Here is a 221,215-nt window from a genome sequence, read left to right on the forward strand (position 1 = left end):
GCATCATCCATAGTGGTGAAGGGCTGTGAATCCTTAACAATCATATTCACCAAGGCCTCATCAGTCATTTGTTTTCTGGTCCCTTCAACACAAGAAAAGCATATGAATACAACACATAGCCTAAAACAGACTAATGCATATAATATAACATGTTTACAGTTTAATTTGTTTCGTTGTTTTTATGAAGTTACCTTGATAATGTCAAGAATGCTATCAGCACCAAGAGGGAAAGAAAGAGAGAAATAGGCAACTTGTAAACCAATAAGTGAATGGCAGTCGGAAATGTTCCCAAACTGCAGAAGGCCCTCATTTCCTTGCTGGTTCCATCTCTGCAAAAAAATCTCAGATTATCAAATACTCACTATCTCACGACTGACACCACAACTTCCTTGAACTAACCTCAAAGCCTGTGCCAGAGCTTCACTTCCTCTGAATCACATACCAAAGCGGTCGTGTGGTTGTGTGCCGAATGAAGCTTCGGACGTCATCGATCATGTGTTTATAGCAAAACGCTGCTAATGCTAATAAAAGATTTGAGTATATGAAACAAACGCTATGAGTTTTTATTATGGGATCTGTGCATGTTAAAAAGTGCAAAACAGCCAAAAATAGAATGCAGGGTGTGTTAACCGATATCAATGTGCGGCCGTCACACAAACTACACTACAGTTTTACAAACTATCAAAAGCTTTTCAAATTGTGGTTTAGAATCACTAATTTTCATTAGAAAAAAAAGGAAAAGAGCACAAAATAAACTACTTATTCATGTTAATGCTGATGTTTTCTGCCTCTTCCTACTGAAGCTGTCATACATTTCCTACATTCTGACAATAAATAGAATACATCTTTATCTTGTCCTCTGTCACATCTTTTGTTGTTTTTTTTGAGAGACAAATGCATGACCGTTAAAACCATTAGAACAATAGAATAGTTCTAATAGAACTAACTGATTAACTACAGCTAACAAAAGGTGGTTGCATATTTTGACATGAGCATATTGCCCAGTGTTTTTTTTTCATAGAGAGTTTTGTCTATTTGTAGAAATGTGCACAGCAATGCATTGGCATTTTCGAATTTGGACTCATATAATGTTACCAGTTGCAAACATTAGCTTGTTAGCTATCATTTATGCAACATAATTCCTGGCCAGTTAGCAGTTTGTGACCCTGAATTATGTCACTTTTTATGGCTGTGCAGTTGTCTGATAACAGAAACAGTGAGATATTTCAATGACAACACTTCTTAACATTACTGGCGATTGTGAGAACCCCTTCCTATAGGTACCATCACTTCCCAGTTGGAACTCCACTCTGTTTCTACGCCCACTTCTCTCTGGGCTCATCGTATTATAATGTGAGATGAATAAAATATTTTTAGTGTTGGTGTTACAGATTACTGCAATTCAAAAGCATCCTGTCACTTTCAGATTAGAATTACAAGTGTTTTATGAGATGGCTGAACACCTTTAGGTTTGGGCGTTATGTTTTTCTCCTTTGCAGAAGTGTACCATCGTATACCTAATGATGGCATGTGCTTTTTCCATTATGTTTTGCTTACGTTTCAGTTAAGTATGAGCATGAAAGCAATTTGGGCCTGGGTCACTTTCAAAGGGTGTTAGCAGGGTTACAGGTGCAGGTGTAACCTGTGAACATGGTTTAATAATAATCATTTTATTTGTATAGCACTTTTCTGAAAACAATGTTTACAGAGTGCTTTACATACAACAATAGATTGGATCCTACCCGCCACATTGTGATTACTGCACACACAAAAAGGCAACTTGTACAGCAGGTTGACCCAGTATGTTTGAATATGAAATATAAAATATATAAAATATAGTCATTTTCATAATCATATGGTATTATACTTTCTGAACATTTCTAACCCTAATCAAATATTTGGCTCATATATGATCACCTCTCAGAAAAACGCTTATTTATGTTTGAAGAATTGTGTAATATATAAAAAAATAGAATAACTTCCTTTTGAAGAGAGAAGCTTCAGGAAAGCAGACTAGCATCATTTTCCTTCCAACTTCCTTCTCTGAAACACCTGCAGTAAAATCAGGTCAAAGGTCGCTCAGAATAGATCTCATTCAGTACTTCCTAGTAATTCCACAATCTTGTCACTGTGCCATGACGTCACCTGTCTACAGTGAGTCACCATAATATAATGACTCAGCATAATATTGCCATATAGACCTATTTGGTCTAGCAATTCTTTGCACTTGTTTTAACCTGCTTGGAGGACCAGATGGGTGGGGTTATGGTCTCATATGACAATACTTACTATTACTATACTTATCTGTGATTGACAACTTACCTGACACTACTGTATGCGAATTGCCCTGATGGGTGAGCAGTATGATTGCAGTGAATCCCCAAAGCAACAGTTGCAATAGATACTCCCAATGGGGAAGCATGTGCAGTAATGATGCCAGATGCCAGAATGATGTTCAAAATGAGTTAAGATGAAACTCGAATGATCCCCATGGGGAACTTAGGTCGTTGCAGCAACAAAGATAAAGGATTCAGCTCACAAATAGAATATAAAATAAGCAATAGAAACAGTATAATTCTTGTTTAAAATGGATTACTAAATTAGAAATATGTTCTGTAGTTGTTGTCTTCTAAAGTTTTAGACAGAACAACCTACTACGCATCATCCAAGTTCTATTAGCAAAATTTTGTTGAAGCAATATTCCACTTAGTTTTAACATGGGGTTATTTGGGACTTGACCACCATGAAAACCAGAATATAAACTAATCACCAAAATCAGATGCAACTGGACGAGTTTGTAGTGTTCAGATTTTTACTACCCATTCATTTGAATGAAAACTGACATTTAACACGTTGGTGAACAGATTCAACAACAGATCCTGCTGCTGTAATTTTCAATGGAACGTTTTACAACATAATTTCACCAAATAGCATTTTTATTGATAGAAGAGAACATAGCGGAGGGATACCATTTAGGAGAGATAGTTCCTGTTTGGGAGACCAGATCTACATTTATTTTTAAATACTAATTTTAGTGTAAACCAAGAATAGAAAAACAAAATGACAACGTACCTATTGCTTTATTGTCTTAAGAGCAGGATCTGTTGCTGAGTCTGTTCACCAGTGTGTTAAATGTCAGTTTTCATTCTATTTTTGTGGCCTCATTCAAATGAATGGGAAGCAAAATTACAAACTCGTCCAGCTGCATCTGATCTTGGTGATTAGTTTATATTCTGGTTTTCATGGTGGTCAAGTCCCAAATAACCCCATGTTAAAACTAAGTGGAATATTGCTTTAAGGTAGGGAGGTTAACCTAAAGAAACAAACATTGATAAACATCATTGATTCACACTAAATAACATAATTACGGTAATAGATCTTTACAATCAACAACATTACACATTACACTACCAATACACAAACTTACTAGACAATGATAAGAAGTTGACCTAATTAACAGCAGGTGTATTTGAAGACTTGATGGTCCGCCTACCCAGCCGGGGATAGGCGGTAAGGCCTGTCTGTCAGGCTTGTGATTTCTAACAGATACAAAGTGACCCAGGCATGTTGCAGTGGTATTGTGTACGTGCTGTAGAGACTCTCCCCTGGTGAATTCCTCTGGCTGTGTGCCTACTCAGGTCCTATCTGGGGAATGTGGATGGAGGACTTCCTTGTTGCAGCAGGGTGGAGATTCCTGGCCAGCCTGTTTCAGCCTAACCCGGCCTTCACTTCCCTGTTGGCAGACCGAGGGAGACGGGTATCAAGGTAGACCTGCACACTGACTGTCTGACTGAACTCTCACTGACTACTCCATTCAAGAGCAGAAGGTAAGCACTCCTAATGCAGGAGCTTTAAAAGGTTTCTTTAAAGTGTTCAGCTTGTATGAATTGAATAACATTTCCAGGTAGGAAATGTGTGAGGCACAAGGAAGTACTTCCAGTAAAATGATGCTGCATGTTCCAGGTTGTTATCATTGTTGTTGTTTTTTCTTTAAATAATACTTAAATAAATATATATGTAAAATGTATTACTTTTTATTCATTTTGAAATGGTTAGAAATTGTTAGGGTTTGATTAGGGATTTAATATAGGATGCCTAACTTGAAACACAATCATTTTCTTCATTGGTTTTCTGAAGTACTTTATTTCAAAGTGTTTAAAAAAATGTACTTGATAAAAGTCGGCTTGTCTCAGTATTTGTAACTGAAGTCAAACTTGACATGGAGATGTAATGTATAAGTAAACAGTTTGATTCCAACAAGCCACATATCCATTTTCAATAGAAAATGGACTTTAAAGTCATCACTCTGTAGTGCATAAATATAAATGATTCCATTCTTAAATAAATAACTAACTCAATAAATAATACATATTATTATTTATAAAGCACTTGTCAATACACAAAGCGCTTGAAAGGATGAATAAAAAATTAAGCAATGTGTTAAATCATGAGCAATAAATAACTCAAAAGTATTAACAAAAATGAAGAAGGGCAAGGAATAATTAAAATAATAAAATAAAAAATGTCAGCAAGAATCTTAAAATAGCTTAAAATGGCCTACATTATTATTTTTTAAACTGAAATAAAGGATTCATCCAAAATATTTTGATGGCCTCAATCATTTCTTAACAGTAGGTGTCACATTTTATCACATGGTGGGTGTTTGTATTCTCCTCTGTCCAGGATGCTGTACACTGAGTTGCTGCGGTTGTGGGACGAGGCGGTGAAGGCCATAGACGCCAAGGACTGGGACGGCGCTCTGGCCAAACTGGACCAGATCACCGAGCCCACGTCCCGCACGCTCTTCATCACCGCCTCGGCTCACATTGCCCTGGGACAGCTGGAGCCGGCCCTGCAGGTGCTGTGTGTGTGTGTGTGTGTGTGTGTGTGTGCGTGTGTTGGAGAGTTGATGGGGGGTGGGGGGTAGGAAAGGGGAACGGGGCTTGTATGTGTACGTGTGTTTGTATGGAGTTTCATTTCCAAAATGCTTTATATACATACAAAAATTGCCACCTGGAATTCCTCAGTCAATATTTTGAATTGATTCAAATCCCAAAAACATCATTATTTTATAAATTCATAGTAGCTTCAATAATAACCCATAATACGACTTACTACATTGACAACATTCTGTCTGTAGTGTGTGTATTCCCTTGTGTGTGTGTTTGTGTGTGAGTGCATACCAGTGTGTATGTGTATGTACACTCAGTGGCCACTTTATTAGGTACTAACATTAGACATTAGATAATATCTGGTAGGACCCATTTTTGCCTCCAGAACTACTTGAATTCTGCAGGGCCTGGATTCAACCAGGTGCTGAAACATGCCACAAGGATGACAATTATAATTTAGGCATTAAGCAGACACTCTTATCCAAAGCAACTTACAATTAGTGCAACAGTAAAGTAAGTGAACATTCCTCAAGCATCCATAGGGTGTGTAGTCAGATAATGCAGAGTGCCATGACAGCAAAAAGTGCCACATCATTAAACAAGAAAAGTAAAGTAAAAAAAATATCCCCCCTATCAGCAGTTATGTTAAGTCAATAATCAAGTGTAAGCATTAATAATCTAATAACACAATAGCAACAACAACAACAGCTAACTAGTGTGTATGTGTGAGATAAGGGATGCAAACCCTGGTTTGGGCAAGGGTCTAGGACAGTTGGTTGTAGAGGATCACACCAAGGTTTTTGGAAGATAGGGTAGGTGTTATGTTGGTTTTTGTTAATGGTAAGGGAGACTCAATAGCTTTATGCAGTTCCTGTAGATTTTTCAGCAGAACATTCATGCTGCCAACATCCCCCCTCCCCCCTTCGCACCATCCCACCTCGTCCCCAAGTTCTTGAGATCTGGACTGAACAAAAAACACTCTCATGTTGCTGAGCCATCTTTATCCTGCTGGATGTTTCCATTTGAACAAGGCTGGACTGTGGTCATGACGGGATGCACGCATTCAACTGACGCTCCACTGGTACTAAGGGGCCTAATGTGAGCCAAGAAAACGTTTCCCACACCATTACACCGCCACCAGAGTGTACTGTTGACACCAGGCAGGACGGATCCACCGTCGCTTCATCTCCCTGACGTTAGCTGGCAGCTCGGTTTTCTGCTGGCACGGTTTTCTGCTGCTGTACCTCATCCGAGTTTCTGTTTTCATCACTTTTGTAGTAAGATGTTATGTACAAGCTTTGCCATTCTCCTCTGACCTCTGTCCTCAAGCAGGACTGGACTGCAGCTGACTGGATGTGCTTTGTTCATCGTATCATTCTCGGTAAACGCTGAACGTTTTTGAGACATTTTTGAGATGCTTTATACTTACATTGTACTAATATATGAGGAGTGGGCTGGAGGTGTACCTAATAAAGTGGCCACAGAGTGTATGTGCACACTTGCATTGTAGCGTAGTGGTGAGACTGTCTTCTAGAAGCAGAACGTCTCAGGTTCTAAGACATTGAACCTGTACCTGCATTGTAACTAAGTCTGGATAAGAGTATTTGCTGAATGTCTACAATGTGAATGGAATGCATGTCTGTGTGTCCCACCTGAAACGGTCCTTACCCCCCTCTGTGATGTCCAGGCCTTGGACCAGACCATCGCCAGGGACGAACGTCTCGCCGTCGGCTTCTTCCAGAGAGCCGCAGTACGGATGCAGGTCGACAGGTAGGAGGCTGCGCCGTATCCCATCGCCAACTGTCTTTGATAAGATTTTTATTCATTCGTCCGGCCTCACAGTCCCTGCTACATGGAGGATTTGTTATCACACGCGCTCATCAACTCATCGCATCTGGCTTGTGATTCATTCATGAAGAACAAACTGTTACCAGTGTTCAATTTAGATGATCCCATCCTGTAAGACAGTTATATTTCCAAATGATTTTTACTTGAATGACATAAATTGTTTTGTAAGATGAAATGATTCAAATGGTCAATAACTAATTTAAGAATCAAACTCTTTACTTCTTCCCCTGGAACTTTTTCCATTCAGTGTTAAGATCTCTTCTTATTAGGGATGGGACGAAATATCGTTATTCAATATATTGCAATACAAAAATGTGACAATACGTATCGTGGGGCAGAAAAATGAATCGCGATATTAGCTCCATTTTATTCTGCTGTAGTAATCACAAATGAGACGCTTGACTATCACAGTTTCACAAGTTCTGCATCCAAATTATATTATTGTCACTTTGTAATGACATTTTGACACCTTCATCCGTCTCTTCCTCTGTTTTCTACCTTGCTGTTTCTCCAGCTTGGAGGACGCTCTGTCAGACTGCATCTGGGCTCAGAAGCACATGAGGGGGAACATGGTCATCGACTACAGACAACTGGGCCTGCGATACAAACTGTACAGCTGGCAGGTCTGACACTCCGTCTCCCACACACACCATTTCTTTCCAATGTGACCACACGCATTCATACAAGGAAACACCAGTCACCCAGCATGCCTTTCTTGACACGTTATTACCAAACTTCTGAAAAAAAAAAAAAAAAAAATCCAATCCCACGAGGTCTGTCAGAGCTGAGAAATGGAAGCGGAGAGAATCGCTTTCATGTCAACGACTCGATTGTGCAGTTCAAATGCCACATACACCTGGGAACTAACAAAGCCTCATTGATGGAGGCTGAAGAAGAGGTTACACAATATCAAATATTTCTCACAGTACAGATAAGACATATCATAGCTTCCCAGAGAACCTGCACCTGTGCCTGCAGCCTGTCAGTAAGCTTTTACTTCTCAACTGTGCTTTAGTACAGAGGAATCTGGACCTGAATCCTTGTAATGTGTTGGAAAGTAAGCTAACTAATTAGAGCAGAGATCCAATAGAAATGTCTCATTAAGATGTAATATACCACTATGCTAAATACTGGAATAATAATACTGCTTTGTCATTTGCTTTTTTGGTTTGAGAACAAGGCTTTTTAGCCTTTGTAGATGAAATGTCTTGCAACCCTGCTCACTTGCAGCACCATCCTCCATCACTGAGCAGTTCAAAATTGAAAAGTTGCCTTGAAATGCCATTGGGTGGCGAGTTGTTCCAAAACGGGCCGGAAAGTGAGTTTTGAAAGACAGAAATCTGAGCAGCTGGACAAGTAATCGCTGAGTCATTGATATTGATCAACAACCCTATCAACCCTGCAGATATATTATGGTAATTTTGTTCTGTGGGGCAGTGAAAATCTTAAGTATTGCCCCTTTAAAAGGTCAATATCAGCCTATCAATATATTGACCAAACTCTAGAACCAGGTTTTTCACACAACAGCAGATATAATATGAAAATAATATAAACAATGAGCAAAAATATGGATGTCTACCAGGTGTTATACAATGCAGCAGCTGTGTACTGTCGGATGGGCCAGTGGGAGCAGGCCAGGGAGGTCCTGCTGTCCGCCTCCCAGGAGAGAGGAGGGGGTCGAGGGGGAAATGTGGAGCTGGCTTTGGACAGTGTCTTGGTGAGTATCAAAGTCCATTGCTGATTCAGGGTGTTTGGTGTGTGTGTGTGTGTGTGTGTGTGTGTGTGTGTGTGTGTGTGTGTGTGTGTTCTTGTATTTTTGTTCTCGTGAGGACCAAATGTCCTCACAAGGATAGAAAGATGTTGCCTGGTGTCCAGCTCCCATGAATCACAGTCTTTAGCACTTTCTGAATTTGCATGGCGATTTATAGCGGTCTGGATGCAAGCCTATCCACCGGCAGTTATTTCAGACAGATACTATGAGTTTAACTTTATAATAAAGGTTTGGGTTAAGTTACAATTAGGTTTAGATTAGGGTAAGGGTCAAGGGTAGGGATAAGGCTTTGAGAATGAATGTAGTCAATAAAGGTCTTGGCAACTATAATACAAATGTGTGTGTGTGTGTGTGTCCTCCAGAGGGGGGAGGTCCTGGCTCCTCTCCTGGTGCCTGAAGGGGATGTGTTTCGCCCCAGGAAACAGGATGTGGAGCAGCTCCAACAGAGAGACTTCCTGGGCAAAGCAAAGGTACAGCATCCCTGTGTCCAATGTACACCATGCCTGTTGTGTCATGTCTTGTTGTGTCAACTGGATGTGGTAAGATGTGGCACTCACCAAACCTTAACCTAAGTGAATCCAAATTGGTGTGAAAGTTTTGGTGGCAAATAATACTAGATGCAGGGACTTTGCATAGGTTAGAGTTCAGTGAATTGACGCTTCTGTCTTCTATGGACAGGGAAAACCCAGAAATATTATGGAATTTGAAGTTCTTATCTTCAGGCCTGGAAAATGCCATGTTAATAAACGATAGATTGGTTGAAAAAAAGGCTTGACTGCTTATATATTTAGACCTTCTTTGAAGAAATAATACCCCTCTTCTGAAACAAATGTCCTGATTACATACAAAACAAATATCTAGGACATTCAAATCAGCTACTCAACAAAACAGCAACTTTTGAAATGAGGCACTAATAAATATTGGTCATCAACCTAACATCTAGAGACAAATGTGTAGGATTCCTGAATTTATTATAGACACTTGGTATGACTGTATCCTACTTTCCAGGTGATTTCCTCCATGATCCCCAATGATGACTTTGGAGGCTTTGAGCCACTGAGGCTGCAGGTGAGGCTGACCAGAGTTAACAACAGTCTGAATCTGCTCATGTTGTCAGTCATCTCTTCTCCTGACCGTCTCTCTGTCCTCTCAACAGAAACCTGGCTTCTATGAGCCCAAGGTGGATGGAGCTCAGTGAGTATTATCACCAAGATGGAATATAAATACAAACATGGAAACAGAACGATTAACTAATGCATTTATTAACATGATTAAACATGAATAACAACATTAACAAAGATTAGTTGATGTTAAATGCACATGAACAACTGCATTAATTAATGTTGTTATACATGTTTGTTAATGCCAATGTATTGTCTAAATTGAAACCCTAATTATTCATGTATTAAAGTAAATCACAACAAGCATTAACTAATGCTAATAATGTGTTATTCATGTAATTTGGTTATTTTTTTGTGCATTTAATATAAACTCATCTTTGTTAATGTCACTGTTCATGCTTAATTTATGTTAGTAAACACATTAGTTGGCTAATATGAACTAATTTTTGTTCATGTGCATTTAACATGAACTATTCTTTGTTAATGTTGTTATTCATGTTTAATTCATGTTAGTAAATGCATTAGTTAACATTAGTTAATGAACACTTAATGTAAAGTGTTAGCATTATTTCTACTATTACTATTAATACTAGTACTTCTACAACTAGTAATGCTACCATTACTATGACTACTACTACTACTATTACTACCTCAACCACTGCCACTGCTATTACTACTTCTACTACTACTAAAAATAATAACTAATATAATAGCAGTACATTTTATCTATCTAACACTTTTCAGGGTATTCAAAGACACTTTACATCAGACAACAAAGCATGAAATTAAAACGACATACAGTAGAATGATGCTTGTGGATGTGTGACTGATTGAATTTCTTCACTACCTGTTAGGGATACTCGTTACATGCGTATGCGGGTCCCTTACATGGCTCGGGGCCCCGGTCAGCTGACGGTGCCGGGAGGGGCCATGGTCTTCATATTCAGCGAGGAGGACCGGGACGGGATGGCAAGCGTCATATACGACGGACAGGTGGGAAGGAGGAGAAGCTGCTGCATTTATAATGAGCCGAACATACAGTATCATTTTCATAGACTCCCATTAAAAACAACGTAAATAGTTCAGTGGAATCAGGGTTTCTGAAGGTCCTGAGAAAAGTCTTGAAATGTCTTAAGTAGTATCAAAAGTTAAATATAAAATTTGACTTTTTGTAGTGATCTTGTATTTCTTTCTACTTGGAACTAAAAAGCTCTTACAAAGTCTTAAATGTAACTTGTTGAAACTTGCAAACACCCTGTGCATAAGAAACAGAACCAATGGCTGTAGAAGGTTATAATTCATTGGTTTGTCTGCTTACACCAGCACTATAACATCAGAAGTGGCTAATGAAAAAGCTTTACGGTTTACCTCTCTATGCTTCTGTCAGGTACTGTTGGATTTACTGATTTCAGTGTCTGATTTCTACTTCTGGATCCTTTTTCAGAGAGGCCTTCTGCCCATGGCCCTGCTCGAGCCAGCAGACGTCAAGACGACCAAAGGCAAAAAGGAGAATGTAATGGGTTTTTTTTGTCCCTTCACCGCTACACATTGTGACACTTTGGCTTCGCTTTGAGATACTTCAGGGTCACGCGAAGGGAAACAATATATCGCGGCTCGACATAGACCTTTAATCATGGCCTTCCACAGATTGCCAATATTAGACTCATGCTGAGCAGAGCTTTATCCGCGCTTCACCCTTGAGACTTAGCGGGAAAGCTGTTGTGTCAGGGAAAATAGTTGCTGTGTCAAAATTGCGCTCAAATTCACTGCTGCGTTTAAAGCCTCTTGACTGGGACGGTTACAAGATCGCTCCGTTCTCTTCGACAAAAGATGCTGCTGGAAGAATAGATACGGAGATGGAGTATAGAGTAGACGGAGATAATTCAATACTCTTTAAGAGTTTTTTTTTTTTCGACTTTTTTCTGTCTTGACTTCTTCCACAGAGGGTCCCCAGTGGGATCCCCCTCCCACCGGGCCTCAAGCCGCCCACTCGCCCGGAGACCCTGCCCGGCCCTGCAGCTCCTCCTCAGGGTAGATGAGTCACATTCCTCCTTTGTCCTCCTACTCTACTTTCTCTAATATCCTCCTGCCTCAGGGGGGAAAAGAAAGACCTTCACACCTTTTATCCTCAGATCTTCCCTACCTAGCATTTCTCTATTATACGAGATCATTCTCAGGTCACACTCCTTACTGGTGGTTGCTTGTGCTGTTGCACTCATTTTAAGTCGCTCTGGAAAAGAGAAAATGGGATATAATGGGGGTGATGCCAATATGTATCATAACGTATGTGATCAGACCAGGGTTTGACCAATACGGGCTTTTGAAGGCCAATACTGACGATTTTGGAATATGATAGACAATATTTTTCCCGATATTCAATGTCGATGTTCAGTGTCGATATTCAAATGACCATTTTCATGCCAAAATAATAAAAAAAAGCTAAATAAATTCCAAAAACTTACAAGTATTCAGTTTTTCCCCCAGAATTGTAGGTGGAAAAGCCTCTGAAACAGCATTTAGACCAAAGAAGAAACGCATGTTCATGCATACTACACCAGTTTAGTATTGATCAATTCTACAATAAATATGTAATCGATCAAACTGCATCATATCCATCATATCAGAGGTCGAACACACTGACTGGACCAGATCTGATTTGTAATAAAAGCGCAATATTGGCAAACTGATATATTAGTCTAACCTTTTGTGTTTTGTATGTGATCAGACTGTTGTACATGCATTCTCTCTGCAGTGCGTTTCGTCATGGACACTCCACCTCCGTCCTACACCAACGCCACCCTGCCCCCCCTGCTAGTCACAGAGCCACCCAAGTACACCGCCAACGCCAGCAGCCCCAGCCACCAGGTACCTCTTTGTAAAAGCCAGATTTATCCGCGTAAACTGATAGGCTGCGTCTCGTCTGGGTTATTTTCCTCCGAGATCCAGCTCGTGACACACAAACACAGTCTTCCACAGTTTTCCTACCCCATCTAAATATAGAGGGATTGTGTGGACTTGTGGATAAAATGCTTTGTAAGGCTTGAACTTAGCGGGGAGAATGCTGATGTGTCCTGATTAAGTCACTACGACGCTCAAGGGAGGGAGAGGTAGTCAGCGTTCGGATATAAATACTCGCGGAACTATTCGAGAGTAGCTTTTGTGCCTCCGCATTGCCAGAGTGACCTGAATTATCTTTGAAAGGAAAAACCTCTCTCATTCTTACGGCGACTAACTAATGGACTTCCTGTCCCACATTTCCCTGTGAAGTGCCTGTTTGTCTCCGTCAAGGTTACGCAGGAAGACTTCAGTTCAGGAGGATGCTCTTCATATCTGCCAGCCCATAGCCGGTGATCATGGCAACCCGCTGCTTCTTGAACAAAAGAAGGGGGGGGGGGGGACACCTTTGTTCAGTTAACTACACAAATCAAGGATGTTCGGTAGAGCTGTGAGGTTGCGGCAGGTTTTCTTCACTTTAACTCGCTGAGTCATAATCACTTTAATTGCCAGGTACAATAAAATGTACAGGAATTTGTCTTGGTTGCATTAATGCAGAGACATACTGACATATTGACAGCTTACAGAGTTTGATAGGACTGAAACCACAGAACTTGAATGGATAAGAACGGTCATTCCCACTCAAATCAATGTTCCAGGATGGTTGGAGCGGCGGCCATATTTATGTGACTGTTTATTTATTTATGTGAACCGTTGGGCTAGCTTCCGTATAAACTGACTAACGGCAAGTCGTTGAGGTGAGAGATTTTGCAGCAAGGGCCAAAGGAGCTTGTCCATCGCCTTGTTGCCATAATCTGCTAATACGCTAATGTTGACTAGAAGAGCTAGTAAGAAGTACAATCTTTGATAATGCTACATTAGCCTCGTCGCTAATGTCAGCTTTCAGTTGAGTTTTGACAGTTTGCTAACGGACACATCTGTACAGTTCTCAAGCAAGTGTGACAGACTTTGCGGCCTTAATGACCAGACTTGCGTTGTCACCAGAGCAACTAACCCATAATCCATAATCACAATTTTATGATGTACTAGCCTAATTACCATGGCAAACAGTGGAAGGGCCAAGGAGATCAGGACCTCAAAACCAGAGCAAAGAGAGAGTGCCAGACACATTACGGAGAGCAGACTATACACGGGTTATCGCATACGTTCAACATTCCCACTGCTTCCTAAAATGTCAAGTCATTTTATTCTGAGGGTTTCCCTGGAGTATTTTGCACATCAGCGACCCAAATGCAGTCAGCAAATTGGTTTGGTCTAATTTATTCTGCTTTCAGAGGGCTAAATTTACACCGTAGATTAGAGTTTGACTGATATGGGTTTTTGAAGGCCGATATCTATGGACTGAAGCTGCCGATAGCTGATATTTGGTGCTGATATTCAATATCTTCATCTTTCATCATGGGACACTAAAACTCTATTGAAAGCCATACTACTACTGCTATTGCTACTGCTACTACTACTACTACTACTACTACTACTACTACTACTACTACTACTACTACTACTACTACTACTGCTAATGCTACTACTACTACTATCACTAGTACTACTACTACTACTACTACTACTGTTACTGCTACTACTACTACTACTGCTAATGCTACTACTACTACTATCACTAGTACTACTACTACTACTACTACTGTTACTGCTACTACTACTACTACTGCTAATGCTACTACTACTACTATCACTAGTACTACTACTACTACTACTATTGTTACTGCTACTACTACTACTACTACTACTACTACTATAACATGACATAATACAATATAATATAGTAACATATTATATTAATGCATAAGGGCTTCCCATAGACAATCAGTATAGTATTGATCAATTCTACAATAAATATGTAACCAATCAAACTACATCATATCCATATCTGAGGTGGACGACACTGACTGTTTTTTATAGAAGGCCAATCTAACCCTATGCAGGCTTTAGCTGTACTTGCAGTGTTTTTTAACTACGTTTCCCCATTTTGTTCCCAGTACGCCGGCTCGGCCCAGGGGGGCGAGGCGGGCCCTGTGGTGGTGAAGGTCCACTACAGATACACCGTGGTTCTGTCTGTCCCATTGGACACGCCGTACCATGAACTGCAGGAGCGAATCGCACACAAATTGGGCCAGCCAGTCGCTCAGTTGCGCCTCAGGTAACCGCAGGCCTGCCAACCCACTTCTGTCACCTTGAATTTCAACAAGTGATGCTTCACTTCTAAAAATATCCTCTTCTTTGTCCACCCCGCCCTATGGGTCCACTCTCTCTTCTCGCTCCTTCCTGCTGCTCTATCTCCATTTGAAAGGTTTCATTTCATTTTGGAAAATACGTTAACTTATGTTCAGGGGTCGATACTAAAAAAAACCAGATGATTTCATCCTCTATGCCTCCGCTCTTATCCAGAGTGACAGTTGCGATGAGTGAGCAGGTTAGGGTTCAGTGTCTTGCTTAAAGACACTTAGACAAGACAGTTAAGGCATCGAGCCTCACAAAAGGACACTAAGAACCTGAGATAATAAAAAAAAAAAAAGTACTTTTGATTTGGCATGGTGCAAAAGTGCTGAAATTGTACTGTTTTTGATGGTGTTTTTGAACTTTGCTTTTAAGCCAATGCACCCAAAGTAAAGTAATCATTAGTGCCTTAGTCAACACAGGCACAGGATCAAACATCTTTATTCACAATCTGTTCATGGACACAACATTGTTTTTTGTAAGATAACATAGGATGAGATCAAATTTACTGTCCCTGCAGGGAAATTTGCCGCAGCACCAAGGACATAAAAACAGTGCATGAAAACAGCAGTAAACAGCAGCATAGGATAGAACAGTGCTTCTCAATCCTGGTGCTGGAGTACTACAGCCCTGCTGGTTTTCTATTTTACCTGGTAGTTGATACACCTGGTGTCCAAAGTCATTCAGTCCTGATTACACCAGGTGAATGTAATTAACTACCAAGTAAAATAGAAAACCAGTAGGGTTGTGGTACTCCAGCACCAGGATTGAGAAGCACCGGGATAGAAACATCATGCACACATCATTATGGGATAAAAGCACATCGTACAATCAGTCCTTTGGATGGAGGGTGGAAAAAAAGAAAGGGCATCCTTCCAATCATGTAATGGGCATCATTCCAATCTCATTTTGCAGGGATCCTCTTTTTCATGGGATCCTCTAGTTACGGGACGATCTAAATTTTTTGTAAATAAAAAGTTGACGATTACATCATTGTCAACTTGTTTTTTCCCTCCCTTCTCCCTCCCTCCCCCCTCCCTCCCCTGTCTCATATCTACCAATATTTGCCCTCACGTTCCCTGCCCCTGTCCCGGTCCCTATCTACCCCCCACTACCCCCACTCCCCTCCCCAGACATAAGCAGCATGGCTCCCAGGTGCTGAGGCCTCTGGGTGGGGCGGGGGAGCCAGGCAGCACCCTGCTGGAGGTGGCCGAGGCGGGCAGAGCCACCCTGTGGTGCCAGGTAGGGACTCCTGCTCACACACACACACACACACACACACACAGACACACACCTGCTACATCCACACCGTATTTACATAACTTATATTTTTTAACCTTTATTTATCTAGGGAAAGTTGACAGAAAACAATGCTCTTTTCCAGAAACAGCCTGCTTTGCATTCATATAGTCAGCGGCAGTCTTACCATTAGGCAAAGGTAGGTGACTGCCTTGGGCCCCGCAGCCAGAGGGCCCCAGAAAAGACAAGAATACAACTAATATAAACTTATTTTTAATCAATTTAAAAGAAATTTACACCCCTCTTTTTGTTACAATAAATTATTTCAATCTTGAGTCATGGTCACCCCCCTACTCTACAGTGGGCTATTCCACTTCTAGTGAGATTTTGCCACTTGACTTTAAACTCATTTTCGTTGCCACTGCATCAGTAGCTAAGAGAGAAGTTAAAAAAATAAAATAAGCAAAGCTACTGAATTTTATATATAGAAACAATACATTAAAAAGTGAGAGAGTTGGAATTCAGGGGGGATTCAGGGGGCCCTATTCTTGCCTTTGCCTACAGCCCCCAAATCACTAAGTCTGCCCCTGCATATAGTTACAAACATTCACACTGGAAGTTGCCCAGTACAACCACAGTCTTCTACTGGTGGCCACTGAGCAGCTGTTGACACTGGGTTTCAGCGCCTTGCTCAAGGCCTCCTCAGCAGTATTTGTTTAGGGATGAGAGAGTGTTACTCATTCACTTTCCCCACCCGCATTCTCCAAACCAGTCCAGGGATTCAAACCGGAGACCTTCCAGTCACTCGCGCAAAAGTAAGCCCAAGTAAATTCCTAATTAAAAGCTCTTAATCCTGTATTTCAGACAGAAGACCCCCTGGACAGCCGTACCATCCTGTACCAGATGGTGGCGCTGTATGACTACGCTGCCGAGGGCCCAGAGGACCTGGAGTTCAGCGAGGGAGACACCATCGACGTCCTGGGCGAAGGTGAGGGCTGCAATTCACCCTCCACACTGAATGACTTGTCAGTGGAATAATAAAAAAAAGCCGTTTGTCTTTTTCTGGCAGTTTCATTATAAATGCTCTCCCATTGCCTGCTCTCTCTTTCTCCATCCAGATGTTTATCTCAATGCCTCTTTCTCTCTCTCTCTCCTCTAGTTAATGAGGAGTGGCTGGAGGGACACTGTGCAGGGAATATAGGCATCTTCCCCAGCTGCTTTGCCTACAGGGAAAACCCCAGCGTCGATCAGAGCACCGTGTTATAGGACCAGACCATGTGAAATCAACATGTAAATATCTGCTGTTTACTTCTAAATGTCCCATACTGCCTAATGAAGAGTCACTGTAATCTTCCTATAATGTTCCTATAGGGGCTTATAGTGTGTCTGTGGTCCTCAATAGTGATTTTATCATACTTTATGGTATTTCTATCTCCTATGGTATCACTGTAATATCCCAATAATATTCCTATAGGGGCTTATAGTGTGTCTGTGGTACTCAATAATGACCTTAAAGTGTATTAAGCCACTGTAAGTTCCTATAGGAATACCATAGGAGATTTAAAAGGCACCATAAAGTATTTTAAGTTATTCCTCCGCTATTCCTATAAGATTTGTACATGAATTTATATTTTATACTATCCTGCTAAAAAATTACAATATGATTACTATTGTTCTAATGTATCTACCAGTAATGTGGAAGTAGTAAAAGTTAGGTAATATACAGTATGTACTTGTCACTCCATTTCAAAAATGTGATGTGTCTGAATGTTATTAGCTATGATGAGCCCTTTAACAAAATACCAACATTTTAGGAATAAAATCATATTTTTTTTTAAATATTGAGCAACATCAGGTAACATGTTTTTCCCCGAAATGGTTATAACATTGAAAATAGTACCAATCATGTTAGATTTTCTTGAAAAAAAACAACTATTTCTGTGTAACTTACATCAGTCTGATACTGCTTACTGTAATGTATGCTATGAATTTAGATAATAAAGTTTTATATCAACCACCTGTGTATTTCACAAAGGTGTGTAAACTCAGTTCAGGTGGGTTTACCTCCCACTACATCCTTGCTTTCAACACTTCATAAGTCAGAATTGACATATTTTGACAACGCAGTCATTTTCTGTCGGTGACATCATGCCTTGCTCTGTCAGTTTCTCGTAATGGTCCGTGAGCTGATTCCTCAAAGTTGTTTTTCACTCAAAACATCATTATTTGGAGCAGTCAGTGGTGTGTTGCCTCATTTGCATGACATTTTTTTCTGTATTTATCTGGCGCAGCTATATTAGCCCCCTGCCATTTATGAGCATTGACATTCCTTCTTAACTCTGAATTAATAAGTGCGCTGACTGCAGGCCGGCCTCTGGCAGGAGAGTTAAGCTGCGTCACCTTGTCAACCTTTCCTTCCAACTGCTGTGAATTCATAAAAGTCTACAGATTAAATCTCAAACAGACCCGTCCTTCTTATGTAGCTTTGATAGGGAAAGAGGTGGCTGGGGAGGGATGGCGCTCCCGCCTTTCTGCCGGAGTTGCTCCCCCATATTAAACTGCATGTGACGTTAATAAAGTTGGATCAAGCAGCTGTACCGTTCCCTAATGCAGTTAGGACGGCTCTGTCTGCCTCCACAATGAAGCCGAAAACCAATAATGTTCAGGCAGCGGCTTCAAGTCGCTGAACCCGACGTTAAGTCCCTGCTTCTAATATCATTTACCACTAAGACCTACAAGCTCTACAGCCGCTACATCTCTGGGGACAAAGTGGAGCGATGACTGACAAGATATTTGGTCAGCATGAGAAATTATTAGACGTTGGTCACCAAACTATCAGCTTAGAGGGAACATGGTGAATGTTTCCATATGTACACTTTTACACTGTAATCATATCATTTTAACATAATGGTGATGTCCATATTGCATCTACGTGGCAATTCAGTCAAATCCAATGTTATTTGTATGTTTAGTCATCACACAGGACATGAACATCAACATCCACACCAATTTACATTTCTAAATCTCCAAGGATGTGGTATCAGCAAGTGGGAGATTATTTTAGAAAGATGAAAACAGATAAATAAATAAAAAAAGATATAATGGTACAATTAAAAATAGGATACAATACAAAAATAAAACGATGAATAAAAAAAAAAAAGAATCCATAAATAAAAAGCTAACTAAATAAATTCATAAATGAAAAATAAACAAAATAGGGAGTGAGGTATATAGTATATACACATATACAGATACAGAGTACTCTTCTGTGTACATACAAATACATACATGTGTGTGTATGTGTACATACATATATAAATGTGTATGTATATACAGTATATATATGTGTATATATATATATATATATACACAACACAGTTACCTAGATGACAGCTCATCAAGAAGACTGACAGGTGCTGGGGCAGGAACTTGACCAACTGAGGGGGAGGAGGGCGGGACTAACGACACACTTCCTGCCTCAAGGAGAAAAGTTGCGCATTGTCGCTTTCCGTAAATTCCATTTATCTGTACATAAGCGTGCCCTTGCGAATTGTTTCTTTTAAATATGGCTTCCTAATAGATTTCTGCCAATTTTCGCTTGATCTTTGCTGTCCATTAGAATTCTGCAAGATTAAATTTAGACTCACTTAGGCTGAAGTATGTGTGAGTGCCACCCCTAACACAGTAGGTCCGTTTATCTGGGTGGCGGACTAAAGATAGCAGTCCAAGTCTCTGTGTATGAAGGGGGACCTTGACTGTCTCTGAGCGGTGGGAAGTGCACCGGCCCGGGCATTAATTGCCGGCGAGGGAAATGTCAGGTGCTTTTAGCTGTTGTCACAAACGCTGGATCTAGAGAGCTCCATTCAAACGGCTTATGAAACACGGGGCCTCTAATTATCAAGACTGCTCTCCCAACGCTCAGGATGGACGCCCACCCGCCTGCCCGCCCGCCGCCGCGGACCGCTTCACTGGCAGCGAGCGTGAATACATTAGGAGCTACAGTATATTAGCTTTACAGTGCGAACGCAGTCAACAATAGCTGTTTTCAATCCTCAGAGGGTTTGATCTTTTGTCGGCGCGGAACATCCATAAAGGACGGAAATGGTTCCACTGTATTATTGAGAGTATTTTCACACTGATAATGTAATAGCTGCTGGATGTGATAACTTGTAAAAATGTTGGGTTTGAAATTGAAATAAAACCTGTTGATGTCATAAATTTCTCAACCTTGCTCTCTTGCGTAAGGATGTAATAGAATTTATGTAATAAAATGTCACTCAGGTTGGAAATGGGTTAAAAATATAATAAAACCTCCCGAATCACATCACAATATTAAATTAACCAGCAATTACTACCTTATAATGGGAGTAACATGCTGTATTTTTAATGCTTAAGTGCTGTTTGATGCTGTAATAATAATATAGATTAATAATGTAATAGCGCTTAAGAAACATTAAAAACTTCATGGGCATGCATGTGCATGTTGGGAGCTTCAGCTGGGATTTTAGGGTTTTTATTTTTAACGTTACAAGCATCAACAACATCCGCCGCTTGTTTTATTAACAGGTTTTATTACAATTTCAAACCATTTAGAGGGAAAGTTTTTTTATATTTGACAAGTTTTTACATTGTCAGTTGCTACATATCTTATTTCTTTTCACTTTCTTTAGGTTCTTTTTGATTTTGAAGCCTTTGGGGTATAACACGTTACAGGAATATTACTTTTCCCAGTAACGATGAGTGTATGAATAACTTTTTCAATTTCAGTAATACACCAATCTAAAACCAATCAAAAACCCCTTCAAATAGTAGACTGGAGATTCATTTTCCTCAAAATTTCCTCCAAATTGCCTCTCAAACTGAGTAGCTTAGATGAGAAATGGTAGAAAAAAGTTGGGTGGAAGTGTTCCCACTACTTTGATTTTATCCAGTCAAAGACGACAAAAACACTGGACATCAACACCACTTGATTTCCTGATTATTCGCAGGAGAGGAAACTTATCCTGACTTTTGAAGGGAAGAGAAGATGCAATTGGGAGTAATAAATAATGCAATGACATTTCTTTTTAAACAAGTAACGAGTAATATATTACTTCTTTGGACTAAAGAACCCAAAACTGCTCATGAATGTCCAAGGAATCTGATTCAGTGCGTTTTCTCCCTGTTCAGACAGCCATGAGAAGACCCGATTTTTACCACAAAGGCTTCAAAACCAGTTTGTCTAAAAGGTTCCTAAAGCCTAAAAGGTTCAAAGCAGGTATATTAATCCTGTTCTTTTGCAGCTATTACTTGGTTTGCTGCCGTGTGACTCGGCTAGGTAGGAATGCTTTTTTATCATTAGGGGCACACAACACCGATCTTCAAACTTCCTCTGTATCTTGTCAGGTTATCGTGTGAGTCTAGTATACCCACGAGTCTCATGCTGAAACACTAAACAATATCGACTTATTCATTTGTGTCTGGTAATTGTACTCTGTCTGTATCATAAGACAAAGCTCTGGAGACGGCAGCACATTCTCTACAGATCATTTTCTTGATCTCGGACTATTTGCCATTGAGTCTTACGAACCGCCGGAGCAGAAGACCAACGGGATGCTCTGCAGGGGAGTTGATGAGAGTTTTAGCTTGGAGAGGGAGCGGATTAATCGCGTCTCAAGATAAAGCCTCAGCTATTCACCCACTCCACTTAATTCAAGCACAAACTAAGCCCTGCACTCTTTGGACAGATGTGCTGTAAATAGGTCCAATTGTCTCTTGGAGGTCTGTTGGTCATTTCTTACTTGGGGTGATGCAAAGTTCAAGGGGATGAGCGTTCTTCACATTTATTTATCGGAATCAGAATCTGGAGAATAAAATGTATATTTCAAGGCCATAATTTACAAGATTGAGGACACAAGATGATATTGAATGCGCATGAGACAGATCCGGTGCCCTCGTTTCGGTTCATTCAAATGCACAAGATGAATATTTTTCTCTCATTTTGGTTCGTTTGACTACAAAAGATGAATGCCGTTCCCTCGTTTTGGCTCGTTTGTACCCTCATTTTCATTATTTTGTGCACACAATTTCATAATTCGTGCCCACGTTAATAAAATGTGTACATATTTTAAAGCGCGTGCTTGACTTAGCTCCTTCCGCAACGTTCAAACTGATTTCACTCACTTGCCATCATTAGTTTAATTTACTTGATTGCATTCATTTATTTGGTTTAATCAGTTGTTGAATAAAGATATACTTAGTTGAGTGAGGCTGTAACGGATAGATTTGTTGATTCAGTTTTACTTCAGGTAAAAAGCTCAGGGGATGAGTTATCAAGGCATTGCCTGGTGACACTCTTATTAGTAAGACACGACTGAGAACAGACACACTGAGAGCTAATGGGCTCCGCTCTCGTCAGCATGCAGACCGGAGCGATGTTACAGAGTATCGATCAACAAGCTCAACGCCAAATCTCAGGAAATGGCTTGGCACGGCCGCACTGGCTCTATATTATCTTATTACTTCTATACGTCTATTTGGACACTTTTTATGCAACTTCAGTGCACGTTTTATATGTCGTGTGCACAAGTTAATACTTTGTTACCACAAAATACATTTTTTCCCAATAGGATGCTGGCTCCATATGAATCACTTCCATTTCCCAGGTGTAATAAATGTACAGGAGTTTGTCTGGGTGACATTGGTGCAGCAACATGAAGAACTAACAGTTACATGCTGTAAGTACAAACAGGTATATAACAGACACTAGACTATATACATATATCTCATATATATGTATCTTTTTCTTATCACATTAATGACTCACTAGGCTTCAATGGAAACCTTCCCTTTTGCTGTGAGGAGTTACTTCACTTGTACTTGTACATGTAAAACATGATTGTAATATGGTGATCTGGTTGTGATAAACCTGCGAGATAAAGAGACTATAGTCTGAGTCATACTTTGTGTGTGAGTGAGAGAGAGAGAGAGAGAGAGAGAGAGAGAGAGAGAGAGGGAAAGAGTGAGAGGAAGAGAGAGACACACCTAGAGAGAGATAACAGATTACATCTGTTAGATTGTAACCACCCCCTGTTATCTAATAGGCTTTAATGTGGCCACCCACCCTCCCAACAGCATTGCAATCTCTAATGTAGCATAACGCCTTCTCACTCTGTGTAATACCCAGCAGAAATAATACACTCCCACCACTCCTTTAATATGCAAAATTGGGACTGCGCACAGACGTTGTGAGGGAGACGGGCCTCGGGGAAACAAGTGGGCACCCCATGCTAAAAACAATTTAGCATGCCCCCACTTTTTGGTATCTTTATCCCGGGAACATTCTGTGCTTTTCTTTGTTAGTGAAGAGGAATATTATAAAAGGACAATTGAACGAAATTAACCAACAAATATGACACGGCGGGTGGCAGCATGGGCACTGCTAGTGGGGGGAAAAAGGGGATTACTACAAAGGGGCTTCAAGCTGGACGGGAGGGGGGTGAGGTGATACTCTACTATATGAAAAAATACACAAAGTTTTTGGGAGTTTCACCCACTGGTCAACTAACCCATTAAGTGTTGAGAACATAGGCCTACACTAAAATCGTCTATGTGTCCCCAGTAGATTGGTGGCTCTGGCGCTCCATGCTAACACTTTAGCGTACACTATGTTGAGTGATAGTAGGCCGCTACATTATCTCAAAAGTGAGAAAGTGAGAACTTGAAGCAGCTCTAAAGCTAAATGATATGCTGCTACGTCTGTCAGTTTTCTGACTGATTCATTTTTTCATGAAATGATACAAAAATTATACTGTTTGAACTAGCTGGGACTACTTTCCCTGTCTCTATAAGAAGTGAAGGTGGTGGGCGATGAGAGACTGTGCACAGCTAAAAATCACTGCACAGTGTATGAATAGGCTACATGATTGCTCACCTGAAATAGTTCCAAAAGTAAACCTGGCTGCATCAGCTATATTGAGTTAATGATATTTCATTTTTTAAATTGATGAATCTACAATATAATGAAAACCACTAACAACTTTTTATTACTAAAAGGTCAGTCTTCTTACTTTGGATAATGCTGGGAGCCTACTATCACTCAACACAGTGTATGCTAAAGTGTTAGCGTGGAGCACCGGGGACACATGGATGCTTTGTTCTCATCACTTAATGGCTGAGTTGACCATCTCCCAAAAACTTGGTGTATTGTGATAAATGCATGTAGGTGGAGGGGCCCAGCGGTGTTCCATCTTGTCAGGAGGCCCGGACTCCTCAGCAGCACCCTTGTGTGGCAGGAGCGGATCCTGGGATGCTCATTATAGGCTACAGATGGGCGAGACAGAGGGAGCTTGTTACTGTCATAAGGAAGATGACTCTGGTATATCCTATAAATAGCTGTTTATAAATAGCCTGAGGCTCTGGATATGACAAGAAGTCTGAGGAAGGCGTTTGCTAATGCAGCTTGATCAGCTTAACGGCTGACAGACAGGCAGACACCTACTGTCATCTGGAGCCACATGAACCACCCGACTCGTCTTGGAGATGAACCCAAAGAGACGCATTTAAATAAAGTTGTCGAGATAAATCAGACTCGTCCGAGGCAGGGGGTTTGCAGTTATTGCTGGTTTTCAGTGTTTTGCCTAAGAAAGTATGGAACAAAGTGTGTCTGCTCTTACATCTCAGTGTAGATATTTGTCCATTTGTCTAAATTTGTAGGTAGTCCTATGCTATTCCTGCTTTCACTCAACTGTGCATGACATCAGTTAATGGCTTGCCAAAAATAAGCATAGAAATAAGTATGAGTAGTGTTGGCAGTTCCTAAGCAACACACACACACACACACACATACACACACACACACACACGCACACACCTGCGTCATTTCCTATACAGAGAGGCTCTGAGAGCGAGCAGTTGAGCGCACACTGTGAGTTGCGCACTGTGGAAGCTCCGTCGTCACATAGTAGGAACCCAACAGACTCTGGAGTTTGTCCGGTAGCCGTAATACATGTGGAGAAGGGCAGAGGTTAATATGAAGTACGTGCTTATGATTTAGAGAAAAGAAGAAAGCCCCCACACGGATTTTTATCAGCCGGACACCAGATATTAATACTGGACACTATTTGAATTTTGTCCGGTGGAGCAGGAGGACTTGGAATTAAAAACAGTCAAGAAAGAACATATCTCTATTTTTCTGTATACCGACTTGGAAAAATGCTTTCTTTCGGGGTGACCCATCTCGCGCGCCGCACATCATCGCCGTTACGCACGTAGATCACCGGTCACCTGTTGAAGTTGCCCGATGCGCGGTGGAGCGGTTTTACTTTTTTTTTTTTTCTGATTAAAGGGAGGCTCGACTTCAACAGCGCTATACCAAATGCCTGATCCGTCCTCCGGTCTGTATGATGCGGTGATTCCTCGTTATGTTGTAGGATGAGCGCTGACCTGGAGCGCGTTTCGCTCAACACATCGGTGAACTCGACCGGCTCGGGCGGCCGCGCGCTCTCGGCGAACGTCCGGAGGCTCCACAACGCCCTCAACCTGCTGCTCAGCGACCTGGAGAGAGAGCAGTTCATCCACTGCCTCAATGTGTACCACGCCAAGCGCAACGTCTTCGACCTGGTCCAAACTCTCAAAGTGATCCTCAACACGCCCAACAAGCGCCAGCTGCTGCCCATGCTGCGCCTGGTCATCCCGCGCTCCGACCAGCTGCTGTTCGACCAGTACACGTCGGAGGGACTCTACCTGAAGACCGACCTGCTCCCCAGCAATGGCAACCCGGAGGGGTTCGCGGACGGGGGCGACGCGACTCTGCAGAAATACGTCGGTTCCATCCACGAGCAGGCGATCGGGGTCCCCGGCTGTCCGGACGGTTTCGGCGCCGCGCTGGAGCGGTCAGGTCCGGGGGCGCCGACGCTCCTCCAGGGACCCTTTGGAGAGGTGCGCCAAGTCACCCTGACGCGCACCAAGAGCCACGAGGGACTGGGCTTCAGCATCCGCGGGGGATCGGAGCACGGCGTCGGGATCTACGTGTCCCTGGTGGAGCCGGGCTCTTCGGCCGAGAGGGAGGGACTGAGGGTCGGGGACCAGATAGTGACCGTGAACGACATGCTGTTTGACAGAGTCACGCACATAGAGGCAGTCAAGGTATGCTTTGATGCGTGTGCGTGAGAGAGGGCGATGAGTGATGGCGAGTTCACTATTGTGCCTTGCCACGTTTCCTCAGCAACCTCTGTAGATAATGTCCATGAGACCAAGGATCCAATAACACAGGCTCAAAGTGTGTGTGTGTGTGTGTGTGTGTGTGTGTGTGTGTGTGCGTGTGTGTGTGTGTGTGTGTGTGTGCACATGTACTTTGTGTTTGTCAGTGTCAGAGATGTAAACAGGGCTATGGATGCACTGTATGCTTCAGGCAGAGGCTCTCTGCCTGAATGCATTACCATGGAGTAGGGATGGGATGATGTGCTTTTCTCACGATATAATTCGATACACAATTTTATACAAGCATGATACGATGTAATAAGTAGAATTGCAGAATTATGTTTATTTCTGAGACACAAATCTTTCTAGCAATGGCATTGGCTGCTAGAATGTAAACAACAATTAAAAAATGTCATTACAAAGTGACAATAATATAATTTGGATGGAGAGCTTGTGAAATTGTGATGGTGAAGTGTCTCATTTGTGATTACTACAGCAGAATAAAATGTAACTAACATTGCGATTCATTTTTCTGCCCCACAATACGTATTGTCACGTTTTTGTATTGCGATATATCGAATTTCTATATATTGTCCCATCCCTACCATGGAGCCAGTGGGCCAGGCACTGCTGTCTTTATGTCTTTAATAAGAGTAGCAGACTGTCACAGTGCTGCTTCCTCTGTGGACCCCCAGGCCCAGCTGGAAGCCGCCCCTAGCAAAACCACTTTTTATTTGTTCTACACCACTTGACCGTGGCTTAATGCTGTCTGGCCTCTGGCATGGCAAACCCTGATGAACTCAAACCTTTACTCTATGTGCACATGGAGAGAAGGCCCTGTTTCCTTATGAGAAAAGTACTGCTGCCTTGCAAATGTGCATGGATTAAACTAGGGGTTCTCAATGTTTCCACACCACAGACCCCCAGAGAGAGTCACATAAAGGCCAGGGATCCTCTTTGATCAGATTTAGTCCCGGGGACCCATATGGGAAGATTTTAGTTGTTGATTTAGTATTGAATTGTAGAACTGTCTACACTGTATGTGGGGAGATAACAGTGTTGAGAGCGAAACCTATGATTACAATAATCATTCTTCGACATTGTCTAACTAGGATAATTTCTAGTGAATTAAATTATAGTGAAATTAAACTTTTCCTCATTGAGGAAAGGTACGAGGGGTGATTAATATCACGGACATGCGGGAGCAGATGCGTCATAGTTGTGGCATTTTAATAAATTGTTGGTCATTCTCTTTTTAATTTGGATGTAAAATAGAGTAGCCATTAAAACGGTTAACTAGTGAGTGAAGAGAAGATTTTGAAGATTAAAGTGGAAATCCTCAAGATCCTTGTTTTTAAAATTTTGGTGACATTTTTACTGCTAAGTGGTCGTTGCTGTGGTGTTTTTGTTTTATTTAGTCTCCATCGTTGTTGCTCAGCGCTCATTGCTGTGGTGTTTCTGCACTGCACTTCCCAGAGATCACCTGTCAATCAAACAGTGTGGGGGGGCGGAGCTTAGATTTTCAGTGGATGCAGTTTGAGTTTCTCTTTTCTTTGTCTGTTCAGCCATGGTGGCTATCGCTGCTCATGCTAACTACCCAGTTCTTCTTCCATTTATTCCTAACAAACCAGAAATGTAAAACGCATCACTTCCTGTGCGCCAGAGGATTTTTCCCGGGAAAGAGCTGTCAAAGAACTGCAAATGTTAAAGTTTTCATGAACTGGCTATAGGTTGAATCACTATTCTGTTGTATCAATTGGCGATAGAGAGTTGCAAAACAGACATTTATTTGTATAAAAATGTCGTGGCTTAAAAGAGGGTTGTCAAGTTGTGTTTACATTGAAAAACAGTGAAGTGAAGGAAGGAACAACTTTCATTCTTCATGACTCTATCTTTGTCCCCACAGTCCAACATCAGCTTGTGTCCTATTAAACTCTTTCAAAATAGCGATGTTGGCAATGCTTCTCCTTCTCCGTCTCTATGGCATTAATCACCTCCATACAAATTGGCTTTGATTCGACAGTTTGATGCATCAGGAATACAATGTAACAGGATATATGAGAAGGTGTCAAGGCAACAAAATAAATATGTTCCTCAGATACTGTCACAATATTTAGAGATCTTTCCCTATATGTGCTGTGTTATTGTCCCGGGCGTTAATGTTTTATTTGCGCCATGTATTGGGGCCGGCTGTCTGCGGAGATCTTTTTTTTACGGCCTAGCAATCTTTTCTCAGTGAGTCAGACTCTAATACACTCTACCTACAGCAATTTCCAAACAGAAACAACACCTTTCTGGAGGCTGAGCGCTGCAGACCTTGGGCGACATCTTATTTAAGAGCAAATAAAGAGGCTTTTTCACCTGTCAACACACGGCTTTGTCGAATCAGTCCAGCATGGGGGGGAGAAAAAAAAAACAACAAAGAATAATAGCTCTTTTTTTTCCTCCTCCCTGACAGTGTCAAAGATGTTTTGCAGCTTATATTGTTTACGCTGTCGTACAAACAGGCGGTCTTGGATATTTCTGGCATTTTTTTAGAGGGAGCTGTTGTGTTTGTCGCGCCGCCACAGAGTGAAAGCTCCAGAATAACTGTCAGACAGGTCATAGTCTTTAAACACAGCCTTTATTCGAGGGGCGGACGTGAGCGTGTCGCCTGGCTTTTTCTGTTTAGATAAATGTTCGCTTAATTGTTTGGCAGTGCGTCACTTTATCAGAAACGGACACAGTTGCAACTCTAAAACAGGAAACCCTAACCCTCGCTGAAAAAACAATTAGCCCCATGAGTCAATTTGCACCATTCATAACACCGTCTTCTTCTAACAAGTAAATACAATATTGTCCAGCTTTGTTCCAGCCAAAAGCGTCTATGTTTATTTCTTATCCATAATTATACCTCCCCCGGGATAGGAGTGTGCTGTTTCATTATTGGACTCAATATCAATATTCAGAGGTGTGTGAACAAGATTTCCAGCCACAGGCCGGGGTTCTCCCCTCTCGTCGCCGGGCCGCCGTCTCCGTCTCCGTCTCATCGAGAGCTAAATAATTCATTAATGCTTTTAATGAAGCTGGTAACATTTAAGGCCAGCCACACGGAGGCTCGTCCCTCTTGTCTGAAAGCGTGACTTCAAAGTGGAGCTGTTTACCAGCAGCGCGGTTGAGGCCAGGAAGGTAGCTGAATACACAGAGGAGCTCATTTGTGGAAATAAGCACACTCGGGCTTTATTCTAGATTTAGTCCGGTAATTATTTAAGAATGCGGTGGCCGTAATGGAGTTCCGGTCGAAAACACACCTCTCTAAAATCTAGATCAGTGGTTCTCAACGTGGGGTCCGGGGACCACCGGGGGATCCGTGAGGGGGTTCCAGGGGGTCCCCAGCAAATTGTGTGTTGTGAAGTGTTAAACTTCACCAGTATTTCATTTACAAGAAGTTAACGCAATTAGAGAATGTAGCAGAATAACTGTGTTGATCACAGTTCCACTGTTATCTCTCTACCTACAATACAAATAGTCATGGAATTCTGGACAAAATCATATCTAACAATAAAAATATTCTCAGATTTGGGTCAAAGAGACAAAATCTCATCAAATGGGGGTCCGTGGCCCTAATGTGGACTAAATTAGGGTCCTTGATATGAAAAAGGTTGAGAGTCACTGATCTAGAAGATTCAGTGGGTAAAAGTGTTATCTCTTTTTTTTTTTCAAATAATTTATACCTCATTTTGGAAGGAAACTTCAGTTGTATTCACAACTTTGGCAAAGTAAGATATACATTAAGATGAATAAAGATACGATTGAAATGTATTCATAATTCACAACTTTGGGTCAGCCTTGGTATTAAGAACAAAAATAGATAAATAGAAAGGTCACAGGTTCACTTGCTGTAACAGTCAATGTTTTCATCTACAGCTATGTTTCCTGTCGATGTGTCTTTGAGCAAGACATTGAATACGTTTACATGCACATTAATAATTCGATCTTAACCCAATTAAGGCAATACTCCGACTACTGGAATTGTCAGGTAAACGCCTTAATCTGATTATCTTAATTGGATTACAGTAATCAGATTAATCATAACCTGGTTCCAATTTATTGTTGCATGTAAACACCTTCGTCAGATTTCTTTCATTTTTTTCAAACTGCCCAGGTCAAAGGTTGCCAGACAGAGTCGCCCATGTTATGCTCAAGTTATTTAGAAAGCAAACAACATGTCAGAGTGCAGTGGAGTGACGAGCGGTAGACTGGTTATTAAATGAATCCAGGTTACTAGAGAAATTGCGCTCCTTCGAACCATGTAAACGTAATGGGAATACTGCCTTAAGATGATTACTCCCAGTAATCTGAGTATTGGTCTGCATGTAAATGTATCATTGAACCTCCACCTGCTCACTCATTACAGGAACGCTAGCAAAACGCCTAAAACGTGAAAGCTAGACTACTGCCGGTGCTTGAGACTGTAGCCGAGAGAAAGAGGAGAAGGGCGACTATTGATATGCTTGGACTGAAGCTGCTGAAGGTCAATATTTCTGCCAGTATTCAATATATTTAAATTCATTTCAAATTCCAAGCAAAAAAAAAAAAATCCATAAAATTACATGTATTCAGTGTTTACCCAAAAGTGGAAAAGCCTCTGAAACAGCATTTAGACCATGGAAACCCAATATGATACTACTACTACTACTTCTTCTCATAATGAACATGCATACTTGTGTTGAATCTGATCAAAATATCTCATTAGAATCAGTTCAGGTTAAGGGTTTCACATGAACAACCAGTGTAGTATTGATCAATTCTACAATCAATCAAACTGCATCATATAAGCTGAATATCGGCCCCATGTATCAGTCTAACACAGCTTTTCCTTACGATAAGCTGTGAGAAATGAACTCCTGAGGAGCTCAGCTGCTCTGTGATCAGCTTTTGCGCTCGCTAAGCACAAATACACAAGTGCGCGCATGCAACACTCACTCTTACACAAGTAGATGTTTCATACGTGGGCTTGTACACACACACACACACACACACACACACACACACATACACAAGCACACAGAAAGGAGGAGTTTGCTGCAGGCAGAACAGACCTCCTAGTCTGGTGAAAAGTTAATTCTTCTTCCTCCTCCATCCATTCAAGAGGAAATGCATCAGCTCGCAGCCCGCTGTGCTGAAATCCCACCGCTCAGGAACAAACAAACCAAATATGATGCTATTTATACACCGGCAGGCAAGAGGGCGAAGGCTTTTTTCCATAACCCTCCAAAAAAAGCCAAAGTCATTATTAAAGCCTGCCAAAGAAAAGGGTAACAATATATAGGAACGCCAGAGGGCTAATAACAAAATACAGGGAAGTAGGAAATACTTATATTTTAGTAGCGGTAGTGGTACTTTATGGAGCCTGTAGTGGGAAATTCCCCTGTCACAAAGTGCAATCACAGTGATGAGAATACATCAGAAACCTACAGAAACATACAGTATGAAATGATTGGAGTCTATGCAAATGGTAAGCCAAGCTAAGAGGATCAAGTCAGGTATGACTCTATTATGTTTATTCTAAAACCTTATCTCCCTAGGAACAAGTGACTCAAACCTGTGTGTGTGTGTGTGTGTGCATGTGTTTTAAGTGGAGCCCGGGAAGGTGTTGGAGTGAGTTTGGTCTGGGGCGAAAATAGAGCGAGGGTTCAATTCATCAAAGAGTGTTTTTCTCGCTTTGGGCGTGCTGAAATTAAACTTGTTATCTGGTCCTTCAAGGAGAATTCCAGTCATGAGCGCAGAGCCATAGAGCGAAGTCACTCTGACCCGCCTGAATCAGTAGAGACGTCAGACATGTGTACCAAATGTGAGAGCAATTTCTATTGTGACTGCAGGGGTTATCCTGCTCTGGAAAACCCAAGGACAGGACAAGGGAAAAGGGACAAGTGTGTCCGTCGCCAATTTGGATATTTCCATATCTGTCACCTGTGCTCACTTCATCAGTATGCATTATACCTCAGTAATCCTCCCTGCTACATCCAAATTCTGCGTGTTTTTGCTCTTCTTACTTCTTACTTAAAGGGGCTATGTGTAGCATTTTTAAACACCAATATATCATTGTCAAATTACTTGTGATACCTTGATATAATTACCACAAACCAATGAGAGATGGGTAGCCTTGATCTCACACCAGTGAAATTGTGAGTTTCTCCAAATTAAGACTACATTTCCCAAAAACCCTGTTGCCTCCTGTCGCCCCTCCCCCTCCCTGGTGTCTTTGTCTTTACTGAAGAGGATAAACATGTTGGAAGTGATTTTTCCATTGGCCTTTCACTCTCTTTCACCATCTGCCAATGCCAGAAACTCTGAAAGCTTTAGCTCTATTTGCAGTGGAAGAACAGTGCCCTCTTCCTGCTTTGTACCATAAAGCAATCTCCCTTTGTGCCGTAAAGCAATCCAGCAGATTTCCCACCAAATCCGACCCAGTGGCACACAGTGTAAAATGAGTGTAGGGGCTGGTAAAGGCTGTTAATCTTGTCAGTGATGGTCTCTTGTGTTTACAGTAATTATACTATAATGATTTTTTGATGTTAAAATGATATATGGAGCACCATTAAGGATACATTTATATATTTATTTAACTATCAACTCCCCCAGAGTTGGCAAAACTGCTAATTTTCAATGTTTGCAATGTGTGAGTTTTGATTGATTCTAATACAACTTTTTAATCAGATTCCACACAAGTATCTATGAATATGTTTTATTTATGTTGTTATTATCATTCTGGATTCTTATTATCAATGGAGAGTTTTATCAGTGTCCCAATGCTGCTTCAGCTGTTTCAATAAAATTCTGGGGCAAACATTGAATACTTGGAATTAAAAAAAAAAAACATGTTGGCATTTAAATGGTCAGATTTATTAAATATTGGTACAAAATATCTACCCTATCCTGCAGTGTGGAGTCTGCTGCTGTGCCTCAGTCACAGCCAGCTTTCCCTATACGCTGAGTATGCAGTTGTGTAGGCCCCCCCACCATTGCACCCCCCCTGCACATGCATTTTTGCTTGAGGAGATACAAAATAAATGTTTTTATGTCCAATACGTTATTCACAGACATAAAGCCAATCAATGGCACTGAGCCAAGAGGCAATGAGTAGACTTTATCAGATGGATTTGATTGGTGCAGTAGGTGCAAACGTTAAGAAGGCCAGGCTTGAAAGTAAAATTATGATTTCGGTATGTGTCATGGTGTTATTAATTGCAAATTAAGTAATGTTAATGATACAATTTTTTTTTTTTCTGGCAATGACCTTGTATCCTTTTTTGTGTCTATGTATTATTCACCTTCTCAATGACTAGTTTGGAGTGTTATGTTATACCATAACAATTTATCCATGATGTTATTATCATGCTATAAATATTTGCAGTGCAATTAAAAAAATGTAAAAGGCTTATTTTTCAAACTATTTGTTAGACCAGTAAATATTTCTTGAGTTTAATTTATCTATAATGAGAGAATGCAGAAAGTTGTTGTTGACTTTTATTATAATCTGTACCTTGACAATATGAGTCACATTTGCAGGTCAACTCATTAGCATTTTAAAATTAGGCTATTTTAAAATTCAGTGTTATCTTACCCTTTAGCTTTTTAGTCAGCTCGTTACTCCTCACCTGTGCAGAATCAGCTGCTGCCCCCTGCTCTTCCTATTAGCAGCGCAGTAGAAATTGAGAAGGGCGTCCCTACCATGGTAATAAATGCCATGTCTGTCAACCAGCTAATTGTATGAAGCCTAACTCCATCCCAGGAAGTTACTCCTCACCTGTGCAGAATCACCCTGCTCTGCGGTTCTTGGCTCTTTCTATTCACAGTACAGAAAAAAGCTGGTGAAATTTAGGGAAATTGAGAAGAGCATCCCTAAATTTGTAATGAATACCATAACTGTCAAGCAGCTAACGGTATAAAAACCTGTAACAAGTTAAATATCAAGCAGAATTCAAGCATAAATTCAATGTCATCTTATCCTATAGCTGTTTGGCTAGCTACAACAGGGCAGGAAAAAGTGCAAAGCGTATCCCTAAATTCTATACGTACCATGATTGCCAACCAGCTAACTGTATAAAGACAAGCTAACTGTAGCTAGCTAACATTAGCTAATATCAGGAAGATTTCCTTTGGCCATTCCTTTCCCAGCAACTTCCTCCTCACCTGTGTAAGATCATCATGGTCATGTCCTGCTGCCCCTGCTCTTTCTATTGGCAGAAAAAATAAGTGGCAAACAACGTTGGAATTTGGACTAGCACTTGAAAAGACATTCATCTCCTTCACATGACTGTTAGCTAGAGAGCTGGTAAGGTAATGCTGGTATGTAGCTAGCTAGGTGACTGTAGACAAGTTTAGCTTGGTTAGTAAAGCATACACCAGATACCCAAGTTCAAATCCTGGGTGAGTCATAAATTACATGCTTGTTTATGTAATAATCTAGTATTTTCTGTAGGCTACAGAAACTTGACAGTAATTACATATAATCAAACAAAATATTTATTGATCATAATTAGGATATGTTAGGCAGTAGCGGCCTTAGCTATGTTTCACCCGTTTCAACTGAAACGGGCCCCGCACTCCCAAAGGGCCCCCGACTGACATGCAAGCATTGAATAATTCACCCACTTTTTTTAATATATATATATATTGTGGCGAGCTGTGGTTACTTCAATCAAAGATAACGCACCGGACACCGTTTAAAAGCTAACAGCCAGCTTTAATTGCAGTTACTGTGCGCTCACACCAAAAGCGTCATGAGCTACAAAAGCGGCCGGCAGTCATTCATTTTCAATGGGAGCTGGCGACGAGAGGCGTCTGACGCTGTGGCAGCAGCGAGCGGCGCGATGCCAGCGACCAGAGCGACGAGTTGAAGTTGAGCTGAGGTGAACTTTATGCAAATTAGCAGCGACGAGATCGGGATTTGATTTTCTTCCCACTGTAAACGTCTCCCTATGTACTGAAGTTCCTAACAAATATTTGTTCCATACTGACAATGGAGGAGAAACTGATTGTTGCGGTCTCCGGTTTCCCGGAGCTGTATGACCCGTCCTTGTTCGTTTATAGAGACATAAACAAAAAAAATGATGCATGGAAGAAGGTGTCAGAGATAGTAGGGATTTCTGGTAAGCGTAATTAGGCCTACTGTACAGTGTAGAAGTAGTAAAATTAAATTTACTGTGCTACTAGCTTAAATACAAATGCCAAAAGCATTATTTTATGAAATACAGACTAGGTACATTTTGCAGGAAAACGTGGAAGTTTGTTTATTTGATCATGCTTGTCACAGTTCACGGCAGGCCTGCCAAATAGCTCTACTACAAACTTGATATATTGGCCCCAACTGAACTTGATGTCTGCAGCGCTGCTTGAACGCCCCGCCCCCTAGCGACGACTGCTGAGGGCTGGCAGCGAGCAGCCAGCGCCCAGAGCGCCCAGCGGCGCTCATGACGCTTCTGGTGTGAGCGCACAGTTAGAACCAGTTAGCAGTTCAATATTCACAGCAAAACAGTAGGCGGGTCATTTCTTTCACTACGACCATTACTAATGGTGTCAACTAATACGAACTAGTAAATTCTCAAACTAAAGCAAATACACATAATTAAAAGAATCTCTGTAAGCAATTATTTAGGGTTAAATAATCCTACCAGGCCAACAGTGCATGAATAACAAGCTCTCCAGGCCTGACGTGAGCTGTCCACGGTGCTGAAAGAGCGCGAAGCGCAATTCATTGTACACAACCAGTAGTTTCAGACACTTTTCATTCCCAAGCAAAATATGGCATTGCTTTTGTTGTTAATTTAATTTGAGGGAATTGTTTAAGCTGTTTTTATGTCAGCTGATACATAACACATAGGCCTAGTGCTATTCAATGCAGACTAGTAGTTGCCGAGAAGGGCGAGGCTTCTCCTCATTCCAAAGCAAAAATGTCATTGTTTCAGTTTTAAATTGTTTGGTTTGTAATGGTTTGTTTGAATTGTTTGGATTATTTCTATGTTGAGCTGTCCATGATGCTGAAAGTGCACATAATGCATTTAAGTTGAAGTCCGAAAATATACCATTATTGATGCAAACCAACTTGAATCCTCACTTTTTTTCCTCTTTTCTCTTTTATGTTTTTTTTTCTCGCACATTAGCTCTTGAAACGGGCCCCCAGATGCTTAAGGCCGCCTCTGATGTTAGTTTGACAAAAGTCAAAATTGAGTTTCCATTAGGTTTTATTACAATGTACTTTGTTGTTGGTTATAGTTTATCCAGTTAAAAGACACTTTTTATGCACAAGTTTATGCCGTTAATAATTAATGACAAATAAATGAATATTTTTCTGTGGCAAAAATGAATTGTTAATTTGTTGTTTTGCTTAGCAAAGTTATTAGATTGCAATAATCCTGAAAGACATATAATAGTACAGTCCTGTCCCATTTCCTGATCCTCTTGTGCATTTATATGTTTTTGTTAATGTTAGTGTTATTATTTTCCCTTGCACTATTTTGTTCCGGAGTACTATTATTGATGTCTATCTCAGTGTTTAATGTTCACGTTACTGTTTGAATTTCCATTATTGCAAATATTGAAACTCTGAAAACACCATTTGTATACTTTATTACAATGAGGGGAGTAGGGGTTGGTGTGGTATGGGGACCCCCAAAGAAGAGTTTGCCTAGGGCCCCCTACAGTGTAGAGCCGGCCCTGTGCTCGGTGTCTGGTTATGGATCTGTCCCAGGCTTCATTACCAATCTGTCACTCTTATTGTATGCTCTGTTTCCCTTTGTCAAAAGCTGTCACTCTCTCCTTGACTTGGCACACTTCTGTTTGCTCCCTTGTTTGTTACTCGGGTCTCTCACTCTCTCTCTCTCTCTGTCTCTCTCCCTCCATCTCTCCTTCTCACTCGTCTCTCTCTTTCCGCCCTCTCTCTTTCCCTAGCGAGAGTTATGTATCTCATCCAGAAACTCTGACAGAATATAAAAACCCGGAGACTCTCCACAGAGAGATGTGCATCAACAAAATCAGCCTCGCCACATCAAACCCAAAATGGGAATAGATATTCGAGGGGCATTTTCAGCGATGTTTGCTCTGCAGAGAGAGCATCGATCCGCCCGTATTCATTTGTGTGTGAAATGAAGATGCTGGGAGCCGAGACTCGCCGCGTGCGCCTTCAGTTGAAGCTGAGTGGTAAATAATGAGCGAAGCAAAACTGTACATGCTAGAGTGAGGAGCAGAGGTAGCGGAGGTAATACAGATGGACTTTATATGGACTAGGAGGATTCAGACTAACCCTGGAACACGAAATTGGTTTGTAGGGACAGAATTTTAAAGATCCAAGCAGGAATTTATTGGATCCAAATTCGGGGTATTTTCACGTACCTGCTTGAAAAGTTTGCTTGAAAGAAAGTCTCATTCCATCCCAGCATGTTGCTCAGTGGCAATGCTTACATTCCCTTAACCCAGTTAGTAGTCTGGTTTTGGGTTGCCGCATGTAAACATCATAACTGGGTTAGAATATCCCACTAAGCTCATACTTTAATTATGAGAAACCCAGTTTAAGGAAAAATGCCCCCTTGGATGCTCTTACCCTGTTAGATATCATCAATCTGTGATGTTCCATGCGTTCCAGGAGTTGTGTGTTGTAAGTGTTGTAATTTGCTGCTTTGGTGTACCCACTTTCCCTCAACCTGCCTCATCTACTTCTACTCCAGTGACTGCATTGCATTCTGGTCTATTGAGGCTACTGTGGGTGGAGAAATTGGTATCTCTGCCTGATCTGTATGATTGTTGAACGTTGCTGAAAAATGGCAGCTCTAGAAAGAAGCCCTCGCTCTTTGTTTCTGAGGGACTGACACCAAAACCTGGTGTTTACTGTTGATGCTTTAGATCAGTGGTTCTCAACGTGGGGTCCGGGGACCACCAGGGGTCCTTGAGGGGGTTCCAGAGGGTCCCCAGCAAATTGATGAATTGTTAAACTTCACCATTATTTCATTTACAAGAAGTTAACACAATTAGAGAATGTAGAAGAATGACTGTTTTGATCATAGTTTCCCTGTTATCTCTCTACCTACAATACAGACAGTCATGGAATTCGGGACAAAATCATATCTGACAATAAAAATATTTTCCGATTTGGGTCCAAGAGACGAAAATCTCATCAAATGGGGGTCCATGGCCCTAATGTGGACTAAATTAGGGGTCCTTGATATGAAAAAGGTTGAGATAGTGGAATTCTTTTCTGCTATCAAACTCCATTATAGCTAGTAGTAGTGGAAATATCTTGACATGATGTCAGTTATCCATGGGAATAAGAAAAAATACACCACCAAACAACATAATGGACCCAGAAATCTCCAATAGCTGATTTTTAACAAGGCGGTAGCTGGACTGTTTTATCAGTGGACAGGATCTGTTAACTGCTTTATTCATGGTTAACATGGAGACTCAATCGCAGGGTATGAGAGGTTCATGTAAACAGCTTAACCTGAACAAGACCTTAACTGGAGTATGACCAGTAGTCAGTAATGCAGGATGCTAACCTGCCTGTGTTTCTGGCTTCAGTAACCCTCTTCACCCACCAGTTTGTCTGCAATTTGCATCAAACAGACCTCATTCTACCTGTGCAATCTGCTGGGAATACCCCACCTATTTCCTCAAATGCTCCGTTGACTGCATCGCTGCTCCTCAACAGCAGATGCAGCGTCTTGTGGGATTCGTGTTCGTCATTTTGAAGTCAGGGCCCCGCCACTCTGGCACACAATGCAGCAAAATCACCATGGTCGATTGCCGTCGTCGTGTCACGCTAATCCTGTTGTGGTAATCAGGTTGTCTGGCAGACACAGTATAGATGTTGTGGTAGCCCATTTCATCCTCATTACACGTCTCCCTACAGCCTTGAGGAGTAGGTGGGCGTCTCTTGGATGGTGTCCTTGAGATGCAGAGTAGCTATAGACGCTTCGTAAGGGATCTTGGCAGGGGTTGGGTTGGGGTTAGACGGATATTTTGGGCCGATAGTGGTCTTTAAGGAAATATCAGCTACAGAAAAACAGTCTGTAAAAACTGCAGTGAACTTTTATTTTCGAGCCCGCCATTATTGCCCCAATCAAACAACACTGATGTCTAAAAATCAAATGCAATAACAAAAAAAGAAATAAAATAAAATAAAATAAAAATCTTTTTTCAAAACAGCATGTCAAATTTAAAGTTTATAGATGCAGCCACATCATTACAATTAAAATAACTGAACATAAAATTAACTAAATGTTTTAGGCTGCAGTGTTTTAAATTTTTACTCGACAACATCTTGCCTTTCATTGGCATTAGGCCATAAAGTATGGTTTTGGAACCACTATGGTGGAATTGCACATTGTCCCATATGATGATGAAATTGGCCAACTGTTGCCCCTCCACCACGTCTTCTTCTGCCATTAGCTGCTCTGCAAGAAATACTATGGAAATACAGAAATACTATGATGTGTGCTGTGTTATAGGCCCCAGTGTATGGGAGGAAATGTGAACATATCTGTGAACATAAGACTCCTATGTGAAATTTGTATTTACTGATTGCATTTGTGTTTTGGTTTGCAAAAAATAGTTGTCAGTATATTCAGTGTGTGAAGAGAACTAGAAATCATTACACGTTTAGCAAATGTCTTTGAGGTAGTGATCACTGTCTCAATGCATTTGCAGTTTGTAACCAGTTACCAGAAATGCATCTAAGCAATCGAGAAAAACTGTACAGTATTGAGTACTGTAGAGCAGTGGTTCTCAATGTGGGGTCCGGGGACCACCAGGGGTCCTTGAGGGGGTTCCAGGGGGTCCCCAGCAAATTGATGAATTGTTAAACTTCAGCATTATTTCATTTACAAGAAGTTAACACAATTAGAGAATGTAGAAGAATGACTGTTTTGATCATAGTTGCACTGTTATCTCTCTACCTACAATACAGACAGTCATGGGATTCTGGACAAAATCATATCTAACAATAAAAATATTGTCCGAAAGACAAAAACTCATCAAATGGGGGTCCGTGGCTCCAATGTGGACTAAATTAGGGGTCCTTGATATGAAAAAGGTTGAGAATCACTGCTGTAGAGTATCCAGTATCCAGTTGTAGAGTATGTAGTATAGAGATTTCAAATGTATTTGTAATTTAGCAAATTGCTGTCCATTGAATTTTGTATGTTAGGGTTAGGGTTTTGAACTTGAACAGTTTTGAAACATTTGCAAAAATGGCCTGTTTTGCGAGTTTGAGTGAGAAATTAATTCAAGAATTTTGAAAATTGGGTTCACTGAATGCATTTTGTGTCAAAGCAATGAAAAATCCTTCACAGTTTGGTCCACATTGAGTGCTGTTGTGTTAACTGTGTGAAGAGTGTTGAAATACTGAACCGAGTATTGAGAAATGCTTATAAAAAAATTGTAAAAGAAAACATGTAGGCTATATTTTGAATATTTTTAAACAGCACTCGTGTGAGAAGAAGTCAAATTATGTAATCACAACCAAATGACTACTCTAGTAGCGCAACAGGCCCAAAAAAGCAACTTGCCCTCAGATCGCTCTGTGCCGGATGCAGTAGGTGTGAGTATTCCTGTAGGTGAAGTTATCCTTTGCTGTCAGTGTGATCAGGGCAGCGTGATCTGACCGGTTGTTATTAGAGCGATACTGATTCCCCACCCCCCTCCCCCCGACTCCCTCGGCTGCTTTTCCTATTAAAACTCTACCGTTGGCTGCTGCCGTTGTGAAGTGTCCTTGAACGCGGCTCTCCATTTTGCAAAGCGCATATTCTAGATAACAGGCTCCAGTGTGTGGGAGAAGCCGATGGGAATCAAACTCCCTGGTGTGGAGAAGCAGCTGACACACTGTGTACTGTAGCTACAGTAGATCAGAGAGCGCAGCAGCTGTCAGAATATGTGTGTGAGTATGAGTGAGTGTGTACACGTGTTCATTGTTTGTGTGCATTTGCATATGCATGTGTGTATGCTGTGTGTGTATGTGTGTGCATGCATTATGTGTGTGCATGTGCACACATGTATCATGATTTTTATGCATTTGAATGAATGTGTAGGTGTATGTGTGCATGTGTGTCTATGCATGTGTGTGCATGTATATAGACCTGTGTGTACATGATTGTGCACACATTGTGTGTGTGTGTGTGTGTGTGTGTGTGTGCATTCATATCTGCATACAGTATATGTTTATGTGTATGCATCTGTGTTGTGTGCATCTGTGCATGAATGCATGTATGTGCATCTGTCTGTGTGTGTATCGATGCCTGTCTGAGTGTATGTGTCTGTGTGTGTGTGTATCTATGCCTACGTGAGTGTGTGTGAGCGTGTGTGTGTCCAGGGATGGTTTACGCAGCGGAATCAGGTGTGGTAACGGTGATAAATGAAGGAGAGGAGCGAAGCAGCTGGCAAGGGAGATTTGAGGTGACAGCCAATTTAACTCAATATACCTCCACCACACACACACACACACACACACACACACACACACGCACACACACACACACACACACACAAAACAAGCGCACATCAGACCAATACAGGCAAACAGTTAGGACATCACATACTTTTTGCATGCATGCTGGCATGGGTACACACACACACACACACACGCGGGTTATGTAACCCATGTTTACCTCTCTATGTGAAAGTAAAGGTGTCTCCACAGTATACAGATGTCAGCCGTCAGAGCTTGTGTTGCTCTAGTCTACACTGATTGCTGTTCTAACACAATATCTGCTCTATGTATCGCTGTACAATGGGTGGTCCGCTTCTCTGTGCAAACACACACACACACACAGACACACACACGGTACCTTATTATGTGAAGCTAATGCACCATGGGACAGATCACTGTGTGAGTCACAAGTACTTTCATGATGGCCGAGAGAGAACAAGAGAGAGAGAGAGAACAAGAGAGAAAGAGAGAGAGAGAGAGCAATTACACTGTTAAAAACACAGCAACACACTTTGTGTGTGTCTCTGTGTGTGTTCAGCAGTTTAAGATACGTTCGGATAGCGTATTTGTGTATTTAGGAGGCATACATTGTTAACTTACTTTGTAGTTTTAACAAGGAATACTTACTGTAACAAGGAATACTAATTTTCCTGCAAAAAACAAACCAAAAATATCCCAAAACAAAACATAAAGTGACAAAGTCTGATTATATCCTGTATGTGCAACATGACTGATAAAAAGAAGCATTTTGAAACTAATACATGTGTACAAAATTTGTATGTTGTGCTGACGTTTTGCTAAAATGTAAACATGACACAGTATAGAATAGAATAGAATAGAATAGAATAGAATAGAATAGAATAGAATAGAGTATATTAGAGTAGAGTGGAATAGAAGAGAGCAGAGTAGAATAGAATAGAATACATTACAATAAATAGTAAGTAGTCGAAATGTAAACAGCATCCAGTTGACGAAGTGTGCTGAAAAAAATTAACATAAATTTTGGGTTGAGTTATTTTTTTTTTTTTAATACTGCTTTCCTGACAGTGTATTGAGCTAAAAATAAAAACCGTTATTATGATGTCAAGTCGGACAACAAAGAAAAGCACCACAGGGAGGTCCGTTCACTGTGTGCATTGTTATATTACAACAGTGAATTAGAGGTTCATGCTGCGTTCACGTCATATCTGAAGAAGCGGTAAAACGGGATGACATCTGCTACAACATCATGTTTTATTAATGAGTTTAAAATCAACCATAAACGAACTGCAGCAGAGCTTCCCCACTAGGAGACCAACGTGAATGTTTCTTGCAGGTGGCGGTAGTTAGAAGTAGCTGGTTTCAATTCTGGGCCGAATGTATCTTGAGGTTAGAGGGAGGCAAAGATCAGCGTCGTAACCGGCAGGGGCGAGTGACACTCCAGATGATTTAGACTATTTTGGACCGTACGTGCATCCCCAGACAGGACGGAGAAAGAAAAACCTGTCACTGACTTCAGCCTGAGAGAGGGCTAGAGGCTGGAGTGATGGTTCAGCCGTGGTGAAGAGCCCTCCGAGAGGCCCCGCAGACCGAGTGACCGGCACTGACGTCAGCGCTGCCCTCCCGTCCCGCCCCTCCGGCGTAAAAATAAACCCGTCCGCTCCCCTTTATCATAGCAACAATTCCCCTCCATCCATCCATCCATCTGCCCGCCCACCCTGCCCCACGCAAGACCCGCTGAGAGCTCCTCTTCCGCCCACTCCATCCCGGCTCGAGCACCGCGGGGACGCACATATAGCCCAAATCGCGATCGAGTGTCACTCGTCTCCGCCGCTTACGACGCTGACTTTTGCCTCTCTTGCCGCTTTTGAGCCCGGAGAAACGTTCGGCTCAGAATAGCAACCGGCTACTCCCGCCTGAACCTCTAATTCGCTTGTTGTGATATAACGCTGAACAAAGTGAATGGACCCAGCCTGTGGTGCTTTTGCTTGTCTTTGTCGTCCAGCGTTTCCCTCTCTGTTGTCTGTTAGTGAAGCTCTACTTGCAGAGGACCATCGCCTCCTATAGTTTATCTAGGTCGCTCTTTTATTAGAGGCGGTTGAATAGCCTAATACTTTGAGCAAAATTTATCAGGACTGTAATTGGGTGGGGGAGACGTTTTAACGGCGGGCACATCTTATGATGGTGCCTTATTTTTTACTACGTGCTGTCAGAGGTAATGGATAGGAAACAGAGTTTAATTGGCGGTTTGGGGTCCTCGTCTTGCAGGATGCAGGGGTTTGTAAAGAGCTGAGGTAAACGCTTTGTGTTGCCTGTAGTTTGATAATGGGCCGTAATTCAGCACATAATTAGCGCCGTAATCTTCCTCCCCTTTGTTACTAAGATTGCTGCTCGTCACTGCATTATAAAAACCCGTAACTGTAGGTGGTAGCAGGGATGTAATAGTTATACGGGGCTCTTCACCTCTCTGAGAACAACTACCGTATAAAGTAATAATCCGCGACGTGTTCACATGAATAAATGTCCATTTTGATAGAACACAGTGGTTCTCAACCATGTGCTATCGAGGCCCAAGAGTGTGCTAGATCAGCTGCTGTAGTGTTTGGTTAGAATGAAAACTTGCAGACTCTTAGGCCTCGATGGCACATGCTTGAGAACCTGTGATAATAGTGATTCAACCTATAACCAGTTTCTCTTCTAAACATGCGGTCTCTGGTATAGCTCTTTCCTGGAAAGTGATGCATTTTATGTTTCCGGTTTGGAATAAACAGAAGAACAACTGGGTAGTTAGCATGAGTAGCGATAGCCACCATGGCTGAACAGACAAAGAGAAGAGCGCCTGGTGATGACACAGGTTCAATTCCCAACTGACAAGAAGTTTTTACTGGGGGTGACGTTTTCATTTTCAGCTAAAGTTTTCTTTATCCATGACCAAAACCTTACCATAACCTTAACCAAAGTTGTTTTGCTTGCCTAAACTTTAGCTACCATTAGCCATGAACCATTAGCTAACGTGAAAATGTTATGTCCAATTCCAGCTAAAGTTTTCTTTAACCATGACCAAAACCTTCCAAAGTTATTAGCTACCATTAGCCATGAACCATTAGCTAACGTGAAAGTTATGTAAAATTCCAGCTAATTTTTCTTGAACCATGTCCAAAACCTTCCAAAGTTGTTTTACTTGCCTAAACTTTTAGCTACCGTTAACCATTAGCTAACGTGAAAATGTTGTGTCCAATTCCAGCTAAAGTTTTCTTTAACTATGACCAAAACCTTACCATAACTTTAACCAAAGGTGTTTTACTTGCCTAAACATAGCTACCAGTCACATAATCCTTTCATGGTGGAGGAACGTAATCTTCACATTATTCATGTCCACAACATGTAAATCTACATTTCAGAGTTTGTGCTCATTTCGCAAAATTTTCTGAGACTGTGTTGTGGAGTGGAGAGTGCTACTCATCCATCTTCCTTGCCCAGATTATCCCAGCTGGTCTGACTATTCAAACCTAAAACCTAAAACAGTCACAAGACTGTTTCTCTATCCTTCTCTATACGACCAACCCCATTTATATTCTTAAGCAGTCTTAGGTTTGGCAGCTTAAATCAGACGTGATCCTTAACAGACCTGGAAGTATCTGACTCCTGCAGCTCTTTCTATATTTCACATCCTTCTTTCAGACGATAGAGCCAAGAGTTAAACTATCTATAATTACTTCGTCTTAGAGACTGATCACCTGTCACAGCAGCCTTCCATCATCCCACCTCAGACCTTTCCAAACAGAATAGACGGGGCCGTCAAAGTAAATGGAAAACTTTTCATGTCCCATCAAAAAGCTGTTGTGCCTCCGTAATGGTGACATATCTGTGAGAGCAGAGGGATGAGTATCATCCATCACAGATATAGTCAGGGCAGAGGAGGCAACCAGACCTAGTTTCCAGGGTGGAAGGAGTACTAAATACCCTACTGAAGAGTACTAAAATATAATATATTAGTAAGATAACAGTGGTCAGGAAATTTTGCTTAAATTTTACTTAAGTAGAAAGTATAATTACTGGTCTTAGAGTAAAAATAAAAGCTACAGTAGTAGCTCATTTAAAATTTACTCCGAGTAAAAGTTTCTGAGTTACAACTTTACAAGAGGATATTGTTATCCTCTTGTAAAGTTTCTCACGCAATGGCAGATTACTCTTCTTTTCTCTGCTAACTGTTCACTGATGCAATGTTTATGGAGAGCCTACAAAATGTCATACTCTGTAATGGATGTGATTTACCATGTAGTGGAGTATATTTGGGTGGAGGGTGCAATATAGTGGTAACCTAGGGTCACTGAGCTGTTCTGATGCTTATGTGTAATTGAATGTAGTGTGATTATGTGTTTTATGTGCAATGTGATTGTGTGTTCACCCTGTGTATGTTTTTGGCTGGACCGCAACAGCGGGCCAGCCCTATAAAGGCGAATGTCTGTCACTGACTGACTGAGTGACTGAGTGACTGAGTGATGAAGTTACACCATCGGTCGGCCGTGGCACGTGGCACATCATAGGATCACAGAGCCAGAAATGTAAGTTTCGTTTTCTCCGCCATCTTGTTTCTCTGCTGAGATGGGAGCCCGTTTCTCCCACACAGTAAGCAGGCTGACCAATATCATGCATGTAAGCTGAAGCTAAAGTGGAATCTATACAATTATATCATATCGCCGTTTATTTCGATGCACATGCGCCAGCTCAGTCCACCTGACAGCCCTCTGTTCTGTCGGCGGAGAGAGAGACACAGACAAGCATGGAGGTTTCGGCGCGCCGAGGGCTTACTGCCGACGCTTCCCGGAATTTCCTGGGGGCACGGTTCTGGCCAGTGCTGATAGCTGGGCGCTGATTTGTTCCCGGTGATCCGGCCGAGATTTCAGCGGGGGTCCCGACGCTGATGCGTCACCGGGTGTCCGGCGAACGGCGTTTTCGGCACCGATGGGTACCAGAGCGACTGGGGCTTGGATCGGGAGGATCAATGCGGCCCGTGGGCGCGGTGGAGAGGACAGCGGCGGAGAGAGGAGACGGACACGATCCAGCCATATACTAGGTTTTGACCTAGTCTTGTTAAAATGGAGCTGCTATGATGCATAACAAATTTAAGAGAAATCTGACAATAAAGTTCCATTGTATCGTATCGTATCGTATAGCACTTCAAAACATACTTCAGTAAAAGTAAAATAAAAATTAAAAAAAAATACTCAAAAGTGGGGGTATGAAACATAATACGATTGACAATTATGTTTGTAGAAATGTATGAATGAAAAGTATGAAAAAAATGATGGTGTACAAAATAACAGCAGTGAAATATATGCACAATGAAGTAAGGGAACAATACTTGTTTTATGAATTATACAAGAATTTGGGAATTTGAAGAAAACAAATATGCACATTTACAGCTTATATACATGCAGAATGGTATTCACATCATCAGGTCTACAGAAGGCCATACAGACTGTATATACCGAAATTACTTCCACCCTTCTTCCATCCCTCTTCCTTATTCTCCCTCTCTCTCCCTCTGTCTTAATGGTGTTTCTGGGGCTGCAGTGTTTTTGGGCTGGAGGCGCTGAGCGTGCCAACAGTCTACTTAGTGTACTGGAACCATCTGCTGGGACTGCAATGTTTCTCCCTGTGGAAGGGAAGGGCTGAGGACTGAGTGCAGGGATTGCAGTAAGAGGCCTGGGAGAGCCAGCGCCAGCAGCACTTCAGCTGAGTCAGATAACATTCGAGGTCAGAGGCACTGCGCTCACGTCGAGATTCATTCACTCACCCGTCCGTAGCGCCGTTTAATTTGGAAGAATTCATTTCCAGAATGCCATATAATTGATTGTCTACAGATGCTGTGGCCCGTGTAAAGTCTCAGTACTCTATATATAGGTGTGAGTCTCTTTAATGGATGGTGGGGTAACGCAAAAACGCTATGCACTTGTTCATGTTAAATTGATGTTGTTTTTTTTATTATAATAATAAAACTTTATATAGCACATTTCAAAACAGAAGTTACAAAGTGCTTAAACAGGCAGTAAAAGGAACATGGTAAAAAGAAGTAATAGTGAAGGACATTAAAAAAAGTAAAATGTTAACTGATGAAACAATAAAATAAAATGATTACGTTCACTGTAAGACACACAAGTAAGACACAGTAGTAATTATGAAAAGTCTTTTTGTACAAATGGGTCTTGAGAATTGATTTGAAGGATGACATTGATATAGTCAGTCTAACCTCCTCAGGCAGGGCAATACTTGAATCTTTAGTCTAGATTAAAGCCTAGGTCACACTACAAGACTTGTCCAACTAACGCAGTTCACACTAAACGACTGGTCTGCTTGCCGTCCTGTCAGGAAGCTGTTCACACTAGCCGATGGGACAAAGATGTGGCGTCACACACATGAAGACAAGGGATCACACACTACCTGATTCTGTCATTCTTTTTGAATGATAGAATCAGGTAGTGTGTGATCCCATTTTCCTATGTTCAGAACAGTTTATTGTAAACACAGTTAAAAAATAGGTGTTCAATCGTTTCTTGCTCCATGGTACAGAAGCTACAGATTACATTTACATGAATTTTGAAGTGACATTATTACAAGGATAATATTGACGAAGAATTTTGTATGAGACTTATTTCACTTAATTTTTAATTGCATACTTGTGTGGGTTGATTCAGGCATGTTGCCATTTAATAACATGAGATGAGTTGGGAATCCTGCTAATATAAACTATCTGCATGAATGGGTGTTGTTAAATGTTACTTCTTTTCCAGTTCATTTTCTTTTTCTTTTTCTTACCCCTGTATCTAATTTCCCATTGGCTGTTGCCAGTGTCACTCTCAGATTTCAGTCTTGGTGAGTATTGTACCGCTTCACACTACACGAGCCTGACCGGACAAAATCAAATATGTTTGAAAAAATCACATCATTCCAAGCAGCCAGAGTCAGCAGTCTTGAACCACCACCACCACCACCACCAACCCCAATTAGCCCAGATTGAAATTTGGCATAGAATTGGCGTTAAAATCGTCTAGTGTGACCTAGGCTTTAGGAACAGAGATCCGTGCCTCGGGATCTAAGGCTACGCTCTGACTTATAGGGGGGAGCAAGGCCTTGATGAGGCTTAAAAGCTATGAATAAAATATTGAAATCAATTCTAAAACTGACAGGTGGCCAGTGTACAGATGCCAAAAGCAGTAAGTACAGTCCCTTCTCTTAGTCCTGGTCCAAAGCCTTGCTGCAGCATTTTGCACAACCTGGAGCCGAGCCACAGCTTGTTGGTTAAGGCAAGTAAATAAGGTGTTGCAGTAATCAAGATGAGAGGATATAAAAGCATGTATAATTCTCTCTGTGTCACTGAGAGGCAGGACCAATATCATTTTGGCAGTGTTTCTTAATTGGAAAAAACATGACATGAATAAAATTTTTAACTATTATTTATCCAGGGAAAGTGGACTGAGCAGGCATGCTCTTTTCCAGTCATGCCCTGCTTCACCTTTCCCCCTGGCAGCTGCCCAATACAACCACAGTCTTCTACTGTCGGCCACTGAGCAGCTCCACAGTGCTCAAGGGCACCTCAGTAGTAGTTGTGGAGGGAGGGGAGAGCGTTACTGATTCTCTTTCCTCACCCACATTTTCCCAGGTGGTCTGGGGATTCAGATGTAGAATTAAATGGAAACTTTGTATTGAGACATCTCGATCTGAGACGTTTTTTTCTTTCATTTGTGGGTGCCAGCTCCCTTACATCTAATTCAAAATACCATATGGGGAGACAAACATTTTTTCTGAAGTTGAATCATCATTCAACTTTTCTGAAATATGGAGAATTTTGTCTCTAAAAGTGTTGCCATTTTGTCAACCAAGGACTTAATTTGCCTGCTATCCTTTAAAAATGGCATTCCTTTTTGATTTTGTGCCAATGATTATTTTATAGTAGTTGTCACCTTTTATCATAAAATACATATCTCAATTTGGAGCAAAACTCTTCAGTATATTACACTGTAACTGCTTCAATATCGCCACCATTGCTCACAAGCCTCAGAACGTGTGTCATCGGCTGAACTGAGCTGAAACAGTTAACGTTTGTTGGGAGAATACGTTGATATACAGCCAGCAATATTGAAATGGCTGGCAGGGTAAATTATACTCTGTCACAAACTTCAACCTTGAGCTCAGCCAACAATGCAGGGGGCCAATCCATCATGTCATGGTGGGTGATAGTGGAGGGCAGGTGACTGCAGCTTGAGTGGGGTTAATGCACAGTGCGTGGCCTCAGACCTGGAGAGGACACACGCCCTCAACGATGAAGCTGTAAAAGCCTGTCGGCGAAATATTTGTGTGTGCGTTTGTGTGTCTGTGTCCATGCAGCCATGCCTGTTCATAAGGTTCCCCTCTGCATCACCTGAACTCCTACCACACGCTTACCAGACCATGAGCGTGAGGCATGTTTGTTCATTTGTGCATCTGTGTGTGCAGACCGGAGTTTTAGTTCTACAAACATTTCTGAGGCAGAGCTGCTCTGGAGGCATGAAGTTAAAATTCAATGGGCAGAGCTAAAGAATCACAGTTTTCTTTTGGAGAACAAGTTAGCTAACTAGCAAATTTACAGAGGACGATTAGGGCCACGAGTGAACATTTTCTTTTTTGAGTTCTGAGATTAATCTCAGAATTCTGACTTTGTTATATGTGACATCTCCATGTGAGCATTCCCTTCCTTTCATTCAAACTTCAACCATGATTCTCCTGTGAAATGCCCTGGTTGTAATTTTCCTATGCCGTGGGACTGTACAGCATCTGTACTTGTTTCATCCATTCATGACCATGGAATTCATGATGTTGGAATGTCAGCAGCTAGCTAGCTTACCTAGATAGCTACAGGTTTGAACTTGGAAGGTCAGCTAGGCTAACTAGCTAACCTAAAGACTTAGTATGGCCAGATTGAATTTTCTAGTTAGTATAGCAGAGTGCTAGGCTTCATAATATTAGCTTCCTCCTCTCTTACCTCTTGCCTTTTTCACTGAGCTTCAGTCTAACAGAAGGCCTTTTTTATACCTCTGCGACGGCTGTGTGGTTTGAGTAGTGTGCAGCACTTGCAGACTTGCCAGGCAAGTATACCTTGTGACAGGTTGCACAGAGCATGTCATTAGACTTAAGTTCACTGGATGCCGAATGTTGAACAAGGTCCATAAATTGTATTTAAACCACAGAGGGAAATGCAGTCTACTTGAACTTCAAGTTAGGAAGAGATTGAGGAGGCGGAAGAGCTTGCTGATGTTTCCGAATATTTAAAATCCTATCACAAATCATAGAGGTGCCGGTAGCAGCGGGCCTCCTGTCTGTCTTCAAACTGCTCCATGCTTGTTTGTTGTGATTTTGTGACAAGAAGTAAAGTCAGCTACCTGAATTTTGGTGTAAAATCCCACCTCACCTGTCAACCAATCATTTATGTAGCACTTACATTTCTGCAACTTATGCACACATCGCACAACCGCGCAACCGCTATGCAAACAGTAACTTCACAGAGGTATAAAACAGGCCTGTGTGTGTGTGTGTGTGTGTGTGTGTGTGTGTGTGTGTGTGTGTGTGAGTGTGAGTATGTGTGTGTGTGTCTTTATATGTGTGTCCATGTGTGTCGGGGCATCTAGACCCATCAATTCGGCACACACAGTCCTTGGGTGTGTCTGCCACTTTACACCAGTGATAAAGCAGCTCGGTAGCCGCTGATTTATGGCTACAGTGCCGCCGGAATGACACATCCCAGTCTCAGCGCTGAGGCAGACGCTGAACATCCATCAACACTGCAGGGACAGCCATCCATAAACTTCACATCACCAAATCGTTGGGTGGAAGGAGGGCAAAGCAGAGAGGAGGGTTTTCAGACATAAAACGCACCACCTCAGTAATAAGAAGTTGTGGGGGAGAGGAGGAAAACAAGGGCAGGGGAGGAGAGGTATTAATAATGTAATATACTGTAGTGATCCCTGTAGGGAAATTGTCTTTCCTGTTAACTCGGAGGTCAGGGTCAGCTACACAACAGGTGAAGGGCGATCTCCCTATTCACTACTCTGCTGCCATGTAGAGGGAGAGGATGAAGAAAAGGAGTGAGATGGAAAAAACAGAGAAAAATGAAAGAGAGAGATGGCAAAATATATTCAGCAGAGCGGCTGGAAAGTCACAATGGAAGCACCACTCCCCTCTTACTTGCTAGACAAAGTTGAGATCGCACATGTTCTGGAGACTTGCCCAGGGTTTCAGGATGAATGATCAATGATCAGGGGCAAGGAGAGGCCACATCTCTGGCATCCTGACATGCTTTTAATGGCTGGGAGAGGGACAAAAAGAGAGAGAGAGAGAGAGAGAGAGAGAGAGGGCATGATTAGATAGACTTCATAAGTCACATAAGACAGCAGATGACATCTGCAGAGTGCAGGCACTTTTTAAAATCATGATGGGATTGCGTGATATTATTTTCTTGGTTTCTGGGACAATGACAGCCCAAAGGCAGAGACAGAAAAAAAAGAAAGAAAAAGTAAAAACAGGATGGCAGGTTGGCCTAATGACTAGAGAGACCGTCCTGCACCAGACAGATCACAAGTTTGACCCCCTGCTACAACAGCCTGACCAATAGCGTCCATCGTGTCCTTCAGCAAGAAACTGTACCCTGACATGACCGCTCATTGTAACTTACTGGTAAGAGCATCAGCCAAGAGCCTCAACTAAATGAACAGAAACAAAGACACAGAGAAAGAGAGAGAGGCGGAAGCAGATTTCACTTCAAAAATGCCAAACTCATACACGTTGACGCAGATCGGCTGAAATTGCAGCAATCATTGCCAGATAAAGATCACTAGCGATTCAGAATTGTGCAAAAATACAACCTCCAGAGTCCAGACCCTTTTGTTTGTGTACCGCATTGTTCCAAAAATACTGTATGTGGGAGAGGATGAAAAGATCTGAGAATGAAAGGTGTCTTTTCTCTCTCTCTGTCTCTCTTGGGTTAGACAAATAAGGGTTCTCACTCTCTGTCTGTCTATGTCCTGGTGTCTTTGCCATGTCTCCGTCGGTGGCTGCGTGACTCACAGGGATAGTCAGAGTGGCCTCGAAGCCTCCGCTAATGCCGTCTCTCTCTCATAAAACGGCTAAATGATGTGACAGCAGACGCACAAGGCAAGGGGGGCTTTCACTGGTTTAAATAGCAGAGCCAAAGGGAGTATGAACTCGCTCAAGGAGAAATGATGAAAGAGTGCAGTGATTCACGAGAGTTGAAGGCATTGTATCTGCGCCCAGCAAACAGGAAGAGTCTCTGTTCCGCCTGCAACCTCTGTGATCACTCAAACTTACAAGAAGCGGCTGGGTGGCTGAGGATTGTGGGTATTGTAGATAAGAAGCGTCCGGGCGAAAACGAGATCTGATGCGATGGCTTCCACCTTGAGCTTGTACAAAACAGATAGATGTGGAAAACAGGGTTGGGGTCAATTCATGAATGAACTCTTCCATTCACATCAACTGAGGAATTGGAATTGGAATTTGGAAAAACCTACAGGAAACAGAATTGGAAATGAATTGGCATTTCAGGAAGTTGAATTTAATTCAGTGGAATTCTTTTTTTTTTTTTTGCTTTTCCTTACCACATATCCAAGATTACACACAGAGCTATACTGTATATTATCAATGCTGAATATCGACAACAACAAATGAAAATGAGTTGAGAATTGATCCCGCATGAATGTATTTGATTTGTTTAACTGTCTTTTATTTGATTCATAAAGTTTGATTTATGTTTAGCAAGTCAAAACAACCTCTCTGTTCTTGGAATTTCATGGAATTTAAAGAGTAACTGAACCCCAAACCCAAATCTGTGGTGAAGCCTGACATCTAATGGTGAAAACTAGGCTACTGAACTGGCCTTCTGCTATTGGCTGATCTTTGGTGCCAGGTGATGTCACCTTTTCTAGAGTACAACAGGTGGTGACATCACCTGGCACCAAAGATCAGCCAATAGAAGATGGCCAGTTCACCACAGATTGGGGTTTGGGGTTTAGTTACTCTTTAATGGAATACATTTCTGTTTCCTGTCATTCTAATTCAATTCCAATTCCAAATCCAGGAACTGAATTGAAATTTACCATGCATTCTCAATTCAATTCATGAATTGGCCCCAACCCTGGTGGAAAATAGACACTCAAAAGTTGGATTTTTGTTGTTAAAATCAACTTAGTAGTGTGCAAGAGCTGCTCTCCGCAACCCTGTGGACCAATGTTTTTTCCATAGACAAAATTTTGATAGTGATACATGGACCCAACCTGCAGATCGTTGTATCCAAGGCCATAACGCTGCACCGTAAAAGGCTATTTATTGGGTATGTTGGGTTTATTTGGTCTGCATATCATTGATTCCAAAATGTGGTCCACAAGGTCAAGGAGAATGATACTTGTATAGCAGGGGAGTATCCAAAATGACCAAAACTTAAAAGTCTTAAACATGCCACATCTACCATCCCTCTCACACTACCCCCCCCCCACCCCTCCCCCCCACCCGTCCTGGTATAGGTGCTGAAGGGATGCAAGACGTTGGCCATGTCGGTGTGCTCTGTGGGTCGCATCCCTGGAGGCTACATCACCAACCACGTCTACAGCTGGGTGGACCCGCAGGGCCGGAGCGTCTCGCCCCCCTCCGACACCCCGGAGACCAACCACAGGCGAGGGCACGGCATGGAGGAGAGGACAGTAAGAGTAATGTGTGTGTGTGTGTGTGTGTGAGTAAGTCTTTGTGGAGGAGAGGCTGGGAGGGTGGGAATATGGTGTATTGTGTGCAAGGTATGTATGGAATCAGGAATGCCTCATATATAAATGCACAAAACAAGATTTACAAATATATATTGTGACTTGTAGATAAACAAGGATGATCACAAATGTATTTTCCTATACACAAACAAAAAACACCTGACTTGTGTAATGCCAACTGCATAAATGTGAAACAATTCTACATATGTTTCAATGAATGATGTATTTATATAATTATGGGAAAATACATTTGTAATCACCCTTTATTTACAAGTTTATTTACAAGTCACGATATCTATTTGTAAATCTTGTTGTGTGAATTTATTTATATATGAGACATTTCTGATTCCACACAATTCCACAGCACAATTAAAACACATTGCACACTGATGAACACTGATAAAAACCTGTGTGTGTGTGTGTGTGTGTGTGTGTGTGTGTGTGACCTGTGTAATAAAATCTAAGATACTAAGATTTGCTGAACTAGAATATAGCTCGAAATGTATAACATGTAGATTTACAGGCTGCTAATTTACCATTGGTACGGCTCTTTAATCTGAAATTTATCACTAACCTCACATTGAGGACACAGTAATGTGCAAGAAGCCAAGCTATGGAAACAGATGATACAGTAAATTACTTGATTGTTTACTAGCAATTGCTTATTTGTTTAATTGTAAAGACACTTAAATGAGACCTTAAGGAGTGGATAATTTGCATCAGAAAACAGTTCTAAACCCAAATGACTCAATTATTCTTTACTGGTTCATTATCCTGGAATCATACTGTAAGGAGACATAAAAAATCGATTATTTAGTGTCATAAAATCATGGATTCTTCAGAGTGAGAGTCATTTAGAATGACAACTGCCGTCTAATGCAAGGTATCCACTCCTTATTGTCTCTTTTAAGATATTAAAGAAAAAAATCAGTAATTACTAGTAAACAATCAAGTAATTTACTATAATATCTCTTTCCTTTGCTTTATTTATTGCATGTTACTGTTAATGTGAAGTTAGTGATAAGTTGCAGGTTAACGAACCGTAACGATGGTAAATTAGAGAAGCCTTTAAATTAACACGTCATCACAAACACACAACAGAAGGGAAGGGGGACTCAACTTCAGGCTCACTTCTGACTTTTGACATTTTCTGTTCAACATCATTCATAATAAATGTCCAGAAAGACAACCACTTGAAGAGCTTCGTTCCAAAATGACACATCCAGAAATTGAAAAAAGTGACATCTTACAAAATGATTGATAAAACAAATTGTGGTTCTTTTTAAAGGGCAGCAGGTTATTAAAGTACTTCGTTGACAAATGATAGTGCTTTTGCAGAGTGGATCTTCTATATTTTAGCAATATGAAATGATGAACTCTAAAATGGATACATAGCATTTTTGTAAATGAGCTCTTCACTTCCAGTTTCACCTGGTGCAATATATTCTATTACTAGCAACTTTTTAGAGGAATGTTTCTTCAACGATAATTGGGGACCCAAATCAGCCATGAGCCTGTTTCTGATGAGTCTCCGTGTGGCAGGAACACTTCTGTGTTTTAATGAACTTGGGTCCTATAGGGCCGTAGTGAATTTATTTTACTCAGGTCCAGGGTTGGAAAAGTTTAACAACTCCTGTGCTGGAGTTATTAAGCTGTAAAGTTACCGCAATTAATCTTGGGACCTAAATAAGGTCCAACAACACTCCAGTCCAATATTGCCCAGCCTATGGACTTGCTTACAAACTTGCTCACTCCAACAGAGATTGATCTGATGTTTACCCTGGGTTTTCCTGGTAATTACATCAACAATTAGACAATGTCCCTGAGTCTACTCTCCGCCTGGAATCGATACTCTGCTGAGGCGAAACCATTGTTACTCTGAGTGGTTGAAACAAGGGTCAAATGGCCATCATTGCTTGACAACTTTCCGGAGGGCAATAGAAAAAGGGGGGCTGAAAAATCTATGTTTTTGTCCCTCGGTGTATCCAAACGTCCCCGTCCTACAGCGGCTATCTCCATGGCCGAAACTGCTGCATAAGCACGTCCACGCAGCCACAGCTTGTGCCTGTGAACGCAGCTTTGCACAGCGCTGCAGATTTGAATGGGGCTCGGTTGATGGGTGACTCGTCCGAAAGGTTCTCGGGGAGCAGATTTACACCCGCTCTATTAAATGTTGGTATAACGGAGGGGGTAAAATTAATTCTTCTGAAAACTGCTTATATTTGCTTATATTTGGATGAGCTAGATGCCTGAAGCAGATCTAATTAAAAGGTTAGAAGGGATGTAGAGTTTCTGGACAGAGGCCAAAGATGCTGTTACTATCACAGGCAGTGTGGCCCGCCATACAGAGAGTCATGATTTGTTGGCTCCCGATTTGGAGAAGGCATGAATCTCTGTCACCGGAGGTGCCAGATATATGCCAGTTCATCTACAATATGCCAGCTCTCTGTTTTATGAACCCTGTCGATGGGAGCCATTCTCTTGTGTGAGAATTATAGTCCTGAACCTCTGAGTCCTTCATTTGGAAGGAGGCTTTTGGTGGGAATTTCTATAGTATCGAACAATGGTTTCATTTCCTATCTGTAGCACTTTGTCATAGTTTAAGTTAATTTCCTAGCTCCAAACTTCCCCTTTTGTTGAATGGCTTCAGCAGTCCAGCAATCTAATTAATGAAAGGCAGTAAAAGTTCTATTATCCATACTATCTGAGTTCCTTTGTTGCAACTAAACGTCATTGCCACAAATGCGCAATAGGAATGTACAGAATCTGCACTTATTCAGATTCTTTCTTTAGTCTCAGAAATCAAATTATGAACTACTGAATATATTATGTTTGCTTCTATGACTCCTGCTGATTCAGTAATGCCAGCTAAATGTTTGCTGCTTGTGTGGTTGTTACTAGAGAAATCCATCATGTGCCTCAATTGCATCTGCCTTCAGAGTACTGTGCAATGATTTTGGACCAAAAAATCCCAATTAAATGTATGTTAAACTAATTTTGTGGCATATGAAAATGTGCAAAAAAGTCACTGCTGTCACCACTGTAGCCACAGTACAATATATACAAGAAAGATACTGTACAATCTGTATCCACATATCTGTGTGTGTTGCCCATACAGGTGAACCTGAATATGGATGATGGTCGTTCTCTGGGCCTGATGATCAGGGGCGGTGCTGAGTATGGTCTGGGGATCTTCATCACCGGAGTGGACCCTGGCTCAGCTGCAGACGCCGGTGCGCTAAAGGTACCCGAACTTAACATGCCTTGATCATTTTGCTATATTGCACTGTAAAGCATGTCCAGCAACATCCAAATTTAATGCAGTGGTTCTCAAAATGAAGTCCTCAAGGGGGTTTCCAGGGGTCCCGCAGCAACATGAACAATAGTTTAATTTCACTATAATTTAATTGACTAGAAATGATTCCAATCAAGGAATATATAAGAAAGACTTGACTCTCACCACTATTATCTCCTCACATACACTGTAGGCAGTTCTACAATTCAAATCTAAAACCAACAAAAATCTTCCCATATGGCTCCTTGGGACTAAATCTGACCAAATCGAGGTTCATGCCCCTAATGTGTGTCTACCATGACATGAAAATGTTTGAGAACCCCTGTTTTAATGTCATAAAATCTTACTTTTCTTTAAAAAAAAAGCTGCCAGGTGAAAGATCATTTCAGTTGTCCCCAATGCAGGTTCACTGACAAAATCTTTCAAAAAGGCAGATCCTATAGTGTCAAGATTATACCATTCAATTAAAGTAAACACGTAAAATTATCTCACCCTGCTGATCGATTTTTCCACTTTTTTAAGAAAAACGAGTTTAAGATTTATGGAAGAGGATTAGTGAAACATTTATTTGAGTTCTGAGTTTAAAGTCAGAATCGAGTGAATTCTGCCTTTAATCTCAGAATGCTGACTTCAAACTCAATTTACACTTTTTTTTCTGAATTCTGACTTTAAACTCAGAATTCTGACGTTTTTCTCAGAATTCTGCCTTTAATCTCAGAATTCTGACTTTAAACTCAGAATTCTTACTTTAAACTCAGAAATCAAACACATTTTTCACATGTGGCCCTAATCCTTCTGTAAATACTCAATCCTGGATTAAACGAGTTGTTAAAATGAAGACTTCCCGCAGTGTGCCCGCCTTGGTCGCCAACATCTGCTACCTGATACTGATGAAGCTGTTAGCATTCCTGCCACCTGCTACCTATTAGGCCGCTAAACCTGTTAGCGGCACGAACATCTGCTGCCTGCCCCTTACAGTCCCGGTCATGCAGCTGGCTTTACGATCACGACGAGCTTTGCGAAAATGGGTTGTTAGCCATGCTACATCTCCTCTATGTGCTTTCAGGTCAGCTTTCTGCCTCAACAAGCAGGCCATTCTCACTCTGTGCTATTTTTCAACGTGCCTGAGGCGAGAAGAACAGAAGCCAGAGTATCCTACCTGTAAACAATATGGCTGAAACCGGCTTCCATGATAACATCACACTCTGTCCTACTTGGGGATAAAAATAAAACATCAAGTTTCCGATTTCATCTCTCACTTAGCGCAAACTAATTGGGACACCTGGAAAAAAAATAGCCCTACATTTTGCATAATCGAGATAGAAAAAACACAACTAAGCCTGAAAGACATTCTAAATGCAGATGTTGTCCCTTGAAAGATGTGGCAGGCGCTTGACATTTGACGGAAAGATGAAGAGAGGCTTTTTTTTGTTGTTTTTTACTATGAAGGATTGGCTCATGCTGTAGCACTGGCGCTTTTTGACATGCGGTGAAAGGAAATGTGAAAGCAGATGGGGGAAAAGAGAAAGGAGAGAGAGAGAGAGAGAGAGAGCGGGGACTCGTAAAAGAGATATAGTGGACGTTTTCCCTTCACCTCTCCCAAGTCTTACAGATGTGCCCCCGCTCAGCGCCCAGTCTGAGCGGTTCATTGTTTGCAGGTGAGAGCCGGCGGTCCGTCTTTACCGTGCGTGCGGTCGGTCTGGATGAGGCGGATTGAGTGATCCTGCCATTAGACCAGGAGCGGCGGGCGGAGAGAGAGGCCGTTTTTCATTCCCTGGAGAACCAGCTCTCCGCCCCTGTTTACATCCCTACCAATGATGTAGCAGTAAATAAAGGGGGGAAGCTATATGACCTCCAGGCAGTGATCACACACCCATTCATATGAAGAAACATCAATTATTATAATAATAATAATACATTTTATTTAAATAGCGCTCTTTCAATAACTCAAAGCACTTAACAGCACAAAAACATTAAAGCATTATATTTTCAGAAAAGCATTCATTTACATAGCTCAGTTTGATGCTACTTACTATGATGCATACTATGAATTTATGTCCTAAACATTAATGCCAGCCTGAAAAGGTGGATTCAACTCAACATGTGATGCGAGTTGAATTTTTTATCATTTTTATACTATAGACTGTACACTTATATTGCACTCTCGGTCTGTTTTGCCACGCACAGCCACTCCAAATATGATTCACTTTCAATGACTTCAGTAAAGAAATGTCTTGGTTTTGCTTTTAAAGAATTAATGTTTGGATGTGTTTCCTTGAAAAGTTGAAACATTGAGTGAAACATTCTGCCAATGTGGTGACACTATTCCACTTGTTTCCAAAGTATATGAAGTTGTTTCAGGAATTTTCTATGGAAAAAAAGTTTCAATATCTTGAAACAAGGAGTATCAAGAAAATGACACTTGATTCTTGAAACAAATTGATTTGCATTGGAAACAACAACTGTTTCTTCACTTGGGTCATTTTAGGACCGAATACTAGATGAAATGACGTGTTAAGATGGATCTTTTTTGCAGCGCGTCTCTATTAAAAAAGCAGCTGAAGCTCTTCTGTAACGTTTCGAAATTGTTATGCTGAAATATTCCTAAACTCAGCAGTGCTGGGAAGCGAGTAGATCCATCACCGCAGCACTATATGAATAGACCCGACTGAAAATCATATTACTCATTTTGTACTTGCGCAATACGGTGACAGTTCATTTTGCTCATTCATTACTTTAAGGGGGCGAAAGTCACAGCCGTATCCATTAGAAAGTGAAATAAATCTGCTGTAAATCCATTCAATTAGAGTCAGGTTAATGTTTTGCGACCTTGCGGGAACGGCCTCGACACCGGATTGGACGCAGACGATTTAAAGCGGATCAAACTGAATTCTAGTCTAGTATTGTTGAAGACGAAGTGGCGCGACATCCTCTCCTCTCTTCTCTGACAGTTCGTCGGTCATTCCCCGTTACACGCCGCCTTGTGACATCTCATTCCGCAATATGAGATCTCAGTATTGTCACAGTTCTGCCTCTCGAGACAGATCTCATTTACTCATGACCTAACCGTCTCGGTGTGTGTGTGTGTGTGTGTGTGTGTGTGTGTGTGTGTGTGCGTCTACTCCGTCTCGGTGTCTCCGGCTGCGACTTGATCTTTAATTAGTGTCAGTCCTCCCTCTTGTCGGGGTCCGGCCGTAGATTCGCTTGTCACGTCCAAGCCGCAGGAGACACTGGGACGGTGTCTTTGGCGGGGCAACGGATCAGAACAGGCGTCTTTCTCAGTGGAAGGAGCGTCGGGATAGGGAGGGGTGAGAGCGCTAGTGGCTGCTTGTCTGTGTGAGATTGCACCTTATAGCCTTTATGAAGGTTACACCGATATATGGGGCCGATATTGGCCATTTCTGAAGCACTGGATATCGGCCAGTTAGTGGCATCTACCTTTGATAAGATGGAGGATGGTCTGTGCAACCTGCAATAGGGCTGCAACTAAGGATTATTTTCATTATCGATTAGTCTATCAACTATTTTTCCAATTAATCGATTAATTATTTGGTCTATAAAATGTCAAAAATAACCCTAGCCCAGTTCTTAAAATTGCTTACTTAGTCTGACTAGACTAGCATTTGTGAAGCTGTAACCAGCAAATGTTTGGTATTTTCACTTGATAAATGACTAACGATTAATTGATTATACATTTTCTGACGATCGACTAATTGATTAATCCACTAATCGTTTCAGCACTAACCTGCAATGAAATGCACAAAGTGGGGCTGCAACAGAGAAGAGCATTCTATCGTTCCTAATTGAGACGCCACAGGTTCACAGTTCTGGTGTCCCTAGGGTCGCTGGCAGGAAACCTTCTCCACACTGGAAGTGATGAAACTTGGAGTGAAATCCAAAAGTGTCTCCTAAACAGCCTCCACCTCACCACTAAGACATTTAGTTTACTGATGTTTACTGATACGGGATTTCTGGGTAATGAAGTCCTCGCAAAACAATTACATCTCGCTGCCACATTGGGCCGGCAATGTGTGAAGTTGCCTAGTGTAGCTTTAATTGTTCAATAATGTTTGTTTTGTAAATCATTTTTTCATTTAAAGGTAGTAATGTATCCCAGAGTTTCCCCTACCATTGAATAATCGTGGTGGGTCACCCTGGCTTAAAGAGCTGCTAACACTAAAAGAATTTCATTAGCCTGGGTTTAAGTGGAGAGTTTTAGTGTCCCATGATGCTCTAAATGTTGTTTCGGAGGCTTTTACACCCTGATAAGAATAGAAATCTGTGGGGAGACGCTGAATACTTGTAACTTTTTAACATGAATATGGTCATATTTATAGATATCGGTACTGTCTACAGGGAGTTTCAATACAACAATATCAGTATCAGCGCTGGACTTCAAAAACTCCCGTCGGACGACCCCTCGTCTTTACCTGTCTCCTTAACAGCCACTCTCTTCCCTGTATGACCACCTGGAGGCCAGTGCAGGCCAGCCAACTGTGCCCGCTGCTGAAAATAGCAGTTTGCCCTCTCTGCGTGAAAAGGACAAACACGTTGCTCCACCAGCGCCCCGCACACCGAGGGTTTATTCCACACTTCATCACGAATGATCAATGGAACACGAATCATTATGGCAGAGGGAGGGTGCGGAAGGGGGGACTTGCAGTTGGAAGGGGCACCAGATTGTTCCAATCATGGGTGTCAATTGGGTATGGCGAGGTGTGGCATTCGCCTTAGCCTAAGGGAGTCCAGAATTGTATCATTATAACGGAGAACAAAGATCAAGCAAAACTCACCAGAAATCTAATTGGAAGTCCTGTTTAAATAAAAAGTAACACCGGTGAGGACCAATTTCAGGACCAATGTTCCCGCTAAGATAGTTTGGTGACTTATGTCTAATTATTTATTACACTGACCAAATAATAATGTCTTGTCAGTCAGTCATTGCTCCACTTTGTCCACAGTAATTTATTCTATTTTTATAAACATGTTTGGAAGCAGGGTTATTATAATTTTGTTTGTATTTTTAGTTATTTTTAATTCAATTTCAGTGTGGGTTTGGTAGAGTTAGTTAGGCTTGGGTGATATCCAAAATTTCCCGTCAAAATATCACAATATGCAATATTATTGCTGTTCACCGGTTTCATACTGCGGAAAATATCGCGATATTCGATATTATCCAATATTGGCCAAAGCATAGTGTTAGTTTTTGTTTTTCTTAAAAAAATGTTAACAAACATTTTGTTTTTGTTTAGTTTTTATTTAGTTGGAGCATTTTAGGGCTAATTTTCTTATATGATAGAAGTTAGAACAGGTATTTTGTATATAACAGATATAACAGATATTGTGTAATACAAACAATAAATCAAAAACATTTTTTAATTTACATTACATTACATTAATTTAAATTCATTCTCTTCTTTACCCTGCACATAAACAAATACAAATACAATAGGGATTTTGCCATATAGCTTAGGGTTTAGTGAATTGTCACCCCTGCCATCAGATAGGTGTCAGGCTGGGTGGGGAGGTTGTCTGGGAACATGGACGCTACACGTTATGGGTGGGGTGGCATGGTGAGGAATCATGGGCCACATAAATCAAGCGCTCCCCCACCCTGCGGCTCAGTGAGTTACGGCGTTTCACTCAGGCTGATTCTGCTGCACCTAATCGTGTTGGCCCGCGGAGGAGAGGAGCGGAGAAGTCAATAACTAATTTCTCCCTTTACCTCTCCTCCTGTAATACAGTGGAAGCTGTTTTTGTGCCGCTTCAGCAGCCTCTTGTATTTTACTGCGTCTGCCTCCCCCTCCATTTCACTCGCTCTTTCTAAGCAGACCCCAGTCTACGCTCATTGTATTTGACATTTACTGTATTAACAGCCAGTCATATGAAAAGCTGGCATACAGTTATAGGCAAACTCACTGTATTCCTCATTCCAGCTGAGTTTTATTTGACCGATTCACTGTCAAATAAAATTCTTGTATCTGCAAATAGTCACCTTTACAGGAACTAAAAACACAGCTTTATTTTCATGTTGGGCCTTATTTTCAGGTGGTCATAGAGGTGGTCAACTGTCATGTAGTGGTTAAATAAAAATCTTGGTAAACTATGACCTCCAGTCGGTGATTACCATAAGGCAAACAACCACCAATATAAACAAAAGTCAATTATATTTTCAGAATGCATTCATGACTGCTTTTTTCCCTTATTTGTATGAATTTGTGTCAGCCTAAAAAAGGATCTGAAGGAATTCAAGTCAACAAATTTTATGCTTTTATCACAAATGTTTTTGGCTACATGGCCTTCAGGTTGGTACATTGTCATCACTTCTTTAAATAGTTCCATAGATTGGACTAATTGGTCATGGGAACTTCAATAGTGCCTTCAAAATGACATAATATACAATTGAAATAGATATTCACATAAACAATACAATACAATAGCGTGTTTACCCTTTATTATATCCATGTTGACCGTACGTTTTTTGAAATTTGAATGTGTTTCATGGGCCTTAGGGTCTTGAAACCTGCTCCACCTAAACCTGAATCACCAAAATCCGCAAAGTTGCAGCTACAAGGTTGTTCCACAACAGCAGCACTATGCTACACTACACACATCTGTCACTGTTAAGACACAACCAAATATGATAGATAGCAAAACAGAGAGGGACATTGATTATGAAATAGTCATGTCTGTTGAGTGTTTTGTTTTTGCATTTCAACTACAATGGCCAGAGGCTAGTAAGCATTGATTGTTTTTTCTCTGTGTTTCACATTGAGTGCGTAGCTTGATGAATAATGTTCATTGCATTGTCTAATCCGTGATATTCTCCGCTGGCACTTTGTTTTGAAAAGGGCCAGTGTACCTCACCTATTGTCTAGCTGTCTAAAGGAGGATAATTAGCCTCTGTGCTGCATTTGTGTGTGTGTGTGTGTGTGTGTGTGTGTGTGTGTGTGTGTGTGTGTGCTGCACCCTGCAGACAACTTAGACAAGTTGGGAAAGTTGGGATGACCTTCGCTGTCGCATTCTCTGTTTGGTATTAAGTCCGTGGCCTGAGGTTGTGACAATGAAAAAAAAACTTTGTGTGAATCAGGGATGCAGTGTATCTGTGCATGCGTAACACCACAGAGCTCTCTGTGCGGTGTGTGTGTGTGTGTGTGTGTGTGCATGGAAATCGGTGTTATCTCTGTTGTGTTGTTGTGGTGGTGGTGGATAAACACAACCAATATATTCTCTGAAGATAAACAAAAAGAAACCAGCATCCAGTTATAAGGTCCCTGTCTACATAACCTCCAGCTCCTCTTCCCAGGAATAGAGCTACAAATATGTTTTTATAAGAGCATTAATTGAATAACAGTTTCAGTTAGTGACAATAATGGCTCTGCCACACCATGTAGGCCTTGCTAACTAGCTTAATTGTACAATAGCATGATGTACAGTGAGGCTACTGCATTAAAATAGGATAATGGCACATTGTAGAATATCAAAACTTTGTACAAAACAGAAAAATAAAAGGCATACCAGAGGGAAATAAATAAAATATAAGCCAGTTATAATGTGTCCATCTGTATAACCTTCTCCCTGTTAAGGAGGACATTAGCATAGCAGTTGATTTAGAGCAAGTGTAGTAGCTAGCTACATTACATGTTAAACTTTTTCCATGCTGTTTAAAATATATACATGAACAAGTACAGTACAATTAAACCTTTGCCCAATAAGCAAAAAATTTACAATTATGATATGGGAAATAATGTGACACCCATGTCTTCATCTGATAATTCCTCACAATAAATCAAGATTTTGTATAATTATATACAAGTGGATATTTTTCCATGTGTTACAAATGTCTGTCAGCCAGGGAAATTACCTTGGGCCCCAATCAAATGCTGGTAAATTTTGACTGGGACTGGTACAGTAGGCTATGTTAGTCTATAGATACCATAATGTGGGCTCCTATTCCATTCTAACATGTGAAAACTAGCTTAGTGCTAAGTACACACGTGTGAGTGTCTTAGAGCAATAACAGCTCATTACTACAACTTCAGTACCCTATTATGCTAACGTTACATCCTCAACAAAGGATTACCCCACTTACAAAGAAGAATTCCAACAAACAATATGCAAAGCCTAAAAAACAATCTAATGCTGTAAAATGACACGACTCACCTTATCAGGAAACCATGGAGCTTAAAATGAAACTTCTACCCAAATGCTTCCACAAGCAATTTGAGTTATAGAGATGTGAACCTGAAAAAGCAATCTTTCAATACAACAGCAGTGAAAACTAGCGTCAGCAGGAGCAGTAATTTATGGTCCATCAACTGGTCTATAAAGGTTACTTTCACAGGCATTTCAGACATGGCAGTTCAACAAGGACCTAAAGAAAATACATCAGGCAAAATATGTTGCACTCATGAATCGTGGACTGGATTCAGTGGCATATTTTAAAAGACGATGTTTATTCTGAAAAATAATTATAAATACAAAAGTGAGTCAGCTGGCACGGCTGGTACATACAGTTGCCTCTACTGGTAATCGCCAACTGATTAATCAATTATGTACAAAACACTGGGATTCATAATACAAAATAATAATCAAAATAATCAACATCAATAGAAAATTATAATTAAGCTACATTAAATTCATATAATAGTTCTTAATCGCACTAACCTATCTATTCCAAGCATAAAGTATTCAAAAATTATCATTCAGTAATGTACTACCCTTTCTACAAATAATAAGTCATGTATTTCTGCACTTTAATTCATAAAACTGATTAACCTATATTTACAACTGGCCTCTGCCTTGGTGCGCCGTTGCCATGGCGACTGTAAACGCTACTACTACAGCTGATGTTACCGTTAGCCATCGCAAGTCAAAACACACCCACATTCCGGCTCCCCTTCAAGGTAAAAGCATCTGACAATATAACATACACACTCCCAAACAAAGAACACATGTATGTGAGTTAACACAACCTAACATGTAACCGCAAATATCATTTAAATGGTTAATATGACCGTTATAGTGTTCGTTCGCGGTAGCGAACTAACGTTAGTTATTAACAGTAGATTACCCCAAAAATACACAACGGACAACCACGAACAGAAACAATAGCTCCGCTAGCTCACACACATTACAGTGGACGCATTTAAGTGCTCGGTGACACCTGACTCACCTGAAAAATAATTATAAATACGAAAGTGAGTCGGCTGGCACGGCTGGTACATACAGTTGCCTCTACTGGTAATCGCCAACTGAAGGACCAGCGCGAACTCACTATTAACGGTACCTGCCTGCGTTCTAAATTCTAAAACTAACTGCTTTCCCAAGTAAATTTAAGTAAATAATTGGTGGTGTCTGCTGAAGCAGAGATAAATATAAATCAGAGGATTTCAACATGCCACACACACATCAGCACATGGAGATGCTTGCCCGTATGGCAAACACAGAAAGCTGCTTGACAGGTGAAATCATGAAAGAGAAGAGAAAACTTTGTTTACTACCTGATGTTCGTGTCTGTGTATGTCTAAACAAAAGCACCATATGGCCATCTTCCCTATCTAATTAAACTGGCCTCTTGCCTTCTTTGCCAGGTGGGCGACCAGATCCTGGAAGTGAACGGGCGAAGCTTCGTCACCATCTCCCACGACGAGGCGGTCCACATCCTTAAGACGGGGCGCCACCTGCTGATGAGGGTGAGGGATGTGGGTCGTCTGCCCCACGCCCGGACGCTGGTGGACGAGACCAAGTGGATCAGCAGCCCGGCCATAGCGGAGAGCGCCGCCACGGCTTGCGCAAGTGCTAGCGCCAACCCCGCTCTCAATGCCAGTGCCAGTGGTTGCAATACAAGGTGAGTGCCACAGCATCATACTGAATTAGAATCACTTTATTTGCAGAGTACAATAAATGCACTAGAATTGTCTTAGTGGCATTGGTGCAGAGATGCACTGGTATCTTCTGTAGTAATAAAGTACATATGAACATTCAGTCACTGTGGATTTCCAGTGGGACTCATCCCACTGTAATTGCTCTGTGCCTCTCTCTTTTCTTTCCCCATGTGAACAGTTGGCAGAGCAGGGTTAAATAGCATGTTGTTGCTGTCAAATGAAAACCTTGTATCTTGAAAATCTCAACTATTGAGGAACTGAGAAAAACAGCCTTTGTTTCAGCTTGACTACCATGCATTTTTGAGTTTACACAATGGGTTTTGAAAGGGTTTCATAAGCCCAAGTGTGGTAGAATTTTCTCAACCCATAGAGGATCATGTCAACCAAAGTTAAAATATGAAGCTCACCAAAACTGGCGGTACAAGGTTTTCACATCACAATAGTGATTTGCAAAAGCTTTTTATGGCTTGCTTTAGCCTACTTACGGTAGACGCCAGATGGATGGGGTTCTCCCCATAGGACGACATAATGAGTGCCAGATCACAGGGAAGTATTTAGTTAGAGACAATTTAGCATACGTTTCACTCTCTTACTAGTGTGGTAAACTCACCTCTCACAGCAAATGCTAAGAGTTATCTTTCACTAGTATCCGACCCGGGTCTGGAGGTTAGCTGTTGGGGCATGTATTGCATTATCACTCCATTGGTGTAGACCAGTGGTTCTCAAAGTGGGGATCAGGGTCCTCATGAACATATACAGTTCAACAGAAATCCTCCCATATGGGGGTCCCCGAGACAAAATTGGATCAAATGGGGGTCCATAACCTAGTGTTGGTTTTATTTGGGGCTCTGTGTCATGAAAACGTTTGAGACCACCTGATTTACATTGAATCTTGGGGGGGTGACATGTGACAAAGGTCCTGGGCCAGGTTGGAACCCAGAATGTCACATTTCGTGGTACGCACCCTAGCCCACTGTTCCACCAAAATCCCAGTGGAGCGATAATTTTTACCTGTTAAATGCAGTTTCTTGGACAAAATCTCGCAAAAAGGCGGATCACTCCACTAGTGCCGAGATTATGTCATTCAATTTAATTCGATTCTAAATGGTCAACAACAAAAATCTTGCCATATGGGTGAGCGTTGAACAAAATTTCATCAATTGGAGCGTCTGTCCCCAAAAGTGGGTCCATTCGGGGGTCCAGGGCATGAAAACGTTTCCCTGTTGCGGAGTATCGTGTTTGACAGCTCCATTGTGCTTGACGGCAAAGCAATGTGTTGAGACTTCCCTCTGTCTCTTTCCACTCCCTTCCTCTCCCTCATCCATCTGTCTCCCAGCCCTAATGGAGCCAGGCCTGATTGAGAATTCGGGGACGTATAAATTTCCCTGCCTGCTGCTGCCTTGGAAATCATACAAGGTGGCTCTTAGCTCCACAGTTCATTAAACTCACATCGCCTCGCTCCCGCCTGAGGCTTGACTAGGCTGCCCTGCCGGCTGCGAGATGTTGTTGTTGTGTTTTTAATGCCCTACATGCATAAGAATTGGTGAGGCGTAAGGGTATTTTTGTTGATCCTTTTACTCGGATGTGTTAAACTGGATTCAACTTGTTTTTAGGTATGTATTGAATGAGAGGTGTTTCTTTGTGTATTCATCTCTTAAATCTGCAATGGCTTTTCTCTTTTTGTGCTGCAGACCGTCCTCAGGCAGAGCCACACCTACATTAGGGAAGGTAAGAAAGCTTTTGACTCACTTTAACTCGATTTATCCTGTATGGTAAAACTACTGCACTCCACTTAGCCCTAAGAAGGGACTGGCAGACTCGACATGGCAAAATAAATCCAAGCAAGTCATTAACCTTGTACTGACTACTAAATTTTTTTTTCCAAACAAATAAAAACAAAATCTATCACCAGTTTTGAGACAATTTCACTTTTTTTCCATTACAAATCAACTATTTTTAAGAAATCCCTTGAATCAAGTGACATGATCTTATTTGGAGATAATGTGATGATGCAATGTAAAATTGCATTGAAAAGAAGTGAAATGATGTCATCTAAGCTTTTTCACTTTTTTAAAGAAAACAAAATAGCCTAAAACAATATTTGATGAAATGACTTGTTAAGATGGACATTTTTTACAGTGCCGGCCCTGTTTGGAGTGCAGAACACACATCCCCATTGACAGACCAAACAAAAGGCCTCCCAGACGGACTCCTCCAATCTAGAAATGAAATCTTTCCCGTTACTGTCAGTCCAACAGACTGAAGAGCATCACCTCTGAAACACACAGTTTCAACACTTCACTCTCTCTGCCAATTCTATCTGGTCTTCCTATTAACAGCCCTGTCCCTTTGGAGCCGTACAGCAGGGGGTCAACCGGCTATTCACGGACAAACAACATCATCACATCCATAATGAAAGTCCTGCCGGTTCTCTGTGAGGTCTGCCGAGCCCCATTTATTTTAATGTGTGGAGAGAGAAATCTTGATATTGCTCTCCATGATGTGATGCCGATATAGCTCATACCTGTTTTGAGGGATGAATTGCTCTCTCATGAGTGAAGGCTGTGGACAGTGTGTGTGTTTTATTAAATGGTCTTTGTCAGATTGTCAGGTTACGCATAGAAGATTGGAAGTTTTTAGTACAAACATTTCTTAGAGGCAGAGCTGCTCTGGAGGCAGAAATAATTTCATTGGTTGAGTTAAACCTCATTGGGTGGAGCCAAAGAATCACAGTTTTTCACAGGTTAGCTAACTGGTAATACAACTTGAATGCAACAAGAACTCTGGTCAAAATATAAATAAAATATAAATAGCAATTATCTCTTTTTTCATTCATTCATGACCATGGCATTCACAATCTTTGAGTTCAACAGACTAGCTTACCTAGATAGCTGTAGGCCAATATGGCTAATTTGAGCTTGGAAGGTCAGCTAGGCTAAGCTAGCTAACGATAGTTATCTAAGTTAATAACTGTGATCAGAGAACTACAGTTACCATCACAGGCCTGATTGACTGTTGACCAAACTATGCAATCAATTATAGCAGTTATGGTCTGTCCCTCTCTTACACACTAAAAAGTGTAGCCTACAGGAATTAAGCTATGCTATGCCCCTCAGTGTTTAACACATGAGTCTTCAAGCATAACTAACCTAGTGTTTAGTCTTACTTATGTCCCAGCATTTTAAGGCTCCATCACCCAAAGTCCTCCTGTTCACAAGTCCTGTATCCCAGAAGTAAGCACAGACCTGGAAAAAGACCCAGACACATCCAACAGATAAAGTCTGATGAGTGGGCAGGGCATTGACCATGATGCCGCTGTACAAATCTCCTCCACCCCTCCACTGAATAAGGCTGTTTTACACTTTGTGTAGAGTGCGCCCGTATAGCCACAGGAGGGTCTCTGCCCGCTAACACATAGCTTGTGAAATGCCATCATAAAGCCAGTGAGCGAACGTCTGTTTAGACAGGGGCTTGCTGGCCACAAACAGCTGTTGTGTGCGTCTCAGCATAGCTGTGCGCTCCACACAGCATGCCAATGCGCTGCTGGGCATAAGCAATGCAGTCTCTCCTCTCTGTCTCCAGCACGGGGAGGTAGATAAAACGCATCCAGCTGAGTCGTCCTAGATGTAAAAGAACTTTTAATGTTCTTAGGTGTAAAGGACAGGTTTTGTCTGAATGTAGCAGCACCCAAATCCCCTCTCACCAGTAAACAACTGGGGTGGACGCGTAGTGCACACAAATCACTCACTCTCTTAACTTAAGTCAATGCAAGCAGCAGCGCCATCTTGATTGACAACAATTTAAGCGAGATTAGGTTAGAATAGGTTCGAAAGGCCTCTTTAGAGAGGGCTTCGAGAACCAAAGGCAATTCCTACTGGGGGGTGGCAGAACGTATCACTGGATGCTTCCTCCTAGCCCCCTGCAGAAAACCTTTTACGGGAGGATGGCCGAAAACTAACCTTTCTGCAAAACCTTCAGGACAAGAGGAGATTGCTAATGCATACACTTAGACAGCAGGTGCTAGTAAAATGTAATAAAAACTCACAATGTAATAGTGCCCAAAATGCTGGACACACTTTTTTGATGAATAATGTAATAACTTCAACATATAATGTAATAAGATGCCAACAGCATCATTTGAATGGGTGTATGTCAAAGTTATTTTGACTGACATATTTGATGGAAATTTTTTTTTATCAATTAGAAGACTGATGTTGAACCAAAATTGACACCCATAAACAGTTCTGAACAGTTGATCCAGTTATCCACCAAGACAGGTAGTACCTGTAGTGGTAACTTATTACCTCACAAGTTGAGGTTATTACATTACTCACCAAAAACTGCAACTTACTATATAATATAAAACATTATAATTTCTTGCATTATCTGCCTCAGTGTCATTAAATTGTGTGTTCAGCATTTTACTACGTTATGGGCACTTTATTACATTATCAGTTTTTATAACTTTTTTTATTACATTATGCACAGTTTTTACAATATGCACAGTTCTTACATTACATTTGAATAGCTGCACCATTCCTGTATATGCAAACAAAGGTTTGTCACCTTTTGTGTTCGTCCGACTCGATTTCTGCAAAAGAGGATAAAACCTTTCCTTTCCTGCAGACAATGTGCGCACCTTGTGGTCAAGCCAAGTGAAATATGGAGACAGGGCGCAGAGCGGAAAAGAAATTACATTAGCAGTTAACATGCGCGCCTTGTACAACATTGATTCTTTTTACTGGCTATTAGAAAAAGGATTTGTCAGTCGGCCCTGTTCCCTGCCCCCCGCCTTAAGGCCTCCATGTCATAGAAGACACATTTTTTTTAAACCTTTATTTATGCAAGGAAAGGGTGACTGAGCACACTTGCTTTTCTTCAGCAACATCTTCCTTCACACTCACCCAATTAGACACATTCATGCTGGGAGCTGCCCAGTACAACCACAGTCGTCTACTGCTGGTCACTGAGCAGCTCCACTGCAATAATTTGCAGTCTGCAATAAATCACTTTCCTGCACCTAGATTCTCACAGCTGGTCCAGGATTTAAACTGGTCACAAACATACCTGTCTAACTTCTAGGTCACTCAAATATTGACTCCAGTGTGACCTGGCGAAAGGATTTACTAGCTTGTCAGAACAATGCTCAGCGGGATTTATGTGACCTATTTGGCAGGGAAAGCTTCAAAGTAGTTCAGAAATCAGCGGTACAGTTATAATATAAGCACACAAAAAAACGGATAGAATATGACTATATGACTGATGTAACAGTTATGGTAATAACCAAGGCTCTCAACTATAACCCATGCTGCTCATTTCCCCCTGCTTCTCCCACTGTCCCTTTTATTAATAGATTCCATTGACACTGTAAACAGATGAGCAACATGTTAATGCGCGCAGAAGGCCAACCCGGTCTGCTTCAAAGGCTCCGCTATAATTAAGCAGCTATTCTTCAGAAATGGGTCCAAATTCTATGCTTCAGGCACCGGAGGCCTAATGAGCTTTGTAATTTAAGATGGGATGGGAGGCCATGTTGATTTAATGCAGGTCCGATGAGCATTTCAACAGCCATCGGGTAACCATTAATGAATTAGAGACAGTGAATAAAGGACGCTGCTCTTCAGAAAAAAAAAAGAAAAAAAAAACTCCCATGAATGCTGAATGGGTTCTGCATCATAGCCAAGAGGGACAAGGCATATAGTATTCAGCGCTTGTCTCATAGTGACTAGAATGGGAATACTTATCAAAAAAGCAGCTTGTTAGTGGAGGTACAGTACTGTATATTAATTAGGCCTCCAGCTCTGGGGATCTGATTGGTTAGTAGTGCATGAGAAGGGCATGACTGCTGACACATATTAGGCTTAGAGGACATCTTAGGTGTTTTCTCTAAACTGCACACACACACACACACACACACACACACACGTAAGTGATAGCCTAGAGGTTAGTAGTGGGCTTGAGACAACCATTACTGTTTTATTATTATTCATTAAAAATAAAAGATTTATTGAACAGCTGCATTCTATTTTTTATTACAATGGGGTGAAACCAAAGTTTTATAAAACCAATAAGCCATTTTTTGACTGTCTGACAACGCCTCCTAGCTGTTCTAAACCACAATAGAGCACGGCCACTTGTAGCTTATTGCTCATTTGTTGGAATTCTCTTCACTCACTGTAACTCAAAATACTCATTACAAATTGCTGCTGTTGGGTGAAAACCTCGTATCTCCAATTTGTTAACTTTTTGTCAATATACAGCCTTGTTTTTAGCTTGATGAGCATGCACTTTTGAGTTTATCTAATGAATTCTGATAGGGTTTCATAAGGCCAAAGGTTATAGAATTTTTATGGAGGACCATGCAATCCTTCAATTGAAGTAAAAACATGGAAATCACCAAAATTTGGATTTACGAAATTTTCAAGACAACAGCAAAATGTAAGTGTGACACTGTTCGGTCTCTTAAATCAGTGGTGCTCAACATGGGGTCCGGAGACCACCAGGGGGTCCCCAGCAAATTGATGAAATGTTAAACTTCACCATTATTTCACTTACAAGAAGTTAACGCAATTAGAGAATGTATAAGAATGTATATTTAGATCATAGCTTCACTGTTATCTCTCTACCTACAATACAGACAGTCATGGGATTCTAGACAAAATGGGTCCGAGAGACAATCTCTCATTAAAGGGGGGTCCGTGGCCCTAATGTGGACTAAATTAGGGGTTCTTGATATGAAAAAGGTTGAGAATCACTGTCTTAAGTGAGGAAGGACAGTGGAGAAGAGCTGATGGTTCAGTTTGGGTTTTATCTCAACAACCAAGAACAGATGAACTCAACTATAAAATACCTATCAGTGGTGCTTTAATCAACATTCCTGTTTTTTGGGGACGAGTCCAGCAGTCTAGTCACGTTATGTAAGCCTTTTCATTGGATTCCCATAAGACGTGTAGATGTGCATCTCTGTGATTCAGTCTGGAGGCACATCTGCCAGCATCTACTGCAAACACAAACATAGAGAGAGGTTATTCGGGCGCAGATGCACCTCGACGTCCCGATGGACCATTCCTCTCCGCCTCTAGCCCGGTGCTTAGCCACTGCCCCACAAGTAAACCCTCTACAGCCTCAGAACACATGGAACATTCTTGCTTGGCTGTCACATACTGTCAGTCCTTGTAGAAAAGAAAAGGTCAAACAATATATTTCCAATGTACCGTTACAGCCCCATTTCCACCTGGAATTAACTTTCATCTCATATCTGGATTGTGTGATATGATTTAGATAGATTACATTTACACCTGGCCTTCAAATGCGTCTCTGGTATACAAACTGAGAGCTTTTACTTCGCACTTCATCTTCTTTGTTAGTCTCTAATGGTGTGTTGGCTCTCACAATTAGGCCAACGCTTTCCAAAATATCTAGCGTAGGCCCGCACCCTCAAGACACAGTGACTAAGGGAGAAGATCACACCATTCTTTTCATAATAACTTTATTGGTGATGTTTCGGCTTCTGCTGTCCTCAGCGCCAAACAGAAGAATCTGGAGACACAGGTCGTGTTGTAGTCGAGACCACCTAAACCGAGACAGAGTCAAGACCAAGACCAGAGCGTATCAAGTCCGAGCCAAGGCCAAGACTTCGATGGGGGCGAGACAGAGTCAAGACCAAGACCGAGGGGGGGGGGGGGGGGGCGAGACTGAGTCAAGACCAAGACCTAGGGGGGGGGGGGGGGGGGGGGCGAGACCGAGTCAAGACCGAGACCAGACCAATGCGAGTCCATTTTCAAGACCATGACTGTAATTATAGTGATGGCTCAACATTTACACAATTTCTCTGCTAAAATTCCAAAAGAAAGAAAGCATTATTTAGGAATTAGGGGCAGCAGTTAATGATTAATAAACTTTCAAACTTAAAATAAGCCAAGTTATTGGTTGCAATTTGAAGGGGAAATTTTACATCCACTCACAGTAAAAATAAATAAATCAGACAATGCACCGGCAGGTAATGATGTTACTGCAGTTGTGGTATCGACTGGTCTTGAAATAAAATTCTGAGTCCTCTTTGTCCGAGACCGAGTCAAGGCCGATTAAAAATGCAGTCAATTCCGAGACGAGACCGAGACCTTCAAAATGTGGTCTTAAGACCGGTCTCGAGACCAAGACCGATCTCGAGTACTACAACACTAGACACAGGTGGCATATAAAGTGATCCAGAGTGATTAGAGTAATCACCAACAGGTTGTCATTACCAGTTAGCATGTTTACACCCAATTTTCTAATACACAGAATTATTGCAATTCATCCAAAAGAAGAAATAGACTATAGACCATGAAAGAGCACTAACATATAAATCCACTGATTATAGGATAATGAAGTTGTTTACTCACAACATAAAGTTTCTTTTATTAGTTAATCTTCCATCAAGGATTTACATCATAGACTAGTCATCCATTTTCAACAATTTCAACACAGCATCCCTTCCTTTTGTTCATAATTTAAATAGCTGAAGATAATACCATCAATTCAGAAACGGTGCGAGATTAAACTCATTGTTCATGCCATCAGGTGACACAGTGCCCAGAGTGCGGATACAAAAGGCTTTGTGTACGCACTGAAATTGGATTTCTCTTTCTTTCGCTAAAACGCAGATTGTGGTGTAAGTCACTTCTGCTTGTAATATCCATCCACCAGTATCCTGACCAAGTATTTTATTATCTGACTTGTCTGCCTCCTGATTGATTTACATTTATTTCCATTTGTGTGTGGATTGGAGAGGCATTGCATTTACACGTTGTTGTTAATGTGACTAAATGTGTCTCTGACCGCCACAGCTTGCTTGGGTGATCAGATCTTCAGTCCATCTTGAATGCATTTACACTTGGATTTGTGTTTTTGCACAGTCAGATTACAATCATATCACCTAAGATTTATGTTAATGCTAGGTTGGAAGGTCGCCACATTGCAATTAGGACTGTTCATTGGTTTTGCATCAAAGGGTAGTAGTTCAGTTTTACGGGGATTTAGCTATTTTTCCTACTTGTCAGACAAACTTGTGGATGAAAAAAGGCATCCACAAATTTGTCTGTCTCTGGGCAAGAAGGAATAATTCCCCAAAACTAAACTGTCCCTTTAATCCAGATATCACCCAATGATAGGTGGAAAAGATGAAGATGATCCACTACAAATGATCATTATCATCACCTCATTTGTTGTTTTGTCTCCTGTAAAAATATATATGATATGATAAGAATATCAATTTTCACACTGTAGGGTTATTGCTAGCCTCAGGGTGTAGGGATCACAATGAGACGCCACGCTGTGGCAGAATCCAACTGTGGGGATCATAAGTGAATTTCCCTTGGAATGTGCTGTAACCTCTAATTAAGGGTCGGCTAACGAAGGGCAGCGTCTTTTTTTATTGATGGGAATGGACTTGGCGCTGCCTCGGAGCCTTGAGTAAAATATCTATTAGGCTGCCTTCACACAATCGTAAGACTGCCCGCATAAGTAGGAGGTCATCAAAGAGGGATAACAATGAACATGGTGGAGCTGGACAAGAGTTGGTCCTCATTAGTGTAAAACCTCACAGTGCAGAATGGTCCCCAGATCCCCCCCCCAATGTCCTTGGGAGAATATGTTACATTAATTACAGTCATAACATGCACTTTGTGTTTTTTTCTCCACCTCAAATTCTCTAGAAAGTAGTCCATTTAAGTTAGTACAAGCTTTGTAGACCCAAGCGTTATTTGTAATGAGTGGTGACACAGTGGCCTTCAAAGGAAAGCCTCTCGACTCTTGGGGAGTCACATTTCACTCGATTGAATTGACTTCATTCAATTTCTCCTCTAGCCTTTCTCCTTACATCAGATACAATCACAGTTAAGAGCGGGCCTCCGTTGGAGACATGCAACTGTTTACTCCCTCTAACCCTAAGCTTAAAGTGCTTAGTTTCTGCCTTTATCATGTCGATACACATAAAGTCAGCCCTGCAAGTCGACTCGGAGAGAAGCTCAAGGTCAAATGCAATCTGCAAACTCTTATAAAGTATTGATTTTTCAATCCAGGAAGCAAAAAGCCTCTCTTGATCCTGTTAAGTTCCCCCTGCTTTTTCTTTCTCTTTCTCTCTCTCTCCTCCCTCCATCTCATGCTGCTCTAAGCGTTCCAGCCTTCAGCTATGCATATTTTTTTTTTAGCCTTAAGCACAGAGAATAGCTTTCTCATTAATGGCCCTCTGCACTCCCATTTATTATGTTGTGTTTTACTTGAGCTTCATCATCACAGAGCCCCAGCGAGTCCCGACGATAAAGCGCATCATGCCGAGGCTTTTAAACATTCTGTTTCCGCCGTCTAATGAACTGTTTATTTGTTTTGCATTATTCACAGCAAAAAACTTAGTGGGAGTGAAAATCTCCTCCAGCAGCTTTTTTTCTTCTCCCCACTTGCAAGGTCCTATTTATTTCATACAAAGGTTTTCACGGTTCGCGCAAAGCCTCTGGTCCTTGCTGAAACTCAGTCAATCTACCGACAGTGGAAGAGCCGTTTCCAAGTCGAGCTGCTTATGAAGATAACAATGATGGAGTCCTAAAGGCAAACAAGTTCTGACTGACTCACCCTAAGGCTTTGAAGTGGTGCCTATTCCTAGAGCGTGATAAGCTCAGCCATTGCCATGTGTGTGCAGGATGAGAGGGAGGGAATGGGAGGACTGCACGTATCAGAAAAGTGACTTTCTATGTGCATCCTGCTGGGCTTGTAGAGTTAGATAACCCGTTCTTATCCAATCTCTCTGTGTCCCTCTGTTTCTGTCTCCTGTCCTTCTGACATTCTCATTTCCCCTCTTCCCTTCCCTTCCCTTCCCTTCCCTTCCCACCCATCCGTCCGTCCAGCCGGTGGTGTGCAGGGGTGTCGGCCCGCCGGGTACCCAGGTATCTCTGGAGGAGCAGGCCTACCTGCTGCTGACGGAGCCAGAGAGGCAAACCATGGCCTACTACCTGCAGGAGTACCAGGAGGGACACATAGGAGTGGAGCCGCTAACCATGGCCCTGTTTGAGCTCTTCAACACCCACGCCAAGGTACAAGTCTGTTGGTGCTGCAGTAGGATTGTACAGTAGGTCCTTTGGTCCCTAACCCTAAACTCTACTGACATTACATCCAGGGATTTCGTATATCCGGACAATGCAAACCTAGCAAGCTACAGTAGAGCTCCCATCCAGCTGTAGCTTGAAGGTCTAGAAACCTGAGACAGAGCTGAACAATGTGCTCCAACAGGAAAGTGCTCAACCTTTGAGCATTAAGGTTTATTGGTCAGCAGATATGTCATTCAAACAAGGGTAGGCAGCGTCAAGCACCTGGGATTTACCTGATGTACAACAACATGGCTCATGTTGATGCCCAAGCTGCGTCGCTTCCTCATCTATGTTACTTTTAAAAATATTTGTAACATTTTGTTAGTACCATTGATTTTCAAGTTCTGCCCGCACAGTCTACATAAAATTGATTCAGCCGTAATGTTCGCACTTGTTGACATTTTCTCTCTCGACAATGACAAGACAAAAAGAGAATGCTCCAGTCTCAACACCCGCCTCCTCAATAGTGATGCTATCGCTGCAGGCAACATCAAAGAAAGTCCCTGACTCTTTGGGCCAAAGCATCACAGTCTGGTTAGGACCAGGCAGCTGTAAACCATGTGGCTACATTAGAGAATTGATAGTTACATTAACCCCATTTTTTGACCTGTGAGCCAGCAGAGAGTCCAGGAACACCAATATGAAAAGATAAGAGAGTCCCATGCTGTTTGGTAGTGCTGCAGTAGACTGGCCAGGCAGGCTTCATAGAGGTGTGTGTAGGAGGGTCATAAGTTCAAACTTTACTTTGGTACATTCTACCTTTCATACACTAAGCTGACAACACAGACTGAATCGACCTAACACATGAACATGGAAAACCAGCAGAGCAAAAACGCAAAAGTGGGGCTGAAAAACTAAGTGAAAACAGCCCCCGGAGGCAGATGTGACCAAATGCAACAAATTGATTAATCTATTCGGTTGCATTAGAACTGACAACGTGCAGCAGCATGAAGTTGCCACATATCACATAGCTATTATGCTGCCTTCATGTGCTGTCGGAAAGATCTTGTCAGATGTCAAAAAGATCAGAATTATGACTTGAGTGCAAATGAACGATATAAACAAGGTGGTAAATATGACAGGGAAAGTCAGGAGATGTGACGTTTATGGGCAGAAAGCATGCAAACCTTGTCAACAACTAATGGTAAAAGTGATGCATTTTTTATTATATTTAAAATGTATCAATCCATATGTAAAATCACAATTTCATTTTAAAGATTCTAAAAAAAACTAGGATATATCTCTTATAATACTAATATAATATTATCCTAATCCACCACTTCCTTATAACCAAGGTGCATGAACTAGAAAAAGGAAAAGGAAGAAATTCAGTTTTGACTGAAGTGGCTATTCTGGAAAAGTATTTAAGATCCATTGTCTCTGTCATGTAAGCCTGATTAAGGTTTTCTGTCATAACAAGTCATTTAGTCTCATTTACAGTCTTAAAATCATATATTTCTTAAAACAAGTGAAAAATTATGCCAATGCAGTGAGATAATTCCAACTGTCTCCAATTGGCCTTCACTTGTTTTAGGAATTTTCTAGAAATAATATCTTGTCAGTACTCACTTATTTTAATAAAGCTAAGATTTTAAGACTCAATACTAGATTAAATGCCTTGTTTCCAACACATAAACCTGCACAATTTTATGCTTATGTTATCTAAAAGTGACTCAGTCAAACAAGGGAAGCAATTTTCTGCTCTCTTCTCTATGCAGACACTTATCTTAGTTTTATTTACTCTTCTCCTTGCATCCAGTTGTCCCTGTTGTCTGAGGTGAGGAGCCTGGTGGCCCCCCAGGATCTGGAGCTGTACGACGGGCTGGTGTTGCATCGTGAGAGGGAGGCTCACCAAGCCTGGCACGGAGGCTTGGCGGTGCTGCATCCACAGAGCCACTGCATCCACGAGGCCACCATGATCCTTGACGCAGGACACGCCACGCCCGCCCAGGTACACGAGTGTGTAATGTGCTTTATGCCGTGTGGAATAACCCCTTCATTTCCTTGGTTCCCACACTTGAATCAGATCTTATTCAAGAAGCGAAGTGATATGATTTTATATGATTATATGTGAAACAGCGGCCTATTATTCAGTAATAACAGACCTCAGAAGCCGTTCAATGGCCAATCAGAATTGAGCATTCAACAAAGCCGTGTAATCAGACAGTATAGAGTATGTTCATGATCAAGTGGTGCGGGTGATTGGCTGGTGACTTGGTTACTGTAGATGTGCATTAGTACATTCATGCGTTTAGATATAAGGACCGTCCAGACACTTGCAGTGTACAGTATTTGGCAGCAACCCTACCAGTCTCTCTTCGTATCATTATTAATTCTCACAATTTCTTATCACGACTTACCATATTTTGCTGTCTGTTGACAACAAAATATCTATAAATTGACAGGACTAACATCTTGACAGGCTAATAAAAGTAGATGTTTAGATGATCTATATAAATATACATGGATGTGATGGGGAACTATGAGTGGGGGATGAATGTGTAGACTGGGTGTGTGTGTTTATCCTGTTTAGCCCTTCACCTCTGTGTGTATCTATGGGTTTGTGCATGAATGTGCGTACATTTACCTGTGGGTGTACGTTTTTATGTGCATTTTTGTGTGTATGAATAGGTTAAACATGGCTTAAATATACTTGCATTGTTATTGTTTTGCATGGCTTAATCCTATTTAAGGGATCCAAATAAAGCATTTAAAGTGTGTGTATGTGCATGTGAGAATCATTGGACACATCCAGGCTCATTTGTCCCTTTCCACTCCGTCATAGTCGTGGCTCCCTGGCACCGGTCTCAACCAGAGCCCAGCCTGTCTCTGGTGGGTTAGCGACTATGTAGTATTGATGTTTCACTGTGGCCCACATCAATCCGGCGAGACCTCATTCTGCCAGGTTACAGGCTGCATCTGATCCACTTTCTGCAGCAGTCTGGGCTATAAGACCCAATAGAGCAACCCAATCTGATAACACTGTTTGGTTTTAGCTCTAACAAAGCATGGATTATTTCCCTCTGGTCCAGGACTTTGGCCCGCTGTCTGACAAAACTCTTTGTTATGTGTGTCGTTGAACCCGCAGTACCTTATTATTAGCTTGGGAGTACTTTTACTGCATTTGTCTCGTCACGGTCTCCGGCTTTTTGTCGCTACTATTAAAGCTTGTTGGTGACGCCGATCGCCATAACACACCCTGTGCCTGCGCAATTGCCCGTGCCGACACACTCATTATTGCAGTTGTGAAATTACCACCCCCCGGTAAATAGCTAATTGCAGCTAATTGACAGTCACTTAGTTACGGCTCAGCGAGAGCCAATAAGATGCATTGTAGCGACGACATGTTCCGACACACCGCTGTCTCATAAGACGGCGGTGTGCAGTGTGCCTGCAAAATATTCATTTAGAATAGGTAATAGCTGTAATTAACTTGGCTGAAAACGTGGTAGCATCCTGGGGGATGTGGAGGGGTGGTGTGTGTGTGTGTGTGTGTGTGTGTGTGTGTGTGTTGTGCAGACCTCCATTTGATAAGACCAGGGGCCCACATACATTTTTTGTTGTTGTTAATTTAGCATTGAGTTGTGTTACACCAGTGATTCTCCACCTTTTTCATAATTTTTACTAATTTAGTCCACATTAGGCCCACGGACCCCCATTTAATGAGAGATTGTCTCTCAGACCCAAATCTGAGGATATTTTTATTGTTAGATACGATTTTGTCCAGAATTCCAGGACTATCTGTACTGTAGGTAGAGAGATAACAGTGAAACTATGATCAAAATAGTCATTCTTCTACATTCTCTAATTGTGTTCACTTCTTGTAAATGAAATAATGGTGAAGTTTAACACATCAATTAGCTGGGGACCCCCTGGAACCCCCTCAAGGTTGAGAACCACTAGTCTAGACTGTACGTGTGGAGATAACAGTGGTGAGAGTGGAGGATTTCAAGATTTCAATAGTCATTCATATATATGTTCTAATTAGGATCATTTAGGATCATCATGAAATTAAAATAAAGTTAATGAGTGATAATGCAATACATGGCCCAACATGATTCAGCTAACCCCCAGATCAGGGTGAGATAGTAGTTCTTAGCTGCAAGTGAGTTTACACAATTCAGATTGTGTAAGGCAAGTTGTCAATTACAGAAAAGTATGCTAAATTGTTTTTCAAAAAACATTCTTGTGACCGTCTAAACTTTCTGGAACTCATTATATCGTCCTATGGGGCAAACCCCATCCATCTGGCATCTAGACTAAGTAGGCTGAAGCAAGCTGTAAGAAGCATTTGCAAATCAGTGTTGCTGGAGGCAGCGGAGCAATACTGCAATGCTTTCAAATGAGCAATTGTCTGTTTCTTTCAGAGTGACAGCTCCATCAGTGGCAGGACAGAACAAGACCAAGAGGAGATCACTAATGCCTTACAAGATATTGCATTGGTACGTATTATACTTTGTTTTAGCTTTTTGGAATTTGCCATGCTGTACAATCACCAAAGTTATGAATAAGAAGCAAATCTACTGTAGGGATATATTTAATATTCACCACAATGAAATTGGGGGGGGGGATTGGTGTCCATCCATCTTTAACGCCCAATATCTCAGGCATCACTGATTCGATTTTGACAAAACTTGAGGGAATGATGCATCTCACCACTGTGTTCTGGCATTTTCAAAATTGCACTGATTGGTCCAAATTTTCACAAGTCATATCTCCTACACCGGAAGTTGGAATGATATGAAATTTGGTGCATCATCAGTGTATGCTATATTGGATTTTCCACCATTTTGAGTTTCTTGAAAATCAGTTTTCCCCCTAAGGTTTTTTCATATTGTTTAGGGATGGGACGATATGCTTATCTCACGATACGATTCGATACGCGATATGAGGTTCACAATTCAATATAACCATGATACGATGTAATAAATAAAAGTTCAATGACAAAGTATGACTGCAGAATTATGTTGTATTATATTTCTGAGACACAAATCTTTCTAGCAATGGCATTGGCTTATTAAAAATGTCATTACAAAGTGACAATAATATAATTTGGATGGAGAGCTTGTGAAACTGATGGTCAAGCGTCTCATTTGTGATTACTACAGTAGAATAAAATGGAGCTAATATCACCATTCATTTTTCTGCCCCACTATATGTATTGTCACATTTTTGTATCGCGATATATTGAATTTGGATATATCGTCCCATCCCATATCGTTACATATTTGTTACTGATTGGCCGAGAAGGTGACTGGATCCATCGTGGGGGGACAGCATGTTCAATGTTGCCTTGTGTTCATTTGCAGGACGAAGTGCAGTCTTCATGTGAATCTCCTCCACCCTTCCGGCCCGCTCCTCCCCAGGCCCAGAGCAGACCGTCCAGGGAGGAGGCGAGCCGGAGGCCCTCGGCCCGGCTGGTCCAGCAGGGCTCCGGCCTGCTCTTCACCGGCCCCACCCGGCTGCTCCAGGACTGCCTCCACAAGTCCTTCAAATCCCTCCCCGCCACCCACCAGCTCTCCTCGCTGTCCGCCCACCACGCCTGCCCCAACGCGGGCCATCACACTTCCCTCAGCTCCCTCCGTCACGCCTGCCAAAGCTCCCTCCAGCTTTCCGCCTCCGACCCCCACCGCAGCCCGCACCTCGCCCACCACCTCCACCACCACCACCACCCCGCCCGCCACAACCGGCCCAGCTCGGGACACCACACCTGCCCGGGCTTCCTGCACCACCGCGACTCCATCGGCCCTTCGAAACCGGAGGCGTCCGTCAAGCTCTCCTCCAGATCCGGCTCCTACGAGAAGTCCTCCATCTTGTCGAAGTCAGCGTCCTCTTCCAAAGCGCCGTCTCCCATGCCGTCCCCTCATCCGTCCCCCCACCCCTCTCCGTGTCCCTCCCCCTGTCCCTCTCTCATCATGCCTGCCGCTCCACCCTGCAGTCCTGAGCGGCCCTGCTCGCCTTCCCTCAACCAGAAAGCCACCATGGCAGACATGAACCGACTGTCCGCAGACTCCAGACCCCAGCAAAGAGGTACGAAACTCTGTGTGTGTTCCTATGCGTCTGTGTCTATTTGTGTGCATTTTTCTTGCCTCCCATGTATGAGTGTGTGCATACATGCATGCAGTGGGCGATGTCCTTGCTTGTAAATTGGCATGTGTGTAGCATTCAGACTGCTAGCAATCACATGGCCATGCTGCTGTCCGGAGACTAGCTGATTCCTCACTGTAGCGCCATTGGCGTTTCGGTAATAGACGTTATACACACACTGCAAAAATGTCCATTTTAACAAGTCATTTAGTCTCTTATTCAGTCTTAAAATCTTATTTTTCTTAAAACAATTGAAACATTCTGTCATTCAGGTGAGATAATCCCACTCATTTCCAGTGCTATCAGCAAGGTTAATATCTTGAAACAAGGCTGAATAAGGCAGATTACTCCACTAGTATCAAGACAATGACCATTCATTAAAAAAAAATCTTTTTTTTGCATTGGAAAAAAGTGAAATTATCTCACGCTACTCGCAGATTCTTTCACTTGTTTTAAGAAAAATAAATTATAAGACTCAATACTGGTTTAAAGAACTAACTAAATGTCTAACCTTAGCAAGGGATTTTGTCTCAAATCCAGAGATATCAAGCTTACTTCACTCTATTTTAGTAAAATTATCCTACTGCAATGGTATATAATTTTGCTGGCTTCAATAAATTGTACTTTTTTCAGGATAGTTAACTTCAAGGCATTTGCTGAAACATGATTATTTCTTGAAAGTCATATTGACATGAATCAACTGAAATTAACAAAATTATCTGTCAGTGCAGTAAGATAATTTGAAGAAAATATCCTGTAGTGAAGGTGATAATCTGGATTACTTGCCAATCCTGTATATTTGTTTTTGCAAAGCATTGAGGACAACATGGCTCAAATGTTTGGACCGACATCAGACAGTGTTTCTCTGGTGGCAGAAAATAAATCTGGCATGAGCTGGTTCCTTGTGTTGCTGGTGCCGTATTTACTTTGTGTTTGCATACTAACAGCGAAGTGTCCCGTCTAGGAGCCACGCTGTCCCAGCTGTCGGACAGCGGCCAGACTCTGAGTGAGGACAGCGGGGTGGACATCGCCGAGGCGGGGGGGCTCAGCAAGGACGGCAGCCCTCGACCCAGCAAGAACCAGCAGGGCCAGCCGGAGCCGCCGGGGGCCCACGCACCTCCTCCACAAGCCTCCAGACAGGTGAGGGCCTCACACTGCAAAAAATATCCACCTTAACAAATCCTTTAATCCAGATTGTGTCCAGTCCCGCAGTGACTTATATACCTGACTAATCAGTTTATAAATTATTTTTCAGTTTATTTGAATGTGATCTCAGCTCTCTGGCTCCCTGGTTGATCAGCTGCCTTCATCTCTTCTATGGAGAATACAGTTACTGGCAAACATAGCTTATAACATAGAAGTACTGTTTATACAACAATGTGATTTATTATAAATTGCCACAGTATGTGTTGTCTTACAGTCATAAAAGGATTTAGTACATCACTGTGTGGCAGCAGTCCATCCAGACTAATAGATGAAGAACCCAGAAGTTCATTCTCTCAAAATTAATTTGCATACAGGAAAAGGACTATGGGAGTAGTGTGAAAAATTGCAGCAAAGATGTGAATGTGATTCATAGTTATATTTCCACAATAATAGAAGTTGTATTTCCTTTTATTAATCAAACAATGCTCAATAAAGAACGGACATGATTTGTAGAAATCACATAGAGATTAAGTTTGATAGTGCCCAGCACCATGGTAAAATCTTGTTTTTTTTCTTACACATGAAAAAACAAAACAAATGGAGTTAAATAATTTAACTTATTTCCAATGCAAATCAACTTGTTCCAATAATTTTCTTGAGTCAGTTGGGATCATCTAGATCCAATTAGAGCATTTTAGAGAATTATCATGAGAAACAAAGAATACAAATGGGTGCGTACTGAAAAAGCAATTTATAAATGCAGAATATAAAAGAGATGCACAGTACAAACGTTTCAGCACCAAGGCCTTAACACTGAGGAAGGACTTGGTGCCTAAACAGTGCAGTGCATATCTCTTATATTCTGCATTGATACAAGGATAAAAAAACATAAAAACCTGGAAGTAAGGATGAAGCCTCAGTATTGTTTTTTGAATGCGCACCATTTGTCTTCCTTGACTGTCATATTCCATTGGCTCAGCATGCCAGAACAGTCTGTGGAACTGTGTGAGCGCAGTGTTTTTTATCCCTCAAGGCTGTCCTAGTCACGAGAAACGGAGCATTGTTTTTCATTACAATGTAACCACTGCATAATTTGAAAATCATTCTTGGCAAGCTTTAACCTAATTAGAGTACCAGATGGGTGGCATTTACCGTATCATCACCATTCAGATGGCGTCAAACAAGGTGTTAACCACGGAAAAGTGTACTAAATTTGACTTTCAAATAGCCTTAATGTTCTCGCACTCATTTATCATTCTATTAGGCAAATTTGGTGCTCCAAGCAGGTAAAAACAAACACTGAGACTTATTTGCAAGTGCTATTTGATCTAGATCTACTAGGGATGGAACATATGCTTATCTCATGATACGATAAGACGATACGATGCAATACAATGTGATACGATATGATATGATACGATATGCTTCAATACGTTGCGATACGTTACGATACGATATGCAATATTGGATTCAATACAACCACGATATGATGTAATAAATAAAAGTTCAATGACAACAAAAAAAAAGTCTGACTGTGCAGAATTATGTTTATTTCTGAGACACAAATCTTTCTAGCGATGGCATTGGCTTTCTAAAATGTAAACAACAATTTAAAAATGTCATTGCAAAGGGAAAATAATATAATTCTGATGAAGAGCTTGTGAAATTGTGATGGTCAAACCATGATTGTGATTACTACAGCAGAATAAAATGGAGCTAATGTGGCGATTTTTCTGCCCCACGATATGTATTGTCACATTTTTGTATCGCGATATATTGAATTTCGATATATCGTCCCATCCCTAAGATCTACAAAACATAATAAAACAAAATAATGACGCTTGACACATAACTCAGGTTGCTTTAGAAATAAAGTTTTACGTATTTATTACTTACTTTAATCTCAACCCCTCATCACTTTGTGTCTCTATCTGATGCCCAGCAGACCGGCTCCCCGGTCCCGCTCCAGGTCCCGGTGCCAGCCACCACCCTGGTACGAGTGTTGAAAAATGCCACCACCCTTGGCATCGCTATAGAGGGAGGAGCCAACACACGGCAGCCTTTGCCACGCATAGTCACCATACAGGTGAGAGAGGAATAGAGTACGATTCAACTGATATGGGCTTTTTCAAGATACCGATACCACTATTTTTGGATTGAAGCTCCCCATAGTCGATATTTTGTGCCGATATTCAATATCTTTCAATTTTAACATTTTCATAACATTTAAAAATTCCAGAAAATTTCAAGTATTCAGTGTTTCCCCCAGTATTTTGACTGTCACCACAATGAAACCATAATGAAACCATAATAACAATAAGGATATAACATGCATGCTTGTGTGGAATCAGATCAAAATGTCTCATTAGAATCAATTCAGACTTCCCATAGACAACCAGTGTATTATTGATCAATTCTACAATAAATATGTAATTCAGTCAATCCAACTGCATCATATAATAATAATTTGACATTTTATAAAAGACCAATATCAGCCCCATATTAGTCTGACCCTAGAATAGAGGAACCAGTCCTGCATCACTTTGTCCAAAACACTGACTTACACAACTCACCATCTGACATTACACAGACAAAATGTGACTCCAGTACATTTCCATTTCCCTCTCTGCTTTTTAATAGAAACTCAATCTTCCCTCCGCACCATTATTAGCTTGCATTTGCATTTGTTTTGCACTGACAGCATTCTAAAGCAATCTGCAAACACAAGTCCTTCCTGTTGATATCTCACTCTGCCGCCTTTCACCATTTTTTTGTGAAGTCCGGCGGCATACCAAAGACAGAAAAGCAGCGAGGGGAAATTTCCATAACACGTAACAGAAGTGTTTTATGGGTGGGGGTGTATTGAGAGGCGATAACATCGACTGATCGCTGAGTGACTTACAGCCTCGGTCACCTCAGCCCCCCCCCCCCTGCCCCCCTCCTCCTCCCTCCAGTCTCTCTTTGATGCGCATGGGCATCCTTGAGGAGTTTTCGTGACTGTGCAGAGAGATTTCCATAACAATGCCTGCCTTCGCCCGCCTCCGTGAATCTAGGGGGACAATGAATGACAGCGAATGTCAGTCAGTCCGCTGACGACCCACACAGTCATTTACCGGCTCCTCAAACACAACGTCCGCCTATAATCAGCATGACACCAGACAGGAATACATGCACATGTAGCCAATTATATCCCCGTCCTATCAGAAGGCGGTGATTTTATAACGATCAGGTCTGTTCTGAATTGGTTGCAGCAGTCAATGGGATCATTCAGGTAGCAAGGAAAAAGTACAGAGACGACATTCTTATTGCAATACATAGGAAACAGGTAGAGTTACATACATACACACACTTACAACTGGCAGCTGCCCAGTATAGCCACAGTCTGCTGTTGGCCACTGAGCAGCTCCAGTGACAGTTGTAGAATGAGGGGGGAAGAATGTGTCCTATTGAGTTTCTTAGCCATTATCATCAGCCCATATGCCTTTTGATGATGATTTAAGTAATTGGATGCCAAATAATAAATTAAATTGGATGCAAATAAACACGTTTAGCGCTGAGGATTACACTGAATCAGGCAGTTTTGGCAGTTGTGCTGTTTTACGGTCTCAGCCATATCAGGAGTGGAGGATGGATCAATGAATGGATGGATGGCTGGATGGATGGATGGATGGATGGATGGATGGATGGATTAACCCTGTGGCTGTGTTAGGCTCCATAGTAGAGGAGGAGCTAATGGTCTTTCAACACAGTGTGCACACAGACACACACACACACACACACAGACTCTAGTCATCGACTCTCGCATCCTTCACTTTCCTCAACAGCCTCCTTTCATTTCTTTCTAAATATATCTAAATGCAGGGGTGGAAAGAGTACCAAAATATCCCACTCAAGTGGAGCTGTTAGTCTAAGTACTGTAACTTTGCTGAAATTGTAGTTATGCAAAATGATTGGCGTATACTCAAGTAAAAGTAAAAAAAATAGCTAATTTAAAATGTAGTGAGAGTAAAAGATATTGAGTTACTATGGCAAAAAACAGAGATTGTTAAATAGTATAGGACAGTATGTGATATTACACATTGTTATTGATTATGTTCACCATTATAAAATATGATTATGCAATCTGATAAAAAAAAAAACACCAAAAAACACCCTGAAAAAGTCCATCCCCTTTTACAATAACATTGCTACAATGATGTTTCTTTTGCTATTAGCTATTCAGTTAGCTAACAAGGTTAGCGACCTAGCCAGACAACAAACGGGCTAACACAAATCAATAATACTGTAGCTTGATAGATGGCTAATGCTAAGTAATAAGCTACTTTCATGGATAAATTTCAGCATTTAATGTTTCGGTTGTTAATGTTTCCTCAGCATGCTTGTGCAGGCTTGATGCAGTTTATGATTAGGCCAGTTTCTGATGCTAATTTCTACAAAATGTGTAACGGATGTGGTGCACACTTTACTAAAAGTAAAATTACTGACTTCAAAAAATGTAGACAAAAAAAGATATTCAATTACAGTAACTAGAGTACATGTAATTTGTTACTTTCACCTTGCTAACGCTAACCTTAACCTTACCCTAATCTACAGCTAATCCTCATTCTAACCAAAACCCTAAACCAAAGTCCGAACTCTAATCTAACCCCTTGTAGAAATGAAGACCAGCAAAATGTCCTCACTTTGCACGATTTTACTCATCTTTTTATCCTTGTAAGGACATTTAGTCCTGATAAGAATACAAGCACTGTACAAGAACACACACAGACAGACTTTCTACTGACAAAGAACTTGTCTTAGTCATCGACTGGCAGCGATCTTTCACTTTCCTCAGCCTCTCATTCATCTTCCTACTCCTCTCATGTCTTTCTAACTATAGCTAAATGTCGTTTGCCTTCTCTCTCTCCCCTTTCCTCCATCAACAGAAAGGAGGCTCGGCCCATAGCTGTGGCCAGCTGAAGGTGGGTCAGGTCATCCTGGAGGTCAATGGCGTTTCCCTGAGGGGTCGTGAGCACAAGGATGCCGCCCGGATCATCGCCGAGGCCTTCAAGACCAAAGAGAAGGATCACATTGACTTCCTGGTGTTTGAGCCGGGACTCTAGTAGGAGGACTTTGCACTTTATGCAGCTTGGCTTAAGAGGATAGTGTTTGCTTGGAGGGAACCGTATGATCATTATATGATGTTGCCCTCTAATCATGGCCCTCAGATCTTCTGTTAAGTTTCAGGGAATGGATAACTGGAAGGACGTGTGGGGTATTTGTTGATTGCACTTTCAGAGCTTTGCACAACTTAAATTGAACAAGACATATTGATATTCGCCATGTAAGTCATACCTAGGTCAAATAGTGTTTGCAAATTATCTTTAGAATTTGATTTAAGACAAATTGGACAACATAAGAACCAGTTTAGAAAATCACATTACATATTTGAAAGTCAATTTGCAAGCAGATTGGAGTTTTAGTTCTACAGACATTTCTCAGAGGCAGAGCTGCTCTGGAGGCAGAAATAATCTCATTCCAGTTTTTCAGAACACAAGTTAGCTAGCTGGTAAACCTGAACAGCAAAGTAGGAACTCTGTTCAAAATATAAATAAAAAATATAAATGATAATGAATTATTTTTTTCATTCATTCATGACAATGGCATTCATGATGTTGGAAGGTCAGCAGGCTAGCTAACTATCTTACCTAGATAGCTATAGGCTTGTATGGCTAGTTTGAACTTGGAAGGTCAGCAAGCTAACTAGCTAACCTAGATAACTTAGTAGCAAGTTAAAACAAACTAAGATTTTTTTTTACAAATACTATTTGACTCAGGTTTTGTAGAATTACCCTGATAAATAAAAGATAAAAAAAAAGGACAACTCATTATTCCCATCTCAACCAGCATATCATGGAAAAATGTTGACAAATACCCTAATACTCTGCCTTAATAAGGAGCATTTACCAAGATGATATATTGAATTGAAGCCTTTGGTTCTTTAATCAGTCTGTTATGATTTTGGAAATCAAACCTCCCCAATCTCCAAATCCCCACAGGTATGATATTTGTACATTAGCAGGTCTTCATGTCAACCAAAAATGGTGCTTTTCTTTTGAGAGCAGATATGTTTAATTCAGATCATAGTCAGTTATTCTCTATAAATCCATTTTGTAAAATCTCTTCAGTATTTTAGCAACATTGCCATATCTACATTAATAGTTATGATACGGTAACATTAGTTGTATGATAGTTTGTACAGATAGCTTAAAGCCACTACATGAGATGATTCCATATGACTTTTTGTAACATTGGATAGTGTACAGTATAAGAGCGGGTGATATTTTCCAAGAGTATAACACAATTTTACATCAATTCTGTCATTTAAATTCATACATTTCCATTTTATTTCATGTCTTCCCCACATGCCCTGAAATATGTGCCATACAGTATGTGAAACCACATTGGAACACCTACACAGTTGAGATCAATGAAGGTCCTACATTAATTAGCATATCTATATCCTGCGCTCTGTGGCATGCTGATGAGGACCGAGCCTCCGTAATGAATCAATGTGCTGCTGATGCACTGTTACAGGAAACATGGTTCAGGCTGGAGTATCACTATTCTGTCATAATGATGAAGGTGTGAACAGCATGAGAGAGTCAGGCCCAGATTCACTAAGGGTTTCTGCAGCAAAATGATCAAATCAGAGCGCCATGCTGGCCACTTACTATTCACAAGTAGAAAGCTCAAAAAAATAAAGCGTCTTTGTTCCTGTCATGGTCATACATGTGGAAATTATATGTAAATCTCATTATTTTGCCCACATAATAATAATGCAAATTGAGATTTTGCCAAATTCACAACAGTTCACAATACCAACTCACCCCAAATTATTATATATACAGTACAGTAAGATCCTTTGAAATTTGACACACAAAGAGCTTGTCCATTCACAATGGCTACTTTTTTTTCTTTCATCACTCATTTATTGAATTATGTTGCTTAAGTTTTGTCAATTTCAATTAAAATACCAACAAATATATCCTTGAAAATAAAAAAGATCACATCCAATTATAAAGGGGCTTTAGGGTGCAAGGGTGCCAGCCTTGGCAGATTCGTCTTCGAATTCGACTGAAGCAATTTGCACTTGCAATTGGTGATGAAGGAGGACATTTGCTTGCTCAATGCTCTTTCTTGCTCTTATTTGCACCACAACATGATTTGCACAAATTTCTTAGTCAATAAGACGAAAACGTAGATTGCCCTTACAACGTGATCTTAGTGAATCTGGACCTCAATGTTTGGCTGATTACTCCAAGAATGTAATTGGGGCAGTGACTTATCAACAGTGATGTAGTGGTAAATAAAAAGGAGGGTAAACTATGATCATCGTAAGGCAAACCACCACCAATATAAAGAAATCAGTTATATTTTCAGAAAATGTATGCTTTGCTTTTTTTCTTTGTTTTTCTTCAAAAGAGCATATCTTCCTATCCTTCCTAATCAGGTTGATTCTACTGACCATGATGTACACTATTGAATTGATCTCTAAACCCCTGATTATCTTCAGTAATTACCTACCTTTAATGGGCCTGTTTGTGCTGTAGCGTAGTGGTTTTCAACCTGTGGTCGGACACCCGGGAGGGTCCCGAGATGACTTCGGAGGGGTCTCCGGATAATTTAAGGAATGTCAAAATATATATTTCTAATATGCAAATGATCATCTTTGTGATATGTTTTGTGCTTTTCTTGTGACATAATGACTATTTACAGCCTCCAGTACTCTTCTAATTATGAATCAAGTACAATATCATCAGTTCACCCACCTGCATGTTAATGCTTGCAGCAGAGGGTGACAGGAGCGGGCGTCACTTTGTTTTTGGGTGTCGACCAACCCAAAAAAGGTTGAAAACCACTACTGTAGAGGAGAGGAGGACAGTCAGTTGCATGTTAATAAGGCTGAGACACTATTTTAATATCCTTTTTTTTTCATTACTCTAACAGTAATCTAAAGTAATACACTAGAATGAAGTAGTCCAAATAGAGACAATAACCGTATAAAGTATTTTGGTCTGATTATTATTCTATTTTTGTAATCTGATTACGTAATCCCACTACAGTGTGAGATAATAGCCGACACTGTAGGAGCTGAGTGACATGGATGTGTGAGTAATGCCATGCTAAGGTGTTGAAGAGGTGAACACATGATGCTGATGGAGACATACATAGTGTTTTGAATGCTGTATAAATGAGATGATGTGTTTTTTGAATGCAGAAATGCTGTCCAGAAATTATATATATATATATATATATATATATATATCTTGTCCCTGTATAGAAAAACAGCTGTATATAGATTTATAGACGTGTATATAACTGGCGAGAGGTTAGACAGTTTTGTCCGACTTGAACAGAATTATGTAATCCCTTTGTGGCTGATGTAGCTGCTAAAATCTCCTGTATGTTCCCCCCCTCCCGTCTCCCATCAGAGCTGTCACACTGTAAAAAAAAATCTGCATTTTAACAAGTCTTTTAGTCTGGCATTGAGTCTTAAAATCATATTTTTGGGAATAACATGGCATAAGGGTGAGATACTTCCACTTGTTTCCAATGCAGATTTCTTGAAATATGGCAGAATAAAGCAGAATAAAATATGGTTAAATATGAAGCATCAAAAGCACTGATTTGGGGAAGCCCCACCCCCAGCAAGAGATGGATTTTATTGGCTGAGGCCCCCTTGAAAGTCATTTTAAGCTTTTAAGTGATACTGTGCGTGTCTTGCCAAAATTGTGGTTGGTTTCTTCAGCGGAGTAGGTTCACATGAATCATACAACATTAGACAACAGAGGAACCCGCGCACTGATTTGTTTGGGCATCACAAAGCCTTACAAAAAGGAAAGGATACAAGTCGGTTTGCACTGGAACAGTGTTGGGGGAAGTAGTTACTTTACTTCATTACTTACCTTAAAAAGTAAAAGTAAAGTTACTCTATTAAAAGAAACTCTTTGGAGTAGTTTTGCTTCCCCCACTTCAAAAACATGCAGCAGATGCTGCATGAGATGCTGCGGGATTTCCACTATTTTCTACTTTTTAAAACATTTGCTCTAACAAAAATGAAACAATATGAAAGAGAAATAAAAGTATCGACATTCAAATTTTACATGTTAAGGTACCAGTTACCACAAAAAGTAATGCACTGGAAACAAGTGGAATCAACTAGTGGAGTGATCTGCCCTATTTCAACATATCATCACTCCTTTCAAGAAAATTCTCAAAACAGGTGAAACTTCATTAGCGACAAGTGAAATTACGTCAGATTTCTTCACTTATTCTAAGGGAAAACAGATTTGAAGGCTCCATACTAGACTAAATGGCTTGTTAAAATGGGCATTTTTTTGCAGTGCAGTACTAGGATAAATGGACGAACCCCATGAGATACTAGACTGGAACGACAACATGTGACCCCCCGCCAGTGTAACCTCAGTATCTTATCTCGCCGTCTCTTCATTCTCTGTTGTATACAGGTCATCCGTGTTGAGAGAAACATGGCAATACGCTGGACTGAATAGCAGAGCTCCAGCTTCTGCAGAACAAGCTTCTGTAGCGCATCTACAGCACTTGGCTCATAGGGAGGGGGGTATAATCAAACGCTATAGGCCCCCCCCCCACTGGCAAATGCTTGACACTGTTTTCCTCACGTCTGCATACATGCATTTGGAGAAAAAGGAAATAAAGTCTTCAAAACTCCGGGATTGTGGAATTCCCCTCTGTACTTTGCTTTGCATTGGCGTTACATAAGTCCATTCTTCTGTTGTGTTCCGCGGGTGGTGCTACCTCAGCAGACGTGGACATTTTTTTCAGATGTTGTACGCTGTAAAAAAAAAAAAAAAAATCCTGGTTTCCATAGTGTTGAAATGACTCAGAACATCTTATACCGCCTCCCTCCATCCCTCCATCCCTCCCTCCCTCCCTGTGGCCTTGAGCACACTACAGGATTGCATAAATAGAAGGCAGAGCGTTTCTAAAAGGAAGTATGACGGCGCGGCTGTAACTGTTTACTCTCCAGGCGGAATAGCACAGGTCGGATTTTAGTCCTGGGAATTATTTTTTGCGTAAAATGTAACAGGGGAGAGGATTTCTGTTTTTGAAATATAGAGTCTTAGTCCGCTGATCGGAAACCCAAACGACTCATAATTCCTTTTCGCTCTCGTTCTATCCCTCATACGCCATCAAAAATCACGTTGATCGAAACATCAATGCAGCTGCGTGTGGAGAAATGACTCTAAAAATAGTCTTTCAATGACTGCTGAGTTCACATGCTTCAAAGCTCTCGTAATAGAAGTGCTTCATTGCCCCCCACCCCACCCCCACCCCCACCCCCACTGTTTCAAACCGCTTTCATCAAACTGTGTGGCAAAGACTCTCTCCGGTGGCTTCATGTGGTATTACAGCGTTGCCTTTTCCATGTCTGGTGATATTAACATTGCAAATATTGTCATTGAGCAGGTTTGAACAGGGATTAAGAGGGAGACCAAGCCAAAAAAAGACAGAAATATAGCCGCCAACAATACTTGATGAGCACAAATACAATCAAAAGTCACAACATGAGACCGACAGCAGTGTGATACAAAACTGCACAACCAAGTTTAAGTTTAATGGAAGCCACTTTATTAGCTTAACGTACATATTGCAGCAAGTATTGTTCATGGATGTTCACAGCACAGGCTTCTGATAAAGACTGATATCTCTCTTCACACACAGTGGATTACTAGTTACAAAGAATCACTACAGCAATAACCAATGACAACATGATGGTCAAACACATAGGGAACTGAGTGGAAACTGAATCTCTACTGGAAAAAACACTGCAATGCCATAAAACAATCATTGGACAGGGAAAAACAATGAAACGAATTAAGCATCTTTAAAATCGTCGATCCCCCTGGCATTATTGCTACGCTACAGCTGAATTTACCATCCGTTATAGTGGCTTCATATTGGCATTTCCCAAGACACATCACTGCAAATCAAACATTTATACAGTATGGCATAGTTGCTATGTAAACTGCTAAATACATATAGGCTACGCAGATATCTATTTTTTTTTACCAATTATAAAATGGTATGCTCCAGTAGAATACAGGAAGATGATAGGCCGTTTTTGTTTATTGGTACGGGAGAGATTATAATAAAAGTGATGGGAACTGTTGAATCTATGAAAGTCTTTTCAATGGGAAGTGAAATGTCAAAAGATGACAAAAAAGCCCCGTTTTGTTCCTCTATACCTCTGAAGCACTGGAGCGACAGTTCTAGAATATGACGCCCGAAGCAAATCATTCTTCAGTTTCCGTTCCCCCGGAATCTCATCCGATCATCTAATCTAATTCGCACGCATTACTTTTTTTGTAAAAGAAAACAAAAATATCCTGAGAAAGTCCCCATCCGCCCTGACGCAATATCAACACAAATCCAATCCCCCGCTCTTCCAATAAAGTTTAATAAACTTAGCGAGCGGGACGTCTACACACTCATAAGATTCAACACACAGTGGCTCGAAACACTATTTGGTTTATGAGTTAACTTGCTGACTGAAATAACACTAAGACTATAAGTGGGATATGATTGAAATATGTGTTATTTCTTGACATGTCATGCAGAGGGAAGGGAAGGCTGTGTATGCTGTGCTGTGTATCCGCTATAGGAGCGATGAAGATGCGCACTACAGGAGGTTCTTAGCTTGTCTGGTCTGGTTTCTCCAAGTCTTTGAGGGCTGTTAGAAGGCGTGAAGGGGTGAAGATTTCAGTTGATCCTGAAACACAGAAAGACAGAAAAACATGTTCACTATCATTATTATAATCAGTTAATCCATGCATCGACCTATGGGGACGTTCTGTAAGTCCAGGATAATAATGTGTAAAGAAAGAAAACAGCCCTCATATGTAATGTGCAACACAATATAAGAACATTTTGGTAACAATTTCCTAATAATTTCCTAGAAAGGAACTGTTAATTTCTTGGGAAGTTTCCTGGAAAGAACTATGACATGATGCAGTAGTTCTATAGAAAATGTCAGCAGTCTGTTTGGTGGAATTGATAAGATACTGTACATTTCTAAAAGAGTTTCCTGGAAAGAACTGTAAAACCATAAACTATTTAGTGGAAAAATAACAGGCAGAGGTCAATCTGGTAACCCAAGTCATTATTCATGTAATTATGTAATATAGTCATTTGTTGAATTTCTTCCTCTAATTTCAAATTTTCTTTATATCTACTACATAATTTCATGGTTCTGTCTTGGAAACTCCAGAAGAAATTACCAGGTACTTACCAACTACCAACTACTATTGAACTCTTTCTCTATTTCCCCTATAATTAGAACATAATTTCATGGTTTCTTTCCAGGAAACTCCCTAAGAAATGAACAGTTCCTTTCTAGGAAATTATTAGGAAATTGCAGACCCGGAAAATTAAAGTGTTACCAACATTTTTTGTAACAAATACAATATTGTTGTTTGAAAATGTAAGCTACAACACCTTCGGTTCAGAATGCATTGCTTAACCAACAGATCAGCACATGGATAAAAATACAAAGACAGCAAAACATCTTCCACAAAGACTTGATTCCAGGTACTAGTGTGACATTCAGAGGTACAGTGGGGTATAACAGTGACATTTCTCAGTGTAAGGATGTGGCTGAACGCAGCAGAAAAAGGCCAGACACACAATTTGGGACGGAAAGGAGAACTGAACGACTACAGACAAGGAAACAGAAAAACAGCAAAACAGCAATAGTGTGAAGAAACAAATCATAAAGAAGGTCCTGGAGGGAATACAGAGGGAGGATGAGATACAACACAGTCACAGAGGTCAGACAGGAAGATACATGAAGAGAAAAAGATGACTATGGAGGGTATTTTTCACTGGCCGAGACACAAAGTTGAAAATCACATCATCATAGATCATAATCAGAATCAAAGATCATAGATGGTTGTTGTCACGAGAAAACCGCATATCTCCAATTTTGGTGATTTTTGTGTTTTAACTTCCATTGACGGATTATATGGTCGTCTTCTAGGGTTTGAGAAAATTCTGACACCTTGGACTTATGGAACTCTTTCAAAACCCCACTGGATAAACTGGAAAAAAAAAATGCATTGTGGTTAAGCTAAAAACAAGTCTGTTTTTCTACCTGAAAAGTTGAATATTTAGAGATATGGGGTTTTCATGTGACAGAGACAATCGTTTTCTTTGTTAGAGTTAGAAATATACACAATATCTCCATTTAAGGTGATGATGGTCAAGTCGTTAAATACAATCTGAACCTTAAAGGAATACACCACGTTTATGGGAGTTTGCCCCGTTGGTCATTTTAGCCCTTAAGTGCTGAGAACAGTCTCATTCATGTGTCCCCGGTAGATTGTTCACTCCAGTGCTCCATGCTAACACTTTAGCATACACTATGTTGAGTGATAGTAGGCGACTAACATTATCCAAAGTAAGAACACTGACCTCTTACTAATAAAAAATTGTCAGTGGTTTTATTATATGGCATAGATTCAGATAAAAATTAAATAGTATTAGCCTAGCTCAATATTTCAGGTGAGAAACCATGTATTCATCTGCTATGCAGTGATTTTTCACTTCCTATGGAAACAAGGAAAGTAGTCCCTGCTAGTTCAAAACAGTATGCTATTTTTGAATCATGTTTTGTGTAAATTTTACCAGTCTCCTACACAAAACTGTCTAACTTAGCTGTATATCATTTAAGATTAATTACCATTTAGCTTTAGAGTTTCCACAAGTTCTCACTTTCTCACTTTTGAGATAATGCTAGTGGCCTACTATCTCTGTAAGTGTTAGCATGGAGCACCGGATCCAACGATCTACTGGGGACACATGGATGATTTTGGTGTCTATGTTCTCATCACTTAACAGGTAAGCTGACCAACAGGACAATCTACTAAAAACCTATTATATGAATTCCTTTAAGATACAATGAATCACAAGGAATAGGATCAGAAAGTTCACAACACAAGGAAAGGCAGCAAAGTGACCTAATGGTTAGAGAGACTGTCACATAAGGGAAAGGTCACAGATTTGATCCCCACAACATCAAATGTGTCCATCAACAGCCACAGTATATCCTGTCAAAGCGTGTTGTAATAAATTCTAAATGCAAAGGGGATCAATCCAAAGTCAGGACAGTGGGCAGGTGGGTTGATATGGGAGAACACAGGGAATCACAAATCACAGCATGACTTGTGTGTTTACTTCAGAGTGTGTTTTCATTCTGCAGGCGGCTCCTCGGTGCCCTCTGGTGGGGTGTTGGGGTCCAGGAAGTCTGGGTGCTGCAGTTCCTTGAGGTACTTGGTGGGAGTGAGTATGTGGGTGGAACCTACAGGGGGACAAAGCCTGACAACTCTAGAGGGTTCTGGTTCAAAGGTTGTTCCTTAGGCAGTTTTTTTCTGAAGAAATTGGTTGGTGGCATCACACCCAAAAAAAAACATTTGCATCTACACAGACATATACATTACAAAATAATTGATAGCACAAAATGAAAACTGTCCCTTTTTACAAGTCTTTGATTATTGTTATTATGATTATTATTATTAGTAGTAGTAGTAGTAGAAGTAGTAGTAGTAGTAGTAGTAGTCTTCATTTATTTATTTATTTATTTTCTGAACAAAAAAACCCACATTTTTGAAAAGCTGTTATACAAAGTTAATGATAATTATTGTTATTACTACTACTACTACTTCTTATTCATCGAGTTCTTATCAAAGCAGAGTTACAAAGTGATTTACAAGTTAAACAAAAATGTGAGCAATAAATGAAAGAAACATGACGACAAGATGGAGGATGGTGGAGGATCCCCCCCCCCCCCCCCCCCCCCAATATGCACGGACAACGTTTTGGAAATGGACTTTTCAAATGCAAAAACAAAAAGACTATACACATCACAAATGATCCAAAAACTTGGCCGTCCTGAGAAGTCAATATGAGTGTTGTCTTAAATTAAATCTGAACTGGCTTTGGATTGTGCGGATTCAGTTGTTCTTTTTTTCCCTTCCTGCCACTGTCCCTGTATCTGATACTGCATCCACTCCCTCCGAGTCACAACAGCATATCAGCTCTCTGACAGAAAGTGATTAATGCTATTATAGAGACACTCTCCCAAGCTGCTGAATCAGCTGCGGAGGAAACATAACTATAAGATTTCCACCCATCTCCACTCAGCGCCATATAGACACATCAGCAAGATCCAAACACTGGGGAGGATTTATCCAGCTTTTATTGCTTCATACCATGATATTGCCAATTCATGCTGGTGGACAAAAATGCTATAAAATGTATTGTCAAAACTCCTTACGTAAGATGTCATGAATTCTAGATCAGATGAGAAATACTGGTATAGAAAAATCTGTTATGTTAAATTAAAACTGGGGTTAGACAGATATATTGGTTTGCTGATGGACGATATCTGGGGCCGATATTGGCAATTTATTAAAAAAAATTAGATATTGATTAGTAAGTGTCGTCAACCTCTCATATGATGGATATGATGCAGTTTGATTGATTACATATTTATTGTAGAATTCAATTCAGCAGTTTTACACTGGTGGTCTATGGGAAGCCATGAACCCGAATTGATTCTAATGAGCTGAAACTAACATTTTGATTGGATTCCACACAAGTATCAATCAATATGTTTTTAGTAGTAGTATTAGTAGTATCCTGGGTTTCAATGGAGAGTCTAAATGCTGTTTCAGAGGCTTTTCCACCCTGACAAGAATAAAATTCAGGGGGAAACACTGAATACTTGATTTTTTTTGGCATGAAAATGGTCCAATTTAAATGTAAATATGGGCACAAATTATGGATATCTGCAGCTTCAATCCAAACACATATTGGAATTGGAATAAGTTTATTATTATCATTATTGTTAGTAGTTGTAATAGTATTAGCAGTAGTATTATCATCCTGGTTCCAATGGAGAGTTTTAGTGTCCCATGATGGTCTAAATGCTGTTTCAGAGGCTTTTCCAGCTGACAAGAATACAATTCTGGGGGAAACACTGAATACTTGTTATTTTTTGACAGGAAAACAATCAAATTTATAGATACTGAATATTGGCACAAAAAAAGTAAAGCTACTGTATATTAAGCAAACTCACCGACAATGGCCTCCCACTTGCCGTTGGCTTGGGTGACCTCGTAGACACAACGCATCTCACTGTACGTCATGCCTCCGATGATGAAGACGATGATCCTGGGCCCCGTCTTCATCTCTGTAGGACCCTTGTTCTTGTGCCAGTTACCATAGCGAGCGCTGCGAGACGAGAGAGATGGAAACAAATGAGCATTCACTGCGACGCAGTATTGAAATCTTATTTTTCTTTAGCGGGATGAGATCAGATCAACTTCATACCTGGATGGAGCGCTGGACTTGGAGGACGCCTGTCGCTGGGAAATGTACGGGTACTGCTTTGGGTCAAGTTTGTCCTCAATGGCATCCTGTGGGAAGACAAGATGGATGTTATGACAGTTTGCACCAGGAACAAATTTCCTCAAGTTCAATTTCCAGTTCAAAATACTATCTAGGCCTTAAATGTTGTCAGAGAAGTGGGCTTGTGACCATACACTACAAAAGATGTCCAGCTTAGCAAGGCATTTAATCTCATTTTAGTCTCAAAATGTTATTTTTCTTAAAACAAGTGTAATATTCTGACAATGGGATGAGATAATTCCACGTGTTTCCAATGCCATTTCAGGAATTTTCGAGAAGCAAGTGTCAGTATCTTGAAACAAGGCACTATAAGGCAAATGACCCTATTAATATCAAGAGAATTCTTGAAACAAGTTGATTTGCACTAGGAAACAAGAGAGACTATCTCTCCTCATTGGAAGATTTTATCACCTGCTTTAAGAAAAATAACGTTTTTAGACTCAACACTAGATTACACATTATCAAAATCTTGTTAAGGTGGATATTTTTTTTGCAGTGTAAGATTGAGAATGCGAATACTCGGACTACCTGGGAAAATCTAGGTTGAGAGAATTAGTTCTACAACCACTATCAAGTTGCACTCAAACAAGTGACAAAATAATAACACAGTTGATGAGATGTACCTCCATGATGTCCTTGAGGAGCGGAGTCCACCGGGAGAGCTGGTAGGTCTGCTCACTGATTCGCTCCTTGCGGTCGGCCTTCTTGGCCTTCTTGGCGATGCCCTGCAGAGAGACGGGCTGATTAAACACTCTTGGTTTCTCTATTCACACGGCAATAGAGCAACTCACTGCCAGATTTGGGAGATTCAACATTTTTAAGAGCGTGTCATTTTCAACACGTCTGTGCGTCTGCCCAAAATGACGATCTTAAGTTATTTAGTCTCCTCTTCTGTCTTAAAATATTTTTCTTAAGACAAGTGAAAATTGTACTGTTGGGTTGAGATAATTCTGCTTAGTTCCAATGCAACAAGGCAGAACAAGGCAGATCACTGCATGGGTACCAACACATTAATGACACAAAACAAGTAAGCTGATTTGTGTTGGAAACCAATGAAATGATGTCATCCCACAATATGTATTGTTACTAAGACATGTCCCAAACTAAGCACACAGATGAGTTGAAAGTGACAGTCTTTTGAATATGCTTGCTCACGAAGAGACAAGTATGCAGTGCATGTTGCTTTTAGACGGTGATCTGAAATCAGTTTTGTGATCCCCACATCCCTGTCCCATTCATGACAGGATATCTGCTTTTTAAAGTTACCTTTAATTTAATTTAATTTAAGACCAATTTAAAGACCAAAATAAAGAAACAAAGCTGACAAAACCAGATAATTTCTGACTGAACATAGCTCATGGAAGTTCTGAAACTGTTGGCAGGATCGGAAAACAACAGGAAATTAATAGTATGAAGTCAAATTGTGTTTAGGAAAGCCAATAGGATTCATATTGTACTACTAACCCTGTTCTGTATTATCATGCAGCGCAAAGAAACCTGTTATTGTGAAAAAATAGCATCTCTAATAACTCTATTTAAAGCAATTTGAGGGCCTTAAATTTGTTGTTTTATGTTTATTTTATGACATTTTTAGACATCTTAAGGACCTGCAGATACCCTGCCAATGGCGACGGTTTGTGATAAGATGTTCAGACTCTGTAAGCTGGTCCTGGGTCAGGGCGGCTCACCTCAGAGACAATGGGCACGCCCATGTGGGCCATGTTGGAAATGATGTCACTGTCCTCTGGTGGGATGCTGGCATGCTGAAGGAGCTTACACAGGTTCTCCTCGGTCACACCTGACACACACACGCACACACAAACACATGCAGCACATATTTTCAACCCATACATGCAACACACACCAGTGGATACATGCACACACATGCATGAAAGCATGCACATTCACACATACAGTACAGTCCCATGCAAGCAGCCACAAAGAAAATTGAGAATGGATTGTCATTGTTTTTTGATGTTCTAGGTGAGATGGACACAGTCATTGCCACTGGTGTGAGATAATTTCACTTATTTCTATTTCAACTCAACTTGCCTCCCCTGAAACAAGTGACATAAACTTGAAATAAGTGGGGTGACCTGACTTATTTCAAGAGATCGTCTCTTGATTCAAAACAGTCTTGAAACAGGTGAAACTGCACTGGAAACAGGTGAAATGATCTCACTACATAGGCATTTTTTCACTTATTTTAAGAAAATATGCTATCGTAAGACTAACTGCATCATTAAGTGACTAGTTAAGATGGACATTTTTTGCAATGCACCACAAAGTGGACATTGACAACATGAAACATACTAGAATGTGAAATAGGCTGCACTCAATTATCAGGTGAATGAGTTCTAAAGGAAAGAGGAAAGAAACCTGTACACTGTCAAAAAAGGGAAAAAAATCCACAAAGAGCGGCCAGGTAAAAAAGATTTAAGAAAAGGAGAAAAAAATAGATGCTAATAATGAGTTACATCAAAATGCCTGAACGAATAAGTTTCTGTTTACACCATCATGAGCCTCTGTGTGGACATTCTCCCTTTTCAGCAGTGTGCAGGTTCTTTTCTTCTTCTGAATTGCCAGTATAATACGACCACTGAGAAAGACAGTGAGTCTCACCGTTCTTAAGGAAGATGTAGAGCAGGATGATGCGGATCTTGTCAAAAATGCTGACGTTGGCGTCCAGTAGAACAGGTACGATGGCCCTCATGGGATCCTTGATCTTTTCTCCCTCAGCATCTGTGCCCATCGCCAGATCCTAAGTACAATGTAGGTAGAGGAACACAAGAGGCACACATTTGTTCCTTTGGCCAAATCCAAACCCAAGTTACAGTGATTTTCTGAAAATTCTATTTTATCAATATACAGAATTTTATGTGACTAACCCTGGCACTATTTTGGGAGAGCACCTATCTAGAAACCTACTTGGATGTTAGAGGAAAGAAATGGGTGATAGTGGGTATGGGATTTAGGTTATCAAGTGGACTCCTCCCATCTTGTTGAATTAGACCTACCACACCTCTATTTTTGTATTTGGTTTGTTTAGATTCACTCTGCCCAAATACAAGTGAACCAGAGTGTCTAAAGTCACATGGACTCACAAGTAGCTCATTTATTGGACAAAGTTTTGGTGACCTGACATCCAACAACGTTAGGGGTGGGGTCCAACCAAAACCGATTTCAGTTCATGTAACTTTAGCTAAGTACGATGGACTTGTCTGTGCTTTCTACTGTAATTTCCGATCTCTGGTGTTAAGACAAGGTAAGAACCAATGAAGAAATAGCTGTATATGAGCATCAGTCCAGACTGCGGTTTAACCTTGCTTCATTTTGTTATGGTAGGCTTTTCAAGCATGAGGAGCTATCAGATGTCAGTATCCGTCTCCTTATACCTATAAACCCTTGCGTTTTGGGGTGGTTTCCTGTAGTTGGTTCAGATTACGTTCTCACTCCCAACAAAAGTTCTCTTCAATTCTCTTGGAAGAGGACCGAGACTCGCATTTTCAGGCAGCTTGAAACGGATAAATTGTATCAGCAAATAGTAAGCTTAATTATTTAAGACAATTATACCAAGAATTGAGAACTGTGTGTGCGTATTCACTTCTGCTACCTTAGCCATGCCATCATTTGATAACTCCTGTCTTAGTTATTAGATTTCCATATTTTGGACCTTTGTTTTCATCTTATCATGTCCTTTGTGGATCTGTAATTCCTGACCACAAATCCCTGAGTAAAGTACTAGTAGATGTGGCTACTAATCCAAGGCACCCAACTTCCACAGGGAGTACCAGCTGCTCACTCAAGGTATCTAGGCTTCTTCCTTTCATGGGCCTTATTTACTAAATCTTCCCATGGCACAGTGAGTTCTAAAGTACAAGTCCGTTGAGTATTGCACCACAATACCAAATCAAAGAAATCCTCGCAGAATCGTGTCCCAGCTCGCTCTTTGGTTTTTCATTCCCTCCCAAGATTCTCTGCCCTTCTGAGTGCTGCCAAACAATTCTTCTGGTTTGCCAAATAGTACATCGATATCTTCTTTGAGTCATCTTCCACCGCTGCTCTAGCAGACTCGAGGGGGAGTCTTCCTCTACGTCTTCTCATAGCTTTAGTGGGTGGAACCAACAAAGCCTTGGATGCTGCTACCATGGGTTGCAAGTTCATGTCTGGCCCTGTTGGAGTCGATTTCTCCTGTCTGCTCCATTTCCAAGACATCACATGGTCTTTCCCTAGTTAGTTGTGAGCTGCTCTGCTGACATCAGTCACTAGAGCTAGCTGAGTCATTTACTAATACAGCAGATCTGTGAAAAGTTAACCCATTGTTCTCATTATCTAATGTATGAATGTCATCAACGTAATTAGACTTTAGTTTTTTCTCATATTCTTTGAAATTATAGTACAATTAAGTATTAAGTCAAATAACACATGAGGAGTTAATTTCTATATATTTTGGGGAAAATTAGTCAAGTTCATCGATCAGTTTCTTTAAAATATAGACATTCCAGTCTGTAAAGGTGCTACTTTTTCTACTACTTGTGTTTGAGCGATACACCTGTTAACTTAATTAAATGTTTCTCTTAATCCTGAAAGAAAATACAATTTTTCCATGTGATTCCACCAACAAACACCAAGCACCAGTGCTATCTTGTATGCAGTAAGAGACAAAGCAAGCTTTTTCCTGGACCCCGATGCAAGTGTCATTTTTTTCAAATAGTGGAGATCTCTTCCCCTGGCTGCTTTACCTGTTCTACGCGACAGAGTTTGTCCACAGTGCCCTGGTAGTGGTTCATACAGTCCTCAGCCAGGTGGAGGTGAGTAGAATACTGAAGTCAGAGAGGATAGACACTGTTAGTGGCAGCATCATTAGACAGCAACCAGTACTGTACAGTATACGAAGAACACAATCAGTTACATACTACCTTGAAAGAAAAAAACAAACAAAAACATTTTCTTAGGGTTCCTATGTAGGTGTGGAAAATCGTGCAAAGTTTGGAAATTGCACAAGTCTGGAGAAGTATGGAAACAATTGTTGTTCAATCCCAAAACACATATGAATTTATATGGATGGAAAAATACTGGCAGTACATATTTAGTGATAGTTGTTGTTGGGAGCATTCCTTAATTCTAGAGTGGTATGGCCAATGATTAAGCAGAAACAAATTAAATTTCCTCTCCGCATTGACAGGTTTTTCCACTTGTTTTAAAAAATAAGACTTTAAGACTCAATAGTAGATTAAATAACTTGTTGTTAAGGTGGATATTTTTGCGGTGTTAACAGGTCCTGAGTGGTGCACTACTGCCAGGGTCAGGTGTTTGATTTCCACTGGAACCACACATGCTAGAAGTGCATACCCTCATGATGCTGTAGGCGCTTTGGATGAAAGGATCCACCAGACAGCATGAAATGGTAAAAATCAATACGCATATCTCACCTTGAGGTTTAAAGGTTTAAAGATGTACAATAACACATTGCTTCCTACCTTGCTGAGCTCTTTCTGATACTGAGGCATCTTCTTTAGCATCTGAGACAGTTCTTTCATGGTGGTCTGAAAGACAGAGTCAAAGTAACAAATTACAAATACTCTATTGTAACTGTGTAGCTTTTTTGAAGTCAGAAATTTTACATTTACTTGAAGTATTCTACCTTGCTACATTTTAAATTACATCCATTACAGAGTACAAATTTTGTATTCTCTCCATAAGCATTGCATCAGAAACTGGCCAATAGTAAAAAACATCTGCATCACACTTGCGCAAGCATGTGGGGGAAACATAAATTAACTGTTACATTAAACACTGAAATGTATCCATGAAAGTAGCTTGGTTAACATTAGCCAAAAGCCACCTATCCAGCTACAGAAGGTTTGCGTTTGCCTGGTTGTTGGCTAGCTAGTTTGCTAACCACGCTAACTAACGCAATGGTGGCCAATTCTGGACACCCTGGACACACACTCCCTTTGATATGAAATGTAATTTTAAGCTTCTCAAACATGTATGATTTCACTTCACTTGCCTTATGATAGGAAACTCTTCCAAAAAAATTGCGCTAAAAGGCTGGAAAGCAGATCAAAGAGTGTGTGTCCAGATTTGGCTGGCGGTACGTTAGCTGGATAGCTAGTGGCACAAGAAACATATGTAGTAACATTATTGCATAATTGGGATGGGCATTTCATTTTTTTTTTTAAATCACAGATTGAATAATAATGTGAATTTCAGACTCTTACTTTTATAATGGTCAACATAGATTAAATAAGATATTGAACTCTGTCCTTTTGTGCTTTTTGTATTTCATGGGAAAGATTGTATGGAACAATGCTGACTTTTTGTTTGAAAGTAACTCAGTAACTTTTACTCGAGTACATTTTAAATGAGCTACTTTTTACTTTCACTTAAGTAGATGTTTACGCAAAATGTCAGCAAAGTAACAGCACTTCTTGATATTTTGGTCCTCTTTCCACCCTTGTGTGACTATATGAAGGACAGTTGAGTAAAGCAACACAGTAATGGAGTCTGAAACCAGAGCTCCGTGTCCTCTACCTTTTCTCCGGTGTTCATCTTTTTGCTGGCAGAGAATTCTTTCAGAGAACGAGTCACAGCCCTGCACAAACGAAAGAGACAGAGACAGAAAGATAAACAGAGGGACAAAAAAGTAGAAAAAGAAAGAAAGGAAAGGGAAAAATGACTTGATGAATGGGAAATGAGTAGGTTTTTGTATGCCAAGTCCTGAGAGAAACAACGAGCTGTCAGAGCTTTGTGAGAGAGCAGAGGTTTGTGGTAGAGGTCTTGAATATTGATGTCGCTCTTCTCTCTCTGTGTGTGTGTGTGTGTGTGTGTGTGTCAGACTCACGTCGACACCTCAGCGATGTGTTTGTGTCTCAGAGTCAGCCACAGGTCATCGTCTTCGTCCAACAACACCTCCTTCATCCTCACCTCCCCCATCCCACTCGTCTCAAACCTGACCGTGAGGGTGAGAGAGAGAGAGAAAGAGAGAGAGAGAGAGAGAGAGAGAGAGAGAGAGAGAGAGAGAGAGAGACCACCATGTTAAAATGTGACACCTTCTCTTACAAAATTGATTGGTGGCATGAAAGTAAAAATCACTATTGAATATTATTGAAGTTATTCACTATCTTGGCCCCTTAATTTACAAAGTAGCAATATTTTAGAGGATGTAATCACCTTTATTTAAAAAAAACAGCAACTTAAAATTAAAATATTGCCAGGAAACGCTACTATTTCTTATTAGTATTTCACAGCACTATGTATGACATGTGCCTCCAGGAGCACACACCACATCCAAAACTAAATTCAGTTTCTGTTTAGTTTAGTTAATTTGCACAAGAGGTTACACTAGATTGACAAGGCCCATGCAGCCAGCTTTAGACTGTTAGACAAAATCAATGACCATAAACCTTGACTGTTTCTGTAATAACTTGCGAGCTTCAGTTCCACAAAAACAAAATCATGTAATTATTCAATCAATACAGTACAGAGCAGCTCTCCTCGAGGCAGAAACTGAGAAATCAATACAACACCAAATGAGACTGAGGCATGAGCAACACCTAGGAAGTGGGACCTAGTAGTTAGAGAGACCGTCCCGTCTCTGAAAAGTCACAGGTCCAATCCCCAAGACACTGATCACTACTGTGACTGATCACTCTTTGCAAGTTGTTCTGGATATGAACTTCAGCTAAATGCAAGAGAAATATACAATTTAGGCATTGATCTGTGTTTTTCTGCCTTGTTTCAAGATATTGACATTGACCTAGGAAATAAATCCTGGGAAAAGTGAAACTCCATTGGAAACAAGAGGAATTATCCTACTCTATATTGGCAGAAATCTTCACTTGTTATAAGAAAAACAAGATTTTAAGAAAGAATATGAGATTAAAAGACTTGTTACCATGGATTGTTTCACAGTGGGGAGTTGAACCTGGGACTTTCTGGTTCTAGGATGGTCTTAAACCTCTAGGGCCGCCCTGCCTCCACCGATATAAAATCAAACAAAATAAAATAACAATATCATTGAGATGAAAAGTGCGCCCTAAGCTCAGTGACTCATGAAAACTGTCAGAAGGGACTGGAGTCATTTGTGGTTGTTTACTTGTAGACGTCGTTCTCGATGCCCAGCAGGTCGTAGCCCATGGCTTGCAGGGTGAGCTCATGCAGGAGAGGCGACACAGGATCGAACCCACGATCCAGGATCAGCAACTGAGTGCGAGACTTGTCTGGACCCTGGAAGCATGCAGAAAAGACACTCTTGATGCTGCTGAGGACTTCATGTGCTGTACATTGTACTTTATATGTAATTCATTTCCAAAAAAGATTTGTTGGGTCTTGCTTGTTGTACCAGATGGGTGAGGTTGGTCATATAGGACAATATGACCACACAATATGTTTACACAGTCACTAGAAAGTATTTGAAAGTGCATTTTTCCCATACTTTTCTGTGATTCAGAACTTCCTTGACACTATCTGAAATGCCCTGATGTGCTAAACTGTTGATGATCCATCTGATATTCCACATGAATTAAAACAAATATTGTTCAACCCAGGTCTGGAGAAAGTAAGGTAGCTCCACCTCCCTACCTCTCCCATGGTGGGGTCATCAGCCTTGTAGCCGTCCAGCTTCTCCTGAACCATCTGGGCCAGAGTGGCACAGTCTTTGTACTCCCTGGGCCAACATACAGACACACAGCATCACGACAAGTTCAAACATGAACTTGAGAAGACGTTTAGTACAGTTTTGTACAGAAAAATTAGGGTTCTTAAAGGGGTCTTTGGTTGGTTGTGGTTCGATATAGAATCATAATGACTCAGAACCCTCTGATTTGTTAAAACAAAATAAAAACCTGGTAAATCAGAATAAAGAACCCAGTGTGGTTCTTAAAAAGGATTGTTAATACTGCGGGTTTGGAGCATTTTATGCATACTAAAGGGGTTCTTTCCCTATCTACAACCATTTGAGCACAGTGCTATAGAGAACCTTTCTAAAAGGGTTCTTTACAGCACCATACAGGGTTCTGCTATGGCCTAAAGAACCATTTTCTGGTACTGCTGTATATAGAACCCTTTTCATTTAGAGTGTACATAAGAAACGAGTCATATGGTCAGATGAAGTGATCATCTGGTACTGTCTGTTGACATTAGAGTGACAAAACATATTCTGAGGAACATTGCAATGACTTTGCATTCATAACTTGTACGTTCAAAGGTTTTATGTGTAGCATTTCTAAACGTGGATATATCGTCAAATATTGTCAAATTAACAGTGATACATCCTGCCCCCCTTCCAATCACGGAAGAGGGTAAACATGTTGAAAGTGTTTTTTCCATTGGCCTTTTACTCTCTTCCACGATCTCTGCCATTGCCAGGTTTAGCTTCAGGAAGAACAGCATCCTTTCCCTGTTTTGTGCCGTAAAGCAATCCAGCAAGTCTGACCCGGTGGAGAAACAATGGAAAATGCAATTGTTTATGGTAATTAAACTAATGTCTCTGTGGTAATGAGTTATTCATGTAAAATGCTACACATAGCACTTTTAAGTTTAAGCATCAGAAACCAGGTTGAGAATGAAAAATTGCTTTTGTAAGAATAACATTTTTTTTTAAATTTTGTTGTGTTCTGCCTCCAGAGAGGGAAGGAAAGAAGGTTGAACGAAACAAAGGAAGTTAAAGAGTTAAGGAGTTAAAAAATTGACTATTAATGGGGCTGGTGTTGCTCCTCTCACCCTCTGTATCGGACTCCAGGATACTCTTTCAGCGTGGCGCACAGGGTGGCGATCTGCTCAGCGCAGCGCTCCAGCATGTTGTTCTTCACATCAGCCTTGAAGGGGCTGTAGAAGTCCTGAAAGGCATCCACTTTATCCAGGGAGAAGACCTGCACACAGAGAAGATGACAGGACAGACAATCTGAGGTTCAGTCTCAACTTTATTCCTCTCCTGAACATTTCATTTCATTCCATTGCTCTGCTTTACCCATAAGGTGTGTTAGGTCAGTCCTAACACCTCCACACACACACACACACACACACACACACACACACACACACACCCTAGGGTTATACTGGCCTTTACTTGGATATGGCAGTCAGTAATGATAGATATGATGCAGTTTGATTGATTACATATTTATTGTAGAACTGATCAATATTACACTGGTTGTCAATGGGAAGACCTTAACCTGAATTGATTCTAATGAGACATTTTGAGCAGATTCCACACAAGTATGAATAAATATGTTTTATTATTATTATTATTATCCTGGGTTTCAATGGAGAGTTTTAGTGACCGATGATGGTCTAAATTCTGTTTCAGAGGCATTTTCCCCATTATCAACATTAAATTCTGGGGAAACATGAAAAAACATGAAAATTGTCACATTTAAAGATAATGAATACAAAGTATCAGCAGCTTCAATCCAACAATTTCTGTACTGGCTACTAGTTGAACCCTAATATACACACACACACACACACACACACACATATTCATGCACCCATCTGTTGTTGGCTCCATCACATGACAACAATCCCTCTGCTTTCTCTTGTCACACACCCCATCTCGATCCCCATTGGCTGTGGGACGGGAGCATCCCTCCAGTCAGCCAATGAGGTGAGGGATTAGAGGAAGGCGGGCGTGGCGCCTCCTTCCCCTTCAGGATTAAAACTAGAGGACAACAGCAGAGGATTGGAGACTAAAGCTGATCTGGAACATTCCATCAGGAACAAAAAACACAGTCTGCCTACTCCTTTTCCTCACTCTTCCTCAAAACTGTCAAACAGTCTAACCCAAAAAGCGATTAAAACACGTCCTTTCAACACAGTAACACTCACACTGCAGCTACACACGTCCTTAAATAGCTGTGACTGAACAATTAGCACGACGTAATTTCTAGCAGTGCATTTGATACTTTTTGGCATTGCTCTTTCACTTCATTGTTTACTCTGCTGGCTGCCAGTCGCTAACCGGAGTGCTAACTGTCTCTTGAACTTTCTACTTGCCAACTAGCTCATGCTAATATACCGCAATATGCTCAAGTTTCAGGCCAGGAGAACCAGAAAATCTGATGTAGGCAGGTCTCATTGCAGTGAGTGTTATTTTGTTGAAGAGGACATGTTTTGGGAGACTTTTGGAGTTTCCCTTTACCTCTTTAGATTGTATTGGACAGGTATATAGTAGCTCTACAGTGAAGTAATTGACGGAATTTTGATCAGAATTGATCAGCATGATGGCAAAAACTAGGAAAATAAGGCCCAGTTTGAAAATAACTGGAATTATCCTTTAAGGCAGGGTGAGGCAGGTTTCACTGCAGGTTCTACAGACTGTTGGGTAAAATCCCCCCACAACACACTGGAATGATTTCTCTGGTCAGGTAGGAACCTCCATCATATCAGAGGTGGACGACTGACTGGCTGATATCACTCTTTTAGAGTCTTACCTGAGATTCGTAGGGCAGAAAGGCGACGTGGATCTCAGTCAAGGCCTTCATGGCTTTGGAGGCGCGGGATTTGGTCAACAGGCCGAACAACAAGTCTGGGATTGCTGTGGGGAGTCGTGACAAAAAGATGGTGACCTACAGAGTTAGTTTGACCAATAGTTGATAGATCCATTTTGACTAGACAACGATCCGACCTCAACGGATCAAAGCGTCATTAAAAAGTATGTGAACGTTCTGAGTGTGTGTTTAGCAGAGTTAAAGTGTCTTAGGGTGACAATTTAAGAAATCAGCATGAATACTATAATTGAAGGAACTAAGAGTATACCCATTCTGACTAAGTGTAATACCACCATTTACTAACATAAACCTGGTGGCAATGGGGAAAAAAGGAGGGATCAGGTTGCTATCCTGAACCTTTTTCCCCTTTGCTATTATCTTCTTTTCTCCTGGACTGAGCACTCCTTCAGTGGCCCTTTTGAAAACACTTTTTAACTGTATGATTGAAGCGCCAGCACCTCACTAACATTGGGTTTGTGTATATCAAAGCAGAAAAAGAAAATGTTCTAGGCGTGTAGAGATTGCCTTTGGGCCTGCAAATGTCCCGCCTCCATTGTGTCGGTGCGGAACAGAGTTACTCACTGTCGGTGAAGAAGACGTGAGCTCCTCGGTACCTCGGGTTCTGCGGGTCTCTGAAGTCGTCGATCAGGCCCTCCACAGACTGGGACAGAGCACACAGCACAATGTGTTATCTCACTGGCCGATGTGAAAGGGAATGGGAACTCGGGCAGAGTAACGGGCCAATTCATCACGGTGTTCAAAAGCGTGTCGGTGCGAGGAAACGTTGAATAGAAACTCGGTGTGATTATATACTCCATTGTAACAAGTGAAGGGGCAATAGGTAAGGTTTTTCAACCGTAATGCATCTGTGGGGGTTGATAGGGTTGTTGATCAATACCGATGACTCAGTGCTTACTTGGCTTTCAAAGTTCCAGCTTGTACTCTGCTTTGGAACAAAAAAACTATTGGAGTTTCATTTTCAACTTCTCAACTCTACTTGTATTTTCAGCTGCTCAACAATGGAAGATGGTGGTATGACTGAGCAACCAGTGTTTTCTCAAGCCAAAAGAGCAAATGACAAAGCAGTAGTGGCGTCTAAACATAAGCGGTGGAGCACAGCACCACCAGATGGCGCTGTGGTGCAGAATCTATAGCTTGATCATAACATATGCTTTAGGCCTATAAATTAATGCCTATAAAGATGCCTATGGTAAAATCAGATTCTAAATTTGTGTAAAAAATAATCAGCTGTCTAAAAACACTCAAGAGTGCGTAAACACACTGTTTTCAGACAGTATCCACCTAGTTCGCAATTTTGAAAGATGCAAAAAAGTGGGGTGGAGGGGTGGAAGGGGGGTTATGTGATAACGGATCACACATCTCTACTTGGGAGCGATAACAATTTTCCGATCGCAAGGCATTTGACGCTGCCAAAGGTGAAATACCTGCCTTGGCATCATTGATTGTGGTGTGGTCAGAAGTGCAACACGGTTGAAAGTTTCAGCCCAGAGAGAGCAGTGAAACAATGATTTTCTGCCTCTAGAAGTGAATGCAGAACTTAATTTGAAAAATTTGTAATTACGAATATTCAAGACTTGTGTCACTTACCTCATCAGAGGGCGTTAACAGGTAGATGGCCTCCATGCTGGGCAGAGGCTCGCGCCGCTTGTTGATGTCTTCTACAACTGGGGAGCACAGGAAGTATTGAAATGTCATTTCTTTGTCGAGTCCTTTGAAAAATCAGCCATCGAAGCCATTTTGTAGAGCTAATCTTCCTCCATACTGCGCTGGTCCCAATAACAGCTAAGTCAGTTCAGTCTTTTCATTTACTTCTTAAAATCCATTTTTATAAACATCCTTTCTGTAACAATACTTTAAAGACAAAAGATTTTAATTTATTAATGACTAATGCATGTGGATGAGAAATCTACCATTCTGCACTGATCTGGTCAGAGTCAAAGAACTGCCCTTCAACTGCCCTTCAAGGTCAAAGTTCAAGACAACTTGAATTTGGTTTGCCGACAATGTTTGCAGTAAAATCAAAACAGTAAACAGTAAAACATTAAAAATTAAAACAACAAAACCACAGTAAAACAATAAAACCATATAATAGAAAAACACAATAAAACACATAACGCATATACCCATATAGGCCAATGTCAGTTGATGAGACCAATCAATCAATCAATCAATAAATCAATCAATCAAACAATTAATCAATCAACCAATCAAACAATTAATCAGTAAACCAATCAACCAATCAACCAATTAATCAATCCTTATTGTCCCAGCAGGGCAGTATTATGTAATATTGCTACTTCATACACAACACACACTTACAATAACAACACATGTTGTGTTAAAATGTATTCTCATTAACATATCTTGTGTTGAAAAGTGTGGGACAACACAAGTGTGTGTTGTCCCAAAGAAGACACACAGATGTGTTAAAGATTACACATCCTCTGTAAGAGTATATAAGAGTTAGGCCTGCTGACTTTGGAATGCATAATTTGCATATGAAATGATGTAGGGTCTTGTACCTGTATAAGATGTTTCTCTATGGGACAATTAATATTTGAATTGAGTTGAACTGAACTGAAATGAATCAAACTGAAATGAACCAAACGGAGCAAAAACTGAACTGAACTGAACTGAACTCAAATGATCTCAAATGAGACACTGAAATTAATTTCATTGAACTGAACTGAACTGAACTAAACTGGGTGGTTATACTTACTGGTGATTCCCTCTGACATGATGTCTGTCATCTTGCAGCAGGAGGAAATCATCCTCATACTCAGTTTGTCCACCACCAGCACCTAGGAACACAGTCCATCAGACACAACAGGGTCTTTAGTCATAGCACACATCAAGTCAAATCAAATCAAGAAACGATACTTATCATAATGATACTAAACTACATTGGCTCGGGCAGGCTAAAAATATGACAGGACATCCTGTGCATCAGTAACACACACACACACACACACACACACACACACACACAACCATCATTCAGAACAGCAAAATAACAGGGCCGTACCTTCCATTTTCCCTTTTCTCTTGCCTTCTTTATGACATTATTCATTATCTCTGCAGATAGGGAAAGACACAATCACAGTTCAGTCAAAACATCAACAGAAAAACTTCTGGCATATGATCTCTCATGTAACAAGTTAATTTCCAACATTTTGGTGTTAGACTGATGATCACAACTGATTTGTTCAACAGTCTAAGAGTAGGAGACACGACTGAGTTTATGCAAGCTTTTACATTTGCTGTTCTAAACAGCCGGTGTCTGGTAGCTCTTTCCTCTGGCGTACAGGAAGTGATGCGTTTTACATTTCCGGTTTGTTTGGAATCAGTAGAAGAAGAACTGGGTAGTTAGCATGAGCAGTGATAGCCACCATGGCTGAACAGACAGAGAAAACAGCGCCACCTACAGAAACTCAAACTGCATCAACAGAAAACCCAAGGAACAAGACGTCACAGTACTGGACACACTGTTTGATTGACAGGTGATCTCTGGGAAGAGCAGTGCAGAAACACCACAGCAATGAGTGCTTAGTGACAAAGATGGAGACAAAATGAAAGCAAAAGGAACTCAAGGATTACCACTTTAAACATGTTGGATTCTTAGAATGGGATCTTCAGTTTTCCACAAGCCTAAGGGCATTTCTATTAAAAAGTCAATCGAGTGTTGTCTGCACTACAGACATGTCCATCTTAACAAGGTCTCATATTTAGTCTTTGAATATTTTTTCCTTAAAAAAGTGAAAATTGTGGTGAGATTTCATTTCTACTTGTTCCTAGTGCAGTTTCACTTGTTTCAGGACTTTTCTAGAGATAATTGTCAATACCTTGGAACAAGGCGGAGTAAGACTGATCACGCCACTAGCATTAAGAAAATGACACTTTCCTGAAATCAGATTCTGTAAGTTGATTGTGCATTGTAAGCAAGTGACATCATCTCATGTCATTGGCTGATTTTTCCATTTGTTTTAAGAAATAGATGTTCAGACTCAAATAGACTGAATGACTTGTTAAGACTAATCATTCACCAAAAAAAGGTATCGAAAAAGTGTCATGGTGGAAGAGGTAATAAAACCAGTATGACTGATAATGACAATTTTACAGTACTCATCCTTAGATGTGAAGCTCCATTCAAAAATACTTGTATTTAAGCCTGTGACACAATCTCATGACACCCTGACTACGCAAATCCTTTTCCACTAGAGAGAGAGAGAGCATGGCTACGCCTACACAGCTGTATACTGTAGTTGGACAGCAAGTGAAAGAGAGAGAGAGAGGTGGAGAAGAAGAAGGAGAGAGAGTGACAGAGACAGAGGGAAAGAGAAATAATAGATAAGATGAAACTTGAATGATTTCTTGTGGGGAAACTGGGCCATTGCAGCAGCAAAATAATCATAGGATACAGAATATAAATAAGAATGGAGTCTAGTAGAAATATAGGAATTAAAGTATCTATATATGAGTCACAGCATTATAAAAGTCTAAAATTACAGCAGTAGAGCAAAACAAAGAAAAAAAATGAATGAAAACAATATGAAAATATACCAAAATATGAAGTATATGCAGTATAAAATGAGTGAAAGATTATGCACATATAAGGATATATGCAGTGTATGCAAATGAGAGACAATATGGGGATATGAAGAAAACAAATATGTGAAGTTGTAGCTTCTAAACATGAGGTGGAGAATGTGGGTCGAATTCATAAGAGAGAGGGGGAATAAAAGAGAGATGATGGTTTCTAGAGGTATGAATGAAACTGACTGAGCATTTTTGGAAGTTTTACAAAATCCCGTCACTCCCCGCTTTTCGACACAGAGCGGCGTCCCAGTTTCCCTCACTGGGGGGTTTGAAACATCCAGCGAAACATCCCGTGAACTCACTGCTGGGAAGTGAGAGGCCCACAGCAATCACTGGGTCTAATCTCTTCCCAATCCTCTTACCCCCACCGCTCCCCGCCCGCTATTTCTGTGCTGTTTCTGTGTCAGCGGATGTGGCATCATCACACACTCACACAGATAAACACAGAGACACATATACACACACACACGCGCATTGACTTCCGAGTCCGAAAAACATGAAAACAAAAAAAACACATGCAATCACCAGAGGGACTTAGGTGAAATTTGCTTGAAGCGGTGCTCATAACGCATCATAAGTGCATGATATTATTATCAGAGCATGATGTGCAAAAAATGTTGAATACTTTATGAGGCAACTGTATAGTTAATGACATGATATTCAACTGACTGTGATTTTCTCATGATTACTGTATATTGTAAGAAAAGAATGGGCTTCTAATCTGCTTTGTAATGCTTCACAATACGTTTCAACTAAAATGTTATGATGATAATTATTAAAATCAGAGCATGATACAATAAAAAAAAAAAAAGAGTCTTGAGGCAAATAATGACATTTAATTGAGACACCCCCCCGGGGTGTTGCACCCTGGGGTGTTGCAAGATGATTTATGGGATAGGAAAAAAGCATATTTCTACGATAAAAATGTATTATTATACCTTTTTTCTGATTTTTCTCTAATTTTTGCTTTTGTTCTTGTGAAATACTGAAGAGTATCGCTTTGTTTAAGGGGTCACAAGCCAAAAAGGTTGAGAAACACTGTGCAAATGGGCCAATAATGTGTAGGGATTACATCAGGTGTAGGATATTACATCAAACACAGCAAACTGAAAGTGGATCATTACACATCAAACGCCCCAGAACCCCCAGTCTATACATCAGTGAATGGGACCTATCTATCCAATTACTCAACAGGATTAAGTGGAAGTGTCCCGATGCCCTGAGACGGCGAGCAGCCCCCCAACCTGAAAAGCAGCTTTCAGAGGGCGGATCAACTTCAACAGTCTGCTGCTACAGGAAGTCTGTCTGTCTGTCTGGCTGCACATGTAAACAACACGGCTCTCACTGATCGATACCTACTGGTATTTGTGCTAATTTGGGGGTTAAGTGTCAATTTCAAAGCATCAAGAGGTATAAGGATGTCTAAAAAGCCCTACTCCATATTAGAGTTAGACCAATATATCAAGCCAATATTGGTCTTTTATTAAAACTGAGATATTGGCCAGTCATTGTTGTCCTTTTGATGTGATGGACATGATGCAGTTTGATTGATTACATATGTATTGTAGAATTGATCAATACACTGGTTGTCCATGGGAAGACCTTAACCTGGATTGAGTCTAATGAGACATTTTGATCAGATTACACACAAGTATGCATAAATCTGTTTTATTATTATATTATTATTATCATCATGCTAGGTTTCAATGGAGAGTTTTAGTGTCCCATGATGGTCTAAATGCTGTTTCAGAGGCTTTTCCACCCTGACAAGAATAACAGTCTGAGGTAAACTCTGAATACTTTTTTTTTGTTTTTGGAATGTTCTTGCACAAAAATTGTTAACAATACAAAATAACAACATGGAATAACAACACAAAATATCATCTATCAGCAGCTTCAATCCAAAAATATCAGGATCAGTATCGGCCTTCAAAAACCCATATCGGTCAAGCCTTACTTCATATTGGCACACATGCTACCAAACTTTGACGTGGAACATAAGAGGGATTAGATTTGTGTCTTTGAACAAAAACTGGAGTAGCTTAATATGTATTTAGTGAAACATGATGGATCATGAAGCAGCATTACTTGAACTAATGTGGACACAAATCCACTAACTGCCATATGTAGCAACTCAAACATGAAGGCATGAAGTAAGATTTTGACAAAGCTGTATTATTATTCCAGTATTTAGCATGGTGACATATTATCTCTTCACTAGACGTTTCTGTTGGATCTCCGCTCCCATTAGTTAGAAAATGTGACTTAATTATTTCTGTCATTTACAGGCCACCGTAGGTCGAGGGGACAGGAGGGGGTGGGGGGGCTGTGCTATTGACTTGTGTAGAAGGAGAGAAGTTCTGTCAATGTTGCTGCAATTCCTACAGGTCAATAAAGTTTGTAGATTACTTATTTTCTCTTTAAGTTCAAAATCAAAGGAGAAGCTGAACCAGCCATTGCAAAGCAGCTCAAAAATGATATGTGAGAGAAGCAGCCAAAACTTGGAAAGGACCGGTTTCTATGTTCTTTTGTCCTTTCACCAATGACCTTGTGATTATTATGTTTTTTTTCCTTATTCCTATTATTTCACCAAGCTATTATTTATTTCACCATTCAGTCGCATTGACCTGCTGAGCTCAGCATGAGGAAGGTAACGGGAAAACAGAGTATTGTATTACAATATCAGGAGCCAGGGGAAACACACACACACACACACACACACACACACACACACACACACACACTCCCTGAGATGTAATGTCAGTCTAATGTACTGGCCAAAATGCTAGAAAGAAAGAGAAAGGGAGAATGGAAGAAAGAAAGAAAGAAAGAAAGAAAGAAAGAAAGAAAGAAGCTGCTATTGGAGCTGAAAACGTTCCGTACACATTAAGCATGAGATTGATCTGGATATATGGAAGTTTGACAATGTCACTACTAAGACTACTGAAAAGTAAAAAACATGGCAGCGTAGCCTACATTGTAAACGCTACACAGCATTACTTTTAACATGTTTATAATGTTTATAATCCTCAAAATACATTTAAATTTCATTTTCATCATCACATCACATGACCTTAAATCTATCAAAACACCTGTGAGATAAATGGTTAAACACATGAATTTGAAATGCAAAGCTGCACTTACAGTTGCTAACATACTATGCTAACTAGCTAGCTAACGTTGCTAATACCATTGACATAACATTAGCTGTTGCACCGAAAACAACATTTTACGTCCGGCAAATTAAATCTTGTGGGAATTACAACCTACCAACTGGGAATTTCTCAACACAGTATACCAAGAGCCAACAGAAATCAACCCAAAGCGACATTTTCTGCCAAAGAGGGATGACAGAACCCTCTCTCCAATGGAAAAAAAATTGATTATTTCTCAGTCATTTTTGTCCAGCAACCCCAAAGTAGTCAACTAATCTATACTCCTCGATACAAATAATTGATTGTATTGGTTAATCAGTATTGGACAATACTTAAAACTCAATACTCGGAATGGGTAGTGTGATTGAAAAGGTAATATTGGTGCATCTGTAATAAGCAGAAAGAGAGAATCTAGTGAAGAAACACTGTATGAGACCTTCACCAGCCAAATATCCCTGCCTCCAAGAAAAAGTAGATTAGCCCTGCAAAAAATTGCCATCAATGCAAATCAACTTGTTTCAGGGATTTTCTTAAACTCATCTCATCCCATTGGCTGGTTTTTCCACTTGTTTTGAGAAAAAGTAAGAAGAAAGTCAGATTTTAAGACTGAACATGAGACTAAAGGACATTTCCTTGACACTAGTGGAAAGATGTGTCTTATTCTGCCTTGTTTCAGGATGTTGAAAACTCCTGAAACAAGTAAAGTAGGCTACCCTTGCCATCATTTTTCACTTGTTTTCAGAAAAATGGGACCATAAGACTGAATATGGACATAATATGGACATTTCTTTACAGTGAACCAGCCTGACTTTCATTAGGTCAGATGAAGACAGCTTTGCATTAGTTGAGTAGCCAGTGGAACCTCAGTTGAGTCCCTGCCACTCCAACATCACCTGTATAAGCTTCTTGAAACTCAAAGTCCAAATGTTTTACATATACTGTAGCTTTCAGAGCTTTATTGAAATCTCTCCAATCAATGGCAATTGACCAGAGCTGACTGTATAATGGAGGTGTGTGCATAATGTTGCACCAGACTAGGAGCCTACACTGCAAAAAAATATTCATTTTAACACGTCTGGTATTGAGTGTTAAAAATAGAAGCTTGGCAAGTCATTTTTATCTTGTATGCAGCCTTATCAGCCTCACTTCAGGATATTTTAGTCAAATCATCTTATTACAATTCCTCCTATTCTGACACCCCATATGACAGTTTTTACTTCATTTTAATTCATAGGGTAAAAGTGTTTTTTGTCACGTGAACATTTTTTTTCACATTTTGCTTGGAGAATGTTGTTGACTGCAGTGGAGTGATTTGCCTTATTTAAAGGTATTGCCACGTGTTTCAAGGAAATTCTTGTAATTCTTGTAAGTAAAAGTGCATTGGAAGTAATGATCTCGTCCCAATGGTTGCTTTATCCAGAAAGGGTAAGATTTTACTGCTGAATATGCGTGTTAAAATGTAAATTTTTTGCAGTGTGCGCATCAGCAGTCCCGTGAGAGCTTCCTGCTTTGCGTGGGAGGAAACGGGACAAACCTTAATAACTCTATTTAATAAAGACTGGTGCGGCTGCTATGATCTCTAATAACGGATTATATCGATGATGAATAGATGCAGAAACAACAGAAACGTCCTTATAAATCCACTTGCTTTGTTGTCTCAGTGTTGGATCCGACATGACTGCAGCGCCTCTTCCCCTCAGAAGGATGTCAATTGAAGCACTTTAATCCGCAGGGACTAAGATTAGCGAGGGAGGATTTACGCGAAACCAGGACTCCATGCTCTTATACTGCAAACAAATGCCAATATGCGCTCAATAAACGATGGGAATGAAGGGGGATTTCGATCTACGGGTCAAATCAGACACCATAAAATCACCAAACACTGCATAATTCATTTCTCTTGAAGATTTTGGAGTGGTAACCATTTGGAGAGCCGGTGACTCGCTGGTGCCTGTGCGCCTTTTGCGCATAGAACTTCACCAAAAAGAGTTGTATACTGTTCTATATTGCGATTTATAATCATAATCCCAATCATTCAGCTATCCAGAGAAGTGACTTGTCTGTTACATAATAATATCTCAGATTAAAGGTTTGGAAATGTCCATTCATGCCCATACAGTAGGCCTATACCTTGCTGTGGCATAACTGCACGAGGCATCAATAAATCACAAAAAAATTATAAAATGAAAAATAATAATAATGAAAGTAAAAATGTTGTCCTTACTTTCTCCAACAATGGCTTTTAGTCCAAGTGGTGACATGATGAGACCTCTGCTGCGTCTCCACCCTCTATTTCTCTCCTCAGTAAACCCCGACTCCGTTAAAAGTACCGGTAACTGGACCAGTGTCAAGCTAGCAGGAATAAGCAACACACTTCCGGTAAAATAAATTCCAAAATAAAAGCCTTCAGGACTGGCATATAGTGTTGATTATTTAGTGTAAGGCATACTCGTGAAAAATAAGCAATATATTTGAGTAGATGTCTGGTGTTTCAAAAGTAGGTATACAATTTTTATTAGCAAACAAAACAATTATTAACAATTATGAAAAACAAAGCAGTATCATTTAAGTCATTTGTAACATACAGTATTTGATCATCTTAATAAAATAATTCAACATTAAATAGCATGTAAATGATAACAGGAAAAATGTAACCTACTTTTGGAACACTCAATACATCTGTAGTAAAAATTAAAAAAATTACTAAAAAAATAAATAAATAGTAAATCAAAATTCTATTTTTCCCCCTAAATGTCAACAAACACTAACATACTGAGAAAAACTATGAATGAAAATATGAATTTACAGCATATATGCAAGTTGTGAAACATGTGCATTGTTGGCTCTCCACATTATTAGATTAAAGGTTTAATCTGACAATTTAAGGTCAGATGACAATTTAGAGCAGATATCCCCCCACGTTTTCTGCTATGATCTCTGTGCTCAAGTTATTGTTTATGTATTTTTGGCCGTCCTATATATTTAGATGCAACTTTAATGATTCCTATGGGGAAATTGGGCCTTCGCAACAGCAAATAATATGATATAGCACTGAATATGATATACGGTAAATAAAAATAGGACAAATAGAGAATATAAAAGATAGAAGATGGAGGAAAAAATATGTATGGAAATATGACAACATATGAATGTATAGCATATATGCAAGGTGTGCAACATGTGCATTGTTGGCTTTCCACATTATTATATTTACAGGTGTACATACAGAAGGTATAGCCTACATACATGAGTCCCAATGTGCAGATGTGTGCTGTCAAAAGGTATTCACACTATCAAATATATCAAATTTACAGATGCATGTTCATAGGCTACACCTTTATATATGCTTACATTTATGATTATTTAAGTCTATTCAAGATAGGCACATGGAACCTGCATGAGTAAATCTGACAAGGTGAATAGCAGGTAATGCACATATGCACTTGTGCATGTTTCTGTACACATGTTACCTACTTTTACAACATAAAACCTTAGGAGATCTTGACAGCATACAGTGCAGAAAAAAGTATCTGGTCATAATAAGATCCCTTCCTACCTGAGGATACAGAAGACAAATGTAGAGAAAAGTCACTCAAAAGCTTGATATTTTTCCTCAAAATTAACTCTCTGATATCTCATACTGATTCCTAAGACTAGCATTTGCCCTTCTGTTCAGCACAAAAGTCAGCTTTTAAAGTCTCAGCCAGCAGAGAAATAGATTTTCAAAGTCAACATCTGCCTTTCTGCTTTTGTATTATGTTCATGCAGAAGGTTCAACATGGGACTTAAGTAAGCAATCTGTCTGAGACTGAGGCTAAGTTACAGTAATAGCTTTTTGAGCTTTTGGGTGACTTTTCTTCACATGGCATGTCTTCTGCTTGATGGCATGCTGTCAAGATTCCCTCCCTTGGTTTGACAGCAGGCACTGGAGGGACTTTTAAGGCATTTTTAAGATAGTAGACCTCCTTGTAAGTATTCTGGTATGTGGTAAATGGTATTTTTTTCATGTTGGAGTCATCAAGTATGACTTTACAACCTTGAAGTTGCCATTAAATAAGGCTCTAATTAATCAGGACATAGGCTACCATTCAGTAGCATGTAATCTCTTTTGTTTGTATTTCTTAACGCTATTTTACCTAGATTTCAATCCATATTATGTTCCCCTGAATATTGTAATACAAGTTTTGGTACTCTATTCATTTCACTAGCCTACATATACAAAGCATTACTTCGTTTTTGTTACGCTTTTATTTTGAAAACAAAATCTCAAAACTGGAAGCCGTATTCCTGCTATTCCCGCCTGACTTGCCATAGCTGCAAGAGGGACGTCAAATGCGTTTGTAAGAAGCCCGCTGTCATAATGTATTATTTCATTGCCCATTAATGCTCCATACTCTGAACAACATAGTACTTTAAAATATTTAACGTTATTTTTGCTTATTTTTCTAAGAAATAAAGAAACTAGCTACATTGCCAACATATGGCCATGGGAGGGCAACAGAGCCGGAGTAAACGGTTTATCACCTCTGCTACTGAGAGGAGGAAAAAAGTGAAGAGGTCTCACTCTGCCTTTATTTCTGGGCATCACAAAATCATCTGTGTTTGGAGCAGGGCAGACTGTGGGACCAGAGTCGAGCTGGAATGTCATAAGTAAGAAGTATTTGGAGTCATTTGAAGTATGTTACACAGATTTCAAAATGGCATATATCGTTAGATGATTTACATCTAATCATGATGATTTACACAGAATGCATTAAACCAACATAACTTAGGGCAATGATTAATCAGAAGTGGAGTTGGCTGCTCTGTGTGTAGCAGGTAGAGCATCACAGCAACCCAATGCTGACACTGACCTATCGCTGAGGGGCCACATCTCCTCAGGTCATGTGATTGGTTTAGGGCTAGCTAGGCTTATGGCTATTGTAGCTGTTGGAATGGAAGCACCAATGCCATTTCTCAGTATGGAAGTTGAAGCATTTATAATCAGTGACAACTACAGGTACCAGGAGAAGACACTTTTCCTACTTGATACAGTTAGGCAATAGAATTACATTGGCTGGTTGGCATAAGTGGTGACTGAGTCACATGACTTGACTTGGGTTCTGATGACTTGGAACTTGACTTTGACTTGTACTTTGATGACTTGAAAAGGTTTCTAAAGTCTTGACAACTTTTACCAAGTTGGTCGTTATGGTAACAGCGTTTATGACGCCTCTGCATCACTCAGAACTTTTGCAGACCATAAAGTAAGCCAGATTTCTAATATGGAGTGATTCATCTTTCAAGTTGACGATCTTCGGTCTTGTTAACCTGCATCTCTACAGGCAACATAACTACGTGCCGTGATTTCTTTACCCGTGTCGTGAGTCACGTTGCCTTTTTAAGCAACAAAACACACTTTTCATTGAATAGACACATGTACACACTTGCACTCTACACTCAAACCCGCTGCAGCCACTTCAAAGCTGTGGAAAAGGTAGCCTACAATTGGCCTCATGTGTCAGTTCGGGTAGAAACCCCACCTTCGCCACAGTGACTCGTGATGCATTCAAGTGCTGTGGGAAAAAAACAGCTTTAACGGTACTTGGAAGTGTTAAAGTCGTTTGAAGCCGTTAAACGCCACGAGTGACGTTTTCTGTCGGCTTTGGTTGCTTCTGATAATTACTCTGAGCTTTTTTACACTCAACAGACATGTGCTTAGTAAGTCATACATTGGAGTTTATGTTTGACAGCAAACTAAACGCGACAGTGTCAGCCACAAACAAAAAACTACAGCAAGTGGTTGTGTCCTGAAAGCAGCCTGGGAATAATTCAATTGTTTGTTTTTTAAATTTGAAATTAACCTATCATTTGATTGAGGTGAACAGTATTTTCTATAGTATTTACCATCTGAAAGCTGAGCGAACAGTATTTTCTGGTAGTATTTACCAGCTGAGATAACAGGGTTAGGAAGCTCGTTTCTTCCACCTTACCCATAGGACTTGAATGCAGCACCGCTGGAAGGAGGGGAGTTTCTCTCTTTTATATTAAAGGAGGGTGTGTCTCTCTCTCCCAGCGAGAAGTAGCCGTCAGTTTGCTTACTTCCCCAACTTTTTTCTTCTCCCTTTCCCCCACCTCCTTGGATTCCTTCTTTGCCACCGCCCGTCTCCTCTCCAAACTCGGTCAGTCATCCCAGGTTATGCTGGAGGGTTAGACGGAAGGTGAGCGGGGCCCCTAGGAGTCTTTTAGTGGATTTTCCTCCTTTTGTCTCAAAGACCAGTTCCAGAGCGGACCAGTGGAGTAAACCTGGGACATTAAGTTTTTTTTTATATCCACCATGGGGGATGTGATTTCCAGTCACCTGGATGAGGCCAAGCGGGAGATTATCACAGGTGAGTCGGGTCGGGGTGTGTGGAGAGTCGCGGTTTGTGCGCGTTTTGGCGTTTTGGCACATGTGCGTTTTTACGCAGCGGCCAGGTTGAGCCATTAGGATCTTCTGGTTGCCTTCATATGACTTGTTCTCCATACTTTGCATTTGCAGTTTACAAGTTTTCAGTTTGACCTTTCTGTAGGCTACTTTATGGTGTTTTTATCTTCTATAGTGTCACTATAATCATAATATACCTATAGGGACTTACAGTGTGTTTGTGGTCCTCAATAGTGAGTTTATAGTGATCTAGTACTTTATGGTATATGGCGCTTTATCTCCTATCCTATCACTATAATACTCCTCAATTAGAATATACTGCATAGTTGAAATGCTGTAACATTTGTATAGTATCCTAAAAATTATGATAAGGTTAGTATAGGTCATGCTTCAAATTCAGGTTATGTTTCACTGCCAAGGCTCCTGAGAAAAAGATTGCAGATTGCTGACAGGTAACTTACTTTCTATGGAGCATGGGTGGAGATCCAGCACCCCCTCCCACACACACACACACACACACACACACCCTCCACCCCACCCTCTTACTTCAGATCTCACATTGACTCAGATTAACTTCATTGTTACTATCATTTAGACTTTGAACTCTTCATAATACTATCACCACTACACTTATTAGTATGAGTGACAGGGTGTCGGCCCTCTGATCTTTTCCTCCCCCAAGCTGTTGCGCAATATCACACTCTAATCTCACTCTATAGGCGGGGTAGGAAATTAATTTCTTCTCCCACTAGCCATGGTGACTGCTAGATCCCAGAGTTTACCAGCCATTTTCCCTCTTTCAGTCAAATTGTTTTCCAGATTATAAAAGAATCCTGCAAAGACAGAAGCCGAAATACATCAGCATTTAGCCGGGTGCGTTAATTTCCCACCCTGTCCGCAGGCCTGTGATAACTTGTCCGGTAATAGCTGATCTCAGATCTGAGCAGAGTTGAGGCAGGTGAGGATAGAGCGTGTGCAGGAGAGAACGTGAACTGCTAATCCTCACTGAGGATCAGTCAGCGATCCGCCCTCTGACACTGTGAAATTGTGTGACTCTCCTCATGGCAGTTCTTATTCTTCATTGGTGACAAGTCCATAATGAATTGGATAAAAGCTTTGTGACAGCTTAACACTAGAAAAGCCATTTGACAGCTGTTTTGAATTTTAGAACTGACATTCAGCTTTCAAAATGTCCCTCCATGACTTTTCCTGCACCCACTTTCTGTGCACTCGTGTTCAAAACCATACAAAGAAACAGTATTAATAATCATATTTCCCCCACTTCAACTGACAGCTTCTTACACCCCCAAAATCCATTGGCCTTTCTAGTGATAAACCCACTGTTTGACTTTACACCCCTGATTTCCAAGTATGGTTTTAGTAAGAACACAGAGAACTGAGGAGAGAGAAAGATATGTAGGAGGCCAAGGTCTTGGATTTGAGAGTATCATCCTTTTTAATGCCTTGACCGTCCAATTCAGAGTGAGACACACAGACACACACACACACACAAATATCAGATGTGGAATCTGTGGAATGCATGAAAAAAGCATGTGTGTGTGTGTGTGGCTGGGTGGAAACCTCCTCCACAGGCCTTGGAGCTGCTGCACAGCCAGCGCCGCACAGTCTCTGCACCCAGCACCAGCCCAGTGCCTGGATTTATCATTAGACACACACACACACACACACACTTTGACTCTGTGCATTCCTGTTGCGTCGAGAGGGGCGCCGTGCCCGAGATCAAATTGATGAAATTAATTCTCTCAATGTGGCTCCATGTCATGAGATTAGGTAATCATGTTCACAGATAGCCCCGTCACTCAGCGCCATTGTTGTTCAGCGGGTGATTTATGAGGCAGTGATGAACGGGGCCGCGCCTATCTGTTGTCATCTCCCCCCGTTAGAAGAGATAAGAACGGCTGTGGGAATCCCTGAGCGTAGTCGTAGTCCCCACCCCCCACCCCTCCTAACCTCCAGTATGAGGTCAGGGCTTGGAGGGGGGTTACAGAGGGTGGGATCACAGGCTAACCTCTCATTTCCTCCTCGGAAACTGGCAAGAGTGCACGTGTGCCCAAATACACACACGCATGCACAGGCTTATGTATGTACACATACACACCAGGGTTACAGTGAGATATATGGTGCCGATATTAGGCTTTTATTAAAAATTGGATATCAGCTAGTCTCCACCTTGATATGATGGATATGATGCAATTTGATTGATTGCATATTTATTGTAGCTTTGTTCAATACTACACTGGTTGTCTATGGGAAGACCTTAACCTGAATTGATTCTAATGAGACATTTGGATCAGATTCCACACAAGCATGCATTAATTATGTTCAATTATTAGCCTACTATCCTCAGCTTCAATAGAGTTTCAGAGGCTACCCTGACGAGAGTAAAATTCTAGGGGAAACACTGAATTTTCAGCATGAAAATTGTCAAATTTAAAGATATTTCACTACTGGTGCAAAATATCGGCTACCCCAGCTTCAGTCCAATCATATCATATCATATCAGCCTTCAAAAACCTACATAGGTTGAACCCGAATGCACAGACGCGTACACACACACATGCAAAATACACACATTGAATCACACACTTAAACACAGGGGTCCCTTATGTAGTCATGTGGAGCAGGGCCTGCCTGGTCAGTGGGTGAGGGGCCGGGAAACAGGAAATCCTAGCGTGGGGTGTTTAGCCTGGCTGTGCTGAAGCCCCTGGCTCCGGAGGGAGTGTTTGGTGGCCAACAGGCCGGCTCTGTGTGGCCTGGCCTGGCGAGGCGTGGCGCTCTCTCACCCTCCAGTACAGCACACAGAGGCTTGTTGTCGAAGGCTCAGGTAGCAGAAATATCCACGAGTCTGCTGGTGGGACCCCACAACATACAGTATGTACTCACACACACTCACACCTCTCATTTGCAGAGTGGAGACTTCAGTGGGCGGAGCTAAAGAACCACAGTTTTCTGGCTAAGTAATATTGAAGTAGCCTGGTAAGACCATCCTGATCACGTGACCTCACATTCTGTTTCGCTCCACGGATCAGTCTGGACTTCTAGCCGCCCACATCGATTTCAGTGGGCGGGAGTACTTGCCTTGACAGACAAACTCCTTCAGCCAATCAGCGAATCCAAATTCAAATCCACACGGAAGAACGGCGAAAACGTCTTTTCCGCCAAGAAACTCCGCTAGTGCATACTCTTGTTCTTGTTTAATTGTTGTTATTGAGTCTATTTCTGCAATAACTGCTCTTATGGCTGTGTTTACTACCGTTAACGTTACCGCTCGTTGCTTCGGGAGACGGCATTACTGTTTTTCCAGCGGCGGCCTGTATTCCACATCATCAACTACGACGCAGTCCCTGATTGGCCCGGTTACATTGTAATTTCAGGAAATCGATGTGGGCGGCTGGAAGTCCAGACTGATCCATGGAGCGAAACAGAATGTGAGGTCACGTGATCAGGATGGTCTTACCAGGCTAATATTGAAGCCCATGAAAAAGGCAAGAAGGCTAATATAAGAGAGGAGGTAGCTAATATTATGAAGCCTAGCACTCTGGATACTGAACTGAAAATATCTACTAACTGAAAGCTATCTAGATACCAAGTTATCTAGGTTAGCTAGTTAGCTTGCTGACCTTCCAAGTTCAAACTAGCCATACAAGCCTATATCTGTCTTGGTAAGCTAGTTAGCTAGCTGCTGACCTTCAACAGCATGAATGCCATGGTCATGAATGAATTTTAAAAAAAAGTCATTGTCATTTATGTTTTTTATTAACATTTTGACCCGAGTTCCTCTTTGCCATTCAAGGTTGCCAGTTAGCTAACTCGCACTCTGAAAACCCGTGGACCTTTGGCTCCGCCCACTGAGGTTTAACTCAACCAGAGATGGTTTGTGCCTCCGAGAGTAGAGCTAAAACCTGAATCTGCCCCTAATTTACTCGACAAAACATGTTTCGATGTAACTAAATTTGCTTTCATTCGGCCTGGTAACTCCTTACACGAACACAGGAGTCCCCTCCTGCCTCGGCTCTGATGGGAACACAGTCTAAATTTATGAGTCAGCCTATGGGTCTGTCTCAGTGGAATGTTTTTGTTAAGGCACTGCGGCGAAAGGAGGGTGGGTTGGGGGTTTATTCTCATGTAGGCCTATTAAATGGGAGCCCGGTTTCCTTTCTCAACTCAGATCTTTGTGGCCAAGACATGCTGAAATTGTTGAACTAACGTCGATGATAACGAGGGTTGCCATGTCAACGAACCAGCGGTGTTGGTTGGATTAGATTACCACTGTGATGTAGGACGACATAATGGTATCATTAGAGCCGATAGCTGGCCTCAGCACTGCCGAGGCCCCCTGGACAATTAGTCCTGCACACTGCAACACAACAAACAGTCAGCTAGACTCACTACAGCAGCTTCCTTATACTTTCTTCCAACCTCTCTGACTCTATAATCCCCTCTGCTGTGCTTCCTCCCTACCTTAAAAAAAAGGGGGGAAAATGGAAAAGTAGAAGTACAGGTTTTCTTTCTCTGTAGGGAGTTTCTGTTTAAAAGAGTAAATGGTAAAATCTAATTACCTCATTAGTGTGTGCGTGTGTTTGCCTCTGCCTGGCAGAGGTGAAGGTGCTGCCAGGGTGGGGAAGCTATATAGTAAACACATTGTGAGTCTGTTGTGTTTAACACATGGAGGAATGTGACCCCAATGCAGAGACAGACCCCCCCCCCACCCCAATTCCTCCTTCAGCTGCACATACACACAATGCAACAGAGAGGAATTGTTTTCATCTACCGCATATCTTGCCTGCTTTGTAATTTGCGCTTATACTGATTGAGTTAGGCTAAGTCGCCTAAAATGCATTACATGACATCTGCAGAATATGTCTTTTGGTTTTAGGTTTAGTACTTGCACAAACATACTATAATATGCATAAAGAGCAGGGTTCCCACCTTGATGTAAAATTCCATGACTTTCCGTAACTAAGTCGGAGCACTTCCATGACCTAAAAATGTAATTCCTCTGTTTTTGTCAGCCTGGTTTCCACTACAGCTGGGCTGCAAACCACCAACTAATGCAATAAATGTGTGAAACAAGTTAGAAAAATACATTCTGTTATATTCCTGTAAAGTGACCCATTTGTAAAATGCCCTGACATTCTCTGACTTCCCCAGGGAATTGATCAAATTCCCCGACTTTCACTCTCTGGAGTACACTTTTCCAACGATATTCCAGAAATTCCATGACAAGTGGAAACCCTAGAAAAAAAAGAAATACAAGCTGTGGTGGGACAAATAAACTCTAAAGGGCTTATAAAACATCTCACTCAAGGAAAAAAGGATTGCAAACCAAAGACACAAATAATTGGTACATTACCCGTTGAATGTGCGTCCATTCACAGCAGATAATTGCTCTGTTTATACCTGGCTGGGCACGATTTATAATCAAGCCTAAGAACAATGTGTACTCTCCTTCAGAGCAGTAGACTACAAGCAATCTGATTTATTTTGCTCTATTGTTTACTTGAGTAATGATATTAAGTGCAATCATTGATCTTGTGGAGACTTTGTTTTACAGAGGATTAGATGATTATGCTGACTGTCTAAGCTTGTGAAATATCTTGTGAAATATCAGTCTACTAGTTCAAGTTTCTTTACTTGTTCTTCTTCCACGCTTTTCTCTCTAGAGAAGTTTTTTCTCAATGTGTTGTTTTTGAGTAGAGTTACACCAATATATCAGTTTGCTGATATATGGGGCTGACATTGGCAATTTATCAAAATTCCAATATCAGCCAGTCAATGTCATCCACCTCCAATATGATAGATATGATGCAGTTTGTTTGATTACATATTTATTGTATAATTGATCAATACTACATTGGCTGCCTATGGGAAGCCTTTATTCTGAATTGATTCCAATTCCAATGTGATATTTCAATCAGATTCCACACAAGTATGCACAAATAAATTGAATTATTATTATTATCCTGGGTTTCAGTGGAAAGTTTTAGGTTCCCATGATGGTCTATGCTGTTTCAGAGGCTTTTCCACAATATAATTCTGGAGGAAACACTGAATACAGGCATTTTGGGTGAATTTTCTGCATGAAAATTGTCAAATTTATGCATAAAATATCAGCTATTGGCAGCTTAAATCCAAAAATATCGCTATTGGTATCAGCTTTAAAAGACTAACATCAGTGGAATACTAATTTTGTGAGAATTTTTGACAGGGTTGCCGACAAAGAACAACTTAATGGAATATTGTATCATCTAGTATTGTGCAGATGCACCATCAGCGTAGTACAAGCTCTTATCAGTGTTGAGAGCGGGTTTACAGGTTGCTGGTTCAGAGAATGCCAGAATTTACTGTTGAGTCTATGGAGGTGTTTTGGCTCTAAGTCAATGAAACATCTGTGATTGGAGTTTTCCACTTGATATCTCCCAACATACCTCCTTTTCCTGCACTATCCCCAGTGTAGTCTCTGGTTGGAATGAAAACCAGCATACTGTCAGCACTCCGTGGCACACGGTTGCCTCTAAATCTTGTTCCAAAAACAAACCGCAGTTGAAATGACAGAGAATTCGATTTGCATGGGATTAGTATTATCAGAGGACCTCTGTCTTCACCACAATACGGCATGTCGTTTACGCACGAATGAAATCATGAACAATCTCCGCAATTGTTACAAATGACTTCACATGCCCAGGTAATATTAGCCCCTGTGTAAATAGAGCTTAGGACAGGGGCGGCAAAAGTCCATCACCGGTCCTTGACCAGTCGTATGAAGACATCCTCACCCTCACACTATGAAGAGAACTTCGCACACATTTCTCAACATGGACTTTCACACACTCGTGTCCCGGGCCTCCTGAATAGGCCCCACTGGCGCTGCCCAGTGAGAAATACCCCAAATAGTCGTCACGCATCTTCAAGTTGACTTTCCATTTTGGATTCATCAGAGGTTGGGAAATGGTGTTGCAACAAGGCATTCATCGGAGCTACCGCCTCTCTATTTTGGCCGTGAAATCTGCCTAGTCAGGGATGTTCTCAGTGGGGAAGTCAGTGGTCAGTGGAATTGCTGAAAAGTTTGCTTAAGCGTGCTAATGGATTGAGGACAGTCAAATAAAGGCAGCATTATCTGAGCATATCTCCTGCCGTCTTCCTTATTTGTCCGAAATGAATAAGGCCTTTGATTCAACTCACTATCTGTGATGTGGTCTGTTTGTCATGTGATTACGCCAAGTGACTTATCCAAAAGAAGCATTTCAACCATGGCATGTTTCAAAGCAACCACTTTTAAGCAGCTCCTGTCAGTCCTGCCAGATGGATGAAGCCGAAGATTAGGGTTCAACCGATATCTGTGTTTTTGAAGGCCAGTACCGATATTTTTGGATTGAAGCTGTCGATAGATGATATTTTGTGCTGATATTCAACATGTTTAAATTTGACCATTTTCATGCCAAGTAAGCCTGTTCAGTTTTTACCCAGAATGTTATTCTTGTCAGGGTTGAAAAGCCTCTGAAACAGCGTTTAGATCATGGGACACTAAAACTCTCCATTGAAACTCATACAAATGAAATTCTTTTACAGCTCTTTAAGGTAGGGTGACCCATCCCACCTGTAGTAGGACTTTAAATGAAGACATTTTCTGTAGTTCTGTATGTCAGTGAACAACATCCATTATATCAGAGCAGGACAACATGACTGACTGATATCCGATATTTAATAAAAGGCCAATATCGGCCCGATATATTGGTCTAACCCTACAGAAGATGTCAACAAAACACTGTTTGCTGTTGGGGAAAATGGCCAGCAGGGTGTACATACTGATTTATACCAGTCATGCATGTTGGTGTCTGATGCTGTTTGCACCCACACAGACAAAAGCTTTTTCATCTGTAGTCATGGTCATATGCCGCTTAGTGCGGTGTGACTCAGCTGAGTGTCAAATGCGCACAGATCATCACATTCTTGTGTCTGCTGTGGTTATTAAATGAGTCACCCCTGACTCCTCTTCCCCATGATGCATTCCTCCTGCAGTGCACCAGCCCGTCCAAACATTATGTCCCATAGTAACATTTCGTCCACGTCACTTACCCCCATGTGTTATAGTCTGATCAGTGATGAGTGTGGCTGTGTAGGAGCTGGTGCTGGGATGCCAGAATTTACTGCTGAGCCTTCCCAGCAAACATTTTGATGGTGAACAGATGTTGTTGGCCTGCACCAACATTAAAAACCCGTGTTGAGACGATGTCCGTAATCGTCCATAGGTGCTACTTGCATTGTTTCGTGAAATCAGGACCTAAATACCTTTTGTGGTATCAGTTCAAACCAGTTTCCAAAGCTGTTTTACTGTGCCTGGGCATAGTTGCGTCAGATCCGGTGTATTGTTATCTGAAACCTTGGCTATAGCCTTGGCCTGACATCTGTGTGCCTTGAGCCCCAAAACCCCAGAGTTCCAGGTTGTGGTCCTTTGGTAGCACTTTGCAGGGTTCCTACAAAGGTAAGGAAAGTCTAGAAAAGTATGGAAAAGTAAGTATGACTACAGGTTTTTATGTAGTTGTAGAACTCCTTCCATCTAGGCAAGAAGTAAAGTTCTGGAAAAAGTATGGCATTTGGAAATGGCAAATGTCTAGAAACCCTGACGTTGGACTTTCTCTTGGCGTCTCCCCCTTTTCCTTCGATCTCTCCTTTCCTTAGCTAAAAGTTACATTCCACTGAGACTTCCCGTCCAAGCAGCCAGTTGACTAGTAAACACTTCCCCTCTGTTTTTCTATCACCATATGCCTGTCCAGGAGCAAAGGTACAGCCAGCCATATTCATCTTCAGGGAATAAAAGCCTAGAATATTGCCTCTAGGCCTGGTGATAACAGTATTATACAGGGATGTGATCAGAAACACCAGAGGACCAGGGAATCTCTAATCTTGAAGAAAAAAACCTGATTGTTAGGTTATACTTTGGTGACCTCAGTGAGACAGAAGCAGCTCTGTGGAAGTAACACTCCCTTGTTGACCTCTTTTGTCGTCTTGACTGAGTGTTTTTTTTAGGTGTGATGCAGACTATGTGGGAGAGAGTTGAGCAAGAGGCTGCTGCGGTGACTGATTCGTAGGGTTAGCATGTGGGGGAGAAGCAGTACACAGTAGAGATTTGTGTCTTTTTTTTCGGTCATCAGGATGTTTATTCAAGATAGTTTGCATTAAGTCATCACTGTACAAACAGTGATGTCAGGCCCATTTCACCTGTACCGGTCTTGTGGATTCCCAAATGTTGTCCTGCGGTGACTCACTCTACTTTTCAGCTGGATCTTCTAGTCTTTGGCGTAGGCCCGCTGCTTTGTTTGTCTCTACAGTTATGAAATTGACCGTAGCAAGTTGTAGCTCACCTTTTTGGGCAGCCACACCTCAGTGTTTCTAAGGCCATAATTTAAGAAATAATCGAGTGAATATGACACAATGTCATTTTCAATTTCTCCTTCATTTCTCGACCCAGTCCCCCACCCGTAACTATGCCTGGCTGCCTTCCTAATGGCTTCACCAGAGAGTCTAATTATATACTCTGGCTGCTTAGGAAGAAACTCTGATCCATCTCATTATTTCCTCCCCATTGCAAAAGCAACATTTCATAACCACAATGCAGAGCAGATGGGATCAAACGGGTCATCTCTCCTCCCTCCCCACTTGCAGTTACAACTGTTGAACATATTTCCCATGGAGCCCAGATGGAGAGAGACATATTTGGCCCATTTACTAATTACTAGTGGTGTGTATAGGATTTATATGGCCCCAAAACCCTTTTAGTACAATTAATATCATGCCAGATCCTGTTACTTTTAGAACATCTCATTGTTTGAGAGCTTCAAATAGCAATGCCTCTAAAGGGAAGTACATTTGGGAGATGTTTGCTCCAGAGCTGGGCCCAGGGGAATGGTGGTGGCTAGATTTTAGGTGGTCCTAGCAGATTGATCCATAGAGAATATGTTGGGAGGACCCAGCATTCCTCCTGTCCTATCCATCCATCCCAAGCAAAGCAATTTGGCACCAGCTAGGCGGTTCTTTCCCTCTGGTCTGGTCTGGATCCAGCTTCGTCCACAACCAGCAGACCATTCCCATTCCTACGCATGTCTGGAAAGTCTGGGGAATGAATTTGATAATTGACAAAAAGTCAAATTATAGGGGCTACTTCTCTCTCTCTCTTATATTTATGTATGGAGTTGTTAACCCACTGTCATTTTATGTATTGTTATTTGTTGTTGTTGTCGTCAGTGGTTTTTAAAGTGGGATCTGGGTGCCAGCAGGGGTCCTTGAAGGCATTTCAGGGGGTCCCAAGCAAAATTGGGAATGGTTTAATTTCACTATTACCTCACTCCTGTAAGTTAGAACAATGAGACAATGTACAAGTATGACTGCTCTGATCACAGGTTTCAGTCTCCACCCTGTTGTTATCTTCACCCCTACAGTATACACATGTAATTCTGTACCAATTCATATGTAAAGACAAGAGTCTCAGATAGGATTCCTGGGGATACTATGTTACTATACTATGTCAAATGGGTGTCTGTTGTCTAATCCACATTTGTTTTGGGGTCCTTGACTTGAAAAGGTTTGGGAAACCCCGGGGCTAGTTGATAGTCATATTGTCCAACCACTGATAACACTCATCATATTTAAGACTGACCAAAATCTTCAAATTTACTCGAGAAATTCAATCCTCAAGTTCCTCTTTTCTTTTTTTTGTCTCCATCTTTGGTGCTAAGCGGTCATTCCTGTGGTGTTTCTGCACTGCACTTCCCAAAGACCAATTGTCAATCAAACAGTGTGTCCTGTAGTGTGACGTGTTGCTCTTGGATTTTCTGTGATGAAGTTACTTGCCCCTTGCAAGTTTCAGACAGAAAACCTGTGGTTCTTTGACGTTTAACTCAACCAATGAGATTATTTCTGCCTCCAGAGCAGCTCTGCCCCCACGAAATGTTTGTATAACTAAAACTCCATCTGCCCATTATCGCCCATAATGGACAGTAATGGACTCAGCGGTGCAAGTCTTCCTTTCACTAAGTGTACAGTGGAAGAGATTGGAAATGTGAAGGTCAACCTGGGCTCTAGCAAACACGAGCGATGTGGACTCGCTGATAAAAGACAAAAAGAACAGTGTGAAATGCCGTACCTTCTGTCAAGGCTGTGTTTGACTTTGAGCGTGGAAACGTTTCCTACACAAATAAGCCTTGGTCACGCTCAGGAAGGTGGACCAAGAGTTTGGAAATGGGGACCTGCCCTTCAAACCTATAGAGTGTGCTTTGAGCTACACATCTGAACTGCAATGGTATATCATGGAAATGTCTATGCTTTATTTTTATTACGTATTACCACCATGGCATTCAGCTATTTTAGCCTTTTCCATGAACTATGAAATTATTTGCTGATGGTTTGAGTCCTTTCTTTTTGTTGACCTTTTATAAAGCACATTTACACTGAATGTATAAAATATTAGGAACATATCCTGATATTGAGATCTCAATTGTCTCAAAGCTTCAAAATCCTTCTGTAACTCGTATCTTTCTCTATATCTACATCTCCTTCGTTGTGATTATTATAGATTCAATAAGGGATTATGACTTTTACCTGGATTCTGTGGAATATTGGTATATTGGTATCCTAATGAAACTAGTAAGCGTCCCTAATATGTTGTATATTTAGTGTATATGACCCTTGATAAAGTAATGAGGAATATTGTGAGTGCTCTTGTGCTAACAGACTACTTCTGAGTTGGCCACGAACCTGTGGAAGCATTTGCATACAAGTCTGGATGTTCCTGTTTCTAATTAAAATATAATATACCAACAAGCTTGCGGCTTTATAAATAGAATAGGAAAATATCCATCTAAACAAGTCATTTAAGCTGGTATTGAGTCTTAAAGTGATATTAAAGTCTTGTTTTTACTTAAAACAAGTGGGACAATGGTGTGAGATAATGTCACTTGTTTCCAATGCAGATCAACTCAAATGTTTATACCAGTGGTGTGATCTGCCATATTCTGCTTTGTTATTGGCACTTGTTTCTAGAAAATTCCTGGCAAAATGCCTCCATTGGCAGAATATTTAACTTGTTTTTAAGAAAAGTAAGATTCTAAAACTGAATGTGACAAAATTACATGTGAAGATGGATAGTTTTTGCAGTGTATCAGGATGACACAGTAAGGTTGCATGATTTATTTCCATTGTGGTCCATGAATGGGGAAAGAAATCAGAAAATGCTTAAGATTGGACGAAACTTGTATGATCCCAGTGGGGAAATTGGGCTGTTGCAACAGCAAAAAAACAGAATATAAATAAGAACAGAACAAAAGAGGATTGTACGCAACCATATTGATGCACTCAACAACAGCAGCACATATTAGACTGTATACATAGACATGAAAAATACCTGCATTGTCTACCACAGTATATAAAATCTTCCGGACCAAATGCCACTGTGTCATTACTGTATTTTGTTTCATGAACCATTCTGTTTGTGTCTTTTCCAGCCCGGACCGGGGAGGTGATGGGGGAGTTTGGGCGTCTGTATGAGCAGCAGTATGCTGTGGCTCTCTTCAACAAGGTTCGCTTTGACATCGAGGGAGGAGGCGGCCCACAGTCCCAGCTACTACACCGCAAGGTAAAACATCCCCTTCCACCTCTGTGCAAGACTTCATGTTGAGACTCCCTCCTTTGACTTAACTTTTGAACAACCTGTGTGATGGATGAGCAAACTCTTTGTCTTCTTTTAAGACACAAATAGACTTTTATTTCCTTGTCTGTGTGTAGACAGTCTTGTGAACATAATAACTCAAGAACAATACATGATAGAAACTTCATACTGACACCACAGGTTCCCCCTATAAACTAAATGATCTGATTTAGGTTTTGGAGCAACTTTCTGCATAAATTTGCACATTAGGAAAAAAATGAATTTTCTTGAAGCTACTATAACTCCTTAATGCTTTAAGATACTGAGTTCATAGAAATACTGCCCATGTGTTATGTGAAGACAAGCATAATGACAGAAATATTCACTAATTAATGCATTAATTAACTTAATGGCCTCATTAGCATAGTTAGTTTTGTGTAACATAGCATAGTTGTTATGGTGGGAGATTAGGCAGCTCAAGTGTTGTAAATGTGCATTTAACTGATAACTTGTTTTGCTGTCATTATAATGTAGTGGTATTGGTTTGGTAGAAGTCCATTATAGTTCTAGTTGTCTATAGTTTTTGAAATTCAAGTAGGCTTGAGTCTTTGGGCATTTGCAGTGCAGCAATGCAAGTCTTACCTTTATTGCAGCTGATTGTTTTGTTGCTTTTATTTTGGAGCACTTTCTAAACTGCTGTACTCTTTTCTTAAAGAGTAAAGAATAAAAGCATGAGGTAATCTTACAGAGGTGTGAGGTATACAGAGCTGCTCAGGTGTTTAATTCCATTCATTATTTTTTGGGGGAAGTTGTAGCCTGTTTCCATTTCCAAGTTACATTCATTAATTGCTCAAAAAGTGAAATGATCCTTATGATGACAGTCCCCCACCAGCATGAGCAGAACTGAAAGAAAACAAGGTAACCTACTCTGAAAGCAGCAGGCTGCATTACAATATGGAGACAATTTGTAAAATCGTGAGCTTGGAATTATAAGGTTCTCTGTTACTTTTTCATTCAAATTGTTATCCACATATTCATGATCTTTGGGTGTTACTTTATGCTTGTATGGTGTCATTTTTTTTTTAAAGAGATCGTTTCAGAAAGTGGTAGCTCATTTCCATTTTCTGAGTTAGTCATTATTTGTTCAATGAGGTCTAAAATATATATTTTAGGGCTTATTTAGTCCTTTGTAAAGCACTTTATAACGAAAGACTATAAATTAGACTGTCATTAGGGGTCCAAGCACTGATTCTGCTTCTTCTTCTTTTTCTGCCTTCAACATTTCCACAATGAAGAGTGAAGCTTATATACTCATTGTCAAGCCCATTTGCCACATGGGCTTGGACCCTGCTAATGGCTGCTTGCGGCCGGCTATATTTATTATTAATTGAGGTATGAGGGATCAGAATTAATCATAATCCGCCTTTACATGACATGAAATGTTGATGCCAAGCTGCAATTTTCCACTTGCTTTTGCAGGACACATCTTGTTTCTTTTGAATATTGAATCTGTTTGCCTGTACATCAATTGAGCCATAATTTCTGTTACTATGGTGATGCTGGAGAACCTTCAATGATAAAATAAGCCTTTTCTTAGTTAGGGTTTATTTCAGTGGTCAATGTTGTATTATAGTGGGTCTCACTTGTAAATAGTCTTGTCTGCTATTGACACACAGGTATCAAATACACACACACACACACACACACACACACACACACACATACACACACACACACACACACATAGAGCTACCTACATGAAGCTGTGTGGGCGGGTCTAGAGTCTCATAATGTTCGGGTTTAAGAGAGTGTATTGAGGAATGCAGTTGGCTTTCCTGAGGACAACAATGCTGGCTGGGTGGGATTAAGTAAACAACCGCTAATAGAGACGGTTGAGACGTGTATTTCCTCAAAACCATACAAGGGCTGACTTTTTATGACTTCTCTAGCAACAGAAAGTCTTTATTCTTCATGCCTTTCAGTGCATTATCCATGAAACTATGTCATCTATCTGTTTCCTTTTGTGGTCTGTTTTGATGTTTGAGTTGAATGGTGTTGTCTCCCCCAGATTCCTCTGGAGAACAAGTCCATCTTCTCTGGGTCGCTGTTTCAGTACCTGGAGGAGAACAAGAAATGGAGGAACCGCTTCCTCTTTGTCCCGGACTCCTACAACATCAACTATTACGACAACAAAGCGGTGAGGAGAGAAACCCAGATTTCCTACGCAGGTCTGGAAAGTCTGGAAAACTATGGACCAGTGATCTTCACCGATGTGCCATCAAGAGCCATGTGTATGCTGATGTTCATTCTAACCAAACGCTACAGCAGCTGATTTCACAAGTTAACACACCTTCAACTAGAGAGGAGGAACAACTCGGCGAAATCACCTGCTGTAGTGTTAAGTTGGAATGAATAAATCTGCATATACTTGGCTCTCAATGGCACATGGTTGAAGACCACTGGTACAATGGTGTCTGAGGAAGAGCGCTAAGCTTGAAATGCGTTGCTTATAGCTGCATGTGTTATATAAGCCTATCCAGTGTTCATCTTTTGCTGTTTCGTGCTTTTGTTGATTTGCACTTATTTAGCTGGAGTAAATGTTCACCTTTTGCATCTAAGGCACTTCCAGTCACTTTTATTTTGTTTTGACCACTGGTATAGAAAAAGAATTTGAGCACTTCCAGCTCTTGAGTTGGGAAAGTTGGGGAATTGCACAAAAAGTCAGGAAAAGTATGACAGATAAACTCTTGCTCAGTCGGGAGCCACATCACTGCACACAAGTGTGTTTAATGTTTTATTGCGCTGGCATTTGTTAACAACAGACAGTGAAAGTCAGTATGTCACCAATCAATATGTAACTAGATGATTGGCACCAAAATCATCTGTGTCTCTGGTAGATAGCTCTGTCTGGTGTGCATGCTAACACTTTAGCATACAGTATGTTAAGTAATCGTAGGAAATTAGCATTATCCAAAGTATGAAGATGGACCTTTTAGTATTCCAAAATTGGTATTGCTTGTTGTTCTATCTTCTGTAGATTCATAACCTTTTAAAACAAAATCCCAATCTTCATCATTAGTTCAGTCCGTTTCGAATCAACAGTGCAAAAAACTTTAGCTGTGTGGCTAACTTTGCTCACTTGCTGTGTAAACAAAACAAGTTATGCTCAAAGTCTTGCGAGAAGAGAGGTTTTATGCCGTTAAAAGTGCATTATTTTAAAAAAATGTTATGTCCATTTAACCAATCCCCTAAATAAGCCTGACAGGTTTAGACGCATGTCATTAAAATGCCAGCCTCAGAGCTGCTACAAGTTCTCTATGCTAAAGCGTTAGCATGCGCACCAGACAGGACTATCTACAGATGATTTTGGTGCCAATCCCCTTGTCACATATTGTGTAAGGTGACCAATGGGCCAAACTCCCAAAAAGTCGGAGTAGTCCTTTAAGTTTTTACTTTTGCACAGTAATGCATTCAGGTACATACAGGCACCATCATTTGAGTGGACAAATCCTTGCCGTACAGTCTGTTTTAGATTATGCTTGTATGATTCACTGTCTCACTGTCTGCTTTCTCTCTTGGCTACCAGTCCCATGACAGAGGGCTCCATCCTAAGGGAACCATCAACTGCGCTGGCTACAAAGTGCTGACATCTATGGAGCAATACCTGGATCTGATCAGCAACAGCCTGCCTGGTGAGGAGGAGGGAAGGGTAGCAGGGGGAAATAGCATATTATGCAGATATTTTGCTTTTTGGACATTTTCCTGCCCAAAAGTTTAAAAGCTTTCAGTTCAGTAGTTCTTAGGGCAGAACTACAGTTTTTCAGTGCAGAAAAGCTTCAAAATGACATATTGCAATCAATTCAGGTTACGGGCTTCCCATAGACAGCCAGTGTAGTTCAACTGTACAATAAATATGTTATCAAACTGCATCAAATCAGCAAAAGGCCCATTTAGCCAAAGGCCAGTATCGGTCAAACCCTTAAAGGAAAGGAAAGTCTGAGGAGGTCAAGGTGAGAGAGGGGGATGTGAAGGAAAGAAGGTGAAGAAGAGTTGAGTTTGGGGGAGTGGGAACAGTGAGTCAAAGCTGGAGAAGGAGTGGAGGAGTACTAAGTTGGAAGAGGGGGGAGGGAAGGAGTGGAGCTACATTAGTGTGTCAGGGGCCCACAGTAAGGCTCTGCTACTCTCCTAAATGTCATGTTAAATCCTTTAAACATGAGAGCAGACTGGTTTCGTTTGAAACCACTAGAGGCTGTTTAAACCTTCCTGGGTTCAAGTGCCTTAATTTTCTTGAGTTGTGTGAATCAGTCGCTTAATTTGCCAAGTATAATAAATGTCCAGGCATTTGTCTTGGTGGCAATGGTGCAGGGACATACAGTGTCAACAGCTCATGTAGTAACATAAATACATATTGGAATGCATGGTGCAGGGACAACAACTCGCATTTAGTGCAAAGGAACAGTGGACATACAGTAGACGGTGCATAAAACTGCAAAAACAAATCCATTGGAGTCATTCAATGTATCGAGTATCAAGTCTTGAAATCTTATCTTCTTAAACAAATAAAGATCTGACAAAGGGGTGAGGTCATTTCTCTTTTTTCCATTGCAAATCAACTTGTTCCAAGAATTCTCTTAAATCAAGTGCCATTTTCTTGATACAATAGGAGTGATTTGCCTTATTGTGCCTTGTTTCGAGATATAAACAAAACATGAAAAACAAATGAAACTGCATTTGAAACAATTATTTTAAGAAAAATAGTTGAGAGAAAAAGCAGCAAGTGGTGGGTTTTGAGCATAGACATGATTCCTTAGGCTAAAGTGAGTTAATATACAAAGACTTGTGCATACATTATGACAAGTGCAAAATGGTGCATGATTCAGAAAACATGCAGAAATGGCAATATAGCAACTCAATGGTATGTGTTGGTGTACATATTTTCCAGGTGTAAAAGCCAAGGTGGGAAGTTCACCCTTCTTAAAGTGTGCCACCCAGTTCCCTCTGATCCTCTGGCACCCATACGGCCGTCACTATTACTTCTGCGTGGTGACAGAGAAAGAGCAGCAGAAGTGGCATGCGGTCTTCCAGGACTGCGTCAGACACGCCAACGATGGTGAGTCCTGCCAGCAAACGCAGAAATTCCTGCAGGCACACATGCATATGAACACACTGATAGACTGAAACTGACTAGATACACTATGACCTAAGTGCATTATAAGACTGGTAGTTCAAGTTAGACTTTGATCTTAAACGTGCTATGTGTAGCATTTTAAACATTAATATATCATTGGCAAATTATTTGGAATTGTTACTGCTAGTGTTTCTCTAAATTAAGACCACATTTCCAGTAAACCCTGTTGCTTCCTGCCCCTCCTCCCCTCCCCTGGTGTCTTTGGCTTTACTGAAGAGGATAAACATCTTGGAAGTGATTTTCCCTTTGGGCTTGGTCATGTCCGAGTTGAGTCTGAAGTCCTCAGTACTCGAGTCTGAGTACCTTGTCCTTTTACATATTTTATATGTGGCACTACTTTTTGTGCCAGTTAGTGTAAACTCCTTGTAAGTGAAGCTTACAATACGTAGTAGAGCCATGTTCATCTTTCACTTGACTAGCAACGCTCTCACTCCCAGGCACCGATATGTTACATCATCCTATCAGTGGTTGTGTTGTCAGATACACTTTCATAGCCTGTGTCTACATGTAGGCCTATTTTGTTAACCAACCAGGTAACATTGAAAAGATGTGTAGCCTATGTCTAAGGTGATCGAGTCCCAAGTTCAAGTCCTCAAAGCGCAAATGAATCAAAGGGGTTGAATACTTACGCAAACTCAATTTCTCCGTTATTTTAAGGTGATCGAGTCCCAAGTTCAAGTCCTCAAAGCGCATATCGGAGTCAAAAATATTCAAGGTCACTTGGACTGTAGCTCCATTTGCGCTGGAAAAACAGCGCCCTCTTTCTCTTTTGTGCTGTAAAGCAATCCAGGAGATTTCCCGCCAAATCCGGCCTGGTGGCTCACAATGTAAAATGCAGTGTAGAGGCCGGTAGAGGCTGCCAATCTTCTCGGTGAAGGTCTCGTTTGTTTATGGAAATGATACTAATGTCTCAAAATGTGGTAATGATTTGTCGATGCTACACGTAGCACCTTTTTTAACAAGAAATTTGTCTTGTAGCAAGGCAACACTATACATAGTTACAACAAATCGAAACTTGCAAGACGCATTCAAATGCAAAAGTAAAGAGCATTAGATTGAAAGACCAGCAAAGTGGAGGCATGGAGTGGAGAGTATCTGTTACAGTTAAACAGGTTCATGCCATGTGGGAGACTTCCATGTTTTGGATTTTGTCTGTGGCTCCCTGAACCAACTGCTTGAAGGGAGTGGCTCAAATTCTCCCCACAAGTGGCATCTAGGACAGTCTATGCAGTTTGTGAAACTGAATATGTGTGGTTTAAACATATTGAGCAATGTGATGCTCGCTGTTCTCTAGCATTAGTGCAGCAGAGTCATTTTGTAGAAAAAGTCAAAGTTGAGCAACGCAGTGAGGGCAAGAGCCCACTTGCCCTGAACCACTGCTTTCAGACTTCTGTAATATTTACCACAAAAAATGTTGATCTGTGTCGATAAGAACTGTGGCTCCTATTGACAGAATGGCAGATGAAAACGGCAGAGTAACTGTTTCCCTCATACACAATGAGAAACCTGTATGCTTGCTTGGATGCGTTATATTTTGTGGTGACTAATTTGAACATAGCCTGGGGTTATATGACAAAGCAGTTTGTCGACTATTGATAGGATGGGAGTTCAGTAAACCTCACTCTGTTCTCCCTAAAATAATACCAGATACTGTCACAGCCCTTGTATTGGTAACTCTGCTCCCTTCTGTGCTTTCTTTGCTCCAATATTCTTCCTCTTTTTATTCCCTGCTCAATTTCCTCGTTTTGTTTGCTTGCATTTTTCTACATTGTGCCTCAGCTCAATCCCAGTTCTCTTTCTGCAACCCCTCCTCGCTCTTTGACTGTTCTCAGAAAGGGAACATGAAGTCATGTATTTTGGGAAACGCACATCAAAGCAGTTGGTTTGGATGCACTTTTCTCTGCGATCGCTATCTCTGTATCTTGTGCCAGAGCAGGCGAGTCAGGAGGCTTGACCAAAGATGGTTAGAAAGCGAGAAGACCCTCAAAAAAAACAAAAAACACTGTGCATGTACAGCCATGGGTTACAGAGATACAACACCTATAGGTTTCTCAGGCAGCCACACTGGTGCTTTAGCTCACTTGGTAGGGCAGTGGATGTTCATGTGGGCGTCCTGGGCTCTAATCCCGAGGTTGGCAGTAGGCTTTTGTATTTGGTTTCAAAGAGCCAAATAGGTTGTAAGTCATCACAAATTACATGCTTGTGTAACCTAGATTTAAGAAAGGTTCTCACTGAGCAGTGCAAGCAACCCAGTACAACTACAGTCTTCTACTGTTGGCCACTGAGCAGCTCCACCAGTCCAAGGGTTTGAACCAGTGACCTTTCAGTCCAGGGTTCCCTCTGGTCATGGAATGTGGAATGTCATGGAATTTTGCGAGGCATAGGCTGTTCCAGATGGGTAAAGTCAGGGAAAATCAGAGAATTTTACAATTGGGTAACTTTACAGGAATACACCAGAATGTATTTTGCAACTTTTCTCACACCTTTATTGCACTAAATAGTTATTTCAACCCAACTGTAGTGGAAACCAGACTGTTCAGCCCTTCAGAAAAACAACACTAGCCAATCAGGAAAGAATCACATTTTTAGGTCGTGGAAGCATTCTGACTTAGTCATGGAAACCATTGAAAAGTCATGGAATTTTGCATCAAGGCGAAAGTGGGAATCCTCAGAGGGGGACAGTTCTGGAATGCTGGTGAGGAACATCCTAGTCCAGGCGTTTCTTTTAGTTCATCTCACTAACAACTACATTACATCCTCATTGCCATACTCCTGTCCAGTGGGTGGTTTGAATTAGCTGTAATGCCAGTGGTGTTGCAACAATAGTTGGAGCAGTGGTAGTACTTGACAGGCTGCTGTTGGGCAATGCTGCCCAAAAAGTTCTGCTGCAGCCAACTTGTCCACACTGACAAAGTAAGGAAATGAGGCGAATGTGGTAAACAACAGCCAACGCTTTCATTTGGAGTTTCTTTCAGTGTGAATGAACATTTAGGACTTTCGCTTGAACTCATCTTCTGTGGCTGGCTGTCCTCACTACTACCGTATGTCCTCACTGTGAGTCTTTCCAATGAATCACCTGGAAAGCCAGCAAACGGAGTGTGATACACAGAAGCTTAAACAGATAGAGATTGTGACTGTTATGCTACGCTAGGTGAAATACTTCATGTTCCTTTCTCCGATCGGAATCGCATCCCTCCTCCTTTCAGATCTACTTGATCTGAAATGCTCCTGTCTTGTTAAAAAACTTGGTACTTTTTCCCTCCTTGTCTTCGTTGTAATTCTCTATCATGCATGATCGTTTAAGGGTCACAGGAATTGTTTGTCCCGTCTATTGCCAGAATGCTGTGGCTCTGTATCTTGCACTCCTTACTGTTGGTTGCTTGTAATGTTGGTGATCTAGAAATGTACCTTGCAGAAGTGCTGGCGAAATGCCTAACATGTACTTGTTAATGAAGTTGAATTCTTAATTTGATTTCTGACGTAATTGGCATACCATGGACGAGGCCACTCTTGATAGTATTGGCGCAGATTGAAGGTAGTCAAGAGTTTTTACATAGTTATGTGGTTTTGGCATGCTTCATCGGGGCTTTGTGTTCTCAACTGTACAATTGGCTGCCACAATCTCATGTGAACCTGAAACTGGCACAGCGCTGAAGGTGGAATCGACTCAAAACATGAATTCATGATGTATTTACCTGGTTGCCACGGTGCTTGGCTGAGAGGTGGGAGCCAAGAAGAACCTGTCGCTCATAATTGGCAGCTTTGTTCTGACTTCACATGAGTTGTTCACCTCTGCTGTTTACTTTAGCAGAGGGTTTATTAACTGGTGCAGGTGCTACAGAGTGTATCCACCAGGCCTGTACTTACATTCCCAGACACACAATTTGTAGTTATTGTGGGCTGAAACGAAAATTGACAGATAGGTGTTTGTCTGTGATAGCTATGTGTTTTGTTAATAAATTACTACTGGTCATAGATTGCCAGGTGTATAGCTTTGCAGCATCGCTCGTAAACAAAGTTTTATTTGAAGTAAATATGGACAAAGGCAGTAGAAGTGCATGAATGGTTGTCTGCATTTGTGCATAGTCCATTGTAATATGACCTTTTGTTCCCCTAAAATTCAGAGGATGGTCATGGATTTTCAAGATTCAAGGTGTTTGCATACAGTATGATATTTGCATGCGATAAAGTCATTGTCCCGGGACAAATTCAGTTTGCAAAGCAGGAAAAATATACATAAACATATGGACAACACAACACTAGTTAACAGCATTCACTGTTAAATTATCAGTCTGGGCAGTCAAGTAAGGCCAATGAAAATGTACTCAGCAAAAAACATTACAATGTACTCAGCAAAAAACATTAGTTCTTAGTCTGGTCTGTCTATGTTCAGTCATGCACACCAGTATGCAGCATGGCAAACAGCACTGCACACACACACACTGTTAGTAAGCATAGCAAGACCACCTGGATTGCTAACATATGTCTGCTACACAGCAGTATTCAAGCTTTAGTAGTTAAGCTTTTTGAACACATTTTTGGAGTTATTTTTAATGGTTTAGTCACAGCAGATGCACATCTCCTCCAAACTACCAAACTATGCACCTGGTGTTTTGGACGCGGTGTGTTTCGAGGCGCTCCCCTGGGTTCCCGGTTGAACAGGTCTCAACTTTAGCCTTGCCGCACATCAAATCGTAAATAGCCCTTGAAACGGCACTATCAAGGCAGAGCTCTTGGATGTGTAAATAAAGCTCTCAGTGTGCTGTTCTCCCTAGGAGGACGTCATGTACCCGAATCCTCCGTTTCAGAATGGGCTCTTCATCCTCCTCTTTCAGAGCAATTACAGCTATCACTAACTTTCTCTTGTCCATTTTGATTTTCAACGTTATCCCCTTCGTTACTTCAGGTTCGCTCGCTTACACTGGTCTCCTTGTATGGAGGCAGGCAGAAGAACCACGATGCTCGCTTTTCTTGCTTATCTGAGCGGCTTGATGTGACCTCTTGCCAGCATTATATTTACATTAGTGTCTGTTTCATTTCTCCTTCTACTCTGCCGTGACCTGGTTTCTATGACACACCCCTCCCCATCTGTACTGTTCACTGGCACAGATGCATTGGATTTTCGGGTCATCACGGCCACTCTTTAAACCAGCTTAGCGTCTTGACAACTTGGAACAAGTCTTAGTCATTTTCATGTCGTAAATCAGTGTGCAGTTTACACAAAATGTAATACGGCTATGGCAAAGAGTCAGACCTGCACTTATTGTAATGTACTGTTCAGTGTTGTACAATAAAGTGCATAGCTTCCTTTAGTAATTAAGGGATTTTAACATGAGTGTGTAGTGCCAGAGGCAGTTATGTGAGTGGTTATTACAGCGTGGTGATATAATAGCGTCATGTTCAGACTGTACTGTGCCTCATTAAAGTCTGATATGTAGCGGTAATTAATTACCTTAGATCCCTTTCTGTCTTGCTCTTTATTTTAGTGCATCTCTCTTTGGATCTTTTAATGGTGAGCACAAATGAAGACTTGCAATGTATCCACTTTGTCCTATGGCATATATTGTATGTTATTTGATGGAATATATGCCACTTGGGGGACACTTGTATTTAAAGCGCCTTACAGTACCATGAGTCCATACAAACTGCATAGATACTGTCTCTGGCTAAGTAAGGTTTCTCAGGAATTCAAAGTTGAGTTTTCTTGACCTTTGTACTCCTTCATTTTGGTTACTTGTAATTTTCGGTGATCCAGGAATTTAAACTGAAGTGTAATAAACCAGAGGAAAAAAATTGTGCAGATGATGGAAAAAAAATCCCAAAACAAGCATTTACTGGTTATTCTTGACAACAATGTAGACCGTTTATTCGAAACCTGTATGAGGGGCTGTGAGGAACCTGAAAGAGGAAACAACACCAATAGTTAACATGCCTCAGCTGTGACACAGGCCTGCTGTACTACGTATGAATGGCTGAGTGACTCCATATGTTACTTGTGTGCCACACAGAGGAACGTTTCATTGAGTTGCATTGACTTTTATTTAACTGCTCTGTTAAACAAGGTGTTTGTGAACTAATTGCTGTTCTTGGGGTCAATAAGTAATTCTTTTTCATACACAGGATCTTTTCAATACATAATGGTGTGATAGGGTGGCAGTATGGCCTAGTGGTTAGAAAGACGGGCCTGTATCTGAAAGGTCACTCACTGTAAAGGCTAAGTCACACTAAATGATTTTTAAGCCTGACTGGATCATCCTGACCATCGGGCTGAGTCTGAGCTAGTTGGGTCTGAGTCTGGGATAGTTGGGTCTGAGTCTGGGCTAGTTGGGTCTGAATCTGGGCTAGTTGGGTCTGAGTTTGGGATAGTTGGTTCTGAGTCTGGGCTAGTTTGGGCTAGTTGGGTCTGAGTTTGGGCTAGTCAGGGCTGACTCCGGGCTAGTTGGGTCTGAGTCTGGGCTAATTGGGTCTGAGTCGAGGCTAGTTGGGTCTGAGTCTGGGCTAGTCGGTACTGAGTCTGGGCTAATTGGGTCTGGGTCTGGGCTAGTTGGGTCTGAGTCTGGGCTAGTCGGGACTGAGTTTGTGCTATTTGTGACAGAGTCTGTACTGAGTCGGGGTGAGTCTGGGCTAATCAGGGTTAAATTGGGGCTAGGCTAGTGTGGGCTAGTCGGGTTGAGTTGGGGTTGAGTCGGAACGATCATTGGAGAAGATTATCCTGTAGTGTGAACGGGATTTTTAAGTGTTCGATTTAATCAGTCCAGTCTGGCCGGTCTTGTGTAGTGTGAGGCAGTCCAAGACTCACCAAGACTGAAATCAGACAGTGATCCTGGCAACAGCCAATGGAAGTTTAGAAGGGGGGAGGAAAAAGGGAATAAATCTAGGCACACTACTGCATAAGAAATGGTGTAACGTATTTTGTGGCAGGTGACTTGGCAAGCGTCCGTCTCCTCTCCTCTGTGTTGGTTTTGCCTCTCAAAGGTATCATGGTCCTGGATGTCCTTTTTCCTGTCTTTGTGTTTTTTGTGAGATTTGTGAATATTGAAACAAAACGCTGAGTATCGCATAGTGTGTGATCCCTCTTTGCCCTTTCACCTAGTCTACAAACCCTACTAACAGCAAGGCAAGGTTTTACTCGAGACCAATTGTTTAGTCTAAACTGAATAGAACAGTCTTGTAGTGTGACCTAAGCTTAAGTCACTCTGGAAAAGCACATCAGCTTAATGCCTAAAGTGTGAGTGAGCTCTAGTGATTGTGTGTTAAGAAGTAGAGAGTGTGTGTTATTAAGTTACTCGTGGAGACTCATAATGGTCCTAATTTTGGGTCTAGAAATCCCCTCATACCATTAGAGGTCAAGTCAGAATAACTCCCCCTTTTTACACACACGCACACACACACACACACACAGCTTTGAGAGAGGGGCTTGGGACTTCCTGCCTCTGGCTCTGCTAGGAACTCTGGCCCCATCACCGCCCTCCCCCACATACACACTCACTCATACACATTTCCTGGCTTTGTCATAGTTGGGAGTTCGCACACACACAGTCCAATAAGGCTTAACAATGTTTCTGAATTAGCCTGTTTTTTTTATCACATCACTGAATAATTTGACATGCTTTTCTGATTTGAGCCGCTTTCGATTTGCCTTGGAAGCCAGACATCTTCAGGAATGTAGAAATGTTTAACTTTTGGAGCATTAGTATCAAAGGCCCAGTCTTTCTCACGCACCATTTGACTCCAGTGTTGCCAGCTGCCAATCAAGCTACAACAGCGCACAACCACACACACACACACACTAACACACACCCACACACTTTAAGCTATTTATAATGAACACGTTGCACTGAAAATTAGGAAATGATGTCAGGATTTTAGGGAAGATGAGAACATTCACTTCTCTAAAACCTCCCTCCATTGGTGTCCTCCAGTAGCCTGTGATGATACTATGGGATGAGGGATATGACGCATGCTACTGTATGTGTTTCTATTTCACATAAACGAGTATGAAGCTGCTCTATGTATTCAGGCTGTGACCAGTAGGTCTTGCACCATAGATTAAATTTTGATGATCTTCATTGGGAAGTTGGGTTGCTGCAGCAACGAATAATAGGATAAAACAAAACAAGAAAAAAGTAGAATAGAAATGAGACAAGAGCAAATGGGGCGTTATCAAACATAACAATTACTCAAATGTGTTAAGAAGAAATATATGAATTAAAAGTATAATGACGTATATGCAGGGTATACAAAATAATAGCAGTAGAACATGCTGAGATAGAGAAGAAAAAAGATGTAAGATATGAAAATATACAAAAATATGATGAGGTGTGAATGTGAAACAACCAGTAATGACCAATTGTTCCAGTTTGTCTTCTGATTTGTCGATGGAACATGGCAGTGAGGACGTCTTCGACCCTTCTAGGACGTTTCTCCTGAACAGTGTCCAAATTTGATAGTGTACTTAAATGCTAAAAACAGCGACCAATTTTCCCATTCCCCTGCTCAGGTTTGTCAGAGGAGAACAAGGTCCAGACACCGGCCTTCACCGACGCAGTGCGACTCTACCGCCAGGCTCATGGGCACTACGGCACCTGGGACATGATGTGTGGCGTACCGTCGCAGGTAAGCAAAGCACCAGCTATATCTATCTCTATTTAGGACCGGGCGATAATTCAATATTATCGTTTATCGTCTTTCAGTGGAATCATATGGTGATTTTGGGATATCGTGATGCGCAATTCTGCGTCTAAATTGATGATAAGCAAATTTTATTTAAAAACTGACTAAATGAGGTACAGTAGGAATATTATTTGAAAATTTAAGTTCTGTTTGACATCACACCTAACATTACCATTCAGTCATATCGTGATATATATCAATATCGTGATATTGATTTTCAACTATATCGCCTATCTCTTTTTCTATGTCTATCGGTCTCTCTCTTTTTGCTGTGGCCAAGAGAGAGGGAAAGAAAAACTCACTAATATTCCTATAATACTCCAACTGGGAGTCATAGTGTCTCAGTGTTAATCAATACTGAGTTTATGGTATGGTGTTCCTATGAGATTGATGATATTGTATGATATCCCTTGAAAATTCAGTCTAGGATTAAGCAGAGGAGAAAATGAGGCTCCTGGAGTCCAATTATTTATTTGCTAAGTGGTTAATCCATATGCATGCTTTGTGTGCCCAAAGGGTGAATATAAAAGCCTGTATATACACTCTTGTAACAGTCGGGTGTGGTCTGGCCCAGGTTTCTACACCTCTGTCATCTTGAACAGGTTTTTCTGGATGCTCTAACCCTCAAAATCCATCTCAATATAGCCATCATTGACATTTATTCTGCTTTTAATGTCAGAAACCAAGAGTTGACCCCCAACCCTTCTACATCCTCATTAGGCAAACACTGTAATGCACTTGGATGATCTGCACTGGTTAGACTGAGTTTTTCAGCTCTTATTGGTTTGCTGCTGCTGTAGTTTTATTTAACCTTTGAAGAAGAAGAAGGAGAAGGAGAAGAAGAAGAAGAAGAAGAAGGAGGAGGAGAAGAAGGAGAATAAGAGATTCTAAAGAAAAAAATGCATAGGATAAACTAAGAAGAAGAAGAGATTCTATCAAAAAAAATGCATAGAATAAAATAAGAAAAAAAAAAGGGACAAAACGCAGGATTAAAAGTGGGCAAATACAAAAACCATTACATAAAAGCAAGTGTATAATATGTGGTTCAAGAAGTCATTCAAAGTGTTCCTCGGGCTTTTATCAGCTCTTTTTATCTATAGCAATCTAGATGTTTCGAATAGAATGGCCCTCCAAATGATGGCTGGTCACCTGTAGAGCAGATTAAACTAACCAGTCACAGCCACATAGTAAGTGATTATTTGGCTGGTTGGCTGGTGTTAATTCCCCACCCTAAAACTTCCTTTCACATGGCGAGCTAACTGGTCATGTCAGTCATCCCCACACTGTCTTCCTGTTCTGTGTTTTATCAGGAAATTGGGCAGACTTACAGTTGCAGCCGTTGTAGAGGCCCCCACTTTTAACTGCACACTTGTGGAACTAATGCTGCACTTCCCAACAGGAATTGTTTGGAAAGCTCAAGTGCTGCTTCCTCTTTTCGTTTGGCAGTTGGTTGTTGTTGTTGTTGTTAGATTTGTGTTGCAATATACTTATTTGTTTCTGCTGTATAACACTCAAAAGAATTGTCTGCAGTTCTAATGATAGATGCAGTATAATAGATGTCATCAGGTCATCAAATGCATGAAGCAGGATGTCTACATAAATTACCACTGTATATAGCACTATTTTCTTCTTCCTATAACTGACTTCCATAGCTTCTTATCAGTGCAGTCAGTCAGGTTTAAACAGAACAATATGCATACTGTACAGAAAAGAGGCTTCTTCCCTAACTGTCAACACTACTTATACTTTCATTACATGCTCCTTTAAAAACAAAATTCTATACAGCCTTCATTTTTGTGTTGTTTTATGTTTAACCCACCAATTCGAATTCCTTGTATGTACAAACTTACTTGGCCAATAAAACGTATTCTGATTCTAATGCATGGTAGAAGCAGGATAAATGCATGAATTAAGACTACAGTGGCTACCACTGTACATCAAAACCAGCTGCATCTTATACAATTATTCTCTTTCTGCAGGAATGCGAGTCGTCTTTGAGAAGGGAGATCTTATTTTCTCATACAGTATAGTGCCAGTCTTTCAGTGCTAGAGTATAGCATAGCTATGCCATAACTCTATGTGACTTTGCAGGTCATCTTTCACCTTAGGCTAACAGTGGCACTTTGGGTTAGAGAAAAGCATGTTGCAAATAGAATTAATTCTAAAACATTCAGATGTTCTCATTTTACTCAACCACTCCTAACACTCCACATGATGTCTGACCTCACCTCACCTCTGACTGTAATCCTATGACTTTTGTTAGTTCATCCTATTTAATATTACCCAGCATTGTTTGCACACTTTTGCACTACTAAAAACGTCTGCAAAAAGCTTCATACAATATACATTCAATATTGTGGCAGCAAGTTGTGTCCGTCCTTTGTAATGCTCAAAACTTATTTCATGCGTTTCATTCTACTCAGTATAAGTCTTATGTTACACTGTTTCAGTACACCGCTGGCAGATTAGTTTTAATTCTACAAACATTTCTTGGGGGCAGAGCTGCTCTTGAGGCAGATCTCATTGGTTGAGTTAAACCTCAGTGGGCGGAGCCAAAGAACCACAGTTTTTCTGGCTAAGTAAGGTTAGACTGAAGCCCAGCAAAAAGGTAAGAGGAGGTAGCTAATATTATGAAGCTTAGCGCTCTTGCTAGAAACTGAAAATTGCAATCTAGTCATACTCAGTTAGCTAGTTAGCCTAGCTGTCCTTCAAGTTCAAACTAGCCATACTAGCCTATAGTTGTCTAGGTAGCTAGTTATGCCTTGGTCATGAATGAATGAAAAAAAGAAGACATTGCCATTTATATTATTTATATTTTGACAAGAGTTCCTTCTTTGACATTCAAGTTTGCTAGTTAGCTAACTTGCGCTCCCAAATTCCTGTACATTGAGTGAATTAACTGATTCTGATTTTGGTGCTATATGTTATATGTGTGTATTTTTCTTGTAGATTCTGTCTAACCTGGTGATGGAGGGCCTCCTCCCCGAATTGAGGGAGCTCATCTCCCCTCGACTCAAAGGCAAGATGCACGAGAGGCAGAGGAACTGGATGCTGGTGAGAGATTCCTCAAAGTAGAGGGTTTAATGTATCTCTGTTGCAGGGATCAAACCTGTTCCATTACAGGATGTCCTGCCCTGAACTGTTTCTTATGTGTGTGTGTGTGTCCAGATCAGTGACGCGGTGTACAGCCTGGTGCAGCGCCAGTGCCAAGCCCAGTACGAGGCTGTGGTGCAGCGGTGTGAGGCGGGACGTCCCGTGCTGCAGGCCTCCATACGAACAGACATGGACCAGATCATCACCTCCAAGGAGCACGTCACCAACAAGATCCGAGGTCAGTTGGAGGAAAAAATGTCATGAACTGAAATAAAATAAAAACACCATGAAATTAAACTAAACTGAAACTTGCATGTCAGTTTTGCTACTCGACCCTTGACCCGACCCTCAAGATGAGAACAATCGCTTTAATCAATTAACGCTCCATTTAAACCCCCATACTCTGAATTCTTACAACCGGCAACCGCCCCCCCTGGTGCCCCCATGGCTGAAAAAGCGTCGCTAAAGTGCCCTTTAGAGTGGCGAAAACAAGAGGAAGTGCCCTATTGGCTGCCCTTCACATGGGGAAAAAATGAGTGTCCTCTAGGGTGCCCCTTCATGCAATAAATTATGATGATGTGCCCTCTAGAGCAAGAAAATTCGATAAAGTGTCTTAATGAGTGCCCTTGTAGTGGAGAAAACGTGATGCAGTGCCCTATAAGGTGCCCTTTACAATGGTCTAAACTTGACGTTTCCTATGGGTGCCCTTCCAATGGAAAAGGGTGCCGTTATGAAGTGCCCTCTGTGCCGCCCCTACATGACAGTGTCCCAAAGGGTGCCCTTTCCAGTAGAGAAAATGGGATGCAGTGCTGTATAGGGGACTCCTACAGGTGAGAAAACATGATGAAGTGCCCAATTAGGTGCTCCTCTAATGGAGAAGTGCCCCTTCAGTGGATAAAATGTGATGCAGTGCTGTAAAGGGTGTCCCTACATGCGTGAGAATGTGGGGAAGTTTCCTAATGGATGCCCCTCCAGTGGAGAAAATGTGATGTGGTGCCATATAGGTGTCCTTACAATGGGATAAACTTGAGGCTCCCTACAGGTGCCTTTCTGATGAAAAACTCATGAAGTGCCCTCTTAGATGCCCTTCCAAGTGAGAAAACACAATGAAGCGCCCTTGCAATCGAGAGAAAAAAATCCCAGTGAAGAAAATGAGATGCAGTGCCCTACAGTCTCCCCTACAACGTGCCCTCTCTAGGGCAGGCTTTCCCAAAGTGGGTGCCGTGATGACAGTCTAGGGGTGCCGCCAAATACTTTGATAAGACTTTGAATTTACCTCTCAAACCCTGCTTACATTCAAAACACATTGTATGGCCGCTAACAAATCTTTTCTGCGTTTTTGCAAGGGGCCGATAAGTTAGGCTAATATCTAGCTAGCATTTTGATGTAATCTCATCTGCACTGTCCCTGTTTTTTATTTTTCAATGTACCCTTTAGGTTAGGTTAGATAGATTATGTTAGGTTAACTGTATTTGATAGTAAAGGACAAAGTAAATTGTTGCCAACGGTGACACAATAAAGTTTAAAATACTCATTCCCATTGTTAAAAACGTACATCTATTCCATCCATTTAAGTTTTCAGTTTTAGCCACACCCCCTCTAGAATGTTCAGATGTCAGAGGGGGCTTAATACAGTCTGAGCTGTAACCCTGACATCCTGCTACAGTGTGTGAGGTAGGTAATACAGCAAGCTTTCTTTGAAGTTGTAAAGATTGAGTTTTACCAATGATGCATTACTAAATACTAATGTATGTACACTGCAAGTGCTTTTATAGATAGCTGTATCACATTTTTTTGCCTAGATGCCTAAGGAGCTAGCTAACTAAACAGGTACCTTGCTTAGCTGATTCTATGCTAACCTATGGACTCAATTTAGGAATCAAGCAGAAGTGTAAAAATCCTTCCCTAACCTGTTACAAACAAAGCAAACAAAGCCCCTAACTACAGTAGGCCTATAAGTCTAACTGTTTACATTTTGGGATTATGGAGTTGATAGCTTTTTTGTTATTTTGAAGGTGATAATGGTTAGTGGTGATAGACTATAGCCTATGTGAGTGCAATTTTCATATATTCTTTTTATTCACCATTTCATTTTGCATCCCTAACGAAAAATCACTATATTCTTTTTGGCACTTACAGTGTGTTTGTGATAGCCTACTCAGCGGTGAGTTTATAGTGACCTTGTGGCATAGCCTATAATCTCTTACAGTGGGCTATTACTTAATGCTTTTCTGTGGCATGATATTTTTTTGCACGATAATAGACTATATTCAAGTTGTAAAGTAACCTTCTAAGATGTAGTTACTGTGTTTTACTTCGGAGGTGTTTCCCTGTGTGTTTTTATCATAGAGGTGTGGTTATACTTTTAATCTGGATTGCCTAATAACATAATGTTAATCTTAATCAAGGATGAAGACTATTTCATCATACATGATGCATCATAGCTTTTTGCGCGCTGGTGGGGCCCCATGTCGTGCAGTAGGTGCCCTTTTTATTTTTTCGCCCCTGCCCTTCAAACAGCCTGAGTCCGCCACTGCACCTCAAACAGCTTTACAGCCTTGTCACAGAGCAGGAACCACGCAGACCAACAGCATTCCTTGCACTGCTCATGTGTGATGGAAGATTTCAGTGGTAGTTGTGTCGCAATGACTATATAGAAGGATTCCCCAAGAGATGTGAGGACTGTTGCAGCAGCAACGTAATAGGATACAGCAAAGAAAAAATGGAATAGAGTATAAATAAAAATAGAGCCAATGGAGCATATTAAAGTAGAAATATATGATTTGAAAAGTGTCAGAATGTCTGAAGTATACCATATATGCTGGGAAATTTTCCAGGCTTTTAAAAGTTTTGGAGTTGCTGAACTCCAGAAACGTAAGGGGGAAAAATTATTCAATCCATGTGACTACACATATAATGTAGTTGCAAACCCAACTCCAGTTCACATATTCTGACATTTGTTGTTCTGTAGTGGAGCGGCCAATTGGCATCCATAATATTGACCATAATACCGACCAAGATCTTCAAATCCAGTCAACAAATGAAGGTGCGGTCTGTCTGGAGCTACAACCCTGCATGCTAACCTCCATTTCTTCTCTCATGTACCCACCCCCCCCCACCCCCCCACCTTCCAACTCCCCTCCAGCGGTGGTCCTCCCCAAGGCAGAGAAGCTGCTGAAGGTGAGCATCCAGCCCTACATCAGCTCCATCCTGGACGCCCTGATGGAGCCGACCAGCCGGGGCTTCTCCGAGGTCCGCGACGTTTTCTTCAGGGAGCTGGTGGACATGAGCAAGAACACCCTCAATGAAGGCACCAAAGAGACCGTGGCGGAGGTGAGGAGATGGAGGGGACAATCTGGTTTAGTGGAAGGTACCGTAACTCCATCACAACAAAAAGCATCCAGCCATTTCGAGAAGTTAGGAAGAGGGAGCTAGCCAAACTAGCATGATTTGAACTGAGACCAAATATGCGTTTAGACCACTTACTGAATAGTCAACCATGAGAAAATGGACTTGTGAACATCCCCATTGGCAGTCCAAATGGCAACGGGACCTAACCTGTCTGAATTTTGAGGACTTCAATACCGAACACACAGCACACGCATGTGTACCAACCCAGATGGTCCATGATCACTTTGTACCAAAGGATACCAAAGGGACAAGAGGAAATGGAACAGTTTTTGACACGTGGAAATGTCTTCCTTTGAGCTAAATTGATACTTTATACCTTTATTTTTCTTTTAAAGATGCTCATAAAACCATATTGGGGATGGGATGCTCTGGGATTCTTAGGATAAGATTCCAGTTTTTCTTCTACAAGATGTCTGAAAACAGTGCAGTCAGAGGGAAAATGCCAACTTAGACAAGTATCAACACTGCATGTTAGAAGTAGGATTCAAACCCACGCCACCATTTGAAAGACCAGAAATCCCAGCACCTTGGATCACTTGACCATCCAACTAGGATGTGCAGGCAAAACAAAGTACAACAAGACTTCTTGGACATCCTGTAGTGTATGGGTATTTTGCATAAATCAAGGAGTGTGGTCTGCTTCTGTTTAGAAAAGTAGATGGCATGTAGGAATTAACTTAAGGAGCGTATCCAGTGATTTGTATTGGTGAAAACAAACATTTAGATGGTTCAGGTCCAACGCGGTTCACTGAATGCGTCACCATATTTACAAAATGTTCTGTTCCCTTTCCTTCTCCTGCCCTCCACCTCCCTTCTTCTTCTCCTCCCTCCTCCCCCCTCCTCCCCAGCACATGGAGAAGATCAGCATGCTGGCCTTCCACCCGGTGAAGATGCAGAGCTGCTACGAGAAGGTGGAGCAGCTGAGCCTGGAGGGTCTGCAGCAGAGGTTCGACGTCTCCAGCCCCTCAGTGTTCGTCCAGAGGGCCCAGATCCTCATGAGAGAGGTGAGGCTCTCGACTCTTAGTATTGTGTTTAATCGCTCTTCTGCCTCATGGTCGGCAGTAAAGAAAACTGTGGTCGCACTGGTCAGACTGAAAGACTGAGTTATGAAATAAGTGCGAGCGTGTCTCGATGTGACAGGCTGTCCCTCAGGCCTGTTGTTGTGGTATGTGGCTTGAAAGCTTGGGAGTTCTTGTCTGTTGTGGCCGGGAGTCTAAACACGCCCTCTGGTCAGCAAGTGGTACACTACAAAAACTGACAGACTTAAGTTATTTTATCCTGTCTCCAGACTTATCAAGCTCATTTTAGGATTTTTTTTTTAGTGAAATCATCTTACTGCACTGGGAGATAATTTCACCGGTTTCAACTAATTCGATTTTTTTTTCAGGAGAATGTAACGGTTCAGGACATTTCCTTGGTAAAAGTGAAATTGTCTTAGAGAACGTTTCTTGTTTCAAGATTTTCTTCAATGTTTTATGATGATTTTATGATGATTTCTTGAAAGAAGTCATATTGGCAAGTATCAAGTTGAAACCAGCAAAATTATCTGCCAGTGCAGTGAGATAATTTGACTAAAAATATCACAAAATAAGCTTGATTGGTCTGGAAACAAGATGAAATCGCTTGACAGCTTGTCATTTTTGTCTTATTTCAAGATGGTGACACTTGTGTCTAAAATTTTTCAAATAAGTGAAACTGCATAGGAAATAAGTGGATTTGTTTTTTTCACTCTGAGAAAAACAACATTTTAAAACTGAATATAGAGTATATAGAGACTAAATGACTTGTTGAGATGGACATTTTTTGCAGTGTAACAGGCTGGCGTGTCTTTGTCAACAGGCTGTACATCACAGCAGGGTTCATTCACATTTTTTGTTTTGGTTAGTGTTCAGTAATGATGTATGCTGATATCAACTAGGACATGTCACTCTGAAGATTATTCTTATGTCTATCTTAATAAGTCATTTAGTCTCATATTCAGTCTTCAAATCGTATTTTCCCTAAAACAAGTGAAAAATTCTGCCACTGGCCTGAAATAATTACACTTGTTTCCAATGCAGTTGCAGAATTTCTGGAAACACTAGTATCAAGAAAAGGACACTTTAAATGATCATTTGGCATATTTTTTCCACTTACTTTAAGAAAAGTTTAAGGCTCAAAAGTAGATTAAATGACTTGTTAAGATGGATATGTTTTGTGTGTAGTCGTATGAGTATTGAGACACATCAACAACCTTTTTCCATACTTTTCCAGATATTTTGTACAACTCCAAAACTCCTACTGGAAACAACTGAATTAATTTTCCACATGTTTCCAGACTTACGTCTCAGGGAAAAGATCCTAGAGCCAGGCATTCAGCCACTCACCCCCCATGGAGAAATCACTTAGCCTGGCCTCCTCAGCGGGGCCGGAGGGGGGAAAGGGGGGTGTTTAGAGTTTTCTTCAAGGTCACTCAGAGTTCAAACACTAACATGAACCAAAGACTGATTACAAACTACATAAACAAAAGCCTTTTACAGCATCCTACGCTGTAAAAAAAAAAATGTCCTTAACATAGTTTCATCTAGTATTGGGTCTTAAAGTCTATTTTTTTCTTAAAACAGGAAAAATACAAAGCTTGTAAGGTACAATAACTGTCCATTTTATGTAATCTTAAAGCTTATTTATCTTAAAATAAATAGAATATAATCTGCAACAAGTGAAAGAAACTCACCTTTTTGGCATTTAACAAGCCAGTTTTTCACTTGTTTTGATACAAAATGATTTTAAGATTGCAGCATAGTTTTGTTTTGGTTGGAGTCAAGAGTGGGATTGGACAGGATTCAGCTTGTGTACATAGAGTAGAGCAGATTCTAATGCTGCACTTATAATGGGATTGTAAGGGAGAGAGCGCCCTCTAATGGTGACTCAGTGAATCACAAGTACGACGACTGTAGGGAACTTGTCTTGGTGATACTGGTGCAAAGACACATCAAATAATCAAAGTATACATCAAATAATATAAGTATATGCAGACATGCATGGTACAGAGACAACAGGACTTCACATTCAGTGCTACTAAGGCCTTGACCTTTGACCTCCTTCATTTTAGTTGCTTGTAATGTTGGTGATCTATGAATTGAAGCTTATTCTACTGTTGTAAATGGAAATGTAATATGAATGTGTGTTCAGCAAATGGACAACACAGAGTATACCTACCTAGCTCTTACTGACCATGTCGTGTGTGTGTGTGTGTGCGTGCGTGTGTGCGTGTGTGTGTGTGTGCAGCAAATGGATGATGCGGTGTACACCTTTGAGCAGATACTTCACCAGAGTTTGGAGTCTCAGGGTACGGAGGGACTCTGTAAGACCATCCAGCGCTGCCAGGACCGAGTCATCAAGGTACAACACACACACAGGAGGCTGGCTCATGTGGGCTTCTGAAGGCCCATACTGATACATTTGAATTGAATTAAATATGACCGTTTTCATGCCCAAAGAATCACAAGTAGTCAGTGTTTCTGCCAGAATGTTATTCTTGTCAGGGTGGAAAAGCCTCTGAAACAACATTTAGATCATCATGGGACACTAAAACTCTCCATTGAAGGCCAGACTAATGAAATTCTTTTAGGTGACCACTGAACAGCTGCCAGAAAATTTTCAATCCACAATATATATCTCATATTGAGATAAATGAAATCGATCACTGAATATTTCTAATATACAGTAGATGATTTCATACTCTGGTTTTGGAAAGAAACTTTTCACGGATGGACCATTCATTACAAACATTCTGTTGTGGTAATCATGCTTTATTTATTTATTATGTTTTTTTAATCCTCAGAAATTTGACTATGACAGCAGCACGGTGAGGAAGCGTTTCTTCCGCGAGGCTCTCCTGCAGATCTTCATCCCCTACATGCTGAAGCAGCTCAGCCCCTCCTGCGCCTCCGTAAGTCCAAGCACACTCTCACAGTTACTGAAAACCTGGGAGAGTCAGGGAAACTGGAAAACTCTGCATTCCACCCCCTGGAAAAATCATGGAAAATTATACATATATCCAAAATGTGTTGGAAAGGGCATCTAAATTTATTCATAACCTTTTTCTGCCAGTTTGGCGAGTGTTTAAGATTACTAGGCTATTATTAGGCTACTGGCAGATCTAATTAATTTTGAAGGAGTATTAACTAACATAACAAATTTCCTAATTACGAAAGTCCCAACCAGTAGTTGTACTTTGCAAAAAGAACCTATTTTTCAACAACAGTATAACATTTAAACATAATCGGTGTCAAATATTTGGCATGTAAATTGTACTATGTCATGGGATGGTCATGGAATCTGAAGTGTGTAGGAACCCTGTTCTTATTGCTGTAATTATATAGAATGAAACACCAACACAGGCTGTCTCCATGTCCGGAAATGGTTTTAAAATGTCTTGTATTATCTAAACTCAAGGCCTTATAACTCTCAGAATAGAGTTGAATGAAGTAATTAAAGTCTTAAATTCCGTTTCAAAGGTCTTTACTTTTGTTTCAATTGCGAAATTGATCTTATACTTCATTCCAAATTAGCATAAAAAAAATGTAAAGTCTTAAATGCTATTTGCTGGAGGTTTTTATCCGAAGTGCCTTACAGTACAAAACTAGGAGTGCATACATTTTTTGCATGGAGGCCCCAATGGATACATGTGGAAGTCTGTCTAAATCCCTTCCTTTAACATGATTTTTAATATTCTGCTGCATCAGACAATGTGGAGAGAGACAGGAAAGATAAGAGAGGGAGAAGGGATGACTTGCAACAAACTGAAGTCAGATTTGAAGTCACAACATCAGGAGTACATGGTATATAACTCACTGATCCACCAGGATATATATTGAGCCCACTGTAAGGGTGGATTTAGGGAGGATTTAGTTCATATAGAACCACGACATTGGGATGTAACTGAAATATGAATGTGAATGAAAACAGTTTGCAGAGAAACAGGTTTTGTTTTGAATTATTTTTGCCATTCAGTGAGTGTGCATTTTGTCTAATTTGTGGCCTAACAACATGTTGTAACAGTATTTGTCCAACAGATGGCAGCATAGAAGTGAGTTTAAAGACTGACAAACTGGATTCTGAAATCTTCATCTTATGGTATCTGGATCAGAATGATCCTATCTTGATATATGGTTCAAAATCAGCAAGATAGGTGTGATCCTGGATTGCAAAACAAAAGGATTAGAAAATCTTTCCTAGATGCTGCTCTCCTAACTCCCATGTTAACTTGAATGTGAATTCCAGGAGCTGCCGCGCTTCCAGGAGCTGATCTTTGAGGACTTCTCCCGTTTCATCCTGGTGGAGAACATCTTCGAGGAGGTGGTGCTGCACTCCGTCATGAAGGACATCATGATGGGTCAGTCTCATACCAGTCTGATACATCCTGTCTGCTTCTGCACTCTTACAGTGTATTGCACACATATGGAATTGAAGCACATCCCATTTTGGACATACAACTCCCTTGTTTCTAATGGGAGATTACTCAACAAATCATCTCAGTCTTGATGAGTTGTTTTGAGTCTTAAAATCAAAGTGTTGTTTTCATGAAACAAGTGAGAACATCTGCTAATGCTTTGAGGGAATTTCACTTATTTTCAATGCAGCTCCTAATTGTTTCACAAATTTTCTGGAACCATGTGACGACATTTAAACCCAAGGCAAATCACTCCCCTGGTAACAAGGTGTATCACTGGACTCAAGAAAATTCATGAACCAGGCAGATTTGCATTGAAACCAAGTGAAATTGATTTAAGGAAAATAAGTTGTTAAGTAAATGGGGGACAAAATGAAACATTTTCTGTAGTGTACGTTGCTCCCAGTAATGTAGTGTTAAATAAAAAGGTGAATAAATTATGCCTTCCAGTCAGTGATCATCATAAGGCAAACATTTATAAAATTAGTTATCAGTTTTATTTTCATTAATTTATGCTTTTTCCCCTTAAAAGACCACATATAACTTAGATCAATTTGACACTAAGCTGTAGGCTATAAGGCTTGGGCAATATCCAAAATGTAATATCGCGATGCTGTCCCACCAAAATATCGCGATATACAATATTATCGCCGTTTGACACCGGGGGGTGGTGGGGGTCATTACATTTTTTTTATTTATGTATTTTTGGTATTTTATTATATTTCTCCTAAATTACATAAAATTTCTAGGATATTAATAATACTAATAATATTAATAGCATATATATAGGCTATAATATTCGATGCCGCGAAAAATAAAAAGAACCGCGATATTCAATCTTATTGAATATTGGCCCAAGCCTACAGGCTATACTATGAATTTAAGTCCTTAAGATTTATGTCATCCATATAAAGGTTGATAAACTCTACTTTATCCTCCACTGCATCCCTGTGTTTTCTTCATCTCATCCCTGTCCAAGCACTTTCTAACCAAACCTCTTCTCCCCCGTCTCCAGCTGTGAAGGAGGCAGCGGTCCAGCGGAGACACAACCTGTACAGGGACAGCATCGTCCTCACCAACAGCGACCCCAACCTGCACCTTCTGGGCGAAAACCCTTCCATCGACTGGGCCGGGGAGTACGGAGCCCAGGAGGAGGCGGACGGAGCCGGGGAGGACGGCGAGGGCGAGGGTGAGGGCGAGGAGTCCCAGAAGAGGAGGAGGATGAAGCAGGTGGTGTCCATGATCCAGGTGGAGGGCTCTCCGGTTCTTCCCGGTGAGTCGTGCGTGGAGGTGCCCAGCGTCGACGGCATCCCGGAGGAGGACGGGGAGGAGGAAGAGGAGGAAGGGGAGGATGAGGATAGCCAAGCGGACAAGCCAAGCCAGAGTGAGAACGGAACCAGCAGTCCCAAAACACCGGAGAACCCCCTCCCTCTGGCCTTGACGAACGGTTCGGTCCTGAAGGAGGAGGAAGCCAAAGAAGTCCCATCAGTGGGTGAATGTGCTACAAGAAGCACCGTAGAGGAAGTGGATGACGGCGTGCGGGGAGAGGAAAGCCAGCTGGTGGCGAAGGAGGAACTCCCACCCACCAACCAGGAGGCACCGGCAGCTTCAGAGGAGGTGTTGCCGCCGCCGCCGCGTCCTGAGGAAATCCCGTCCGAAGCCACAGAAATGGAGCAGGGCCCCGCGTCGGCACCGCAGAGCCCCCCAGAGGCCACGCCGGACTTCCCCCCGCCGCCCCATGACGACAGCGGCTTCCAGTCCCCCACCGGTGAGGAGGTGGAGGTGGTGGAGGAAGAAGAGGAGGAGGCGGTACCCTCCAGCATGGAGGCTCCGCCCTCCAGTGCAGAGGCTCCGCCCTCTAGTACAGAGGCGCCGCCCTCCAGCACAGAGGCTCCGCCCTCTAGTACAGAGGCCCCACCCTCCAATACAGAGGCCCCACCCTCTAGTACAGAGGCTCCACCCTCCAGCGCGGAGGCTCCGCCCTCTAGTACAGAGGCTCCACCCTCCAGCGCGGAGGTGCCACCCTCAAGTGCGGAGGCTCCACCCTCCAGCACGGAGGCCCCACCCTCCAATACAGAGGCCCCACCCTCCAATACAGAGGCCCCACCCTCGAGCACAGAGGCCCCACCCTCCAATACAGAGGCCCCACCCTCTAGCACAGAGGCCCGACCCTCCAATACAGAGGCCCCACCCCCCAGCGCAGAGGCTCCACCCTCCAGCATGGAGGCTCCACAGCCCGGAGAGGGGCACCCAGAGGTGGGGGGGGCGAGTGTCACCGCAGCACCGGAGACAGAACCTAAAGACTCTGAGAGCGGAGGCCAGTGAGGAAATGCTACCGTTTTGTGACCTAAACTGAAATGTGCTTTTTTTTTTTTTTCGACAAAGATGGAAAGACGTTTCATACCATTTTAGTCATAGGAGTCCCATCAGTTTCCATACCAGTTTTGGGCATAATAATCACTCAGCACATTTCCCAGCCATTTTGACACACACTATGACCGATTATTTTCACCGAGCAGGGCTCGGGTGCTATTGTCATTTTTTTTTTTTTTAAACATTAAATTTTCTTGTTGTGTATTTTTGACAAATCAACATTCCATCTAACAGAACAGCTTTAGCTATGCAGTCAGTCTGATCGGGAAGCTTTCAGCGTCGCTTTCAATCCACACAATCATGAATCCCACGCTTTGTTTTGCGTTCACTCGGTGAGAAATGAGCACAGCGGACGACCTCGTGTCCCTAATGGTGTGTTGTAAATATGTGGTAAGTTAACGGAACACCCCAGTCGAGGTGCCTTTGGTGAAATATATGCAAGTGAATTGATTAGCTCTAAGTTGACGAGTCTGTCTTGTTTAACTACTGTATAACCTTCAGCAATTTGAGTTAGTGTGACATCTGTTGGTGTAAATATGTATTGGAAACCCCAGCGAGGTATCAGTAGCTCTAACCAAGTGTGACAAAAGAAATCATTAATGCTTATTGGTTGTTATTTTGCCATTATTAATACATATGTCCTGTCAGCCTAAAAAAAATCATATTTGAAATAACCCAGAGCTGTATGTCTCCAGTCAGTTTTCGGTGGCACGGGGAAGTGGAAAGTGAAAAAGTCTTAAAGTAGAAGATGTATTTTTGTTTTCTTTATTTTGTATCTCAAACCTAAATGACAATCCGTCAAACGTCTTGATGCACGAACTGATAATGTCTCGAGAGTTGACAATTTCTTGTGTATTGGTGGGAATAACACTATTTTACATTAGTTTATCCCTTTAACGAAGAAAGCTTATGTATATTATGTATAAATGCTACTATGGGCCTGTAAACTTGTGGTCCCTCTCACTACCAAACAGTCATTTTACATAGTTTTATATAGTTTCATCAGCGCCTTAGTTGACCCCCCCTCCACCCCCCAATTTTTATTTATTGTTATTTTGCACTCTGCATTTTGTCCCTGCCCCCCTCCCCTTTTCGACGAGTGTACTTTTAGATTTATTTTACTCTGTGTGACACAAATGACTGTTATTGATAATAAATCATTATCGATTAAATATACCAGTTGGTCTGCGTGGTCTTTGTCTTGTCTTGCATTGTTATCGGGGTCCAGCAAAGGTCTGGGAATGTGTGGAACTTTAATTTGATCACTTTTAGGTCTTGAAAAGTTTTGGAATTGAACAAAAAAGTCTGGAAAGTATGGGAGGGAACTGTTGTGCAGTCATGCAAATTGAGAATGAACATTTCATGTAGTTGTAGACCTTACAAACATTAGAACATTACAAAAAAAAAAACACCCAACACAAAAATAAAAGAATAAAAAGCAAGCAAGATGCCAAACATCAGAAAAAGCTTCTAAAACTAAATTTACAGTCGGCATGTTTTCATCTACATATTGTTACTGTAACGTTACAGTAAACATCATTTTGTAGATTCCGTGTAAAGAACATGAATTGACAGCAAGCTTTAAAATGATGGTAATACACTGTATAGTTGTATAATGAAATACTGTAGAATTACAGTTGACGATTTCAAGATTTGAAAAACATGTTGAAAACTTAAAATTGTAACATGTAGAATAACGGTAAAATATTGTGTATCTGTACAACGTTGAAATATGCTACAATCACAGTGCGAAATAAAATGACAGTGATATGCAGGTTCAGAAAATGGTCAGAACCTGGAATTAAAGGAACTTTTGATTTATTAAAATACATAACTGTATAATGTTGCACTACTCTAAAATTGCAAGAATCCATTGATTTACAGTTAAACTATAGAATAAGGTCATATGGCCTAGTTGACAGTCATATTGATTGATTCATTGATTGAATTTATTATGGGCAACATAATATTCTATATATATATAAAATATAGTATAGTATAGAAGGAACACTGTCTTCTCTGAACTATCAAGCCCATTTTGCCCACATTCACTCACTTATTAATCAGTTTGTGGACAGAAAGTCAAACTACTCATCTATTGTAGTTGTATGTGGGAGTCACAAGCTGCACGTTTTCACAGGATCGTGACTTCCAGGTTTGTAGGCTGCATTAAAGCTGCACTAGCAAAGATTTGTGTGAAAAAGTACAACCGTCTTATCAGTCTAAAATCATAAAGTAGTGCTGCAGCAGATAACAACTTCCCATCCCCACTATTGAGATACTGACCAGCGCTCCGTCCAGAGAAAGCTGGACTCACCAACATTAGATCTTTTCCTCTCTCGTCTCTTTGGAATCTTTGGTATAAAGCATCACAGAGCGGCTGGTTTCGTAAACATGAGCGAGCTGTGTGACGTTTACTGACGTCACCGCACAGGATTTTCTGGGTATTGAAGTCAATAAAACGTGATCCTCTCGCTGCCATTTGGAGGCAACAACAGTTACTCTTAGTTACTCTTTAAAGTCACAATGAAACAGTGAAGAGCATCTTGCTTCCTTAATGTGATGTATTTCCTGTTGAAACAGGACGTTGGGGTAGGACATAACATGAGGAGGGATCATTGAAAAGTGTAAACCAATGGGATATCAGTGAGGAAGAGTTTTATTTGATGGGAGGGCTGGGATTGTTCACAAATCTGTGATGGTTTTATCGTTTGGAACTTTTATGTACGCGTCCTGGTACAGGAGGTCGCCACATAATTGATGATTTTCTGTTTTCCAGGAAGTAACAGTAATCAGATTTTGATAAAAAAAATACAATAAAATCAACTTTTTTTGGCATAAATTGTCAAACTATCACCACATCTCTCTGGTTTTCTTCACTAAGGGTCTTATTTTCCTACTTAACTGTTGTACATCATAAATATTTGATGGTTTTAATGCATACAAAGGACAACAAAACAGTATGCTTGCCATATTTGTTGTTTTTCATTTGGTACAATACAGAATTATCGGTAACACTTTATAATAGCCTTACTGCAGTGTATTAACCTATGTAAAAGTATTGTAAGTACACAGCTGTCTAGGTAGGCAACTTGATGAAAGTAGTCTCCCTAATACATAATGTACAACAGTGTAATACACCATTCAAATAGCTTTATTAAAACAGTGTTGTTGTTATTTCAATCAATACAGTAGAAGAAGTCAGGTAGAAAAAAAATGACAGCATTAAAATTATGGATTATGCATTATGTTGTTAGCTATGTTATATGGCTGAAAGAAAAGCAACATGCATCACTTCTTGTGCAGCAGAGGATTTTTGGCTGTTTAGAATAGTAAATGTAAAAGCTTTCATGAACTGGCTATAGTCATGAATTGTGTATCAGTGATAGAGAGTAGGAAAACAGAAATAATATGGAAATGTGGAGGAGTATTACTTTAATTGTTTTTTTTTACTACTGGGTGACTTAGCCTATCTTCAAAACTTGGCGCGTGGGTTGGTAAGTGTTTACGAGCAGCAGCTGAAGGCAGCGCAATAAGCACAGCGTGGTGACGTCACAGCCTTACGTCCCTCTGTGTCTCTTCTGCTACAGCTCAGCAGCAGCAGCAGCAGCAGCAAACCAGTCAGTTTCACCTCAGCACCACGGAGAAGACCGGGCACCCTGCGGAAAAACACGGAGGAGCGTCCACATCCCGCAGAGGCGGCGGCTGCACGAGCCGCCATGCTTCCCGACGACCCCTGCAACTGACCGCGTCGTCGACCGTTGAAATATTTTGTTCTTTTCGCGGACTCGTGTCCTCCCTGAGCACCGGGGGATGGGGGAATGAACAGCGCCGACTCCCCGCCGTCACCACCAGCAGCACCACCGCCACCGCCACCTCCTCCTTTTCCTCCTCCTTCACTCCGTCTCCTCCGTCTCCCCGTCAGTCGTCGCAGCGCTGCCCAGGATGCGGGCCCCGCTGCTCAGCCACGCTGCGGTGTTTGCGGCCCTCGTCGCGGTGAGCACCTGCTTGACAGGTAAGTGGCTGTAAGGGGGCTGACTGGCTCGGTACCTGCTGTCGTGAATACACACACAGGCTGGTGTTATGCTGCAAGGGGCCTCCAGGGCGAGCATGCATCACCATTCGACCCCTTTATGTGGTGCAAGTATCCACCCCATCAGATAAAATCCACTATAATGTTCCTATAATATTCCTATAGGGAGTTATGGTGTGTCTTTTGTGCTCAGTAGTGAGTTTATAGTGACTGTATACTACTCTTTATCTTCTAGGGTATCACTATAATATTCCCTGAGGGACTTACATTATGACTCCTCAATAGTGACCTTATCATACTTTACGGTATTTTTCATCTCCTATGGTATCACTATAATATTCCTGCAATATTCCTATATGATCTTATAGTGTGTCTGTGGGGCTCAATACTGAGTTTGTAATGACCATATGGTACTTTATGGTATGTTTTTTTTGTTTTTTTTTATCTCCTATGGTATGACTGTAATATTCCTATAATATTCCTTTAGGGACTTCTAGTTTTGCTGTGATATTTGTATAGTGTCCTTCAAAATGTATTATAGGATTACTATAGTTCTTTTTCATGAGGGAGGTTAGGGCAAATGATACTAAAACCGATGAGATGAATGAAAATTGAAACTGAGAATGAAAATTGACAAATGGATTCATATGATATGTGGACGTGTGTGTGTGTGTGTGTGTGTGTGTGTGTGGGGGTGGGGGGGGGGGGTGGGGGGGGTGGGGGGGGGGGGGGTTGTAGTGAATTAGAGTCTTTACCCTTATGACAAAGAACTATACTAATCCTACAGGATACTACATAAATACCACAACCAAAAAGCTATTATAGTGATACCAAAACACCATGCTAAAGTCACTTTAAGCCCACAATTGAGTACCACAGACACACTATAAGCCCCTATAGGAATATTACAGGTATATCATAATCATTTTTCATGTGGGTAAATGTATTGCGTGGACACAAAGCACCTTTTAAAAAGCAGGAACTTTAGTGCCTCTATTTTTCAGTGCTGTCATGACCAAGCCTAGGCGAGATGTCTGCCACCGTGGCTCATCCAACTGGTGACGTCTGTTCACAGGACACACAGTGTCAGTGTGGCATCTGGCTGGGAGACGGATCACATTAGAACCTAGGCTAGTCATAAGTCAAACGGCACAGTGGTTGGATTTGGACGTTTACATCGCAGACAAGCGGATGGAGTTAATGTTCGGATGGCTGTTTTTAATGTGTGTACTGGTTCCAGACCCCTCAGTTATCACAGTAGAGGTGTTGAATGGGGCCTGGTTATTATCAGAAAGCAGTCACAGATGCATTCCTGCTGTCAGAACTCAAGAGACACTCCGTCACTGATCTGGATGGTTGTCCACGTCACACAATTATTCTGGGATACAGGCGAACCGTTCAAACATGTCATTCAGCCAGCATCTGGAAAACAGCAGTGACTTGGTAGAAAAGCGCTGTATGTTCCATGAACACATCATCACGCAAATTCCAAACCTCTAACTAAATTGTAATCCCACACTCCTTTTGTTTTGTCTTCAACACAGTAATGTAAATTTACTCTATTGGTATTCTACTGCAGCACTAGATGGACTAGATTTTTGTACTGAAGCTGCTGATAGCTGATATTTTACACCAATAACTTGAATTTCTTTCTATTTATCTTTCTATTATTTCTATATCCTCCCGAATTTTAGCTTCTGATTCAGCATTTATACCATCATGGGACACTAAAACTCTCCATTGAAACCCAGACTAATGAAATTCTTAAATGCAGGGCGACCCCGCCCCACCTCTTCAGTGGCAGGGGAAACTCTGGGATACGTTCCCGCTGTTAAATGAGAAAAATAAGATTAAACTTTATTGATTCCCATCGGAAAGTAGGCCGTTGCAGCAGCAAATAGGATTCAGGAGGGAACAAGATAAGTAGAATATAAAATAAGCATTAGAAACAGTAAAAAACCCATAAAAACAATAAAGCAATACAATAGAATGTTAACAATTGTGGGGTTAGTTATACAGACACTGGAGACAATTTCAAAACGTTATTTAGACCAGTGATTCTCAATCTTTTTTTATATCAAGGACCCCAAATGTAGTACACATTAGGGCCACGGACCCCCATTTGATGAGATTTTGTCTCTCGGACCCAAATCTGAGAATATTTTTATTGTTAGATATGATTTTGTCCAGAATTCCATGACTATCTGTATTGTAGGTAGAGAGATAACAGTGAAACTATGATCAAAACTGTCATTCTTCTACATTCTCTAATTGTGTTAACTTCTTGTAAATGAAATAATGCTGAAGTTTAGCGAGTCCTCAGTTTGCTGGGGACCCCCTGGAACCCCCTCAAGGACCCCAGGTGGTCCCCGGACCCCACGTTGAGAACCACTGATTTAGACTGTATTAGTTGGAAATATGGCCGAGGAGTATGGATTGCTGACATGTATGGATTAATAGAGTGGATAAATGAATTCATGAATGAAATGAGGTTGTACAGACTGTTCTTATGTACGTAGTTCTAGTCAGGGAAGAACCTCCATCATATCAGAGGTGGACGACATGATTGGCCACCATCAGATATTTAATTAAAGACTAATATCGGCCTGATATATCAGTAAAGTGATGCGTCAGTTTTCCCATCGGTCAGACTCGGTATTGGAGTAGCACTCTGTGGTATCGCGGCCCATCTCCATCAGGCCCGGCCCCTCTGCTCTCTGTCCTGTCTGCTGTGTTATTGGAGTGCTGCTCTTATCACGATGCTTCACACTCACCCTGATTAATTCTTTTCATCTCTCTGCCCTTCACTGTGCTGCAAACACACTGATACCATCTGTGATATGAAGCCTGCATGTGCGTCTGTGTGTGTGTGTGTGTGTGCAAGGTTGAGCGCATGTATGACTTTATGAGCATGCATTCGTGTGTGTGTGTGCTGTCCACTGCCCATACTGTCCCAATGATCATTTAATTATTAATTAGGCAGAAGAGCAAGTCCTCTGCCCCCTCTAGATGAAACACACTGCAAAATGGCGAGTTTAACTGATTATGAAGCTTTAGGAGGCAATCTTAATAAGGAGCTTTATCTATGATTTATTTAGCCAAGATTTATATAAGGCTTATATAAGGTTTGGCCCCTGATTGTAACTGTTTGCTACTACTGCCTTTTGACAGCTTACATAGCAAGTTTTGACTTTGCACTTTTCCACTTCTGCGATTTAGACTGCATTTATTTACGGTATTTTCATATCGTTGTATGCAGTGATGTAGTGGTAAATTAAAAGGTGGATGATATATGAAGTTGGTGATCATCATAAGGCAGACAACCACCAATATAAACAAGAATCAATTATATTTTTGGAAAAGCATTAAATTATGCTTTTTTCTCCCCCTTAAAAGACAGTATCTTCATATAACTGACAGTTTGATATTACTTACTATCATGAATTTACTTGACAAAGTTTGGTGTTAGCCTAAAAAGATGGATAAACTATGGTAAATACAGGTAAATACAATGTAGTCTAATAAATAAAAGTTCAATGACAACAAAGTCTGACTGTGCAGAATTATGTTCATTTCTGAGCCACAAATCTTTCTAGCGATGGCATTGGCTTGCTAGAATGTAAACAACAATTTAAAAATGTCATTACAAAGTGACAATAATGCTGCTTTCTTGGCCAGGTCTCCAACAAGAGAACCTGGTTAAATAAAATAAAATTACTACTTAAAAAACAATACTGTCCAGTGGCCGTACAGTCTCAATGACCACAGCACCAATCTTAAAGCCGGCATCTAAATTCATCCATGTCAAAGGATGTACTGATGAGTGAGTCCTTAAAGAGAAGGTTGAGGTTCAGCCTCCTGGTAGCATTTGTTAGTATTGCTGGTACAAGGCAGGATGTGTTAGCATGGAGCACTGGAGCCAAGGCTCTGCCGGGGACACATGGATGATTTTGGTGTCTATGTTCTCATCACTTAATAGCAGAGTTGACCACCAGGACAATCTCCCAAAAACTTGGTGTACTGTATTCCTTTAAGATGTGTCTTGAATAGGGATCAGATAGACAGACTATTATAAATTCTGAACCTTTCGGTGAAGCAAGGCTTGAAAGGCGGAGGTTCGGGCCTCTGGCTTGGCTCCGGTCCCTGATGAGCTGAAAGCAGGCTTCCACTAAGGCTATAAAACCACACATAACCTGATTAAGGCCTGTGTTGTGTGAAGGAGGCCACTGCTGCTATAGAGTGAGTACTCTGCTACAATCCCCAGCCTTCCTGATGCTCTGTGCTTTAACTCTTTATGAGTTCAGCAAGATTAAAAAAAAATTGAAAGTCTTCAGTAGGGCTGTTGACTGTGTGTGTGTGTGTGTGTGTTTATTACATTTAATAGGCCTGGAATGAAAACCAGTTAAATCACTTTCATTTGGATATAGTACCCAGCAACATCAAGGTGAAAAAAAGGCTACTAATTTCTGACAGTGTATTAAAAATGCATAACTGAAGCACCTTGGTTGCATAATTCTGCAGCACCTTCAATTAATACTTAGTAGAGGCATGTTTTTCCTTGATGTCAGCAGTAAATTGATCTGTGCAGAAATGATATACATCTGGATTGTGCTCTCAATATTTTTGGTTGCACTGCTGGTAGACTTGCTGCCCTTGTCGTTCTCTGCTTTCACTCCAACCATATAGCATCTGTTTAGAAAGGCTGTTGTTGAGTCCATTCAGAGGATCAGAGGAGAGAAAATCAGACATATTTCAGGTAGTATTATATAGGGCTGTCATTGATCAAGGGTGTGCAGTATCTGAGGCAGGGGTAGTTGGTTTGTATCTGCAATTTGTTTTTATGTTTCTATCATTGGCAGCTTTGATCTCAATTTCAGTTTAGTCCCAGTTGTGTTAAAATTGCATTTTTTCTAATTATTGCAGTTGCAACATGAATTGCGATACACATTGCCACAGCCTTTTCCCTAATAAGTTCAATATCACCAGTTAAAATGGTTATAAAATGAGGTCAGATGTTAATGCTTCGGTGTAGCACAGTTTGAATAAAAAGACAGATTTTCTCTGACGTGCAGAGCAGGGATTGTGCACAACACCAGAATACCTTGTTGAGGAAGTGGAAATACCTCTCCCGCTGAGATAAAATAGCAGCCTCTTGCCATTTTGGAAATTGCAGTAGTCAAAATTGCAGGAGGACAAACAGAGACACAGGTGAATTTAGCAACAGAAACCAAAGGAAGTAAAGGAAATAAATAGCCCTGGTGCAGGGAAAATTAGTACAGCAAAATCAACAGCATGCCAGTGTTTCTATCAGTCCACACCCATCAGAGTTAATGTAACACTTTTAAATAGTTTTGAACAGCTGCCCAGAGCCATATTAGCTCTAAGAGTGAACAAACAACTCTGCAATCAACACCTGACAACTTCAAATAATTGTGACTGAAAAGTCAACGCTTATTAACACTGGAAAATTTGCTGTGAGGGAAGTACCTCGGTAACACTTAACATTAAGTGTTCATTAACTAATGTTAAGTACTGCATTTACTAACATGAATTAAACATGAATAACAACATTAACAAAGATTAGTTAATGTTGAATGCACATTAACAACTGCATTAAGTAATGTGATACATGTTTGTTAAAGGGTAACTTCGGTATTTTTCAACCTGGACCCTATTTTCCCATCTTTTTGTGTCTAAGTAACTAATGGGAACAACAATTTTTGAAATCGGTCCAGTATTGAGCGAGATCGCGTCAGCTGGCAGCCGCGAAACGAGCTGCAATGTAATCCGACGGGGCAAATGTGAACCGTCAATGTACGTCCACTAAAAGTGCTTGTTTTTGCCACTGACAGGCTCAGATTGTTATTATAAGTGTCTGACAACATTATGGAAAGGACCCTACAGAGAAATGAAACGTTTTTCTTTCGCTTGATCCGGTCTGTGTGTAACTTCCTGCAACAACTCAACTCTCGCGAGACTTGAGCGAGACTTGGTTACACACAGACCGGATCAAGCGAAAGGTAAAGAAAAACGTTTCATTTACGTACATTGACAGTTCACATTTGCCCCGTCGGATTACATTGCAGCCCGTTTCGCTGCCGGTGATGCGATCTCGCTCAATACTGGACCAATTTCAAAAATTGTTGTCCCCTTTAGTCACTTAGACACAAAAAGATGGGAAAATAGGGTCCAGGCTGAAAAATACTGAAGTTAGCCTTTAATGTACTCTTCATGTATTGTTGGAGAACATCTTTAACTTTATTTAACCTGAGCAAATAGTAAGAACAATCCTGCACACGCATTTTTTTTAATACATTTTTCAAGCATAACCTGCTGTAACCACATGCATTGCAAATCATATTGTAAGCGCAATATTCAGCAACAGACAAATCGCTGATTTGAAGCCAGCATTTCCACCATGTTTGCAGCACAGTTTCACACAGGAACATGATAATCAGGTTTTCTAGGCAGCACTGGCACAGTGGCTTGTTTATGTGGAATATAATGGAATAATAGAATACATGCTGATGGATGTCTCAAACTGCAAATACGGCTATGTGTGATCTTATCATGGAGCTGGATAACAGAAACCAGCAAGGCTCCTCACTCGCTCCCCACACGAGTCAAGATGGACAGTTTTTGCAGGGTGACAAGTAATTCCAATTTTATTATATATATATATATATATATATATATAATATATTTTTTATATCTTTTCTAAACAATTGCATGCATCTTCCAGATAATTTCAATGAAATTCAGCTTGAATTTTCCAGAAACAAAATCTTGAAACAAGTGGAGTGATATGTGCCTTTTTCTAAGCTGTTGCCACTTGTTTCTAGACAATTACAGTAGAGATTTTCTGCAGTGAGCTGTGATGTGTCTATGTGTGAGCTCGGGCTTGAAGTGCTTGGCGTTTGACCGCGTAGAGGATTACTGTAAATCCCTTCAAACGTGTCAGTTTGATATTTAGGCTCTTTGCTGATCATAGGTTTTCAGCTAAAGTGCAGTGAAGGACAACTGATTTACGTCTCTCTCTCTCTCTCTCTGTCTCTCTCTGTCTGTCTCTCTCTGTCTTTCTGTCTCTCCACCCTCTGTTTCCCTCTGCTTCGAACTGATACGAGTACAGATCCAAGTGCTACTACTATTTACAGTCATTCATACTGCTTAGTATTGGCCTGTTATAAAACCATTACAGGAACAAGTGCATCAATTGCGTTGTTTTTTTTCCATTCATTCATTCATTAGATCAAATTATGTACTGACCATAACAATCCTCAATCAAATAACGTAACATAGGCTATATAGCTTGCCATTTCTTTTACACTAGTCAAATACAGCTTATTGATGGACTCTCCAAACAGCCTATTCAGAATAGGTTAACATAAAAACAACTGATACAGAATATGATAAGAGTAAAAACAGCTTATTCAAATTAGGTTAATGGGTGGAAACAGTTTATTCTGAATAGGTTAATAGGTAAAAACAGCTTCTTCAGGATAGGTTAACAGATACAGAACAGTGTGGTAGGTCAGGCCTAATTAAATAGAATGGCAGCAATCCTGCTTAGCCAAGAATTCTCTTCTAAACAATAGCTGCTCTGCCTATGAACTTCACAAATAGCAACATTTCCGCATGTCAGGAGATCATTTTCCTATATTGGAAATATTTTAAATTCCACCAAAGCTCGTGTCATTCCAGTAGCGATATTGGGAAGCTGATCCGAGCACTAGAGAAATTACCGGCACGCCTCAACCGAGCAGTGCGATCGTTTCTCTCTGTCTCTCTGCACATGTCACACCTATAAGCAGTGATCCTCCCTCGCCCCGTGAGGTCAGCCATAAGCCTCTGGCCGACGCTGAGACTCTTAAGCCCCACGCTCCTCCGAACAGACCAAACACGACTGTGAGTGTCAAGCTGTCCGTCTGTCCGTCCATATGTCCATCTGGCGGGGACGTCAGCGGGAAGACGCCCTTCGTGGCCTCGGGAGCCCACTTGAGTTTCTCATTCAGGATAACTGTGGCTGCACCAAATGGCAGTATGCTGTTAACATGTGACAGGTTAAGCATTTAGCTGACTTTCTCACTTATAGTGTTCATCCAGCTGGTGATGGAGATATTAGATGTTACAGTGGTCGAATCTGTTACAGATTTGATGGTGGAAAAGCCTCTGAAACCGCATTTAGACCATTATGGGACACTAAAACTCTCCACTGAAAAACGAATGAAGTTCTTTTATTTGGGTTAGCAGCGCCTTAAGATAGGGTTAGGCAGGTTTCACTGCAGGTCTAACAGACTGTTAAGTAAAATCCTCCCACACTACCCTGGAATGATTTCTCTGATATAAAAATAGTCATAATAATTAAAACATATTGACTAGCTGTGGTCAGGCAGGAAGCTCCATCACATCAGAGTTTGACGACATTGCCTGATACCCATAATTTAATTATTCATTTTTATTAAGAGGCCAATATCGGACCCATTGTATCGGCAAACCAATATATCGTTCTTACCCAATGGGAACCACAAGGCCAGTCGACAATGCCAGTCGTAATTAATTCTGACCTATCACGACCAAAGCTTTAGTGGATGTTTTGGTGATGATTCATTCATTCTCATCGGCCCCCCTAATATGAAAATAAAGTGATGCTTCAGTGGTATGATGGAAAGTGTGTGTGTTTGTGTCAGACAGTCAATTTTTTGTGTTATCTGTGTGTACCATTTGTGACGCATATCCAACTGCAACCTTTCCCTGATAACGTCGGGTTGATGGCCAGAACACAACAAAATGCCAAACCCATTCTGTCGCACGGCAGGAAAAGGTTGCAACTGCAACGCATTTAGCCTCACATGGCTCATATTAATATAAACGCATTGTCTGACAAACTGGAACCACGCTTGTTGTCCTTGTGTTGATTGTGTTTTTGCTGAAACATTTCCCTTTCCTCCGTCTATTAAGTCAATCTATGACTCACGGTACATCTCCAGAGCTCTTGCAATCATCTCATCGTTTGTTCCTCTGAGCCTTGAACATCAATGTTGCTTTCAAATGTGAGGGGTCTTTTGTCATTGTTTGAGTAAATACGTCTTGCGAGTTCCAAGAACTCAGTTCCCAGGCTAGCGGGTGTATCTCTCCGCACCCGAGGGATCCTGTTGGACCTGTACGAGTTTAGCCCATGGGTGTTTCATGGTTCTGAGAAGACATAGGACACCAAAGCCGCCCCGCTGCCTCACATTTCCATCTCTAATCAGTGAATGTCAGCGTTGCTGCACGATGGAAGTCAGACCGGTTTTCTACATGATTCCCTGTCCTCAGATGGTACCGATGAATGTCACTTCACCTCAGCACAGCACAGAACCGGCTAATACATTTGCATTCAGCTGATTGAGACTCCACAGGAATCAATTTGCCAGTAACAGTGCAAACATCATGAGCAGTGACAAAACAATGGCTTGAAATTAGACATTGTAACGCTTATCTACTCAAGTCCTTTTAATAGATTTATGTGCCACCGTGGCAGCGTACTGTAGCGGTGATGATTCATTAAGCCATACTTCATCATAACCATTAACTGTCACCCAGTGGCCTGCTATTAAAAAATTATGAAGAGAGTGACTCAGATAAACTAGACTGTAATGATTTCCATTTATCAAAGCTTTCTGACAGATGCTCCAATGAGGATTCTATTTCCGAGTCTATTTTAAGAGATACTGACTGCAGAGCTTGGATTGAAACCATGGATGGATGGAATTTCGAGTCCATCCTAGGAATAGAAATCACAATAGGAACATTTCTTTCTTTATCCAAGGCTCTTTTTCTTTGTAGCCGTGTCTTTGGTCAACTCGTACTGACCTAGGTCAAGATAGATGTGTCTTGTCCAGCTGACATTGCCCCTTTTCAACAGCACCAGCAGTCATTATGTCACAGGCCAGAGTTTTGTCACCACGATGAAAGGCATCAGAGAAAAATAAGCCACTGACAGTAGTACGCATGGGGAGAGATCTGCAAGAAAAGGAGTAGAAGAGCACAGTTCCTGCACAAGTCTGGAAATGCATAGAAAATAAATCGGATGATTTGCTAGGTCTGGGAATTTCAAATGCGGTATGGAAATGCAAGGGAGGCATGCTCTTCTAGCCCTACACACCTACGACTACACATTTTCTGCAGTTTTAGACCCATTATCATTTCACATCTATTATTTGTTGTTGTGAAGAATAATCCTCATAATCCTCCTAGATTCATTAGTCTGGGTTTCAGTGCAGAGTTTTAGTGTCCCATGATGGTCCAAATGCTGTTTCAGAGACTTTTCTACCCTGACAAGAATCTAATTATTGGTGAAACACCGAATAATGTAATGTTTTGGTGTGAAAATTGTCAAATTCAAAGATGTTGAATATTGGCAAAAACTTTTTCAGTATAAAAATATCGGTATCGGCCTTCAAAAACCCATATCGGTCAGACCCTATCCAAAACCCTTAGAGAAACATGTCATTCAATACAGCCTTGAGATGGAGCGAAAGAGAAAAGAGAGTGAAAACATTAAGTTTCCTTTTTTGATCAAACACAGGACAAAGGGTTGCTAGGAAACTGTGAATTTAGCGGAAAGCAAGTTCGCCTCTGTGGGAATGTCACTGGCGGTTAGAGGTATACAGAACGTTGGTGCTGCTGACACAAGTACAAATAATACGTGCTCTCCATACACGTTCCAGACATTTTCAAAATTGCTTTGACAACACTGCCAATGCAGCTAGTTACATTTAAATGTCAAGGTATTCAGTGTAATCCAGTTGAAATAGCATTCAGTGGTTTATGAATTCATTGGAGTTTTCAGAATCAGAATTGCTCTTATTCGTCAAGTACAACAGGTGCCCAAGGAATTTGACTTGATTGATTCATGCTGACATGTTGCAAGACAGTTACACAGTACTGGGTTGACACACTGGGTGCAGGACAAAACGGAACAAGACCTCACATTAGGGTTTGACCAATATGGGTTTTTGAAAGCCAGTGCTGATACTGACATTTTTTAACTGAAGCTGACAATATCCGATATCTTGTGTCAGTATTCAGTATCTTAAAATATGACAATTTTCATGCAGAAAAAAAGAAAATATTCAGTGGGTCCTTCAGAATATTGTTCTTGTCAGGGTGGAAAAGCCGCTGAAACAGCATTTAGAACACTAAACCTCTCCATTGAAACCCAGACCAACAGCTCTTTAAGGCACCTATTCAATGGTAGGGGAAACTCTTGGATACATTACTGTCTTTAAATGAAGAATTCATTTACAAATAACATTACTGAACAATTAATTAACTAAATAAAATGCGTAAAGAAAATAAAAAAAGAAATCTGTTTTTATGTAGCTGTGGTCAGGGAGGAACCTCCATCATATCAGAGGTGGACGACATGACGTTATCTGATGTTTAGTAAAAGGACAATATCAGGCAGAAATATCGGTCTAAACCTACCTCGCATATACTACAGACAAGATGCACTGTATGACAACAGACTAAACATAAACACCCTACGTCAAACAATGGGGGCTTAGGAGGGCTGGTTGAGGAGGGTGATTGCCACTGGGCAGAAAGAGATACTGAGGTGGTGGGTGGTTTTAGGAACATCTTCCAGAGGGTCCAAGAGGTGGTTGTCTGGGTCGGCGGTGTTGCCATGCATCCTTCTGTGCCCTTTTCCTGCTCTGGCATCATGCAGGTCTTTGATGGAGGGCAGCCAGCAGCCGACTGCCCTCTCAGCCATTGGAATGACTCACTACAGCCTTGCCTTGAAGAGGCAGAGCCAGACCAGACTGTGATGGGTGATCTGAGGACACTTTCAGTCATGGATCTGTGGAATTGGACCAGGTTTGGTTGTAAAACACTGACACAGGAATAAAATCCTCTGTTGGGTCTTACTGATGAGGTTTGAGATGTTCCCAATCCGCTTCAGGGTGTTACAGATGTTGGTCCCTAGGAACGATTTGGACGATTTGGGCCAGAAAGCTCCTGCAGAAGTCTTTGTCTCCACGGTCACAGTGTGAAAGCTCAAGGTTGTTGTTGGCACAGCAAGACACCAGTCTGGCCACCTCTCTGTGGTAGATGGATTTACAGTTGTCACTGATTAGGCCCACTAAAGCCGGCCACACACTGTGTGTTTTTGAGCCTGTTTTCAATCCGATTTTACCATCACAACGCCCGGAAAGACGCCCGATCAACTACTGATACGAGCTGTTGGACGACCAGATGAATTTCTGACAATGCGTGTATCCACAACAACATCAACAGAACCACAGATAAGCTACAGAGATAAAAGTCAAAACGTAGCTTACCTCCAGTTCTCTCTGCAAAATAGACAAGCTGTATACTTCACCCCTTCCCAGCCACCTGCGGATCCATACTTGTCGATGTCTCTTCTTTTTAGAGGTTTCAGTGCACAGTTTGGCATAGATGATCAATGCTGCACGCTTCTGTCTTGACATATTTTGTTTGTTTACATGGGACACTCTACTCAGGGCACAGCCATGTTGTTTTGAATGGAATCAGGCTTTATTGGAAATTGTCCATAGCCAGAACTGCCCGTTGGGGCCGTCTCACACGTACAGTGTGAGCACCCAGGTCATGGCTGACGATCAGTGTGAGCAGTGTGTGAGCCCAAAATGTTTGGCTTTGGCCGTGCACGATGGGAAATTCAATCATGCAGTGTGAGTTGTCATCAAACAACAAGTTTTATAAACTCACACAGTGTATGTCTCCCTTAAGGTGGTGTCATGGCAGCAAGCTTGCAGAAACCTATGAACATTTTTATGATGCAGCACCTTCTGTGGAATTTGAATTTGGTTCTGGAAAGTAGCTCACACAGTGTAGCTGCTTCATCTCACACCCACAGGATCTGGTCCGGTCTATATTGTGGTTTAGAGAAACAGAGCGACCTATTGTACAAGTGTGTTCACCTCTCCATTACTGGGTTGTAAAGCTTTGCATAGATTTGCTGCTGATGTTGTAGATGGACCTGGCAGACTCCAAGGGCAGGCCATTGTGCATGTGAATGAAGTGCACAGTCTCTGCTAGCTGCTTGAGCCACGCTTTTCAATAACCTGCGACCACAGTAGAATAAAATGCATTTCAAAAATGCTCTTTTCAATTTGCCAAATAAGTGTGCCATTTTGAAAACGGGGCTAATTAACCATTCTAAGAAAAGAGGTTCGGAAATTGCTGTTAAGCAGGGTCAGCTCGTGGGGAGCTGTGCACTGTGCAGATGAGATGCTGTTTGGCAATTAGCCCAGCTCTGTTCATGAAGAGCATCTCCTTTCATGCTCAATCAGGGAGGAAATCAAAAGCCAAATTAGTAGTCAGATATGGATTTTTGCACCAACTCTGCATAGAAGCTGCATAGAAGAGTCACTGTCCCTTATAACTCCATAGGTGTCTGGTCTTCTGAATGCTTAGCAGTGCAACTCATTATTATTGACAACTAGTCTCTCAGGTGGAAAGGACATATTATTATCAGCAATCATTTATATTTCCCCATGTATTTGTCTCATTGCTTCCCTGCCTTTCCCTCTCCCTGGCTTTTTTGCTTTCGATACAGCAGCCTGAGAGAAACCTTCCATCCTTGACTTATGCATTCGTGCAGTGACTCACCCCCCTGATGATGTCACACCTTCTCAGTTGCCATGGCAGTCGTCATGGCAACCGGTGTCTAGGTTTTGGTAGCGGAGACGAGAACGATTCTGACGAGGAAGCAAAAGGGGTTAATATCGATAGCTCTGTGTAATTATTTTCCCTATGGCATTCGGAGCGCTTACAGAGGCTCGGCTGGAGGAGGAGTGCAGCATTTCAAATGTCCACTCTCTCTTTATTCTTCCCACAATGTGAAGGCGCACTAGTGTTCAGCTCGGATATTTACTGTTTGGAGTCCTCCCAGTCAAGAAAAAACTGAGGTTGCAGTGTAATCCCAAACCAACAACTGCAGCGGATACTCCCAATGGGGAAGCACATGCAGTACTAATGCAAGAATGGTGTTCAGATTAGTTTAGTTGACCTTTACACCCATGTTTTGGCAAAAGTCTTTATCTTGGGTAAACAATATTTTTGTATTGCTGCATGTGATTCCCCATTGGGAGTACTAGGGATGAAGTGGAGGATGAACGCACCTTAACCCAGTTTACCCACTTTTTAGACTGACATAAATCTTTTGTACCTAAATTCATTATATACATCACAGTAACTAGTATTAAACTGATTATGTAAATGATGTTAAGATAGATTCTTATGAGGAAAAAAGCATAATGTTGTTTTAAGTATAGTAAGTAGCAAGTATAATTGATTTTTGTTTATATTGTTGGTTGTTTGCCCTCAGATGATCACTAACTGGAGGTCACAGTTCACCCACCTTTTAATTTACCACAACATCACAATGAACATATCAAAAGTTTTGTAACAAAGTGACACTTTTATAAAATATTTGGCAGGGCAAAATTAAAACAAGCAAAATGGGTAGTAGGTAAGTCCTTCACTGACAAAATGGTAACATTTTTACAAACCAGATCCTCTGTATTTTAGTGCTGTTTTGAATATCAAGAATGATGATTTTTTTGTAAAGTAGTATAGATGCATATTGGAAACTCTTCTCTTATTCTCTCCCCCGCCTTTTGCCGTATGTCAGCCTTCACCTGCTAACCCATAAACCCCCCAGGAGAGTCCTTCCTCCCTCTTACACTGCCATATATCACACCGGACAGGCAGCCATGCCCATGACCCCCCCCCCCCCCCCCCCCCCTCAATATCACGCCGGCAGCCGAGACGAGGCCAGGCTCCCCACTCCCATCTGTTAGAAAGTTACAGGGACGTTTTCATCTCTGACCTTCGAAAAAAACACCTTACAACTTTTTTGCTCAGTTTTGAGGATGCTGTTATGACTTCCATGTCACTTGGGAATTGAGTTCTCAGAGTGCTGATTCAGAAGTACTGAAATGAATGTCAGTGTTGAAATATTTTCAGAATAAAATGTGGGCAAAAAAAGAAGAGAGTTCCTTGCTCCTGATCAGCAGCAGAGTGTGGGGGAAGATGGTTCAAGGTCATTTTTTACATGTAAAGTCAGCCTTCACTAATTGGATGGGTATAGATAAAGATAGATAGCCCCGAGAGACAAAATATATGAAAATGCTATCTTTGGCCTGCACAAACACTCAGTCTATTAATATATCGACATATGACGCAGTTATCACAATAAACGCTGTGTTGCCCTTCCATACACATCCACATTTGGCAAAAAAGTAAAAATAACTGTACAACATGCAAGAAAGATGGATAGCTGCAAGATTTATGAGCTGTCTGCCTGTGTTATGATTATTTTGATTCCATTAGTGTCAAAAAGTGCCTTATGGCTAGTCTTACACAGGATATTTTTGAATCGGGTACAGAGGGAGTATTCATATTACAGTCTGTGTGTTCATTATATGAACAAAATCAATATTAATAGTTTGGATTTGGACAGATGTGTCACTCATTTGAACAAAAATAAGATTTTAAGACATCAGAACATGGGACTAAATGGCTTGTTAAGATGGACTTTTTTTTGCAGTGTTGGCTAAATTTTAAAAAATGGTGGTGTGAAAATGAATTCTGCCTTCTCCCACAGGATCTCATTCCTGCCCACGAAGCTTGGACTGTGCCCGGGCGGGACGCCACTTCTGCCAGCCAGGCAGCTCGCACTGCGGCCCCTGTCTGCGCCCGCTGGCGGAGAACTCACATGGCCGCTGTGTGGTCAAGAGGAGACACGGCCCTCATTATGGTGAGTCCATTACACCGTTAGACTGGAACATCGATACTGGGCCTTTTATTACAAATCAGATCTGGTCCAGTCAGTGTCATCCACCTCTGATAAGATGGATATGATGTTTGATTGATTACGTATTTATTGTAGAATTTATCAATACGACACTGGTTGTCTATGGGAAGACCTTAACCTGAACTGATTCTAATAAGACATTTTGATTAGATTCCACACAAGTATGCGATAATGTTTTTTAATTATCATTATCTCTTATTCAGCTATTTCTTCATGTGTTCTTAACTGGTAGGAACACCAGAAAAGGTCGATTACATCAAAGAACGCATTCAAGTCCATCATGCTCAGTCTCAGCACCCTGGCAATAGATACAACAAATATTGCTGTGACTCTAGAATAATAATGGGACACCAGCAATCAAGGGTGTGCATAGGCTTCATTCAAAATATTGGATGTGATTGCAGTGCACAGCTAGACTATAATGTGCTTTCGCTATGTGTGAGTCATGTATTTTTTACAGAACCATGATTCCCAAGATTCCCAGTGGGCGTAATGCCACTTCCAACCTCCACGTATAAAGTCACATTAGCTCGGCCAGTGGCGTGTGAGAAAGATAACAGGCGACACTAATGGACTCAGTGAGTCTGCCTGTCTGTCCTCCTCTTCCAACGCTTTTGGATAAGTGTTAATGAACTGGTGGATGTGGGACGTATCGAGGGGGGCAGAGCTGCCTCGGTCACAACACGGGACACTTCTCAGTAGGATTGATCAATACTACACTGGTTGTCTATGGGAAGACCTTAACGTGACTGTTTTTGATCAGATTTGATTGATTGATCGGTGGCTTTTCCACCCTGACATGAATAAATTCCTGGGGGAAACATTTAACACCTTTAATGTTTTTGGCATTAAAATGGTAAAATTTAAAGATATTGAATATCAGCAGAAAATATTGGTTATCAGCAGCTTCATTCCAAAAACATCGATATCGGCCTTAAAAATCCATATTGGTTGAACCAGAGTCTGTCAGTCCTGAAAAAGTCTTAAAATGTCTTAAACCATATTATCTTGAGAGGATTCTTGCCTCCGCTTGTACAGTAGTTAACTTTCAGACATTCAGCAGTGACTCAGAGACCGGATGAGACGGCTTTACTATAGCACTTATCATCCTCCCGCTTTCCCTTTGGAGTCTCTGCCAAGCAGGACTTACCTGTCTGGATGATAGACTGACTGACTGACTGACTGACTGACTGACAGGCTGGCTGGCAACTGAACAGCCCACTGCAGAGGAGGAACTCAGTATGTGTTCGTATCTATTTGCTCATTAGACACAGAGATTCTCTTCTTTCGCTTCTCTTCCTCCCACATCTCCTCTTTCCTCCTCTCACAGGGTTTCCGCTCAGGTCTGAAATGTATGAAAAAAGTACGGAAAAGGAATTTGATCATTTGCATTGAAAAGTTTTGGAATTGGACAAAAAGGCTGAGAAAAGTATGGAAAATATGCATATGACTGCACATCATATGCAGTTTTAGACCCACCATCATTGTCACATACTGTGATATTAGCTGTAGTGTAGAATAATGTGAAGCTATAGAGTGATATGATCTAGTTAACAGTCATAATGTCCAGCCACTAACAGCAAGATGACAAGGGTCAGATTGATATCAGTTGCTGATATTGGACTTTTATTAAAAAATCAGATATGGTACAGCCATTGTCATCCACCTCTGATATGACAGATATGATACAGTTTGATTGATTACATATGTATTGTATATTTGGGTATGCATTTTCCCATGATGGTCTAAAAGCTGTTTCCACCCAGGCTTTTCCACCCTGACAAGAATATTGATTTGATATACATGTATAAAATGCCTTTTTCCTTTCCATTACTAAGTAAAGGCACAAGGTTCTATTCACTATGCTGGCATCTGATTTCCAAAATGCTGTAGGAATCTGTCTGTGAGCAATAAACTGATGTTGCCTCACCTAGGTGATGCGATCACCGCCCTTCCTCTCTTCTCATCGCCACTTCCTCTCTCCTCTGTTACCGTGGTGACGCTTTCCATTCGTGATTTTGAGGAAGCCCCCATCCCGCCCCCGTCTCTCTCTCTCTCTCTGGCCCAATCCCAATGTCCCCCCTACGGACTGAGCCCTGAGCCCTCACGGCCTTAATTGACGTCACCTGTGTGCGCAGCTGTAGTGCCTGAGTGCAAGAATCATGAGGGCTCGAAATGGTATAGGAGGAATGGGACAGCACTTTGTGGCATCACATGTTGCCTTGACGACATCAGACGTTACTATCCCCCGTCAATTAATACATTTGTAATTTACTCTTTGTTTACGCTTTTGTCTAAACAGCATTATTAAGCTAAAATGAAAAAAATGTTGATGAATAATGTTAAATAGGCCTACGTATATGTTTTGCAACATTGCACAGTTTATACTGTGCTAATGGATATAGAAAATACACTTCATTCTACTAGAGGTTAATCTGCACTACATCATTACAATATGAAAAATATGTCAAAAAAAAAAAGATAAAAAAGAAACAGTAGGAGGTACATTGAAAACAAAAGGTACTTTTAATAAAGCTTAATGAGCACAAATAAGCACATAAGAAAGCAAAAGGCTATATTACATGCTGCTTATATTAGCGGCATCTAACATCCTTCTTAAACGTTTAGGAAAACTTAATTTTCTTTTTTCTCAAATGAGCTGTTTATTCTGTTTTATTGTTGCAATGTTTTCTCTTTTAACTGTATCTTGCATGTAGTTTCAACCATTTCATTCCTGTTTCTCTCTCTAAGTTCTTGTTAATTGTTTTTTGTGGTTTTTCCTTAATTATGTTTTTTTTTTTCTTTTGTATCGGGTGTATTTGGCTGATATTTTCCACATACATGAATATTAACGTCACAAACGCTATGAACTGTGGGTAATTCCCTCAAGCAAAGTCTACAGAAATGCGGACTTGCTGAAAGTCTGCATAAAGGGCTCATAAAGTCCGCCAGTGAGCCCTCGCGCACTTACCGATTTCACAGTGGGACGTCCTGAAGCCTCGCGGACTTGTCGGGAACGTGCGTCAAAGTCCGGGAGTCTGTGAGTGCGGACATTGGGATTGGGCCTCTCTCTCTCTCTCTCTCTTTGTTGCCCTCCACTCAGAGCAGCCCGGCATGACAGCAGAGCGCTGACCCATCCACCCACACACTGCACCACATACACACACACACACACACACACACACACACACACACACACCGCATCATTCACCCGCTTACTCTAATAGTATCATACATCCACCCACTCTAACTAATATACTCCACACATGCACACACAATGTGTACCACGCTCCCTGCACCTTCTGTTACCAAGACATGCACACACCCATACACACACACACACACACACACACACTGCGTCACTCTCTCGCTCAGCTTCTCTCTCATGCCTTTGTGACTTCCTGCCACTCACCAGCGCTCAAACCTTCCAGGCAGTACGGCGCTCTGCACTGCACCACACTGGAGACTTTAGCTCCAGTTAGGGCCATAATGGCTGCATTCAGGTTTTTTAATGCCACATGAGGGCAGCACTGCCTTTGGCATTTTATCAGCAACCAACTTGACCCTCAGCAGTATTCCCAAATGGGAGTAAAGGAGTAAAGGACAAGTGACTCTCATTTCCCAGAGTCAGCAGCAGTGCCACAGTGCCGGTATCCATTTGCCTGTCTGACCCACACTGATGATTTTTTTTCTTTTTTTTTTATAAAAAAGGATCATCATTTTGAGGGACACTGTGACATTTTAAATGTTAAAGGAATACACCAAGTTTTTAGGAGATTGTCCTATTGGTCAATTTAACTGTTCAGTGATGAGAACAGAGACATCTATGTGTCACTGGTAGTTCTTTGACTCCAGTGCTCCATGCTAACACACTAGCATACACTATGTTGAGTGATAGTAGGCTCCATGCTAACACTTTAGCATACACTATGTTGAGTGATAGTAGGCTCCATGCTAACACTTTAGCATACACTATGTTGAGTGATAGTAGGATCCATGCTAACACTTTAGCATACACTAGGTTGAGTGATAGTAGGCTCCATGCTAACACTTTAGCGTACACTATGTTGAGTGATAGCAGGTCACTAGCATTATCAATAAAATGAGAAAATGAGAACTTGTAGCAGCTCTAAAGCTAAATGGTAAGTCATTTAAAATGATATGCAGCTAAGTCTGTCAGTTTTGTGTAGGAGTTTGACAGAAAATTTGCTACAAACATAACAGAGTTTTGAACTAGCAAGGACTACTTTCCCTGTTTCCATAGTAAGTGAAGTGACTGTGTACAGCTAAATATCACTGTACAGTGGGTGAATACATGATTGCTCACCTGAAATAGTTCCAAAAAATAAACTTGGCTACATCAGCTATATTGAGTCATTTTCATCAATTTCATTTTAAAATGTATGACTCTATAGGTCATATAATAAGAAAACTACAGCTTTTTATTAGTAAAAGGTGAGTCGTAATATAGGGTGAGTCATAATGCTAGTTGCCTAGTACTACTACTAATACTAATAATAGTCCTTGGCATACAAAATGAAAACACTTTTACAGACTGGATCTTCCATAATATATTTTTTTTCCAGTGCAGTTTTCACTTGTTTTGAGAATTTATTTGAAACAAGTGACAATTCCTTTATTGAACGATGAACTTAAAGTGTAATTTTTCTTTTCCACAATGTATTTATAGCATTTTGGAAACACACTATTCATATACACCTTGAGTAAATTAGCTGATTCTGGTTTTGTGTTCCTCCAGGTAAGGGGGCCACTTACCCAGAGCTGGACGAGGAGATAGACTTCCTCTCCACCATCATCAGCGAACAGCGGGAGACCCAGGCCAGACTGCCAGGTACTGGATTAAGTAGTATGGAGTTTAGTATTGAGATTTCAAAATGTAGTTTTCTTAAAACAAGTGAAAAAATCGGCCAGTCAGGTGAGATGCTTTCACTTGTTCACAATCAACATGAACTTATTTAAAGAGTTTTCTTTAATCAAGTGACTTTATCTTGATAGTACTGGTGTGATCTGCCTTATTTCAAGATATTGTCAGTTGTTTCAAGAAAATTCGTGAAACAGGTGATATTGCATCGAGGGAAAAAGTGAAATATCTCATGTGTTTTGACGGAAACAAGATTATAAGACTGCACTAAATTACTTGTGAAGATGGATATTTCTTTGTAGTGTATCAACTATTGTTGCATATTACAAATGTTATATATCTCTGTTTGTGTTATAACTGAGGAGCCACATCAAATACCTTTATCTCTCCCATTCAGCGAGATCAATAGCAACTTTGCACTGGCAGACTGCGACCCTATTAATATAATCAGACTTTTTCATTTCCCATCTTAGCTCCACCCGCTCAGGATGTTCCCAAACCCAAATTGAAGGAGCTTAACGTGCCTGGCCCCGCCCACAGAGCGTCTACCACAAAGCAGCCCACCAGTCCGAGCGCTTCGCCTACCAGCACGGCTCCGCCCACCACCACAAACCACACCCCCGCTCTGCTCAGCGACCCCGTCATCGTCCCCTACCCCTCCAACGATCACGTTTTCATCGGTAAGTCACTTCTGCACCGAAGCCATCGCCTCGATCCAGTTCTGGAGTCATATTTTTAGCATAGAGAATTCAATTCAGTTTCCTGTCCCATAAGGGAAATTCGGATTGCAGACAGGGTTTACAATAAAAACTATTGCACCTATTACATGCTTTTCTGTCCTGGGAGGGGATCCCTCACTGAATGGGAAAGCTAGCACACCACTGTGTTTCTTTATTTCTTTATTCTTCTCCCTAAAACTTTGGACTTGCGTAACTGCAACATATTTGAAGATATCAACTGCATTCAGAATTGTGCAGCTACTTGCAGAGATGTGCAGAATCAATTATGACAGTGATGTTCCAGATGGTGGCACTGTAGCCGCTGGTCAAAAGTTAAAAAAAATCAACATTATTTCATGTACAAATCCAGAATCTAACTGCAGTGGAAAAAATTGAATCCCTGGTGTTTTTACTCTTGAGTTTAGCCACTCTCAACTCAAAGCAGCATCAACTCACACTGCCCTCTAACAGTACATTTAGATTACAAGTAACAAAGCTACAGAAAGTAATTCATTTTCAATGGGAGTCGTAATAAGAATGTACTATATAAGTTCATCCTTTTGCACAAGAATGGATTTGAAATTTTTTTTGTGATTGTGTATGAGGAATATTGCTATACACTGAAGGAACAAGTCAAACAAAGTACATAACGTTGCTTGGAGCTCATTGTATAACTTGAAGCCTTACACTAAGGAGCCATAGATTGCGAAATGGCGTAATCAATTCAGTAAAATGGCCTCCTCTGTCTGAACAGATCTTAGTACTGAATGGTTTCAAAATCTCGGGACCAACCTCAAATTTACTGTGGGGTCGCAAAGAACAGAACTAGTGTGCTGCTGTCAATTAGTTCTGCCACACTGCATTAGTATGATCAAGGCTGTTTTCACCATGGACACTCCAGGGCCTTGTTGGCTGTTGCTGACACAATGAATGGACTTTATTCCATTATTTCATCGCGTCACAACACGACGGCAGAAGCTCCTCAGTCGTGTTCTACACCTTCTTTTTATCCTCTTTGCCTCAAACGTGTTTTTAAATCTTTCCGTCGGGGATCATGTCTTCCTTTGACACCTTTAGAGTTGCACACCGTTCTCTCCCCCTGACCGTCTGCATGTATCTCTTCTCAGTCATGAGCAGCGTCTTCATCGTGGCGGGGTCGCTGGCTTTGGTCGTCGCCGGGGTCTGTTGGGTCAAGTAAGTGTTTCTCTGTTTCTAAAGCACTGTTGCTACTTGATGAGATTCTGACTCAAGGTGCCATTGCAGTAAGCATCATCTTACTCGCTTGTAGGTTTAGACCGATGTATCAGTTTGCTGATATATGGGATTGATATTGTTTTTTTTATTTTTTTTTATCTGATATAGTCCATTAAGTCTAGTCCACCGATATGATGCAGTTTGTTTGATTACTTATGTATTTTAAAAAATTATCAGTATTACCCTGATTGAAGCCATTAAACTGAATTGATTCTAATATGACATTTTGATTGGATTCCACAAGCATGCATGAGTAATAATTATTATTATTATCCCCATCTGTATCATGTATTATTATCATGTGTTATTATTGATCTCTAGTCCGTTGAGATTTGGTGTTAAAGGGTAACTTCGGTATTTTTCAACCTGGACCCTATTTTCCCATCTTTTTGTGTCTAAGTGACTAGAGGGGACAACAATTATTGAAATTGGTCCAGTATTGAGCGAGATCGCTTCAGCTGGCAGCCGCGAAACGGGCTGCAATGTAATCCGACGGGGCAAATGTGAACCGTCAATGTACGTCCACTAAAAGTGCTTGTTTTTGCCACTGACAGGCTCAGATTGTTATTATAAGTGTCTGACAACATTATGGAAGGGACCCTACAGAGAAATGAAACGTTTTTCTTTACCTTTTGCTTGATCCGGTCTGTGTGTAACTTCCTGCAACAACTCAACTCTCGCGAGACTTGGTTACACACACTCAAGCGAAAGGTAAAGAAAAACGTTTAATTTCTCTGTAGGGTCCTTTCCATAATGTTGTCACTTAGACACAAAAAGTTGGGAAAATAGGGTCCAGGTTGAAAAATACCGAAGTTACCCTTTAAGTCAGCCATAACAGCAGATATTTTTCATTGTGTTCATCCTGAGCTTGCCTGACATGCCTCTTATCTCTGTTAAACACTTACTGAATTCACTAGAATTTGCATGATTCTTTGAAACCTCTATTTATTTTTAGGCAAGGGTACTGCAGGTCCTTCCTTCCTGCTGCTGTCAGACTTTACAATCAACACTGTTCCCAGTAGACCACACACACCAAGACCGACAAATTCACTCATGTGCAATATCAATGTATATCAAACTGTGTAATAGTATGTGCAAATGTATTTCCTATGTGCAATAATGTGAATTCAACCGTTTACTGTAACTGTTTACTGTTTACTGCTTACTTATTTATTTATTATATGTTGCTTTTTACTGATGCCTTTTTTTACTTGCTTTTGCACTATCCCCTTTGCTGCTGTAACACTGTAAATTTCCCCGTTGTGGGATTAATAAAGGATTATCTTATCTCTTAACACCCTGCCTCACGCTGACACACTGTGACATGTTCACATCTGGGAGCTGCTCAGTAGAAGTCTTCTACTGTTGGCCGCTGAGCAGCTACACTGGGGGCAGTAGAGGTTTTACAGTTGCGTCACAAACCTCGCACCATGTCTGGCTCCAACATGGAGGTCCATTGGAGAATTGGCTGTGGGCAAATAATGTCTGAATATACAACAACCAGGCAAGAAAATGAGAGATACCTGGAGAAGATTGTTGTGGTGTGGGTGTAGGTCCATTGTAATGTTATAAGTAAAAGTAAAGTCTGATATGGTTGATGTTTCCAAATTTAGGTTACTGTGACACAGTAAACTGTCTTATATTTAGCCCTAGCCCCTCTGGTCCTAGTCTGTATTCCAAAGCACTACAAATTTTAGCTTTAGCCATAAAAAAAAACATTGGTTTTTGCCTTCGTTTCACCAGCAGGCTAATTTAGCAAAGCAACTAACGTTAAAAATGCTAACATGCGACTATTAGCCATTGCTAAAGCTAGCTTATACCAGCTATATTAGCTAGTGTACAAATCAGATGTGTTTACAACAAGACAGTGATGGTTAGCTGACCAGATACTGTGGTTAGCTGACTAACATTATCATTGTCATTATTACACAAAATCAATCAAATTTATCAGTGGCGAAATTCCAGTCAAAAACAGATATTAACCATGTCTATTGAATTCCATTGAGACCACCAAGTTGTACATTTAGGAACACACTCAGCTGTTTACAGCCACTGTCGGCCAAGAGCTGTGGACCTTTTCGTGGACGCTGGCGCGTTTGGCTGCCGCTTTGCTACCTGAATTTGCGTTACTTTAAGTCGTTTTCTCCTAAACCGATCTCTCTTTTACTTTTAACCTGGTCGTTTGAGTTTGATTACGTGCTACCAACCGCACCGCTGTCCTGATCGACCAGATTCATTCATTGGATTTCCTACTTTTCTGCTGCTCACCTGCCACGATGCTGCTGCAAGGCACACCCCAACAAGAACTCCTCTCCAGGTGCGGTTAGCCCCTCGCCTGGTCTAACGCTGTCGTATCTGGAGCATACCTCAACGTCAGTCTGAGTTCTTCAGAATTTCACTGGCCTGCCACAGTCTATAAGCTGTTATGCGGTCGTTTTTCCTGTGGATTTCCCTGTGGTTATTCCTCCTCCCCTGGGCTCCCGGCGGCTCCCACTCACGAGCTGGCACCGGGCTAGCGTCCTGCTCCTCGGCCATGGCCCTGTTTTATTCCGCTGCGGATCTCTTCAAACTCAACAGCCACTCATATCCTGACTGTATGGATATTCTCAAAGAAAGTGGGATATTGCGCCGACCCCGTCCTGTCCACAGAGGCTCCGGTCGTAAGTTTATTTACAACTATACTTCTGCCTCCTCCATCCCGTCTCTGTGGCCCTGCTGTCGCACACCCACTTCCTCCCTACGTCATCACAACACAAGGCACGTGAATACAGCCAATCTGCGACCCATAGCCAGATCCTCTCAACCAATCACAATGCAAAACCGTATGAAACTCGTCTTGTTCAACACCCGGTCCCTCAACAATAAAAGTGACATTCTCAACGAATTCATACTGGACAACAAACTTGATTTTCTCTGCCTCACCAAAACCTGGCAAAAACCCCTGGACTATTTCTCACTCAACCAGACTACACCCAATGGATATACATACATTAACAAACCACGTCCTGAGGGTCGAGGTGGTGGCATTGCTGTGGTACACCGACAGGACATCAAGACAAGTCTCATCTCCATTCCACCTCCACCCTCGTTTACATATCTGGCTTTTAAACTCTCCGGCCCTACTCCTCTGGTCACGGCTGTTGTGTATCGTCCTCCCAAGCCAAACCCATCTTTCCTCTCCGACTTCTCCGACTTCCTTACTCAGCTTTGCTCTCTCTCACCTTCCATCCTCCTTCTAGGTGATTTCAACATACACATTGACTGTACGGACTCCACAACAACCACTGATTTCATGGAAATACTGAACTGTTTTAATTTCACACATGTCAATTTCCCCACCCACAACCGCGGACACATCCTGGATCTGATTTGCTCCACTGGTCTCAGCATACATCAACTCTCTGCCTCTGACCTCACCATCTCTGACCACTTAGCCATCACCATGGACATTGACATCCCCACCCCCATGCCAAAACAAAAACGCACGATAAACTTCCGTAAGCTCAATTCCGTTTGTCCCTCCTCTTTCTCATCCTCCCTCATTGAAAAAATGTCCACCTCCCCTCTCCCTGAGCTCCAACTGGAAAGACTCCGCAAGAAAACAGGTCTCACAGTACACACCCAAGCTCACAAAGACCACCTGCAACAATATAAAGATGCCCTCTCCCACGCCCGATCCACTTACTACTCGGTAGTAGGTGGATTTGGGGTTACTTTGGGTAACCCCAAAGTCCTATTTTCCACAATGAACAAAATCCTCAATCCTATGGACAACATTTCCCAATCTTTCACAGTCAACAAATGCAACTCCTTCCTGTCATTCTTCCAAACAAAAATAGAAACCATCTATAACAACTTGGCCACTCCTACATCTGTCCCCCCTTCTCTCAATTGTCCCCTTTTAACTTGCCAGTCCCTGTCTCAGTTCTCCCCAGTTTCCCCTACAGACCTCTCTGACCTTAGGGTGGGAATGAAAACTGCCACCTGCACCCTGGACCCCATCCCCTCTAGTCTTGTCAAGGCCTGTCTTCCCACTTTATGTCCGCTCATCACCACAACGATAAACTCCTCCCTGACTACTGGCTCCATCCCTCTCACCCTCAAACTTGTCGCTGTCACCCCCATCCTCAAAAAACCTGGGCTCAATCCTGACATCCCTAATAATTACAGACCAATCTCCAACCTCCCCTTTCTGCCTAAAATACTGGAACGTGCTGTTGCTTCACAACTCAAAGCCCACCTATCTTCCAATAACCCATATGAATCATTCCAATCCGGATTCCGATCTAAACACAGCACCGAAACAGCCCTCCTCAAAGTTACCAATGACCTTCTCCTCTCCTCTGATGCCGGTAACCTCAATATTCTCATCCTGCTTGACCTCAGTGCAGCATTTGACAGCAACAACCATTCCATCCTCCTCACCCGCCTTGAAACCATCTTCAATATCACCGGCACTGCCCTCTCCTGGCTCAAATCCTACCTCTCCGACAGACACCAGTACATCAGCATCAACAACTGCAAATCCTCCACTGCTCCCCTCTCCCAAGGTGTTCCCCAAGGTTCAGTGCTTGGCCCCCTCCTCTTCATCCTGTACATGCTCCCCCTTGGCCACATAATCCGCCGTCATGGACTTCAGTTACACTGCTACGCCGATGACATCCAGCTCTACATCTCCACCAATGCAATCACCACTGCCACTCACTCAACCCTGACCAACTGCATCATGGAAATAAAGTCCTGGCTCCAAACCAACTTCCTCAAACTGAACTGTGACAAATCCGAAATCATCACCATTGGCCCAAAAGCTCTCATCAAATCCACCCACCACTTCTCCCTTACCATTGACAGCTCCACTGTGCTCACTTCCCCTCACATCCGCAACCTTGGCATCATCTTTGACCAAACCCTCTCTTTTGAGCAACATGTCAATCACATTACCAAAACAGCCTTCTTTCACCTCAAAAACATCGCCCGTCTCCGTCCATCCCTCTCCTTCTCAGCCGCAGAAACTATGGTACATCCTCCAAAATCCTCAGAAAACTTCAACACATCCAGAATTCTGCGGCTCGTCTGCTCACTCACTCCCATACCCGTGACCACATCACCCCCGTCGTGCAAAACCTCCACTGGCTCCCCGTCCCACAGCGAATTCACTTCAAACTCCTCCTCATCACCTATAAAGCCCTCCACAACCTGGCTCCCCCCTATCTGACTGAGCTCCTTCACCGACACACTCCCGCCCACAGCCTCCGGTCTGCTGACGCCAACCTCCTGTCCCCCCCCCCCCCCCCGTCAGGACCAAGCACCGGACCTGGGGGGACAGGGCTTTCTCGATTGCTGCTCCCTCCCTCTGGAACTCTCTCCCAAAGGACATCAGAGACTCTTCCTCACTCTCCACATTCAAGAAATCCCTTAAAACACACCTTTTCAAAACTGTTTTTAATCTCTAACTCGTTTGGCCTCCTGGTCTTTTATTTTAACTATTTTCTCTTTCTCCCTATTTGATATGTTCTATTCTCTAGTATGTATGTTCTAGTCTTATTCATTGATATTGTCTGTTATGTGTTTTGTTGTTTACTATATAAAACGTCTTTGAGTATCTAAAAAAGCGCTATACAAATATAATGTATTATTATTATTATTATTATTATTAATATGGCCGCCAGAGGGTGTGTTACGTCACCTGAAAGCCCTCTATTGGGGATTAAGTCTCTGCTCAAGGGTGTTGACAAGACATTGGACTAAAACACAGCTCTTCTTTTTGGTGTTACAGATTGCAGAAGGGTGTTCGTCTCACTCAGAAGGTGGACTACCCTGCATATGGACTGATGAGAGCCCACTCCTTTGACAATAATGTGGTGAGTAGAAACTGCTCATAGTGGGGAAAAAACACTACAAATGTACACTGTGCAGCTTGACCAAAACCAAGGGAAAGCATGCTAGCAGGATGCACATTGTCTCCGTCTTGTAGCTTCCCACCCAAACCACATTTTCATTTCTAAATCATCCAAATCTTAACATCTATTTTGTTTTTTTCTCAGCCTGTCATGCTGATACTGGTTCTGGCTTTTACATATTTGGCTATCTCTGCTGTGAACAGGCTCTAAAATGTCACTGTATCCAGCATACAGTGTTAGGCTCATTACTCAAAAAAGTAATATATTGCTCATAAATAGTTACTCATTTCAAAAGGAATATTACTTTCATTTTAACTCCCTGAGAGCAGTGATTTGTTATATCACACTACTTGTTATATTAGCATTTCTCACCTAAGCTAGCTCGGTGCGAGTGGACGATGAGTAATTATGAGGAAAATGAATATGTGGATTGTGGTGGGAATAATTGTAGTTTTGGAAATAGTAATTCGTTACACTACTCGTTACTGTGAAAACCCAGCAAACAGTTTGATGTTGGATAGATATGACAGCGTGCACCAGTGTTTTTAGCACCAAATTTAGCACTGAAATGAAATCGTCCTTAGTCGTCTATAGCTGCTACCTGCATCATTTTGAGAAATTCGGACCTAAATATCTCCCTGATATCAGTTCAAACCAGTTTCCAAAGCTGTATTATTATACATTTTTACCGTGGCAGTATATATCGTGAAAACTTTGTGCACGTTTGTGTTGAACTTGGCCGCCTCGTACGAACACGTGCTTTACGAACACGTGCCGCACAGCGAATGTCAACTAAACTGTGTCACCGGATGCAGGATGAATACCATTCACTTTCTCATGCCCCCCCCCCCCCCCCCCCCCCTCTTGTCCTGTGTGTGTTCTAGCCAGGGGACAAGAAGCTGGCCCACAGTGCCCAGATGTACCACTACCAGCACCAGAAGCAGCAGATGTTGTCCCTGGAGAAGTGAGTCACCTTCTAAGCCCCAGACACGCTGATCTTTCCCGGGCATGAGTCGCTTTGTCCGCTGCCCCTCGTCCCTTGTCCCCCCCCCCCGCCCTCTCTGCCTTGTTGGATTAGCCTTGTCCTCGTTGAATATTTCATGACTCCGCGTGTTCCTTCTCCAGACACAGGGACGAGCCAAAGGTTCCTGACTCAGGGGCGACGTCAGACGAGGAGAACGAAGACGGAGATTTCACGGTGTACGAGTGTCCTGGATTGGCACCGGTGAGTAATTGTTGCAATAAGTTAGGGTGAGGCCGATATATGGGGCTGATATTGGCTTTTTATTAAAAATCAATTAATGTGGTTTAGTCAGTGTGGTCCACCTCTGAGATGATGGATATGATGCAGTTTGATTGATTACATATTTATAGTAGAATTGATCAATAATACACTGGTTGTCTATGGGAAGACCTCAACCTGAATTGATTCTAATAAGACATTTTGATCAGATTCCACACAAGTATTCCTGAAAATGTATTATTATTAGTATTAGTATTACAGTTTTTCTCAATCACTTAGATGCATTTTCCCAAAAGCTAACCTCATTCTCAAAAGTGCAATTCCCAAAACAGTAAAAGTGGGTCTCACAGTACTATGCCACCCATTCAAAAAATGCTAATGCAGATGTGAAAAAGTGTGTACACCCCTTGAGTATTTGCACAATTGGGGGTACAAAATGATTTCAAATGAAATTATTTGATTTTTTTTTTGTCTGAGACCTATACAATGTTTTCTATTACAATAAAGTAATGAGAAAATTCTATATATTATACATATTTGATCAACATTTAATATCTTATGCTGTTCAGACCTCATATTCAGGTTGGAGCTATACGTTTTGAACATTATTTGCCATTCAAAATTGTAGTTATTCTTTCTTTTTAGCCAACAAAAGCTGACAACAGGTCTCTCAATGGAATCTCAGTGGATGAATCTCAGGGTGTAGGATGGATTCAATCTCAGAAGAAAATAAATTCTCAAGCTCCCCTCACTATATCCGAAAATACATACAGGTGCACTTTCACTGTCATCTTCTCACTTAAAGATAAACTTACTAGGGAAGTGACTCACTGGAATCACACCTGACATTGGCCTTTTTTGTACAAATGCAATGCTTGTTGTACATAGGATTTTGCATGCAATGATATACGCAATGAACAGCTGTGTCAGTGCGAGTGTGAAATGTCCATAGCCAACTGACAAAAGTACAATCTGTTTAAACCAGCATGTCATAGTCAAATGAGATGACAGTTGCGTTTAGTGTTGTGCAAAATGACATTTAGTGTGAACACAATGAGAGTTGAAATAGTACCGTGGCCAGTTGTGTGGAGTTTTGAGAATGAGGTTACGGTTTCGAGAAATGCATCCGAGCGATTTAGAAAAACTACAGTATGAGTATGAGTATCAGTATCAGTATTAGTAGCCTGGGTTTCAGTGGAGAGTTTTAGTGTCTCATGGATTTTCCACCCAGACAAGAATTTAAATTTTTTGTCAAACTTCAAGGTATTGAATATCAGCAGAAAATATCAGTCATCAGCCTTCAAAATCTCACATCAGTCAAATATCCACCACTAAGAGAAAAATGGAATAGAAAAAAAATATTAGTGGAATGAAAATGAAACACATTATCGGCTACTATTGAAGTATGAGTCATTTTATGAACCTCGCTCAGAAAGTTTCTGTGTTTCTGAGAATAGAATCATCTGTGAAATATTGACTCAATATTCATGAAATCCAGCAAGCAAATGTTTTAGTTGAAAATGAACTGCACTATAGTAAAGCCATCAGTAAAAGAAAACCATATACTGACTTTCAATATGTGAAGAGTTTTATTCCAAAATAAGAAAATGTGACACCCCCCCTCTGATAAAATGATTGCTGGCAAGAAGATAAAACACTATTGAAAATTATGTATTTGTTATCTTTACCCCTTTACTTACAAAATAGTGACATTTTAGAGAATGGAATCATCTGTGTTTTTTGGAATGAGGCCCTTCATGTTTCCCTAAACCAGTCAATAACATGATTGAATACACATTAATTGTTTCTAGAATGGCATCAATACGGTGGTACCCAGCATCTGCATCTACTATCATATAGTCAAGTCGTATATACTCAACTCCATACTTTCTGTATACTGTAGTTACATATTTAAACCTATTTATACTTAGTTTATACCAGTTTATACCACTTTTTATATTACTTTCTATTACTTTTTTGTTCAAAACACTGTGTTATGCATAATGTGACCCATGCAAGCCGTCTACCAAGTCCAATCCCTTGTATGCGCAAACTTACTTAGCCAGTGAAGCTGATTGTTTCTGATGATGAATTACGTTACCCAGAATTCTCTCTCTCTCTGTCCGTGTTCAGACAGGGGAAATGGAGGTGAAGAACCCGCTGTTCGACGACTCCACCCTCTACCTTCAGAGGTTCCACAAGTAACCCGGACTTTCTGGATGTTTTACACACTGAACGCGGCACTCGCGCGTGTACAGAGATGAATTGACACACACACACACACACACACACACGCAGTCCACATACACACTTCAGGTTTGTCCAGCCCTTTTAATGGATGTGATGGAGGATTTGAGGTAAATGAAGGAGGAATGAGGCGTTCGTGGACATTAAAGGGCGTTGTTGACTCGAAGCAGCACAGGACTGTTTTCTCCTTAAAGACGGGACTGAACCTGGGACCAACGTCTCCCATTCTGCAGCCACTTTGTTTACTTTTATGTGTTCTCTCTTTTTCCTACTTTTGCTGACTGCTTTCTCTAACAACATTCAGCCAATATCAAGTAGAACTCCTAAATGACAGACTAATGTCAGGTTAAAGTAGCAGACACACTCTTAGTGTGATTGAATATCATATATATTGACAATAATGTCCTGTGTTGATGGGTAGAACAGACTGTGACACATGGGACAGGACATCGTAGGGAATAGTGCAATTTGTTTTGGATGCCAATGAAGCTAGAATAAGTATTTCTGCCAATTCACTAATGGATAGATATAGATCTACATATCTAATGATCCAAGTCATTGACCAGAGTAAATATCTCTTAGTTCCCACGAGCAGCTTTGGTTTTATTTTTGGTCTTTTTTTAAAAACAGATGTGATTTTAATGTTTCATGGACACACCCACATGCAGCACCGTGATCCGTGACAGTATGTTATGTAGCCTTTGTGTTCTCAGTCTAGTTCCTCTATGCATGAATTGATGACGCTGTGTTATGAAAACTGGGAGTCAATATGCATTTACAGTTCTTACAAGTTTCTTGTGCAAACTTGCTAACTCTATATAGAAATAACTTGAATGATTTCAAAGGAATTTGAAACTTCTTTACCTAGAACTCTGAACCAGAGCGACCCCATCCTGTACATACGGTACCTGACTAACATGGCTTGTCCCCATGGTTTGTGATCTTCTGTATATAGCTGCTAACGTGTACAGGGAAGAAATGTTACCTCTCACTTACCAGTGTGTTTGTACACATGTTCCTCTAGATTTCCGAGTGCCGTGTCAAATATTGAACCGTCATTTTGTTTTCCTTGTGTTGACTGTATCTGCAGGGTTCCTACACACGTCTGGGAAATGAATTTGACGATTTCCAGGTTTTGAGAACACATTGTAGACCCTCTGTCGTTTCCCATATTGCGATATTTGTCGTTGTGTATAATAATCTTAAATTGTAGGGCGATACAGCTTCGTCGCCGTGCCGTTATGATCATACATCACATTGAACACCCGGGAAAATCCAGTCAAGAAATGAAAACTGATTTTCGGTATGGAGAATGTGTAGGAACCCTGTATTTAAAAGTGGCCTATTGTCGTCTCTCAGGAAAGCTGCTTCTTGTGGCTCCTCTACTAAACCTACTCCCACTGTTTCAGCCTCTCAGCTCTCCTTACACTGAAGGAGGACGTTCTACTGTACTTGACCTGCACAGATACATAGATACATGAGTGTAATTATTTAAAAGCATATATCTACAGCAGATACCAGGGAGTATTGTCATTGGAGGAGATCTTCAACTGTGTTGTAAAGACTGTTTTTCAAACCTATCGAGCCTGCGGGACAAAATGAACGAGAACAACATCCGCTGTAGTGAGCTGTTTGGATTTATTGGTCGAAGGGATGAGAAATTGTCCGAAAATATCAAGTTCTCCTCTCGTTTGCCTTTTTCTTAAATCTCACGCAGCTCTGCTTTCCCTTCTCCGATGCTGAGAGCGTAACAAAAACCGAGGGATGAAAGTGGTTGTCGCCATTCTTTTGGTCATTCTTTCTCTAATGAATGTGTCTTGTGAAGGATCTCTAGAACAAGTTACTACCTAGGCTAGCTACCTTTGATACAGACTGTTTTCAGACTAAAACATTAAACATTATGAGTTGTATTCACTCGGGATGAGAGGAACTTCTTTACCACTACTAAGATTGTTTGGCATGCATGTGGATATACCAGAGCTGGAATTGAAAGAAATAAATATTTATATAATCTGAAGTGAGCTGTCTGTGTTTTCTGAAAATAACCACAGGAATAGTTCCAATTTTGGGGAATCTGGGAATCATTTTAGTCCATCCATTATCCCCTTTAACTTTCACTGTAGCATTGCTGACAAATCATCATAAGATAAGATATAGATATAATAAGATATCACTTTATTAATCCCCTTGGGGAAATTGGCAGACGTACCAAGGAAAAAACAAGTACAGAAGATAATAAAAGGTAAAGAAAAGGTAATAAGATTAAAAAAAAAAAAAGGCAATGTACATAATATAAGACTATATAGACAATGCAAATAAATGCCAATAATACTAATAAATGCATATACAGTATATATATATATACAGTATATATATATATATATATATATATATATATATATATATATATATATATATATATACTGTATATATACATAATCAATGGTCAGGAGTTCAGTTGTTAGTTCCACTCACTGATGTTGTTGAACAGTCCAATCATAGGAGTCATCTTAAGACATTTGCTTACAAAATAATATTTTTGAGGATAGAATCACCTATGTTTTTTTGTAAATATTTAGCATTATTATATACTAAATGAAATGGAGACTATTTTGCAGCAAATTCTTTCACACATGCTTACTATAGTAAGTGCTTTTGGAAAGAAACCCTTCCATTTCTGCTTCAGAAATATCAAAACAAAAACACTGCTGCAAGCTGCGGTTCAACGGGCCGAATCGACTTCCAGTTCATGAGTCAGTCATGCCTTCAGCATCCCAAGAGATGAGAGAAAGCAGATTTCTTTTCATTCTGAGCTGAAGAAGGGCATCTGGTGGCAGCAGCTGGTAGTGCCGGGCTGAGGTGGGATCCAATGGCAGTTCCTTGAGTCAACAGTCATGGGATTCAAGTCTCAAACGTGGCACAAGAAAATAAGGTCAGTTCTGAAATCATACTAAAATCCAAGTCAAAAACAAATAAGATCAAGACAAGTTTAGTTCAAGTATTTTACTACTTACTTAATGTTTATGATAATACACATTCATGTCTTTTCAAGTTGTCATATCAAATCAAAGTCAGTATCTTAAAGGGGCAATAAGAAAGTCAGCCCATAGTACAGTGTGCTGGGACAATTTCTGCTGCTGTTGTTGCAATTCCTACCGGTTGCCAATAGAGGTCGACAAACGTTACAGATTACTCAATGCCCCGTTAAGTAATAGAGAGCCTAAGTCCCTCCCCTTCCGCTGTCCCCCATGGGACCTTATTTCAGAAAAAATATGTACGGTAGTCAACAGCATGAGACAAATAATTATTTGATCCCGTTTGAATTGTGCCATGAATTACACATATGATGTTTTGTCAATTTAAAAGATAATTTTGCAAGTCAAGAAAGTCGCAGTTTGTCGTAAAACAGTAAAGTAACGTTTAGTTTTGTGTGAAACCGCTCAGTGAACTACATCTCTCGTCTCGCACAATATACGTCACCAACACCAACATGGAACGAAACATAGGAAACACACAGGCATCGCGTTAACGTTAGCCCCCACTGTACTAAAACTATCCTAAACCAGTTTAAATCCGTTTTTACTGTCTACCTTCCAGGTTGTGTATAATACTCCTGCTATCTGAGAGGGACTTCGCTTCAGCGGCTCTGGGTAGCTTGTGGAGAGAGGAAGTTACGTCACTTACGCGACTTTTGGGTGTGTAGTCTTTCTAATTACGTATTTTCACAGTCTTATACTTCAACAGTCTTATGACAAACTGCAACTTTCTTGACTTGCAAAATTATCTTTTAAATTGACAAAACATCATATGTGTAATTCATGGCACAATTCAAACGGGATCAAACAATTATTTGTCTCTCGCCGTTGACTACTGTACATATTTTTTCCGAAATAAGGTCCCATGGTGGTTCACCGGAAGGGGAGGGACTTAGGCTCTCTATCTCTATGAGTCAACCTTTGTCTCTAGTCAAAATGATGACTTCAGACACACACTCAGTCCAAATCATATGACTCGAGTCACGATTTTTATTGCCTATCTTGCCTATGTGGATCCTCTCTGAGAGGTAGCACACTATTGTCAGTTGTCAATACATGTATCTGAATGTGAGCTTGTGAGCAATCATTATCTACAGTAGCTTTACATTTTAGGTGTTAAGCTGACACCTGTACAGTCCCTTAAATGCATCTATTGCTAAGATACATTTACATTTTAGACCTGGACAACAGGACAAAGCTGATGACATATTAGTTCAGCAACTTATCCAGTATTTTAGTATAATAATTCCATTAAACATAATTCTGTCAGATGATTTACAGCTCCATCTATCTGGTACCTTGTTGTCACCCAGAGGAACCTGCCACTGTGGTAAGAACAACCGATAAATGCTTTTTTTATGGTTACACACAGTCCCCACTTCCGTTTTTTCGCTATACAGGGTCCAACCAGTTGTGATTTGTTTTTGTGAGACACAGACAATCCTGCAGCAAATTACAGAAGTATGGTATTTCAGATTTGTATGTGGAAATTCAGCAGTCCTAACCAAGACATTTTAGTGGTCCCACACACAGAAAAATAAAGGTGCAAACTGGAACCGAAAATGGTTCTTCAGAGGGATTCCATAGAAGAACCATTTCTTCCACAAAGAACCATTCAAGAACCTTTTAATACCATACCATACCATATATGGTTCTTTGGGATGTTCTTAATTCTTAGTTACTGGATGGTGGGTGATGGCATAAATGTGGAAAATAACCAAACCCCTCCATAGTATATGTTGTGCAATTGCAAATGAGGCTATACAAGGGCAGATAAACGAAGGAGTGCAGAAATGGTTCTTTAAAGGATAAGGCTGGTGTTTTTAAATACATTTCTTACCGTCAACAAATCCTATGAAAATAACAAAATCAACAATGCGTTTGCTCTACTCCCATGACTTTCCACATTCCCTTTTTAGCCGTCAACCCGGAAGTAATTGGCTCCAATTGTAAGCTAAAAACCTTTACAGCTCACAAAGACATAGTTTCAATTTTAAAAATCGCTAACTGTTACCATGAAAAGTCAGGCTATTGTAGTTATTACCAAATCAAATTCAAATGGGAACAAATTCTTCATTACGCCGGGGGCTATTTTCGGTGCTACGGAACTACTTTCCTGAGATGGAAAACGTGTTTACGGTCGGCTTATTAAGTTGTTTGAGGAAAAAGTCGGCTGGCCCGGTGCATCACGATGATGAAATATGCTGCAGAGCAGCAGCATGGCTCTGTGACGAGTTTTTAATCGTTTTTTTAATACAATGGAGTTCTGTGGCTACTGAGACATGGCTTTATTGGGCATCGGCTACATGGACGAGACTTGTTCAAGACAAATTCATTGTTGATTTTGTTATTTTTATAGGATTTGTTGACGGTAAGAAATGCAATAAAAAACATCAGCCTTATCCTTTAAAGAACTTTGGAACCTTGGTATGTTTCTGTGGGCAGTGTATGAAGAGATAAACAGCTGATTCCTATCTGTTAACCCAGCCCTCCAGGTCATGGTACACCTTGTTAGGTGGCAATCTGCCGTAGTTGACACAGATTTGGCACAGCCGTTCCCTCCAGTCCGTATAGGTCTTGATGCTGTGAGTGCGGTGCCACTGGAAGTACGCCTCGTAGGCCTGCCTGTCGGAAGCCAGACTCTTGAGATAGGCGGCCAGATCTGCCGTGCTGCGGAAATCCTTCACGTGGATGAAGGAACCGGGGGGGGCCAGTGCCTCGTAGGTGGCCCTGCTGGGGCCTAGAACCACCGGCACCGTCCCTGCTTGGAAAGCGTTCCTCCATAGCTTCTCGCTGATGTAGTCCGTCGCCTCTGAGTTCTCGAACGCCAGGTAAAAAAGACAGCGTCCGATGGTGGGCAACAGCTTCGTGCTCGACAGAGGTCTCTTGTTCCAGCGACCGTACACCTCTATCGAGAGATACTTCTTTAGCCTTTGGTAAACGGCAGCCCTCGCCTGATTGGACTGGTATTTGCTGACCACCCAGCTGGCAAGGCAAGAACGATTTCGAGGAACCACGTAGCTGGGAGTGCCATTTCCTCGCACGGTCTTTCCGTAAGGGATGAATATGTCGGCATCCCGTCTGTAACTCATAGTCCAGTTGAAGAAGCCGTTGTAATGGGTGAGGTTTCTGTTATTGACAGGAGGCTCCATTGACAGCCATACCCAGCGCTGGGAGGCTGGGCGAGCCAGGCCAGCCAGGCGCAGGGGTAGCGAGGAATCGGCCGTTTGCAGTTCCTGGTGGTGGAAGACCACGACGTCGGCTGTGGCGAAGGTGGAGGTGTTGTCGCTGAGGAAACAGCGGCTGATGTTGTACATCTCCAGGCATTTGTCTCCATCGAGGCTGTAGGAGCGACCAAACGGCCAGCGCCACAGAAGGATGGTGATGTTCTTCTGAGGAGCGTGTGGATAACGCCTCATCAAATGAAACCCGTGGTCCAACAAGCAGCGATGGAGCAGGTATGAGGACAGGCTGAGGAAGAAGATGATGAAGAGTCTAAATGCAGAGGTTTTCATCGGTGCCGGGAGGTATTCCAGGCCAGACGGACACAGGTCACGGGTACGCAGCTCCTGGATGGGAAGTTGCTTGTTAAAATGGGAAAATCTCTGTTTTCACAAGTAACTTAATGTCATAAAGCGTGAATTAGACTTCTCCGTCAACGACGCCGGGGGGCACGCCGGGTGGGGTGTACAGCGGTGAAAACATTTATGGTTTCACGTTGGTGATCTTGCAGTACTCCACCGAAACACTAGACGGCAGTAGTGTGCTTTGTTAACATGGAAGTAATAACAGAAGAAGTAGTAGCGTTTACGTTCTCTGAAACTCGTGTTCTGGGATATTTCTCACCATGAATTCAGTGACATCTGGTAGTCTTTATAGTTTGGGGATGAAGTGTTCTACAAATCAATATATTTGCAGCTCTCCTCAGCTCGTCTCTCTTCTATCTGCTCCACTGTCTTCACTATCGGCGGACATTAACCGGATACAGGTAGGAGGAAATACGAAGCGGGCCAATCACCGTTCTCGCAGTCGTGCGTCGCCCGATGCATAGTTAAATTTTTGGAGAGGTGCACGTCAGCCATGGCGGCCCCCTCGTTGACGGAGAAGTCTAATTTGCGCTTAAGTCCCATATCGTGTAAAACAGGATTCCCCATGCCTCTTTGATTATAAAGGAGTTGGATGTGCTATCTAAACATGGTGAAAGTATCGAGCCTCTAAACGAGCTGTTTGGAAATAATGTTAAGAAATAATAGACTAACAAAGTGTTGTTTTCAAAGCGGTTGAGCGGCTGTCATTGTTTATTACCGGAGAGTTTTCCCTACCTGTAGCTGACGGGCTGCGGTGTCTCACGTTTCACTCTTGAAACGGTTAGCCAATCAGAACAGAGGGTCGTTAATATTAATGAGCCTTAAAGACACAGCGACAGAAACAGCCTGTTCTTGGTAAGGCTCAGAGAGATGCTGGAAAATGAACGTGTAAAAATGGATTGAGAGTGTTTTTGGTACATGACACCACACACACAGCTTTGAATGGACCTCAAGACAGAAAATAAAACACTGGAAAGTGGAGAATATGGGACCTTTAAAATCAAGGTTTTTTCTTGAGACAAATTCATTGCCTCTTATCATTCCAATTCATCTTGTTTCAGCATTTTAATGGAAACAGGTTGCAGTGTCTTGAAACAAGTGGAATGACCTTCCTTATTTTACAATACGGAAGGTTAACTTGTTTCAAGAAAAATCAAATTGAGACTCAGCATGAGATGAAGTTGCTTGTTAAATTGGAGAGAGAATAAAGCTCCATTTTAATTGTAAAGGAGCTACAGTCTGAACATTCATGAAAGCTATATTGCTGTCTATATTGTCCTTTTAGTGTGGCAAAAGTACTGCTTGTACTTGATCTTTTGTTCTTTTGAGGTCAGGATTTCATCATCTGTATTGCGCAAATCACAGCAACACTCTTACTGTTCAGTAGCAAAATTAATATAATATTAAAAAGGATGAAACAAGAAAATGCCTTGATTCATAAAACGAAACTAAATTGAACATGTCTTTTCATCTTTAGTAAAAACCACAAGGGAAAAAAAACATCTCATTATATTCAGAATAGCATTATTTCAAGTATGATTTCCCTGAAAATGCCTTGTTTTCATGGAACTTAGGGCGTTTTCACACCTGATAGTCCGCTTCCTTGGTTCGCACCTGATGCGAGAATGATACATTGTTTCGTTTTTCAGCTGGTTCGGTTCGCTTTCACAAAGCCAAAAGTCAAACGGTCCAGATAGAGATTTGGCATTGCGTAATGGTGAGAGGGGGAGAGTTTTTGGCATTTGGCATCGCATAATGGTGACAGCATATGGCACACATATCAGGAATGACGTAAAGTGCAAATTTCCATAGTAGATAGTAGAACTGATTGATGCTGTGTGTCATTGTATGGCAATAACAATGGGGCATCATATTATTCGTTTTTTGTTTGTCTAACCGCCCCCCAAATAAAAAAATCTCCGGTAAATTGGCTCCGGTAATTTGGTAAACATACAACAAAACCCTCGCAACTTCTGCCTATACTATATCTTATATCATGGAGACTCTAGAGGATTACGCATATGCAAGGGCGGATATTTCATTTCACTGTTGGGGGGGACAATAAACAGAAAAATTTCTCAAGAGCAATTCCTGAAGGGGACACCAAAGGTGCCGCCAAAAGTACTGTTGTATTAAATGTATATAGAGGTCCATTATGAAACATTTCCATAAGCACTTCATTCCTTTCTTATGAAGATTTTATCAAATTGCCTTTGATATTACTGGGGTCTTTTTACTTGGCGTTTCGGTGCACTGAAAAATGATCGGATGTCTGTTTTTCTTTTCTCTGCCATTTTAACTGACTGGCTGACAAATACACACACACACACACACACACACCCCACACACACACACACACACACAGCATGCAGGTTATTTACAGTAGTAGGTGAGATGCAACACCCATTAACTGAACTAAAGCTAATATATGCCTAATTAGATTTAGTTTTCCCGAAAAAGCAGATCTCTAATGTTTTGCTGTCAGTGTGTAAAAGTCCAGAACGCTATGAAGCCTGCCAGAAACTTACTTATATTTTAACATAATGTTTGTTGTAATTATGTCTTTTTTATTAATTAAGTCTTCATTTATTTCCAAAATTATGAACAAAATAACATAGTGGCAGCCATTTTACATGCAGTAAGAAAAAAATAATATACTTAGAACCTAATTACATAGGGTAAGTTAATCTTAAATATTATATTATAGAAATATTACTGTTACCATCTACAAAAGATAAAGTATTTTGGTATGAAAACCCGCATTTTAATTTAACCAAGTATCCTGTATCATAAATACATGTCTGGCATTTGTAACAAACCAAACCGCTTGAAAATCGGTCGAAAATTCAGCGAGTTATGACGATTTTAATTGTGGACAGACCTCCTGCCTCCATACACACACATGCATTAGGAGACGCGGCTGCTCCGTACCAACACGCTGACGCACAAGATTCAACCGCGAGGTAATGGAGCGAACAACATCTAGTCTGGTTACAGTTGTGAATGTGTTTTATTCTATTGAGTGGTAGAAGTAAAGAAAAATGTCTGACACATCCTTTGTTTTAAGTTAACCTTTGCAAAGTAACTTCTTACTGGAGGTCAGCCACCACTGACACACTTCCAGAGATCCTCCACACACACTCGTACCGAGGGCTGATGTGTGTGTGGGTTCGGGGAGTCAGGTAGGCAGTGGACCAAACCACTGTGAGGCATATGAGAGGGGGGGGGGGGGGGGCGGGGGGGCGCAATCTTTCGAAACTTAAAAACGCATTGTTTTGCGTCTATAATTAGCACAAGTGCTTTCAATGCATATTATTATATTATTTCAAATTATATAGTTATGTTTACAATGATATATTGAGGGGGACAACTCTCTGTTAGTCCCAGGAAGGGGGGGTCCGGACCCCCCTGTCCCCCCCCGTGATTTCCGCCCCTGCGCATATGAACGGCTGTCAAGAATAAAATAATAATAAATAATTTAATAATACGGACATTTCGAGGAACATGCTGCAATCAGACAATATTATCACAGAAGAAGGCTGGCTCTGATGAGATCCTACCACGACTTGTTGGCATTTGCCATACTGGACGAGTGAGGTAAGTTGGTCCATTCCAAACTATAGAGCTGACGATTGCAATCATGCAAAAATCCCAAAAAGTTGATCCATGCAAACGCTAGTTTTACCAGTCACCAAAACAGGATGTGAAGACGTTGTTTTTAACCAATAAAATTCAGATTAAATGGTTCGCTTCCTGAGATTGGTTCGAATGTTCTCACCAGAAATGAACCGGTCCACAGTTCACTTGGAAGCGGCCAGAGACCACCTGTTCGAGGTGGACCAGAGAGCGGTTATTTGGTCCGCACCAGGGTTCGATTAGGGTGTTCACACCACCCCAAACGATCCGAACCAAGGGGGTATAAACGCTCAGGAGTTCGATTCAAACGGACTAAACAAGGCTGGTGTGAAAGCACCCTTACATCACTCTGAGGCTACGAACTCTATATACTTAGTTCCATATGCTATAAATTTATATCTTCAAATTTGATATCAACTCAAAAAGGTGTGTCAACTCTATTTCACAAGCACAAAGTGAGAAGTAAGTTTGGTTGGCACTTACCTGACATGGCATCAGGCTGTCTGCTGCTCTGTAAAAGTCCTTTAATAAAACACAAGGCTTTTTCTCAACACATCCTAGTGGCTTTAGGAAATCCTGCCCTGCACCCCCCCCCCCCCACCCCCCCTCTTTTCACACACACACACACACACACTCATTTCTTGCTTGTCACTTCAGATACACACCCTGCCTCTTGGACTGTGGGTGTGACAGTGTGGGGCAGTTAGTATACATGGTATAGTCGCATCAGCTGTGTTGGTGCACCATAGAAATATATAATAATGTAGTGGGAAATATAAAGGTGGGTAAACTATGGCGTCCAGTCGGTGGTCACCATAAGGCAAACAACCACCAATAAAACAAAACAAAGCAAAATTACTTTTTTTTTTTTTTTTTGGTAAAGCATTCTTTTTTTTTCCCTCAAAAAAACGGTTACATGTTACAAATGGTTACATGCATTTCTCAATTTTGACTTCACACTTTCAAAACTCTTCACACAGATTGCACAACAGCACTCTATGTGGGCCAAACTGTGAAGGATTTTTCATCGCTTTCAATTTTCAAAACTCTTCAATTCATTTCTCACTCAAACCACCAGCAAAACTGTATGCAGCCTCTCTACAGCCCGTTTTGCAAAATTGCAATTTGTTTAAATACTCTTTTCAAATTAAATTAAATTCAAAACTGAACATCCAAAATTTAAGTGGGCAGCAGTTTGCTAAATCTCAAATACTATATTGAAATATATTAAATATATTCAAAATCTTAAAACAAAAAAGTAGATATAATGGTTGAAGTTATGCAAATGACCCCAACCACAGCTGATTTCCATCTCAGTTGGAGGCCTACCCAGATCTACCCAAATGTAAACTACATCAATTTTACTATATTACAGTATTGGAATTTTTGTTTCCATTACTTTTCATTGTGTGTATTTTGTAATTACTGTATGTCAAAAAAAAAAAAAAACCCTGGCAAAAACAAAGCGCATTGAAGCCTTTACTGCAGAATTTCTATGACTCATTCCTGTATCATATAATGTAGTACATTCTATAAAGAGGTGCCACTCTGGTTTGTAATGCAAAGTTTGTAAAAAAAAAAAAAAAAAAAAGACATAATCTACATTTCTTATACTATCAACCAAAGAACAAAGTAATATAAGCTAATTACAATAACAAAAGAGAAAATATACAGAAGAAAAACTAGAGAGCACAAAATAATTTACTACTTCAAAGATTGTTAGTGTTTTTTTTAGCTCATTGTGTTTTGACTGACAAAGTGTTCTTGCTGGGAGAAAACTAGTGCTGGTGTCTGTGAATCATTTGATTTTGAGACATGCAGGCAGAGGCATGACATGAACTGTTGTGCAAGACTGCATGCTGCTGCAGAGAGTGGTATGAAGAGTCTTGAAAAAGAGAACTCAGCATGGAGTTCTCTTTTTGAGTATTGAGAAATGTGAGTTTGGGCAGGTTTACCCTGAACTACACCGTTGGATCGAACCACTCTACTGCTTCTCCAGCTATGATAAATACATGTGTGCTGTTGCAGGGACTGAATGTTTCAAACCAGTCTATTTGTGCAGCTGTGGCAGTGCCAACATAAATGTTGCTATCTCTTACACCTCTGCTGTTCAGAAGAATAGCACCAACCAACAGGCTGCGGTGGTTGTTTTTTTTAAGCACAGAGATGATGAATTTTAGATTTCTAAACCGCAAGCTGGTCCTTCCTTCCTGTTACTGCAGCATGGCAGAAGAAAGGGGCACAACCCAGGTTATGACTCTTATAGGCACAAACCACATCATAACGGCTAAGTGCTTCGGCGGGCCTCATTCTGTGGACTCGTTCAAATCACAACTCTCTTCGTTTGGTTAGGTGCCTGATGTGAAACAGGCGGCTCCCCATACTCGCCCACTTTTCCGGTGCATCCCCCTTCATTTACTGCTCTTTCAGTTATTTTTTTATTCCATGCATTTTGTCTGTTTCTGCATTTTAATCTCTTCATTCGTTGTGATTCACATGCCTTGCTGCAATTCAGGTTTCCTATTAGGTACAATGGCTACAAGCATTTCTCACTACTGAGTTTCTATTTCACAAGAATAATGCTTACAAAGCATGAAGTATACAGTTTTTTTTATGTTTTTGCAGCCATGCCTCACTGCTGCTAAAGCTTTCCTTTCTTACCATTATTTACACCAGGAATATTCCATATTGCAATGCTTTTCACAGCTTGGGATGAGAAATTATCGCTATAAATGGACATGTGATAAAACCATAGATATTATGATAACATTTTTTATGAATTGTATTAGTAATATGGTCATAGTACCCCATCAAAACCCAATGTCCCAAATGCACTAGGGGGCAGCAGGGGGCCGCCTCTGTTTTACTTCACCTTAGGAAATAAAGCACAAGTAATTGGAAGCTCATTGATTTGTGAACCTTTTGAGTGATGGGGTATAAATAAATCAATAATCAATAATCATTTTCATATTTTGTCTATTATGTTATCTAGACCCAGAATGTTTCAGCTTTTGTAATTTGGAAAAAGAATTATACAAAAACACAAGTAGGCCTACACATAGAATACATACAAAATAGAGTGGTATGTAACATAATTCAAAGAAAAAGACAAATATTTATCCATTTCACACATTTCTTAATGGAGGAGAATAGGATAGAATTTATATATTGCTCAATATCCTTATAAAATATTTAAAGTGGGGATTTTAAATCCTAAGTCTAAAAAAAATTAGACTTTCAATAAAAATAATAACAAATATATCTGTTTCTCCTTATTGCTTGGCTTTAAAGCTGATGCGTTTAGAGATTTTTTGTGGTTTTAATGTCCAAGAATATGTTTTGCCACTGTTATCAGTTAATGTGGTTGAACAACGGAGGCAATGGAAAAACTTTACAATTAAATTGAACTGAATTGTCAAAGTGGTAGCCTGTAATATAATTTATTGCTAATTAATTTGCATCTGTGTACTGTATAAAAGACTGGGGCAGAGATTTCAACCTACAACTTGTTACTGTGAGGAGACAGTGGTGAGTGTGGGATTTGAAGTCACAGTCTTGTGCGTTGCAAACCTGTAGTTAACTACTTAGTCACTGGGGTTGGTGTTGCACAGTGGGGACATAACACTAAAAGTTTTGAGACAGACACACCTATGCTGAAAGTCAACTGAATGGGACAAAGCCAGTGTGTTATGGCAACTGAAAGTTTGAATATTGCTATAGCGCCATCTATGGGTGAAATAACACCAAATTTTGAATGCTATGTCACTGTAAGGGTTGAGCCTTACACTTTGAGGGCCTACTGAGGTGGCCTTAATTGGCCAGTCAGTCATACTGTGCTGTTCAAGTAGTGAGGCATTAGGAATGTGTGTGGCAAGTTAGAAAAAGTGAGCAATCTGCTTTTGAATTATTCAAGAGAAACCAAAATAATTGTGCTCTCTAGTTTTTCTTCTGTATATTTTCTCTTTTGTTATTGTAATTACCTTATATTACTTTGTTCTTTGGTTGATAGTATAAGAAATGTAATAGTATAGTATAAGAAATGTAATAATGTCTTTATTGAATGTACTACATTATATGCTACAGGAATGAGTCATAGAAATTCTGCAGTAAAGGCTTCAGTGCGCTTTGTTTTTGCACAATACACAAAATGAGTAATGGAAACAAAAATTCCAATACTGTAATACAGTAAAATTGATGTAGTTTACAGTTGGGTAGATCTGGGTAGGCCTCCAACTGAGATGGGAATCAGCTGTTGTTGGGGTCATTTGCATAACTTCAACCATTATATCTACTTTTTTGTTTTAAGATTTTGAATATATTTAATATATTTCAATATAGTATTTGAGATTTAACAAACTGCTGCCCACTTGTATGTTAGGTTTTGAACTTGAATTTAACAGTTTTGAAAAGAGTATTTAAACAAATTGCAATTTTGCAAAACGGGCTGTAGAGAGGCTGCATACAGTTTTGCTGGTGGTTTGAGTGAGAAATGAATTGAAGAGTTCTGAAAATTGAAAGCAATGAAAAATCCTTCACAGTTTGGCCCACATAGAGTGCTGTTGTGCAATCTGTGTGAAGAGTTTTGAAAGTGTGAAGTCAAAATTGAGAAATGCATGTAACCATTTGTAAACAAAAAAAAGAATGCTTTACCGAAAATATAAGTAATTTTGTTTTGTTTTGTTTTATTGGTGGTTGTTTGCCTTACGGTGACCACCGACCGGACGCCATAGTTTACCCACCTTTATATTTCCCACTACATTATTATATATTTCTATGGTGCACCAACACAGCTGATGCGACTATACCATGTATACTAACTGCCCCACACTGTCACACCCACAGTGTGTATCTGAAGTGAAATGAGTGTGTGACGTGCAGAGAGTTCTTCAGGGGCAGGTGCTCAAATGAAAAAAGGGGCATCTGTGTAAGAATCTCTGTTTCAGGAGTGCAGCAATGCGGTGTTGTTATATCCCTTTACTTTACTCATATGTTATATTTGCTTCTATCTCTTGTCTTTCTGTCTCACTGTCCTCTTCTTTCTCCCCCTCATCTCTCTGCATTTCTGTCTGCCTGTGCTAAATATTAAATAAAAATAAAAATAAATACATATATATATATATATATATATATATATATATCTTAGTGATTAATCCTCTATTATCTTATTATATTTCTGTCATAATAGTACAAGCTGAAGACTCTAAATAAAATGTAACAATCTTCATTGGATAGATTTTTTTCCTTGCATGATGAATATGAAGGTAAGTCAGCTTGCCCTGCCACCGTCTGACTCCCCAGTCTGCCTCTCACCTGTTGTCTTGAGTCCATCTAGCTGCCTTCTGCTTTACTTCTCTTCTACTTTCGCCCTTCTTGCTTTCGAGGGCGTCTTGCAGCCACTCACTATAATATGTAAAATGAAAAAATGATGTTAGCAAACGAGAGAATCTGGGCTACAGGGCTAAGAAAGTCACTATTAGCAGCAGCATCAAGCAGCAATAGTCAAGTCGTTGACAGCCTAGCCTACATAGGGTGACCAGGCGTATGTACAATATGTTGTACTGCACAGCATTTCAAGCCGTTGTCCTGAGTCCCACATATTGAGATGATGTCCCGCATTATGATTGGCCCTTCAGTTTTCAAACGTCAAAACACTGCAGAGCACAAACCTTTAAAAGCCTGGCGTCCATCCAATGTTTGTGGAGCGATCAGTGACAGCTGTCTTTCAAGGGGCTGTGCTGGCTGTCAATCAACCTGGGCGCGTGAG

General features: G+C 41.1%; 6 protein-coding genes across 9 annotated transcripts; 4 read left to right on the top strand and 2 right to left on the bottom strand.

The window, feature by feature from the left end:
* The first annotated feature begins 3,701 nt into the window (after positions 1 to 3,701).
* Positions 3,702 to 18,130, top strand: noxa1 (NADPH oxidase activator 1). 2 transcript variants are annotated; one of them, XM_071897168.2, is made up of 16 exons: positions 3,702 to 3,827; positions 4,684 to 4,858; positions 6,580 to 6,662; positions 7,255 to 7,363; positions 8,323 to 8,457; positions 8,874 to 8,981; positions 9,520 to 9,579; positions 9,668 to 9,705; positions 10,487 to 10,625; positions 11,077 to 11,145; positions 11,576 to 11,663; positions 12,385 to 12,497; positions 14,645 to 14,805; positions 16,016 to 16,124; positions 16,986 to 17,109; positions 17,281 to 18,130. In XM_071897168.2, exons 2-16 carry the CDS (start codon positions 4,685 to 4,687, stop codon positions 17,385 to 17,387), a joined length of 1,617 nt encoding a protein of 538 aa, XP_071753269.2. In that variant the 5' UTR covers positions 3,702 to 3,827; position 4,684; the 3' UTR covers positions 17,388 to 18,130. The 2 variants fall into 2 exon arrangements, with proteins under 2 accessions (XP_071753269.2, XP_071753275.2); XM_071897174.2 differs by lacking the exon at positions 11,077 to 11,145.
* Positions 18,131 to 25,532: 7,402 nt separating this feature from the next.
* Positions 25,533 to 91,179, top strand: whrnb (whirlin b). The gene is made up of 12 exons (XM_071897158.2): positions 25,533 to 26,246; positions 54,309 to 54,485; positions 57,661 to 57,786; positions 67,431 to 67,687; positions 69,416 to 69,452; positions 78,605 to 78,790; positions 80,604 to 80,795; positions 83,212 to 83,286; positions 84,154 to 84,874; positions 85,899 to 86,071; positions 88,020 to 88,163; positions 91,003 to 91,179. Exons 1-12 carry the CDS (start codon positions 25,533 to 25,535, stop codon positions 91,177 to 91,179), a joined length of 2,979 nt encoding a protein of 992 aa, XP_071753259.1.
* Positions 91,180 to 97,365: 6,186 nt separating this feature from the next.
* On the bottom strand, positions 97,366 to 124,111 carry stxbp1b (syntaxin binding protein 1b). Of its 3 annotated transcripts, none has more exons than XM_071927213.1 (19): positions 124,057 to 124,111; positions 117,107 to 117,156; positions 116,801 to 116,882; positions 115,669 to 115,745; positions 114,643 to 114,721; positions 114,004 to 114,098; positions 112,295 to 112,443; positions 111,155 to 111,239; positions 110,670 to 110,800; positions 109,416 to 109,523; positions 109,106 to 109,166; positions 108,049 to 108,114; positions 107,311 to 107,391; positions 105,191 to 105,329; positions 104,257 to 104,366; positions 103,192 to 103,293; positions 102,491 to 102,576; positions 102,237 to 102,391; positions 97,366 to 97,871 (listed from the first exon to the last, which is right to left on the bottom strand). In XM_071927213.1, exons 1-19 carry the CDS (start codon positions 124,091 to 124,093, stop codon positions 97,795 to 97,797), a joined length of 1,770 nt encoding a protein of 589 aa, XP_071783314.1. In that variant the 5' UTR covers positions 124,094 to 124,111; the 3' UTR covers positions 97,366 to 97,794. The 3 variants fall into 3 exon arrangements, with proteins under 3 accessions (XP_071783314.1, XP_071783306.1, XP_071783297.1); XM_071927205.1 differs by having other exon boundaries at positions 114,004 to 114,107; XM_071927196.1 differs by lacking the exon at positions 97,366 to 97,871 and adding an exon at positions 100,348 to 100,457 and having other exon boundaries at positions 114,004 to 114,107.
* Positions 124,112 to 127,948: 3,837 nt separating this feature from the next.
* On the top strand, positions 127,949 to 170,238 carry niban2b (niban apoptosis regulator 2b). Its single transcript, XM_071927231.2, has 14 exons — positions 127,949 to 128,203; positions 140,757 to 140,887; positions 142,968 to 143,096; positions 144,486 to 144,591; positions 145,842 to 146,009; positions 154,588 to 154,703; positions 157,710 to 157,814; positions 157,929 to 158,091; positions 160,999 to 161,186; positions 162,113 to 162,268; positions 164,532 to 164,645; positions 165,088 to 165,195; positions 166,530 to 166,641; positions 167,714 to 170,238. Exons 1-14 carry the CDS (start codon positions 128,149 to 128,151, stop codon positions 169,021 to 169,023), a joined length of 2,961 nt encoding a protein of 986 aa, XP_071783332.2. The 5' UTR covers positions 127,949 to 128,148; the 3' UTR covers positions 169,024 to 170,238.
* A 1,227-nt stretch (positions 170,239 to 171,465) lies between these two features.
* Positions 171,466 to 205,151, top strand: npdc1b (neural proliferation, differentiation and control, 1b). The gene is made up of 12 exons (XM_078285146.1): positions 171,466 to 171,476; positions 172,667 to 172,809; positions 172,997 to 173,086; positions 188,739 to 188,891; positions 190,787 to 190,798; positions 193,708 to 193,800; positions 194,304 to 194,510; positions 195,677 to 195,743; positions 201,580 to 201,664; positions 202,588 to 202,667; positions 202,829 to 202,928; positions 205,080 to 205,151. The coding sequence occupies exons 1-12, from the start codon at positions 171,466 to 171,468 to the stop codon at positions 205,149 to 205,151; spliced, it is 1,113 nt and encodes a 370-aa protein (XP_078141272.1).
* A 3,026-nt stretch (positions 205,152 to 208,177) lies between these two features.
* LOC139933195 (alpha-(1,3)-fucosyltransferase 7) lies at positions 208,178 to 220,768 on the bottom strand. Its single transcript, XM_078285199.1, has 2 exons — positions 220,762 to 220,768; positions 208,178 to 211,797 (listed from the first exon to the last, which is right to left on the bottom strand). Exon 2 carries the CDS (start codon positions 211,741 to 211,743, stop codon positions 210,700 to 210,702), a length of 1,044 nt encoding a protein of 347 aa, XP_078141325.1. The 5' UTR covers positions 211,744 to 211,797; positions 220,762 to 220,768; the 3' UTR covers positions 208,178 to 210,699.
* Between the last annotated feature and the right edge of the window lie 447 nt (positions 220,769 to 221,215).

The sequence above is a fragment of the Centroberyx gerrardi genome, chromosome 8 (assembly GCF_048128805.1).
Source record: "Centroberyx gerrardi isolate f3 chromosome 8, fCenGer3.hap1.cur.20231027, whole genome shotgun sequence".
Taxonomy (NCBI): domain Eukaryota; kingdom Metazoa; phylum Chordata; class Actinopteri; order Beryciformes; family Berycidae; genus Centroberyx; species Centroberyx gerrardi.

What these genes read in the sequence shown, in the direction of transcription:
- noxa1 (XM_071897168.2), top strand. Translation starts at nt 4,685, where the DNA reads ATGCTGTACACTGAGTTGCTGCGGTTGTGGGACGAGGCGGTGAAGGCC. An exon ending in AGCTGGAGCCGGCCCTGCAG is followed by an intron (nt 4,859 to 6,579) that starts GTGCTGTGTGTG and finishes TGTGATGTCCAG; the next exon opens with GCCTTGGACCAGACCATCGC. An exon ending in CCCTGCAGCTCCTCCTCAGG is followed by an intron (nt 11,664 to 12,384) that starts GTAGATGAGTCA and finishes TTCTCTCTGCAG; the next exon opens with TGCGTTTCGTCATGGACACT.
- whrnb (XM_071897158.2), top strand. Translation starts at nt 25,533, where the DNA reads ATGAGCGCTGACCTGGAGCGCGTTTCGCTCAACACATCGGTGAACTCG. An exon ending in ACGGCATGGAGGAGAGGACA is followed by an intron (nt 54,486 to 57,660) that starts GTAAGAGTAATG and finishes TTGCCCATACAG; the next exon opens with GTGAACCTGAATATGGATGA. An exon ending in CAGACGCCGGTGCGCTAAAG is followed by an intron (nt 57,787 to 67,430) that starts GTACCCGAACTT and finishes CTTCTTTGCCAG; the next exon opens with GTGGGCGACCAGATCCTGGA.
- stxbp1b (XM_071927196.1), bottom strand. Translation starts at nt 124,093, where the DNA reads ATGTCACCACTTGGACTAAAAGCCATTGTTGGAGAAA. An exon ending in AAAAGCCATTGTTGGAGAAA is followed by an intron (nt 117,157 to 124,056) that starts GTAAGGACAACA and finishes CCCTATCTGCAG; the next exon opens with AGATAATGAATAATGTCATA. An exon ending in CATGTCAGAGGGAATCACCA is followed by an intron (nt 115,746 to 116,800) that starts GTAAGTATAACC and finishes TGTGCTCCCCAG; the next exon opens with TTGTAGAAGACATCAACAAG.
- niban2b (XM_071927231.2), top strand. Translation starts at nt 128,149, where the DNA reads ATGGGGGATGTGATTTCCAGTCACCTGGATGAGGCCAAGCGGGAGATT. An exon ending in GGCAGAGGAACTGGATGCTG is followed by an intron (nt 157,815 to 157,928) that starts GTGAGAGATTCC and finishes GTGTGTGTCCAG; the next exon opens with ATCAGTGACGCGGTGTACAG. An exon ending in GCCAGGACCGAGTCATCAAG is followed by an intron (nt 164,646 to 165,087) that starts GTACAACACACA and finishes TTTAATCCTCAG; the next exon opens with AAATTTGACTATGACAGCAG.
- npdc1b (XM_078285146.1), top strand. An exon ending in CATGCTTCCCGACGACCCCT is followed by an intron (nt 172,810 to 172,996) that starts GCAACTGACCGC and finishes TCTCCCCGTCAG; the next exon opens with TCGTCGCAGCGCTGCCCAGG. An exon ending in CAGATGTTGTCCCTGGAGAA is followed by an intron (nt 202,668 to 202,828) that starts GTGAGTCACCTT and finishes TTCCTTCTCCAG; the next exon opens with ACACAGGGACGAGCCAAAGG.
- LOC139933195 (XM_078285199.1), bottom strand. Translation starts at nt 211,743, where the DNA reads ATGAAAACCTCTGCATTTAGACTCTTCATCATCTTCTTCCTCAGCCTG.